At 46.5% G+C, this 287,166-nt stretch overlaps 6 protein-coding genes and 1 pseudogene across 7 annotated transcripts; 2 read left to right on the forward strand and 5 right to left on the reverse strand.

Annotated features, from left to right (window-relative positions):
- Nucleotides 1-8,545: 8,545 nt before the first annotated feature.
- LOC118840353 lies at nt 8,546-10,099 on the reverse strand (annotated as a pseudogene).
- A 47,278-nt stretch (nt 10,100-57,377) lies between these two features.
- LOC118835899 (zinc finger protein 850-like) lies at nt 57,378-183,062 on the reverse strand. Its single transcript, XM_036743194.1, has 7 exons — nt 182,800-183,062; nt 181,785-181,911; nt 181,351-181,446; nt 180,044-180,181; nt 172,677-174,341; nt 85,581-85,606; nt 57,378-59,599 (listed from the first exon to the last, which is right to left on the reverse strand). Exons 1-7 carry the CDS (start codon nt 182,860-182,862, stop codon nt 58,028-58,030), a joined length of 3,687 nt encoding a protein of 1,228 aa, XP_036599089.1. The 5' UTR covers nt 182,863-183,062; the 3' UTR covers nt 57,378-58,027.
- A 28,836-nt stretch (nt 183,063-211,898) lies between these two features.
- Nucleotides 211,899-231,510, reverse strand: LOC118840363 (zinc finger protein 585A-like). Its single transcript, XM_036747852.1, has 7 exons — nt 229,948-231,510; nt 229,078-229,325; nt 226,062-226,193; nt 224,814-224,939; nt 224,279-224,405; nt 223,843-223,938; nt 211,899-216,091 (listed from the first exon to the last, which is right to left on the reverse strand). The coding sequence occupies exons 1-7, from the start codon at nt 231,464-231,466 to the stop codon at nt 213,945-213,947; spliced, it is 4,395 nt and encodes a 1,464-aa protein (XP_036603747.1). The 5' UTR covers nt 231,467-231,510; the 3' UTR covers nt 211,899-213,944.
- A 26,847-nt stretch (nt 231,511-258,357) lies between these two features.
- LOC118840385 (transcription intermediary factor 1-beta-like) lies at nt 258,358-264,120 on the forward strand. The gene is made up of 13 exons (XM_036747877.1): nt 258,358-258,850; nt 259,018-259,130; nt 259,777-259,909; nt 260,101-260,236; nt 260,672-260,788; nt 260,875-261,136; nt 261,243-261,357; nt 261,459-261,538; nt 261,631-261,933; nt 262,022-262,353; nt 262,786-262,921; nt 263,010-263,231; nt 263,340-264,120. The coding sequence occupies exons 1-13, from the start codon at nt 258,358-258,360 to the stop codon at nt 263,514-263,516; spliced, it is 2,619 nt and encodes an 872-aa protein (XP_036603772.1). The 3' UTR covers nt 263,517-264,120.
- Nucleotides 264,121-264,314: 194 nt separating this feature from the next.
- CHMP2A (charged multivesicular body protein 2A) lies at nt 264,315-267,879 on the reverse strand. The gene is made up of 6 exons (XM_036743214.1): nt 267,704-267,879; nt 265,703-265,883; nt 265,278-265,457; nt 264,741-264,871; nt 264,597-264,658; nt 264,315-264,505 (listed from the first exon to the last, which is right to left on the reverse strand). The coding sequence occupies exons 2-6, from the start codon at nt 265,868-265,870 to the stop codon at nt 264,381-264,383; spliced, it is 666 nt and encodes a 221-aa protein (XP_036599109.1). The 5' UTR covers nt 265,871-265,883; nt 267,704-267,879; the 3' UTR covers nt 264,315-264,380.
- A 228-nt stretch (nt 267,880-268,107) lies between these two features.
- Nucleotides 268,108-270,947, reverse strand: UBE2M (ubiquitin conjugating enzyme E2 M). The gene is made up of 6 exons (XM_036743213.1): nt 270,337-270,947; nt 269,824-269,918; nt 269,636-269,674; nt 269,448-269,551; nt 268,854-268,917; nt 268,108-268,605 (listed from the first exon to the last, which is right to left on the reverse strand). Exons 1-6 carry the CDS (start codon nt 270,443-270,445, stop codon nt 268,465-268,467), a joined length of 552 nt encoding a protein of 183 aa, XP_036599108.1. The 5' UTR covers nt 270,446-270,947; the 3' UTR covers nt 268,108-268,464.
- A 733-nt stretch (nt 270,948-271,680) lies between these two features.
- Nucleotides 271,681-283,513, forward strand: LOC118835907 (leucine-rich repeat extensin-like protein 5). 2 transcript variants are annotated; one of them, XM_036743204.1, is made up of 3 exons: nt 271,681-271,964; nt 272,332-273,809; nt 283,072-283,513. In XM_036743204.1, the coding sequence occupies exons 2-3, from the start codon at nt 272,383-272,385 to the stop codon at nt 283,082-283,084; spliced, it is 1,440 nt and encodes a 479-aa protein (XP_036599099.1). In that variant the 5' UTR covers nt 271,681-271,964; nt 272,332-272,382; the 3' UTR covers nt 283,085-283,513. The 2 variants fall into 2 exon arrangements, with proteins under 2 accessions (XP_036599099.1, XP_036599098.1); XM_036743203.1 differs by lacking the exon at nt 283,072-283,513 and adding an exon at nt 273,903-277,740 and having other exon boundaries at nt 271,690-271,964.
- The last annotated feature ends 3,653 nt before the right edge of the window (nt 283,514-287,166 follow it).

A 287,166-nucleotide genomic window follows, 5' to 3' on the forward strand; every position in this document is an offset into this window, starting at 1 on the left:
ACAGAGGGAAAAGGGAGTTATGAGGTTTAACTAGAGAAAATTGGCTTCCCAATTTCACCATCAGGTCCCTTCCCGACAAGGGGGCAGGGCCAGAGAAGGAGTGTTCAGACAACAGATCCTTGATGCCCATGACCTGATGGGTCGAGGGGCATGTGGGGCCAGAGCAATTAGTTAAAACAAGAGAACATAGCTGTGATAAAGTGGGTAACCTTACCTTCTGCCTCGATTTTGCCCAGGGCTCTGTGAGAGAGGTGGAGAAAGCGGGAGCACTGCCAAGCCCCAGGCTTTCCCCTCCTTCCAAGCCTTGAGAAGACTGGAGGACAGGGTACTGGGAGGAGGCTCTACCACTTTTCCAACCTCGGGGATAATCCTTCCTCCAATGTCCCTCCTGGTTACATGCTTGGCACGGTCCTGGAGGCATGGATCCTGGAGGCTTCTTCCAGGGGGGCGCCCTAGAGGGGCACTCCTTAGACCAGTGACCCTCCTTGTGGCATCGAAAGCAGGTTTCCCCACTGCCCAAGCCAATGGGCTTCCAAGGGGGCTCCCTGGAGGGGCGCTCCTTGGGTCTTTTCCTGGCCATGGCAACAGCCAAGAATTGAGTGTGTTCTCTGTCTCTAGCTCTTTCCCTGCGTTTTCTTTCCTCTGCTGCAACCAGGTCTCTATTGTTGAAGACTCCAAGGGCCAAACCCAGTAATTGGGCCTGAGGTGTTTGGGGTCCCATTGCCAATTTCTGCACTTTCCTCCTAATATCTGGGGCAGACTGATTAATGAAATACATGTTAACTATTGCCGTCCCTTCAATAGAATCAGGATCCAAATTTGTATACTTCTTAATAGCTTCTACTAGCCAGGCCTGGAAAAGGGCAGGGTTTTCCTTTTCTCCCTGAGTAATTGCCCTAATTTTTTGAAAATTTATTTGCTTTTGAAATGCAGTTCTTAGGCCTTCTAACAGGCAAATTACCATATGGTCTCTCTTTTCTCTGTCCTAACTCCTTTGATAATTCCATCCTGGGTCACTAGTGGGAACAGCAGCTGTACCTGGGGGGTATTTTATGGGGTTATCGCTAGCCAAACGATCCCCAAATTTTTGGACTTGTTCCCAGATTCTCCTCTTCTCCTCAGTGGTACAACAGGTAGAGAAAAGAATATGCAAATCACATCAAGACAGTTCCAATTGCAGGGACAGATCCCTAAAACCCTCAGTAAACTTAGTGGGATCTTCTGAGTATCTCCCCAGTTTTTCTTTAATTTGAAGGAGATCTGAAATGGAGAATGGAACATGCACTCTCCTTGTCCCAGCAGGGGAGGCAGGCATTTCCCTCAGGGGAAAAAGCCTTGAAGGCGCTGTGGGACCTGGAGCTTGGGGAGGGATATAGGAAGTCCCACTTCTGGGGAGGGAGGGGCTGGGAGCTACCGACTGAGGTAGATTAGACTTCAAGGCCAGGGCATCTGGCTGGCAAGGGAGAAGATCAGCTAGTACCTGAGGAGGGGTAGGGGTCAGAGAGGGAGATAGCAAAGAGACCTGAGTGAGAGCCACCTCAGAGAGAGGGGCCAGGGGAGGAGGTACTGCCATGGGGGCAGGGCCCGAGGCTGGAATCTGAGTAGGGGTTGCCTCGGGGACAGGGCCCATAGTGGTAGATACAGCAGGGCCTGAAACAGGGGCAGGCCATGAGGCCAGAACCTGAGTAGGGGTCCCTTCAAGGGAAGGGGCCACAGAAGGAGGCACCTCAACAACACCCTTGGCTGGGACCTGAGCCGGGGTCGCCGAAGGGGGTGGGGCCATGGGAGGAGATGCAGGGCAGGAGACTTGGACTGTGAAGGAGGCAGGAAAAGAGGAGGGTTGCACTACAGGAAACCAAGAGAAAGAGGGGATGGCCACGGAAGGGGGAGCACAGGAAACAAGGGTGCTCCAGGGAGGTTGGGGAGCAGGAGGAGGGGCTGGGGCTGAAGCCCTGGGGGCCATAAGGAGGGGGTTACCCAAAATGTCCTGTTGACACCCATTGCCCCTTTGTGGGGGGACTGTAGCTATGAGCATCTTACAATCTTTTCTGAGAACAGGGTTCTGAGAGAGCTCCACAAAGGTCATTATGTAAGGAATTTCTGTCCATTTTCTTTCTTGCTGACAATATAATTTTAACTGTAAAAGAGTATTATATTGTAAAGTCCCAAAAACCGACCAATCTTCCTGGCCTTCTAGGCGATATTGTGGCCAAGCAGTATTGCAAAGGTATACCAGCTTTTTCCTTTTAAGTTCTTTAGAGAACTTACATTTTTTCCAATTTTGTAATAGCCTAAGGGTGAATTTTTGGGGATTGAGGAGAATTGACCCATTGTGAGCCCAGGGGGCTGGAAGTCCCTTCCTCTGCAAGGAGGATCTGGGAGTAAGCCTCAAAAAGGAGCAAAACAAGACAGGAAAAAACAAACACAAAAAAGTATCTGAGATTTTGCCATTCCCTAGAGCTGAGAGAATTGGGAAAATTGGGGGTGCACTTCCGGATAGGGCGTCCATCCTTGTCCTCTATGCTTCAGAAGATGTGCCCAGGTCAATGGCCTCGAACATAAACCACTGGACCGAGAACCTGAGAGCGTCAGGCTGAGTCCAAGACAGCGAGCAGCTGTCTGACCTACTGGGAACCTGAGGAGTCAGGCTGGTAAAGCACTTCCAAAATGCTTGGAGAGCTAGAAGGGGTTTGGGATAGGGAGAGGCTTACCTTCCAGTCTTGGCTGGAGAAAAACTTGAGATGAGCAGTATTCCCGGTGCCAGGGAACCAAAAATGAAGAGGTTTTAGCAAAAATGATGATTGTTGGGGAACCATATGTTTCTAGGGGTGACCGCCGCAGCCCCAAAATACCTACACACTGGGTCCTACCGAAAGAATTCGACTCAAGCCTTCTCAGCCAAGGGAAAAGAGAAAGTTTATTAGGGATTCACCATAAAGAGCTGTCTTAAGAAATCCTCCCCTTTGTGATGCCTGTTTCCACAAGCGGGCCAGATTCAACCTACTGAATTTAGATTGAATCTGAGCCCCTTCATGGAGGCAAGATGGAGATTATATACACAAAGATTGTAGGAGGGATTGAGGGGTGGTCTGGGGTGACTAGAGGAGGGGTTTAGGGAGGGTCTTGAGGGGAAATCTAAGGAGGACCAGGTGAGGTCAGAGTCCAGGAACCAAGAGAATGGAATTAAGGGCAGGAAGTTCCTGAAGGAATATCAAAGGTTGGGAAGTAACTGAAGGCATGCATATCTAAAGTAACAATAGAGGGAGAGATTTGGGCCTAATGATAATGTGAGGCTTGTGGCCTTAGGGGAAGGCCAGATCTAGTTGGAAGATTCAAAGACAGTTCAAAGGGGCTCCCAGAGACTGTATTCCAGATTCAAGGGGTTTCCTAGAGACTGTGCCCTCATCACCACCACCATATGGGTCCCATGTTCAAAAGATGGAGGGATAATCTATGCGTGGTCGTGTAAGGTAATATATGTGAAGGTTATTAGGCCTGAGCAGACGCAAGAGAACTTTGCCCCTTGTTTGAACTCTAGGGTTTTGAGAGGTTGTCATGTCCCAGCCTCTAGTCCCTATTCACACAGGATGTACCCTAACCGTAAACTGAATAAGGGGAAGCCTAAGGGTCTTGGTGTTTCCCTTCATAGTGCTATGGAAGCAGAATAGTGAAATTCCTTTCTCACAGCAAAGACCCAGAGGGTGGAGCTCCTCCTAATGCCCAGGAGCTCTTCTCCTGGTCAGTGTAACCCAAGAATCCCCACCCTATGGAGAGGCTAGGTGGTAGCAGAAGTAAACAAATAAGTACAGCCTAGGCCCTGCCCTCATGGAGCTTCCAATCTAGTTAGAGTCATCACTCTAACATGCTGTTGTAACAATTCGGCTAGCAGCTGCTGTGGGGGTGAAAGACCCTCCAACAACTAGCACACAGAAAGCTGCCAACACAGGTTCTTTGATCTGGTTTACTACGGAAAGTAACGTCAAGGGGTTTACAATCTCAATTTAACCCAACATACAAATATCATTCACTTAGTTCAGGGGAAAAAGCCAGCACCCTGAACTTCAGAGCAAATACAAATTACAAACACACATTCATAAACAGATCAAATACAATTCATAGTCACCAAAAAACCATCATCTGAGTTCAGCCAGGAGGCTCTTAAATCAGCTGCCCAGAATCCGGTGCCTCCAGGAGTCATCTGAGTGACCAGAACTTAGGCTCCTACTCTTGGCTCTGGTCTTAGCAACTCCCCTTAGGACCGTGGGGCTTCATACCCACATTGGCTTAGTACCTAGTAAGATTCAATCAAAGACACTTAATCATTTAAGACAGTAAGAAAGTCCCACCTTAATTGATATCACACATATAAGCAGCTATGATACGGCAAACAGAAGGGTCCACAAAGTGTTATTTGAGGCTTGTGGATGGAATAATCGTTTCCAAATGAGATAGTGTGGCAAGCCATCTTGGAGGAGGTTGAGCAGGGTCTAATAGAATGAAAAGGATTTTTTACTGAATTAGTGATGGAAGAGCATTCTGGGCATAAGGAATGCAATGGACAAAGGTATAGCAGTAGGAAAGTATAGCATATAGACTCATAGGATGAAGATTGATTTTTTTTCCATAGGAGTAGGAAATACTCCTCATTTGCAAACAGTTTAGATGGAGGGAAGCTATGCAGGATTGATGACTTGTCTAAAGAGGAAATCAGACACTTTCTTGTGTCTGGGGGCAATTGTTTTCCTCAGTGAAATGGGTTTCTCTCACTTACTTTCATTTAGTTTGAGGGAGGGGCTGGCCCTTTTAGGAGAAAGTCTTCCCATTCCTCTACCCATGATGCCCTGTGGATCATACAGAACACTGAACCTGTTACAGGGACTTTAGAGATAAAAACCCTTCCTTACAGATAAGAAGATGAGGTCCAGAGAAGTGATGGGATTTGCCCAAATCCTCATATTAGTAGTAGAAGGAGATTCGACCTTGGTCCTCTCATTCTTGGTGGAGGGACAGTTTGGCTGAAGTTGAGAGGGCTTGAGGGGCACTGGTGGGAAATAAGACTCAGAGGGCAGGCTGCTGCCAGGTCATGGACAAAGAGGGGAACTCGGTAAGTCATTAAATTGGGCACAGTAAGTCACTGGCTCCACACACAATGAGCTGGGTCTGGAGGTCAGCACCGCCATCAACTGGAATCCTAATAGGATCAACTAATAGAATGGAGAAAGTTTAGGGGAGTGGACAGGGAGTCTCTTTGTCTGCCTTTGTCTTCCAGGAGGGTTTTCTTCCTGGTCACAATATTCTTACCTAAAGATCTTCATTCTTTCGAAACTGCCCTTCTCACTTGCCTCCTCTTTGCCTCTAGGCCCAGCATCTGACAGCTGGCTCCTAACTCCTCCCCCATATGGAAGTGTGCACCATGTGTCCTCTAGTCTCTTGTGGGGGAACCAGGAAACATTTCCTGTTTATCATATTCACAGTCAGCTCCCTGACCAGTTATAGTGTAATCAGTCATGCAATTCATTAACAAGCGCTTGCTACCTGCCAGGCTCTGTATGTCGGGATCCCTGGGCTGCACATTGGCTTAGAAAACCACATTAATACTACTTATGTTTTATTGCATCTTTATTTTTGTAAAATATTTCCCAATTACATTTTAATATGGTTCTGGCAGTATTTGACACCAGTTCTAGATCATTAATATCTGAGGCTCCGCTCATTCAAAGGAGAAAGTCTAGAATAACAGGCTTTTTTCATCCCCCTCACCTTTTTTTCTTCTTCTTTAGTGAGGCAAAGTATTTTTTCTTCACTTCTTATATTCCCTGGGCCAGGACAATAATCCAATCAAATCCTGAAAATTGAGAGATGGTGGAAGGTCCTCTAGATGTATGGGTCTTTAGGGGTGGTGTGTGACAAGTGATACAGTTTGGGGTTACTGGAAAATGAGAAATGTAAGGGCGCAGGGCAGTGTCTGCCTGGAATGAATTCACCAACTCAAACCTTCCAGTCAAAGCAGCAAGGTTTATTGTAACGCTCATAGTGAGATTCCAGGTGAATCTGCAACTTAATGGAAGTAAGACTGATACTTATATACAAGAAAGGGACAGTGAAAAGATCTGCATTGAATTAAGGAGTGGTAAATAGCCTGGCTGGGCCATTACTTTTCCCTATGACCTCTCTCTCCTATCCTCTCCTCCCTTTGTTCTCACTCAGAGTGGTCCTAATGAACTGGTCTCTGGACAAGCTGAGCAACCCAACACCAACAAAGCTGTGGCCTGGCATCTGGCTTAGTCACAGCTGGCAGGAACCAGTTGGAGCTTTGATTTATTTTATTTTGAACTCATGAAATAAAACAAGCATTTGCATAACATAGTAGAATAAAAAAAAAGATGGTTGCACAAGAAACTGAAAATCTATTATATACAATTTGCTATTCCTGGTAAATATATAATAAAGTTACCATGTAATTTTCTTTACCTTTTTTCTACCTCTCCCCTCGCCCTAGAGACGGATACCATTAGACACAAGTGTGTGTGTGTGTGTGTGTGTGTGTGTGTGTGTATGTGTATAATCATTCTATACATACTTCTACTTATCAGTTCTTTCTCTGGACATAGCTTCTTCCTTCTTAGGTCACAGGGTCACAAAGCTGTTAAGTGTCTGAGATGGGATTTGAATTTAGGTCTTTCTGATTCTAAGTCAGAGGTTCCCCTGATTGAGCTACCTCACTACCTTGAAACTTGGACCCACTTTTTGCTGCAAATGAGGAACGTGAGCCCCCATGGAACACTTGTCTTCTCTCTTCTCACAAAACTTCCTGTCCCCCAGTGGCTTACAAGGTGCAGGATAAAAATACTGCCTTTAGATCTCTAATGAAAATGACAACAAAACAGAGGATTGGAACTCTGGAAGTTGGTGCTAAGGGGCAACCTATGGACTAGCAATCCAGCAGCCTGTTTGGGCATGGTTTCAGCTCCAGGAGACAGCCTGGGCTCTGACTGAAGCCCTGGAACAAGTCTCAATAGACCATGTCCACAAGTGCCACCTGAGCAGTACAAATCAAAGACAAATGTCTGCCCCCTCACTGTGTACAATACACTGGCCCTCCCCCAGGCTCCTTCCCCTTTGGCCCCAGCCCCCACCACACTCACAGAATCAGCAGAGCAAATAAAAGGCTTCTCAGATGTCTCCAAACTTTCATTTCTTTTCCCCTTCACACAGTCAGAACATCTCCACATTGTCATCCTGTCCCCCATGATTCCCCACCCAATGGGAAGCTCAGCTGAGATTGTGGAGAAAAGCTGAAGACTCAAGAATATTAATTCATTAGGCTGTTTTTTCAGTCAGACAAAGATCCCAGAGGTCAGGGCAACATCAGATGTGAAGGAGGGCTCATTCCCAAAGCCATCTAGCCCTTACTGCTGGTTGTCTCCCGTTGAGACAGATGGAAAGAAAGAAGGTGGAGGAAGGAGGCCTTAGAGAACAGGGTGAGGGCCCTGATGATGCCTCCCTGGGCTTGGGCCAGTAGAGTCTGGGGATGATCCCAGGAGCCAATGCTGGAAAGAGAAGCCAGAGGTCAACAGGAACAACACAGGAACTGCAGACTGGTTTTTTCTCTCAGGTCCATACCAGGCAATTCTCTCAAGCTGAAGAAGGAAAGACAGAGTTAGGGAGATCCTCCAAGTCCCCTCTGGCCTCCAACCTCTCATCATTCTGAAGGGCCTGCCTCACCACCCAGCCAATCCTCAGCCCAACATACCTTCCCACATACCCTCCTCTTGGCTTGGCCCCTTTACCTCAGCCCCTCTCCCCTTCCAGACCCCCCAGAGTCTCACCTCTGGCTGTAAGAGAGACATTTGATTTGTGCACTGTCACTGCCTGGAGACAAAGGAGGGAAACAACCCAGTCAGGAACGTACATCCCAGAACCAGGGTATGGGAAGGGAAGGGGAAACCAAGGCAAGGCTCCTGGGCTAAGCCTCTCCTCTGCCTTCTCATTGCTCAGGTCCCTAAGACACCATGGGCTGGCGCCTTCTTTCTACCCTTCATGTCAACCATTCACTTACATGCAACCTGAACATAATCACCTCCTTTTCCACCTGGAAAAGGAAAAAATTTCTAGTTAGGAATCCAGAAGAGGAGACTACACTGAGGTCTCAGAAGTTCACTGGTTTGTCTTGGAGACACAACAAATAACTGGGCTGCACCCCCATCCCCCACTCCAGTCCAGCTTCTAGATCCAAGAGGAAGAGAGAAAAGAGGCCCCCAAATGGGCACTTTCCCACCTCCAGGCCTGCATCCAGGGGCTCCCAAGGCTGATCTACAGCCCCCAGCTGGGGAGACACCCAGGCCCTCTGGTAGAGATCCCCATATTCATCTCTGATCTGAGTCTGAAGCAGATTCCCCATTCAGCCAGCCTGTTATAGCCCTGCCAGGCATCCTCCAGAGAGATGCTTTCCAGGTAGGGATTTGTTCATCTAGTCATAGGGCCCATCTGACAGTTCCTTAGATGGGAAAGAGAGGACTTGGGGGCAGAAAGACAAGTTGGCAGGTCAGGGGAAGCCCAGATCTCCACGATGCCTGTTCCCTAAGACGCCCCCCTCCCAGTCCTGCCCACCTGAATTCTTCCTCCAGATCCCAAATCCAGCAGTGACTGCAGTGAGGAGGAGGCCAGCAGCAATGCCCCACACGGTGAGCCAGGTGGATGAGGACTGTAGCTCTGAAATGGAAAAGGGAAGAGAGAGGCCCTGATCCTTCTGGGCCTGTGATTCACTAACCCCACCCCCCAACCCCCCAGTAACTCCACCTCCCTCTGGTCCTGGGGGCAAAAGGTGTGGGGGTTGCCTTTTCCCAGTCCCTCCTCACTGTCCTTACCCCACTTCAGGGTGAGGGACTCATATAGCCCCCTCGGCAGGTATATTTTCCTTCCTGGCCCAAGGTCACACCCACAGCTGCCCACTTCTGGAAGGTCCTGTCTTCTGCAGGCCTGGTCTCATTGAACTCTGTGTCTTAGAGCTGTTCCTCCCCATCCCTCAGCCAAGACAAGAAGATCTCCAAGGGTGTAACCAGAATGGCCTTTGTTTCCTTTGAGTGACTCAACTTATCTCAGTGAGCTTTACTAGGTGCTAAGCCCTGGGCCCAAACTCCATTAGGTGTCAATGTGGATGTGAACCTCCCAGGGTCCTAAGGGGAGGGACCAACTCAAGAACCAATCACCAGAGCCTGAGCTCTGGTGATTCAGATGAAGTTTGATGTCTGAAGCCCTATAAGAAGGGAGGACAGAGCCATTTGTGCGGGGCTCTGGAGATGGTGTTGGTGAGGAGACTCCGGGCAGCTGTAGCTAAGGAGCCCTCCAGCTTGTAAACCCGGATGTTGAAACTTTGTTGAACTCTGGTAACTATGTGTTGGTACTTGAATCAGACAAAGTCTGTTGATGTTTGTAATCTGTTTGCATTTTGTTTTGAGGTTCAGGGTGCTGGCTTTTTCCCCTGAACTAACTGAATGATATTTGAATGCTGAATTAAAAGTAAGCTTGTCAACCCCTTCACCTTGCTTCCCTTGCTTAAGCAGATTGAAAGAACCTATGCTGTTGGCAGTTTTCTGGGTGCTGGCTGTGGGTGAATCTTATACCCCCATCGAAGCTGCTAGCCGGATTGTTGAAACAAAGGGGTAAAAGTCCTGGGCTTGGCACCTTAGGGTCACCTCCCCATAGAGGGCAATGTGGCGGGTCACTTGGACAAAAAGTGGGTCTGGAGGCAAAAGCAGAGGCATGTCCAGGCTCCCCTTCCCCCCTCCCCTCGGGGTCACAAGGATGGGTGGGTGAGGGGGAATACCCCACAATTCATGCCCTGGGGTCCAGGGCTGAGGCTACAGGGGAGGCAGAGAAGGGCTGGGAGCCTTGAGGGCCATGCACACTCAGGCAGGGCGGTACCTGTCCTCTTCAGAATCTCCTTCCCCATCTCCAGGTACTTCTTCAGCCACAGAAAGCACGTCTCCTCCAGATAGGTTTTCTCTCCCTCTGAGATGCTCCTGTCTGCCTCCAACTTGCGCTTGGAGTTCATGGCCCGGGGCGCCGCTGTCCACGTGGAGGTCTCTGTGTCCAGGTGTATTGGTCAAACCCACGCTTGAAGGTGAGGTTCAGGGAAAAGTATATATCAGAGTCCAGTAAATGGAATTTGGAATCACAGTAGAAGATTTTGTCTCACCATAAAAGGGCAGGTTTGTGTCACAGTGGATAGAGCCTAGGGCCCAGAGTCAGGAAGACCTGAGTTGCAATCTAGGCCTCAGACATTTACTAGCTGTGTGACTCTGGGCAAGTCATTTAACCCTGTTTGCCTCAGTTTTGTCATCTGAAAAGTGAGCTGGAGAAGGAAATGGCAAGCTGTTGAGGTTGGGACAAAGTACAGCAACCCCAAGACTGGAGTTCCCAGACAGGGTTGTTGAAGGTAGGGTACCCCTCAAGGACCAGATTATTGGAGAGGTTTGGGGTGTCTGGAATGAATTCAGGATCTCAAGCATTCATTAAGTCAAGGTGGCAAAGATTTATTATGCTTTCCAGTGGGCAAGAGTTCTTAGGGAAACTGTAATCTTAGAAAGGTGCAGGTAAAGTTTATATAGTTTATTCTATAATAAAACATGTGCCATATATGCTAATTAGGTGATTCAGGATGGGATTAGGGAGTGGTTGGGGGGGTGGTCAGTTCTTAAAGGAACGTGCTCTTTTAGTATCTACTGTGCAGGCATCTTACCCAGAGTTCACTGGGAAATAGCCCAAAGAGGGGCTACATAGAGGTGTGGTTTTACGCCTGAAACATCACTAAGTCAACTAATGGTTAGGGCTGACTGGGAAATACCCAGGCTGCTCCCATCAGTGTCTTGTTGGGCAAGATAAATCTAATGGAGTATACATATGTCTAGGTCTAGCATGCATATGATAGGTCAGTGAGTGGTAACTATCTCTATGACCCAATACACAGCCAGTTCAGCCAGTACGCAGCTGGTTCAAACTAATAAAATAGGTGCAGCTGGCCACTGATCAGCAAGAGAGATAAGTGTTTTGCTAGGGCATGCTGTCCTGTTTTGCTAGAGAGAAGCTGCTGGGGACAGTGTGTTGAGGCAACGGAGAGATGTGATTTTGGAACTGGGGTCCAAGCACGGGCACCCAAGCACCCCATCAAAGTCACTCCAGTTTCTTTGAGAAGAAAATGCCAAATGGAGTCACAATGAGTCAGACTCAACTCAATAACAACAAAAGGAAAGAGCTTAATTATTAAAATGAGGAGGAATACCATTTCAGTCTAAGGTTGGTTTGAACTGCCTGAAATATGAAGGTGTGAATTCTTAGTAACCTTTTTCCCCCAGAAAGAAAGAATCTGGGCACATTTGGGAGGATTTTCCCTCTTTCTTGCCTCATCACCCCAACTAGGAAACCATGAAACTTCAAATTTTATGGAGAGCATAAAGTTACCCCTGGAAAGGATCTTAAAGATAATCTACTTTATTTTACAGAGCAGGAAACTAAAGACCAATGAAGTTAAGACATTTTTCCCAGATCATAAACATAGGAAGCAGCAAAACTGAGCTTTGCCCCTCCATCCTCTCATTGCAGATTCAATCCTCTTTCCCCAACCCCAGGCTGGGCTAGAGACAGTCCTGAATGAGCCTCCTCTGGGGAAGGACACCTGAACCCTTCAGAGCATACTGGAGTCAGCACTGTGTGGAAGGCAAGGAAAGAGCTGAGTAATTCTGTTCCTTATTTCCTGCTACCAGACCCTTCAGACCAAGTCCTCTCCCATCTTTCTTCTTTTGATCCCAATGGAGCTTAAAAAATTTCTCCTGTCATTTTCCACTGTGCTCCCTTTTCCACAGCACAGCTGTCTGGTGAACCAGTTTTCTAGGAGAAATATAGAGAAGTTCTGAAATGTCTTCCATCCTTTCAGTGGCATCTCCCCTGTGAAACACTGGGATGCAGCCTCCTTAGCCCTTCTCTCCCTCACGTGCTGACACTGTCCTCTCTCAGAATCTTCCATGTTTTCCCCAAACTCCCCAGACTCCTCTAAGCAATAGTTCTGGAAGATCCTGCCTTGGTCAGACCACATCTGAAGGATTATGTTCAGTCTGGATCACCACATTTTAGAAAAGGTGGGGACAGTGTGTCCAGAGGAATGTGTTGAGAAGACAAGGACCAGAATGGAGAACGGACCAGAAAACTTGCTATGGAAGATTGGGGGAAGGAATTGGGGATGTTTCCCTGGGAGAAGGGAAGATACTGAGGGGAGAAGATGATTGTCTCCAAGTATTTGAAGGATTATTTGGAAAGAGACTCAGAGGAGTCCAAGTGGGCACAACTAGGGCCTGAGGGAACATTGCAGAGAGGCTGGTGTCCCCAGAGGATTACATCTGTCTAGAAGTGCAATGGTGCTCTTCTGGAAGTCATGGATCCCACCTCCTTGGAGGTCCTTAGGCAGACATTCAATGACCTGGTGGTTGAGATGTAGACAGTATTGTTGTTCAGAAAGGAGCTGGAGTGGATACCTAAGGTACCTGAGAAGTCTTAGTCTGATCTGAGTCATCAGCCCCAACCATCAGCATTCATGCCTGCAAGTGAAAAGGCCATTTTCTGTCCCCAATCATTCAAATAGGAGAGAGATAGAAAAGGAGAAAATAACCTTGGACCCAAAGCAAACATATTCCTTTTGCTTAATGTGAATTTTAATATAGTGTTGTGCCAGCAGATGGCGCTAGTGTATGATGAAGTAATTGACACAAAAAGACAAACGTGGGGCTAGGCGAGTCCTGGGAGTTAACCGTGGTCAATGCTCTGTTGGAAAGAGCCTTAATCTGTCCCCAAGTCGGAATTTCTCCTTTCTGGGTGGTCTGGCTCAGTCTCTCACCCTGCAGTCTTAGTTGGCTTATCTTCTCAGCCAACTGTGGTACGTGCTCAGACATTCTTCTCCAGTATCCAGATAGGCTTATCAGATTTTTCTAGAAAGACACAAGCAAACCCTCCACCCCACATGATTAAAGGATCAGGTACCTTCCAGGTACCTGTTAAGGGATCTTTCCACATGACTCTAACATTTGATTTCCTTTCTTTAACAAACATTCTTTCTGCTGGAGTGGCATCTCCATCTCCTTTTCGCAGAAAATTCAAGGTATATAAGATTTTATTCAGCCTTCTTTGTAGTGTCTCTGTTGCTACTCCGCCTTTTTGCTTTTCAAGATATATTTTAATATCTTCATGTTTTCTTTCCACAATAGCTTGTCCTGTGGGATTATAAGGAATACCTGTAATCAAAGATATATTGAAAGATTGGCAAAAGGTAGACAATGTTTTAGAGGTGTATGTTGGAGCATTATCTGTCTTAATTTGTTTTGGGCTTTCCAGAACTGCAAAAGCTGCAAGTAAACGATTAATAACATGTTTTGCTGATTCTTCTTTTTGAGGGGAGGTGAAAGTAAAGGATGAGAAAGTATCTACACATACATGAACAAAATAAAGTTTTTCAAAAGATGGGCTATGAGTTACATCCATTTGCCAGAGGTGGGTGGAAGGGTGCCTATGGGGTTTTTTCCACTGTGTGACACAGAGGTATGAGTAACACAATTTGGGCAAGATTTTACAATTTGACATGCTTGTTCTCTCGTAATATTAAATTGTCCTTGTGTAGAGGTGAAAGGTTGAGAGGTGCTCGACACCCCAAAGTATTGACACACCAGGTCCTGCCGAAAGAATTCGACTCAAGCCTTCTTAGCCAAAGAAAAAGACAAAGTTTATTAGGGACCAGCTACACTGGCCAGATCCTCCAGAAGCCACGCCATAGGCTAGACTCCTAAAGAATCTGAGCGCCTTGTGGAAGCCAGATGGGATTTTAATACAGAAAAGATTGTGGGAAAGATTGAGGGGTCATCTGGGGTGACTGGCGGGGGCTTTTGGGATGGTCCTGAGGGGAAGTCTAAGGAAGATAAGGTGAAGTCAGAGTCCAGGATCCAAGAGAATGGGATGAAGGGCAGGAAGTTCCTGAAGGATTATCAAGGTTGGGAAGTAACTGAAGGCATGCATGTCTAAAGTAACAATAGAGGGAGAGATTTGGGCCTAATAAGAATTCGAGGATATAGCCTCAGGCTAAAACCAAATCAAGCAGGGAAGAGTCAAGGAGAATTCAAGGTAGGGGTTTCTTCCAGGGCCTAAAGACAAATGGGCTTTTTTGGGGGTTAGGAAGAAAAGGTCTCTAGGCCTGTATCCCATCACTTGGAAAGAATTTGCGTTTTGATGAAATTATTGGTGGCTTTAATTAGCCTGCTGGATAGATAATAGTAATATGATTGGTTGCATTTGGAGCTGTGAATCTATGTTTCAATTCCCTTCTGTGAGAGGGCCAGGGAGATTAGAATGTACCCGCACATATGATATATAAATAGCATGTTGTCTTTGATGATAAAGTTACTGTAAAGTAAACAAGGCATAAAGCTCCAGTTGTGACATGTACTTTAAGTTTGCAGTTTCAATGTTATTACAAAGATATAAAACATATTTGCTGTCTGCTAGAATATTTAGAGGTTCTGAAATTTCTTGTAACAATAGGATGACAGCAAAAATTTCTGCTTTCTGAGCTGATGTATATGGTGTTTGAACAACTTTATGGAGGAAGGAAGTTATATAATATCTGGCTTTTCCATTGCTTGATCCATCAGTAAAAGCAGTTAGTGCTGATAAGATAGGTGTATTAGCTGTAATTTTTGGAAATACCCATTGATATTATTCTGTTATACCAGAAGCAAGTGAGACACTCCACAGAGTATAAGTTTTAAATGGAGAATTTATTAGCTGGCAGCCATTGGGGTCTTGCTACCCAAATCAATGGCCTCATATTGAAGTGAGAGTGTAGTTTATATAGAGAATACAGGATACAATGGTTAATTATCTCTTGAAATGTTACTTTACAGACTCAGCACGCCTGTACCTTTTATGACCATGATCAAAAGAACCTCCTCAATAGATTGTAGACAGCTGTCAACCGAAAGTACAACCCAGGATCCCTGTCTCCAACTTGCCATAACTCCCACAGGAAAAGCTCAAGATAAGGCAGAAGTCATATAATTCAAGATAATATCTAAGGCCGAAGCTTTCATCCTTTATGGCCATAGACAGACCAAGGGATGCTCCAGCTTAGTCTGTTGACACAGGATAGAGACATGTCTGAACCCATTCAGTTAGATAAAGGAAGACCGTTTTGCATCAGGCTTTTCCTGGTAATTAGTTTACATTCCTTGGAAAAGTCATGGAGCCCAAGGATGTTTGCTAGAATCCAAAAGGTCTGAGTCCACTCTTTAGTATACAAAACTGGGGTTTGTAGTTAGGGGCTGGGGGCAGGGTTTTTCTAGCAATAGCTGGCTACTCAGGTATCACATCTCCCACTTCTTTTGTGGAACTATTCAAATATTTGAAAAAGGAATGACTTGATCCAGAGCACCTGAGGTTTGGGCCACTAAGACAGGGACAGAATTAACATGAGAATGAATAAGGTTGGAGATATGAGAAAGTAATCAGGAACCTATAGTTACAGACAGGATCAATAAAATGAGGGGGCCAGCCAAAGTGCTAGCAGGGTGGTGAGCCAGGGGGGACATTGGTCCCCTGAAAATCACTCAATGTCAGCTTAGGCTGGTGCCAGGTGAAAAGTTTGCAGTAAAAGTTCCCTAAACGCATCTTGTAAAGCAGGGGTTTGGGAAGTAACTGAAGGCATGTATATAGTAACAATAGAAGGCAAGACTCAGGTAGAAATTCAGAAGCTTCTTCATTTAGAGTGGCTGTAGCAGCCAGGGAGTCTAATTGTTTTAAAACAGGCAACTGGCTTAGGCAACTAAGGACTGTGTTAGGACTCCCAAAGCCTGTGCTCTCCCTTCATCAACATACCAAGCAAAAAGTTTGTAAAGACAAGAGTGTTGACAAGGGTCAGTTAAAGTATATACCTGTAAAATATTAAGCAAGGTGCTCCTCTCAGGATTAGGGTCTCATCCCTTAATGGCTAACAGGGGAAAAATATCCTTAAGTAAGTCTGATCTGGCCTTGTCAACAGAGGTAGGGGTATTTCCTGAGCAAAGTTTAGAGAACAAAGAAGCCCAGGTCCTGGATCTTCTTCCAGTTACTCATTAATTCAGGCTACAAAATAGTATAAAACGTTCCACATTTCCTCCTTTTGGTCAAAGGCAAACTGAAGGTTTCACCTGAAGACCAATTAAGGTATGGAAAAACCTCTATCTTCCTCAGGGGTGAAGTTCTAAAATCCTTATGTAGTTGGAGTCAGGTTTTTTTTTTTCCTTTTCTGTGTTTGGACATCCCCAGGGATGGGCAGAAATTGTAAACTAATTGTAAACAAGCAGAGGGAGCATAATAGCTAAAAAAATACTAAAAATACAGGATAAACAGTCTTGGGAATGCAAGGACTCAGAAAGGGAGCTGTCCTTCACGTAGGTACTGGTCCAGAGTCTCAGGAGGGGCTGCCTGTGTCTGATGCTGTCCCCTTCAGGCTCTTTGAAACCACAGGGCAAGGTCTCCTATAGGCTCAGATGTCCACTCCTCACATGAGACAAAAGGAGCAAGGAGTAGATATCCACCTACCAGGGGCTCCCAGAATGCATGTGATTTGATGACTGAGAGAAAAAGCACAACATAGGTCCCAGCCACACAGGGCTAAGTTCAAACAAATACAATAAGTAGTTCGGTATTCCAGCCACACAGGGCTGAGTTCAAATAATTACAATAAAGTTTTTCCCATAATTCACAAAACTGCACAATTACATTGAGTCAGGTACAGACCAAATTACTTAGATGATTCACAATAGAGGGGGAGATTTGCATGTCACATATTTTACATTTACAAATTAGATAACCAAGAAAACTTAAACATGAACCATACAAAGTAATGCAATCATTATTAATTTCCTCACCAGGAGGATGATACCTCACTTAAGGAATTAACAGGCTTCAGCACATACATAAACACATTAAATTATCACAGTACATACAATGTCATAAACTTTTGTCATGCCATGTTTCTTTGATGGCATTTACAGGATAATACACAAGCCATTCTTCTTTTAACATTACTAATTGTAACAAAGCTTTAGACAAGCTTGATATAAACCAAATATCAAAATAATATTCTCACAAGCCCTTGACCTAATCGTCTCCATACCATTGCCAAGAAAAAAATCTAACTTATACCTATACAAAAACACTGCTCCCAGTCCTATGGTAATCTAGGATGTTCCATAATTAATATTAATAGATTTTCGCTGTACTTACAAAACCTTCTGATTATAGAAATTTTCCACCAAGAGAGTAAGGACACAGAGTAAGGGAACCATATTTTCCCCAGCTTCCTGTCAACTCCAGGCAGAGGCTGTGTCAAACTGCAAGCTGCACTGAGTCAGACTTCGTCTGCCAGGTTTTAATTAAGACATCAGGTCAAAAGGGTCTCACCTCAGCACAGGCTGAACAGTTGCCCTCTCAACTTTGCCGAGAAATCATACCTGCATCTCATGCTTGCCCTCCCACAGGGCTGCTGGCATCTTGGGTCAGCCTTCCTTGATACTCACAGCTGGAGTTAGACTCAGAAAAACAGTCAGTTAACAGTCCCATTAAGTCCCTGAATGGCGAGTTCCAACTATCAGTGACTATTGCCTAAGGAACATCCTTAAAACTAGCTCTAAATAGCTTGCATGCATTTCCTCCCTTGTTCATAAAATCTTCCCATTAAGATCATAAGTTATTGCTCTAACACATTTGCATCAGTTTCTCTTCAATTTTCTATTCTTCTCTAAATATACCTGATCTGAAAAAAAATTGAGCCATACAACTTTACAATGGAATGAATTCAAATCTACATTTAACCTTTTCCATTAATACAGAAATATTCTACAACTTCTCTCCTAAAGAGACTTACATTGAAATTCTTTTTCCTAAATTGTAGATGTCTCTGATTTAGTTCCAGTGATTAATTACACTATTTGTATTAATACCTAATTGCTCTTTTATCACTTTAAAACATCTAAGAACTCTATCTCACATAGATACAATATAACTTTAAAATTCCAGCGTTAGTCTATGGGATAATGATTCAACCTTACATTTGTAAACAATATTGTCTCATAAAACTTCTTTTCCCTTTTTCCCAAATTATTCTCATTAACACTTTAGAAACCATATTATCTTTCATTTGGCTATACAAGAGTACCAATATAAGCAGTGATTTGATTTAAAACAACAAGATTTCACATATTTGCATTTATCCAATTTCCCATCTTTTAAAAACAACTTCTTTCACAATGGTAACAGATTCTGGCAGATAACTTCCCTTTTGTCACTACCTGCTTATTTCTGATTAAAGAGATCTGCCTCAACATCTCCCCCTGAGGGTAGGTTCTTTCCCATCAGATGGCAAGCTTCACTAATAAAAACTGTATCCTTAAGACCCACATCCTCCTCGAAACTTAATCTTATCCTAAAAAAACCATCACTTTTGCTGACTTTAAAAAGCCAGGTTTGAGACCCCTACTGTTCTTTCTTTCAGTAAAAACTCAAATCCCAGTAATTGTTGCCCCTCCCCCTTCCTTCCCTTCTGACAGGTGGGCAAAGGTAGAACTCTTTCTTCTTATTTAAACTAAGGGGGAATGAGTAAGGAATGCAGATTGCCTCCTTACTCAAGAATGTAGAATAAGACATTGAATGGGCCTTTCTTGGAGTACATAAAACACATGCTTTAACCACCCTTCCTCAAGACTTCTACAGATAAGGTTCTCACCCAGAACTTGGAAAACACAGTAGGAACTGCAATCAATTAGCTTACAGGTGGAAATTCAGCAGGCCTTCTGAAAATCATACAAAAAGATTTTACAGAGCATTTTAAAAGTATTTTCCCTTCTTTAAAACAGTTTAAAATTTATCCTGATATAAACAGGGATTGTCACTAAACTTTCATGAAGAAAATTATTTGGACAGCTCTAAAATGAGATGAGTCTCCTTCTTAAAGCAAAATAACCTTTAAACATTGGGATTCATTCATATTCCCAAAGTGCCATCACCAATCAGTCAATAAACCTCCAGATTAACATACATAAATACATCTTTAGATGATACAAGCTTGGAAATCATACCCCTATATTTTTCAAAGTATTTAACAACTCAATTCTTTGTTATTACAGAATTTTCTAGATATCACAAAATTCTTTAGTCAAAAAGATGTAATGGGGATAACACTTAGTTTCTATACATTACATACCCAATTACAATTACAAAGTTTACCAGGACTTTAAAAGCTTTGTCCATAGGAATTCCTCTTGAATGGGACAGATGAGATGGTAGGTGAAGACTTAGCAGAAAAGAAGAAACACATAAAAAACTATGTATTTCTTCCCTTCCCAAACAAATTTGTAAAAGCTAAGGGATTATAGATAAGGTATGTGAGGGCCAAATTGCTATCAGTCTCCATCCTGCAGCCTTCTCAGAATTAGCCTGATAACTCAAGGGAAGGATCACCACTATTTGCATTCAACAAGGATGAAAGAATTGACCCCTTCCTCCTCTCTCTTTTCGCTTCTCCCCCTAGACTTTTGGATGCCACTTGAGGAAAGCATGAATGGTTTTTCCTAGTTCTCTGTCTAGTTCCCTTTAATTTTTAAGGCCCAAAACTTAGCATTGTAAAAGAAATGATCATTGTCTACAAAGCCACACGTTAACATTTCACAATGCATCCTGAACTGACAGAGATCACAAGAGAATCCCAAAAGGCCTCTGCACAAATTCCTGACTTGCAGCAAAAACAATTTCAATTGAACTTTCTTTTAAATAAAGATAAAACTTGGAAGTTTATAATTTCTTAGGTTACAGCAATCGTCCAACTTCTTAACCTAATGCAACTTTAAGCCCTAAACATTATTATGTTTGTAAAGTTTGAACTACTCATTTCTGTCTAGGTAAATACATTTCTAAACCAAATATGACAGTTTAAAATTACCAAATTTTCATCACATATAGGAATTGTTGATCCTATTACTTCTGGTATTTCTATATTAATACATTAATATATAAATACATGCATAACATATATCAATACATTAATATCTTAAATACACTTTATTTATTTAACTGTATATTCTCAACCAGGTAACAAGTTTCTTTTAGCTTCAGCTCCCACAGTCTTTCAATGTGGAGGGTGGGGGGAGGGATGTGGCCAGGAGCACATGGCAGCTAAGAGCAACATCCCCCCCACCTAAATTCCTTTATACAAGTTTCTCTCTCTCTTTCCTAAACTTGACCCAAACTACCTCAAGCATTTCAAGTGAATAATCAATTACATACTCTCCCAGCTTTTATTATTTTTTAGAATCTAGCCATCCCTTAATTCAGAGCCCATTTATCAATTTAGGTGAGGGAATTTCTAAACCTCTATGCACAGAGAATCTTCCATCTCATCTTTAAACCACCAGATATATTCTCATAATAAAATCTTTTTCACATGGAAAGTCTGTTCTCATGGTTAAATATCAGTATTATTAATTATTCACTTGTTGCAACCACATATAACAGTTCCAAATTTTATCACATATAGAAATCATTCAACTTATTATCTTGGTATCCAAAAACTACTTCAAAGGTTAACAATTACATTAAATCAGAGAGAGAGATAATAATAATGTTGTGTCTAAAATATAAACAACCATCATTATTATTTCCCTTTACAAATCAGGAAACAGGTCAAACAGAGATTAAAATACAGTTTTGCAATTGGAACAAAAATATGAAGTTACCTAGAGCAGAAGCTGGTATCCCAGTGGTGACAATTTTGGGAGGCAGAAAGTCCAAATCCATCTACCTTGCCCTTCCCCCACGACTGCAGAAGTTACTGAGCCTAGGGCAGTTTGCAGCTGCTGAGGACAGAGTGGGCAGGATGCATAGGACCTGGATGGCATTTCCAAGCTTTGCCAAAAAGGATGGGCTATGAAGGTACCCAGGGACACAGGACCGACCGCCAGTCTGTGAATTCCTGTCCTTCTCTTCCTTTATGCCAGGTGGGGAAAGGTGATTTAAGTTTTCCCTACAGCTCTCCTGCATTCTCTTCTAATCTGATCTGAGAGGAGAGGAGTTTGTTTTATCTGCTCTAACTTTTACTGCAGCCCTGGGACAGGACAACAATGGCGAAAGATCTTAATGATTGTAATTCAAGTAAACTTCACCCCTTGCTCACTCCCAAAAACCTTTTGCACTAGAATCTAAGGGAAAAGATTCCCTCCTAACTGTGATCAGGGACAAAGACAAATGCAAGAGTCCCACTGAAAACTTTAACAGAGGTTTTAGCCAGAAGGCATTCATTGGGAGGAGATGTTTCAGCAAGAGTGAGCTCCTGGAAATGAATTTACAGTTTCAGGAGCTCTATCTCCCAAAATTCAACTAACCAATTTCCGAACTTTTTAACAATTTAAAACCCAGAATTTGACAAAATTTTAACTCTTCTTCCATTGTAATTCCAAGTCGACCACACATAGAACCACAAGGGAAAGAGTCTTTGTTTCCCTAGTTGCAGCCTGAAATCTCTGGCTGCCTGCATTTCAGATTTTTAACAAAATATAGACACTTCACAATCTTGACATAGACTTACGGACACAAACAAATCCGAAACGTACAGAACATGGGACAAAATACAAAACATAGAAGACACAGAACAGAACCAAAATGGGTGGATCAAATTGAAAGCCAAACCAGGTCCCCTCAGAGGAAAGAAAAAAATAAACCAGGTTTCCTCTTCAGGGATATACAGATGCCTTCAATTTTATCACACCTCCCTTCTCTGAACATGCGTATTCCTGCGTCCAGGTAGCGTATTAACAGAGACCAGACAGCTAGCCCAGAAACAGAATTTTACCTTACCTTACCTCTAGAGGTCCGAAAACCAGAATTCTCTGTAGGCCGAAAAGGGACAAGTCAGCAAAGAGCCCGTTCTCCAAGACAGTCACCCCATATCAGAGTCCTAGGAAAAGAAATCCCCAGGAGCCGTCTCTCCGAAATGAGAGAAGGTGGATCGGGGCAGAGATTCTCTGCTGAGGTCCAAAATCCTGTGTGTGTCTCCAGGGCAGTAACACGAAATACCGCCATATCTTGCTGGGGCCTCCAAAATGTTATACCAGAAGCGAGTGAGACACTCCACAGAGTATAAGTTTTAAATGGAGAATTTATTAGCTGGCAGCCATTGGGGTCTTGCTACCCAAATCAATGGCCTCATATTGAAGTGAGAGTGTAGTTTATATAGAGAATACAGGATACAATGGTTAATTATCTCTTGAAATGTTACTTTACAGACTCAGCACACCTGTACCTTTTATGACCATGATCAAAAGAACCTCCTCAATAGATTGTAGATAGCTGTCAACCGAAAGTACAACCCAGGATCCCTGTCTCCAACTTGCCATAACTCCCACAGGAAAAGCTCAAGATAAGGCAGAGGTCATATAATTCAAGATAATATCTAAGGCCGAAGCTTTCATCCTTTATGGCCATAGACAGACCAAGGGATGCTCCAGCTTAGTCTGTTGACACAGGATAGAGACATGTCTGAACCCATTCAGTTAGATAAAGGAAGACCGTTTTGCATCAGGCTTTTCCTGGTAATTAGTTTACATTCCTTGGAAAAGTCATGGAGCCCAAGGATGTTTGCTAGAATCCAAAAGGTCTGAGTCCACTCTTTAGTATACAAAACTGGGGTTTGTAGTTAGGGGCTGGGGGCAGGGTTTTTCTAGCAATAGCTGGCTACTCAGGTATCACAATTCTATAACTGAAGAAGTGTGTATGAGGGTCTATGATTATCAAGGAGTCCTAAATAAGTTGCTAATGCAATTTGCTATTCAGGGTTAGTGTTCTCAAGAGTTTGAATCTGACTCTTTGTATAGGGCTGATGGATAATAGATAATATAGCACCTGTCATTTGCTAGAATCATTTTTGTAATTTCTGAATAAGCAATGCCACCACGGTGGGATAGGTGGTTGATGTAGTGGGAAATTGATGAGGTAAATGAACCCACTCGATTATTCCATGAATCTGGAATAAGACTCCTATTGGAATGAGTGGGGTTAGTAAGACTGCTCCCTGTACCTGTTCTTGAGTGTTTATCCTAGTGAGCTGTGCCTGTGCAATTTCTGCTCTACTAACTGCAATTCTTGTTCAGCTTCCTTAGTTAGTGTCCTTGGGGAATTTAAGTCAGGGTCTCCCCTTAACATGGCAAAAAAATTTGAAAGTTTGAAAATTTGGAGCATTGGTCTGAGCCAATTAATGTGTTCTAAAAGTTTCCGGAAATCATTGATCTTTCCTACCAGTAATCTTTTGAGGGCGAATAAATCGCTGTGAGATTAACTGTCCTAAATAAGCCACAGGGGGATACTGTTGCACTTTTTCAGGTGCAATTATCAGCCTCCATTCTTTTAGGGATTTTTGTAGGTGGGCAGTGAGTTCTGTTAGCTTAAATTATTGTGAAGTACTGACATCATCCATATAATGGATAATTTTGGCTGCAGGAAAAGTTGACCAGGTGCTGGCTATGGCCCTCGAGACAAAATTTTGACACATAGTAGGGCTATTCTTCATCCCTTGAGGAAGCACTTTCCATTGATATCATTTACTTGGGGCTTCCATATTAATCCTGGGAACAGTAAAGGCAAATCGAAGGCATTCTTGTTTTTGTAAAGGGATGGTAAAATAACAGTCCTTTAAATCTATGACAATCAGAGGCCAATCTCAGGGGACCATTGTTGGAGATGGAAGCCCTGGCTGTAAGGGGCCCATCAATATCACGGTTTTGTTCATTTCTCTAAGGTCATGCAACATTCTCTGTCTTCCAGACTTCTTTTTTATCACAAAAACTGGAGAGTTCCACAGACTCATGGAAAACTCTATATGTTCTGCCTCTTCCTGTTCTTTTACTATCTGGTGAAGAGCAATTAACTTCTCCTTTGTAAATGGCCACTGCTCCACCCAAACAAGGTCATTAGAAATCCACTGAATGGTGTTTGCTTGGGGAGGAGAGGAAAGAGCAGCAGCCTTTGTTAAAAATCCTGCCAGGGACGCTCCAGTTGTTCTCTGCATAAACCTGGGCATAATGATCTTCCTTTGTAATGATTTGAGCTCCCACTTGTTCTAATAAATCTCTCCCCCATAAATTGATAGTTAATTTGTCTAGCACATAAGGTTGAAAACACTCTACCTTCTCCCTCTGTATCTTTCCATGTAAGCATTTTGAGCACTTTTTAAAGGCAAAGTAACACTCCCAACCCCTGATACCGGAGTAGTTCCCTGTTGAAGTGGCCAGTGTTTTGGCCAGAATTTCAATCCTATTACTGATTTATTTGCTCCAGTATCAATCAGTCCTGTAAATCTCTTTCCCTGAATCATAAGTGTTGTATGGGACAGAATTTTTAAATAATAGGAGAGACATCTTTAAGAGAAACAAAGTAAATTTATTCTACAAACCTTGCAAGATCTGGGCACACCTCCATAATGGAGGAGGCGAGGTAAAAGGGAACCTGCCTTGATTTATAGTCTTAATGAAAAAGATTCCCACCCACCTCTATCCCTTCTCACCATTGGCTGGGGGGGTGGGCTTACAGTCTAGGCCCGAAAACTACACAGAGGACCAAGATTGATCCGGTTCGTTCCAGTTTTTCCCTATCAGAACTCAACTGCCAGGGTGGCGTCTGAAAGTCTAGGAGAGACCCTTCCTGGATCAGAGAACAAATAGCTCACAGGAAGTTCATTATCTTCTAATATCTGGGGGGGGGGGGGGGAGGAAGGGCATGCCTTCCCAAAATTACAAGGCCAAATCCCAAAACCTCTCCATTAGACATAACCCTGTGAAGTCTTCACAATTATCCATCCCATGCAGTGTCATTTGAGGCCAGGAGCTAGTAATGGGCTGAGCCCAAAAGGCATGTTCTTCTGAACTCCCAAAGCCTGCAGATCCCCTCGCTGCAGTGTGCCTGCTTTGTCCCATTTGTACATAATTCCAAACTAATATCTGAGCTATCCTGGTATTCTTTGGCAATTCTACTACTTTCATACTCCAACACAAAATACCAATTTCTCCAAGATAATCAGAATCTATTACTCCAGGAATAACTACTGTGTGGGACGAGTGAAGACCTCTCATAAAAGGGAACAAATTAAATAAATAGAAATAAGTAGGATAGTGAGTCCCATTTCTCTACTTAGATATTTTCCCCTCCACAAGCTTAGCTAGTGACCATAGGCCCCCGAGGTTAAGAACAGGTCCTGTGTATTTACCTAATGGTGAGAGGCCTGAAAGAAAGAAGGGTTGAGGTGAATAAGTCAGCAACCATAAAATTCTCTGAGGATAAGGATAAGACACAGGATACTCACCCCCTGTACATTGACCCCAAGATAAGAGAACCTCCGTTTGGGGAAGAATGGATGGAAAGCCGAAAAGCCAGGTGCAATATAGATGTGCAAGATTAGTTAGGTATAAGAATGATGGGAGGCAAGGTGTAAGGATACTGGGGATATCCGCCATAGCCACAGATGTGAAGATGAGGTAACTAACAACTAATTCCTGCCTGTCACCGATAACTGAACTGTTTGTTTAATCGTCATTGTCATTTAAGACAGATTTACTACCTTGAGATTGATAGTAGAATGAAACAAGGATGGTGGGAAGTTTATGACTGTCTCCTGCTTGTAAAAATAACCATACTGTTTGTTTCTTGCCATTGTCCCTGGGTAGATTTATCGCGTCCAGATTGTACCCTCAAAGCTTACGTCTGCAAGCTGAGAGGAAGGAGGTTGGGAGGGGGAATTGTGGTTAGGGACCTATATAAACACCCCAATTTTCTGTGTCCAGTGCGCTCTGACACTGAGAGGACCCCCAGTCCTCTCGATGTCCAGGTTGCCCTTTCCTGCAGGATCGTAATAAATTTTCCTTTCTACTTTCACCTTGAGATGCCTCTGTTGTTAATTTTTGGATTCGTAAAATCCATCCCAATTACAGTTGGAGGTCCCACCGAGATTTAGTCCTCGCCTGGGAGGAAGCTGTCCCTCTGCGACCCCTGGGGCAGGGTACCCACTCCGTTTTTCCGGAGGCCCTGGGGTTTCGCTGGGGGAGAGCTCATCCTGGCAGGACAAAAGATCTCGAAGAGAGGAACTCGGAGAAAGTAGAGACGAAATAGAACGGAGCTCCTGATTGTGCTAGCGAAGATTGCAGAGACTGCAGAGACAGCTGAGGAAGCTGGGTTGCTGATCGGTCCGTAAGTGGTGTGCACACGGCCCAGGGCAATGGGGCCTTGGGTGACCGGGAGGGGACGAGAGAGGGAGAAACTAGACAGTTGGTGTCTGTAGAGTCCCTGTCCCCTGGAGTGGGGTGGACGAGAGAGGGAGCACCTAGACAGTTGGTGTCTGTAGGGTCCCTGTCCCCCCGATAAGACTTTGGGAAGTCTTGAGAAAGGAACAGTGTAAGACAGCTAATATCCCTGAAGGTAGCTCTCTGGGAGTAGGCTTAGAGATGCTGGGATAGAAAAAGAGAAAAGAAAGGAATCTGGGGATGTCTGGCAATCCCCCCTGAGCTTTTGGATTCTTTCTGTGGATTTCTCTCTGTATCTGTCTGTGTTTCTGTGTGAAGAGAGTGTGTTATCTCTAAGAGTGCAGCCCTTTCTTTCCCCTTCCTCTCTGACTGTGGCAGCAGGCAGCATCAGAGAGCGGGAGGGGGAGAAAGAGAGAGAAAAGTATTTTTAGGTGGAAAAGGGAAGTTGAAAAGGAAGTAATTAACAAAAGAAAGGTCCCTGGAAGGCTGGGGAGAAAAGGAAACAGGTTGAGAGACTGAACAGTCACTCATTAAAGAGAGTAAGAGAAGTGTCAGGAAGATATAACCTATTTGCATGGACGGTGTGAATAGAGGTTTTGAGAGTAAAAGTTTTGGAAACTTTTGGGAAGTTGTAGGAAAAGTGCTCTTTCTTTTTCCCTCCATTCCAAGTTCTGGCCAAATTTGGGGTGGAGAGAAATAAGAAAGAGAGTGGGAAACTTTTCCCTCAGATTTAAGGGAAATGTGTTATTCCTGATTGGATAAAGAAAGTTTTTAAGGAGTGAACACAGGAGTGAAATTCACCCAGGTAAAAGTTAGTTGTCCTGTCTCTGACCGAGCCAGAGCTGCGATAAAAGTTAGAGCAGCTAAAACCTTTTAGCAGATTCCCATCTTGGATCAGATAAGGGAAGAAAGTAATGGTAAGGAATTTGAGATTATCCTCCTCTGATTGGGAAAAAGGGGGGAGGCAAGCAGAGGAACCTCTCCTCTCAAGCCCCCAAGTTCTTGCTGCCACACAAAGGGACGTGGCCACACCTCTCTCAAATTCATGGGGCATTTTAATTTGGCTAAAGCTAATATTTAAGGTATTGATGTATTAATATATGCATTTATATATATTAACGTATTAATATATATAAATACCAGAAGTAATTGGATTAATAATTTCTATATGTGATAATCTGAAAACGTAATTGAAGTCATCTTATTTCTAAATTGTATTTTTATAGTTCTCTTAAGCTATAAATTTGAGAAACCCTTGTGAGGTCTAAATTTTGTCATGTATATGAATTGGTCTTTAAAAAGGGTATGATAAAAATGTGATAGTTTGAAACTGTTATATCTGGTTATGAGCAAGTAATATTACTTTTAAATCTCCATGTGTTGGTAATGAGATTGATGTTTCTATAATCTGAAATTTGTTAGAATTGTATTAGGTTAAGAAGCTGGACAATTGCTATAACCTAAGAAATCCAAGTTTTGTCTTTATCTAAAAGGAAGTTCAGTTAAAATTGTTTTTGCTATAAGTCAAGTATTTATACAGGCCCTGTTTAAACAAGAATCTCCTCTTGCAATGTCAGTCAATTCAGGATACATTGTAAACTTTTAAAGAAATGTGATTTTATAATCTTTACAATGCTAAGAGTATTGGGCCTTAGAAATTAAAATGTTACCACTAGTGATTATGACTCCAGATTTGATTTGACCTATGTTGTTAGAAAAAAACAATTCCTCTTATAATCTGGATGTTGTTATATTAAGAATTGAAATTGAGGTTTAACTGAAACAAAGATAAGGCTAATTTAATTGGGTATGTTCTTAACTTAAGAAACTAAGTGTCCTCCACATTGCAACATCTTTTTAACTAAGGTACTTTATAATATCTAGGAATTCTGTATAAATATTTGAGAATGAGGACATCTTCCACCAACTTAGTTAATGAATTCTAATGTTTAAGGGTTAATTTGCTTTAAGGAAAGAAAAAAAGAGATGTTATCATTTTAAAACTTTCCAAATAATTTTCTTCAGAAAAGTTTAGTGAGTATTCTTTTTAACATCAGGATGAAAAGTATTTTTGTGATTTTAAGCAAGTTAGAGCTTACCAATGTGTATAAGATTTAGTTCCTAAAAGTGTCCCTTTCCTCCAGAATGAGTAAGCAGGGACATAAATCCATCAGCCTGTGAGGTTGGTCATTAACCTCTTTGTTTTGTATAGGAAGCTGGAATGGGATTCCAGTATAGACAGTTATGTCAGTAAGAAGTACTAATTTATGAGCTATTTTTGTCTTATGGTTGAAACATAAAGGAAAGCTGAATAATGGGTTTGAGAGATTTAGAAAAGGTAAATAATAATAAAAAAAAGATAAAAAAATACAAAAGGCATGTAAGAAGGTTTGGGGACAAATGGGAGTTATTCAAGCCCTTCCTGTCCCCTACATAGTTGTTATGTTGAGAAAATATGAGGAAGTATTTTAGAAGACAGAAAAGATATGTACATTGATTTGATAATTATTAGCTCAATGAAATTTGGGACAGTACTATCTGAAGGACATTCATTTGCTATTTAAGATTCTATGGGACTTCGATTTACTATTATTTTAAGCTCTGATTACAGGGACAGGTGCCATAAAGCCAATAGTAGAATGACATGCACTACAGGCTGAGAACTACTCCTAAGCCTTGCTTTCAGCATCTAGTGACTATGTGATCGTCTGTCAGGTGTGACTCATGCCTGGAATCAAACAGAGCTAAGGAAGTTCTTTCCTTCTGTTAAGATATATGATATTGTCCCTCTTTTCTTTCATAGCAAGTTTATGTTATCAAGAAGTTTTGTAAACAATGCTATATCTGTTAGATAACAGATAGATACTGGAATATCTCTGAGTCACTACAATGGGATGCAAGAATGAATAGCTTACAATTTTGACCTATATTTCACCAAATAAATATCATATAGAGATAACATCCTACAAAAGGAGGAAATGATTAGACAAAGATGTAATGTGATAGATGTCTAATTAAATAGGAAAGCAAAATTTGAGAAAATTAACAGGATCAGATTGATTTCTCTAAGAATTATATACAGATGTATATTATTGGTTTATGCTTTGATAAATAGATTTTAAATTTGGATTTTTGCACAAATTGTATAAGATAATGGTAAAAGCAAGATTATTTCTCCTTTATTAAGGTATTTGTCTGATAGTTTAAAAAGGTAGATGAGCTCATTTTTAAAAGATTCTTATACCAGGTACAAGGTTTAGGTAGGGATAGAAAACCACAGATGATATATATATATATATATATATATATATATATATATAAACTAAAATTCTCTGAAGTTTCAAAAATGGAAAACCAAATTTGAGTGACTGTACTAAGTTATATTAAGTAAGAATTATCCAGTAATTTCAAATGATTGGGTAAATTGGTGCTCTTGTATAGTCATATGAAAGATAATATTCTTTGAAAATATTAATGGGAATAATTTAGAAGTTTGTAAAATAAAGATACAAATGTAAGGTTGAATCATTATCCCATAGATTAAGGCTGGGATTTAAAGTTACTCTGTATCTATGTGGAGTAAGGCCCTTAAATGTTTTAAGGTCATGTAAGAGCAATTGGGTATTAAGACAAATGGTGTAATTAATTACTGGAATTAAATCAGAGACATTTCCAGTTTGGGAGAAAGAATTTCAATGTGTAAGTCTCTTCAAGAGAGATAAGTTGTAGAATATTTTTGCATTGATGAACAAGTTAAATGTGGTTGTTTGAATTTGAATTCATTCCATGGTCCAAAATGTAAAGATGAAGTTAATATTTGAACCTATCATATTTATATGATTCAGTTCTTGAAGAATATCTCATTTTTTCAGATCAGGCACAGTTAGAGGAGAATAGAAGAGTCTGGGAAATTGATGCAAATGTGTTAGAACAATAACTTATAATCTTAATGGGAAGATTTTATGAACAAGGGAGAAAATGCATACAAGCTACTTAAGGCTCACTTTAAAGATGTTCCTTAAGAAACTGATTTTTGAAACTTGCCATTCAGAGACTTAATGGGACTGTTAACTGACTGTTTTTCTGAGTCTAACTCCAGGTGTGAATATCAAGGAAGGCTGTCTGAGCCACTGATCTATGATGCAGCAGCAGCCCTGTGAAGGACAGGCGTGGACTGCAGGTATGATTTCATGGTAAAGTTAAGAGGGCAACTGTTCAGCCTATGCTGAGGTGGGACCCTCTTGACTTGATCCCTTAGCTGAAGCTTGGCAGACTTTGAGCCTGGCTCAATGCAGCTTGCAGTTTGACATAACTTCTACCTGGAGTTGACAGGAAACTAGACTATAAGTTCCTAATCTCTTGGTGGCAAATTTCTATAATCAGAAAGTTTTGTAAGTACAGTAACAGATTTATTAAAATAATTGATTAAGGAACATCTTAGGTTACTATAGGACTGGGACTAGTGTTCCTGTGTGTGGTCCCATATAAATTAAGGGTAGTTTATAAGGGCCTTGTATAAGGTCTTGTAGAAGTTGGGGTCTTTTAATTTCTTGGAAGAAAGAAGGAGTAGATCAAGTGCTTGTGAGAATATTATTTGGTTAACATCAAACTTGTCTAAAGTTTTGTTACAATTAGTCATGTTAAAGGAATGGTTTGTGGTTTATTTTGTAAATGTCATCAAGGAAACATGGCATGACTAAAAGGTTATAGAAATGATAACTCAAAGTTGTGTTGAGGTAACTTTTGTAGGTGAATGGAAGAAGCTGGTTCCTACAAGAAGACAAGAAGAAGAAGAAGATGCTGACAGGAGACGGGTGGAACAAATACCAAGGGCCAGAGGACTTCATTGATGATGCCAGACAGCTGTATAGGAAAAGACTTTTTGAATCTTAAAGGGACAATTGCATCATTATTTTCTTTTGGGTGTCTGTATCTGTATTGATAAAGGGGACTGCCCCTTTGATTTATCAATGTGTCAATCAGTCCTTCCCATACTTACTTAAAGGGGTAATGAGTGAACCCCAGAAAGGATCATTCAAACTTATAGACCAGCTACTTGGGCTCAAGATGGGAGCCGAGGGTGTAGAACCCCAATTTATATCCTAAATAGGCTAATTACGCTCTAGGAGAAAATACATCAAGATTGGCGTGAGAGGTCTTCATTGAGCAAATAAAAGAGGAGGGTCTGTGTGGGACGAGTGAAGACCTCTCATAAAAGGGAACAAATTAAATAAATAGAAATAAGTAGGATAGTGAGTCCCATTTCTCTACTTAGATATTTTCCCCTCCACAAGCTTAGCTAGTGACCGTAGGCCCCCGAGGTTAAGAACAGGTCCTGTGTATTTACCTAATGGTGAGAGGCCTGAAAGAAAGAAGGGTTGAGGTGAATAAGTCAGCAACCATAAAATTCTCTGAGGATAAGGATAAGACACAGGATACTCACCCCCTGTACATTGACCCCAAGATAAGAGAACCTCCGTTTGGGGAAGAATGGATGGAAAGCCAAAAAGCCAGGTGCAATATAGATGTGCAAGATTAGTTAGGTATAAGAATGATGGGAGGCAAGGTGTAAGGATACTGGGGATATCCGCCATAGCCACAGATGTGAAGATGAGGTAACTAACAACTAATTCCTGCCTGTCACCGATAACCGAACTGTTTGTTTAATCGTCATTGTCATTTAAGACAGATTTACTACCTTGAGATTGATAGTAGAATGAAACAAGGATGGTGGGAAGTTTATGACTGTCTCCTGCTTGTAAAAATAACCATACTGTTTGTTTCTTGCCATTGTCCCTGGGTAGATTTATCGCGTCCAGATTGTACCCTCAAAGCTTACGTCTGCAAGCTGAGAGGAAGGAGGTTGGGAGGGGGAATTGTGGTTAGGGACCTATATAAACACCCCAATTTTCTGTGTCCAGTGCGCTCTGACACTGAGAGGACCCCCAGTCCTCTCGATGTCCAGGTTGCCCTTTCCTGCAGGATCGTAATAAATTTTCCTTTCTACTTTCACCTTGAGATGCCTCTGTTGTTAATTTTTGGATTCGTAAAATCCATCCCACACACTACCAACCCCTTTAATGTCTGTCCACTTCTTCCCAAAATCAATCCGAAAGTATTAATTGGCAAGGGTCCAAAAGTTCCGGTAGGAATCTTTTTATCCCCATTTCAGGTGTAATTACAACATGTTCTTTTGTAAACAAATCTAATCCAGCACTCCTAGGGGTTGCTCTAGGAAGGTCTGCAACCATGGAGGGTGGCTCATCTCGGGAATTTGCCTCATCATTGCCCCCTTTGTTTGCTGGGGCCGGGGCTGGCCCTGCATCCTGTTTCCTGAGTCTGTGGGCTGCCTATCTGTATCAAAGGGGATCAGCATTCTGATACTCAGTGACTCCCTTTTCTACATCTTGGACAAATTCCAGGGGAGCCACCACTCTGTCCCCTTACCCATTGACCTCTTTGTACCACAACCCCGTGCTAGGTGTCCCTGCCTCCTGCACTTAAAGCATGCTCCTCTTTTTTTTTTTTTGGTCCTTTCCGGATTCATTGCAGCCTCCACAATGTTTGCATTATGTGAGATAGTTCCAACATCCTGACATTTTCTGGTTACAACTGTAATAGACATAGTCCTACCTAATCCTGCCGAAGCCTTCTTACAATCAACATTACAATTATTGTAGGCAAGTTGTTTTAAAAGTCTATTGGCAACTGTGCTATCACCAACAGTTCTTTGTACAGCCATAACTAAATGAGTAACAGATTGTTCAAATGGTTCTGATGGTCCCTGAATTATTTGTGTATAGCTAGTGTTTGGCTCTCCTTTTGTTGGGAGCTTTTGCTATGCCATCTTAGCAGCAGTAGCTATTTGCTGATAAGCCTGTAATTCCCAATCTAACTGATTTGATACTTCAGTATAATCACCCCTACCAGTCAGCATTTCAAAAGAAACATTTACATGAGTGGCAAGATTTCGGCATGCTTGGTCAGTACATAAATCACAGTAATTCATTTTCCACAACAAATAATCCCCACCTTCTAATGCTGTTTTAGCCAAAGTATACCAATCATACGGACATAATGACTGAGCAGCAGAAGTGTCAATCATAGCTAACACACAGGGAGCATACGTTGCAGTTGAATGTTTTAATTCCTTCATATTTTAAAAATCTAAGACTTGATGAATTCTACTATTCTGACCTGGGTTATCAGGATCCTCTATTTCAAGGACAGGGAGAGCTTGTAAAAATTCCACAGGGACATCATCCCCCCCTTTCTACTGCTTTAAGCACTACCTTTTGCACTGATGATTTCTTATTACTGTTTTGATACATAGGTGGAGCTGTGGGAATGTGTGGAGAATGAGGGGGAAGCATTTGGAACTGACAAGCCTTGATAGATTCTGTAGACAATTCCACTCCCATCTCTGTCTCTGACTCTGAGTCCTTACCTGGTCCTACTCCAATATCATGCCTAATTGTTCTTTGTACCATAGGAACTTCTCTCTCTGGAGTAAGACATATTTTTAAAATGCTCCACATGGAAAAGGCTGACACTGGGAAGTGTTCTGGTCCATCTTCCCTTAATCTGTCATTCATCTGTTTTCCTATAATCTCCCATCTTTCTAAAACAATTGTATCTTCCTTGGGGAACCATGGGCAGCAACATTCCACACACTGCAGGAAGTCCTCCAATTGTTCTGTTGTTATATAAAAACCTCTTTCTTTTACAATCTTTTTCAATACTTGCAGATACTGATCCCTATCTTCAAACTGTATGTGCCCCATATTTCAATTTTCTAAGTCTCTAAAATTTCTACAACCCCCCAGTAAGCCCGGTGGAGTAATCCTCTTACCTCTTACTTGAGTATGCTCCGGAGCCCGTATTGGTAAGATGTTACTTCATCCTCAAGTCCTGGACTTGTCCCTGTTCCAGGCACCAGCTGTGCCAGCAGATAGCGCTAGTGTATGGTGAAGTAATTGAGAGAAAAAGACACAAACATGGTGCTGGGACAGTTGTATAGTCGGGCTATAGACTGACTTTAATGGAGTTACTGACAGTATTTTATACAGGTTAATTGCTGAGTCATCCTGACTTCTCAGAAGAGTACAATGAAGTATTGGTTAATATTTTTTATCTCCTTGTTCCTGGGAATGAGACACCAGTCTCCGACAGGCTAACAAAATTGAAACATTTCAGTTCTTTCCCATGTGGATAATCAGCTACGAAGGTGGGTTTTCTTTGCCACATCTTATCCTAGAAATGGCCTTTGCCATGCATAGACCGATCCTCAAGTGATCCTGCCATGCAGAGATCTATGAGGCTGCTTTGCAGAGGTCTAATGAGGCCTAAATGGGATATAGCTGGCTCTCCACAGCGTTAAGTCTGCAGGCTTCAGGGTACAGGGGGTGTGGAATTCAGTGACCTTAGCTGTGTTAACTACAGGGAGCCATGGTAGGCATTGTAGGCCCAGGGCCCTAGAGATCTATCCACTGCCCCAAAGAAAGCACTAAGAAGCAGAGTCCAGCAAGTATTGGGGTGGGAGGGGGAGGGAGGGAGGGACAGAAAGAGAGAAAGAAGAGGAGAGGAGAGGGGAGAGGAGAAAAGAGGGAGAGGAGAAAAGAGGGAGAGGTAAAGCTTTCCAGCATGAGTGAAACAGCTAGTAAACAGCTGCCTAAGAAAGGAAGCCTGGGCTAATCATTGCTTTGGCTCTGAGGAAAAGGACTGCAGAGACAGAATCAAAAGCCCACCTGAAAAAGGCACCTTACACTAGGGAAGTCTCTCTGCCGACTTCCAGCAGTTGAGGATCAGTAGGAAAGGCTGCTCTCTGGTGCCATCTACATGGGTTAAGGGAGTGAAGGACCAGGCTCCTGTGTTAAGAATTCCAGGCTGTCCAGAAAATAAAATGACCAATGCTGAGGACCTGCAGGGAGACAGACCAATTGGTGTCCTTTAAGTGAGACTGTGAATTGGCCCAGTCATTCTGGAAAGCAGTTTGGGTGGGACTGTGCCTCCCAAGTGATTCTATTATGCATGATACTCTTTTACCCAGAAGGACCTCTACTAAGTCTCTACCCCAGTGTATTGGCAATCAAAATGGGCTCTTAGCACTTAATTCAACCAAGTTCCCTTGAAGAGTTTGGCCTTTATTTCCTTGGTTAAGTTAGGAGTCCTTGATGACCTCCTTGCCTTAAGGGAAAGCCTAGTTTACTTGGGTTTGAGTGACATGTTTGTGACATTGGAGGCTTTTAGACCACGTGGTTTTAAGTCGTGTTTTTGTGATGATTTTAGGTCACGTGGGTGAGTCACATGTGTGACTCACCCTTGACCCTGAAAAAGATATAAAACCAGGGGTTGGCTTTCCTTTTTCAGAGCTCTGACCCACAGCAGTAGTGGCACGCATGACTCTGGGCCAGCTGTTGTTATGAGCTCCCTGGCTGAACTCAGATGTTGGTAACTATGAATTGTATTTGGTTTGTCTGTTGATGTTTGTAATTTGTTTGTATTTGCTCTGAAGTTCAGGGTGCTGACTTTTTCCCCTGAACTAAATGAATGGTATTTGTATGCTGGATTAGAGTAAGATTGTCAACCCCTTAGCATTGCTTTCCTTGGTAAAGCAGATCAAAAGAACCTGGGCTTGCAGTGTTCTGTGAGCTGGTTGTTGGTGGTTTTTCACCCCCACAGCAGCTGCTAGCCAGATTGTTGAAACACCCCAAGACATCAAAGAAAGAGAAAAAGATTTTACAGATATATAGATAGACACAGACACACACATATATATGCATATATGTATTATGCACATACATGAATATATATGTGTATATATGTATATATATTTACACAAATATATCCAAATTATAACACCATTTTTGTAATAGCAAAGAACTGTAAACTAAAGCAGTATATATGTATTTCAGACTGGTTGACATATTTTAGTGTGAATGATTGTGAAAGAAATGGTTTCAGAGAAACTTTGTATGAATTGATGCAGAGCAAAATAAGTAGAACCAGGAGAACAATTTGCATCAGAACAACATTGTAAAAATAAACAATTTTGAAAGCTTTACAAATTTGGATAAACACAATGTCCAACCCTGATTCCAGAGGACCAATGGTGGAGAATGCTACCCACCTCAGATGATGGGCTAAATAGTTAGAATAAAACATATCTTTGGACATCTCCAATAGGGGAAATTTTTTTGCTTACTTGTGTCTGTTAAAAAGATTTTGGTTTTCTTTTTTATTTGGGGGGAATGAGTAAGGGGAGTGGGAAGAAGAAAAAACAAATTCTTAATAATTGAAATAAGTTTTATATTAAAATTTTATTTAAAAAGATAACTGAAATATAATTTAATTTTTAAAAGATTTAAGGTCTATCTTTAATTTAGAAAGTGGTTACAAGGACTGGTGTACCATGGCCTTATGAGGTACAAACATCCCAGAATGCAAAGAGAGAGACTCTGGGAGTCTTTATGTGGCTGACTAGGCTATATTGACAGAGCTTTCTGAGAAAGAGAGATACATAGAGCTCAAGGCCCTGAAGACCTTCTCCATATTGAGAGAGAGAAACACACAGTATCTTCCTAAGCCCAGCAGCCAAGGACAGAAAGAACCAATGAGATAGGAAGGATGACTCTATTGCCTGGGCACCTGTACCCCTGGCTCTCCATCCTAGGCCACCAGTGAGCATTTCACTCACTCCTTTGCATGTGGGGGCCAAATGCTGCCTGGTAGCGTTTTACTATACCTGGGAAGCTCTCCAGTCTTTCCTCTTTTGGGAATAAGGCAGGGGAAAGAATTTGGAGGACATTATATGATAGAAACAATGCAGCTTATGAACAGCTTGTTTTGGTGGGGGGGGAAGCAATTGGGGCTGACGGCTTGTCTTGCTTAGGGTCACACAGCTAGTAAGTGTCAAGTGTCTGAGGCTGGATTTGAATTCATGTCCTTTTGACTCCAGAGCTCTATCCACTGAGCCATCTAGCTGCCCCAAACAGCTTACTTTTAAGTTTAAAGGGCCCACAGTAATTCTTAGATGCTTTGCTCCTTGAACTGTACTCATAGTTTGTCACTTTTGTCTGCCTCATATTTCTTTGGATTATTAGCCATTTCACTATGATATTATGTGCTTTCCTCATTCCTCCTGCCAGGATGCCCTCCAGCAAAATCACTCTACTTGGCATCGATCACATGTGTGTTTATATTTTTTGACTCATTTTTCTAGTTTCTGAATGACTTCATTTCCTAATATCCAGAGATTTCTCAAATGTTATTAGGACTCATTACCACCTTATTCAAAGAATCCATCACAGAATCGGAGGTGGAAATCACCTAAATAGTCACCTAAATTTTGTCCAACCTGACCCCCCCATAGTCTTTTAATGATTCTCTTCCTTTTTTACCTAATTCTATTTCTCTCAAATTCATTCAGTGATTTTTATTGTGTCTTGGGAAATAGCTAGATTTTTTGGTTGCTGCCACTGCTTTTCTGGTTCATTTTTTCTTGTTGTTCTAGAAGGCTCAGCTCTTCCTCTTCTTGCTCTTCCTCCTCCTCCTTTTCCTCTTCCTCCTTCCCCTCCTCCTCCTTCTCTTCCTCATCCTTCTCTTCCTCCTCTTCCTCTTCCTGCCTGAACTTCTGCCAGCTTTGACCCTTCCTAGTAGCTGCTACTGCAGACTTAGGCCAGCAAACCTTGCATCGCAGCTCCTTTGAATCCAGAATAATGGCTTCCCATCATGATAGACCTCTTCTTTTGGTTCACATTTTCTCTCTTAAGAATTTCTGATATGGTAGTAGCAAGTGGCAGTGCCAGGCTGAGGGGACCTGAAGGGCAAAGTCAGGCCAGGGCTGGGCAGAGCTAAGGGATTGAAAAGGGGCCTGAGAAGCTCATAGGATACAGAACAAAGCTCCTTCCTCCCAGCTGACCATGGCAGTGCAGGCTTACATTGGTGCCTGCCACCACCACAGGACTTGGCATTGCCACTAGGCAGGACTCAGGCAAGACTGCTAGAGAAGGAAAGGGGGATTTAGGTCCCCATCCACCCCTGCCCCTCTGTCCCTTTAACCCTCCAGCTCTGTCCCCCAGCCATGAATTGTTTATTTTTTTTTCCTGCTCAATATCTTCATGTCCCAATGTGGGGTGATAGAAAAAGCCAAACTTAGGAATCAAAAGACAGAGGCTCGAGTCCCAGCTCTGTTGCTGACCTGTTCGGTGACCTCACACAAATGACTTTCCCCCTCTTGGGACAGAAATTCTTCATCTGTAAAACAAGTGGCTTAGACTGTGTCTCTGCATCCCCTTCCTGCTGGAACATCTGGGAAACCATCATTCTATATACGTCTCTGCCTGGGTCTCTGACTTCTTTGATTGTCCAGCTGTTTCTCTGAGCCTCAATTTACCCATCAAGGGATGACAGAGTTGGGTTCCATCTCTAAAGGCCCTTCCAATTCTAAAGTTTTCACATTTTAAGTAGTGACAAGAGCCACTGTGGATGTGAATTCCCCTCTTTCCCATAAGAGCCTGTTGTGGAAAACCACAACCATTGTCACCTTGCCCCACCACAGTCTGCACAGGTCTCTTCTGCATCCTAAAGATCACTTCTCCTGGAATTTGGTTTCCAATCCTATCACCATGCTAGTCAACCCCTTTGGGACACAGTTCAACTTGTCTGTGCATATGTTCAGGTCTGTGTGGAACTAAAATCCAGGCTTCTTGATCCTGAGGGAAGTCAGAGCTCCTCCCTCCATCTCCCCTGCATATGCCTCCCCCAAATGAACACCTTCCTCTGCATGTGATCTGATCAAGGCAGAGATTCAGTTTTCTTCATGATAAAATAGAGACATGATCCAGCTCTGTACTCTACATCTCTGTTTTGGGACAGTCCTCAGGCATGAAGGAGTCCTTCTGGGAAGGAATTGACCCTTGCTTTCTATGACTGAAGTCACCCCACCATATTTCCCCAGTGGAGGGGTGTCTGTCAATAGTCCTTTCCAGGTACCCAACTGATATCTAGGGAGAGGCCCCTGATCAGCCAGAGACTTCACATAACTCATGTAAAACAATGGGAATCCATTCAGTGCCAAGCTTTATTGGCACATGGGGAAGAAGGACAAGAGAAGGGGAAGAGGCCCCCATTTCCAACTCAGACACACCCACTAATATAGAGGACAAGTAACATAGAAGCAGCACTGCACCAGGGATCACAGAGACCTGGGCTCATTCTGAAGGAAGGAGTTGCTCCAGGGTAAATATGTGTTCCTGCTGGAGGGGAAGGGTGCTCCAAATGCCCCTCTGAGAGTGGAATTCTTATACAGACAGTTCTTGCTTTACATAAAATTCAGTCACATAAACTGGACTTTACATAAAGAATTCCGAAAGAAATTCACCTTCCATAAAACCACTTCTGTTACTCGCATTGTATAGTACTGTGCTCTCTCACTCTCTCTGCACTACTGCCCCTAGGCTTGGCTCGCTTCTTCATGGTGTCCCAACTCCCACCCCTAACAACCCCCCAAAAAGACCTAGTAAAAAGTCCCCTGAGTGAAAGCAGAAGAATTGCAAAGAGCCCAAGTCTGCTACTTATGCCTACTCTGGATCGGAGGCTTGGCTTGAGACCTCAAGTGCAGAGAGAGAAGACCTTTGCTGCACTCCAGCATGTCTGTCTTCGTTCCATCCACTCTAGGGTCCCCATGTCTGTCCCTGGCCCCAAGTATGTCTCCTCCTGCTATTATGTCTCCATCTCAACCTCCATGTGTTCCTTGAGCCGTGTTCAGACCCCTTCCCTCCAGGGATGGCCAGGTCCCCTTCCTGCCTCCCTTCTTCCCTCACCTAAGCAGGCAAATTCATGTGAAGTGAAGTATTAGGTAGAGATCTGAAGAACGGGGCCCACTTTTGCTTAACTAAATGGAGTAGGATCTGTACAGTAGTCTGACTTGGGAGTGCTCCCCTGCTGGTCAGTTAGCATATCAGAGGGCAGGGCAAAATAATATTTTGAGGGTTTGTCATCAGAGAGAAAAACAAACTAATGACAAAATATTCTTTGGGGCCCACAGCTGGACTAACCTTCAAAGAGGTTATTCATAGTATTTTTCCATGAGTGTGTTCTACAAGCTTATGGCCTCCCTTAAGGGGAGACCATCATGAGGGCCTCAAGACTACCAGGCCCAATATTATCACAGTGGTTTCCAGGCAGAGGTTCTACAAGCTTACAGCTTCCCTTAAGGAGAGATCATCATGAGGGCCTCAGAAACACCAGGCCCAATATTATCACAGTGGTTTCCAGGCAGAAGTTCTACAAGCTTACAGCCTCCCTTAAGGGGAGATCATCATGGTGGCCTCAGGACCACCAGGCCCAATATTATCACAGTGGTTTCCAGGCAGAGGTTCTACAAGCTTACAGCCTCCCTTAAGGAGAGAACATCATGAGGGCTTCAGGACAACCAAGCCTAATCTTATACCAATGGTTTCCAGGCATCGATTCTAAAAGCTACAGCCTCCCATAAGTAGAGAGTGTCTCAAGACCATCAGGCCCAATTTTATAACAATCTCCTGTTGATTCCCTTGCTTCAACTGTCCCCCACACCTCCAGGGAGTCACTAAGAGGACTGGGTTGATTAGCAGCTGCTGTAACTACCCCCATGAGCAGTGATCTGTCACCTTTTCGAAGAACTCAGCTCCCTCCTCTGAGCATTCCTGGATCTCCCACTTTGTACAAGAAGAATGTTGTGCCCATAACTGACACTCAACACCCCAAAGTTGTGATCCCCCTGGGGCCAATACAGGCTCTGACTTAGCATGGGGTGGATATTTGGGGTAAGAGATCTTGCCTAGGAAAGAGAAGAATTTGGAAGAATGCCATCAGCGATCCTCAGCCACCTGGGCCTAAGGCATTCTAGGTTTGGAGTGAGAGGACCTCTTTACACTGCAGTTTCACCATCTGTAAAGTGATTCAGTTGGAATCAATGATCTCTTTGTCCCGTTCTCATTCCTAGGAATTTGGAGTGGGGAAGGAAAAGAATAGGGAAAAATGCCAGTGGGGTAAGGGTAAGAAATGGGGAATAGGATCCAGGGACAGGCTGAATGCCTGGTTCCTAGAGGGTATCAGAGACTGAAAGGATTTAAGGGAAAGTAAGGGACGGAGGAGGAAGAAGGATGGGGTTACTCATAGGGGGATGTGCCCCTATATCCTGCAGTGAGCATAAAGGAAGGTCACCTCTCAGTCTTCAGGCCTTCCCATACTCCCATCAAACCAGGCATCTGACACCCCCCTGAATGACCTACACGTCTTCTTTGCAATCTGAGGTCCTCTTATGTCTCTGGGTATCTGGCCCCCTGCCTCGGTTCCCCCAGAGACCCAAATGTTATTCTCCCCAACCCTTTTATCAGGGAGCCCGATATCTTGGTCCCTGCTTCCTTCACTCCTTGGTAAGGATTGGAGAGGGAATAAGAATGAAGAGGAGGTTTAGATGGATTCATATAGGCTCCAGAGTAGGAGAGGGGACAAGACCACAGTCATGGCTAGTGGATGGAAATAGGTGGACAGACTAGAAGGAGAGTAGGCAGGGAGAGGCCACTGATGACCTCTCCCTTCCTATCCCTCAAGAAATGAGCCATTGGAAACAGGGCCATAGCCTGGTCTGGCCCAAGTTTCCTATGAGCTATGTTCCTAGGAGCTGAGTTATCGTCCCATTATACCCCTTCATTTTTCAAAGGAAGAACCTCAGCCCCAGAGGAGGGGAGAAGCTTGCTCAAAGTTACATAGAGATGCAGAGATCAGAAGGGGAAGGATGTATTGGGGTATTTTTTTTTCAAGTTTCAAAGAAGAATTATAACCAATGGAATTAACCATGAGAAAGAAGAAACAAAACCAACAAAGAGGGAAAAAAGAGAGCAAATAGTTTGCCTCAATCTGCATTCAGACACCGTAATTCTTTCTCTGGATGTGCATAGCTTTTTCCATCAAGAGTCTTTTGGAGTTCTCTTAGAACCTTACATTGCTGAGAAGAGCCAAGGCTATCAAAGTTAGTCATCACAGAAGCAATATGTCTTTGGTTGTGTACAATGTTCTCCTGGTTCTGCTCCCTTCACTCAGCATCAGTTCATTTAAGTCTTTCCAGGTTATAATGAAATCCGTCTGCTCCTCATTTCTTATAGTGCAATAAAGTTCCATTACATTCATATATCACAACTTGTTTAGCCATTCCACAATTGATGGGCATCCCCTTCGTTTCCAATTCTTAGCTACTACAAAAAGAGCCGCTATAAATATTTTTGTACATACTGGTCCATCATCCTCTTGTGTGATCTCTTTGGTATACAGCCCTAGAAGTGGTACTGCTGGGTCAAAGGGTATGCACATTTTTATAGCCCTTTGGGCATAGTTCCAAATTGCTCTCCAGAATGGCTGAATCAGTTCACAACTCCACCAACAATGTAACAGTGTTCCTATTATCCCACATCTTCTCCAGAATTTATGAGTTTCCTGTTTTGTCATGTTAGCCAATTTGACAGGAGAAATGTGGTACCTAAGAATTGTTTTATTTTGCACTTTTCTAATCAATAGTGATTTAGAGCATTTTTCATATGACTATAGATATCTTTAATTTCTTCCTCTGAAAACTGCCTGTTCATATCCTTTGACTATTTGTCAATTGGGGACTGACTTGTATTCCTATAAATTTGACTTAGTTGCCTGTATATTTTAGAGATGAGGCCCTTATCACTGGTGGTAAAAATACTTTCACAATTTTCTGCTTCCATTCTAATCTTTGTTGCATTGGCTTTGTTTGCACAAAAACTTTTCAATTTAACAAAATCAAAATTATCCTTTTGCATTTTGTAATACTCTCTATCTCTTGTTTGGTCATAAATTCTTTTCTTCATAAATCTGACAGGGAAACTATTCCTTGCTCTCCCAAATTGCTTATACTATTAGCATTTATATCTAAATCATGAACTCGTTTGGGCTTTATTTTGGTATATGGTGTAAGAAATTGGCCTATGCCCAGTTTCTGCCATACTATTTTCCAGTTTTCCCAGGAGTTTTTGTGAAATAGTGAATTCTTAACCCAGAAGCTGGATTCATTAGGTTTATCAAAGAGTAGATGGCTATTGACATTGACTTCTGTGTCTTGTGTACCTAACCTATTCCACTGATCCATGACTCTGTTTTTTCACCAGTACCAAGTAGTTTTGATGACTGCTGCTTTATAATACAGTTTAATATCTGGTATGGCTAGGCCACCTTTCCTAGCATTTCTTTTCATTAATTCCCTTGATATTCTGGACCTTTTGTTCTTCCAGATGAATTTTGTTGTTATTTTATCCACTTCTGTAAAATAATTTTTTGGTAGTTTGACTGGTATGGTACTGAATAAGTAAATTAATTTAAGTAAAATTGTCATTTTTATATTAATTTCGGCCTAACAACAAGCAACTGATGTTTTCCCATTTATTTAGATGTGACTTTATTTATGTGAAAACTGTTTTGTAATTGTGTTCATATAGGTCCTGAGTTTGCCTAGGCAGGTAGACTCCCAAATATTTTAAAGGGTCTACAGTAACTTTAAATGGAATTTCTCTTTCTATCTCTTGCTGTTGAGTGGTTGTAGGGGCTAACACTCCTGCTTCAATATATTCCTTTATAGTATTGGTAATTTCATCTTGCTATCCTGGCAGATGATACTGCTTTAAAGTAATTACTTCAGAAGGTTCAGGTAAAATGATTGGGTCCATTTTTATTTTTCCTAATAAAACTATATTAATTTCTATCTTCCTTACTGCAAATTGGCATCTCCCTTCAGGTAAATTTAGGGTCATACCATTCAATATATCTATTCCAATGATGTATTCTTTCTTAGGCAATTGCCCAATTTTCATCGTTAGTTTGACTTGTCTGGCTGATATTTGGCCCCTCCCAGTCCTGTGATGGTAATAGGAGTTTCATGTTTAAACTTATCAGGGTTCCCATGAATAAGAGAGAACTCTGCCCCAGTATCTATTAATGCCCTAGTTACAGTATTTGATCCATTTTTTTCCCAATATATAGTCAGATTAATATGGGATCTCTAATCCTGTCTGTGTATTCCCTTAATCTGAGCTGGGGCTCAACCTATTTACTAGTCTCCTTGAAGGTGTGACACATTTGGATACAAGGGTTCAATAGGATCTGTAGGGCCAGTTATTACTTCTCTATTCCATCTACTATTAAGCCCCTTATCTTGCTACATTTTGTATAGTTCATTAGTTGGAATACCACCTATACTTCCAAAATCTACCCCTGCTCTCAATAGAGCAGTAAACATTTCTTTTCTTGTCACTCTATCCTGACTTTGAATCCACTATTCACTCTTCTCTCTCGAGGAAATTTTTTCCCTAGTCCCCTAAGTCATTTAACTGTGAAATCTTACCTAGCACCTCCAAAAGAGGGTGCCCTACCTCCCCAATTAGCAGAGTCAGAACTAGGTATTTATAAGACCTATAGTATTTCTCTGAGAGACTCCCAAGGGGGTATCATAGTACGCACCTGCACTACCAGTCATGATTGCTGTCTTCATTACCTCCTTCCTTAACTAGTCTATCTGTAATAGGCCACGTAGAGGCAGTGGGATACTCTCTGTTACATCCTGTTGCTGCTAAAGCTAATAGACTAATTGTCCTGTTACCTCCTTGCAGATGGTAATCACTAAAAACTTGCTGTACAAAAGGATTCTGACTAATACTTATGAATTTCAAGCAATCCATGCTATCTACCGAGACTCCTATGGCCTTTTCATCACTGACTCTCACCATCCAAGATACAAATGCTTCTCCCATTCGTTGGGTAAACCAATCCAAGATATCTGTGACCTCTTGCTGAGTGAAATCTTCAAGTACCTCTCAGAACACTGAATTATCTCCCTGGGTCTCTTGTTTCCTTCATAGTATGGGGCATGCATCTGCCAGAGCTTCGTGTAACAATGTTTCATTTTCTGCCTGAGGAACTTCATTTAACATTGTTTTATTTTCTTCCAACACTCCCTCCTGGCCACCATTGTTGCTAGGGCTACTAGACTTACCCTGTGTTGATCTTGTATGCACTTTTAACCTCTTTGCTCTTTACTTTTTCTTAGCTAAATTAACAGCAAAATTCTCACTCAAATCAGCTTCTGTCACCTGAGATTCCCCATTTTGCTCTTCTGACAAAGAGCTTGAACAGTGTAAGGCAAATGGCCTTTCCATCTGAACTTTTTGTCTCTGCTTTTACATATGATATGGTAAGCTGTTAGTAAAATCCAACCTCTTCTAGACACTCCTTGCAGTTCTTTCCCTGGTTTAATCTGAATTCCTTGCAAACATCTTTCCAAATCTCTAGGTTCTCCCTTCTGTAGCCTCTGTTCCCAGTTTTCACAGGGTCTGGTGCCTTTAGCACATTCCCTTGCTAGGGAGGAATAAGATAAATCCTCCCATCCTAGGATATCCATTTCTTCCTTGAAAGCCCTTCTGTCTCCAAATGGAGATTTTTATACCCTGTGATCCTGTTCGTGAGGCCAAATGTATCACCAAGGCAATATTCACAGCATTGACAATGACTATGAATATGTCAGCATAGTTCTGAATCCCAAAATATAACAGACTCTCCATATAGAAGACAGAAGCAAAAAAAAAAGCCAAATCCCAAAACCAGTATGTCCAATCCATCCAAACAGCAAAGAAGTGAATACACATTATCATAGCGCAGAACCACTCCATTCCATAGCCTCCCCGCTGCTGGGACCTTCCCACAAACACTCACAAATCCTAGCTGACTCCTTGCCTGCTGTCCCCTCTCTCTCCCACAGCTCTAACTGCTCTGACTGACTTCCTTCCTGCTCCAGCCTTTCCTGTTCCACTTGTTCAGCAAGCTCCTTCCACCACATGTGACTTAGACTTCCTATGATGTGAGCAGGTCACATGGGCCTATTAATAGATGGAAAGATCTTCAAATTTACATTACCATTACAGTCATCTGAAATGAATTCATGGACTCAAGCAATCTTTAAGTAAAGTTGGCAAAGGTTTGTTGTTACACTATTACAGTGGGCAGAGCCCCTTAGGGAACTTGCAACTTAACAGAAATGATGCTAAAGCTTATATAGGAAAAGTTATCTTTATCTGTTAGTTATGCTAATTATGTGATATTAGTCTGTAACAAGATAGTTTTGAGATTTAATGTGTATAGCTTGACCTCTTGATTGAATATGATAACTTTAGGAATCAATACACAATAAGTCTGTGGTTACAAGATAGTCCTGTTCTTACAAGAGAATTTCTTCAGAGGTCAGCTTGTTCTTGTGATGGGGCAAGATAGTTTATTTTACTGGGGCCCACTCATGAGTAAATGCGGGTAAAGGTAGTTTATCTTACTGTGGCCTGCACATGAGTAATTGCTAGGCATAGTGTCCTTGGGCTGTGGAAAAAAAAACTGTCAGAGGTAGTATTTTGAAGCTAGGGAGCAACGTGATCTTGGAATTGGGGTGCAAGCACAAGTACCCCATGATTACCCTTTTAAACAGATGGCACCCAAAATCTTTTGGGGTAAGCGACAAAGGTCTAGGCTTCTGAAACTGCTTCATGCTGAAAATGGATGCAGAGCTATCCCTGCCTCATGGGGTCCCCCCAATCAAGGAGTTAGGTCTTTAGCCAGTGTTTGGAACTTGGGTGGTACCAGGTCCAGAGAGTGATGGGTCATGGTCTGGTACCCAGCCTGAGCAGTCAATTGGTGGGCACAGGGCCAGAAGAGACAAATCTGGCAAGGAGACTAAGCAGACAAGGACCAAACAGACACAAAAGGAATATGATCAGGAGTGGGACCAGAATAGGAGTTAACATAGCCAGGATCCCCATGAAGAGGAGGGTTCTGGTGCACTAAGGTTTTGTAGATTTCTCACATCCGATTAGCTTTTTCTAGTATATTTTTGGTATGGAGTTCCACCTGTTGAGAACTGTTACTATACATGCAACAGGAGGTGTTGGCCAAGGCACAGACACCTCCACTGGAGGCGAGCAGGTAGTCCAAGGCTATGCAACTATCTAGGGCCACATTTGCTAGGGAATCCAGAGACTGCTGGATTTCCCAGAGACTGTAAGCTGTCTCATTTGCCAATTTGTGAATATTCTCTGTCAGGTTTGAAAGAATGAGCTTATGTTGTAAATGGCCATACCAAGGCATACCAAGCCACATTTCACTCTTTTTAAGGAAGGGATACTGGGTTTAGTAATATTGAAAATAGTCAGAGGGTGTGCCAAAAATCCAAGACAGCATACCCCAAGTCCTTATAAGGTATTAAACATCAGGTGGCTAGAACAGCAGTCCTTGGCTCCTGCCAAGTGGTGGCATTTGCTTTACCTCTTCCCCAGAATCCTCACCACTTGGGCTGCCCACCCAGAAAAGGAAGGAGTATCCGTTAGGGACAGAGATGCAGCCTGTTTGTAAAAGGGTCTGAGTATGTATGCCCCATGGATCAGCATGATTACAAGTTAATATTCTGGGTAAAAGAGATACTTTCTTTTTTAATTAATTAATAATTTTTTTTTAGTTTACAACACTCAGTTCCACAAGTTTTTGAGTTCCAAATTTTCTACCCCTCCCTCTCCTCCCCCCCCCCACCCAAGATGGCATGTAATCTGATGTAGGTTCTACATATACCTTAACATTAAACTTATTTTCCCAATAATCAAGTTGTAAAGAAGAATTATAACCAATGAAATGAACCATGAGAAAGATGTAACAAAACCAAAAATTAAATTAAATTTTAGAGAAAGAGAGAGAGAGCAAATAGTTTGCCTCAATCTGCATTCAGACACCACAATTCTTTCTCTGAAGTTGGATAGCCTTTTCCATCATGAGTCATTTGTAGCTTTCTTAGAACTTTGCATTGTTGGGAAGAGCCAAGTCTATCAAAGTTAGTCCTCACAGAAGCAATGTGTCTGTGGTTATGTGTTCTCCTGGTTCTGCTCCCTTCACTCATCGTCAAAACATATATGTCTCTCCAGGTTCTTATGAAGTCCATCTGCTCCTCATTTCTTATAGCACAACAGTATTCCATTATGTTCATGTACCACAATTTGTTTAGCCATTCCCCAATTGATGGGTATCCCTTTGATTTCCAATTCTTTGCCACCACAAAAAGAGCTGCTATAAATATTTTTGTACTGATAATCATTTAATATCAGTTTGATAACTTCAATAAGGGCCAGAGCCTGAACTAATCAACCAGAAGAAAAGCTTGGAACTAACAGCATCTTTGTTCTCTGAGTAAACTCAGAGAATATCTCTTCTTATGTCAACAAGCCCAAATGGGGCTGACTTAAGAGCATTCTGTCCTCTATCTATGGCCATTAAGGATGAGACCCTTAACTTGAGACACTCTTGAATAATGGGACTTTTTCTTATCTTTATATTTTATGGGCATATACTATATTATGGTATGTTGATGATAAAGAAAATACAGTAGTCCTGGATCATAATTTCAATTGTCAGCTCTCTTATCTTATTGCACTTACAACCTATCCAATTAAGAAATTCCTTTCTTATACTGTGATTAAACATGTATGTTTAATCATACATGGAGATCATAAATTTTGAGTGACACAGACATGCTGAGTTGGGCCTGTTCTCAAATGCATTTAAGCCTTCTCATTCTTTTGTTCAGACAGTTGGATTTCATCTGGCCATCCATATATGTATGTATTCTGCTAGCTTCAAGGGAATAAATAATAATATAAATATATATCACCTAGACGGGTTGCCTCCTTTAACCAAACTTTCAGGTCAACAGTACATAAGGGTCCTTTTCCCCCTTGTATGATTTCTTTGGGATACAGCCCTAAAAGTGGTATTGCTGGGTCAAAAGGTATACACATTTTTATAGCCCTTTGGGCATAGCTCCAGATTTCTCTCCAGAACGGTTAGATCAGTTCACAACTCCACCAACAATGCAATAGTGTTCTGATTTTCCCACACATTCTCCAGCACCTACATTTTCCTGTTTTGACATGTTAGACAATTTGCTAAGAGAGATATGGTACCTGAGAGTTGTTTTGATTTGCATTCCTCTAATCAATAGTGATTTAGAGCATTTTTATATGACTATAGATATCTTTACTTTCCTCCTCTGAAAACTGCCTGTTCGTATCCTTTGACCATTTATCATTTGGGGAATAACTTGTATTCCTATACATTTGACTCAGGTCCCTATATATTTTAGAGATAAGGCCCTTATCAGAGACACTGGTTATAAAAATTCTTTCCCAATTTTCTGCTTCCCTCCTAATCTTTGTTGCATTGGCTTTGTTTGTACAAAAACTTTTCAATTTAACACAATCAAAATTATCCATTTCACATTTCTTAATGCTCTCTATCTCTTGTTTAGTCACAAATTCATCCTTTCTCCATAAGTCTGACAGGTAAACTATTCCTTGCTCTTCCAGATTGCTTGTAGTATCATCCTTTATATCTAAATTGTGAACCCATTTTGACTTCATTTTGGTATATGGAGTAAGACATTGGTCTATGCCCAGTTTATGCCATATTATTTTCCAGTTTTCCCAGGAGTTTTTGTCAGATGGTGAGTTCTTATCCCAGAAGCTGGACTCTTTGGGTTTATCAAAGAGTAGATTACTATTTTCATTGACTACTGAGTCTTGTGTACCTAACCTATTCAACTGATCCACCACTCTGTTTCTTAGCCAGTACCAAGTGGTTTTGATGATTGCTGCCTTATAATACAGTTTAAGATCTGGTATGGCTAGTCTACCTTCCTTAGCATTTCTTTTCACTAATTCCCTTGATATTCTGGACCTTTTGTTTTTCCAGATGTATTTTGTTATTATTTTATCTAGCTCTGTAAAATAATTTTTTGGTAGTTTGATTGGTAAGGTGCTAAATAAGTAAATTAATTTAGGCAAAATTGTCATTTGTATTATATTAGCTCAGCCTAACCATGAGCAACTGATGTTTTTCCATTTATTTAGAACTGACTTTCTTTGTGTGAGAAGTGTTTTGTAATTGTGTTCATGTAGTTCCTGGGTTTGTTTTGGCAGGTAGACTCCCAAATATTTTAAAGGGTCTACAGTAACTTTAAATGGAATTTCTCTATCTCTTGCTGTTGGGTTTTGTTAGTATTATATAGGAATGCTGAGGATTTATGTGACTTTATTTTATATCCTGCAACTTTGCTAAAGTTATTTATTATTTCAAGTAGTTTCTTATTTGATTCTCTAGGATTCTCTAAGTATATCGTTGTATCATCTGCAGAGTGATAACTTAGTTTCTTCTTTGCCTATTCTAATTCCTTCGATTTCTTTTTCTTTTCTTATTGCTAAAGCTAAGATTTCTGTTACCAAATTAAATAATAGGGGTGAAAATGGACATCCTTGTTTCACCCCCCATCTTATTGGAAATGCATCTAGCTTATACCCATTACATATAATGCTTGCTGATGGTTTTAGATAGGTGCTACTTTTCATTTTAAGAAAGACTCTGTTTATTCCTATGCTTTCTGGTGTTTTTAATAGGAATGGGTGTTATAGTTTGTCAAAAGCTTTTTCTGCACCTGTTGAGATAATCATATGGTTTCTGCTAGTTTTGTTGTTGACATGATCAATTATGCTGATAGTTTTCCTAGTACTGTAAAGGCAATCAGTGAATGGGAAGATCTTCCCACCCATTTGAGTGGGCTTCAGGGGGTGGGTCTATCAGGGTTCTAGGGGAGAGGCTAGAACCAGAGCCAACGGAAGCCTGTGGTGGGAGGAGCTTGCTGAAGGTTGGAGCAGAGCTAAGAGGCAGTTGGTGAGAGCAGTTAAGAGCTGAAGGAGAGAGGAAGGAGTCAGCTAGCTGGAACGCAGATTGGAGATTGCGGGGGAAGTGGCTGAGATGGCGGCAGGTGCTACAAAAAGGCAGGACTGACCCTTGTGGAGACCGGAGAGTGCAGAGCAGGGGCTTGAGGCCAGTGGGTGGTCTTCTTGCTGGAGGGCCCTGGCATTGGGAGGGAAGCACCAGTATGGCTTGACTTGCTGCCATAATGTTTTTCTATGGTCTCCTGGTCACTATTATGAGATGGGCATACTGGCTTTAGAAGGTTCTTGCCAGGATGTCAAACTGGGGGCACTGGTCTGTGGGTCTGCTACTTTTAAGTTTCAATAAATGCTTTAACACCTCTGACTTCTACTTAGAGAATTCTTTATATCCTGCAATTCTGAACCATTCAGGCATATTCATGGTTATCTTTGAAGTCATGAATTCTGCCTTAATGATATAAATACTGAACAAGCCCTGCATTCTGGGAACAAATTAAGTTCCAAGAAAGCCCCAGGCCCACACCCTTTCACTGATTGGGTACGGAGCTCTCAGGCCCCTAAAGAGTATATATGCGCTGAGGTTGGCATTTTGCTTTTGGGGACACACTCATTGGAAGTGTTGGTGACAAGATTCTGGGTAGCTATTGGAGGCCCTGGCTTTGAAAACCCAGATGCTGGTGCTTGTCTCTGTGGTAACTATGTATGTACTGCTATAGTTGGACAGAAGCCTGGAGGCTGCTCTGTTTATATTTTCGCCATTTGTAATTTCTGTTTATATTTGCCCCGAAGTTCAGGGTTCTGGCTTTTCCCCCTGAACTGAGTGAGCGATACATGTCTGTTTAATTAAAGCGAGATTGTAAACCCCTTCAAGGTGCTTTTTTTAGAAAAGCAGATCAAAGAACCTTTGGTCAGCCCAGCCAGGGACTGCATGTGGGCGGCAGCGGCACCGGGCACCCGGGGGCAAGGAGGAGGCCGCAGGCCCCCAACCTCTGGCCTTGATCCCAGATCCTCATGCTCTCCTCGGGTGCGATGGAGGGAAGGATCTGAATGTTTCCCCTGATCCTCAGACTGAGGCGGACCGCTCCAAAGCTTACACCAGAAAAACTGAGCTTTGCCTTAATCTGGGGAGATCCTTTCTAGGAAAAGGAACAATGGCCCTGATCTTCCCCCAGCGGAACCTGCCACTTCCCGTAAAAGAAGTATTCGAGTGCGAACGCACGAATCAGGGAACAGGCAGATAGGAAGTCCCGCCCCTCACAAGGGAGGGCCTAGGGAAAGCGGGATTTGGAGAAACCAAGTCTAGCTGGGTAAGTCTGGGAGACTAATGAGCAGTCACCTCAGGTATGCGCAAGGCCTCCTGGGAAATGGAGTCCGGAAGGGCCTCTGGCATAAACTCCCAGGAAATGGAGGTTTAGGGGACCAATGGGCAGGCATTGCCAGCTGGAAAGGGGGCGGGACATCCTGTAGGAGTCCGCTGGCTTCCTGGTGCCCAGGAAGGGGCGGGGCAGATGCAGGGGCAGGAGGCTGCGGAGGAGCTTCCGAGCTCCGGCTTGAAGGGAGGGTACTCTCACGAAGGTGTGGTACATCTGCGCCCCCTTTGCTTCACTCACTAGGGCTGGGGGCGCCCCGCGTCGTTCCCGCAGTTCTGGGCCCCGGGGGGAGGCTCAGAACCTCCGTCACGGTCCCTCGGCCCCGGGAGCTCCGGCTGTCGGGGTGCTCGGTGCCGAGTTCGGCCCGGGCGCCCCTCCTGGGCCCGCGGACTGTCCAGGGCCACCACAAGGCCCCAGGCGCGCGTTTTCTGGGTCCTCCAGACCAAGCTAGTACCCCTGGAGGCTGGGGGGCATCGGACATCAGCTTCTCCTTCCCGCCCGGAATCCTGCGGCCCCAGGGGTCCGCTCCCCCGCCCAGTGTCTTCTGAGCACCATGTGAACGCTTGCGGCGTGTGACACAGTTCCGCATAAACTAGTCATTTTGGCAAGCCCACTTTTTCCTTCAAACAACACAGCCAGCCCATGTGCTGTGAAGCAGTTTGAATGCTAGGCAGTTTCCTTCAAGTAAGGACCTCAATGTCTGGTACCTTATCCTGCCAGGTGATCTTCAGAATCTTCCTGACACCATTCAAATGGAAGTGATTCAGTTTCCTGGCATGGCGCTGGTAGACTGTCCAGGTTTCACAGGCATCGCCAGACTTTCAGTCTGGTAGTCAGTCTAATACCTCTTCTCTCCCATACTTTCCTTTGGAGCCTTCCAAACACTGAGCTAGCTCTGGCAAATGTTATCCACTTAGTTCAGGAGCACCCTGAACTTGAGAGCAAATACAAACATACACTAGAAACAGACCAAACCACAATTCATAGTTACCAAGAAACCATCAACATCTGGGTCCCTGAGCCAGGAAGCTCTTAATGATGGCTGACCCAGAGTCACCCGCCACTCCTGTGGCTCAGAGCCCCAAGGGAGAACATCGACCTCTGGGTTTATATATCTTGTTCAGGGTCAAAGGTGAGTCACACATGTGACTGACTCACCCACATGACCTAAAAGCCTCACAAAAATGGGACTGACGCCCACATGGTCTAAAAGCCTCTGATGTCACAAACATGTCACCCAAACCCATGTAAACTAGGCTTTCCCTTGAGGTAAGGAGGTCATCAGGGACTCCTCATTTAATCAAGGAAACAAAGGCCAAACTCTACAAGGGCACTTGATTGAATAAGTGCTAAAAGCCCACCTTAATTGCCAATACACCACCTGGTCAGCAAAGATACTTCCTGCTTCGCCCAACCTGGTGTCCTGCTTATTTTAGCCTATGCACTGTATGTCAACCAATGCAATTATTCTGTACTTCATATAGCTGTTGCAAAACATCTAGATACTCAGCTCTTAAGAACTGGGCCCTGGAAGGAGGGAGTGTCTCAGCTTGTGGGGAAAATCAGAGGTCCACTTCATTAGAAGGGAACCTTGTGATAGGGTTTAGACTGTGGGAACCCCCTTAAAAACCCCACCCTGAATCTTCCCACTTGATCTGGCTTTTCAGGCCTAGCCTAGCCTTCCGCTGTTTGGTTACCTCTGGATTGCCTTCTGGTTGTTTCTCACCCTTGATCCTCATCAAAATATCTATACTTTAGTTCTGTTACTGAAGCCCTCTATGGTCTGTCATTTCCATGTAACCTTCAGCTGTTTCCCACTGTGTTGGTAATCAAAATGGGCTCCTTAGCATTTAGTTCAACAAGTGCCCTTGAAGAGTTTGGCCTTTGTTTCCTTTGATTAATTCAATGTCTTTGATTGAGTCTTACTAGGTGCTAAGTCCCAGGCCCAAACCCCTATTAGGTATAAAACCTTAGTGGGTGTGGATTGGCAACTAAGGTGGGGCTACCTCCAGGGAGGGCCTAATTAACATGTCTGGGAGAGCAGAGGCTCTTAGACCATGTGGGTTTAAGTCTGCCTCTTTGTGACGATTCTAGGTCATGTGTGTGAGTCGCATGTGTGACTCACCCCTGACCCTGAAAAAGATATAAAAACCAGGGGTTGGCTGTCTGTTCCTTGGAGCTCTCTTACTCACAGCAGTGGTGGCACGCGTGACTCTGGGCCGGCTCTTGTTCTGAGCTCCCGGGCTGAACCCAGATGTTAGTGACTATGATAACTATGAATCTGTATTGGGTCTGTCTGTTGATGCTTGTAATTTGTTTGTAATTTGATTTGAAGTTCAGGGTTCTGGCTTTTTCCCCTGAACTAAGTGAATGATATTTGTATGCCGAATTAAAGTAAGTTTGCCAGCCCCTTCACCTTGCTTTCCTTAGATAAGCAGATCAAAAGAACCTGTGCTGTTGGCAGCTTTCTGGATGCTGGCTGTCAGTGGATCTTGCACCCCGACAGAAGCTGCTAGCCGGATTGTTGAAACACCCACCCTGGAGTCTAACCTCACCAAAGTCACCCTAGTCTGCTCTAAACCCCTCCTCTAGCCATCCCAGACTACTCAAGACCACCCCTCAATCCCTCCCACAATCTTTCTGTATAGAAGTCTCATCTTGCTTTCATGAAGGTGCTCAGATTCAATCTAGCTCTGCTCCGATTAATATGGCATGCTGGCATTAGCTTCACAAATGCTGAGGCTCCCTAAGAATTTACCCAATATGGCAAATCTTTAATAAACTTTGTTTTTCCTTGGCTGAGAAGGCTTGAGTCAAATTCATTTGGCAGGACCTGGCATGTTGGTATTTTGAGGTCTCAAGCACCCCTCAACCCCAAACCACATCAAATGGACCCTTTAATGAAGTGCCATTGGCTCAGAGCTCTGCCTCAGTCTCTCTCCTTGTAGGTAGGATAATTTTAATTCCCACATTTTGAATCCTTCAAGGGAGTCAAATGACTGAGATTAGATAGGGAATCAGACCAAGAGCCTAGGATTCAGATAAGGGGGATCAGGAAAGATCTTCGGTTCCTGCATCCAAGGGGGACGTCTGGGGGCAGGAAGCTAGGACTTGGGGATCCTTAAAGGGGGCTGGGTCTGAAGGTAAGACAACTGAATCTCTAACCAGGAGGTGGGGGCAGGGAGAAAGAACACCTGGCCCCTTATGGGAAGGCACCTGGATCTCTGTGGGCAAAGTCTGAAGTTTGGTAAACCTTGGGAAGATGAGCAAGGAAGTGACTGGAAATCTGGAAAAGTTTTAAGGGTGGGGAGCTGGTGCTGCAGCCAGGCCTTGGATACTTGCTTCTGGCAGACCTGGAGAGAGACCCAATGGCGAGGATAGCTGGCAAAAGCCAGGACCTGTGTAGGGGCTCTGGGTCAGACCCACCTGGGACCTGCATGCACAGAGCAGGCTTCTGGAAGGCAGTGATCTCAGGTCCCAAGGAAGGCAGAGAATGCTGAAGTCCAAAGGAAATAGAGAATCTCAGTTCCAAAGAAGGCAGAGCAGACCCAGCCCAAAGACTCCTCTTTCCCACCAGCCCAACCTGGTAGGGTCCTCCCAATCCCAAGAGCACCACCCTGTCCAACCCCTGAGGGCCCTCCTCCATGGCTGAACCCCTTCCAGCATTCACACCCAGGGCCAGGATTCAAGGATCCCACCTGCTTCTCCCCAAGCCCACCCCTCCAATCACGTGGAAAGCCTTCTCCACTACAATGATCCCTTCTTCCTCCTAAACTCCTCCTAAGCCTCCAAACTCCACCTGGGTCACCACGCTTCAGGCTGGTCATCTCTGAGACCTCCACTTCCCCAGGGCCTCCCCTATCTCCCTGCCTCCAAGACTCACCCCCTCCTCCTTCTGAACAGAAACACTGCCTTGATAAAACTGCAGCACCAGACTAGCTGAAAGTGATGGGCCCCGATGCTTTGAAGAACTGGGATGAGCTAAGCAAAATGAGTGTTGGACTTTATCAGAAGCTTTTTCTGCCTCTCTTGATATACTCGTAGGAACTTAAGAAAACTTTCATCATAGATATAACCAATTACCTTAATAGTTTTAAATTAATCCATCCCTACATTCCCAGAATAAATCCCAAATGAGTATTAGGTATAATCTTTGCAATATACTGTTGTAATCTTTTTTTTAAGATAGTTGCATCCATAGTCATTCGTGAACGTGATCGATCATTTTTCCCGTTTTTGCTCTTCTTGGTTTAGGTGTCAATATCATATTTGTTTCATTGAAGTAGCCTGGTAAGAATCCCTTCTTTGCCTATTCCAAATAATTTAATAATGGACTTAGTTGATATTTAAATGTTTGATAGAATTCACTTGTAAATCCATCTGCTCCTAATGTTCATTTATGGCCCGTTCAATTTCTTTGTCTAAAATGTGCCTATTTAAATATCTTACTTCCTTTTCTGCTAATCTAGGCAATTTATGTTGGTAAACATTCTTCCATTTACCTTATATTGTTGGATTTATTGTCACATGATTAGGAAAAATAACTCCTTCTATTTGGTTTAATTTCATATTCATTAGTGGTATATTTACCCTTCTCAATTTTTACAATAGTGGTTTGGCTTTCTTCTCCGTTTTCTAATCAAATTACTCAATTGTTTATTTTTTTCATAAAGCCAACTTCAAGTTTTATTTATTCAGTTGGTTTTTTTCTCTCAATTTATTAAATCTCACCTATAATTTTTAGGATTTTCCATTTGACATGACATAGGTAATGAATATACTAATAATGTAATTTTTTCAAAAGCTGGCTCTCTGGCTTGTCACTCAGAGCTCACAATGCAGCTTCAGTTCTGATAAGGGTCACAATCACTGGACCTAAAGTGAAGTGAATCAAAGATTGTAGAACTTGTTCCCCTCAGAGAACTCTGGTTCTCTCCTTTAGGGGAGGTGGTCACAACCCCCAAAGACATGACTGCAGAACTGTTGAGACTTGTGGCTTTCTCCTGGGAAACCATTGAAAGACTGTAATCCACCTTCCCTAGTTGTGACTTAAGTATAAAACCTATGCTTTTACTTCAGCTAAAGGGAACATTCCTCACTCCAACACTAATTAATTAAACAACTTGATTACTGACACTCTGCTTTGTGTGGCTCCAAGCATTCTTAGGTTAGAGACTGGCTCAGTAAAAATTCTGTTAACAGCATAATCTGATGGGAGGATAAGAGACAATTCCTGGCTACAGGCTCTCTTTAGCAAAGCCATAAATGTCTTGTATGCAGAATTTTCTGCTGTCTAACAAAGCTCCACTTACATGCCTCCTCAATCATGTCACTGACTTTTGCCTGAAGGCCTTACCACATGGACTGTATTTTCTCCAGTGTGAATTCTCTGATGTTTAACTAGATCAGAGCTGGTTCTAAAAGGCTTTCCACAGTGATTACATTAATAAAGTCTCTCCCCAGTGTGGATTCTCTGATGTTAACAAATTTACATCTATGTGCAAAATCCTTTCCACACATTACATTCATAAGGTTTTTCTCCAGTGTGGATTTTCTGATGTGCTCTAAGGTTGGCCTTCTTTGTAAAAGCTTTACCACACTGATTACATTCAAATGGCTTCTCCCCAGTGTGGATTCTCTGATGTCTGGCAAAGGTGGATCTGTCTCTAAAAGACTTTCCACACTGAATACATTCATAAGGTTTCTCTCCAGTGTGGATTCTCTGATGTTCAGCAAGCCCTGAGCTTACTCTGAAGGACTTTCCACACTGATTACATTCATAAGGTTTCTCTCCAGTGTGGACTCTCTGATGTTGGGCAAGAGTGGACCTGTCTCTAAAAGCCTTTCCACACTGATTACACTCATAAGGTTTCTCTCCAGTGTGGATTTTCTGATGTTCAGCAAGCCTTGAGCTTCCTCTGAAGACCTTTCCACAATGATTACATTCATAAGGTTTCTCTCCATTGTGGATTCTCTGATGTTCAGCAAGATTGGAGCTGCACCTGAAAGCCTTTCCACACAGATTACATTCATAAGGTTTCTCTCCAGTGTGGATTCTCTGATGTAATCTAAGACTGGCATTCAGTGTAAAAGCCTTTCCACACTGATTACACTCATAAGGTTTCTCTCCAGTGTGGATTCTCTGATGTTTAGCAAGACTAATCCTCCATGTGAAAGCCTTTCCACATTGATTACATTCATAAGGTTTCTCTCCAGTATGGCTTCTCTGATGTAATCTAAGACTGGCATTCAGTGTAAAAGCCTTTCCACATTGATTACATTCATAAGGTTTCTCTCCAGTGTGGCTTCTCTGATGTAATCTAAGACTGGCATTCAGTGTAAAAGCCTTTCCACACTGATTACATTCATAAGGTTTCTCTCCAGTGTGGATTCTCTGATGTTTAGCAAGACTAATCCTCCATGTGAAAGCCTTTCCACATTGATTACATTCATAAGGTTTCTCTCCGGTGTGGCTGTTCTGATGTTGGGCAAGAGTGGACCTGTCTCTAAAAGCCTTTTCACAGTGATTACATTCATAAGGTTTCTCCCCAGTGTGGATTCTCTGATGTTTAGCAAGACTAATCCTCCGTGTGAAAGCCTTTCCACATTGATTACATTCATAAGGTTTCTCTCCAGTGTGGCTTCTCTGATGTGTGGTAAGATGGGACCCCTGAGTAAAAGCCTTTCCACACTGATTACATTCATAAGGTTTCTCTCCAGTATGGCTTCTCTGATGTACTCTAAGATTGGCCCTCTTTGTAAAAGCTTTACCACACTGATTACATTCATAAGGTTTCTCTCCAGTGTGGATTCTCTGATGTCTGGCAAAAGTGGACCTGTCTCTGAAAGCCTTTCCACATTGATTACATTCATAAGGTTTTTCTCCAGTGTGGATTCTCTGGTGATTAACAAGACTAGAATTGCCTTTGAAGGCCTTTCCACACTGATCACATTCATAAATTTTCTCTCCACTGTGGATTCTATGATGTTCACTGAGGTGAGTCCTCTGTGTAAAAGCCTTTCCATATTGGTTACATTCATAAGATTTCTCTCCAGTGTGGATTCTCTGATGAAGAGCACAGATTTCTCTCCAAGTGAAGTCACAGTGACCATCACCTATGAATCTTTGCTCTTGAGTTTCTTCCACAGAAAGGCTTAGGTCTGCAGGAGTCTTCTTCACTTGAAATCTGATCTCTCCTTTTGAAAGAAAGACATGAAATTTGAGACATGAAATCAAACCTCTGACTTAGAATGCTCTCTCCACAGTACGATAAAGGTTGTTCCCACTCTATCTTTCTTTTTCACTTTCATTCATTGCCCTTTAAATCCTTTCTTCACAGGTATTATAACATTTAGGGCACACATACTAAATATTCAAATTATTTCATAATCGTTCATATTTGTCAGTGCACTGTAATATCCCTAGTAACAACTTTCAATCTTTTTTTTTTTCTGTTGCAGTATTTGAGGTCACATGAAGATTACCAGCACTGGGTTGTTTTTTGTTTTTTGCGTTTACCTAATACATAAAGAAAAATTTTCTGGCCTATTAATAATTTTTGGGGGGGAATGTAACCAGGGTCAAGGGACTTGTCCAGGGTCACACAGGTAGTAAGTGTCAAGTGCCTCTAGTTGGATTTGAACTCAGGTTGTCTTCATTCCAGGGGTACTCTATCAACTGCACCACCTAGCTAACCCTTCAGCCTATATATTTTGATAACAGTTACTTTTTTTTTTTCAAAAAAGATTGAGTCTAACTGCCTCTGTTCACTAAAAAATAAAATCTTTGTAACAATGATTGCACATGTAGAATCTATATCAGATTGTTCACCACCTCAGGGAGGGGAGAGGGGAAGAACTGAAAGAATTTGAAATTTTAAATTTAAACAAATGTTTTGAAATTGTTTTAATATCTAATAGTGGAAAATAAAATATTATAAAATAAAATCTGTACTAAAAAAAATCCTCATAATAAACACAATGTTAAAATGCACAGCATTTCCAATATCTGAAAATGTGTCTCATACACAAATTTGGGTGAGGGAGTGTACAGCAGGCTTCACTATTAAGTCTTCTTGAAGCCCTTTCCCATTTAGGATTTCACAAACCCCTTCTAAGTTTTAGCCAGTGGTCCACGAGATTTCAACTGAAAATTTGTCATTGGCACCTTAAGCAGTAAACAATCACCCAACTTTGTGGCTAAGATATTTATCCTCTAGGACAACAAGCATGTGCATACTTCAAGCACAATAGGATTTTTCTGCAGTGATTCCAAATCATGGCCAGGCATATAATCCTTTGGGGGTTCATGCAGTGAGAATATGACACTCCGCTTCTGACTACATGCAACACATTCTGTTTCTCAACTAGACATCAAATTGTTTCCAAATTCCCAGTAAGGTGGGACATTCATTTGCAGATGATCACAGGCATGCACAGACCCTCACTGGCTGGCTGCCACTATAGCAGAGTAGTTCTCTCATCCCTGGGTTACCTTGTAATCATGTCTCATCAAAGCTGTAATTACCACGTCAAGATATTACTTGGGTTGGCATTCTTGCAGCAGAGATAACAGGCTCTTTGGACCCATGATTGCTACGCATGCGTAGTAGTGGCCACAATGAAACCATCCTGGACCCCCCCCCCGCCCCCAAGCTTTCTACAAAAACCAGCCTTAAAGTGGCCCTCATTTCAGTGTTAAGCTTGTTTTCGTATTTGAGCCTTTATTATTCACTTTCCTGTCAGCTTCTCAAAGGAACTGGTTGGTAACAGATTAGTCATTCAGTAGAGTTTCAATGAAAGTGTGGAAGGTTTTCCATTGGTAGGAAAAAGAAAGAACCCTCCCTTATGGCTTGTTCTCTTCCCCCCACCAATCCACACCTTGCTTCAGAACTTGGCCTCCTATTTCACTGAAAAAGCTGGACATTTGTCAAGAGCGATCTTACTCTCCTTATCTCACATTAATCAGATGCCTTCTTTTCCTTTTTCAAGTCAGGATCAGAAAAAAAGGCCATCCTTTGCTTGCTAAAGCGAATCACTTTATGTGTGCAAATAATCCCATTCCATCTCTCACCTACCTTGGTACATTTTTCCCTTAGTATCTGCATTTTCCTACCAATTTTTACTCTCTCCCACACTAAGGACTCCTTTCCTGGTGTCACGTATAAAACCATTTCTCTCAAAACACCCACACTGAACCATGCAGCCCCATAATATACCGTCCAACATCTTTTCTCCATTTCATGGCCAAATAGCTAGAGAAGGCCATTTACCTTTGCTTTCTTTGAAACTTTCTGCAGTGTGGCTCCGAACTTTATTGTTCTACTGAAACATATTTCTACACAATTAGTAATAATCTTCATGTTGCTAAATTCCATCACCATTTCTTGATCCTCATTCTTCTTGATTTCTCTGTAGGTGTTGGTACTGTCAGTCACCCCTTTTTCTTGATACTCTTCTCTTAAAGCTTTAGTGACACTACTCTCTCCTGGTCCTCCTTTTACCATATGCAAAATGAAACCCATTCTCTTTCCCCCAACCCTCCCATCTGTCTCCATTCCTAATGTTAACCAAGGCGTCCTCAACAGTCCAGGCTCAGAGATGCAGTGTCAGGCACTCCTCATTGGCTCTCACACATTCACACTTTTGACCCCACATTCACTCCGGGGACTCCACTTGTGTGACATCTCTCCCATGCAGCCCCTTCTCTCCCAACACTGTCACTGTCTTGCTTCAGGCCCCAATCACCTCACACCTGAGGAATTTCAGAATGCCCTGGTTGGTCTGGCTGCCTCATCTCCCCGCAGTCCAGTCAATACTCAACCAAGTTCTCAAGTCCATCTTCCCAAAGCTCTCACTTGACCATGTCACCACCCAGTCAGCAATCTACAATGACTCTCCAACAATAGGATCCAGTGTAAAGTCCTTCCTAAGGTTGCTCAAGCACTTCATCACCTTCCCCTCTCCTACTCTTCCAGTCTTCTTTCAATCCATCTCCCCCCATATATGGTATAATCCAGGGGTATGAACAGGACCCTCCACCTCCTCACTCCCTGAGTTTTTCTCACTATCCCTTTTTCCTAGAACACTCATCCTGGCTTCCCTGAAGCTCCAGCCAGAGCCCACATTCCACAATAAGCCTTTCCCAGGCTTCCCCAATTTAGGGCCTTCCCTCTCTTGCCCAACTCCAATTTAACCTGTCCATATTGACTTTCTACACAGTTGTTGGACTGTTCACCATACTTTGAAATCCAGGAGGGCTTTGGAGGCCCCTTGCAACTCTTTATGATCCCAGAGCTAAGGAAAGTGCCTGGCAAGCAGCAAGATTTTAATAAATGTTTGTGGGTTTGAAGATGGTCTAAGAAAGAGCTCATATTGGACAGCCTAACCACTTTGGGCACTTTCAGGAGATTTCATTCCCCAAATTCCAAATAGCAACTTTTTAAAAGATGATTGATTTATGTCTGGAAGGGAGCTGAAAGGCCATGGAGTCTAACTCATTCATTTTATAGATGGGGAAACTGAGACCCCATGGTTCAGTGACTCACCCAGAAAGCCCCTGCTAATAAAAAAAGGGAATAAAAGAATGCCCAGGCAGGCCTTCCTGCCCCCAAATCTAGTACTTCCTTCACCACAACACATAGCAACCTCTCATAATCACAGCTCTCAAAGACCTGCTTTCACCTCACTCACCTGGACAGAGGCTCCTCAGGCCTCCTTGCTCCAGCATCCATGGTGCTTCCCTTTGCTCAAAGTAAGAGATCATGTCTTCTCTGGGAAGTGGAAGCCCTGGGAATGGGGAATCGGGTAGGGATGAGCATGGTGAGAAACTTGTCATTTAGTTCTCTTTAGGAAAGGTGTATAGATACAGAGCTGCTCCATTTTGAGGATCACTCCATTGTGGTCACACATAGGAGTCTATACTGACCCATTAATGCTTGTGATGCAAGCAACCCAAAGTAGGATGTGTTGTACAACCTATTCTGAGAAACAGCCAAACCCTCTGCCCTGATCCTGTTATGCTCCATTCTAGAAACTCCTAGACCCAAAACAAGGTAAAAGGGCAGTTGTACCAGATCAGCCTCAAGCCCGAGTCACAGGGACCCTGAGGAATCAGCCTTAGCCCAGTTGCCTACCTGGCTCCTCACTATCTGATCCCTATATAACCCCTGTGTACTGTTCATTCCGGGGTGTTTGCCTCCTTTGGGGAGAGTCTCCTGCTGCAAACTCAACCTAGTGAGTCCAGATTCTATTGATCAGTCAGTCTTTTATTCCTGGCATTCACAGGGGCATGAAATCAAGGACCCCATGGTGATTCCCAGGAATCCTCAAGGAGAGTTTCCATAGTATTCATTTTGGGGAATTCTGGGAGAGGTGGAGGAGAAAATCATGGAACCAATTTGGAGTCAGAGAATTTGCTCTTGTGCATCTTCTGGACTCATTGCATGAATTCCGTTATCTAGAAATCAGAGACAGCTGGTAGTGCAGTGGACGGAGCCCTGGGCCTGGAGTCAGGAATCCCTGGGTGTAAATACAGCCTCAGACCTTTAGTAGCTGTGTACCCCTGGGCAAGTCACTTAACCTCTGTTTGCCTCAGTTTCTCAAAGGTCAAATGGACATAATAATATCTCCTAACCTGGAAGGTTACTATGAGGATGAAGCGACATAATATTGTAAAGAAAGCCCTTGTTCCAGCACCTGGCAAACAGCAGGTGAATGAAAATGTTTGTTCCCTTCCCTTTCATTCCCACCATCTGTGCTGGAAGTTTAGGGCAACAAGAAGGAAGATCAAGGACAAACCTGCTACACCTGCCACAAGTGAGAGCTCTGAACTACCAATGCATGCTTGTTAAAAAGAAGAATATTCCAAATATTAGGCCCATCCCAAAGAGGAACATCAGGAGCAACAAAGGGAACCCTCAGCTTCCTATCACACAACCCAAAGACTTTCTATAGGAAAACCAGGTAGCATGAGGAGCCTGTCTCTTGGACACAGGAGACATACACTTTATTCATAGATGCTCCAAAGCCTGCAATGAATGAAGACATTCCCTTTGATTGTAGTCTCAAGAGTTACCAGGGGATGTGTCCTTACCCAGGGAGAGCAGGTTCTGACCATTTTCCAGCATCACCTCCCAGTACAACTCCTTCTGAGGATGGTCCAAGAGGCCCCACTCCTCCTGGGTGAAGTTCACAGCCACATCCTTAAAGGTCACTGTCACCTAAATCATCACAATTCAGAGGACATAGAGCTGAAAGACACTTCGAGTTAAACATTCCAATCCTCGTTAACTTATAGGAGAAAATTTCAGTCACCCCTTGAAACCACAGTCAGTAAGAACCCAATGGAATTTGGGGATGATTCATATTCAAATTTGAGAAAGTATCATAAGTTGTAATAAAGCTGAAAAATGTCTTATTATGGAATGTGTCTCACTGTGGAATCAGGGAGAAAGTGTGTGTTCTATCTGTGAGGCAGGTTCATCTATGGAGGAAGAAGAGAGAGGGTGATGTGAAATTTCTTCCTTATCAGAACTGATGTGATATAGTGTAAAGGAAAGACCAGGAGAAGCTGCCAGTTATACACTGCATTCTGGGGGGAAAAACAAAACTTTTAATAATCACTGAAAAGAGAATAAAGATAAGGTCTTATTTACATGAAAACACAAAGAGGATTCTAGAAAGATAGTCATCAGAATCTGGACTGCACTGAGTGGTATGTGATGGCTCCCAGCAAGTGGAGGAGTCTTATCTGTTATTATACTGAGGGCTTGAGGTCACTCTGGCCATGTGTCATATCCAAAACAGCTTAGGCCTTTGCTTTAGGAATGCTTTCCTTTGCCTATAGCACATATTCCTTAATTACAAAATTAATTACTTATTATGAGGGCAGGCTAGGTGGCAGGATGGATAGAGTACTGAGCTGGGAATCAGAAAGAGTCATGTATATGAATTCAAATATGGCCTCAGAATCTCACTACTGTGTGGCCCTGGGCAAGTCACAATCTCATTTACCTAACTTTCCTCATCTGTAAAATGAACTGGAGAAGGAAATGACAAACTGCTCCTGTATCTTTGCCAAGAAAAGCCCTAATGGGTTTACTAAGTGTTCAATATGAAGGAAATGACTGAACAAAAACAATGATGGGGGGGAGGGGTTGCTTTCTTTTTAAAAAAAAAATGTTTAATTAGCTTGGGTTTGTTTGAGGTAATTCATCAGAAAAGCTTCCTTGTGAGAAAAAAATTATCTAAACACTCTCCTACAACTCTAGAAACTTGGGTGAAGCTAGTGAAGTTCTAAGTGTTTATTCCTTTTATACATATATTTTTTTAGTGGTGAGGAAGAAAGTATCAAGGAGGTAACAGGTTGGTACAAGGGGTAAAAAACCTTGGCCAAGCAACAAACTCCCTAAAACTTTGAATACAATAAACAGAAGACACAAGGCAATAGCAAATACTAAAACAAATTTAAAATGTTGGAATAACATTAAACTATCTGAATGCCATTAAAAAAAAGAAGCCTATACATAAGATTTCAAGAAATCCTAAAATTCCCCAAATGTCTTACAACCAGAAGAGAAAGTCAAAGTAACTCACAGCTCAATTCCTGAAAGAAATCTCTGAATGAAAACTCAGCAACACCATTGCCAAAAACACAGGCTAACAGGTAATGAGAAAAATACAGCAAGCAGTGAGCAAAACAAAAGAAAAGAATTCAAGTACCAAGGAGCCATAGGATCACACACACTTTGGCAATAACCATTATTAAAGAACACAGAGCTTGGAATAGAATATGTTAGAAGGTAAAGGATGTGGTCTTATAACCAAGAGTAATTTACCCAACAAAACTAAGTATAATGAAATAGGGGGAAATGAACCTTAAGGAAAGGACTTCCAGGCATTCTTCATGAAAAGACCATAACTGCAGAGAACTTTTGAAGTTCGAACACATCTGAAGAGAAACATAAGGGAGTAAAGAAGAGTGAACTAGTGTAGGGGAATAAAAAAAATAAAGGATAAACTACTTTTATTCAAATATGGGGAGGTGATATGTGTCCTCTCTGATCTCTCTCAGGGCTCATAGAGGGAATCAAATTAGAGAAGACCTGGGAGGGGTTCTGTTATGTCTTGATCTGAAGGGAAAGATGGAAAGAGAGGAAGAGAAATGCACTGAGGTAGGTGGATGGAAAGGAGGGTTAGGAGGTATTATCTCACGTAATGATGGCACACAAGTAGCTATCTATAGAAACAAAAAGGTGGAGAGAGGGTGGGAACATGTGATGCCTGAACCTTAGTCCTCCAGTCAAAGGAAAGAAGAACACACACCAAACAGAAATACATTTTACTCACTAGTGAAAATGAAGGAAGGGAGAGAAAGGAGAGGGGAAGTAGGAGGATAGACTACAGGAGGGCTTAGGCCTAAACACAACATATTCCATTTTTGTAATTTTCGTGTTTGTTTTTGAGGTGAAAAAGGAAGAGACTCTGAGGGATTATTCATAAATGGGGTATGGATGAATGAGTAAGTTTAACAAATGTGATGGGATACTATGGCATTGACCATGAAGTAGCAAAGTGACCAACCAAGACTCCAGAGGGCCAATGAGGAAGAAACATGCTGCCTAGAGGGGAAGGACTCAGGGAGAGAAGGAGAAATGTTTTAGGGCATTGGTACTGTGGTTTTGTTTTTAAGATTGAGTGTGCATTGAGTGTAATGCGTTTTGCCTACCTTGCCTTATCAGTGTAGGGGAGGGAGCAGGTGGGAAGATAATTAGGCAGACCTTGACTGATACAAATGCATGTATATATGTGTGTACATACACATTAGAAGTTTGGAAGGCAATGAACTGTCAATTCCTGAGGAGTCATGAGGACATGTTGCTTACCTTTTGATGGAGAGTTGATACTCAAAGTACCAGCTGATATAATGTTCTCCAGCTGTAACTAAATTTTGTTTAGCTTGCCTACAGACATTCTTGTAATAGGGGCTAGTTTTTCATGCTTTCTTAATCAGGGGAGGAGGGGTGCATGACAGAAAGGGAAGGGAGAGATGGCAAATTTCTCATGTAAAAAAATTTGAATTTAAAAATGAGGTAAAAAGTTTTCCCCAAAATACTCCAGATTCCATAAGTAAAGATAAGATGAGGATGACTCCTACGTTCTCAGGTTGGTTGTGAGGGTCAGTGAGGTATTGGTAAGGTGCTGACCTCAGTGCCTGACACTTAGTAGGTGGTTGATCATAAATGCTGGTTTTCTTCCTTCAGCCAGTCTTGAAATTACACTGACCACTGACCTGATGTCTGTCAAAGGTAGCACCCTCCCCATGTGTGAAGGGACCACTATCTCCTGGAGTTCTCTCCTTCCCCTGTCACCTGGTTAGGCCAGTTTGTTTTTTTTTCACCCAGAGTGGTGACAAAACCATACTGAGGACCTGACTTACTAGGCAAAGGTTCCATGTTGCTCCCTTCAAACAGTATTCTGAGGGACTCTGGATACATAGGTGTAGCTGCCTGGGAAACTAAAGGCATAAAAGTCTACCCTTGTTAAAACAGGGCCCTTCAGACCTGACAGATTTCCCCAAATAGCACATTGCCACACCTGGCTCTGCTGACCACATGGGCTCCCACATGGAGGTGAGGGGACCCTTCTCTGCTCTTATGCTCTACTTGAATAAATGTCCTTTTGCTTGTTGAAGGACCTAGGGGTGTCTGATTTCTGCTTAACTTCTAAACTGAGTATTGGCTTCAGTCACTTCCATCCATTATTTCCTTCCCAAGTCACTGTAGGACCTGCTTCAGGCTACAGGACACTCAGATTTTCCAAGAAGCTGTCTGAGGTACCTTGACACACTAACTTGATTCTGTCAGTCCTCCCTTTTCTCCTTGTTGCTCTCATGGTTTCTGCCAGTACATGGAACACTCTGCACAGGGTAGACAAAATTATCCCACCAGGAAGCCAATCTGTACAGTAAGATGGTATGTGGTGAAGCTAGTCTTGGTGCCCAGGACCAACAGAGGCAAGTTTGAGAGTCCCAGGAGCCTCTTCTAAACAGTAGAGAAGCTGTCCATCATTCCATCACTGTGCCTGGGTAGGTCTTGGGAACCCAGGAGCAGCAGGATGGCCCCAGAGCAGTCTGTACAAGAAATCTTGGGCTTGTATACCTAGGGCCTTTCTAAATGTTCATTGACTTGACCTGAGTACTGGTGAAGGGGAGGGCTGCAGAGGGAACTGGGAAGGCTTGTGTGAGCTGTGGCAGGAGGACATGAGCAGCACCAGGAGTACAGTTTGTGCTATGATGACTGCAGGGCAAAGGTCAAGAGCTGGGGGAGCCTTAAGGATTCTGCTCCAGGTTGGCCCAGACAAAACTCAAAGTGAAGTGTTTCCTGGGCCTTCAGTCACTAGAAGGGAGAGCTTGTCCACAAGAAAGAGAGAGGAGAGGGAGGAGCTGCATGTAGGGGGTGGGGGTGCTGGCAGGCATTAAGAGAGCAAAGACAGGACCCCTGGGTAATAGAGACTAAGGAATGAAAGGGTCACCCTTGTCAGTTGGAATGAAGGGGAAGTTAAAACCAAATGGGAGAGGAAGTGGTAGGTGGTAAAGTAGATATGGGTGGGGGCAGTGGGGGAGGAGTGTTACTGATACATGAGTGCCAGTAAGCTTAAAACACCGAAGATGGGAGCAGGTCAGTGTTGTTACTACTAGAATCAGTCTCCTGCCTCTTTTCATAAAGAAATGATTCATAAGGCAGGTATTGCCAGCTTCATGTAACATTCTCTATTAAGTCTATGGAAATGGCTGGATTGCCGATGTTGGTCAAGTCTGTGGATGGACTGCACTCACCTGGGCTGGGACTCGGCTGCTCCCAGGGGCCATTCCCTATGAATCCAGGCTCCCTGTGTAGGTAGCAAAGGAACCAAAGTGAACCCATCTTGTAAAGTTCCTCCATCTTACCCCTGGAGGTTATCTACCCCAGGGACCTGCTCCCCCACCCTCTATGGCCCCACAAATGGAGCAGCAGCAAAAGCTCTTCCTCACAAATATCTCAACTAAAAATGGAATGTCCCGATTCCAAGCCTTCCTGATAACCAGGAGACAGCCTGGAGCTACTTGAAAGGTCCTTCCCTTCTTTCCCTCTGCACACAAAAGCCCATCAGCCCCACCTGTAACCTTAATCCCAGGCTGACTTGCCTTGCTGCTCATACTCTGGGGGATTGGTATTTGTTTCCCCTTATAATTTTCTAATTTCCCTCCAGCTTTGGTGGCTGGATTTGACCCAATCCCTGCTTGGGCCAGGCCTTGGTCCTCTGCAGACTGAGCTGGGGGAGGAAGAAGGATCCCAGACAGAGAGGGCTCTTTTCCCCTGTCCTCCTTGACAGGAGGCTGTCCTACAGGGATTTACTGAGAGTGAGGTGCCATAGAAGTTAGAAAGACCCAGGCCCTGCCCTCAGGGGAATGACTGCAACCTGTAGAGAGGGAGGCAACAAGGGAGGTCAGGCTTGGAAATGAGGAGGGTCTGAACAGCAAGACTACTTCCCTCCCTCTCTTACTCTTCTTCTGTTCCCCTCCCCTCCCCATCCCCTACAGAGCCCCAAGAGGCAGAGGGGAATGTTAGGATCCCAGATGGGATGAGACCCATCAGACCTTCAATGACCCTTGTGCCAGAGCTCTCCCTTCAACTGGTCCTGGGCCCTCCCTGCATCCCCTCCCCTCAATTAACATACACATCTAAACAATACACTGAGTGCTAGATCTAGGAGGGAGGGAAACTACAGGATGGGGAGGGATCTGGAATGGAGTCACTAGGGAATGACCAGGGAAGCCTGAGACTGGGAGGCAAAACCCACTCTATGATTCAGCACCCTGGAAGGGGATTTGAGAGCTCTGAAAGAAGTGGGAGCAGGAGGCCTGGGGAAGGGGAGCAGGGGTAAGGTCTGGGAGGCAAGACAGTCTAACATAGGTCTTGACAGGGAGGTCAGGGACACTTGAGTGAAAGTATTCCAGCCTGGAAGGCAAGGATGACTGTGTCTTCAGGTCTAACTAGGAGCTGAGAAGGGCCTCCTGGGACCCTCTGGTACAGGTTGAGCTTGTGAGGAAGTTGATTCACTGAGGACCCCCTATTCCATTCCCATCAGTTTATATCAATATGATGTGATTCTGTATGTGGTGATGAGAAATTCTCAATATTTGGCCCCAGAGCTGTGAGCTCCACATTGTCAGTTCACTTGCCTAACCATAGGAGGTTAACTAGAGACCCTCTGCCCTTGTTTTTACTTGCCATGGTGACCAAGCCCAGTGTGGTGGGGGTGACTCAACTACATGGAAAATCCCCCAACTTACTTTTGTGCCTCTGGACCACTGTCTCTTGTCCAACAGTGTGTTGGTAAGAAAAATGGGCTCCTTAGCACTTAGTGCTAAGCCGCAGGGCCCAAATCCCTATTAGGTGTAAAACCTTAGTGGGTGTGGATTGGCAACTAAGGTGAGGCCCAAGGTAGGGCTAACTCCAGGGAGGGCCTAGTTTACATGTCTGGGAGAGCAGAGGCTCTTAGACCACATGGGTTTAAGTCTCCCTCTTTGTGACGATTCTAGGTCACTGTGGGTGAGTCGCATGTGTGACTCACCCCTGATGCTGAAAAAGATATAAAAACCAGGGGTTGGCTGTCTTTTTTTTTTTTGAGCTCCTCCCTATAGCAGTGGTGGCGCATGACTCTGGGCCAGCCCTTGTTCTGAGCTCCTGGTCTGAACCTAGATGTTGGTAACTATGAATCTGTATTTGGTCTGTCTGTTGGTGCTTGTAATTTGTTTGTATTTGTTCTGAAGTTCAGGGTGCTGGTCTCTTCCCCTGAAGTAAGTGAATGATATTTGTATGCTGAATTAAAGTAAGCTTGTCAACCCCTTTAACCTTGCTTTCCTTATTAAAGCAGATCAAAAGAACCTGTGCTGTTGGCAGCTTTCCAGGTGCTGGCTGTGGGTGGATCTTACACCCCCACAGAAGCTGCTAGCCGGATTGTTGAAACAAACAGGAGCAGGTGACCACCTTCTGACCATTTAGTCAGTGGAGATGCCCCATGCTTCACCCAACCTGTGACACCCCCTCTGATCTGCTCTCAAGGGCAAGACCTGTTAACCAATGAGATTCTGCATTTGGCCCTGCCTCTTTGGCATATTAGCGTAAGAATAAGCCATGTATTAATCCATACTTTACATAAGTCACATAGGAATATAGTTTCTAATAGAATGGCCTTATAATAGGACTCAAACTCTAATGTTATTTCATTACTTCCTTACCAGCTGTGGAGCTCACATGCACAACCACAAAAAAAGGCCGACAAAGATATCTCCATGTTGTTTTGCTCAAATTCCATGAGGAAACCAGGCCTGGGAGGTGGCATGGTATGGAAAGTCCCTCCACCCCAGATGTTCTTGGTGGGTATGTATAGGTCCTGCCTAAGCTAAGACCGTCCAGCATGTGACCACCTGGTCAGCGAGGATATTTCCTGCTTTGCCCAACCTATGATCCTACTGATATATTCTTTTGTTTGTTTTAGCCTATGTGTCAAGTCGACCAATGGAATTATTCTGTATTTGGTATAGCTACTCAAGAATTTCTAGATCAGGGGTAGGGAACCTGGGGCCCTAAGGCTGCATGTGACATTCCAGGTCCTTAAGTGTGGCTTTCTGACTGAATCCAATTTTTACAGAACAATTTGGATTCGTCAAAAGACTGCACATAAGGACCTAGAAGGCCACAGGTTCCTCCCCCCTGGTCAAGATACCTAGCCCTATAATGATTGGGCCCTGGAAGCTGGGGGTGTCTTGGATCGTGACGAAGATGTGAGGTCCACTTCACAATAAAGTGCCAATGGCTCAGAGCTCTGCCTCAGTCTCTCTTATTCTAGATAGGATAATTTTAATCCCCACATTTTGAATCCCTCAAGGGAGTCAAATGACTGAGATTAGATAGGGAATCAGACCAAGAGCCTAGGATTCAGATAAGGGGGATCAGGAAAGATCTTTGGTTCCTGCATCCAAGGGGGACGTCTGGGGGCAGGAAGCTAGGACTTGGGGATCCTTAAAGGTGGCTGGTTCTCAAGGCAAGAGAAATGAATCTCTAACCAGCAGGTGGAGGCAGCGAGAAAGGACACCTGGGTCCTGATAGGAAGGCTGAAACAGGACTCCTGGATCTCTATGGGCAAAGTCTAAAGTTTGGGTAAGTGTGACCCAATGAGAAATCTCAGGAGGGTCAGCCAAGATGTTTAGGAAGTGCTGGAATTCTGGAAAAGTTTTAGGGGTGGGGAGCTAGTCCAGTAGCCAGGCCTGGGAGGCTTGCTTCTGCCAGACCTGGAGAATGAGACCTAATGGCAAGGACAGCCAGCAAAAGCCAGGATGTGTGTGAGGGCCCTGGCTCACACCTACCTGGGACCTGCATGCATAGAGCAGGCTTCCAGAAGGCAGAACAATCTCAGGTCCAAAGGAAAGCAGAGCGATCTCAGGTCCCAGGGAAGGCAGAGCGATCTCAGGCCCAGGGGAAGGCAGAGCTGTCTCACCTCAAAGGCTTCCTGGTCCCGCCAACACACTCTGAATGGGCCCTCTCCTCCAATCACACCCAGAGCCACCGGGATTCAAGGATCCTGACTGCCTCTCCTCTCAAGCCCATCCCTCCATCACGTGGAAAGCCTTCTCCACTGCAATGATCCCCTCTTCTCCCCAAACTCCTCCCAGGCCTCCAAACTCCACCCCAGCGCTCCAACTCCACCTGGGCAACCATCCAACCGGGCTGGACATCTCTGGGAGCTCCTCCTCTTCAGTGTCTCCACCCCCTCCCTTCCTCCCTCCCTTCCAGAATCACCCTCTCCTACTTCCAAGCAGAAACATAGCCTTGATAAAACTGCAGCACCAGACTAGCTGAAAGTGATGGCCCCTATGCTTTAAGGAGCCGGCAGCAAACTGCTCTGGTGAAAATTAGGATGCTACATACCGTTTGTACCTGTAAATCCAGATGGGATCCGACTGAGTCTGTCCCACTCAGATGTGTTCTCCCTGTGTAATTGTGGTGTTTGACCAGACCTTAGGGCGAAATACACTTAAAATTCAGCATTAAGGCGAATGATGAGGAACTATAAGAATTAGAATTGAAGCTCATTGGATCAGCATTACTCTTGTCTACTCTGAATGCTATCAGTCTAGAGGACAACAGCCTTGTGGCCTTCTGTTTCCTTGGGTGGGGCCTTCTGACTGAGTCTTACAGAATAAACTCTTTGATTAAGGACAATTGTTCTGTGAAGTTTGGATTCAGTGAAAGGGCTGCACTTGAGGACCTAAGGCTGAGCAGGTTCCCCACCCTGCATCGAACTGAACTGATGCCATTTGGCAACTTTGTTTCATGTTTAAATCTGTAACTTTGTTTATGTTATTATCAAGCTTCTAATTTTGGAATGTTTGGGTAACCATTGTGTAAAATGCTGCTATTTGAAGAATAATTTCTAGATGGTGATACAATTGTTTCCTTAGAAATGTAACTCCTCTCCTGATCTGGATGCTATGAAAGTATGAATTAAGGTGGGAGAGAGTGTGGCTACAATGTTCAAAAAGAGTTACATTGACTTGAGTCTCTCTTGCTTTAAAATGAATCATTAGAATAACTTAGCCTTTGAGAAAAGTTCAAAGTACCTTATAAATTCTCCTTTTCTCTGAAGTTCTTACCAAGTCAGTGCCTTGGGACTTTCTCTCTAGGCAAGGTCACCAAATGTTATCAGCCCTGGGGAAGCCTTCAGGAAGCCCTGAAAGAAGGCTGGCCAATTTGAAATGATGAGGTGCTGTACTAACTGAGAATATACCCCCTGAAGTGGAGGTGGAGTGGAGGCACAGGCCCAGTGGAAAGGGCAGAAGCCAGAAGGAAGCCAGGAGCCCTGTGGGGACTCAGACCTGCCTGGGCCCTGCACCCACACAGCTGGCTTCCAGAAGGGAGAATGATCTTAGCTTTAGGCAAAAGGCTTTACCCATTTTGTTCTAGGTTTGTTTCTAACAGAGAAGTGTTTTTTAACTGACAGATTGTCTGACCCAGAGGTTCCCAAACTTATTTGGCTTAATGCCTCCTTTTAAAAAAAATTATTCAGCACCCCCTCCCCGAAATTGACATTCTTTAACCCTTTAACTTTTTTTTTTTGGAAATTTGTGTTAAGATTTAGGTTCTTTTATTATGCCTTTTTTTAAAGATTAAGAAACTGAGGCAAATAGAGGTCCCCTGACATGGCTAGAGTCATAGGACTAAAGTTTCTGAAGTGGCGTTGAAACTCAAGTCTTCCAGGGTAACGCTGAGGCCCAGCATTCTATCCACTGTACCACCAGCATATTGTGAATTTTAACGATATTGTGAAAATGCTCAAGCATGTATGAGGTAGAAAATGTGAGAATTAGACAAGCTCTTGCTGAGAGATGGAAATTCATTCTGTTTTTAGCTCCCTAAACAGTCAAAAAAATGAATTGCTATTTAGTATATAAAAGAATGCTTTTTCTACTGGCTCATGACAAGTAGTGTATTAAATGATAAATGTACTTGAAGGTCAATTGCACAGATAACTTTTTTGTGGGTTTTTTTAGGGGTGGTTCCAAGGCAATCAGGGTAATGTGTCTTGCCCTGAGTCACACAGCTAGTAAGTGTCAAGTGTGTGAGGCTGAATTTGAACTCAGATCCTCCTGACTCCAGAGCCAGTGCTCTATCCACTATGCCACTCAGCTGCCCCCAGATTACTTTTTTTAAAAACAAAGTTTTTGTTTGTATCCTCTTTTGTAAGGATAGCATTTCTTTGGATATAAGTCTTTTTTCTACCACTGGAAAACCAGCTACACTCATTGAAACTGAGTGACTAATCTGCATTGTCAACCAGTTCCTCTGAGAAGCAAAAATGGAGATGAATAATGACATAAGTGGAGGCAAGATTCAAACCAGAACACAACTTGAGCATTTCAACCAGGAGCACAGTGATAGTAATTAAGGTGGAACTTTTTGCTTTTCTTCTCTTAAAGTTCCTTTAATGATTCTGGCCTTTGTCTGAATGGGGCAGATAAAGTGGGATCCATTTTGTCTTGGAGTATTTCTCAGCACTGAGACAATTGGGAGTCATTGATTTGTATATGATGTGATCCTGGGGATGGAGAACTTTCCCAGACCCAGCCTAGGTGAGGTCAGAGCCCTCAGGGCTCCAAACTGGATATAATTGAGGAGAGCTTGGCATTTGATTTTGGGCACACACTCATGGAAGGAGTGTTGAGACTCTGGGCAAGCTGCAAACTGCCCCCAAGCTTTGCAACCCAGATGTTGGCACTGGTAACTATGTATTGTGATTTGAATCAGACAAGGTCTGTCTGTTGATGTTTGTAATTTCTGTTTGTACTTGCCTTGAAGTTCAGGGGGCTGATCTTTTCCCCCTGAACTGTGAATGATATTTGTGTGTTAGACTAAACTGAGATTGTTAACCCCTTAAAGTTACTTTCCTTGGTAAAGCAGCTCAAAGAACCTCTGCTGGCAGCTTTGTGGGTGCTGGTTGTTGGTGGATCTTACACCCCCACAGCAGCTGCTAGCAAGATCGTTGAAACAGGCACTTGAACATGTTGTTGTAGGAAGGTTGTGGGCCTCTACTGTGCATCTGTAGCAGCCATGAGTCCAAAGAGTGTTCTATCTGTGCTGCAAGAATTCAAATGCAAATAACATCTTGTTTTGGTATTTAGGGCTTTGACGAGATGTAAGTCCAAGGAAAGGACTACTCTGCTGCAGTGACAGCCAGTCAGTGAGGGTCTGTGCATGCCTGCCACCATTTGCACATTGTAAGAAATGGGAGGAGGAGTTTTGTTTCCACAGAACTAAAGGTGTGCTTCCCTGCCCTCCCCCACCCCAGCTTTAGCAGAGACCAGGCCTCAAGGTCGGTCAGGTGAGAGGTCAGAGGCTTGTACGCATGTGCATACTTTTTGAGAAGGCAGTCTGGGGAATTAGAGAGGCCAAACCCACTTGAACCTGTTCAAGCTTATCTAGGGTCTGGTCTTGGTCAAGAATCCAGGCCTACTGATTTGCATCATTTGCATATGTTAAAGAGGGAAAGTAGAGGAAGTAAAAGAATATAGTTTAATCCTAAACTAAGACAAGGAAAATCTAATTAACTTCACTTTTGCTTCTGTATCTTATTATCCTATTTATATAAACTGTATAACCTAGGAAAACTATGTAAAAAAACAAAGACTGTAAACTAACCATGACTCTATCAGGAGTGGAGGGAATGGTTACCCCTGCTCCTGCAGCTGTATCAGTGTGAGTGTTCCTGTGAGCACTGCACCTGCTCTCCCAGGGAGCGTAATAAAATGCCTTCCTCTGCCCACTCTGGTCCTGAGTTCTTTGGGTGTGAATGGGCAAATCACATGGGTTTTCCTAAGGCCAAGTGAAGGGAAGCAACAGGCAGTGGAAGCTCTCCAGGCTTACTCCTGGATCTTGTCTTGGGGTGTCCTGTGATCCCACTGCGGTGTTAAGAGGGCTACCACTCTGGATTCCCTTGGGAACCCTGTGGTCTGCACGGCCTTCTTAAGGGAACATCACATGGGACTTCTGGCCCTGTCTCGGGAGCCTTGTGATCTTACTGCCATCCTAAGGAGCCATCACTTGGGTCTTCCTTAGGGTCTGACCCCTAGGAGGCCCTGTGATCCCCACAGATTAAGGGATGGCTACCACTTGGTCTTCCTCTGGGAGTCCTGTGGTCTGTACAGCCTTCCCTAGGGATTATCACAGGGTTCTTCTTCAGGACTTTGGCCCTGCCCAGGAAGTCCAGTGATCCCCAAAACCACGTTTCTCACACACATGAATATCCAACCTTCCTAGAAATTTGGAAACACTTTGATGTCAAGTTGAGGAACTGAAAAAAAAAATATGTTGCCCACAGTCAGGAGCAGTCAGAGTATGTTATCATTGCATGATCCCCAAAAGCCTGACATGCCTGAACATAATGATTTGGAATCACTGCAGAAAGAATCCTATTATGGTTGAAACATACACATGTTTGTTGTGTCAGAGGATAAATATCTTAGGAATAAAATTGGTTGATTATTTACTGCTTAAGGGGATTTTGAAAATTTTTGGTTCAAATCCTTTGGACCACCATCTAGAACTTTCAAAGGATTTGTGAACCCCTAAATGGGACAGGCCTTCAAGAGGACTAATAGTGAAACATGCTATCTACTTCCTTACAGTGGGATGACAGAGTCAAATCTGTGTATGAGATACATGTTTTCAGACATGGGAAATGCCATACATCTTTAAAATTGTGTTCACTACAAAGATTTATTTTTAGTACAAACAGCTATATGAAATACAGAATAATTCCATTGGTTGACATATGACACGTAGGCTAAAATAAGCAAAGCAATATATCAGCAGGGTCACAGGTTTGGCAAAGCAGGAAATATCCTCGCTGACCAGGTGGTCACAAGGTGGATGGACTTCTTAGGTTAGGCGGGAGCTACACATAAGCTCCCAGAACATATGGGGGAGGGGGGTGGTACGGGATGATTTTCCATACTATGCCACCTCCCAGGCTTGGTTTAATCATGGAATTTGAGCAAAACAGGATGGAATATCTTTGTCACCATTCTTGTGGTTGGGCATGTGTTGTAACAATCTTGCTAGCAGCTGCGGTGGGAGTGTAAGACCCACCAACAACCAGCACCCAGAAAGCTGCCAACAGAGGTTCTTTGATCTGCTTTTCTAAGGAAAGCAACTTTCAGGGGTTAACAGTCTCAGTTTAGTCTAACACACAAATATCATTCACAGTTCAGGGGGAAAAGATCAGCCCCCTGAACTTCAAGGCAAACACTGTGATACTTGGAATTAAGATCGTAGTTTAGAGCTATAATAAAGAACCCTGTTTTAGGACAGTTGTTGACCCCTCCCTGCATTACAGCACACATCCGTGTACCAAGAAGAGAATGCCTTGCCACACATTCATGTAATCCCCCAAGGGACCCCCACCCTCTTGCTTCAACCTGAATTAGCACAAGATCCTGTCTCAAGACTATGGCCTAAGGAACAAGGAACTGACCCACACCCAAAAGTGAACAAATAAGTCCTGTTATAGGTATGTCCCTCAAGGCCCCTGCCCCCAAACAGTAAAATAATAAGGCAACATGAATGCAGTTAGGCCTCAAGGGGCCCCTCGAGGCCTATTCCTGTCAGCTAAAAAGGATAAGGTCATGCAAAGACAGACATTTGCTAACATCCCTGTTCCTTGTGCCCAAACCTTGTGCAATGACCCATACAGTTAAGGGAAATATCTAACCACTGAACCTTGGCTTCTGTACTCTTTTGCTTGCTCAACCATTAATAGTTCAGTATAAAAGTCTCCCTCTGAGCTCTGTTCAGGGCCACTCTGATTTGGGTTGCTGGTGCCCCGAACAGCTACTGGGTAATAAATTCTCCAATTAAAACTTATACTCTGTGACATGTCTTGCTCGCTGTGCGGTTTGGTATAACAATACAAACAGAAATTACAAACATCAACAGACAGACCTTGTATGATTCAAATCACAATACATAGTTACCAGTGCCAACATCTGGGTTGCAAAGCTTGGGGGCAATTTGCAGCTTGCCCAGAGTCTCAACACTCCTTCTGAAGAGGTTTAGGGTTGAGGGGTGCTCAACACCCAAAAGTACCAACACGCCGGGTCCTGCCAAAAGAACTCGATTAAAGGCTTCTTAGCCAAGGGAAAAGACAAAGTTTATTAAGGGTTTGCCATAATTGGATGTCTTAAGAAATCCCACCCTTTGTGACACCTGTTTTCACAAGCAGGCCAGATTCAACCTACTGAGCTAGATTGAATCTGAGCACCTTCAAGGAGGCAAGATGGAGATTATATACACAAAGACTGTGGGAGGGATTGAGGGGTGGTCTGGGGTGACTAGAGGAGGGGTTTAGGGAGGGACTTCAGGAGGAGTCTAAGGAGGAGCTTGATGGGACTGAGATGAGGTCAGACTCCAGGGTAGGAAATAGCTGAAGGCTGCATGGAGATGACAGACAATAGGGGGCTAGGGTAACAGAGTACAATATAGATATTTTGATCAGGATTAAGGGTGAGAAACAGCTGGACAATGAGGGCTAGGCTAGGCAGAGACTTGGCCCCAATGATAATGCAAGGCCCATGGCCTTAGGGGAAGGCCAGATCCAGTTGGAAGAATCAAGGAGAGTTCAAGGGGGCTCCCAGAGACTGTATTCCAGGTTCAAGGGGGTTCCCAGAGATTGTGCCCTCATCACTCCTAATGACCCTCCCTAAACCCCTCCTCTAGTCACCCCAGACTACTTGACCACCCCTCAATCCCTCCCACAATCTTTCTGTATATAAGTCTCTTCTTGCCTCCATGAAGGGCTCAGATTCAATTTAGTTTAGTAGATTGAATCTGGCCCTGCTTTTGAAAACAAGCCTCACAAATAAGACTACCCATTATGGAAAATCTTTAATAAACTTTGTTTTTACTTGGCTGAGAAGGCTTGAGTCAAATTCATTCAGCAAGCCTGGCGTGTCGGTATTTTGCAGTCTTGAGCACCCCTAAAAACATATAGTTCCCTGCCCTCATCATTTTCTTTAACCTCACCACTATTATAAGACCCTTCTATTAGAATTCATTTTCCTATGTAACTTATACAAAGTATGGATTAATACATGGCTTATTCTTATGCTTATATGAAAAGAGGCATGACCAAATACAGAATCGCATTGGTTAACAAACCTTGCTCTTGAGGGCCAAAAATGACATATTGGCAGGGGAGAGGGGGTGTCACAGGTTGGGTGAGGCATGCGGCATCTCCATTGACTAAGTGGTCACAAGAAGGTCACCTGCTTCTGTTGCACAAGAGACACTGGCCCAGGGGCACAAAACTAAGTTGGGGGATTTTCTATTGTGAGTATTGGTTGCTGCTTGAATCCGCATGATTGAGTCCCCATTTCAAGTGAATTTGAGGCATTCTCTTACTTTCTCCATTCCAAGAGCTGACAATATCAACTCCAGTTAAGGAAGGAGTCCCGTTCTGAATCAGGGCTGGGGTCTGCTGGCTCTAAGTTGTCATTTCAATGATTCCAGATATGATTTGATAATGTTCATGTGTGGTACGGATTTACAAATCCAAGAATTAAAAACAGGCATCTCAAGGTGAAAGTAGAAAGGAAAATTTATTATGATCCCGCAGGAAAGGGCAACTCCAGGAACCAAAAGGACTGAGGCTCCTCTCAGCGTCAGAGCGTGCCGGACACAGAGAATTGGAGTGTTTATATAGGTCCCTAACCGCAGTTCCTCCTCCCAACCTCCTTCCTCTCAGCTTGCAGACATAAGCTTTGAGGGTACAATCTGGACATGATAAATCTACCCAGTGACAATGGCAAAGAACAAATAGTATGGTTATTTTTGACAAGCAGGTGATGGACATAACCTTCCCACCATTCTTATCCCATTCTCCAATCAATCTGAAGTGATAAATCTATCTTAATGACAATGACAATGAACAAATGGTTTGGTTATCTGTGACAGGCAGAAGCCAGTTGTTGGTTACCTCATCTTCACATCTGTGGCAGACTTGCCTTTCCCATCACCCTTGCTTCTGTAACAGATGCCTCCCATCACTATTACATCTGTGACAGATATCCCCAGCACCCTTACACCTTGTCTCCCATCATTCTTATATCTAACTGGTCTTGCACATCTACATTGCACCTGGCTTTTCCGGCTTTTCATTCATTCTTCTCCCAAGCCAAGGGTCTCTTATCCTGGGGTCAATGCACAGGAGGTGAGCATCCTGTGTCCTATCCTTACTTTCAGAGGATTTTATAGTTGCTGACTTATTCACCTCAACCCTTCTTTCTTTCAGGCCTCTCGCCATTAGGTAAATACACAGGATGTGAGCATCCTGTGTCCTATTCTTAACCTCAGGGGCCTTACAGTCACTAGCTTGGCTTATGGAAAGGAAAACATCTAAGTAGAGAAATGGCTTTACAGAAAGGAAAATATCTAAGTAGAGAAATGGGACTCACTATCCTACCTATTTCTCTTTATTTAATTTGTCCTCTTTCATGAGAGGTCTTCACTCGTTCTACATAAACCTTCCTCTTTCATTTGTTCATTGAAGACCTCTCACACCAGTCTTGATATATTTTCTCCTAGAGTCTAATTAGCCTATTGAGGATATAAATTGGGGTTTTACACCCCCAGCTCCCATCTTGAGCCCAAGTAGCTGGTCTATAAGTTTGAATGATCCTTTCTGGGGGTCACTCATTACCCCTTTAAGTAAATATGGGAAGGATTGATTGACACATTGACAAATCAAAGGGGCAGTCCGCTTTATAAGTACAGATACAGAGACCCAAAAGAAAATAACAATGCGATTGTCCCTTTAAGATTCAAAAAGTCTTTTCCTATGCAGCTCTCTGGCATCCTCAATGAAGTCCTCTGGCCCTTGGTATTTTTTCCACCCATCTCCAGCACAGCATCCTGTCAACATCTTCTTCTTCTTCTTCTTGTCTTCTTGTAGGAACCAGCTTTCTTTCCATTCTCCTACAAAAGTTACCTCAACACAATTTCGAGTTATCATTCCTATAACCTTTTAGTCGTGCCATGCTTCCTTGATGGCATTTACAAAATAAACCACAAGCCATTCTTTTAACATAATTAATTGCAACAAAATTTTAGACAAGCTTGATGTTATCCAAATAATATTCTCACAGGCACTTGACCTACTCCATCTTTCTTCCAAGAATTAAAAGACCTAACTTATACAAGACCTTATACAAGGCCCTTATAAACTACCCTTAACTTACATAGGATCATGCACAGGAACACCAGTCCCAGTCTTATAGTAACCTAAGATGTTCCTTAATCAATTATTTTAATAGATCTGTTACTGTACTTACAAAACCTTCTGATTATAGAAATTTGCCACCAAGAAATTAGGAACTTAGAGTCTAGTTTCCTGTCAACTCCAGGTAGAAGTTATGTCAAACTGCAAGCTGTGTTGAGCCAGGCTCAAAGTCTGCCAAGCTTCAGCTATGGGATCAGGTCAAGAGGGTCCCACCTCAGCACAGGCTGAATAGTTGCCCTCTTAACTTTACCATGAAATCATACCTGCAGTTCACACCCATCCTTCATAGGGCTGCTGCTGCATCATAGATCAGTGGCTCAGACAGCCTTCCTTGATGTTCACACCTAGAGTTAAACTCAGAAAAACAGTCAGTTAACAGTCCCATTAACTCTTTGAATGGCAAACTTCAAAAATCAGTTTGATAGGATTATAATCTCACATTGCTTAAGAAACATTCTTAAAGTGAGCCTTAAGTAGCTTGCATGCATTTTCTCCCTTGTTCATAAAATCTTCCCACTGAGATCATAAGTTATTGTTGTAACACATTCGCATCAGTTTCCCAGACTCTTCTATTCTCCTTTAACTATGCCTGATCTGAAAGAATGAAATATTCTTCAAGAACTGAACCATATAAATGTAATAGGTTCAAATATTAGCTTTATGTTTTGGACCGTGGAATGAATTCAAATTCAAACAGCCACATTTAACTTTTCCCATCCATGCAAAAATATTCTACAACTTATCTCTCTTAAAGAGACTTACACATTGAAATTCTTTTCCCCCCAAACTGGAAATGCCTCTGATTTAATTACAGTAATTAATTAATTACACAATTTGTCTTAATACCCAGTTGTTCTTACATGACCTTAAAACATTTAAGGGCCTCATTCCACATAGATACAGAGTAACTTTAAATCCCAGCCTTAATCTATAGGATAATGATTCAACCTTACATTTATATCTTTATTTTACAAACTTCTAAATTATTCCCATTAATATTTAGAAAGAATATTATCTTTCATATGACTATATAAGAGTACCAATTTCCCCAATCATTTGATTATTACCAGATAAATCTTACTTAATATAACTTAGTACAATCACTTAAATTTGGTTTTCCATTTTTGAAACTTCAGAGAATTTCAGTTTATATATATCATCTGCTGTTTTCTATCCCTACCTAAATCTTGTACCTGGTCTGAGAATCTTTTAAAATGAGCTCACCTACCTTTTAAAATTATCAGACAAATACCTCAATAAAGGAGAAATAATCTTGCTTTTGCCATTATCTTATATAATTGTGTGCAAAAATACAAATTTAAGATCTATTTACCAAAGCATAAACCAATCACATACATCTGTATATAATTCTTAGAGGAATCAATCTGATCCTGTTACTTTTCTCAAAATTTTGCTTTCCTATTTAATTAGACATCTATCACATTACATCTTCATCTAATTATTTCCTGCTTTTGTAGGATGTTATCTCTATATAATATTTATTTGGGGACTATAGGTCAAAATTGTAAGCTATTCATTCTTGAATCCCATTATAGTAATTCAGACATATTCCAACATCTATCTATTATCTAATAGATATAGCATTCTACCCAACCCATGCTGCCCTCCCCTGTTTGTTTGTTTGAGGCAGTTGGGGTTAGATATCTTACCCTGGGTCACACAGCTAGTAATTGTCAAATGCCTGAGGTCAGATTTGAGCTCAGGTCCTCCTCCTTCCATGGCTATTCCTCTATCAAGTGGCCCGCCTATCTTCCCACCCCACCCCACCCCATTTGTTTTTAATTTCCCCTTCATTCCAGCTGACTGACAAGGGTGATCCCTTCATTCCTTAATCTCTATTACCCAGGCATCCTGTCTTTGTTCTCTTAATGCCTGCCAGTACCCCCTTCCCCTACATACAGCTCCTCCCCTTCCTCTCTCTTTCTTGTGGCCAAGCTCTCCCTTCTAGTGACTGAAGGCCCAGGAAACCCTTCACCCTGAGTCTTGTCTGGGCAGACCTGGAACAGAGCCCTGAAGGCTCCCCCAGCTCTTGACCTTTTCCCTGTGGTCATCATAGCACAAACTGTACTCCTGGTACTGCTCATGTCCTCCTGCCTCAGCTCACACATGCCTTCCGAGGTCCCTCTGAAGCCCTCCCCTTCACCAGTCCTCAGGTCAAGTCAATGAACATTTCGAAAGGCCCTAGATATACCAGCCCAGGATTTCTTGTACAGACTGCTCTGGGGCCATCCTGCTGCTCCTGGGTTCCCAAGACCTACCCAGGCACAGTGATGGAATGATGGATGGCTTATCTACTGTTTAAAAGAGGCTCCTGGGATGCTCATCCTTGCCTCTGTTGGTCCTGGGAACCAGGGCCAGCTTCAGTACATACCATCTTACTGTACAGATTGGCTTCCTGGTGGGATAATTTGGCCTCCCTGTTCAGAGTGCTCCATGTACTGGCAGAGACTATGAGAGCAACAAGGAGAAAAGGGAGGACTGACAGAATCAAGTTAGTGTGTCAAGGTACCTCAGACAGCTTCTTGGAAAATCTGAGTCTCCCATAGGATGGAGCAGGTCCTAGATTGACCTGGGAAAGGAATAATGGATGGAAGTGACTGGAGGCAATACTGTTTAGATGTTAAGCAGAAATCAGACACCCCTAGGTCAATCAACAAGCAAAAGGAGCTTTATTTAAGTAGAGCATAAAAAGGACATTCAATATGGATACCAGAGCTCTTTAGCTTGAGTAGACAAGGCTCCCCTTACCTCCATATGGGAGCCCATCTGGTGAGCAGAGCCAGCTGTGGCAATGTGCCATTGGGGGAAATCTGTCATGTCTGAAGGGCCCTGTTTACACAAGGGTAGACTTTTATACCATTAGCTTCCCGGGCAGCCACACCTATGTATCCAGAGTCCCTCAGAATACTGCTTGAAGGGAGGCACACTTTGCCCAGTTTGTAAGTCAGGTCCTGGGGACAGCTTTGTCACCTTTCAAGGAACAAAAGCAAAACTGGCCCAACCAGGTGACAGGGGAAGGAGAGAACTCCAGGAGATAGTGGCCCCTGTACACATGGGGAGGGTGCTACCTTTGAAAGCCAGCAGATGAGAGGTTAGTGTAACTTCCAGACTGGCTGAAGGAAGAAGACCAGCATTTATCCTCAACCACCTACTAAGTGCCAGGCACTGAGGTCAGCACCTCACCAGTATCTCACTGACCCTCACCTGGCCCTGGAAGGTGGGTGTCATTTTCCCCATCTTATTTGTACTTATATCATCAGGAATATCTTGGGGAGATATTTTTTTACTTTATTTTTAAAATTCAAATTTTGGTGGTTTGGCTTTTTTATAGCAGAAATTAGCCTTCTCTTTTCCCTCTCTGCCATTCCCCCCACCCCAGCATTGAGAAACCCAGACAACCTAACCACCATTAAGAGAATGTATGTAGTCAGGGTAAACAAAATTTCTCGTTGGTTATATCTAAAGAAAATTAAATCACTTGGCACTGTGAGTATCCCCTGTCTGTCAAGAGGTAGGCAGCATATCATCATGAGTTCTCAGGAACTGATTGGCCATTGCACTGAGCAGAGTTCTACTGTGTATATACACACACATATGAATACACACATTTGTATCAGCCAAGATGTACCTTTCCATCCTCCCACCTGCTCCCTTCCCCACATTGAGAACACAAGAAAAACAAATCTCATTATACACAATGTATAGTCAATCTGAAAAAAAAAATCCACAGTGCCTGTGTCCTAAGGAATATTTCTCCTTCTCTCCCTGAGTCCTTCCCCTCTAGCTGGTAGGCAGCATGTTTCACCATCCTTGGCCCTCTGGAGTCTTGATTGATCACTGTGCTCGTTCCGGTACAATGCAGTCATATCCCATTACAATTATGGACCTTACTTAGGTGTCCATACCCATTCATGGGTAATCTCTCAGATGTGTCCTTTGAATCTCTTATATGGCCTTTGAATTTGTTTTGCTTAGTCCTAATCCCACCCATAATCTATCCTCCCCATGATTCCCCTTCCCCTTTCTCTCCTTTCCCTCCTTTTCACTGGTTAGTAAAACATATTTCTATACCAACTTTGTGCTGTGTGTGTTCTTCCTTCCCTTGACTAGAGGACTAGGATTCAGGCATCAGATGTGCCCACCCACTCCCTCCTTCTTGTTTGTACAGATAGCTACTTGTGCCCCCCCCCCATTATGTGAGAGAATATTTCCTAACCTTCCTTTCCATCCACCCAACTCAGTATATTCCTCTTTCTCTCTTTCTATCTTTTCCTTAAGATCAAGATATACCAGAACCCCTCCTAGGTCTTTGCTGATTTGATTCCCTCTATGGGCCCTGAGAGAGTCAGAGAGGACACATATCACCTCTCCATATTTGAATATAAGTAATTTATCCTTTTTTTTTTTACTCCCATAGGCGAATTCATCCTTCTTTACTTATGTTTCTCTTCACGTGTATTTGAAGTTCAAAAGCTCTCTGCAGTTACTGTCTTTACATCAAGAATGCTTGGAAGTTTCTTTCCTTCCTCCCTCCCTCCCTCCCTTCCTTCCTTCCTTCCTTCCTTCCTTCCTTCCTTCCTTCCTTCCTTCCTTCCTTCTTTCCTTCCTTCCTTCCTTCTTTCCTTTTTCATTTCATTTTTTCATTGTCTTTACCCTTTTCCTCTAATTACCTAGACAGCCACCTTCAAGTTCTTAGACTTTGCTAGAGCTATTCTGGCCCTGTTTGCCTCTTGGATGGGTTGGGTAGGGTCTGTTGGGTCCTGTTCTCTCCCTAGTCTGGATGGGGTGGCTCTCTTTTTATTGCTGAAGTTGCTGAAATTCTCAGCTGGAGTTGGTTATCTCCTACTGTGGCCATGAATGCCCAGTCAAATGCGGGAGGTCATACTGGTCTCCTTATCCAAGAAGCCAGCAATAGCCCAACAGAGGTAATCTGGCCATTAAGCCCCTTCCCTAATTACTTTAAAGTGAATCAGCAGTCCCTGCTGCAAGCCTAGAATCAGTCCATAGGGTTTGATTGAGATCCTACAGTAGCTAGTCAGTGGGGATACAAAAGAAGGCAAAAGACAACCCTTGCTAGCAAGAAGCCCCCAGTCTAGTAAGGGAGAAAATAACCATATCCAAACATGCTATATACAGGACAAATACATGACCAGAGGGATGGCATTAGAATGGAGAAGATTGGGAAACGCTTATTTTTTCCCCAGAAAATTGGGGTTAAGTGACTTACTCAGGGTCACACAGCTAGTAGAGAGGCTTCTGCTAGGAGTTGGAATTTCAGCTGGGACTTGAAGAAAGGCAGGAGTTGGAGATGAGGGTGGACTTGGCAGGCAGGACATGGAGACAGCCAGAGTTAGGACAGAGGTTCTCGTGTGAGGAATTCAGAAAAAGGGCAGTACCATTGGGTTCCAGAGTTCCAGAGTTCCAGATAAGCTAGAGGAAGACTGGGAAGGCTGGTTGGGGACCAGGTTATAAAGGGCTCTGAATACTAGAAAGGATTTTATATTTGATTCTGAAGGGTAACAGGAAGCAATAGTACTTTATGCAGTGAGAGCCCAGCCCAACCCTCCCCTTTCCATCAGATTGACAGCTACCTCGAGGATGGACTGAACCAGGGAGAGAATTAAGGCAGGCACACTCCCCAGCACCTATTGCCATTGTCCAAGTGTGAGGTCATAAAGGCCTGCACCATGGTGGGAGTGTATTCCAGAGATGGTGAAAAGGTGAACTTGACGGGGTTCGACTACAGATTTGAGATCAGGAGTGAGGGTGAGGTACTGAGGAGTGGAAGATGGCACCAAGGGTGACTGACTAAGGGACCAGGAATATGTTGCCCATTAGGAAGTTACAGGCATCTGAAGAGGGAAGGATCTAAATGTAAAGGAAAGCCTCACACCTGGTGATTTGCCCTTTGGGAGCCAGACAACTACTTCCTGGCGACATTTGGCATAGTTTGTTCTCTAAAGCTCAGTGGGGTAGAAATGGATTTTTTCCTGAAAAATACTCTTGTTACATTGGTGTTGATATTGGGGTGGGGGTAGAACATAGCAGTGTGGTGTAGAAGACAGGTTAAACCAGGGTACAGATCATAGACTTATAAAATGTTTTTAGAAGTTGTTCAGCAGCTTCAGTCATGTCTAAATCTTAAGGGAAAAACAAGTGCCTTAAAGGACCTGAGAGAAAAAAGACTTAGAAATACTTGGGCATCTTAAGAAGTGTAAAAGAGGAATAAATTCCTCAATTGTTCTGAAGTAAAATAATAGAACAAAGGAAGTGAAAGGTGAAATACGGACTACAACTAGACCCTAAATCAGATGTTTTAAAGAAGAAATCACAATAATAGAAAATGAATTGGCAGCTTTATGCCAGGATGGAGGATTGTTCCTAAACATCGGAATCTCTGATGAAGCAAATCCTATGCCTATGACTGAAACGGAAGACCACCAGATTCCAAGCTCATTGGCCAAACTTGATGTTAATATATCAGGCCGGAAATATAGATGACCCCTCCCAAGCATCAGGGTATTTTTGGGACTGATAAGCCTCTCCTATACATGGCACATCTGTTGGACCCTTAAGTCATTCTCTTGACTCTTGTTCTCCCAAGTTTCTACAGTTGTAGCAGTGTGTTTAAATCATTTAGTCCTCATAAATAAACAAAACCCAAGTTAATGAAATATTGCATTTTTTTTAAGCCATAAGAGAACCTTCCTTTCTCCATCATTGTTGTTCAGTCATTTCAGTCATGTTCAACACTTAATAAACCCATTAGGACTTTGCTTGGCAAAGATACCAGAGTAGTTTACCATTTCCTTCTCCAATTCATTTGACAGATGAGGAAACTGAGGCAAACTATGTTAAGTGACTTGCCCAGGGTCACACAGCTATTAAGTTGCTGAGGCAACATTTGAACTCATAATGATGAGTCCCCTGATTCTCTCTACTAGGCCATCTAGCTTGCCCTCCTCCATCATAGCTACTCTCCTTACTAAGTAATTAATTATGTAATTAAGGAATATGTAATATAGACAAAGGAAAGCAATCCTAAAGTATAAGCTGTTTTGGATATGACACACCCCCAGAGTGACCTCGAGCTTTCAATGTAAGAACAGATAAGGCTCCTTCACTTGGCTGGCAACCAGCTCCAACCATTCAGTGCAGTCCTGATTCTGATGAACATATTTCTAGCATCCTCTTCAAGTTTTCATCTTGATAAGACTTTGTTTTGGCCATTCGGGAAGCCATCTAGATCTTTTCTTTATTTTTACTATCTTTTCAGTGATCATATTTAATGTCCTCCCTGCCCCCACCCCCACCCCACCTCATGCAGTGTATCTGCCAGCTTCTCACAGACTTTTCTTTAGAATATATCCCTTATATCATTTCTGATAAGGAAGAAATTTCACATCACCCTCTCTCTTTCTCCTCTACATATTCACCTACCTCACAGATAGAACACACACTTTCTCCCTGGCTTCATAGGCATGTGCATTCCATAATAAGACATTTCTCACCTTTATTCCAACTGATGATATAAAAGGTTTTGAATGAAATTCCATTTACTGACTGGTTTTAAGAGTTGACTCATAAAGGATATGACCTTTGGACAAGTCCTTTCTCTGGGCTTCAAGTTTCGTCCTGTAAATCGATGAGGATTGGACTATTTAACTCTGAAGTATCTTCCAGCTCTACGTACTGTGACTTTTGATGATTTAGGAGACAGTGACATTTAAGGATGTGGCTGTGGACTTCGCCCAGGAGGAATAGGGCCTCTTGGACCATCCTCAGAAGGAGCTGTACAAGGAGGTTGTGCTGGAGATTGCCCAGGACCTGCTCCCCCTGGGTAAGGGCACTTCCCCTGGTAATGCTGAGTCTGCAATCAAAGGGAATATCTTCATTTTCGAATGTACAGGCTTTGGAGCATCAATCAGTTATTAGAAAGAGAAAACTGTTTGTCTCCACTGTCCAAGAGATAGGTTCCTCATGATGCCTGGTTTTCCCATAGGAAGTCTTTGCATTGTGTGATAGGAACCTGAGGGTTCTCTTTGTTGCTCCTGATGCTGTGTCTTATCCATTCTGGGCAGCTTCAGGTCAAAGCTCCAATCAGTGTGAAAGAACCTCAGACATGGAACCAATATCAAGAGTTATTTGGTCTGGCCTTTACCTAAACATCAATTTTGCTCCCAAATCTCTGAAAACTGCTCAGTCAGCTTTTCCTCCCAATCCCTTCCTCTCTGGGATGGGCCTAATATTTGGAATATTTTTCTATTTAACAAGCATACATTGGTAACTTAGAGCTCTTAACTGTGGGCATTGTAGCAGGTTTGTCCTTAATCTTCCTTCCTCTTACCCTAAACCTCCAGCCTAGATGGTAGAAAAGAAAGGGAAGGGAATAAGCATGTATATTCACCCGCTATTTGCCATGGGCTCTGCCAAGAGCTTTCTTTACTATATTATATCACCCCATCATCAGGTTAAATGGTAGTATTCTCCCCATTTTACATTTGGGAAACTAAGGCAAACAGAGGTTCAGTGACTTGTCCAGGGGCACACAGCTATTGTCTGAAGCCACAATTAAACTCAAGCATTCCTGACTCCAGTCCCAGGGCTCCGTCCCCTGCACTCCAGCTGCCTCTGATTTCTACACAATGGGAACTACGCAATGATCCATTCTTCTGGGATGAAGGTGAATGAGATCAAATTCTCTGATGCAGGCTGTTTCCGTGATTTTCTCTCTACCTTTCCCCAGAACTGCCCAGAATAAATTATATGGAAACTATCCTTTAGGATCCATGGGAAGCACTCTGGGGTTTTTGCTTGCATACCTCTGTTGATACCAGGAAAAATAAACTGGCTGAGAAACAGAGTTTAGAGTTTGTTGTGTTTGCCAGTAGGAGATTCTTCCCCTAAAGAGGCAAACCCTGCTGAATGAACAGTACACAAGCTTTATATAGGGGCCAGGGAGTGAGGAGCCAGGTAGGGGGACTGGGCAAAGGCTGATTCCCTAAATTACACGTTTCTCTCCATCCTCATCCCTACCTGACTCCCCATGCCCAGGGCTTCTACTTCCCAGAGAAGACATGATCTCCTATTTTGAGCAAAGGGAAGCACCATGGCTGCTGGAGCAAGAAGGCCTGAGGAGCCTCTGTCCAGGTGAGTGAGGTGAAAGCAGGTATATGAGAGCTGGGATTGTGAGAGGCTGCTATGTGTTGTGGTGAAGGAAGTGCTAGATCTAGGGGCAGGAAGGCCTGCCTTGGAATTCTTTTTCAGATGTTTTATTAGCAGTGGCTTCCCAGGCCAGTCACTGAACCATGGAACCTCAGTTTCCCTATCTGTACAATGAAGGGGTTGGACTCAGCTTCCTGGTAGCAACAAACATCTGCTACATGCCAGGCCTTGTGCTAGGCACTGGGAACACAAAGAGGTACAAGGGATGTCCCCAGCTCTCATGAACTCCCAGTGTGGTGGGGCACACAGCACTTCAGTAACTATGTAGCAACACACTATGGACAGGATAAATGTGAGCCAGTCAGGAGAGGGAAGGCCCTAAAGTGAAGGAGGACTGGGAAAGGTTTATTGTGGGAGGTGGTATCTGGCTCTGGTTTCAGGGAAGTATTCTAGGTACAAGTGATAGGGAGGAGAACTCACATCAAGAACGGGGGCAGATGGGAAGATTGGGGAAAAGAGAATGAGTTTCTTTTGGCATATGGTAAAAGGAGAACCAAGAGACAGTAATGGCACTGAAACTTAGTGAGGAGAGTATCAAGAAGACGAGGAGATGGACGGTGTCCAAGCCTGCAGAGAAGTCAAGAAGAATGAGGATCAGGAAAAGGCCAATTAATTTAGCCATCTCAAGATCATTGGTGATTTAGAGAAAGAAGTTTCAGTTGAACAATGAGGTTGGGAGCCAGACTGCAGAGAGCTTCAAAGAAAGCAAAGGCAAGGAGCTGGAGGCTGTAAATGGCCATCTCTAGCTAGCTGGCCCTGAAATGCAGCAAAGATATTGGCCAATATCTCATGGGGCTGCATGGTTCATTGAGGGTGTTTTGAGAGAAATGGCTTTGTTTGTGACAACAGGAAAGGGGTCCTTAGTGTGAGAGAGAGTGAAGATTAGGGGAAAATGGAGATACTGGGGAAAGAACATACCAGGTAGATTAGGGATGGAATGGGATTATTTGCACACATAAAGGGATTTGCTTTAGCAAGCAAAAGGATGACCATTTCCTCAGATACTGGGGCTGAAAAGGAAAAGGAGGCAGAAGAAGGAGAATGAAGAAGGAGCATAAGATAGTTCTTGATAAAAGTCCAGTTTTTTTCAGTGAAATAAGTCCAAGTAAAGGTGTGGAGGGGTGGGGAGCGGGAAATAGGGTGGACAGAGAACAAGCCATAAGGGAGGGCTGGGAATGAATGACAAGATTTGGAAAAGCTGTTGTGTTGTGTGGCATGGGGAGTCAGTGAGGGGGATGTCAAAGGATTGCCTTGCCACAGTGAGGGTCCAGCTGAGATTATGGAGCCTACATTTGTAGTGGATCCAGGCAGCCTGGCTTCAGGATTTCTCTCCCATTGTCTATCTCTCATCTAGCATCACATGAGTAGGAATGAAGGCTGCTGCCTTACTTGTAAATAATGTGAGACTAAGCTTTGCATAAGTCATCAGCCCAAGCCCCTTTCCTGGTCTGTATGGCTCAATCTCTGTCCCATTCTTGAAGAATCATTGACCGGGTTCATCTAGGTGACTGCCACCTAAGTTTAAGGAGCTTGGATGTAGAGACTTGAAGGTTTCCCATGGTATGAGACCCTTCAGGAGCCTAGAAAGAAACCTCTGTCATCTTCAGTGTTGGGTCTTGTCAATTCCATCAGGGTTAGAACCTAACGAAGGTGACGACTTAGAGGTGATTAGGTGCAAGAAAGAGACAGAACCACGACTGAAGGCAGAACATGCATGTGACAACTAGGAAAGAGACCAGAATGCATGGATTGAGGCAGAGGCTGGGCCTGCTGTCAGCCCTGGGCCCAGTCAGGCAATCAGTAAAGACTGGTTAAGCACCTTGTTTTAGGCAGTGTGCTAAGCTCTCAGGGTACAAAGGAAGGCAAAAGAAAGTCTCTGCTACCAGGGAGCTCCCAATCTAGTAGACAAATATGGAGATAGTTGGAGAAGAAGCAACAGAAAATGAACCTCACTTTTAGCCGATCTAAGTGAATAGAGATTGTGTTGGAATGGAAATACATTTAGTTCAACAGGGAAATGAGAGAGTACAAGGAGTGAGCATAATAACAGTCGGAGAAGGAGAACAGAATTGGGGAGAAAGAGTCTAAATCAAAATCACAATGATAAAAATAATAGCTAGTGCTTACAGTCATGTGAAAAAATGCTCTAAATCACTATTGATCAAAGACATGCAAATTAAAAGAACTCTGAGGTACCACCTCACACCTATCAGAATGGCTGATATCATGAAAAAGGAACATGTTGGATATTGGAGGGGATGTGGGAAAACTTGGACACGAATGCACTATTGGTGGAGTTGTGAACTGATCCAACTATTCTGGATTGCAATTTGGAACTATGCTCAAAGGGTCATAAAACTGCATATCTTTTGATCCAGCAATGCCACTGGTACGTCTATATCCCAAAGAAACCCAAAAATAAAGGAAAAGGACGTACTTGTAGAAAAATATTTATAGCAGCTCTTGTGGGGGTAAAGAATTAGAAATTAAGGGGATGCTCATCAATTGGAGAATGGTTTAATAAGCTGTGGTATATGATTGTAATGGAATATTATTGTGCGTAAGAAATGACAGGCAGGTTGATTTCAGAACAACTCCGAAAGATTTACACAAACTGATACATAGTGAAATGAACAGAACCGGAACGTTGTACACTGTGACAGCGATATTGTTTGATGAAGACCTGTGACTCCCTTAGGTATTCTCAGCAATACAGTGGTCTAAGACTCATGATGGCGCGCACTATCCGCTTCCAAAGAAAGAACTAATATTGATTGAACACAGACTGGAGCCTGCTGTTTTTCACTTTCTTTTATTTTTTTTCTTTTATTCAAGCTTTCTCATACAAAATGACTAATTTAGAAATATTTTACATTATTGCACATGTATAACCTATGTCTGCTTACTGTCTTATTTATAAGGAAAGGGTGGGAGGCAGAATGTGGAATTCAAAACTTAAATAAAAATGTTAAAAAATCAGAAAACGTGATAGCTTGCATTTACACAGCACCTATGTGCCGTTCGCTTTAAAAATATTATCTCATTTCATCCTCATAAGAAGTCTAGGATTTAGATAGTATGCCTACTTTCCAGATTAAGAAACTGAGGCAAACAGAGTGGCTATGACATGGCTAGGGTCAGTACTAGAAAGTTTCTGAAGTGGGATTGGAACTCAGCTCTTCCTGACTTGAGGCCCAGCGTTCTATCCACTGCACCACCAGCTCTATTCTGATTTTCAAACAGAATATTATGAAAATGCTCAAGCATGAATGAGGTAGAAAAAGGGAGGAGAATTGGACAGCTCCCTGGCTGAGGGATGGAAATTCATTCTGTTTTTAGCTCCCCAACCAGTCAAAAAATGAGCTGCTGGTTACTACATAAAAGACCGATTTTTCTACCGGCTCATGACAGGTAGTGTCGTTGAGATTCCTTCTAAAAGGGCCAGCCCCTCCCTCATACTAAGTGAGGGGAAGGGGTAGAGATCCATTTCACTGAGGAAGATAGAGCAGGGTGCAGAGAGGATCTGTTTGAGAATCATCAGTCATCACACTGACTGTTTCCCAGGATACCTGTGAGGGGACAGACAGCTGGGGGCAAATGGGAGTTCCCTATTCTAGGGGTGCCCAGAGGCAGGAAAGTGCTTGATTTCCCCTTTAGACAAGTCCCCAAGCCTGCATAGCTTCCCTCCATCCAAATTGCTAATAAATGAGGAATGTCTCCAACCTCCCCATGGAAAAAAAATCAGTCTTCATCCTATGAGTCCATATGCTATACTTTCCTGCTTCTATACCCTTGTCCATTGCCCAGAATGCCCTTCCATCACTAAATCAGTAAAAATCCTGTCTGTCCTATTAGACCCTCAACAAACGCTACTTCTTCCTAGATGACTTGCCACACCACTTCATTTGGAATTGATTGTTCCATCCACAGGCCTCAAATAGCACTTTGTGTACACTTCTGTTTGCTGTATTACAGAGGCTTGTATGTTAGAGTGACTCTAACAAGACTAGAAGCTCCATGGGGGCAGGCCCAGGCTGTACTTACTTGCTTACTTCTGCTGCATCCAGGCTCTTCATAGAGTGGGGGCTCTTGGGTTACACTGACCATGAGGAGAGCTCCTGGGCATTAGGAGGAGCTCCATCCTCTGGGTCCTTGGTGAGCCCCAGGCCTGCCCCTCCCCCAGCCCTGAATGGTGGCAGTGACTGCAGACTGCTGGCAGCCACCCTGCTTCTTCCTGCTCATCTTCGCCAGGCTTTCAATCCATGGACAAAGTCCCCCAGCCCCCAAGCACCCCTAGACTAGGGAACTTCTCTCATTTGTCCCCAGCTGTCTGTCCCCTCACAGGTGTCCTGTGAAGCAGTCAGTGTGATGAAGGAAGATTCTCCGACAGATCTCCCCCATTTGTCCCCAGCTGTCTGTCCCCTCACAGGTGTCCTGTGAAGCAGTCAGTGTGATGAAGGAAGATTTTCCGACAGATCCCCCCCCACCCCCCACTCCATTGTAAGATCTACCTTACCCAGGAGACAATTCCTGCAGACCCAGGCCACAATTCCTGCAGATCCAGGATACAATTTCTGTAGACCTAGTCTCCCCTGCCCGTGCAGGATTCCTCCCCAAACTTGGTTCCCCTTCACTCTTCCCCTCCCAGTGATCCCAACATTCCCAAGTAGAGCAAATGTGAAATGGCTTAGGGGTCTCTTTCCCTAGAAACCACTGCCCAGTGGGGACTGCCCAACCTAAACTCATCCTTCTCCTCACATCCCGAGTTTAGTGGGGCAGACGCTTCCAGGAATGGCTTCACGCACTGCCTCCAAGCCCAGCCAGACTCCACTTCTGAACCTCTTCCTCCTTTGCTACTTTCAGAAATACACATTTCGGCTGCCGTGCACATCTCCTGGCTCCAGGAAAGTGCCCAGCATACTCACCCTCCTGCATTGTCCAGCCCTCCAGCCTGGTTCCTTGAGGCCCCAGCTCCGCTCTTGGACCCTGGAGCCCATACCAGGCAGCCCTTCCTGCCGCCCCTACCCCACCTCACTCCCATTTCTGATAGAAGTGCCCTGCCCTCTCTGCGATCAGTTGAGCTCAGAGCCTGATTTGCGCAGTGGCTGGTCAAGTTTAAAATCTCTGGGCATGAGACCGAAGACACGTGGGGACTGGGGCTCAGGTTGGACCTGGGTCCCTTCCCCACCTGGAGGCTTCTGGGATTGGATCCTGCCTCCAGGGCTTGGCTCTTTTGGCTTAAGGATCAAAGGACCAGTCTAACTTTCAGCTTATTTTCCCAGAAACATCTCCAATTCTCACTAGTAGAGCCAGAGGCCACAGTTCACCCTGGCTGCCTCTTCATCCTCCCCCTGGCCCCAGTCAGGGACAAATTCCGGGTTCTTGCTTGGGATTCAGGCCATGCCGCCTCCCAGACACAGATTCTTTACAAAAACAGGAAGAACAGGCGGGGAAGGAAAGTGACCTGGAAACTCACACTCTCCCTGCTCTGGTTCTGGCTCCAAAGCTTCCTTGAATTTCTCTGGCATCCCTGAGTCAGTCCTGAATAACTATAGGCGCAGAGGTTAACTGCTGCTCTTGGGGTCTATTTACCTGCCTGCCTGAGCCAAGGAGTAACAATCATTTAATATCATTTGAACCTCAATAAGGGCCAGAGCCTGAACTAATCAGTCAAAAGAAGCCCCTCAGCCTGACAAATATTCTCTTCTTTGTTCTCTGAGTGAACTCAGAGAATGCCTCTTCCTGTGCCAACAAGGCCAGAGGGAGCTGACTTCTGTTTATGGCCACTAAGGATGAGGACCTTAACCCAAGATGCTATCTTGAATAGTGGGACTTTTCTGATCTTAATATTTTATGGACATATACTATGTTATGGCATGTTAATGGTAAAGAAAACACAGATGTCCTGGGTCATAATTTCAATTGACACTTTGTCAACTCTCTTATCTTATTGTATTCACCACCTAGTCAATTAAGGAAATTCCTTTCTCATACTATGGTTAAACATATATGGAGATCACAAATTTGAGTGACATAGAGATCCTGAGTTGGGATTGTCCTAAAAGGTAGTTAAGCCCTTCTCATTCTTTTTATCAGAGAGTCAGATTTTATCTGGCTCCATGCACACATATATACTGCTAGCTTTAAAGGAATAAAGCAACAATATGAATATATATCACCTATCCTGTTGGCCTCTTTTAACCAAACTTTCAGGTTGACAGGAGCAGACAGAAGGACAAATACTTCTGTCCTAGTTATAACAAGCTGCGCAGTGCTCAGAAAGCCAGCTCACCACACAAGGTTTCCATTTTTTCATCCAAAAAATTAAGGAGACTGAACTTGGTGATTTCTGGGACCATCTTAAGTCTGTCATCCTATGATTTCAGAAAGCAGGGTGACTTTGGTTGTATAGTGTTGTAAAGAATGGGGCTCTCTGGGTCTGGAGGTTTTCTTTTTGTCTCTGTGCCCTGGGGACCTGGGGACCCCTTCTGCCTGGGAATTACCAACTTTGATAGAGTAACCTTCTGCAGCCTCCTGGGTGTGCAGGATGGAATTTGTGTTTGGTGGCTGAAATTCTCTAAGACCAGGAAAGGCTAATCCACTGCTCAGTCTCTCAGCATCTCTGAACCCCAAGGCTAGTTAGCCAGACCCAGGGTTAACCAAAGCCAACTGGTCCTAGGGCCCTCAGGATAAAATGTGGCCCTGCCCTTCTCATTCCCTCCATCCAGCGCTTTATTTTCTTTTCCAGTCTCTCTATGTTTAGTATACAACTGACCATCAAATATATTCTTAAAGCATGACATACCAGAATCCCTTTGGTTGACTGGCTTCCAGACCCAAGTTCTATGGAGGAAAATAAAGTCTCTTTTAAGGAATAAGTTCCCTTCTCTGTCTCCCACCCTGAGGGTGTTCAGTAATGAAGCAGGCTCAGGTTGAGGCCAGAAACTCTTTTCTTTTCTCTTCTTTCTCTACCTCCTCTTCAATCAATTCCTCCTTCTCTTCCTCCTTTAACTCATCCTCCTAATAATGCAATGGATAGAGGTTGGGGCCCTGAGTCATCTTCCTGAGTTGAAATCCGGCCTCAGACACTTAATAGTCATGTGACCCTGAGCAAGTCACTTCACCCTGTTTGCCTCAGTTTCCTCATCTGTAAAATGAGATGGCAAACCATTCTGCTATTTTTGCCAAGAAAACTCCAAATAGGGTCGTGAAGAGTCAGACAGAACTGAAACAGCTGGAGAACAACAATAGCCTGGAGTATCTCTGCTTCTTTTAACTCCTCCTCCTCTTCTTCACTCCAGCCCCCGCTCCATTTCTTTTCAAAAGTCTCAAACATCTATATGTAATAGTCATACGTTAGGTTTTGCAGTGGAGAAATAACTCAGTTCTTTTTCTCTGATGATTCATGATCCTATGTGAGACCCCAACAACTGTTGTAGTTTGTACAATTGCCCCCAAGATTAATAAGTCTATCTTCTATGAGTTACCTTACCACACTGTATTGGGGATCCTTGAAGAGTCTGGCCTTTGTCTCCTCTGATTAATTCCAGTGTCTTTGACTGAGTCTTACTAGGCGCTAAGCCCCAGGCCCAAACCCCTTTCTATTAGGTGCTAAGCCTATGTGGGTGTGAATTGGTAACTAAGGTGGGGCTTCAGGTGGGGCCAATGAAGGGAGGTGCTAACACCGGAGCAAATCAAAGGAGCCTAAGTTCTGGTTGCTCAGATGACGTTTGATGGCGTCTGAAACTGTATAAAAAGAGAAGACAGAGCCATTTGCTTAGGGCTGTCATTCTTGGTGGCGTGCTGATGTGAAGGCTCCAGCAGCTGTAGTTAAGAGCCCTCCAGCTTGCCCTGATGTTTGGACTTAGTTAAACTCTGGTATCTATGAATTGGGATTTGAATCAGACAAGGTCTGTCTGTTGATGTTTGGAATTTGTTTGTTTTTGCTCTGAAGTTCAGGGTGCTGGCTTTTTCCCCTGAACTAAATGAATGATATTTGTATGCTGCATTAAAGTAAGCTTGTTAACCCCTTAACGTTGCTTTCCTTAGTAAAGCAGATCAAAAGAAGCTGGGCTTGCAGCATTCTGTGAGCTGGTTGTTGCTGGTTTTACACCCCCACAGCAGCTGCTAGCCAGATTGTTGAAATGCAGACACAGAGTCAGCCTGTTTGCTGAAAGGAGCCAATCAGGAGCCTTCAGGAAGCCAAAAGTCTTGTTCACTCCCAGAAGCCTTTGCTGGTGTTTGCTGGCTGACCTGTCTGATCTCTGGGCTTCAAACTGACTTAAACCAGCCTTATGGTCAACAGTTCCTGCAAAACATTCTGCTTCTGTGTCCCACCTGTTCCTGTGGAAAACCATCTGTTCTCTTCCCTAACCCCTCCCCAACCTCCTTTTTCAAATTTTCAAGCCTAAATTTGCCCTGCCTCTCCTAGGCCATGGGCTTCTTTGTACTTTGTATTGGAGTTCCACTTCAGTAGTGTCTGCCTTTCTTCCAATAAAGCTTTTCTGCTTTCAACTCAGCTTGGTCTCCTCTGCATTTTGAGGGATGGGCTTAGCCTGGTTGGCACTTCATTCATCCTTTTGAAATTGAAGAGGACCAATGATGTCACCAAGGTGTGAATTCCATCTAAATGAGGCAGAGCTGTGCTGTCTTCTGCCTGACTCCTCCAGAGTCATAGGAGTCCAGAGGCAAGAGAAAAAGTCCAGACAGTTGGTGATGGCCCAGACCAAGGACTAGTTAAGAGGATGAAAGTAGCAGTGGAGAGTCTTTGAAGATGAGCTAATTACCCACAGGACAACCAGTTTAAAGTGTTCTATAGGGCAAGTAAGAGGTAGGCCTTCAGATTAAGAAAGATACTAGTTGTTGCTTAAGATGTCTGAATCTTTGTGACCCCATGGACCATACTCTCCATTTCTTTCTTCAGTATATTAAAGCAAAGAGAAATGGCTTGCCAGAAATCACATAGCTAGTAAATGTCTGAGAATTGAACTCAGGTCTTCCTGACTCCAGGCCCACTGCTCTAGCCACTAAGCCATCTAGCTGCCCCATGAAAGAGGAAAGAGACTTGGGCTAGAGAAATTGATCTAAGAATTATCAGCATAGAGAGAATTGAACCCCTGACAGCCAATGAGATCACCCAGTGAGAAAGAGCTAAGAGAAATGAGTCCAGGACAGGGCTTTGGGAGGCACCAACAGTTAGTAGATTCATGGAGAACCAGTAAAAGTGATCCAAAAAGAGTAGTTGGGTAGATGGGAGGAGAACCAGGAGAAAACAGTGTCACGAAAGCCTAGAAAGTGGATGAAATGCAAGAAAAGAAGGTGGTAACAAGGAAATGATGCAATCAGGTGAAGAAGAATGAGGATTGATAAGAGGTCATGAGATTTAGCAATGAAAGACATCACTGGGATCTTGGGAGAAAAGTTTTAGTTGGATGATGGAAGCCAGATTAGAGAGGGTTTGGAAGATAGTGAGAGGAGAGGAAACAGGCAGCCCAAGTGCAGAGGATTTTTTCAAGGGAGTTAGCAGAGAAGGAGGAAACATAACTGTACAATCTTCTGATTCCTTTCTAGGCTCTCTCATTCTTAAAAGCAAACAAACAAATCTTCAATTGATCCTCCTCAAGGTATGCACAGCAATGGAAACGAAGCTGGCTTCATAGTCCTAGGATTTAGCTTTAAATCTGACCTGTGACCCTTACTCCCTGTGTGACCTTGGGCAAGTCCATAAAGGGAGAAAAATTATGAGAAGACAGAGCTGATGAGAACAGGCCCTGGAGAGAGGTTGGAATTGCCCGTCTTCTCTCTATGGGCTGGAAGCCGGAAGATCTGGGTTCTTTCTTCTCACCAACTTTGCCTTCCCCTAATCCAGGCATGAAGCGTTGAGGAATCAGTGCCCACCAATCAGGAGAGAGTGCCATGTAAGGGGTCCTTTGAGCCAAGGCTTACACAGATGAACTAGAAGAATTCCCATCTCCTCTTCATATCCTACTCAGTTCTCAACCTCTTTTAGGCTGACCTTTGTCTCTCCCTCACAACTCGAGTGCTCTCTTCAAGGCATCCAAAGATGGCTTAGCTGCTAAAGCCACTGGCCTTTTCTCAGCCCTCATCCTTCCTGGTTTCTCTACTGTTTTTTGTTGACTTTCTCCAACTTTGGGGGAATCTTTACTCTGTTTCCCTTTCACTGCCTCCCCTACTTTTCCTAACATGGTGATTACTTCTCTCATTCTATTTTGCTGGTCCTATTCATGACCTACCCCCTCACCTTTATGTCTCCCAACTTTCTCTTCTGGGCCTACTTTTTCCCCCTTCCTTTGCCCACTCTCCATCACCACCATCACTACGTAGCAGTAGTAGGGACTCCTACTCCCACTGCTCCTGCTCCTACTAGCGCTGCCGCCGCTGCCCCCCCCCATCTCTCAGCTCTTGGCATTTTCTCTGCTTAGCCCCCATGCCTAGAACACTCTCCCAGCTCAGCTCCACCTGTACTCACTTCCCTGACTTCCTTTAAGTCCCAACTGAAACCCTATCATTTACTGGAAGCCTTCCCCAATCCCTCTTAATTCTAGTGCTTTCCCTCTCTTAATTATTTCCTATATATCTTCTTCATATGTATTGTCGACCTGAAAGTTTGGTTAAAGAAGGAAAACAAGCTAGGTGATAGAAAATTTTATATTACTTATTCATTTATTCCCTTAAAGCCAGCAGATACATACATGCATGGAGACAAAGTCTGACTGCCTGAACAAAGAAATGAGAAGGGTTAAATACATTTTTTGTCCCGACTCAGCATACCTGCATTACTTCACTTTTATGATCCCCATGTCTGTTTAACCACGATACAAGAAAAGGACTTTTCTTAATTGAATAAGTTGTATAAATACAATAAGATAAGAGAGTCGACAAAGTGTCAACTGGAATTACAACCCAGCGTTTCTGTGTTTAATTTGCCATTAACATTCCATAACATAGTATATGCCAATAAAATATTAATATAAGAAAAAGTCACATTATTCAAGATAGTTTTCTCAGGTTAAGTGTCTCATCCTTAATGGCTAACGGACAGAGGAAAGAATGTTCTTAAGTCAGCCCAATCTGGCCTTGCTGACACAGGAAGAGGCGTTTTCTGAGTTTACTCAGAGAACAAAGAAGCTTAGGTTCAGCTTAGTTAATCACTTCAGTCTCTTACTCGGGTTAATCAGTTCAGGGTCTGGCCCGAATTAAAGTTAAAAATGATATTAAATGAGGACCAATATATACATATTATTTTCCTCATTAGATTATAAATTCCTTGAGGGCAGGGACTGCTTTTGCCTCTTTTTGGATCCTCACAACTTAGCGCAGTGGCTGGCTTGTTATTGGGGCCAAATAAATGTGTACTGATTGATTGATTACTGTTGCTGTTACTGCTGCTGCTGCTGCTGCTATTATTGCTACTACTGCTATTATTACTACTACTATTATTGCTACTACTACTATTATTACTACTACTACTATTATTGCTACTACTACTATTATTACTACTACTATTATTGCTACTACTACTATTATTACTACTACTATTATTGCTACTACTACTGCTATCATTACTACTACTACTATTATTACTACTACTATTATTACTACCACTACTATTATTGCTACTACTACTATTATTACTACTACTACTATTATTACTACTACTACTATTATTACTACTACTACTATTATTGCTACTACTACTATTATTGCTACTACTACTATTATTGCTACTACTATTATTACTACTATTATTATTGCTGCTACTACTATTATTACTACTACTATTATTGCTACTACTACTATTATTACTACTACTACTATCATTGCTACTACTATTATTGCTACTACTACTATTATTACTACTACTATTATTACTACTACTATTATTGCTACTACTACTATTATTACTACTACTATTATTACTACCACTACTATTATTGCTACTACTACTATTATTACTACTACTACTATTATTACTACTACTACTATTATTGCTACTACTACTATTATTGCTACTACTATTATTACTACTATTATTATTGCTGCTACTACTATTATTACTACTACTATTATTACTACTACTATTATTGCTACTACTACTATTGTTACTACTACTATTATTGCTACTACTACTATTATTACTACTACTACTATTATTGCTACTACTACTATTATTACTACTACTACTATTATTGCTACTACTACTATTATTGCTACTACTACTATTATTGCTACTACTATTATTACTACTATTATTATTGCTGCTACTACTATTATTACTACTACTATTATTACTACTACTATTATTGCTACTACTACTATTATTACTACTACTACTATTATTGCTACTACTACTATTATTGCTACTACTATTATTACTACTATTATTATTGCTGCTACTACTATTATTGCTACTACTATTATTACTACTACTCCTATTATTGCTACTACTACTATTATTACTACTACTCCTATTATTGCTACTACTATTATTACTACTACTCCTATTATTGCTACTACTACTATTATTACTACTACTACTATTATTGCTACTACTCCTATTATTGCTACTACTACTATTATTGCTGCTACTACTACTATCATTACTACTACTACTATTATTGCTACTACTACTATTATTACTACTACTACTATTATTGCTACTACTACTATTATTACTACTACTCCTATTATTGCTACTACTACTATTATTACTACTACTACTATTATTGCTACTACTCCTATTATTGCTACTACTACTATTATTACTACTACTACTATCATTGCTACTACTATTATTGCTACTACTACTATCATTGCTACTACTCCTATTATTGCTACTACTACTATTATTACTACTACTACTATTATTGCTACTACTCCTATTATTGCTACTACTACTATTATTACTACTACTACTATTATTGCTACTACTCCTATTATTGCTACTACTACTATTATTACTACTACTACTATTATTGCTACTACTCCTATTATTGCTACTACTACTATTATTGCTGCTACTACTACTATCATTACTACTACTACTATTATTGCTACTACTACTATTATTACTACTACTATTATTATTGCTGCTACTAATATTATTGCTAATACTACTACTATTATTGCTGTAACAACTACCACTAGCCAGCACTTTTTTTTTAGTGCTTCAAGGTTTTAAAATCACTGTACATATTTTATCTCACAATTTGTTGACCCTCACAATACATCTGTGATGTATGTACTTGTCCCCATTTTACAGATGGGGAAACAGATTGAGAAAAGTCAAGGTATTGCAGTTTAGTCTCTGTTGTGGTTTCATGATGTGTTGTGGTGGAATCACCTCAAAGAATTAAGAGGCAGACCACCTCTAAGCCATGTATAGGCATTTATTGAGATTGATGCCTCTCTTAAAGTTCTGAGAGGAACCAGCAACTTCAGAGAAAGCAAGATGGATTTTTAGAGGGTAAAGATGCTAATTATGCAATCAAAATTTACATAGAATATGGGAATATGATAAATATTGAAAAGGCATAAGGAGTTTGTTAAGGGATTAGGTAATGGAGGAGGGGTCCCCTCTGTGGTTAGGTGGTCAAACATTCTGGTCATGCTGCTAGCTATTGTCGTCCTGTGTGGTCAAGATGGATAGTTACTGTGGTCCTGTCTTAGGCTAGATGGATGATGATTATGATTGAATATAAGAACACACTTGTTGAAATATGTGGAAATGGCTCTGGGGGCAGTAGCTAGGTAGAGGCAGTAGCTGGTGTAATATCAATTAAGTTGGGACTTTTTTACTGTTTTAGAATGATAGATTAAGTGTCTTTGATTGGCTCTTACTAGGTGCAAAGCCCCAGGCCCAAACCCCTTTCTCCTAGGTGCTTAAGCCTATGTGGGCATGAAGCCCTCAGGGTCCTAAGGGGAGTTGCTAAGACCAGAGCCAATAGTAGGAGCCTGAGTTCTGGTCACTCAGATGACAGCTAAAGAGTGTATAAAAAGAGAGAGCAGAGCTGTTTGCTTGGGGCTCTCCCTCTTGGAGGAGTGCTGATGTGGAGACTCGGGGCAGCCATTAGGAGTCCTCCAGCTTATAAAGCCAGATGTTGGGACTTTGTTAAACCCTGGTAACTATGCATTGAGATTTGAATGAGACAAGGTCTGTCTGTCGATGTTTGTAATTTGTTTGTATTTGCTCTGAAGTTCAGGGTGCTGGCTTCTCCCCCTGAACTAAGTGAATGACATTTGTATGTTCGATTAAACTGAGATTGCTAAACTCTTAACATTACTTTCCTGAGAAAAGCAGATCAAAGAATCTGCGTTGGCAGCTTTCTGTGTGCTGGTTGTTGGTGAGTCTTATACGCCTACATCAACTGTTAGTGGATTGTTGCTACAGCTGGGTTCCCATCACATGTACATACCTGCTGTTTCAGTGGGAACTAAGAGTTCAGAGACACACTTGTTCTAGTGAGCAGTGAGGTATTCATGAAGAAGTTAGGATATTGAGTGTGTGTGGAGGGGGGGAGTGGCTAGATACAGTGGGGCCTCTAATGAAATTAGAATATTGGGGCTGGGGGCAGCTCTGTTAGGACCCCATTGAAGGCACTTGTTACTATGCACACAATTAGTGAGTGCTAAGACAGGATTAGAAAAGCACATAGTAGGGCTTTAAAGGGGCTTGTTTAATGGAGCTGTAGTGGAAAGATCACTGGATTAGGATTCAGGGCACTTTCCTCCTCCCTGGGCCTTTGGACTGGATGATGTCTAGGGTCCTTTCAGCTCAAACTCCCATGAGCCTCCTCTATAAAAAGAGGGTAATGCTTGCACCTCCCAGGGCTCTTGTGAGCACAGAATCAGGTAGTGTATGTGCCAACCTGAAGCAAAAATCAGAGACAGCTACAGCAGCTTCTGCTGCCACTACCACCACCATCAGCAGCAGCAGCTGAGAATGCATGTGTGTGAGAGCTTTGGAGACCCGCCAGGTGTGGGCAAACATAGACCTGCAGTATTCTTGTTCCCTTCCCCTGCAGGGCTTATAACCAGCCTGGCAGGCTCCCTTTGCATTTCTTCCCCCTTCCCCCTCCTCACTCTTTCCCAGGGGAGGTGTACCCAGTGCCAGCCAGGGCACCTGGAGCTATCCCTCTGGGAGCAGAGACTTTCCAATGTAGAAAGTGTCTGAGGAGCCAGGGGAGCTGGGCAAGGGCAGCTGGCTCTCTGAGGAAAGGTTTGACTGAAGCCCCCCACCTTTTTCACCCCTCCATTTCCAAAGGGCAGCACATCTTCCTTTCCTCAGGGTCTCCTGACTGCCCCTTGTGCCACTGATTGGACCAAGGTCCCATGTCAGTCCCAGAGAATCTCTTCCAATCAACAATTCCTTCATGACCTATTATGTGTAGATGGACTGGTTTAGGCTGCTTTAGGTCAAGACCCCAGGCAGCCTTCCTGGCCTCAGTTGGTATTTTCTGTCCTTTATGTAGCAATCTCCGCCACCCTAATCCTCACTTTTTTTTACAAAATAATGAATTTTGAAAATGTCAGATGACTTTCAGAGTTCTGAAGTTATTTCATTTTTTGTAAAGTCAAAGGTTTTTGTAAACCAAGATAGTAATTATTACTGTACAGTGCGAAAGGAAGGAAGTTGAGAAATCTAACAGATGTTTTGGTATTTTTAACTCATACAAAGATTTACTGCATGTTTACACAGAACAAGTTCATATGCAGAAAGTGCTGAAAAAGCCATTCTGTGTGTCATACCCTGGTGCTGACTGAGGGTGATAGTGGCTGGGCTGGATTCACTGTCAGTTGGGAAGGTTTATCTTGTCAGGCTCAATTCTGGTGATTTATTTGAACTTCACTTTATGTTTATAAATTGGAAATATTTATGTCAGAGCTGTACTGGATATCATCCAATAATTCTGGTAATTGCTTTGCAGAAAGTCTACAATGTTCAAAGTCAAATAAAGAGCAGAGATTAGGGGAGAGGCCCAGACTGGTGGGTGGCTGTAGGGGGAGCCTCAGGGGAGAGGAGAGAGGCAAAGATGGGGGAAGGAGAGAGGTGGAAGTGAGGTGGGAAAGATGGGAGATGGGACACTGGAGGGGTCTCCCATCCCTTGTCCTCACTCACCTTTCCTCTGGTACTTTCTCCACGGGCAGTGCCCTGGCAGATCTAGGATTCAGTGACAGTCACTGGACAGGTGGTTCAGGAGACAGTGGGAAGCCCGAAAACTGTGGGAAGTTTTGGGGGCAGAAAAGCATGAAAGAAGCTAGGGAGGGCTGAGGAGGCAAGTGGGCCCATCAAAGACAGTCCAGTGTGGGATGCAGGTGGAGTAGACATTCTCTCCTCCTCCCTGACCTCTGTTCATAGTGAACCTGTTGACTTGTCTGACCTCCCCCATGCCCAGGGACTGCCTTCCTGCCCAGCACCTTACCAAAGATTCAGGAAGGTCCAGAACCATAAGGATCCAGTGCAAAGAAACAGAATTCTCAAGATATTAAAGTAAGCCATTTTTATTGAGGGGAGATAGTCCCAAAATGAAGGGTGCTCAGAGGGGACTATGGAAAAAGGTCTGCTTGGCTCCTGGGAGGACATGAGCATCAGGATGGGGTCCCAGAGTCAAAGGGCTACTACCCCCCCCCCCAAACCAGCATGGTCTGGTGGGTTTTTATAGCGTTCTCTGGTTTTAGCAGGACCAGGCACTGGGACATGGATCAAGGAGCTTGGACACTGGTACTGATTCATGCTAGTGGGGTAAGGAAAGACTCCTGGATCATTGCAGACCAGTGGGTATTCACAGTCCCTGTTGGCAGAAAAGGAGCTTTGGGCAGTTCCTGCTGGTCTCACACTGACAGGGTGTTTCAACAATCTGGCTAGCAGCTTCTGTGGGGGTGTAAGATCCACCCACAGCCAGCACCCAGAAAGCTGCCAACAGCACAGGTTCTTTTGATCTGCTTAACTAAGGAAAGCAAGGTAAAGGGGTTGGCAAACTTACTTTAATTCAGCATACAAATATTAATCACTTAGTTCAGGGGAAAAAACCAGCACCCTGAACTTCAGAGCAAATTACAAACAAAGTACAAATATCAACAGACAGACCCAATACAATTCATAGTTACCAACATCTAGGTTCAGCCCGGGAGCTCAGAACAAGGGCTGGCCTAGAGTCAGGCGCCACCACTACTTCGGCAAAGAGCTCCAAAGAACAGACTGGTTCTTATATCCCTGGTTTTTATATCTTTTTCAGCATCAGGGGTGAGTCACACATGTGACTCACCCACATGACCTAGAATCGTCACAAAGAGGTGGACTTAAACCCACATGGTCTAAAAGCCTCTGCTCTCCCAGACATGTAAACTAGGCCCTCCATGGAGTTAGCCCCACCTTGGGCCCCACCTTAGTTGCCAATCCACACCCACTAAGGCTTTACACCTAATAGGAGTTTGGGCCTGGGGCTTAGCACCTAGTAAGGCTCAATGAATTACTCAAAGGGAGCAAAAGCCAAACTATTCAAGGGCACTTGTTGAACTAAGTGCTAAGGAGCCCATTTTTGGTTACCAACACACAGAGTGTCTCCATTTCCCTGTCAGAAGCTTGGAGCTTCCCTGGGGCTTTTTCACTGAGCTGTGTCAAGGAGGCTGTTCTAGTCCTCACACCCAGATGTCCTAGGAAGTAGATGGGAGGGTGGTGAGGCTCTAGACGGGAGGTCAGCAGCCTGTCTCACCCCAAGTGCCCACCTTGGGCAAAGCCCTAGGTGTAGTGTGAAGGCTCCGGAAATAGTTGGCATCTGCCCTTGCAAATGAGGCTAGCGGAGAGATGGAGGGAATTTAAATATCATTTATGAGAATGACAATGTCTTCATACGTGTATACAGAAACATGGAATTCCAACGTATCAAAATGTATCTTACAAGGTGTTACAATTGTGGAACATTTTATAATATTTTATATCATTTTTGTAATTTCAATCAAGGGCCAGGGCCTGAATTAACGATCAGCTGAAAGAAGAGCCTGGACCCGGGCTTCTTTGTTCTCTAAACTTTGCTCAGAGAGCTGACCTAAGAACATTCTTTCCCGTTAACCATTAAAGGATGAGACCGGAACGTTAATGAAACACAGAAACGCTGGGTTATAGTTTCAACTGACCCTTGTCAACACGCTTATCTTACTGTATTTACAAACCTATTCCATTAAGGAAAATCCTCTTCTCATATCGTGGTTAAACATACATGGGGATCATAAAAATAATGTATATAAGTTTTCTCATTCCTTTGTTCAGACAGCCAGAGCTTGTGCTCTGACTCCTTGTACGTACAAGTAAGCTAGCTCCGCTATGCTTTAAGGGAAAATAATAAACAACATGGATTTTTCTATCACCTAGCTTGTTTGCCTTCTTTAACCAAACTTTCAGGTTTAACACAATGTACAACTACAATGTATCAAAATACATTCAGGACAGATGAGAAAACCTGGGCCTGAGATGGCCGGAGTCGCCTGCCACACAGCAAGTCGGAGGAAAGGGAACGAGGCCCCAGGTTTCTCCCCTTTCTTTGGCCTTACAAAGAGGCAGAGCTAACCAGGAACGGAGGAAGGAGGCGTCCCTAATTTCACAGAACGTTGTCCCGCCTCAGCCAATGGGAACTCGAGGTGCTGAAACGTCACTGGTTACTAGCTGGTCTGGTCAGGGAAGGTACCTATTCTAGGAAGAAGAAACCCAGGCTTTTCTCTTAAAGCCGAGAACTTCCCAGTCTGTGGCCGAATCCTGTGATCATCCTCTGCCTTGAAATCCCGAGGATCTTGGACTTTTCTTACCCCCGAGGTAGAGGATAGGGATAGGAGGGAACCTCTGTATATAGGGTGCTTAAGCGTGTTTATGTCCTGGAGCCCTTCGGCTGTCTGATGACCACTGGGGACCCGTTTGGGGAATAATGCTTTTAAACTCATCAATAAAATTCAGAGAATTACAAAGAAAACTAATTACACGGAAGTAAAGACGTGACTCCCCACCCCCGCCCTCCATCCAGGTTCATGGACCCCTGGATAGCCCTCCTTGGATCCCTGGGGCGAGGGAGGGGTGGGTCTCGAACCCCAAGTTCAGACTTACCGTAGAGTAGGAGATCAGTCCTTGCGAACCTCTGTCTCCTGCCCCTGGCGCCCCTCATAGGCGGGGCATCACCCCCCCACCCCCGCCATCTGCACAATTATAATACTCCCAGTCCCATGTCCAGCCTTACGAAGTCGAGCCCCGTCGTCCCGGGAGATGGTCTGCGAGAAGATTCCTGGGCCCGAGCAGTAATGGAGCTCGACTCGGAAGCCACGCGTGGGAGCAGTGACTTTGATGTCCCCGGGGCTGCTGTAAACTCGTGCGTATGGACTGATGTGTGTGGGATGCAGATGCAGCCAGTTTATCACGCAGGAAGATTTAGGGCAGCTTTAACATTCCTACAGCCTCCTGTATCGAATGTCCTTCCTCTCCCGCGCCCCCTTCCCCAACCTCTCTTCCCTTCACCTCCCCGAGTCAGAGCGTTCTCCGTGACAAAGTTGACAGATGGATGCGGGGCAGCTGCGTGCCCTGATGTTCACGATCCCGATAGCTCCCGAGATTTCCTTCATCTTGCCAGAAAGGACTTCCTCCCCCCACCGTTTTCCTCTCTCCTCTCGGTTCCCTTTATTTTCCCGACCCTGGCTCACCTGCAGAATCTCAGCCTGTTAGATAATGTTTTAGGGTAAGGGACCTGAGGTTCAGAGGGAGAAGGTAACTGGCCCGAGGTCACACAGCAATGACCTAAGGTCTCCTGCCCAAAGGTGCGCTGTGCTTTCTTCTAACTCGCTTCACCTGTGTGCTGCCTTCTGCGGTTAGAGGAGGGAGGCTTTCCGGTTAGGTGAAGGAGGGTGGGAGATGGGGAGAAGGAGCTGAATGCCTTCCAACTAAGGACTTTCCCGAACCTCCCCTCCCGAGAGGAAGCCAAGGGTGGAATTCTTGATCCTTCTGGTCCGATTCCGGGAGAAAAGAAGGGCTCGCTTGATCAGCCACATCCCCCACTGGGTTTTTTTGGCAAGTGAAAGCTGCTTCAGCCGACAACTCTTTGAATTTGGCGCCCTCTGCTGGCCAAAGGCAACCTTTTCCCTTGGTCAAAGTCCTATCTCTGGGTGGGGATCTTTCGAACTTTGTCTCGAAAGCACAGAGGAAAGTACCCGGAGTGGGACCCCACGATGCTTCCCCCCTTATCCTTTCAGCATACATTCTGCTTCTACAGAAGCTTTTCAATTTTATGCAATCGAAGTGATCGATTTTTATCTTTCCTAATTGCCTCCCTGCCTTGTTTGGTTAAGAATTCATCCCTTACTGGAGGCTTTAAAATGAATATGATCTCTCTTCCAATTGAAAATAAAATGCCAGGATCTTTAGTATTCAGACACTTTCCTGTCTTGAACTTGTTGGGGCTCGTGGCATAAGATGTTGGTCCAAGATGACATCCAAACAGGGGAAGAAGTGTCATCAATAACACCTTAGCAGATTTGGGGGTGACAAGGGATAATTAGCACCATGATGACAGATTTATAATTCAAAAACATCTTGACTTGCTGTTAGACAGATAATACACAGGAGACACTGGAGGTTTGGACTGCAGCCTTTATCAGGTTTGCTCTTGATTTGGTCAGACAGGAAAGACAGATTCAAAGGGGTTAATAATAAGCTTTATTCTAATCTAGTTTTCTCTAACAGTATTGCTGATAACAGAAGCACTACAAACTCCTACAGTATTCCCTAATCACCCTTCTCCCAGGGGCCGTGAAGGGGGGTGGGGCAACTACCCCTACATCTCAATGGGGTTGATCCAGACGCCCAGCATCCCAGCAACAGACAAAGAAGACACATTGCCAGCAATAGCCTCACAAGTTTCCATCACTCCATCCCTACGTCTCACTGTGAAGCTGCAGTGGATGTTTACAATTTCAGCACACGTTTATATTATTTGTCCTTATATAATGCTGCGCAAGTGTGATGGAGATGTTTTGAACCATGGGCCTGGGAACTCATATCTAGTACCTGGGAAAGAGATTGTTATGGCTACAGATCCTGGGAAACTGAGGTTGTTATGGCCACAGATCCTGCGAAATTGAACTCTAAGAAATAATAACAAAAATCCACTTTACACACACTAAAATCTACCTTACTTGCACTAAAATTCACCTTACTTACACTAGCTAAAACACGTTCAGAAAACTAATTTTAAAAGCATAAGATGAGGAGACCTAAACATCTGGAGGTCCTAGTGGACTGACTTCTAGCTTTAATGTGAGATAGTTGTGTGCTAGGGCAGCCAGAAAAGCTGATGCAAACTTGGGCTGAGCTCACAGGGTAAGGCCTTCAGGAAGGGGGGTGGGGATGGTTCTGTTGTCCTCTGCCCTGGCCAGCCCACGTCTCTTTTACTGCATCTAACTCTAGAAACCACGTTTGGAAGAGACACATGTACATTGGAGATCTCCAGCCAAGAGCAACCAGCATGGTGAAAGTCAGTGAGTTCATGCTATGTGAGGCCCAGATGAAAGAAATGTTTAGAGAAAGGACATAAAAAAGGGCCATGATTGCTTTCTTCCAATATTTGAAGGGTTGGGGTGTTGTCCTCCCACATGATTCCATTGGTCCAGCATCCGGTGCTCATTCAGCTATTTCCTGCCAACCCAAGAATGAATGGGGGATCTCAGACCACAGCTTTAACAGGCTCCCGAAGCAACAGTTTCATCTTCATGTTCTTGGTGACCAGGGTCGGGTGCCCAACCATAGAAGCAGGCTCTATGACAACTAGATGCCTAGGAAGGGGAAAGGAAGAAGTGTTTATCTACTAAGAAGCACCTACTATGCACCAGGCACTGTTCTAAGCACTTCCCCCCTTTTGTACAAGTATTATCTCATTTGATCCTTATAATGACCCTGCATAGTGGATGCTGTTAAGACCCCATTTTACAGTGGAGGAAACTGAGGCAGACAGAGGTTAAGTGTCTGAGGCTGGATTTGAACTCAGGTCTTCCTGACCCCAGGCCCAGTGCCCTGTTCACTTCACTACCTGCTGCCTAGGAAGAGAGGGAAGGCTGTCCAGTTCAGTTCTGCAGTCATCTGAGGGACCACAAGGAGCAAGATCATTTGTGGACCAGTGGGGCATCATTCCTCTTCCCTTGGGACTACAATTTGATTACACTAATAGCTGTTAAAAATGAAATAAAACATAAATTAAAATTAGTAAGCAAAGGAGAAAGAATCCAAACACAGAGAGTTACTATCAGGATGGAGAAGATCAAGGTTCATATTCAAAGGAAGATAGTGGAACTTTAAAAAAGGGCACTCCTTTTTCAATGAGAAACCTCAAAAGGTCCCAAGGCACAGAGTTTTTGCAAGAACATAAAAAGGACTTTAAAAATCAAATAAGAGAGATCAAGGAAAAAATTTTTTCAAAAAAGCAATCCAAGAGAATTGTGAAAAGAAAGTCAGCCAATTGGAAATAGAGAATCAAAAACTTTAGGAAAAAAAATAATTCCTTGAAAACTGAAATTAGGCAAGGAGAAGTTAATGATGTTCTAAGATACCAAGAAATCATAAAACAAAATCAAAAGAATGAAAAAATAGAAGAGAATGTGAAACACCTCATCACAAAAACAACCAATCTGGAGAAGAGATTGAGGAGAAATAATATGAGAATAGTTGGACTGCCTGAAAATTACAATAAAGAATCTTGATAAAATATTACAGGAAATTGTCAAGGAAAATTGCCCTGAAGTTCTAGAACGAGAAGGCAAAGTAGAAATAGAAAAATCCACCAATCACTACCTGAAAGAGATCACAAAAGGAAAAATTACAGGAATATCACAGTCAAGTTACAAAGCTATCAGGTTAAAGAGAAAATATTGGAAGCAACAAGAATAAAAAAAAACAGTATCATGGAGCTACAATAAGGATTACACAGGACTTGGCAGATACTACATTGAAGGACCAGAGGTCTTGGAATACTATATCCTGTAGAGCAAAAGAGCTGTGGTTACAACCATGGGTAACTTGCCCAGCAAAGGTAAGTATAATCCTGAATGGGGGGGGGGGGCGAGAATGGACATTTAATGAGCTCAAAGACTTTCAGGCTTTTGTGACAAAACCCCTGCAACCTAAGGGAACATTCAATATATAACATCCAGGAGAAATATAAGGTAAGCATTAAAGACCAATTATAAGGGACTCAGTAAGGTCAAATTGTTTAATTTGTATATATGAAAATATTAGCAGTCCTCTTATGGTTCTCATAAATATTTGAGTACTTGAAAGAAAGGTGTGGGCTGAACTGAGTATGATGATTCTAAAAAAAAAAAATAGTATTGTAGGGAGAGATAAAAAGGAGTAAATATTCTCATACAATTGATACAGAAGAAGGTAGTGGGGGGAGGGCAGTTCCTGCTGGAACTCTGCTATCATTGGGAATGGGTTAAAGAGGGAGCAACATATTTATCTAGAAGGGTATAAAAGTCTTCTAAATCCAGAACGAAATAAGAGGGCAATGGGATAGGGTGGAGAGATGGTAAGGGATGGACTCTTAGGGAAGTGGCTAAGTTAAGGAATAGGAGGGCAAGGTAGCAGGTAGAAGTAAAGCAGAGAAGTAAGGAGGGATAGGGTAAATAGGATGAGAAAGATAGGAAAAATAGGAAGAAGGGAAATACACAAGTAATTGTAGCTTAGAATGTGACTTGGACAACTTTACCCATTAAATAAAAGGACAGCACACCAAAAAAATTGAATTCAATAGTTGCTTTCAAGAAACAAAAAAAAAAATGAGAGATACACACAAAGATAAAATAAAGGACAGGAGCAGAATTTAGTATGAAAAAAAGCAGGGATAGTAATCATGATCTCAGGCAAAGTTAAAGTTAAACCAGATTTGATCGAAAGTGAAAAATAGAGAAACTAGACTATGTCTCAGTAATATTATTCAATATTGTTTTAGACCATTTAAAATACCGAGACAGTATAAAATACCTGATTGTATACCTGCCAAAATAGACGCAGGAACTATATGAACATAAACATAAAACACTTTTTATACAAATAAACGCAGATCTAAATAATTGAAGTCATATTTATTGTTCATGGGAGGGTAAAACAAACATAATTTTTAAATGTTGGTTTTACCTAGCTAATCTGTTTATTCAATGTCATCCCAATTAAATTACTGAAAAATATTTTACTGAGTTAAAAAAAAATTAGGTTCATTTGGAAGAAAAAAAGGTCAGAAACTTCAAAGAAACCAAGGAAAAAAAGATGTAAATGAAGTGGATTCAGCAGTATCAGATCTTAAACTATGTTAGGAGGTGAGAACATTGTTGAAATGTAAAAAGAATAATTTCAACACACCAGAATGTGAGTACAATGCACATGCTGATTGACTAGCAAAGTTTCCTACTGAACATATTGTCCCTACTCTGACAGCTGATGATCTGCACTAGCAAAATGGGTCCACCAAATGGCTGGCCATTTAGGAGTGCAGCCACACACTGATGGGCACAAGATTAGGTATTAGTATCTCTCATTCATTGTTAAACCAAGTAACAGAGGAATGTTATATATGTCAATTGGAAGAGAAATGAACTATTCCTAGGGTAGTAACTGGAAAAAGAGCAAGGGGAAAAGTTCCAGCCCAGATTTGGCAGATAGATTATATTGGATCACTACCCCAAGATAAAGGATGCAAATTTATATGAACTTGTGTTGACACCTATTCAGGTGTACTAGTGGCTTGTCCTTATAAGAACGCAACTCAGAAAAACACCTGTAAAACTCATAAGTCTATATTATGGAACCCCAACGCAGATTCAAAGTGACTGTGGGTCACATTTCAAAGGTAACGAAATGAAGAAATATTGTGTACCGAGCAATATAGAGTGGATATATCATATTCCATATTATCCACAAGCATCTGGGTTAATTGAAAGAATGAATGGATTGTTGAAAGAACAGTTAAGGAAGTTAAGTTCTAACAATTTGTATCAACATTGGAAGGATAATTTGTTCACTGCTTTACACAATTTGAATAACACACCATTAGGAAGAAGTACACCTCTAGCCAGAATGATGACCACATATCTGCAAATTAGAATACAGCAAACATATAAGATCTCAAATATTGAGTATTGGACTATGAGGGAAGATGTCACACCGCTGTATTCAGGTAAACCTGGTTTGGCAGGATATGATTTACCTTATTTAGGGGACTTCTGGTTGGATAGAAAAGCAATAAGAAATACCTCTACCAGAATATGTATGAGAATACCTAAGAATTGCTTTGGGCATATATTACCTAAATCAGTATTAGCAGCTCGAGGAATACATGTATTGGCTGGAGCGATAGATTCCAATTATCAGGGAGAAATTATTGACATTCCAAAATTTAGGGGAAGAACCTATACAGTTTTGTAAAAATGACAGAATAGTTCAAGTGGTATTATTCCTTGTGAAACAATACTCCTTGTGAAAACTGACCCTCCTTCTGAAATAACTATAAGAGGAAATGAAGGGTTTGGTTCTACTGATAGAATAAAATTGGGAGCGCATTTATGTATGGGTAAAATGGAATCCGGACAATGTTCCAAAGGCTGTGGAAATTATAGCACATGGGAAGGATAATACCATAGCTGTTGTTTATCCAGGAGAAAATCATTATCAAATTGTATCCTTGACTACTTCCACCTACCCCAGTACTTTCCAAAGTTCACTTAGTACATAGGTTATACGCTATTGCTTTTCAGTGTCATTTATGGCCCAAATATTTTATGGGCCCAACAGTAAAACATGCATGTTTCTTCTGTTCTTCAGTTAGTCCATAATATCCTTTATTCTATTTTACCAATAGTTGTACCAACTGTTGCCTTGGTTCAGGAGGTTTATCATTTCCCTCAGTGTCTATGTTTGCGATAGATTCATGTAGAGCAGAAATTCCACTTTTGCCAGCTTTAGATCTATTTTGAATATACCATTTCCATTTAATTATGCTGGCCTCTTGTTTATGTCCAATTCTATGAGATACTGGGGTACTCGTTACACAGGACATAATTGGGATTCCAGGCCTCATATTGCTTCATGTCCCAGAGTCAGTTGTTCAGTTTCTACCAAAGCCCAATATGCAGCTAACAACTGCTTTTCAAAAGGTGTATATTGTAATCCAGATGAAGGTAGTTTCCTAGACCAAAATTCTAAGCGTACATTTCAGCTTTATTGTTTTTGCCATAAACTCCAGTTCACATAGTTACCCTGTACAGTCACTTATAATTCCACCAGTCCGTTTTGCATAGGCTATAAATCTATAGCCAATTGTACAGCAGCTTTGGCTTCTTCTGTTCAAGTCCCCAATAAGATTCATACTTTTCCTAGTAACTTTATATAAGGGTTTCAAAATCTGTTTCAAATGTGGAATGTGATGTCTCCAATATACAAACAATCCTATGAATTTTGGGGTCTCTCTATCCTTGGTAGGGATAGGGAAATCCTGAATCTTTTGTTGGGTTTGTGGGAGAATTTCTTGCAGTCCCTTATTCCATTTTATACCCAAATTTTGTACAATCTGAGCTGGTTTTGCAGGGTTAATTTCCCATCCATATGCCAAATTGAAAGTGTCAAACTTTTCTCCATTTCTTTTACATTTTGTCCCTATATCAAAATATCATCTATATAGTGGGTAAGCTGGACACCAGGTAACTTTAATTCACCCAAATATTCAGCCACAATCCCATCATTGTTGGGTTGGGCTATGTACATATCCTGGTGGCAATCAGATAAAAATATATTGTTGGCCCTGCCACGTGAAAACAAACTGGTCCCATTCTTTGGAGTCTATTGGGATCATAAAGAAAGCATTGGCTAAATCAATAACTGTGTACCAAGTCCCATAATATTTCTAGATCCTTTCTATTAATGTAACAATATCTGGAACAGCAGCATACAATGGAGGAGTCACTTTATTCAATTATCTATAATCCACTGTTCCATCTGACTCCACATTCCATCTGACTTTAGAACTGTCCAGACAGGATTATTCCATCGAGTGGTTGTATAGACTAACATTCCTGCCTCAATATATTCTTTTATAGTACTGGCAATTTCATTGTGCCCACCTGACACACAATATTGCTTCAAAGTAATTGCTCTAGAAGTTTCAGATAAAATGATTTGGTCCCTTTTTTACTTTTCCCTCTAAAACTATATTAATCCCTACCTTCCTTACTGCAAATTGATATCTCCCCTCAGGTAAATTCAAAATCGTACCTTTCAATATATCTATTCCAATGATGTATTCAGGAATGGCTACCATGAACACAGTATATTCTTTCTTAGGCAATTGTCCAATATTCATCATTAGTCTGACCTGTCTGGCTGATATTTCAGCCCCTCCTAGTCCTGGGATGGTAACAGGAGTTCCATGCCTGAAATTGTCAGGATTTCCATATATAAGGGAGGCCTCTGCCCCAGTACTGATCAATGCCCTAGTTACAGTATTTGATCCATTTTTCCAATATATCGTCAGATTAATATGGGGTCTGTAATCCCATCTGTGGGTTTCTTTAATCTGACCTGGTGCTTAGCATATTTTCTAGTCTCCCTGAAGATGTGACTCACTTGGATACAAAGGTTCAAGATCTATAGGATTTGTAGAGGCAGTTATTTCTCTGTTCTGTCTGCTATTAAGCCCCTTATCTCAGTACATTTTGTATACCTTGTTAGTTGAAATGCCATCTATCATTCCAAACTCTACCTCTGCTCTCAATAGAGCAGTCAACATTTCTTTTCTTGTCACTCTATTCTGACTTTGTATCCACTGGTTATTCACTCTTCTCTCTCAAGGAAATTTATCTTTTCCCCAGTCTCCTAAGTCATTTAACTGTGAAATCTTATCTAGCACCTCTGAAAGAGGGTGCTCTATCTCCCCAATTAGTAGAGTCAGAACTAGGTGTTTATAAACAGGAGGAGCTGTCTTAACTATTAAATTTCTATGAGAGACTTCCAAGTGAGTGTCATAGTATGTATCTGCATCTTCCATCATAATAGCAGTCTTCAAAGCTCCTCCTTTAACTTTTTCATACAGTTCCTAACTGAATAACAGGGCCTATCTGCACTGGGTCACATAGAATCAGTGTGGGACACTCTCTGTTACATCCTTTTGCTGCTAAAGCTAACAGACTAATCATCCTGTTACCTCCTTGCAGATGATAATCCCTAAAAACTTGCTGTACAAAAGGATTCTGACTAATGCTTGTTAATTTCATACAGTCCACACTATCTACAGATACTCCTGCGGCCCCTTCATCACTGATTCTCACAATCCAAGATATTAACAATTCTCCCATTCCTTGGGTAAACCTACTCAAGATATCTGTGATTTCCTTCTGTGTAAAATCTTCCAACATTTCTCTGAACACTGTATTACTTTCTTAAGTTTTTTGCCTCCTTCACTGTATGGGGTGCACTTCTGTCTGAGGAGCCTGGTCTGATATTGTATCATTCTCTGGCTTAGGAGCATCATGCCACAAAGTGTCATTTCATGCCTCAGCTCCTAATATTGTATCATTCTTTCCTGACTCTCTCCCCCTGTCACCATGGCAACCAGACTGGCAGCTAGACTCAACCTGGGCTGGACCTCCTTGGCTTCCTCTGTCTTCTAGCCAAATTAACAACAAAATCAGTAGATTCCTGAACAATAATCTGTTCTTCTGCCACCTGAGATTCCCCATCTTGCTGTGGTAAAGAAATCTTCTCATTCCAGTTAGCCAATTCTCTAATCATCTGAGTTCCCTTTCTTAACAGTCTGTCTGTTCTTTCATATATAACATGATACGCTGTGAGTAAAATCCAGTCTCATCTAGAGAGTGCTGTTAATAATTCTCTCCCTGGCACAACTTAAATTTCTTGCAAAGATCTTTCCAAATCTCTAGGTTCTCCCCTCTGTAACTTCTGTTCCCATTTTTCACACAGCCCTGTTCCTTTAGCTCATTCCCTTGCTAGGAAGGAATAAGGTACCTCATCTCATCCTGGAATAACCATTTCTTCCTCTAAAGCCCTTCTACCTCCATATAGAGATCTTATACCTTACAATCCTGTTCATGATGCCAATTGTATTAGCAAGGCAATTCAGACACCAGAGAACCAGATCCCAAAACCGATAAGCCCAATTCATCACAGCAGCAAAGAATTCAATACACAATATCACAGCAGAGAACCATTCCATCTCAAAGCCATCCACTCCCCTGCTGGGGCCTTGCCACAACAAACATACTCACAGCACAGCCAGCACATCTGCCCTCACTCAGTTCTAACTGTTCTCTGAGCATTTCCTGTGACACACTTTCCTTTTCTTCTCAACAAGCTCCTCCCACCACAAGTGACTTAGGCTTCTTGTGACGCAAGCAGGTCACATGCCCTATTAATGGGTAAGAAAGATCTTCAAATCTAATTTATGATTACAATGCTATACCACTTGGTATATGTTTAATAATGTTTAATATGTTAAATAATGATATGTTTAATAATGATATTACTTCATTGTCTGTGGGACCTTTTAACAATATGTAGTTTCCTTCCTTATCTCTTTTAATTAGATCTATTTTTGATTTTGCTTCGTCTGAGATAAGGATTGCTACCCCTGCTTTTTTTTTTAACTTCAGCTGAAGCATAATATATTCTGCTCCAGCCTTTTACCTTCACTCTGTGTGTATCCCTCTACTTAAAATGTGTTTCTTGTAAACAATATATTGTAGAATTATGGTTTTTAATCCACTCTACTATTCACTTCTGTTTTATGGGAGAGTTCATCCCTTTCACAGTTATGATTACTATCTGTGTCTTTCTCTCCATCCTATTTCTTCCTCCTTACCCCCCATTTATGCTTTTCTCTCTCCTTTCTCCCTTTCCCTCCTCACTAGAGTTTTGCTTTGGACTACTGCCCCCCTCCATCTGTCCTCACTTCTATCAGCCCCCTATCTTTTCTTCCTCTTTACCCTTACTACTTCTCCTCTCCCTTCTATCCACCCCTCCCTTTTCTTTCCCTTTTCTCCTCCCACTTGCTGTAAGGTAAGTTAAATTTCTGTACCTAATTATTTTATTCCTTCTTTGAGCAAAATCTGATGAGATTAAGGTTCAAACAATGCAGCTGACTTTGATTTGAGAAGGGAGGGCTGTGCAAGATCATCAGCCTCACTTTCTCCTCCAGAGTCATCTGGATCCAGTGACCAGATATTCATCAGGATGACTGGAGATGATCCAGGATGCAATGGGAGACCCTGGCCCTTTTAGGCTAAAGCCTTTTCATGTACTAACTTAGAGTGAAGTAACACCCATTCAGTGAATAGGCCTCTTTAAGAAGTGAATCAAGAAATGGTCCTTTTAATTAGGAAAAAAGGGGAAAAATCAAGCTGGGAGGGGAAGACTCTCAGGGTTGCTGTTCCAAAGAGAAACCGTTGCCACTGACATTCACTCTAAGGCAGGAGGGCCCAAAGTACAGCCATTAACGATTAAGTGGAGCTTAGGCAAGGATCTATTGTGGTCCAATCTATGAGCTTCAGAGTGAACTGGGTTTAAGGTTTTGTGTGTGTGTGTGTGTGTGAGAGAGAGAGAGAGAGAGAGAGAGAGAGAGAGAGAGAGAGAGAGAAGAAAAGAAAGATACAAAGAAACAAAGAAAGATACAAGGAAAATACAAAGAAAGATACAAAGCAAGAAAGAAATGAAAGAAAGAGAGAGAAATAAATCTAGCCAGTAAACCTCAAGTTAAGTGGTCAGCTTCTGGCCATCAAAATTTACCTTCCTTTGGAGAAAAGAAGGTGAGGGAGAGGGTAACTCAATAAATATGGGACAGGGGACAGGTTGATCAATACATTGACAGATCAAAGGGGGCAGTCCCCTTTGTAAATACAGTTACAGAGTCCCAAAAGAAACCAATAATGAACAATTAATTGTCCCTTTAAGATTCAGAAGTCTGATCTCATACAGCTGTCTGACAGGGAACATCATCTGAGGATGTTTTCTGGTCCATCACAGCATCACAGCATCTTCTTGTCCACTTCTTGTAGAAATCTACTTTCTTGTGTCCATTCTCCTCTTGACACAATTTTTAAAATTATCATTCAACTCTTATGTATCTATTCTTATAAAATCAAAATTGTAAACTTGACCAATTGTCATGTTCAAGAAACTCATATTAGAGCCTAGTTTTTTATACTTTACATTAATCTTTTATTCATTCCTCCATTTGGAGGACGAGATTCCCCTAAGGAATTAATAGCAGGTTCCAATACATACATAAATTGAGTACTCAATTTTAACACAGTACATATCAAGTGAAAAAAAACCCAATTCCAACTTCTAGTCACATTATGCTTATTTTAAAGCATTTACGAGATAGACCACAAACAATTCTTTTAACACTAATTGTACAAGTATGTTATTAACTAAAAGAATAATATCCTGATTTTCACAAGCCCTTAACCTAATTATCCTCATACGATTATGAGGAATTAAAGCACCCTAACTTATACAGGAATACAAATGTACATGCATACACACACACACACACACACACACACACACACACACACCGACTCGCATATATATATATATTTTAGTATAGTAACCTCAAATGTTCTAATATCAATCTATTTTTTAATAGATTTGTTATTGTGCTTACAAAACTTTTGATTATAGAAATTTGCCATAAAAGAATAGGGACATAACTATAGCAAGGGAACAACATTTCCTTGACTTCATGACAATTCCAGGCAGAAGTTGTGTAGACTGCCAACTGCATTGAGCCAGACTTAAAGTCTGCCAGGTGTCATAATGGGGAAATTGAGTTAGGAGAATTCTACCTCAGCTCATGCAGAATAGTCATTCTCCCAACCTTCCCATGAGATCACCCTCTGCAGTTCAAAGATGCACCTCAAAGGGTTGCTGGCATCATGGATTAGTGGCTCAACAGCATTTCTTGATAATTATACCTGGAGTCAGACTCAGAATAACAGTTAGCAGTCCAAAAAGTCTTGAATAGCTAGTTCCAATAATCAGTTTCAGGTGGTGTGACTATAATCTCACATTGGTTAGGGAACATCTTTAAAGTGAGCCTTAAGTATCTTGCATTTCCACACTTATTTTCAGTTCCTGATTAAAAAACAATATAAAATCAAATTTCCCATTTTTCCTCATAAAACCTTCTTCAGGTACCACAACTTCACAATGGTAGCAAACTTTGAATAAAGTTAACTTTTCCATCAATGCAAAAGTATTCCACAAGTTACCCCCCTCTAAGAAAATTGCACTGAAATTCCTTTCCCCAAACTGAAGATGTCTCTGATTTAGTTTCAGTAATTAATTCAGTAAATTGTATTAATACCCAATTATTTTTACATCATTTTGAACCATGTAAGGACCTTATTGCATATAGATACATCTTTATTGCAGTAACTTTAAATGTATCTCAGCCTTAATCTATGGGATGATGATTCAACATTGCATCTGTATCTTCATTTCTTTTCCCTTTATCTAATTATTCCCATAACATTCAGAAAGAATGTTCTATTCCAGGGATTTTATTCTTTCACATGACTATGACTACCCATTCAGATTGAAAACAGCAAGATTTCACATACTTGCATCATGCTCACATTTTCCACTGACTACTTCCTTTGATTACAGAAACCTGCCATAAAAAAGAAAAGCAAGGACCTGATTAGATAAAGCATCACAGCCTTCTACACACAGTATCACATCCACCTTGAGAAGGATCCCATCCCAGGCCAAGGCTCTACTTGCCTTCTAATTTTTAATATCTTCTCTTTTGTACTTATTTTAGGTTTGTTCATTTGTGGGGGCAAAGGTTTCTAATTTTTAAAGTGCATAGTCAGTTTATTAATCTTTTCTTTTTCTATTTTCTGAAGTCATTGTAAGAATATGTTTTCCCTCTTAGTACTGCTTTAGCTGAATCCCAGAAATTTTGGTATGTTGTTTCATCATTATCATTTTTTTATGAAGTTATTGCTCAATTCTGTACTTTTTTCTTTGACTCAGTCATTATTTAAAATATCATTGCATCCATTTGGGTTTGTATCTTTTGTTTGTGGTCCCTGAACCAATTTCCATTCTTATTGCATTATGGAATGAAAGGATTTATTGATTATTTTTGCCTTTTTACATTAGTTTGCACTACCTCAGTGCCCTAGAACATGCTTAATTTTTGTAAAAGTTTCATGTGGTGCAGAGAGATATGTGTATTCTTTTGCTGTCCCATTTAGAAGATTCCTTAAGTCTTTTAACTAGTTTCTCCAGAAATTTGCTCATCTCTCCTGCATTTATCTCATTTTACACTTTTCCCCCTTCCCTTTTCTTCTCAGTTAGGCTGGTAGGTAGATTCCCCATCCTCTCTTCCCCTTCAGCCAGTCCTGTTTCATTAGGTTTTTTAAAATTTTGTCAACTTCTATGCCCCTTTCCAACAATGATTTCCTCCAATCTCTTTCTTCTCCAGGATCACATATAAAATCCCCAGCATCACTTTTAAAGTCCCTCACAACATGGCCCCATCTGACCTTTCCAATTTTCTTAAGCTTTACTTCCCTGCATGTGCTATAGAATCCAGGGACACTGACCTACTTACTGTTCGTCACACCTGACTTTCCACACCTGAAATGTTCTCCCTTCTTCTCTCTGCCTCCTGGCTTCCCTGGCTTCTTCCTTCAAGTCTCAACTCAAATACCACTTTTTTCTATAGAGGACTTTTTTTGGCCTAGCCCCTCCTCATCCACCCTTCCCTCAGTGCTTTTCCTTTGAGATTACCTTCCATGTAAGGTGTAGGGGGTGTTCAGGAGGACTAGGCCCTCCACATTAAAGCCTACTGAGCCCTTTTCAGGGATGCTTATCTACTTTGGTGTCCACCTCTCATCCACCTCTCACCTGTGGCTCCAAGAAGCTGTCACATGCATGGTGGCCATACCCCTGTAAAACTGTTCTAGGCAGTCAGCTAAAGCAGGTTGAGGGTAATTCCTATCTCAAGTGTGTGAAGACTTTCCCTGGTGTAAGGGGCAGATGAAAACAATTTGTACCAAAAGCTACAATGAGAGCAGAAGTAGGCACTGCAGTGTTTAGAGCTTGGTCAGGCCAAGTTCATCCACTGTATTCTGGGCCATCACCAGTCTTCCTGACTTTTGTCCTGACACTTGATAACTCTGGAAGAGAAAGTGAGGCTAATTACTTTGCGCAGCTCTGCCTCACTTAAACCCAATTCACAGGCAAATCAAGACAATACCCCCACCCCCTTGATGTCATTGGTCCTCTTTAAAATGGAGGAAGAACCAGGAGGGCAGCACTACCATCCCAATCTCTCAAGCTCCTCACCTAGGGGTCATCATTGAGTCTCCACTATCTCTTCTCCCCCATCCACTATGGTGCCAAGGCCTGTCAATCTCACCTTTGAAAAATCTCTCAAATACACCCCCTTCTCTCCTCTGACACTACCATCCTGTTACAGGACCTTATCACTTAAGATAGCCTGCTGATGGGTCTGCTCTTTCAAGGCTCTCCCCACATGAAGCCATTTTCCATCCAGCCGCTAGGGGGATTTCATTCCAGTAAAGTTCTGAGTAAACTCCAAGGGCTGCCTATGGCCTCCAGGAGCACATATAAAAAGCTGTGTTTGGCATTCAAAGCCCTTCATAACCTAATCCCCTTCTACTTTTCGGTCTTCTTAAACCTTACTCCCCAACACATATTCTTTGGTCCATTGATACTGGCCTCCAGGCCTCTCTCAGCTCCAGGCATTTTCAGTGGCTGTTCTCCATGTCTGGAATACTCTTCCTCCCTAGTTCCTCCCTATTGACCTCCCTGGTTTCCTTCAAGTCCAAGCTGAAAACTAAAACCCTTCTCCTGGGAGCCTTCCCTGACCCCTCTTAATTCTGGTGCCTTCTCTCTTTTAATTATTTCCTATATATCCTGTACACAGCTTGCTTTGTATGTGTTTGTTTGCATATTGTCTGCCCCATTAGACTGTAAGCTCCTCAAGGCCAGGGCCTTTTGCTTCTTGTATCCCCAGTGCTTAGCATCGTTCCTGGCACATAGTAGGTGCTTACTGTATATCCAGTGGAATTGAACATTTGTATCCCTTAATATGACTTTGGCATATCCCTCTCTGCTCTCCCCTTCTTGTGCTCCCTGTTTTAGGTTCTTTTCCCATGTTGGCATAGAGTCCCACACAAGAAGCATTCCTATGTAGGCAGCCCTTCTCCTCTTCACTGTGACCTCCACCAGATCTCCTCCTTCATCCCTGTCTCTTACTGGCCTTTCTGCCATTCTGTTTCTGCTGTTGTCTGCATTTATTCACTACTCCTGAATTTCCCTTGTTGGAGGTGTTTGGGGTGTTTCTTTGTTTGAGGTTTCTTCAATTCTGGCTTTATTTCTAAAAATATTTCATACTGTTCTTTATTATTGAACATCTATATTTTGTCCCATATTGTTAAACTCATATTTGCAGGTGTAGAGAGTGAAATTTAACAAGAGAGTAAACTGAGGCAAGTCTCCATGCAAGATAACATTTCTTAGCAGGGGCAGGTTGCCTGTCAATAAATGGGCCAATGGCTTGCCACTATCTAGGATAGCACCCCTTTTATAGATGTTGTAGAGCACAGAACAGACAGGTTAGGTGACATCATAGGGCAGGTTAGGTGACATCATAGGGTTTGGGACACACATGACTGGTTACAGAACTGAGGTACAGGGCTGTGGACACTTGTGATGGTAACATAAATGTGAAGATCTTTCCCACCCATTAATAGGCCTCTGTGACCTGCTTATGTCCCATGTAGTGGAAGAAGCTCGCTGAACAAGAGGAACAGGAAAGAGTGGAGCAGGAAATGCTCAGAGCAGTTAGAGCTGAGGGAGAGAGCAGACATATGCTAGCTGTTCTGTGAGTGTCTGTTGGTGGCAAGGCCCCAGTGGGGGGGTGGGGAGGAGAGAGGGGAAGGTTATGGAATGGCTTGACTCTCTGCTGTGATGTTATGTTTTAGGTTCTTTGCTGTTATTATAAAGTAGACTTACTGGTCCTGGAATTTGCTTACTGCTTGGATGAGTTGGACTTATTGGTTTTGGGATCTGGTTCTCTGGTGTCTGAATAAATGGTTTACTTCTTCTACCTTCTATATAGAGAGTCTCATATTTTGTGATACAGAACTACATAAGCATGTTTATAATTATCGTCTATATTATGATTATTGCCTTGCTAATACAGAGTGTTGGGGGAAAGAGAATGAGTTTCATTTTGTATATGGCAAAAGGAAGGACAGAAAAGAGTAGTGTCGCTGAAGCTTAGCGAGGAGAGTATCAAGAAAAAGGGGTTGATGGACAGTGTCAGAGCCTGCAGAGAAGTCAAGAAGAATGAAGATTAAGAAATTAATTAAGATTAAGAAATGGCCACTGAACTTAGCGATTTCAAGATTATTAGTAATTTTGGAGAAAGAAGTTTCAGTTGAACAATGAAACTGAGAGCCAGACTGCAAAGAGTTTCAAAGAAAGCAAGGGAAAGGAGTTATAAATGTCCATCTAAAGCTATTCAACCTTGAAAAGAAGGAAAGATATTGGACACTATTTCATGGGCATGCATGGATCATTGAGGGTGTTTTAAGGATTAGAGAGAAATCATTTTATTTGTTCCAATAGGAAAGGAGTCATTAATGTGGGAGAGACTGAAAATTAGTGGAAAAAAATGGAAATAGCAGAGGACAGAATATACTGAGGTATTGTAGCAGTAAGACAATAATAATGTAGATGATAATTGTCAAAATGCCTGTGTAGTTCTGTATCACAAAGTATATGAGACTTTCCACATAGAAGGTAGAAGAAGTAAACCATTTATTCAGACACCAGAGAACCATATCCCACAACCAAATGTCCAGCTCCCACAGCCAGTCAGTACACTTCACCATAACAGCGAGGAACCCAAAACATTCAATATACAATATCACAACATGGAGCCTTGCCATCCCAAAACCTCTCTGATCCCCTGCTGGGGTCTTCCCCAAAACAAACTCACGGTACAGCTAAGTCAGCCTGTTTAGCTCTATCACAAGAGCGGCCATTAGCAGCCATAACTGCGCTCTCTCTCTCTCTCTCTCTCTCTCTCTCTATTTCCTGTGGCACAAGTTCCTTTTCCTGTCAGGAAGGTCCTCCCACTGCATGTGACTTGGGCTTCCTGTGATGTAAGCAGGCCACATGGCCTATTAATGGGTGGAAAAGATCTTCAAATCTAAATTGCTACTACAGGTATTATAGTACTACAGGTACTACAGGTGGTGGAATGGGATTATTTACAGATGTAGAGGGATTTGCTTTAGCAAGCAGAAGGATGGCTTTTTCATCTGATGTCAGGGCCAAAAAGGAAAAGAAGGCATCTGATTTATGGAAAAGGAAGAGGAAAAGATATCTCTTGATAAATGTCCAATTTTTTCAGTTCTCGTGTGAGAAGGTATAGATAGGGGATTGGGGTGGGAACAAGCCATAAGTGAAGATTGGGGGCAAATGAAAAGCTTTGGGAAAGCTCCTATGGTGAGTGGCATAGGGAATCACTTTGGGAGAGGTCAAAGCATTGCCTTACCACAGTGAGGGTCCAGCTGAAATTAAATTTGTAGTGGAGCCAGGCAGCCTGGTTTCATGATGTTTTTCTCTCTCCATTCAGCAGCACATGAGGAGGAGTGAAGGCTGCTGCCTTAATTGGAAGTAACCAAGGCTAAGCTTTGCATAAATCATCAGCAAGCATCCCTTTACTGATCTCTATTGCTCAATCTCTGTTCTATTCTTGGAGAATCATTGGCCAGATTCATGTAGGCGACTACCACCTCAGTTTAGGGAGCAGAGAGGTAGAGTTTCACAGGTGTCCCATGGTATGAAACCCTTCTGGAGCTAGAAAGAAGCCTCTGTGATCTTCAGTATTGGGTCTAGTCAGGTTCTATCAGGGTTAGAACTAACACTCGTGACTACTTAGAGGTGATTGAGTGCAAGAAAGAAACAGAAACAAGGCTGAGGCCCAAAGACACATTTGACAAGCAGGAGAGAGAGCAGAATGCAGGGATTGAGGTAGAGGCTGGAGCCTGGTGTCAACCTTAGGCCATCGAGAAGCATGGATTAAGCACCTCCTGCGTACTAGCTGTCGTGCTAAGCCCTGAGGTTACAAAGAAAGGCAACATAGAGCCCCTGCTATCAAGGAATTCACAATTTAGTACACAAACAGGGAAGGCATGATAAAAATAACAGCTAGCATTTATATGGCACCTACTATGTGCCATGAACTTTACAAATATTATTTCATTTGATCCTCATAAGTGTCCTAGGAGTTAGATTCTATTATTGATCAGTCCATTTTACAGTTAAAGAAACTGAGGCAAATAAAGTTCCTGTGATTTGCTCGGGGTCACAGTACTAGCAAGTTTTTGAGGTGGAGTTAGAACTGAGGTCTTCCTGACTATCCTCACTATCGATTCCACCACCAGTTGATTTATGTAAGATGAAGATTTTTAAACCAGAATGTCATCAAAATGCTCCTATTTGTATGAAGTGGAAAATTGGAGAAAAATTGTACAAGTTCTCTGGCTAAAGAATTAAAATTATTTTTTGTTTGTTTTTAGCTCCTTAACCAGTCAACAAAATTAATTGCTGGTTACTATATAAAATATTTTTTTTCTATTGACTCATGAAAAGTAGTGTATTAAACTCTATTCAGTTACTAATTGATGTTGCCATCCAGTTCCATTGGGAAGCTACCAGGGAGTAGAATAGTAACATAAGCAGAGGATGAGTTCAAATCTGAAAACAACCTGAGCATGGAAATGATTGGTGATTTAAGGTCTGCTTTTGTAGAACAGCTGTAGTGGTCTGTGACAGTTTCAGCATGGCCTCTACTATGCATGTCTCGTGACCACGGTTTGCAAAGAGGCTTCTAGCTCTGTTGTGTAACTACAAACCTATGTTGCATCTTGATCTGTTGATTACCACTTTGATGAGATGTGATCACAAGGTAACCCAGGCATGAGAGAATTACTCTGGTGCAATGACAGCTAGCCAGTGGGAGTCTGTGCAAGCCTGTGACCATTTACACATGAAGTATAACCTTCCTGGAAATTTGGAAACAATTTGATGTCAAGTTGAGAAACTGAAAGGATATGTTTACTTAGTCAGAAGCAGTCAAGAGTTTGAGGTCATCATGCATGAACCGTGAAACGTTATATTCCTCATCATGACAGTGTGGAATCACTACAGAGAGAAACCTATCAAGGTTTGAACATGTATGTGTTTGTTGTCCAAAAAGAAAAACATCTCTGTAACAAAATTTGGCAATTATTTACTGCTTATGATGACATTAACACAATTTTAGTTCAAATCCCTTGAACCCTTGTCTTGAACCTCCAAGGGGTTTGTGCACCATTAAATGGGAAGGGGGGCTGCATGAGGACTGATAGTGAAGCCTGATGTTCACTTTCTTACATAAGGAGGATGGACTCACGTTCCTTTATGGGAAATATTTTCAGAAGTGGGAAATCGCACACATTTTTAAAAATTGTGCTTATTAAAAAGATGTTGTTTTTAAAAAGAAGTAATTACTATCCCAAAAAGGTAATGAGCCAGAACAAAATCTCTTATGCCTCAGGTGTATACAAAAAAAAAAACCATGTTGGTATTCATCATGTCATCTCAGATGCTAAAAAAGAAAAATAAGATTGAAAGCAATCACCAGGGAAATTACAATATGCTTACAGATTACATTTTACATTATGCCTAGAGATATAATAGACCATGGAATAATATGAATATTTATTATATGTGGACCAAATGACAGAGTATCTGTGAAGAAAGGATTTAAAGTACAAACAGTGAAAGTGAAACAGAAAGCTTGAAAGTGGAGACAATCTGTCTTATACCATGGACAGATCATGCCCAGTCACAGGGTTTGAGTTCCAGTCTCAACTGCTGGGATTTGAGTCAAATCACTCAGCCATTCTGAGTTCATAGCCTGAGTTATGAATGTGATGAGAATGCCAGCCCTACTTGTGTCACCGATTTGTTGTGAGGATCCAATGTGATTCTGTGTGATGCTCTTTGTAAATTAGATCATTCTTGGGATGTGAGCTAATGGTGTTTTCAAATGATTGAAACACTCATAAGGTGTCTTTCCGGTATGAATCATGCTAGCTCAATTGGGACATGCCACACTGCAGACAAAGCTTAATGGGAATATGCCACACTGTAGAAAAAACTTGTGAATATAGTCAGTGTGGTAAACTAGGTGGTGCAGTGGAGAGAGAGCCAGGTCTAGAATCAGAATGACATGAGTTCAAATCCAGCCTCAGACACTTACCAGCTGTGTGACCCTGGGTAAGTCACTTCACCCTGTTTGCTTCAGTTTCCTCAACTGTCAAATGAGTTGGAGAAGGAAATCGCAAATTATTCCACTATCTCTGCCAAGAAAACCCCAAATGCAGTCAGGAAGAGTCAGATATGACTAAAGAGACTGAAAAACAATAACAGAATCCATCTATGGAGTCAATATGGTCAGGCCTTCAGGCAGAGATCATCTCTTACTTTACATCAGAGATTTCACACTGGAAAGAATGTGCTCCATGGAGACATTGCCTTTCTCTGGGCATTTAAGTTCATATTATTTTCTCTTTGCTTGAAGAAATAGAATATAATTCAGTTTACATTCTGCCAATGACAGGAAGGGAATATAATTATATGTATGTATGTATGTATATATGTTGCATTGTTTGTTTCTTTCAGGAGAAGTCAGACTTAAAATGAAAGAGACTCCTGAAGAGCTAAGCCTTTCTGTAAAAAAAAAACCTCACAAGCAAAGATTCATAAGTGATGGTCCCTGTGACTTCATAAGAGAATCCACACTGGAGAGAAACATGATTGTCATCACTGTGGGAAAGATTTAAGTCAACAGTCATCACTTATTTACCATCAAAAAATTCATACTGGAGAGAAATCATACAAATGTCATGAATGTGGTGAAGCTTTTAGTGACCACTCATCCCTTATTATACATCGGAAAATTCACACTGGGGAAAAACCTCATTAATATATTCAGTGTGGAAAGACATCCACACAGAACTTTAGTCTCATCAGAGAATCCACACTGGAGAGTGTTGCAACAATCTGCTAACAGCTGTTGTAGGAGTGTAAGACTCACCAACAACCAGCACACAGAAAGCTGCCAACACAGGTTCTTTTGATCTGCTTTACTAAGGAAAGCAGCGTTAAGGGGTTGACAATCTTATTTTAATCCAACATACAAATATCATTCACTTAGTTCAGGAGGAAAAGCCAGCACCCTGAACTTCAGAGCAAATACAAACAAATTACAAACATACATTTATAAACAGACCAAATACAATTCGTAGTTACCAAGGAACCATCAACATCTGAGTTCAGCCGGGAGCTCGACAACAGCTGGCCCAGAGTCACATGCCACTCCTGCTGTGGCTCAGAACTCCAAAAGAGAAAACCAACCTCTGGGTTTTTATATCTTGTTCAGGGTCAAAGGTGAGCCACACATGCGACTCACCCACGCGACCTAAAGTCGTCACAAAAATGCAACTTAAACCCACGTGGTCTAAAAGCCTCTGATGTCACAAACATGTCACTCAAACCCATATAAACTAGGCTTTCCCTTGAGGCAAGGAGGTCATCAAGGACTCCTAATTTAATCAAGGAAACAAAGGCCAAACTCTTCAAGGGCACTTGGTTGAATAAGTGCTAAGAGCCCATCTTGATTGCCAATACAGAGAGAAACCTTATGAATGTAACCAATGTGGGAAAGCTTTTTGCACAGAAGACCAGCCTTAATTCACATCAGAGAATCCACACTTGAGAGAGACTTTAGGAATGTAATCAGTGTGGAAAGACTTTTGCATGGAGTTTCAGTCTTGCTGAACATCAGAGAATTCACACTGGAGAGAAATCTTATGAATGTAATCAATGTAGAAAGACTTTTAGATGCTGCTCTAGTCTTGCTAATAATCAGAGAACCCACACTGAAGAGAAACTTCATAACTGTGATAAATGTGGAAAGGCTTTCATACAGAAGGGTAGTCTTACTGTATATCAGAGAACCCACACTGGAGAGAAACCTTATGAATATAATCAGTGTGGAAAGGCTTTTACACAGAGGACCAATCTTACAGCACATCAGAGAAGCCACACTTGAGTGAAAACTTAGGTGGTAAACCCTTCAGGTAAAAGTCAGCCCTTGTTTCCCATCAGAGAACTCATATGAGATAGAAATCTTATTACTGATATCAATGAGAAAAGGCATCGAAATGTAGTATGGAGCTGCTTAGACAGCAGAAAATCCACTCTGGGCACAAGCTGTATATGGGCTCAGTGTGGGAAAGCTTATGAATGTATTTAATGGAGACCTGTCTTTCTTTGCAAGGTCGCTGGTGGAGGCCAAAATTTCATGTCTGATTGTAACAGAATCGTGAAAGGAGGGGAAGTGATTTGTACTGGCCCACTAGGCTGCAAAACATCCAAAGGAAATAACAGAGTTGTTCACAAACTGCAGGATTGTATGAAAGGAGACATCTGGATGTTCTTGAAGATAGAACATCTTTAGAATACAGAACAGGACTTGTGTCAATATTGTGTCAACTGGGGAACAAAGTTTGGTGAAGGGAAGACATCAGAGGTGTTGGATAAGCAACACCTAGACAGTTTCCCCTGATTCAACACATATTACCAGAATATGAATTTCAGTTGAGATGACACAATTCGGAAATTCTGCTCCTTTGATCTTTGGGATGATTTGTATGGGACTTTCAGGTTCCCCTTTGCTATCTTATCTCCTGCTAAAATTCACTTACTGCCTAGAAGTGGAGGGGGTGGCCAGGGGGACCAGAACAAGACACAATATTAACACAATCCACCCCTTGGTCCCCCGACCACCAGTAGCATGCACCACCAGGTCTGCAGATCAGTCTAAACCAAATCAGAGCGAGAAGAATAATCCTAATAACTTCAAAGGATTCTTGCAGGAATCCTACCCATTTGCATGGAATGATCCAGGAGAAAAGATCAGTGAAAACACTCATAGCCCCTGGCCAGATATTCTTAATGTCTATGATGATGCCACCAAAAATATTTATGTGGTCTCTCATACAATTCATGATGAGGGCTATTTACCCCAATGTGACAATGCACATGCAACAGAAAGAGTTGACAAAACCACCATCTCCTCCCTGGCTGCCTGCCAGGTAGTCCAGGGCCAGTCAATGGTCCATCACTTTAGCTCCCAAAGTAAGGTGTCCTTCAGCCAATTTGTCAGGTCCTCTGGCAGCGTCTTCAATTTGGTCCTTTCGTTGTTCTGTAATAGCCATCTGGGCACCCTTCATCTTTCTATGGCACTTTTCCTATGCAACAGCCCACGTTATAAGTCCAATAAGACCTCTGACACCTATCAGAACATGTCCTACTGCCAGCCAGTCATAGTGCAAGATGCCTGGGGATCTGGTGGGTGTTGTTGGTGCATCCCTATAGAAGGCTAGTTCCACCCCATAGTAACTAGGGTGCATGTCAAATTAAGTAAGAAAGGTATTTGAGTGTGCATGTAGATAAAGTACTGAGGAACTGGGGTACACACACCCACTATGTCCCTTCTGAGGCTGCCAGTGGGGCTTGATTCATCCAGGTGACCACTGCTTAATGAAATCTACCCATTCAGTCCAAGTTTGACCACTGTGGGTACATACCTTCAATGGCAGGCACCCTGTAGGGTTAATACATGACCAACTTATCTTACCCAATGGTGTTGTCAGGAATGTCCCACAGAGTCCACTGCTATTGGGCTAAGGTAGTTTGGCCATGGGTAATGACTGACTGAAAACTAAAAGGTGGTTTTTTCCTCATCTGGTTGTAAAGCTTTAGTGCAGTTAGGTGTGCAGGATCTGCTTGGGTGCTGAATCATCAAGCCCCAAGTTCTGGTGAGTTGTAGCATCCCAGAACTGGGCAAACTTATGTGTGGAAGCAGCTACATTCACCATCACCATGTAGAGATGGCACCTCGAGTGGGCCAGCCAGATGGTGGCCAGTCTGGCCTTTTTAAGACATGATTGTAAGATAAGTTCAGCACATTACAAAAGATTGAGACAGTTTGGAGATTCATATGCTTTGGCTAGCACTGTGGAGTGCTCATGAAATTGTCCTATGAATGTGAAGGTAGCTAGGATGTGGATCAGTATGACCCTCACACACACATTCCACCTGGATAAAATGTTACTAATTGCTTAAGACAGGCCAATGTGGGCAGAATGGGCCCAGTGGGCCTCACTCAGTCCCCATGTTCCCAAAGTTGAGAAAAGTGAAGGAATGGACACAGCTCTAAGGTCTATAGTTACCACTATATGGTATGCTATATGGCTGCCCAGGACCGTGGAAAGATAGCACCTCAGTCTACAGTCTTAGAGGCCTGACTCTGACTTCTACCCGGTCCCTTGGCCCTTCACCTGGAGGACTTATATATTTGGTTGGGGCTCCTGAGATTGCTAAGGGAGCCTTCTGCAGAATTTCCCATTTGGCCATCCAGTGAGTTTCCTGATGCTGCACCCCCAGCTGCTGCCCCTCTGTCTGCTGCCCTCAGCCATTGCCCCCACACCTCCAACTCCTATGAGGATGCCTGTGTCTCCTGTGATTCTCCCAAAGATACTAGTGATCAGTGTGATTGCATCTAAGGAACTCCCTCTTTGTACTGGGGATATCCTTCATGGCACTGCATGAGGAACGGTGAAGAAAGTCCAGAAGGTGAGCACAGGGGTGTGGCCAAGGTCAGGATGTAACATGACTCCTGGCGAAGAGGTGATGGCCTAGAGCACTGTGGAGGAGTCCAACATAGAGTAGCAAGGGCCTCTGGGGTCTCTAAGCAAAGCGAGGCAGGTACAGGAAGTGCCTTGTTGTCCTCATCCAGCAGTGGGGGAGCAGAATACATTACCAGGAGTCATTGTCCCTTTGGATGTGACTCCAGTGGCAGTAAGCTGCAGGATGAAGAAGAGGAAGTCTTGTATTGCAAGTAGTGCTTGTCCACGAAAGGAGTCAACAAGAATAAATTCCATGGCGCTCTCCATGGTGCTTGCTGCCTTCTCCAGTGGTTGGTTCATGCTTGAATTTCCTTCTAACACAGGCTCAGTGCCCCTGGCTGGAGCTGAGATTGTCACCTCAGCATTGTTGTGTGAGGGGCTCTCCTGGTCTAAATGGTTCACACACTCACCAGGTGGTTTGGAGTTACACGGAAGCATTGTTGGGGGTGGGGGGTATGGCAGTGAATATCGTGGCCTGCAGCCATCTGATTGCAGAGGTTGTGGGTGTTTCCCTTCCCTCTACAATTGGAGGATTGCGTCACATCACTAAGCCACTGTCTGCCACATATGCCATTCCTTCTCTACCCCCTGACCTCTGGCCACTGCAAGGGGAAAGTTGTGTGGGTTCTCCTTAGAGGTGGGGGCTCAGAGGTCCAAGGTTCATTCCAGATGCCATCAGGGGCTATTGGCCTTGCCCTGCAAAATGAAGCATGGGTCAGGATGTGGGTCATAGGTGTCTCAGTGGGCTCGAGGGGTCATATAGGAGCATCTTGTTCAGCACGCAGAGAGCTTTGGGTCCATCTGCAGCCTCTTGGGGACCCAGTTTTCCCCCTAGACTTTTGACCAGGGTGGTTTTTAAGACTCCATTATGTTTTTCAATCAGTCCAAGAGCTTGGTGCCTGTAGTGTGGGTGGAAGAACCACAAAACACCACTGTCTTCTGCCCTTTGCTTCACATCCTGGGCCATAAAATATGTGCCCTGGTCACTGTAGAGGGCTGAGGGAGTACAAGGGCTTCCTTTGGCAGGCCAATGATGAACCTATGGGCTGTGGATCCCTACATGGGTGCCAGCAGAAGTCAGTATAAGTGTTTATCATGGCATTGGCATCTGAAACAGCTCTGGCCTGAGAAAGCCAAAGTCCCATAAAGTCCACATTCCAATTATGGTGATGTACCTGCCCCTTAACAGTGCTGCCCTGTCCATGTTTCCAGGGCCGGAATGGAGTCAATGAGCGCCATGGCCTCCTCAGCCAGCATTTAAGACTGGCAGCCCCTAAATGCTTTGGACAAAGCATCCATGCTCCCATTTCCCAAATCCAGTTGCCATATGCCATGACCCACAGGACACAGGCATGTCCTGTGCAGTGATGGGGCAATCCGTGCTGGTGAGATTGTCAGCTGCCTAGTTGAGGTCTGCTTCCACTGTAGCCCTTTCTGCAGAGGCAGAAACATGACTGACTTAGATCAGGTGGGTTTGCACATGTGCCACGATGTCCTTCCAAAGTTCAGGGCCTCCTGTAGACAGGCCTTGGATCTGCCATTCATCCTGGGCCCACTTTCCAGACCGGACTGCAAGACCATTAGCGGCTGCCCAGGAAGCAGTATAGACCCAGAGGGAGCCTCTCCCTTACTTCAGCAAGTCCTTCATGATTAAGTGGATGGCCTTCAGCTCTGCCCCAGGGTGCTATGCTCTCTGCTGGCCATTCTCAAAAAGGTGGCAGTTGCAGGGTGAAAGGCTGGAGCTACCCAGCAGAGATTCTCACTGGAACTGGAGGCATTGCCATCTGTGAAATAGGCCTCACCCTTATCACTGAAGGCAATCTGATGCCACTGTGGGCCCCACTTAGCAAGCGGGGCAGGAGATATGTCTCCTGGGACATTGAACACTTCCTGCTTGTATAGATTACTGACTCCCTGGAGGTCCCAGCCCAGTCCTGTCCCACAAATACCATTTCCATTTTAACAGGGAGGCATCAGTGGCTGACCCCAGCCAGCTTCCTGGGGGTGTTTTCCCCAACTCAGTGCTGTAACTCAGGTCTTATAGTGACAGGGCCTGTGTCCAGGGCTCTGTGGCCATCAGAGCCCAGTAGGCAGCCAGGACCTGTCTGCCCATGGGTAAATACCTGGTGGCAATGTCTGGGAGCTTCTTGCCCCAGAATTCCAGTGGTAGTCTCTTGCCACCATGGTGATTCCATAGACTCCAAGAAGTCTGGATGGTTTGTCACCACCTAAGAGCAGTGCTTGACTGCAGTCAGAAGCTTCTGTTGCTCTGGACCACACTGAAAGGCAGAAGACTTCTAATGATGCATCAATGGGGACAAGTAGGGCTGTGAGGTAGGGAATAGGCAATCTCCCAAACCCAAACATGGCTACTAGATAGCGTGCTTCCATCACATCATCAGGAGGCTTGAGAGAGGAACTTCTGTGGGACTGGGGCAGGGATGTCTCTGGTTTTATGGGTTCATACCTACCCTAAGAATTTCAGACACTGAGGGGGCTTGTACTTTATCATGGAGGCTATTGGAGAAAATAACAATTTAGGAAGGAGAGCAGAATTGGAGAAGAAATAATCAAAATTAAAATGATAAGAATAAAAGTATTTACATTGCACCTTTTAAAATATCTCCTCTGATCCTCATAAGAATGCCAGAGTGAGGTGCTTTTATTATTTGCATCTTACAGATGAAGAAACTGAGGTAAACAGAGGTCTGTGACTTACCTGGAGTAACAGTACTAGCAAATTTTTGAGGTGGAATTGGAACTCAGGTCTTCGTGGCTGAGCCCAGCATTCTATGCACTGATTTTTAAACAGAATACCATGAAAATGCTCGCACATGTATGAGGAGGAAATGGGACAATTGGATGAAAGGATGGAAATTAATTCTTCGTTTTTAGCTCCCTAGCCAGTCAATAAAATGGATTTTTTGTTTCTGTATAAACTATATCTTTTTTCAACTAGCTCCTGAAGAGGAATGTATTAAATGATAAATGTACTTGAAGGTCAATTGTATGTATTACTTTGGTTTATTTTTTTAAACGAATACTTATGTGTTTTTAAAAACCTTTGTAAGGATAGAATTTCTTCAGACATAACTTTATTTTTTCTACCACTGGCAAACTGACTGTACTCATTGAAACACTACTGAATTACTAATCCACCTGGCCAACCAATGCCTTTGAGAAGCTACCAGATAGAAGAATCATAACATAAGCAGAGAATAAGTTCAAATCATAAAACGACCTTAGCATTGTGTGAAGCCAATCATGGCAGCACACCTAAGGACTGCTGCTGTGAACGACTTTAAGCATTTAATCACATCCATTTATTCAGAGCTAAACATTGTTCAGGGAACTAAAACACAACATTCACAACAACATAATATAATAACTTATCACTAAGGTGGCCACATAATCTTAAATAAAACATATCATTCAGTATATCTTATAGCATTCTTCAGAATACCCACACAGCATACATTGTTGTTCAATAAACTAAACCATAATGTTCGTAGCAACATCCTTAAGCAAAACATCATTCAGTAGCATTCCCCAAAATACTTGTTTACACAAGCAGGGGGTCCCAGGCCAAGGTCTTCCCTAGCACAACATATCAGCCTTAAGGGGTAGCAGAAAATACAAATACCATCCACCCCTAGGTCACAGCAAGTTACAATCTCTTCAGTCAATACAATGTCCAAGTAAAGTCCTCTTTTATCTTGACTCAAGGCTGACTTCCAAACTCCACAGTTCCTTCTCCATGGGCCGACCACTCCCAGCTTTTGCCTAGACTCACGCACAGACAGTTCTCTGCTCCTGCTCCTTGTCTCAGCTCATGGGGATTGCTCCACTTCAAGTTCTTCATGCTCCTGCCTAACAGCAGGCTCCAGGATCTCCTGTCCAAAGTTTCTGTTTCTGGGTAAGCAAAGCTTAACAAGGCTACAACAATATTTATACACATTACCAGCACCACCATTAACATAGATCAACAGACAGGACTTCTGTCTGAGAAATTAATACAGACCAACAGAAAGAGTGCTGACATCACAAACCTTCTTTCTGTTAGACCTCCCCACAAGTTCCCCTAGCTGCTCATGCACACTTCTCTCTCTCTCTCAGCTCTGCTTCTCTCTTCACTCTCAGCTCTGCTTCTCTCTCTCTTTTACTCTCTCTCTCTCTCTCTCTCTCTCTCTCTCTCTCTCTCTCTCTCTCTCTTTCTCTCCCCCCACCCCCGACATCTTTCCTTCCAAGCAATATATACTGTTTCCAGTCAAAAGATTCTTGATTCAATCAAAGACTCTTGATTCAAAGACTCTTGATTCAAACAAAGGCAAGACTCAAAGGCACTTGATTGCCTTAGTGCTTGGGAAGCACTCCAAAAGAAAAAACAGTAAATACAGTAAAAAGTCCCACTTTGCTTGCCATCACACATTGCAATGAGGGGCAATTTAAGGTCTTTTTTTTGTAAAACAGTTGCTGCGGTCCATAATGGCCTCACCTCTACTATGCATGTCTAATGACCATAGTTTTCAAAGAGACTGCCACCTCTGCTGCAAGAATACAAACCCAAGTAGCATCTTGATCTGGTGATTACAGCTTTGATGAGATGTAATAACAAGGTAACCCAGGAATGAGAGGACTACTCTGGTGCAGTAACAGCCAGCCGGTGAGGGTCTGTTCATGCCTGTGAGCATTTGCACCTGAATGTCCAGCCTTCCTGGAAGTCTGGAAACACACTGATGTCAAGTTGCCCATAGTCAGAAGCAGCCAGAGTATGATGTTGTCATTGTATGAACCCCAAAAGCCTGACATGCCTGATCATGACAGTTTGCAGACTGCAAAAAGAACCTGTTACAGTTGAAATATGCACTTACTTGTTGCCCTAGATGAAAAAAATATCTTTTTAACAAAACTGGACAATTATTTACCGCTTAAAGTGCCATTAACAAAATTTTAGTTCAAATCACTTGGACCCTTGTCTTGAACCTCCAAGGGGTTTGTGGGCCACTAAGAGGGAAAGAAGGCTGATAGTACAGCCTGCTGTCCACTTCCTTACACAATGAGGACAGACTTATATTCCTGCATTAGACAGATTTTCAGACATAGGAAATTGCATGCAATTTTTAAAATTTGGTTTATTACAAAGATTTTATTATTTTTATTTTAGTGAGCAGAGGCCTTTAAAGATAAATTTTTTAAAAAGAAATAAATAATAGCTATTCCAAAAATATAATGGGCTAGAATAAAATCTGCTATTCCTTAGGTAAGTACAAAAAATAGTGCTGGCATTCATCATGTGATCTCAGAAACTGCAACAGAAAAATTAAGAATGAAGACAATTGCCAGGAAATTACATTGTGCTTACACACATGATAGATCATGAAATGATGTGAATGTTTGGTATATTGCACAAAATGACATACTATCTGTGAAGAAAGGATTGAAAGTGCAATGAAAGTGAAAGTAAAAAGGAAAGATTGAAAGTGCAAACAATCTATCTAGTACTGTGGACGGACCATGCCCATCACAGGTTTGAGTTCTAGTCTAACCTGCTGAGATTTGGGTCAAGTCACTCAGCCATTTTGAGCTCATGGTCTGAGTTGTGAATGTGATAAGAATGCCGACCCTGCCTATGTCAGAAGTTTGTTGTGAAGATACAATGTGATTGTGTGTGAAGCTCTTTGTAAGTTAAATCATCCTTGGGATGTGAGCTAATGGCATTGTAAAATTATTGATTCTGCCCATTTCAGTTTGAAGACTTTTCTCTTTTCCTGGGGAAATAAAATGTAAATCAGTTTACATTCTGCCCATGGAAGGAAAGGAATTTAATTAAACACACACACACACACACACACACACACACACACACACACACACACACACACCAGAGGATTCCTACTAGGAAGAAGCTTTATGAATGTGCTCAATGGGGACACACCTTTATCTGGAAGAGGGAAGTCACTGGTGAAGGGTATATTTTGTGTCTGTAACAGTGCTGGAATAGGGGACAATAATTCATGCCAACCCACTAGGTTGCAAAACATCCAAAGGAGGCATTAGAGTTGCTCATAAAGCGCAGGATTGTGTGAAAGGAGACATCTGGTTGTTCTCAAAATTAGAATATCTTCATAATAAGGAAAACGTTGTGTCAATATTATGTCAGGTAGGGAACAATTGTTTGACCAAGGGCATAAAATTAGGGCAATTTAGGGGAATTTTGTGGCCTCCCAGGGCAGCCTACATTCAGGCCACTGCATGTAACAATCAAGAAATTTCTCATTAACTTGAGGTAATTTCTGCCCCCTAGTTTTCATAACCCAGCAATCATGGCAATGAGGAAGAGGTTCCCCGATGGACTTGAGGCAGAGCAGAACCATCCTGTAAAAACACAGCTGCTCCTCAGCTAGTTAGAAGCCCTGAGATTTATATCAAAAAAGCCTCCCATAGTTGTTCCTGATCCACCAGTCTGGAAGAGGAACCTAAAGGAGCTACATTCAACAAAAGAGATATCTGGGCTCTTGTCACAAGTGATCAAGGCTCTGGACAGTCAAAGAGGCCTTCAGGGACTCCTCTAGAGGAGATGGTTTTGTGTCTTGGTTTTGTGACCATTTTCTGTAGCCTGATCAGGCAAAAAGGGTACAAAGAGAGTGAAAACTTTTCTGTGGAATTTTCCAAGCCTTAAAAAGATATAGTCTCGCCCTCTGCATTTCTTGCTCTGGTCAAGTTGGGTACAAGAGGTAAGGAAATCTTTTTCCCAGTCTGCACAAATTTATGGAAAGATCTACCTCACCATTGTGGTGATCGGGTCTGGAGCCCAATGCATTGGAGGCTGTGCCCCAGCAAGTTACCATCAGGCCTTAGAGACAGCTATATCAGTGGCAGCACCAGCTTTTGGAGCTCTCTGCCCATGGATGATAAGGGGGGCAGACAACTGGTCAGAAGCATATTACAGATGACCCTTTGCTAGGATTGGATAGAGAGAACCATTTTCCACTGCCCATATACAATCCCAATACCAGAATGAAGAGGAACACTAGCACACTAGCATGCATAGCCCCAGAGGAGCCCTCTGGAAACAGAACCATGAAAAATTTGAAGATAATTTATTTAGATTATCTAGCTTCATTTTGTCAAGTTCTGTGTGTATGTTTACATACGCAGCAATATTTTTACATTGTTAGTTTGTTGATGTATAAGTGTAATATTCTATAAGATTTTAATTATTGAGTCACCTAATTTTGTGATATCTCCTTTCTCATTTTTAATTTTTCTGTCATCCCTTTGATTAGCTCATTTAATTATTAACTGATTTTATTAGCTTTTTAAAATCAACAGCTCTTAGAAATGTTTATTAATTCAAGGTTGTATTTCTTTCAATTTCATTCATTTCTCTTTTGATCTTAGTGATTTCATGCTTATTTGGGGTACATTAATTTATTTATTTCACTTTTTAAACTTCAACAGTAGTTCATTTATTGTTTTCTCTTTTGTTTATGTTAGCATTCAGGGAAATAAGTTTGCCTCTAAGAACTGTTTTAACTGTATCTAAAAGTGTTTTATATGCTACAAATTATTATTATCACTGATCTAACTTTTTGCTTATCTAATTTTAACTTTGAATAAATTTTTAAAGCGAGTGATGATTTAGTCTCTATTTTCTGAATTTTAATCCCATTTCCCTTATTAATTACTAGTCAAAGTATTTTCTATAAAAGTAATATTTAAAATTTATCCTTCTCTGCATTTATTTACTTGTTCCATATGGGGTAAATTATAATTAATTTCGGTAAATATCTCATGTACATATGAATGAAAAATAAGCTTCCAGTAAGGCTGCTGTTTTATTTTTAAATCTATTTTCAGCACCATGTACCTTTAAGAAATCATTCATATTTATTTGATATATTGTGTTCCAAATGTTAAAATCTCCCATTATTAATGTTTATCGATTTAGATCCTTTTGTAGTTCAGTTACTATCTCCTAAGAATTAGTTGTCCTATGATTATATACATGTATATGTATTATATATAATACACACATGGAATATTAATACGGGCAATGAGGTAATGCAGTGGACAGAATGCTCGGCTTCAAGTCAGGAACACTCATGTTCCTGAGCTCAGGTCTAGTCTCACTTGCCTCTGTCTGCCTCAGTTTCCTCATCTGTAAAATGAGCTGGGAACGTCAATGGCAAACCGCTCTGGTATCTCTGCCAAGAAAGCCCCAAACAAGGTGATGAAGAGTTGGATATCACTGAAACAAACGAACAACCAAAATGTTAATGGACTTGATGTTCTTTGCTGTTATTGTGATACAATTAAATGCTTTTTTCTTTGAATGCTTACAACCTGCAGAAATTTTTATCAAAAATGTTGAACGTAACTCCTCCTTATGTATATATGTCTATGTGTATGTGCATATATTATATATATATATATCCATACATATATAATTATTTTTCTGGGGTGTGTGGTATTCAGGGTATAATAGTCTCACAGGTTTGGGGGCTGCGAGGGCCTTTTCAGGGCTGCTTTCAACCTTTGGTGTCCACCTGCCACCCAACTCTCACCTGCGGTTCCAAGGAGCTACAGCATGCCCAGGCACTCACTGGCACTTGCACATCAGAGAAGCAGCCTCACAATCTCCCTTATGCCCTCTGCAACAAAACAAAACAAAACAGGCTGTCTTCCTTTCTATTTTTAAAGAAGAAATTTTCTGCCCGTTATTTATATTCTCCTCAATGCTACCTCAGCACTATTTAAAAGGCTTAGCATAGCTAAGGGACAAAGTTCATGACTCATAGAAAATACTGTTCAAAAGTGTCCTAAGTTACCATAATTGCAGAGTAGAAATTTATTAAAAAGAACCAAAATGCAACCACACAGAAAAAGTCAAGATGCCCTCTCAACCATGTTTTGGACTATGTCTTGCTCTGCAACATTCTTTTTCTTGTTGCTGTTTATTCCAAAGTTGGGCCATCACTATCAGGTTTGAGTTTTGGCTGGTCTGCAGCATCTTCTGGAAAGGTGTAACCATAGTCCTCTTCCCAGTCTCTGGTTCTGACTCAGATGCCAAGCTTTGTTTCTCACCCCCCTTTCCCCATCTCAGGCCTACTAAGTGGTCGGGTTGCAGGGGGGGGGGGGTATCAAAAGGCAAAGCCCAAGGCAGGTTTTAGAACTGGGATATCTCTAAGGAAAGTACATATGGAGCTGTAAGTGGCAGAGTGAAAGTGGGCAGCTCCCAAGAACATAGCCTGGTTGGTTCAAAAGACATGCCACACTGGCCATGCCATTCAGGCAGCAGCCAGAGAGATACTAGGGGCAGCCCAAAGTCAGAGCAAATATGCTACGGGTCTGAGCAGGAGCAGGAGCCTCTTCAGACCCAGCCACAGAGCCCAAATTCCTACCACTGCCAACTAAATATGACCTGATGATGAAGCTTGACCCAGTTTCTTTCTCTTTCTTTTGAAGAAAAAGGGAGTTTAGTGTGAACTGGGATGAAGCCGTAATGACTTCTGCTGAGTTTCTGCTTTATAGAAAACATGATGTGACTGAATGCATTTGGAAAAGGCAGAGGGACACAATGGCACAGTGATCTACATGCTGCCACTTTCGGATCTTTTTCTCTTGAGTCTCACTGGTTTCCAGCTGACTGGATATTTCTTCTGTTGCCGAATCATCTTTTCAGTATACTTTAATGGTTTATTCAGCTTCCAGACTGGTCAAACACACAGGTGCACATTTAGGGTTAGCAATATTTATTCCTGATGCATTGTGCAAAGATCCAGGCTGCACAGCTACACATACTCTTTGGAAATTGGATCCAGTCCTCAAGTCCCAAAGATTCAGAATGCCATTATCCACTGCAGATACCAGCACTCCATCTGAATTCACAGCTAATATATTAATGATAGCATTATATCCGGAGTAGCTTTGAACAAAGTTTCCATCAGGGAATTTCCACTGCTTATTAGTATCTGGAGAACCAGATGAAAATGTCTAATGTCTTGAATACAAACCTACTGCTCTGTTTTTTTGTGATTCATTATGATGATATGTGTTTTGCTTGCCACTAAGTCCCATAATCATGTGGTCGTGTGGTAGCTTCCTGTACTGACCTGTGGTTCTGCAGCTTGACATTTGACTGTGGCCTCTGCATTTGTACACCCCACCAACATGTGTACACTGGCTTCTGTCCTCCTCTCCCATATGTATGAAGTTGAATCTCTACTACAAGTCACAAACACATCAATGGTTGGGTGCAAATCCAAACCATGCACCACACTGAGATAGATGTCCATGATAATGTCTGATAACTATGTATTCGAGATCCCAGCACTTAACCTGTTTATTTTCTCCAGAAGAGAAGAGGTATGGACTCCTTGCTCTGACTGTCACCCCTTGAAAGGTGCTGATATGTCCAGTCAGTGAGAGCTTTAATTGGCCACTAGCCAGGTCCCAGATCTTAATTGTCCTAGTCATAGAATCAGTAACAAACCACTGAGTCCCAGGTTCTACTGCAATACATCAGACCTAGCCTAGATGCCCACTGGTGACTCTGTAGAGTTTCATGGTGGACACCACTGTGGTTTAGGCATTACAGGCACCTTTGTGGCCATTGTGGAAGCGTTCCTGGTGCCACCAGCTTCCATCATAGCCACAGCCAATCCAGATGGCTGCAAACATTCAGGAAGGCCAGGATGACATGTGGATAAATATCACCAACACTAGCTGCAGCTAGCTGGAATTGTGAAGGTGGCAGGGCCACAGCTAAAGACTGTGCCCCGGATTCACTGGTCATTCTTGGTATCTTCGTATCTGCAGTCAAAGCCACACCAGGTCCTGGTGGATATTGATGTGTACCAGCTATGAAACATTCAGGTTCCTGTCCTTGATTGGCAGGATAGTTTGGGCCCGTCTGTATCCACTGCTCTCTGAGAGCCTTTCTCTCCCAGGTTTTCTTTCAAAATGGGCACATGAAGCCCAGGACTACTGATAGAAGTTTGACAAACATCTTTAGCTTGTGGCTATCATCATCCAACTGGACCAGCTTTGCATGATCAGCCAGAAAGCTGTCTTGGGTCTTTTTCAATGACCTGAACACAAGCATGTGCACCAAATATTTCTGTACTTTCTCCACCGCAATGCTGACCCTGGTCCCAGGATTCTTCCTTTCTGCCAGGAATAAGCAAAAGGCCTAGAGTCCAGTTCTAAATAGGCAGAGAGAGCAAATCAGAGCATAAACCCCTCCTCCTTTGATCTCCTCCCATGGGCCAGGATGGTTCAGGTGGCGCTGCAGATGTCCTGTATTGGACAGGGTCCAAGAAAGGGTAACTCTGAAGGTCTCTAGGGGGTCTGCAGTGCTGCCAAGGTAGATCCCAGGCCAAATGGATGTGGATTGTGATGAAGAAGCTACTGTGCCTGTGGCCCGAGCCTCCTCCCTCAGTGGACAGGCCGCTGAGCTCCAGGATGGCCCTTTTATGTAGTCAGAGATGGAGGAGGGGGTTGGAAAAAATCAAGATTACCTGTCATTCATATCTTGGTCTGTCCTGTTCTCCAGCATCATTTTTGGTGCTTTTTCTTCCAAAGTTTGGCCATTTGGGTGCTTTGGGGTTCAGCTGGTTCACAGCATTTTCCGGAAAAAAGTAACCGTAATTGTCTTTTCAGCACATCAGCCTTCTCTTCTAACTGTCCTCTTCTCTTCCTAGCATTTTCTGACTTGAGTTGGTCCATTCTCTCCCTATGTGATTCTGTTCCAAATTCATCTTCAAAGTTTAGTTAGGACTCTAGTAACATGAGAATTTCTTCCTTCTCTTCACAATTTTTCACAGTTTTATTAGCTTCTTCCTACATTTGTCTGCATTTGGCTGAACTTTTCTTCATTTCCTGCAGGCTGTTCAAATTGTGAAAAACTGGTCTATATCTGGACATGTTGTGTTCATTGCAGCAATCTATAGGAAGAACTTCTTGGAGTTTTTTCAGATTTTTTTTTGTATTCAATTTCAAAATCAATTTAGGGTTTCCAATGCACCTCTGCCACATCTAAGTCTGGCTAGCTAATAGCCAGTAATAGCCTGGGCTTTCTCAGTTTCTCAAGAATTGTCTCTAATTCAGACAATTTGATCTATTATTTGCATTTTTCTATTGGAATTCCACAAAGTTTTTGACACTGATCAAACTCTAGAAGCTGCATTTCTATTTCTTTAATTTTTATTCATTTTGAACTTAAATGCAAAAAGTAAAAAAATATTCCATACACAACAAAAAAGAAGGCTCAGTATAAAGCCATGCATTTCCATTTCACACTGTACACTTTTAAAAAAAAAACTGTGTAAAAATGCTCCACGCTGGTCTTCAAAACTACCCTGCTTTTCTATGCTTCTAAGTTTTCTTTTGTTTTCTGCTGTGTAGTTTATTTTTTCCTTCCCTCCCCTCCCCACTCTAGATAAGGATACTATAAGACACAAATATGAGTGTGTGTATATACACACATATGTAAAACCATAGTACACCAGTTCTTTCTCTGGATGTGGATAGCGTCTTCCTTCATAAGTCCTTTGTAGTTGATTTGAACATTTATAGCACTCAAAATGACTTAGTAATTCAAAGTTGCTCTTAGAACAATATTGCTATTTCTGTACACCACTGTTCTCCTGTTAAGTCTTTCCAGGTTTTTCTGAAGTCTGCTTGCTCATCATTTATAGCATGGTAGTATTCCACAACAATCATATACCACAATTTGCTTAGCCATTCCCCAGTTGACGGTGTGAACCCCCCCCCAAACCATTTTGAGCCCCCCGCCATCACCTGAGAAAAGCCTAAAACCTGGATTGGCCAATCAAGAAAAATATTTTGGCCCACTCTGAGCTGAACCTACCGTGGTGCTTTGCATGCTCTGGAATAATAGACATGTTTTGCTTTGTTCTCTGAGTGAACTCAAAATGCTTCTTCTTGTATTAGCACCTACAAGGCCAGATGAGGCTGACCAGGAGCGTTCTTCTGCCAAGTACAGGATGCCTTGACCCAGACACTATTTTGAATAATGGAACTTTTCTTATCTTGATCCATGGACACATGTTATGCTATATTACATCATATCATGTTAATGATAGAAGAAACACAGAAACATCCTGGATCTATAATTTCAATTGACACTTTGACATTCTCCTATTTTATTGTATTTAAAACCTACCTAATTAAGAAATTCCTTTCTCATATCACAGTTAAAATATATGGAGACTATAATATTGGCTGACACAAGCACCCTAAACTGGAAGGGAGGGAGGGGTGAGAGGAAATTACTCTGAAGACATAAGGTCCCCTTTGTCTATCTGTCCTTGGGTTCACGGCCTACAGTGAGCTCCCATGCACATCTCTATATGCAGGTTCTGCAAGCTTTGAGAGAAATAAACTCTCACATGCAGCCTAATTTTGTTTGTCTTTCTTAGAACAAACTCAGTAATGGCTGACAGCCTATCATCGTTACCTTGGTTCTTTGCCACCACAAAGACAGCTTCTATAAACAGTTGAAAACATATAAGTTCTTTTCCTTTTCCTTAATGATATTGGGAAACAGACCCAGTGGTGGTATTGCTGGGTCAGAGGGTATACACAGTTTAATAATACTTTGGGCATGATTCCAGATTGCTCTCCAAAATGGTCAGATTAGTTCACAATTCCACCAATGGTGAATTAGCATCCCAATTTTTCCACATGCTCTCCAACATTTGTCACTACCCGCTTCTATCATTTTAGCCAGTCTAATAAGTATAAGATGATATCTCAAAATTATTTTAATTTCCAAATAAGATATGGAGAATATTATGAAATGCAAAGTGGATAATTATGATTACATTAAATTAAAAATTAAATTGCACAAAGTCAATGCAACCAAGATTAGAAGGAAACTAGAAAACTGGGAAATAATTTTTACTGCCAGTGTTTCTGATAAAGACATCATTTCTAAAATATAGAGAGAGCTGAGTCAAATTTATAAGAACACAAGTCATTCCCTAATTGATAAATGTTCAAAGAACTTTGGGATCCATTGAGAAATATGGGAGACACAGACAAAGGACGGCCCAGCAGGGTGTGCCTCCATCAAAGAAGGCACTGTGCTTTATGAGCAAAGCGGAATTGCAGTACCTCAACAGAAACATGAGAAGCACAAATTTACAGACATGTCCAGTCCAAATGTTCATATGGACTATTTGTACCCAACCAGATCATCTATAGTTGGCCACATTGTATTTTAACATGAACACAGTGATGTATCATTTTGCTTTCCTTTGAGAAAGGACAACAAGGAACCAAACTTTCTATGTATTAGCTAGTATCAGTTAGTTTTCATCATTTTTGTCTTACACACTTACTAGCTGTGTGACCTTGGGCAAGTAACTTAACCCCAATTGCCCTGCCTTCCCCCCTCAAAAAATAAGAAAAAAAAAACTAAAAATTAAAGAGCAAAAGATAATTTTTGTTTTATAGCTTGGCTGGAACTGCTAAATCTCCTTCCTTTACACTTTTTTCATGAATTCCTTTGATATTCTTGACCTTTTGTTCTTCCTGATGAATTTTGCTATTATTTTTTCCAGCTCAATAGTATAATTTTGGCAGTTTAATTGGGATAGCACTAAATAAATAGGTTAGCTGAGGTGCACCCATGAACAATTAATATTTCTCCAATTATTTAAATTTTACTTTCTTGTATAAAGTATGTTATAATTATGTTCATGTAGTTTCTGGGTTTCTTTTGGTATGTGTACTCCCAGTTATTTTATGCTATCTCCAATTATTTTAAATGAGGTGTCTCTTACTATCACTTCTTGCAGGGTTTTCTTGGTTATGTATAGAAATACTGATGATTTATGTGGGTTTATTTTATATTCTGCTACTTTGCTAAAATTATTGTTTCCACTAATTTTTAGGGGACAAGAGTCATGTTGGATGAAGCCATTGATTAAAACCATGCTCTGTAAAAATCTTTCAACAAGATTAACAGCCCCAGAAAGCCTCCCCATGAAAACAATTGCACTCCCTCTTCCCAGGCCCTACACAGGAGCATATATGATCTAGCCAATTTCTAGTATGATTGCTAGCTGTAGAAAGGGAGACTGGAGTCTCTGTATAATCCAACTCCCTCAATTGATGGAAGAAACAGGCCCAGAGAGAAGTGACTTGGCCACATGTCAAGACAAAGAAGGACCCAACATAGTGGGTGGGACTTTTTGTGATAGATAAGCGTCACTTAATGGGGTATCACAGGTAGGGTAGCATTCCTATTCTTGTGGTAATTCTCCATCCATCCCGTCCCAAATCTGTCCCAGTATGAGCATGCCATAGCTCCCATGTATCTGAGAAAGAGGTGAAAACTTGGGTAGAATATCTCCAACAGGATAGGTCCTTAACAGAGGCATTGACAGAGGGCCAACACTTGCCAATGGTTATAAAGGCAATCTAATTCTGAGCAGTAGTACCTTTCCATGCCCTCATAAGACTAAACTGCAAGTCAAATATAGGCCTGCCTGGGTAGAGGCTGTTTTCTCACTAGCATTTCTCTAAACCATCAAATTTCTAAGTCTAGCAAAAAGTGGGGGAGGCCTTCTTCCACTCCTCTAGGTTTGCGAAGAATATGCCAGTCAAGCAGTAGCTTTAACAGGTTCTACCAAGCCAGAAAGCCTTGGGTTCAAGGCTGGAAAAAGACTAGCTTCTGTTGTCTCAGTTCAGACACTCAGCACCTAGTTGACCTTCTGGACTGCTGAGCTTCTTGGGAATATCCACTCTTGACAATCTGTTGAGATACAGAAGATAGAGAGGGGAGTTATCTGCCCGATTCAAGGGACGCCTGATCAGACCAAGTTCTTGACCCTAGTTGGCAGTTGTCTTCACTTACCATTTGCCTTTCCTTAGAGACTCAAGATGAAGGAATTTTTCAAAGCCAAAAGCAAAGCCATGAATCAATGGCTGAGATCTCCAAGAGAAAAAGACAATCGTGTGGTTGTTCTATTGATATCTATGAACATAAGGAGATTAGGTTATGAATTGCTTTCCCTAGACAAAGACAGCTTTTAGAGAGGCCACTTCGCTGTGTGCACACGCAGACACATGGGCATTCGACCCTTCTTATAACGCCTGCTCTCAAAAAGAAAAGGCAGGTGAGCTCAGACCATCTTTAATATAGCCCCCGGTTACAGGCATGACCAGACAGGTGACACGATTTGAAATAACTGAGCAAACCATACCCGGGAGCAAAGAGGAAATGTGCTGAACACACGGACAGTGGGAGTGAGAAGCTTGATGCTATTTAATGTTGATGCAGATTACTCGATGAATTCCTTTGTTTTTGTTTTTGTTTTTGTTTCCTGATATTTTTGTTTGCCTGGAAGAAAGGTCTGTCCTGATATCTTTTACTTGTTTTTGATGTGGATCAATGTATTTATGGAGGAGCTAAGGGTCACCTAACCCCATCTCCTGATTTAAATCCTGGACAAATCTAAACAATTAGGGAGAAGGACTGTCTTCAGGATTTGAAATTTGTCCCTTGAGAAGAGAAAACAAGGCTTCCAAGGAACATTAAACAGTTATTCTGCAGCTAGAAGATCAGATGCCACCAGGGGCCACTGCCCAAAGTGTACCAATGCCCCCTCAAGGAGATCAGCCCCACGAACTTATGCCACAACACCGGGATCATGTCGTGGCAGTTTTTGCATAGGGTTCTGTGTGGCAGTTCAAAAGTTGGCCAGGCCTATTACCTGATGGATCACCACTTGACTCATTTGCTAAAATTAAAGGCTTTCATCTAAAGTAGGATGAACTAGGCCTAGATCCAAATGTAGAGAATTAAGTTACTACAAAAGTCACATGGACAAACCAGTGTTTTTATGTTTCTGGATGTGGAAAATATTATACCATTCTATATCATTTTTAATTTCAACTAGACCCAGAGCCTGAATTAATAGTCACTGGAAGAAGATCCAGAACCTGGGCTTCTTTGTTCTCTCTAAAAGTTTGCTCAGGAAATACCCTTACCACTGTCAACAAAGCTTGCCCCTGTTAGCCATTAAAGCATGAGACCCTAACCCCAAAAGAGACTACCTTGCTTAATATTAACTGACCTTTGTCAACATTCTTTCCATTAAGGAAAATCCTCTTCTTGTATCTTGGTTAAACATACATGGGGGCCATAAATGTGAGGTGATACAGGCTTGCTAAGTCTGCTAAAATAACGTATATAAGTTTTCTCATTCCTTTGTTCAGGAGCCAGAGCTTATGCTCTGACTCCTTGTACGTACAAGTAAGCTAGCTCCACTATGCTTTAAGGGAAAAATAATAAACAACATGGATTTTTCCATCACCTAGCTCTGTTGTTTCCTTCAACCAAATTTTCAGGTTTAACATGGAAAATATTGGACAGGTACATGGTGAAGCACAAATCCCACTTGAGATTCTGAATTATTTGGCCACCATTTCACTTCTGCCCCACACACACATGCACGCCTGCCCCACCCCCACTCCCACCCCAAGATTTGGATTAAGAAGCTGATTCTTAATAGAACCGTTCCAGTCTAGGGGCTGATACTCTGGACTCGTGAGTTTGTCAAGAACTTTACAAATGAAAAAGGTCACACATGAATCTTCTGAAGTTCTGAAAGAACTTCTAGTAGAGAAGCCTGTTTGATTGGATCACAGAAGACAGAAGAGGGAATGATGGCCTTTGAGGTTGGAGTCCAAGTTGCCACAGGCTCTGAAAGCTAAATAGAGACATTGGTGTTTTTTCCTAAGGGACAATAAGAAACTACTGGAGTTTGAAAATGCCTGGCTTCAACTCCCCACAACAAGCTGCCTCCTCTCAGATTAAACTGATCACTTCTAATCTCACCACCTTGATGCTGATTCAAGCCTTGACTGACTTGGTCTTCTCTCCCCTTTGATTGCTGGAGGGCAAAGTACCAAACTCTTCCCAATGCCTTCCTTCATGGAGGGCAGAAATGACTCAGCTCACTCCACTTTTCATATGCTGCTCTGCCTGGTTTCAAATCCATGGAACACGATGCTCCCATGCCAGGTATCTCCCAGGGCTCCCCCTACTCTCCCGATTTTTGTGTGTTTTCTCCATTAGATTGTAGGCACCTTGCAGGCAGGAACTGTCTTTCTTTTTATTCATTGTATCCCCAACACTCAGCACAGCCCCTGGCATGTGGCAGATGATTAATCAACATTTGTTCAGTTTTATCGGATTATTGAGTCAAAGAGTGGAATGGCTGGATCTACACTTCAGGAAAGCCGCTTTGGCAGCAGGATGGAGGATTGTTGTGTATTTGCCCTTCATTTTCAAAGGGGACCATGACATCAGGGAAATGATGACATGACTTGCAGTTGACTTTGATTTGGGTGAGAGAGGGCTGTGCCTCACTTTCTCCTCCAGAGACATCTGGGTCCAGTGACCAGATATTCATCAGGATGACTAGAGATGACCCAGGATGCAATGGGAGACCCTGGCCCTTTTAGGCTACGGCCTTTTCATAGAGTCCTTTAGAGTGAGGTAACACCCATTCAGTGAATAGGCCTCTATAAGAAGTGAGTCAAGGGATGGCCCGTTTAATTAGAAAAAAGAAAAAAAAAATCAAGCTCGGAGGGGAAGACCCTCAGAGTTGCTGTTCCAAAGAGTAACAGTTACCATTGATATTGTCTCTAAGCCAGGAGGGCCCAAAATACAGCCTTTAAGTGGAGCTTGGGCAGGAACCTATTGTGGTCCAATCTATGAGCTTCAGAGTGAACTGGGTTTAAGGTTTTGTGAAAGAAAGAAAGAAAGAAAGAGAGAGAAACGAAGAAAGAGAGAGAGAGAGAGAGAGAGAGAGAGAGAAAGAAAGAAAGAAAGAAAGAAAGAAAGAGAGAGAGAAAGAAAGAGAGAGAAAGAAAGAGAGAGAAATGAAGAAAGAGAGAGAGAGAAAGAGAGAGAGAGAGAAAGAGAGAGAGAGAGAAAGAAAGAAAGAGAGAGAGAAAGAAAGACAGAAAGAAAGAAAGAAAGAAAGAAAGAAAGAAAGAAAAAGAGAGAGAGAAAGAAAGAAAGACAGGGTAGGGAGAACAGGAAGAGACTTGAGGCAAGGAAATCAATGAGGAGGCTGAGCAATAATCCAGGGAAGAAGCCAAAGCTTGAGCTGAGGGAATCATGTGTGAGTGCAGAGAAAAGGGAGACTGGCAACCGGCCATGGCAGGGGGAGCGTGTGGAATCGGAGCTCCTCCCAGTGATGCCTGCAGAAGGAGCAGAGATGCTCATATGCAGAAAATATGAGTTTGCTTTAAAACACGCTGAGCTTGAGGAATCCCTGGGACATCAAGAGTAAATGTTCAATGGGTGCCTGAGGGCGCAGGACTGGAATTGGGAACAATGGGTGGAAATCACAAGATGGGTAGAAGGCTGACCTGGAACCAGGGGCTGAGAGGTAGAAGGTAAAGACAGTCGATGTCCTGTGGAGGAGGGGGCAACATGGCCACTGCCTCTTCATTCCCACTTCCAGGGCCTCCTCCTGCCAGAAACACTTGATAACTTTTCTTCCTTTGGTATCCAGAGCATCCATCTATATTGGTCATGGCCTTGACCCAGCCATCAAACTGTCATCAGATCTGATCAGGCTCAAGGGCCTGGGGAGATCAGAGGCTCAAAGGACTGGGGACCTTGAGGGCTAAAGGGCATAGTGCTTTGAAGGACTTGGGAGCCTGGGGGGCTCAGGGATTTGGGGTGGGGCTCAAGGCTTAAGGAGGGAGTTTGGGGTTTGGGAGAGGGGCTCAGGGGCTCAAGGCCTGTGTGAGGCTCAGAAATCAGAAGTGGGCTGAGGGTCTCTGACCTGGAAAGCTCAGAATCCCCCTGTTGTCTGGGGTAGGGAACAGGGAAAAGGGATTCTATATACTGAATGAATGGGATCCATATCTGACCCAATTCTCCCCCACCCCAAGGGCCTCTGCCCTGCCTCTGTATGTCCAGGGACCTCTGTGTATGCCAGAGGTGGGACTAGTCTTCTCTTAATTGTCTGTCCTTCTCTGGCTTGAAATGCCCTCTGTCCACACTCCTCCAGCTCCCTCTGCACTCCCTCCCAGCACTCCAAGGCCAATCTGTTGGTAAGACCTTTCTAGCTGCCTCAGCAGCTCTGGGGGCTCCTCTGCGTAGTTATTTTGCACTGTTCCATTGCTCTGCCTCAGTAGATATCTGCCAGAGAGATACTTCTTCATCCCCCACCACCCCAAAAGTGCACTTTTAGAACAAACTGATCTAACCTTGACAGGCTGGTCCTCACCAGTCTATCTGGTCCCCCTCTCTCTATCTTGCTTCCCACTAATCCAGGAGCCTCCATGAATGAGTGGAGACTTATCCCTGCCAAGCTACCCCTGATGATGGACCTCTAGGTCAGCACCTCCAGGTTAAGTACTAGCTGCAGGACCCTCCTTTCACTGCTTCTGGGAGCTAGGGGTCACCAGCCTATATCTTCCACACTACCGAGTGGTCTGTAGAGCAGCCATCTGAACTCTGTAACCACAAAGGTCCATAAGCTGGGCCCCTCAGACCCTCCAACAACTGCCAAGATTTCTGCAGTCTCATGTTCCAGTCATGGCTACTGGGGTTCCTCATTGGGTGAGCCAGGATGCCCCTTTCTGAAAGACCACCTTCTCCATAATGAATCCCAGTAGATAAATAAGTGTAATCTATCCTTTACCACTGTGCCTGCAGCTGCTGGGGTCCAAACGTGGCCCCTCCAGAGTTTGCTGAAGATGCTACTTGAACTGGCCAAGGTGCTGGATTGTTCTATCATGACTCCTTCTACCAAGAAGCCCTCAGACATGCTCCATAAGTCTTGGCAATTCTCATTCTTGGGAATTTACTCAACAAGTCCCAAATGACCCCAACAACTGTTGCTTTAGGAAAGCTCGTTGCTTCAGGCAAAACATGGAGCACCATCCTTGTTGCAACAATACAACTAGCAGCTGCTGTGGGGGTGAAAGACCAACACAAGCCCACCAACAAGAATGCTGCCAGCACAAGTTCTTTTGATCTGCTTTACTAAGGAAAGTAATGGTAAGGGGTTAACAATCTTACTTTAATCCAACATATACATATACATATAAACTGACTTAGTTCAGGGGGAAAAGTCAGCAACCTGAACTTCAGAGCAAATACAAACAAGTTACAAACATACACAATATAAACAAACCAGATCACATTTCATAGTTACCAAGAAACCATCAATATCTGGGTTGATGAGCCAGAAGGCTCTTAGAGCAGCTGCCCAGAGTCCCACACCAACACTCCTCCAGGAGTGAGTGAGAGCCTCAAGCAAATAGCTCCGTTCTCTCCTTTTATACACTCTTTAGCCATCATCAAACATCATCTGAGTGACCAGAGCTTAGTCTCCTACTATGGGGTCTGGTCTTAGCAACTCCCTTAGGGCCCTAGGGGCTTCACACCTCTCTCAACTAGTGAACTAGTTTGCTAACCAGCCTGCTTTCCTTAGTAAAGCCAATCAAAAGAACCTGTGCTGGCAGCATTCTTGTTGGCGGGCTTGTGTCAGTCTTTCACCCCCACAGCAGCTGCTAGCTGAATTGTTGTAACAATCCTCTATTCTCCTTGGCCCAAATTTTCCACATACAGACTGATATACCTGTGCATGTGCATGCTCCCAAACATGTCCTGAAGCCTAAACAATATTGTTGTCAGCAAAGTCAAGGCTCCTGGTATATTTCAGGGTCTATGAAAGCCAACCTGCCTTACAACCCTTGCACAATAGAAACAAATCCTAATAATAACACAACACCTAAGCAAAATGGACCCCAAACTTCAATGCTTCCATGTTGCTTAGATGCACACAGCAGTTGAAGATACAGAAAAACAACCATTCTCAACTGGCAAAGTCATTCTGGTAAACCTTGCTGTTCAATAACAGCCTAGGAGAGAAAAAAACATAGTGTAAATAAAGTTTCCACAGATTCCTACAATGCTAAGGTACCCATAAAAATATGATAATATTCATAGCGCTGATTTGTGCAGCAATTCAAGATTCCAGAGAGCTTAACAAATGGTATTTCAGTGGATCATCACAATAGGTGCTGTTATCAGCATTTTAGAGATGAGGAAACAGGCTAAGAGAGTGATTGACTTACCCAGAGTTACACAGCTAGTAAGGCAGGATTCAAACTCAGAATTTCCAGGTTCAAAATCCAGCATTCAATGCACTGCACCACCTAGCTACCATGCAATGAAATCATGACATTGCCTACAGCAGGGGTGGAGAACCTGTGGCCCGAAGGCCACATGTGGCCTTCTAAATCCTTACATACAGCATTTTGACAGAGTCCAAGTTTTATGATCAAATCCTTTTATTAAGGGGATTTATTCTGCAAAGTCTGGATTCAGTCAAAGGGCCACACTTGAGGACCTAGAGGGCCACATATAGCCTTGAGGCCACAGGTTCCCCACCTCTGGATAGGCCCTCATCACCTCACACCTGAATAGTGCAATAGCCTGCTGGTTCCTTTTTCTACCCCAAGTATCCCTCACTCCGAGAGTTCATCCTCCACTCAGCTGCCAAGGTGATCTTCTTAAATGTGAAAGTTTAATGATATTATTCCCCAGCTCAAGAAGTTCCAGTGGGTCCTTATTACCTCCAGCATCAAATATTAAACTCTCACTGGCTTGTTTGTTTTGTTGTTTTTATTTTTGAGGCAATTGGGGTAAAGTGGCCTGACCAGGGTTACTCAGCCAGTAAACATCTGGGGCCAGATTTGAACTCAGGTCCTCCTGACTCCAGGGCCAGTGCTCTATCCACTGCAGCACCATCTAGCTGCCCTTCTCCTTGGCTTTTAAAGCTCTTCACAATCTCACCCACCTTTCCAATCTTCTTACATTTTATGTCTTTCTACCTACTCTATGATCCAGTGACCTTGGTGTCCTTGCTGTTCCTCAAACCTAACCCTAAATCTCCCCACTCCATGCCTTTGTCCCATGCCTAAAACATTCTCCTTCCTCACCTCCACCTCCTTGTTCCCATGAATTGCTTCATGAGTCATTTCAAATCCCACTTCCTGCAAGAGGTCTTCCCCAGTTCCCCCCACTGCTAGTGCCTTCCTTCCCACATCATCTCCAATTTACACTGCACCTATCTGGTTTGTATATAATTGCTTGCATGCTGTTTTAGGTTCTTGAGGGCAAGGCCCTGTGTGTTTACCATTTTTGTTTGTGTTGCCAGTGCTTAGCATAGCACTTAACATAAAGTAGTTGCTTAATATGTTTGTTGGTGATACTGATTTCCTCAATTTGGTAGAAACTGAGGAAAATTAGGAGGAAGAAAATTTCCAGGAGCTGATATTGGTCCAGATGCTATTTCCAGGTTGGAAGAAACAGAATTCAGGATAATTGAGAAAGGTGTACAATAATAAAAGCTCTTTTTTTTATAAAAGGGAACACTGGAGAATAATAATACCCACCATTCATATAGCACCTTAAGTTTTCAAAGCATTTCCCATATTATTATCTCTTCAGACCCTCACAGTTAGTTGGTTAGTTGTTGTTTATTCTTGAAGAGGACCAAAATGACATCACTATGTTGGAGTCAAAGTATAGTGTGTCCCACTGTGGCTCATCAGACCAATATGGGCTCAGAAGGCTCTACCACAGGTTGGGCACAAATAGTCCATGTGAACATTTGGGATGGAGATGTCTAAATGTGTGCATCTCATGTCTCTTTTGAGATACTACAATTTGCTCACAGAGCACAGCACCTTCTTTGATGTGGGCACAATATACTGGACGGTGCTTTGTCTGTGTCTCCCATTGAATGATAAATCTTTAGAGAAGATCCTCCGTAATGCAGTGTAAGCTCAACACGTATGTGTCAAGCTTCCTGCCCCCTTTTGGAAGCTGATAACATGAAATTCCTAAGACAAAGGATAGGAAATAACTCCTCTCCCGCTGGAGAAACTTAGCTAGTTCTCAGGAATGAGGTGGAGGTGAGGGTGGCTTCTCTCTCTGGCGGGAAAAACTTTCTTTGTTCAGGACTCTATAAAAGTCACCACGTGGGGCAGTTACATTGGAACCTCACCCATGGGGAGGACACTTCACCTGGGGTTACATTCAGAAGGGACTCACCAAAGTGGCTGTAAAAGACTGCATTAACTGTGTAGCAGGAATTGTTAAATAATGTGGTTGCGGGGTTAATAGAGTATGTCCCCTGTCTTTCAATAAAAAACCTTGTTTGTCAGGAGTGTGCCTTATTGCCAGCGCGAATCCAAATCCAAACCTAACTTAGCTTAATCGAACACCCATATTTCTCAATGGATTCCAAAGTTCTTCAGAGAGACCTTGAGAATGTCCTTGTATCGCTTCTTCTGACCACCATGTGAACACTTGCCTTGTGTGAGTTCTCAGTAAAATAGTCTTTTAGGTAAACATACATTTGCCATTTGAACAATGTGGTTAGCCCATCAGAGTTGCGCTCTCTGTAGTAGTTTGAATGCTTGGCAGTTCAGCTCAAGAAAGGACCTCAGTACCTGGTTTACCTTGCCAGGTCATCTTCAGAATCTTCCTAGGACAGTTCAGATGGAAGCGATTCAGTCTTCTGGCATTGAATTGGTAGACAATCCATGTTTCACTAATAATGAGGTCAGCACAACAGCTCAGCAGACTTTTGATTTGGTAGGCAGTTTAATAAGTCTTCTTTCCAGACTTTCTTCTTCCACACTTTCCTTCAGAGCCTCTCAAACAATGAACTACCTGTGGCAATTCATCCATCTATGTGTACACCCCTGGAAAGTATGCTGCCAACGAGAGTTCCACATATGGATAGTGTAGTACTGGCTGGAGAACCTCTGTTTTCTTGGTGTTTTTAGGCCAGAATTAGCACAAACAACAGAGAACTGATCTACACTTTGTTGCATCTCAGCTTTAGAGGTTGCATTGAGTGGTCAATCATCTATAAACAAAAGTTACACACCAACTCTCCCTCCACTTTAGTCTTGGCTTATAGCCTTTTCAAGTTAAATAATTTACTGGCAGTGCAGTAGCTGATCTGGATGCCATTTTCCTCATTATTGAAGGCATCTGACTAACCTTATGTAAAGGCAATCAGTAAGTGAAAAGATCTCCTCCCCTCTCCCCCCACCATTTGAATAGGCTTCAGGTGGGGCTCCAGGTGGGGCCAACAAAGGGAGGTCTGATTAGATCTTTGCCCCTAAGTAGGCCCCAGACTCCTAGTTACTAGGTGCTAAGCCAATGTGGGTGTGGAGCCCTCAGAGCCCCAAGGGGAGTTGCTAAGACCAGAGCCAATGGTATGTGCCTAAGTTCTGGTCAATCACATGATGTTCAAGTCATGACATCTAAGGATTGTATAAAAAGAGAGAACAGAGTTTGGAGAAGCAGACATGGCAGAAGCAGGAAAAGGAGAAGCAGCAGAAGGAGGAGCAGCAGAAGGAGGAGGAGTGGAAGCTGAGGAGCAGAAGAAGCTGAAGCAGCAGGCGATGAAGAAGCTGAGAAGCTGAAGGGGCAGCAGAGGCTGGAGAAACTGAGGATTAGGAGCAGAAACTGAGGACTGAGGACTGAGAGTGAGACAGAGAGCCAAGAACGAGCTTTCAGAGCGTACAGACCAGAGAGTGCTGAGCAGGGGCTTGAGACCCACAAGTGATCTTCTTACAGGAGGGCCCTAGCACTGGGGAGATGCACAAGTGTGGTTTGGCTTGCTGCCATAGTATTTTTCTGTAACCTGCTGGTTACTATTGTGAGATGGGCTTATTGGTTCTGGAAGATTTTTGCCACAATATCAAATTGGGGGCATTGGTCCTTGGGTCTGGTCCTTTGGAGCTTGAATAAATGCTTTAATTCCTCTGCCTTCTACTTAGAGAATTCCTTATATCCTGCAATTCCAAACCATTCAGGCATGCTCATGGTCTTCTTCAAGGTCATGAATTTTGCCTTAATGATATACCTTAAAGTCTTGCTGAAAACATCCTGCTAAAGAACATGGGAGCAAGCACACAGTCCTGATTCACTCCATTGTTTATTGGGAAATCTCAAGAGCATCATTCATTATCCAGAACCTGGGCAAGCATGCCACAGCGAAACTGATGGACAATACTGATGAGCTTCTCTGGACAACCACATTTTGCCATGATTTTCCACAAGCCCTCATGACTGACCGTATCAAAGGCCTTAATCAGAAGTACAAACATTGTGTACAGACCTCTGTTCTGCTCCTTGGCATTTCTCCTGGCATTGTTAAGCAGCAAACACTATATCAACCATTCCTAAGCCCTTTATGAAGCCTCACTGGCTCTCAGGTAGATAACCATTTTTCAGGTGAAGGATCAGCCTATTAAGGAGGACTCTGACACGAATCTTGTCAAGAATGACTAGGAGACTCCCCCTCCCCCTGTGATTGTCACAGGACAACCTATTTTCCTTTTTCTTTATAGAGATGGACAATGGAAGTGTCCTTGAACTCCTGGGCGATAGCCTCTTCTTGCTATATAACCCAGAAAATTTCAGTCAGCTTTTGTATGAGAAGTGGGCCCCCTGCCTTGTAAATTTCAGCTGGAATAGAATCAGCACCAGGTGCTTTGCCACAGGAGAGGGGCTTAATGACATTCAAAACCTCTTCTTCAGTTGGAAGTTCAGCTAGAGAGGGAATGACTTCAACTTGAGGTATGTGGTCAGTGGCTTCAGCATTGATTGGTGATGGTCTGTTGAGAACACTATGGAAGTGTTCAGCCCATCTCTCCAGGATCATGTCCTTATCACTAATCAATGTGACTCCATCATCACTGAGTAGTTGAGAGACACCATAGGTTTTTGGTCCATAAATATTCTTCAGGGCATCACAAGAGTACATTGGATTATTACTATCCACATAAAACAGAATTTCCTCTGCCTTGTTACTGACCCAAGAATCCTACATCTCTCTAAGTCTTGCTTGCACTTTAATTTTTATAGATTAAATGGTACCTTCTTAGAGATGGATGAACTATCCTGCTGGTAAATCCTGTGGAGTTCTCATTTAGTAGCTTCTGAAATTCCCAATCATTTTCATCAGATCAGTCTCAATGTTTGTGAGTGTTCTGACCCAGATGAGTAAATGCAGTGCTATATACCAAATGTCTGAAAGCCACCTACTGCTTTTCTGCTCCACTGTTGCCACCTGTGTGTTGGGTCAGGTTTCCCTCCAAGTTAGCAAGGAATTGTTCCCCATCAGAGAAGCACTGTAATCTGTTGATGTTAACTCTTCTGGTAGTCATCTTTATGAATCCATGGACCATAGCGTGCTTTTGTTAAGTGAAAATGCTTACCTTGGAGAGGTAATCAGTTCAGCACTCTGTGCCACACATTCTCACACTTCATCACTCTCACAGTCTCTTCTTTTTCTCTGTCTCTTCTTTTTACAATAACATAGTCTATTAAATGTCAGTGTTTGCTGTGAGGGTGAATCCATTAAGTTTTATTGCTTTTAGGTAAATGGAAAGCTATGTTGGTGATGAGGTCATGAGATGCACAAGTCTTCAATGGTAAGTGAGTGCTGCTGTTACTGTTTCCAGCTCCATTCCTCCCAAGGACTCCCTGCCATATCTGTTAGTCTGTGCTTCCTCTGGCCTTCTTTGAACTCATCAGAGTTTCTCATAGTGGGAGCATGGTGCCATGTAGTCTTCCTGCAAGTGACAACTACATTGTCATGAGCCTGTCATTCACTTCTTTTGGGAGGCATACAAGCTTAACGACTAAATTAATTTTGATTACAGAACTTGTGCCAGCTTCGCAGAGCTCCCCATCATTTCTGCCACTCCAGAAAAATATGTATCCAGCTCTGACTTCAGTAAGCTGGCCTTCATTTGCCAGTTTTGTTTCTCTCGGGGCTGCTATTTGGATGTAATACCTGCTGAATTCTCTTGAAACAAAAGCTATTCATCTTTGAGGTCTACTGGATTTCATCTTGTCCATAAGTGTGCACATATTCCACGTACCAATGGTGAGTGGAAACATCTGTTTCAACAATTCGGCTAGCAGTTGCTGTGGGGGTGAAAAACCAACACAAGCCCAAAAACAAGAATGCTGCAAGCCCAGGTTCTTTTGATCTGCTTTACTAAGGAAAGCACTGTTAAGCGATTAACAATCTTACTTTAATCCAACATACAAATATCATTCATACAGCTCAGGGGGAAAAGCCAGCACCCTGAGCTTCAGAGCAAATAAACACAAATCAACAGATAGATTTGTGTCTGACAAAATCACAATATACAGTTACCAGAGGAGTATCAACATCTGGGTTTTCTTCAAGGCCAGGGAGCTCATAACAACAGCTGGCCTAGAGTCATGCACCACTCCTGCTGTGGCTCAGAGCTCCAAGGGTGAAAGTCAACCTCTGGGTTTATATATATTGTTCAGGGGAAAGGTGAGTCAAACACGTGACCTAAAAGTGTCACAAAAATGTGACTTAAACCCACATGGTCTAAAAGCCTCTGATGTCACAAACATGTCACTCAAACCCATGTAAACTAGGCTTTCCCTTGAGGCAAGGAGGTCATCAAGGACTCCTAATTTAATCAAGGAAACAAAGGCCAAACTCTTCAAGGGCACTTGACTGAATAAGTGCTAAAAGCCCATCTTGATTGCCAATACATCATCTTCACGAAAGTTTCCATGCATTTTTTGCATTTCAACCATAAGATGGAAGCCATGTCTGCCATGGTAAACAGGAGAGGGTTGGGTGAAACAGACAATTTTTAGGCCATCTTTTCTAGCCCCTTCCCTCACACCAGGAGGTGAGCAGCATGGTCCTTAAAAAAGGCTGCTCAGATAGCCAGGGGGCTGCCAAATCCCACAGTTGCTTCAGTACTTTGAGAAGATGACCCTACGGCCTGGACCACCTCTGTGCAGGGTTGTGACTACAGCTCCCAATACATCCACACCTGCTGCTTTGTTACTTGCCTATGTCCACAAGACTTTGATGTAGATAAAAATGGTAAAATGGTAGGGGTGATGTCTTTTGACTCGAGCATTAATCGGATTTAAGAGAGGCAGAGTTGCTCACTTCCAGTCATTGGAGTCCAGTGGAAGAACAAAAGTCAAGATGACTGGTGATGGCTCAAGATGTAGTGGATGATCTTGGCATCTTCAATGTCTAACTAAGTTCCATAGTACCTGCTTCAGCCTCCTTCATGGCTGTTGGAGCAAATTATTCTCATCTGCCCAGTGTGCTGGGTGGTGACAAAGGGGAGTCTTCACATGCTTGGGGTGGTTAACATGAGCTCTGTAATGACTATACTATATGTTAGAACTTCCCTTCTTCACAGGGGAGCAAGACAATGGAGTTATACAACAACCAGCTGATTAGAAGGGTTTCTGAGGCTCAGAGCTGCTTGACAAAACAGTGATCCTTTAGAGTGAACTCCAAATGAATTTGGAGCCTGCAGCTGTCTGAAACCACAGAAGCAGCCTTGACCAGCTCAAGGGCAACATTGAGAAGAAGCTACTGACTCAAGATCTTGCTCAAGACTCGAAACATCCTGCTGTCTGGCTTATTGTAACTACAGATGTCTTCTCCCTTAACCCCTGCTCCCCACCCAAAAGCCTCTAGAAATATTATCTCACCCTTTTTCCACTCCCCTTTGAGCAGCTGAGAACTCTCTCTCCCTTTCTGCTCCCTTGCAGGATCTTTTATTCCCTGCAAGCTTTTCTCAGACAATAAATACTTTGTAATCTATGATCAGACTCTGTTTCATTTCAGATCCCTTTATGGGCCCGGGGGTCTTTTGTTGACAGGGTAGACTCTGTGCATACCCTTTGACCTGGTTCTACTACTAGCTCTATACACCAAGGAGATCAAAAGAAAAAAAATAGGACCAATATATACAAAAATATCTATAGCAGATTTTTTTATGGTGGCAAAGAATTAAAAATTAAAGAGATGCCCATCAATTGGGGAATGGCTGAACAAATAATGGCATATAATGGTCATGGAACACTATTGTGCTGTAAGAAATGATGAAAGGGATGGTTTCAGAAAAACCCAGGAAGACTTATATGAACTGATGCAAAGTGAAATGAGTAGATGCAGGAGAACTAACTACATGTTGCTGTTCAGTCATTTCAGTTGTGTCTGACTCTTCATGATCCCATTTGGGGTTTTATTTGCAAAGACACTGAGGTGGCTTTCCTTCTCCAGCCCATTTTTCAGATGAAGAACTGAGGAAATCAGGGTTAAGTGCCCAGCGTCACATAGTTAGTAAGTGTTTGATGCCATATTTGAACAAAGAAAGATGATTCTTCCTGATTCCAAGCACAGTGCTCTGTCCACTTCACCACCTAGCTGCCCGTCTACAGAGTAACAGTTATACTGTAAAGACAAGCAACTCTAAAAGATTTAGTAACTGATTAACACAATGACTGTTGCAACAATTCGGCTAGCAGCTGCTGTGGGGGTGAAAAACCAACACAAGCCCAACAACAAGAACACTGCCAGCACAGGTTCTTTTGACCAGCTTTACTAAGGAAAGTAGCGTTAAGGGGGTTAACAATCTTATTTCAATCCAACATACAAATATCATTCACTTAGTTCAGGGGAAAAAGCCAGCACCCTGAACTTCAGAGCAAATACAAACAAATTACAAACATACATTTATAAACAGACCAAATACAATTCATAGTTACCAAGAAACCATCAACATCTGAGTTCAGCTGGGAGGCCCTTAGGTCAGCTGCCCAAAGTCCTGTGCCTCCAGGAGTGAGAGCCCCTGCAAATAGCTGTTCTTGCTTTTTACACACTCTTTAGCCATCATCAAATGTCACCTGAGTGACCAGAACTTAGGCTCCTACTATTGGCTCTGGCCTTAGCAACTCCCCTAAGGACCCTGAGGGCTTCAAGCCCACATGGGCTTAGCACCTAGTAGATAGGGGTTTGAGCCTGGGGCTTTGCACCTACTAAGGCTCAATCAAAGACACTTAATTAATCATTTTAAAACAGTAAGAAAGTCCCAACTTAATTGATATTACAATGATCCACCACAGTTCTAAAGGACTCATGACGAAAGATGTTATCCACCTACAGAGAGAAAACTGATAGACTCCAACAGATAGCAAGTCCACTCAGCACGGGTTTATGATTTTTTCCAGCTTTGTTTGGCAGCATGTGAACAAGAGCAAAGGCAAGTAACACTCTATCTACTGTGCCAACTACAAATAAAAGATAGTTAGCAAGAGGAGATAAGTAAGAAATGGCAAGTCAAACAATTAGAGGGTTATAAGGAAACTGACGAGTGGATTAATGGACGGAGCAAATTGGCAAAATTCAGTTCAATAAACATTTATTAATCATCTACTATGTGCCAGGTACTGTGTCCCTGCCCTCAAGGAGCACATAATCTAACTGAGGAAGATAATACACAAAAGGAAACTGAAAATGGCTGGGGTGTCAACAGAGGGTGCCAGGAACAGGGACATGATGTCCCTGAAGTTGAAACCAAGAAGAGCCACTGGTGGAAAATGGAGAGAAACAGACCAGAAGTTGTTGATGCAAGACTGAAAGGGACGTGATTGTCGTTCAGTGATGTCACTGGAGGAACTGATTGGTAGCAATGAATGAATAAATGAACGAAACCAGAAGGAGTTTGCTGCTATATAGGATGATTCATCGGTTCTCCTTACAAAGGCAAATAAATTGGCAGAGTTAAGAGTGCCCAAAGACAAGAAAAAACACCATTCCATGAGATATGTGGTCATCACACAGTGCAGTACTACTGATAAGTAGTACAAGGCATAAGTTATAAGCCCTCACAACCACCATTCAAAGAAGCAATTCCTGAGGGAAAAAGACCAGTCATCCCCACCAGCTGCCACCCAAAGGGTGCACAAGCCAGCCTAGGTGAAGCAGCAGGGGCCCAAGGGAAAGACAAGAGGCTACATGTGCCAGGTAAGTCAGACCATCACCACTCCCTTGACCACTGTCTCCCCTCAGACCCTGGTGGAGACAGCCCAGAATCCTGAACCTAACATCCTTCAAATCACAATATCTGCTTCCAGCTCAGCCCTAGCTGCCATCATTGAAGGGAGAAATCATTGTGGAGGATCTCTAACCTCACCAACATCAAAAACTGCTGACCAACTGCCACTAACAGTCAGATGAGCACAGAAGCCCTGGGAGTGGCACCACCCCCACCCCACCACCCCGCCCAGACCAGTGGTCCTGTTTCCAGCCCAGGGACCTCAGCCATCCTCCTCAGAAGCAGCCCTTGTGGAGATGCAGCCTGGGGAAGCCTCCTGGAGGTGCTGCCACCACAGCAACTGAAGACCTGGAAAGGAAAGTCCTTGACACCAAAGTCCTTGGCACAGAGGACAAATGGCTCAACCCAAGAAACTGATAGGATCTCAGGGCAGATCACATGAAAGAGCCGTGACCATCTGCTTTGCTGCCACTCCCTCAGGACCATGGGACCTTTCCCTCAGACGTATGACTGAAACCTTCCCCCATTCAAGTGAGTTGCTTATAGTTCTGTTTACATTCTCAGGGTTAGCACAGTGCTCTGCATACCTTGTGTTTAATGTTTTTTATTCAAAGAAAAAAAATCCAGGGAAATAATTATAACCTAGTGCCAACACATCTGCTTCTGAGCATAAAGACATCGGGACATTCTACAGAACAGGGTAAGACCCTCCCAAACTAAATCACTACTTTTTATGCTTATTAACTTTAATTAAAGATGAGGTAGCAGGTGAGAATGGTGACAAATAATCTCCTGCAAAGTATGAATCAGGAACAAGGGCACAAGAAGCCAGACCGAAACAGCTTTTTATTTTTATTTCTTTTTATTATTGGACTTCGAGAAAAGAGGTAGAAATGACAAGTTTGACAGATGCTAGACAAATGACAGATGCTAGAAATGACAAAGTACCAAATACCATCAACACAAAAAAAAAACTAAAGGATGATTTTGACAGCAAAGTTCTTCTTAACCATGGGCATCCATCAGAGATCAGCTGTTAGTGTATAGAACACCCTCCTGTTGGAGCAAACCTCCAAATTAGCGTAGAGCTCAGAGAAAAGGATGGGGTTCCATGAAAACATGGCCCACATGGCAGGCTGCATGTGGGCAACCGAGAAGCCCTCTGTGGGTGTAATGCAGGGCTAGCCCCAGAGGTAGGCTCTCTGTATTTTTGCCACCACTGAGAGGCTCTTCTATTGTTCCAAGTTCAGTGTGCCCTTCTTGCTGGAGAAGAGGAAGAACTCAAAGAATGCCTCTCCACATTCCAGATTTCTTACAATGAAGTACTCCTAAAGGAAACAGAACTAAGGCAGCTTCAATGGGGAAAAGGGATCTCAGTAGGGGAAAAGACCTTGGTCTCCAAGACTCACCCCCAACTTCTCCACATTGCCTCCACACAAGGACTTTCCACCCTCCCTCTTCAGCTCCCCATTTATAGGTTGTATCCCTCCACTAGAATATAAGCCCCTTGAAGGCAGGAACTGTTTCTTTTTGCTTATATTTGTACTCCTAGTGCTTAACACAGTGCCTGGCACATAGTAGGCACTCAATAAATGCTTGTTGACTTGAAGATTGGAGAGCAGAAGAGGAAGGGGAAGGGAAAAGACAACTCTACACTTTGAGGTTCAAATAACTGTTTGGGGTCAGCCTGGAAGAGGATGTCATAACTGGCCTGAGGATAAACCTGCTCTGAGGAACAGGAATTCCCAACCACCAGGAATGAACCTCTCCCTCGGACAGCAGCTGGGGCTCCCCAACCATAAACCCTCATCTAGTCTGTGATGAGAAAAGGTGAGGTCTCTCACTAAAGCAGTCAAAATCTCAGGCTTTAGGCAGGAGAGTTGGGAATGGAGGAAACACAGACAATCACAGAGAGCATCAATTCGATAAGCATTTATTAAGTGCCAGGCACTGTGCTGGACACTAGGCTTACAAAGACAAAAATTAGATGGTCCTTGCCCTCCAAAAGCTTACATTCTCATGGGGAAAACCATATGCACGCAGGTAAACAGGGCAGGTAGATGGCGCCACAGTGCACAGTGCCAGGCCTTGAGTCAGGAAGACTCAACCCCCCCAGTTCAAATCTGGCCTCAGACACGTATTAGCTGAGAGACCCTGGCACTATTTGCCTCAGTTTCCTCATTTGTCAAATGAGGTGGAGAAGGAAAGGGTAAATTACTTCAGCATCTCTGCCAAGAAGACCCCAAATGGGGTCACAAAGAGTTGGACACAACTGAAAATCGACTAAACAACAAAATTAATGTAATATGTATATATGTGGAAAAAGAGAGAGAGTGTGTGTGTGTGTGTGTAATGGAATGGAGGGTGGAGAAGCAGTGACAATGGCTGAGGATCAGGAGTGGCACCTGCAGGAGCTGTCACTTGACTGAACCCCGAGCAGAGCCAGGGACTCCCCAGGGAAGAAGGAGAGCACGTGGCCTGGGGCAGAGTCTCTGAGAAGGCCCAGGGCAGGAGACTGGAAGTGGTAGACAAGCAGGCCAGTTGACTCAAATGGAGAGTAAAAGAGGAAGACAGCAATATCAAGCCTGTCTGGAAAGATATGGCAGCTGAGGATGTGGGAGAGACACTCTGGATGCATCCACGGGGGAGTCACCTGCAGACAGACAATACATGAACCTGCGGTGAGTACAGAGGGAAAAGCAGGTGAAGGATGGAAAAGGGCCCCTCACAGGGATGCCCCACTGAGACCAAGCTCCTTTCATCAAACCTACTTTCATTCCTCCCACACCTTTCTAGCATCCACCTTAAGCAGTGAGGGAAAGGCCAAAGCTGGGAAAAAACAGAGGCAGAGACTGGAGGCAGCCAATGTCATGTCTGAACTGCTCCAAGGATCATGGATCTGGGTTCTGCTCAAGGTGGGCCTTCCATCCAATGTCTTGCACAAGTTTGACACACAGGATGGCCAATGGGCCAGAGCCTTCTTGGTGCTGTCTGCACCCAAGGCAAACACCAACATTTGCAGCCTATTCACTGGGCATTTTGCTCAATGAAATAAGTCACTGCACCAAGTCCCTGGTGACTTTTAAATGGTTTCATGGAGTAACTGGGACAGACCAGGCTGCGGAATGTTGAGGTCATGGCAAGTGGTGAGGGGCTGGAGGTGCTGAATGCAGCCTTTTCATAAGAAGTCTGACAGCAAGGGCAGGAAGGGAGACAGGGCAGCAATGAGCAGGTTATTGGGCTAGTCCTGGGAAGGAGACAGTGCAGAGACACTGTTAGTTGGTTGCACAAATCTGGGTGAAAAAATTGGAACTGTCTGAATCAGTGGAAGCAAACATCAGGCCCTTTGACTCAGTGATACCACCTCTTCCCCACAGGGAGGAGGCTTTGCAATACCAGCTTTGTGTGAGAAAGACCTGGAAGCCAACTGGAGGCTCCTGATACATGTGAATGGAGTGGATCACAACAAGCTTAAGATTTGCAGAAACTGAAGCGAAGTACACAGAGCTCAAGAGAAAGACAGGCTCCGCCGCCACAATGGTGGGAAGGGGACACACTGGAGAAGCAGACAGGGGCACACGCTCTCAGGCAGGGTGGATGGACGGGTGCGCTCTGCCTCCAGCAGCTCACCTCCTCCCAAGGAAAGGGGAAGGAAGGGAAAACAAGTCTTGAGTTCTTCTCAAAGGAAAAAACCATGAGAGGCAACAAGGTCTGTCCCCAGACCCTGGGGCAGGAAGGCCTCGTGGGCAGAGGGAAAAGCCTGGGCCTAAGGAAGCACAGAGCATAGATAAAGTGAGAGGAGGCAAACCCCTCCATATCCCAACATCTATGCTGAATCAGGCTCAAGGACAGAAAGAACCTGAGGGTGAGTGAGACTGGGAAAGCAAGCAAGCTAGGATCTGCCCACCCATGGGATTTCCTTTCCATGCGAACTCCCTAATTCCCAGCCCAGGGAGGGACCTGTCTGACTCACATCTGTCCTACTCCTCAGGCTTGAACTGCTCAAGATTTCTGTCCAGTATGAACTCTCTGAGGTTGGCTAAGTTCAGCCCTCAGATGGAAGGCCTCCCCACCTTCATGACATTCATGAGTTTTCTCTCCAGTATGAATTCTGTGATGGGAAGCAAGGGATGAGCTCCGACTGAAGGTCTTCCCACATTTACTACACTTGTGAGGTTTCTCCCCAGTATGAATTCTCTGATGTCGAGCAAAGTGTGAACTCAGGCGGAAGGCCTTCCCACACTCCTTACATTCGTAAGGCTTCCCCCCAGTGTGAATCCTCTGGTGGGAGGTAAGTTCTGACCTATGAGAGAAGGCCTTTGCACATTCCTTACATTCATAGGGTTTCTCCCCAGTGTGAATCCTCTGGTGATAAATTAATTCAGTTCTCCGGCCAAAAGCCTTCCCACATTCAACACATTTATATGGTTTCTCTCCGGTATGAATCCTGTAATGAGAAGTGAGGGATGAGCTGCGTGTAAAGGCCTTCCCACAGTCCTTACATTCAAAGGGTTTCTCACCAGTATGAATTCTCTGATGGCAAATTAATTGTGTTCTCTGACCAAAGGCCTTCTCACATTCATTACATTTATAAGGTTTCCCCCCAAGATGAAACCAATAATGAGAAGTAAGTTCTGACCTATGGGAGAAAGACTTCTCACATTTACTACACTGGTAAGGTTTTTCTCCAGTGTGAATTCTCTGATGATAAATGAGTCCTGTTCTCCTGCCAAAGGCCTTCCCACATTCTTTACATTCAAATGGTTTCTCTCCAGTATGAATCCTGTAGTGGGAAATGAGGGAAGGATTGCGGGTGAATGCCTTCCCACATTCGTTACATTCATAGCGTTTCTCTCCAGTATGAATTGTCTGGTGTCGGGTGAGTTCTGCCCTCAGACAAAAGGTCTTCCTACACACATTACACTCATAAGGTTTCTCTCCAGTATGAACTGTCTGGTGGCGGGCAAGTTCTGCCCTCAGGCGAAAGCCCTTCCCACACTCATTACACTTATAAGGTTTCTCTCCAGTGTGAAGCCTGTGATGGGAAATAAGGGAGGAGCGTCGGTTGAAGGCCTTCCCACACTCGTTGCATTCATAAGGTTTCTCTCCAGTATGAATCCTGTGATGGGAAATGAGGGAGGAGCTTCGAGTAAAGGCCTTGCCACACTCATCACACTGATATGGCTTCTCGCCAGTGTGAATACTCTGGTGCCGATTAAGCCGTGCCCTCTGGAGGAAAGCCTTCCCACACTCCTTACATTCATAAGGTTTCTCACCAGTGTGAGCCCTATGGTGGGAGGTAAGTTGTGACCGATGGGAGAAGGCCTTCCCACAATCTTTGCATTCATACGGTTTCTCTCCGGTGTGAATTCTATAATGGGAAGTCAGAGATGAACTGCGGTTGAAAGTCTTCCCACATTCACTACACTGATGATGTTTCTCTCCAGCATGAATAGACTGATAAGAACCAAAAGATAAGTTGCAGTTGAAACCTATCCCACATTCATTACAATTGAAAAATATTTTCTTGGAGTAGATTCTGTTCCATTTGTTTAGATCTGAGTACTGCCTGAAGCTCCTTCTGTAAGCCTCAAAATCATAGACACTCTCTCCGACAGGTCGCTGGGCCAGCCTGAAGCTCCTGGCATCACCCCTGACCACCTCCTCCTCCTCCTCTCTCTGCTCCCTCTCATGGGGGGCCCAGGCTTCCCTCAAGTGGAGAACAGGGGGATCCTTCCTTGTGAGTCTCTTTTGGGATGACTGTTCCACAGAAATGCCCAGCTCTGGACCAGACTCCTTGGCTTCCAGTCTAGTTTCCAAATCTGAAAGAAAGAAAACATATGAATTTCCCTCCTACTCACTTGGTACACACATGCCCTGTCCTCTCTCTCCTTTCATGCAGAAGAACAACTCTCACTTTAAAGTGGAGAAAGAGAGATGTCTTGTTGGCACAGTTAGTTATGGTGTATAAACTGCTTTCAAACGCATCTTCCTAACACTTAGGTCATTAAACCTCCAAAGGAGACAGGAGTGACTGTGACAGCCCAGTGTGCCTGTGAGTGAAGGAAGTGAGGCCTGGAGCCAGGTGCACCCCGCCGGCCCAGTGTGAGTGACAGAGGTGAGGGTTGAAGCCAGGTCCACCCTGCCAGCCCAGTGTGAGTGAAGGAAGTGAGGCCTGGAGCCAGGCGCACCCTGCCAGCCCAGTGTGAGTGATGGAGGTGAGGCCTGGAGCCAGGTGCACCCCACTGGCCCAGTGTGAGTGACAGAGGTGAGGGCTGAAGCCAGGTCCACCCTGCCAGCCCAGTGTGAGTGATGGAGGTGAGGCCTGGAGCCAGGTGCACCCTGCCAGCCCAGTGTGAGTGATGGAGGTGAGGCCTGGAGCCAGGTCCATCTCCCTCCCCAGGCTGCCACAGTGAAGGAACCCCACGTGGCTGTGATATGAAAATGGCCCTCAGTCAGGGATGATGAAAGGGGCCTCCCGCATTGTCCTCAGGATGCTGGCCTCATTCTGCAACGATCTAATACACACCGGGGCAGCCAGGTGTAAACGCTGAAGTGTCAGATACTCGGGACTTGAAGCACTTTCTCAGGAACTTCTTAACTGAGTGATCGTGGACAAGTCATTTGTCACCACCTGTCAGCCTCAGTTTCCTCGTCTCTAAAATGGGGAGAATGATAGCACCTCCCCAAAGGAAACTCAAAGCCACTGAGATGACAGGTGGAAACACTTTGCAAACCTCTGGCTGGCCATCGGGATGCTCTTACTTGGATTTCTCTGTGCACACGCAGTCCCAAGCTCTTTGAGAGCAGGGGCTGCACGGTGCTCAATGAATGCTTCCTAATTGCACGATAAGGTGAGGGGTTGGGAAGGGGAAGGAATGAACATTTCCAAGGCATCTCCCATGCTCCAGGCACCATGCTAACTGTTTTATGAATATGATCTTGTGTCCTCACCACAACCCTGGGAGGGAGGTTCTACTATTTAGGGTTAGGGTCATTTTACCATTCAAGAGACTGAGGCAGATAGAAGTGAAGGCACTTGCCTAGGGTCACACAGCTAGTGAGTGTCTAAGGCTGGATTTGAACTCAGGTGCTCATGCTCTGTGCCCTGTGGCACCCTCTAGCTGGCCCTAGAAAAGGTCACCAAGGGACCACACTAGAGAAGAGGGGAACAATGATGGGTGAAGGCCCCTGCTGGTTCATCCATGGTGCCTCTCTGCAAAGGCCCCCAAATTCCCCTCCCTCACCCACTGGCTGGCCTACCACAATACTCCCTGGCTCCCGTGCTCAAACCTCCTGCCCCAGGTCAGTGCTCACAACTATGCTCCTTCCATGGAGACCCCCCCGATCTCACCCCCAGAAGGACTGACAACCCCTTCCCACTCCCTGAGACAGAGGCAGCTTCTTTTGTCTACACCTCTCCTTCATAATTTGATCCTAAATATAACCCTAATTCTGAGCTAAGAACACATCTGAAGGGTCTAGGAAAAGTCTATAGTGTGAGACGGCAATCAGTTCAAACATTCTGGAAGGATTCTTGGCCAGGGGACTCCTAGGGAAAGTCCCAGAGGTTGCCCGGCAAAAGCCAAACAAATAATGATGAACAGATAGTGAGAAAATGAGTCCAAGTGACTTCTTCCAACCCTGGAGCCCCTGGGCAACAAGAAAAGAGGCCCCCAGCAAAGCTGGCCCCAGAACAAGTAGGAAGGCTGGCCCACGACATGACTCTGTCTCCAGAGGCAGCATGAGCTGAGGGCTCCCCAGAGAAAGCCCCACAGTACTTGGGAGTCAAGAGCAGGGCAGCAGCCTGGAAAACAGGTCAAGGAGACATAACCTGGGGATGTGGATATTCTGGTTCAAGAAATTATAAGTGACCCTTTGACCCAGCAATACCACTCCGAGGACCGTATCCCAAAGAGATCACACAAGTGGGAAAGGGACCCATATGAACAAAAATATTTATAGCAGCTCTTTCTGTGGTGGCAAAGAATTGGAAATCAAGGGGATGCCCATCCATTGGGGAATGGCTAAACAAGTTGTGGTATATGAATGTAATGGAAGACTATTGTGCTATAAGAAATGGGGAAGATACAGACTTCACAATAACCTGGAAAGACCTACATGATCTGATGCTGAGTGAGCGGAGCAGAACCAGGAGAACACTGTACACAACCACAGATACATTGATTCTGTGATGACTCACCTCGATAGACTTGGCTCTTCTCAGCAATACAAGGTTCAAAAACAACTCACGATGGAAAGAGCTGTCTACATCCAGAGAAACTGTGGAGTCTGAATGCAGACTGAGGCAAATTATTTGCTCTCCTTTTTTGTCCCTGTTTTTCTTCTTTTTTTTGGTTTTGTTTCTTCTTTCTCATGATTCATTCCATTGGTCATAATTCTTTACAACTTGACTATTGTGTAAATAAGTTTAATGCAAAGCTATATGTAGAAGATATACTGGATTCTATGCCATCTTGGAGGGAAGGGGGCAGGGGAGGGAGGGGAAGAAAATCTGGAACTCAGAAACATGTGGAACTGAGTGTTGTAAACTAAAAATAAAAAATCTTAATTAAAAAAAAAAGAAATTATAAGTGAAAACTGCACAGGGCAAAGTGAAGCTAGAAGGAATTCTTTTAAACTCCTCAACTCCTCACAACAAAGAGTACCCACACCAAAAACAAATAAGTAAAGCCACAGTCTGGATAACACAAGACCTGGCAGCTACCACCAAGACAGAGAGGAGATCATGGGGTGCAAAATTCCAACAGGCAAAAGCAATGGGGCTAGAACCAAGAATCACTTACCCCACCAAGACAGGTCTCGAAAAACTGACCTTTCATGGAATAGAGGGTTTCCACACATTTCTGACGAAAAGACCAGGGCAGAGTAGGAACTTTGAAATATAAACACAAGAACCCAGAGAAACCTAGAAAGGTACATGAATTTGAGCAACCAGAAGGGCCTGCATAATGATGCAGGGCTAACATTCTAACTGGAGTAGGAAACTAAGGTCCCTTAATGTCTTCAAAGGGTAGTGAGGGAAGTCAATTAAAAAGCAAATAAACCAGGGATCCTAGGATGGGGTTTAAAGGGGGAAAATCAGAGGAGACTAGGAGGAGGAGGAGGAGGAGGAAGGAGGTTGTCCTGGCTACTTCTCCTAATGGTTGCATGAAAAGAAGAGTATAGAAATATAGAGGAAGGCCTGGGAGGGCTGGGCATCAGACGAAGCTCACTCTTGCATGAAACAGCCAAAGTGAGTTGGAAATACATACACACATACACACACACACACACACACATATACACACAAAGTTTGGTGCAGAAATACAACAATCTCAAAAGAGAAGTCATGGGGGTGGGGGAGACCACCACAGCAGGATAAGAGGCTGGATAGCACCAGGGATGGAAGAGTCACAGACAAAAGAAACTTCCTGATCTTGAGCAGTGAAAAGGACCAATTAAGTCCTACTGTGTGGGCCAAGCACTGTGCTTTGCGCCAGGGACACAAAGAAGGCAAAGGCATCTGGCCTTCCTCAGGCTATGAGATAGGCAAATGGGGAAGGGCCACTAGATCTTCTGTCGCAGATCTCTTTCTGAAAATTCTGCAGCTGTCAGCTAATATTTAGGATGGCTTGGAGCCTTCCTTGTAAAAAGCAGAAATTGTTACAGAGACTACAGGAATTTAAGCAGATTTCGCTCCACCACCTGAGCCCCAGACACAGCCCCACATCTCACAGGGTCGAGGGGGCATCAGCCCCTCAGAGTACCACATGGACAAAGTCCAGGCATCCTGTCTGGGCTCACTTCAGGCCTAGCCTCAGATGACCAGCTCTGTCATCTCACCTCTGCCTGCCACGGTTTCCCCAATTGTACTGTGGATCATAAAACAGCAATCCAATGAGATCATCACTATAAAGTGCATGGCACATGCACGGTAGGTGCTTCATCAATGCTTGGTCCAAGGGCCTGACTGCCAAGTTCTATGTATCGAGGGAGCCTCAGACACCTTCTAGCCATGTGACTGTAGGCAAGTCACATCCCTTCCACCTACCTCAGCGTTCTCATATGTACAATGGGGGGTCACAGGGTTGTTCCCTTCCTGCATCAGAGACCCCTTCTTGACATGAGCCACCCCATTTCCTTGTCCTTCCTGGGGCCTGCAGAGCTCACTCCCTTTACCCCATCTTTATTTAGAGACCTTGCCAGGCGCTCCCTGGTACACTTCCCTCTGCCTCCAACCCTCCTCCACAGCTCCCACGCCAAACTCCAACCTCGACCACCACGCTGCCCTCCTAAGGCTCTCTCTCCTTCACCCAATGGCCAAATGACTTTTCTTAAGCACAGATCTGTCCTATTCAACTCCAAAGGCCTGCTACAAGCCAGCCCCAGCCTGTCTTTCCAGACCGGTCGCTACTGGCCCTCCTGCCCTCTGTGACCAGCCGGACCGGCTGTTCATCTCACGTGCACACACTCACACACGTGTACACATATGCACATGCGCGTGAAGAGCCCCCTCTCCCTTTAACACATGGCTCAGGCTCCATCTTTCGCACTCATCTGCTGGCCTTTATCTACTTTGTGTACTTAATAAATCCATACTGTGGACATTTTTCTGTGTCCCACTCACCTCCCTCCAAATGGAGGGCAGCCCAGGTCCTCATCTCATTGTTATCCCCTGCACCCAGCACAGTGCCTGGCACACAGTAGGTGCTTAATAAATGTTTGTTAATTGCTTGAAGATTCCTTTATTCTGGTTAGAAGCAGAAGAGGTGTGAGGGTGACCAGAGAAAAAGCCCAGCCCATCTCAAAGCCCTGAGACCGATAACAGACAAGCAAGTCTGAGCCCTCCAATACAACACGGCCCCAGGGCCATTGGGACCAGCTGGCTGGGAACCCGGCAGAACCACTGGTCTCCTGGACACAGAAATCCCTTGGGAAGAAGCCCATGGGCCCACCCCCTTCTCTTTGGCCCAAATAATGCTTTTCTCTACCTTGATATATGACACAAACTAGGCTTTGTTTTTTTTCCACAACAGAAAGACTAGGCTGGGACCCATGACTTGTAACTCCACAAGGGAGTCAGCTCAAGAGGGCGAAGCAACAAGTGTTAGTTAACTGGTTGCTGTTTATTCATCTCGGTCACGTCTGGCTTTTCATGACCTCATTTGGAGTTTTCTTGGCAGAGATACTAGAGAGGTTTGCCATTTCCTTCTCCAGCTCATTTTACAGATGAGGAAACTGAGGCAAACAGGGTCACACAGCTAGGAAGTGTCTAAGGCTGGATTTGAATTCAGATCTTCCTGACTCCAGGCCCAGCACACTGGCCGCTAAGCCACCTAGTTGCCCAACTAGTTAACTAGCAATAATTTAGAGTTAGCTCAGGCTAATAATGACTGATTTACGAATTATTAGTATAATTTATTAGCTGTGAATTCCTTGCTAAATAAGCTCTGACTCTGTGCCAAGCACCGGGCTCAGCTCGGCAGGACAAGCCGCTCTCAGGAATGAGGTGATTACGCACCAAGGGGAGGCACCGAGAATGTTGCCCAGGCTTCTGCCCAGCTCGTGGCTGCAGTGAGGGAGGAAAGCAGACCATCACACAAGATACAGCCAACTTCAGTGGTCAGGCACTCTGCTGCTGTCCTCAAGCGTCTCAGATCTAGGCAGGACAGAATGAGAATGAAAACAGCTCCTAGGGCAGAGGGGTGGGGGGTGGGGGTCCTTCCCGTCCCTTCTCCTCCCACAGTAGCCCCCAGCCCCCCTCAGGCCTTCCCTCAGAGACTAACTCCCATCCACCTGTTTCCAGCTTGTCTGTGGGCTCCTGAGGACCTTTCTCTGCATCCCCAGTGCCTGGCATACAGTAAGTACTTAATAAATGCTTGCTGACTAGCTGAGACAGCTGAGACAGTGTGTCCCCTCTAGGGCTGAACGAGGTATGTTTGACCCCTCTATCACAAGCCAGTCTTTCTGACTGTGTCTCTCCTCACCCCCCTCCACCCTGAGCCTCCTCTTACCCAACAACCTAACAACAATATCGTACAGCTACGACACGCCAGACACTGCGCTGAGTATGGTAGTTGTCATCGCACGGGATTCTCACAACAACCTGAAAGGGCAGGGCTCTCACCTGAGGCAGACAGAAGTGAAGTGACCCAGCCAGGTCACCCAGCTGGTACCTATCTGAGGCAGGACTGGAACTCAGGTCTTCCTGACCCCAGGCCTGCAGTCTAGCCATCATGCCCACTTGCTGTTCCTGCCATTGCATGGACCATGCCCAAAGTTCTCAGCATGAGAAAGGCCCTTCCCATAGGAAAGTAGCAGAGATGGCAGAGAATGAAAAAATCCAGGGAGTCCGAGTAGAAGGAGGGCAGGGTCTGGGGTCATCTTTCCGACACACAAGGCAAGGGAGTTCAGAGAACAGATCAAATTATTTTAGGCCCCTTCACTTACCCATCCAACAACTTAACCCTCATTCCTTAAGAAGAGGGAGGTGGGGCCTCAGGGGACAAAGAAGTGACAGATGGTGAAGAAGGGGCCAGAGACCTTCAGACAACACAGGCCTAAACACATAATGGTGCCAGGGAGGAGGCATCACTGGACACAGGGGAGAAAGAGGAAAGAAAAGTCTGGAGGGAAGAGCCAGAGACAAGGGGGAAGAGGAGGGTGGGGCACTCCCCTCCAGGTCGGAGAGGTGAGGGTGCATGAGGGTGCATAAAGGCCTGGCTGAGCTACAGAAGCAGAGATAGGACGGGGCCAGGACAGCTCCTCATCCCCCATGGGGATGACCAGCCTCCCTCATCTGTCCACAGCGCGCTCTCTCACACTCACCCGTGGAGCTGCCCCCTGCGCCTTCTCCTTCAGGAGTCCAAGGGGCTTCCCCTCGCTCCAACTGGTCCATCACATTGGGCTGGGAAATGGCGAGTCCTGGTGATGGGAAATGAGAGTCCTGGGGACAGCGAGCCACCACAGGTCCAGCCCAGCCCCTCTCACTGGCACAAGGCAGCAGGCTCAGGGGGCCCAGGAGCAGCCCACTGGCGCCTGTCCTGTCTCTAAGGAGCTGCCCAGGGACTTTCAGGGACAGTCTTGGACCCAAGGCAATGGCGGGGACTGAGGACCCATCCTTGGGAAGGGAGCCAGGAAAACCCTTCCATCTGGGAACAAAGAAGTCCCAGCAGGTCCCCCATGACTCTGTCCTCAGCTGAGGCCCCTGCCCTCCCTCCAAGGGGCAGTGTTTGGGTCCCAGGGGAGCCTGGGGTCCTCACCCAGGCAGACCATGTTCCTGTAATTCTCCAGCATCACCTCGCAGTAGAGAGCCTTCTGGGAAGGGTCTAGATGCCCCCACTCCTCATGGCTGAAGGTCACAGCCACATCCCTGAAGGTCACCAATCCCTGAAACACCAAATGCTTTTGTCTGGACTGACCTGTCGGCCCAAGGTCCGGAGGGGGGATGGGGTCCTTCCAGATGACCGATTCAGTCTTATTTGAGAAGGACTAAGTGCCTCTGTTTAGTCTAAAACATAATAGAATGAACAGAGACACCAGGGCAGCTTCATGGGGTCCTGCTGCTAGGGAGCCAGGGACCCTGGGCAAGGCCAAGGCTGACCTGCTCTGGCCCCTGGCCCTGCCCTGAGGCAGTCAGAGTTCCTCAGCAGGCACACACTAAGTGGTTGTGCAGGCCCCTTCTCTCCTTGGATGCCAGAACCATGACAAGAGCCTGTGGGAGGGTCTGCCTGCCTCTGCACTCCAGTCCATTCTTCATTCTTTCATTCTCAAGTCAACGTATCAGGCCCTAATCTCCCTGCTAACCTCTGAGCTCAGATCTCTAACAGCCTTTCAGACATCTCCAACTGGACAACCAGGAGACACCTTAAACTCAACATATCCAAGAGAGCTCATTATCTTTCCCCCCAACTAAACCCTCTCTGGCAGCTAGGTGGTAGAGAGGATAGAGAGCCAGGACCGGGGTCAAGAGAACTGAGTTCAAATCTGGCCTCAGACATCTGCTAGCTGGGTGACCCTGGGCAAGTCACTTTGCCCTGTTTGCTTCAGTTTCCCCATTCATAAAATGAGCCGGAGAAGGAAATGGCACAAACCACTCCAGTCTCTTTGCCAAGAACACCCCAAATGGGGTCATGAAGAGTGCGACATATCCAAATCTGAACAACAAACTCTCCCCATCTCCTTCCTTCCCTCTTACTATCAAGGGTACCACCATTCTCCCAGACCCCAAAGCTCACAACTTGTAGGAGTCATCCTGGACTCCTCACTATCTCTTACCCCCACATCCAGGCTGTAGCAGCATCCCTGGTCGATGTCACCCCTGTAGCATCTCTGCACCATCTCTGGTCCATTTCACCTCTGCCTCATTTCTGGTCCATTTCACCTCTGCAGCATCTCTGGTGCATTTCACCTCTGAAGCATCTCTGGTCCATTTCACCTCTGCAGCACCTCTGGTCCGAGTCACCCCTGCACATCTCTGGTCCATTTCACCTCTGCAGCATCTTCCCAATATGCACCTTTCTCTCTTCTGACATGGCCCCTACCTTGGTCCAGGCCCTCATCACCTCACACTTGGACTATTGCAATAGCTGCTAGGGAGTCTGCCTACCTCAAGTCTCTCTCCACTCTATTCCATCCTTCATTCAGCCACTAAAGTGATTTTCCTAAAACCCTCCCTATGCCATAAATTCCAGTGGCTCCCTATCACTTCCAGAATCAAACGCAAAATGCTCTCTGGCATTCAAAGCCCTTCATAACCTACCCCACTCCTACTTTTGCAGTCCCCTGACTCTTCCATCCACTGTCACTGGCCTCCTGGCTGTCCCACGAACAAGACATTGCATCTCCCACCTCTGCGCCTTTGCCCTGAGGCTGCCTGGCTCCCTTTTCCGGCCCCACCGGGCTCACCGTCACCCTCATCCGACCCGGACTCCATGCCTCACCTGCCTGGCGGCCATGGCCAGTGGTGTTGCCTTAGATTCCCCTTCTGTCCAAGGGCATGGGCACAGGAGCGGGGACAAGGGCCCCCATCAATCTCTGACCTTTGACCGGCAGCCTCCTCTCAGATGGGGAGTGGGGGTGAATGGAGGTGAAACAGCCCGGAAGAGGACAGTGGAAATAAATTCCGAGGATGCCGCGCCCTGAGCGCGCAAGGCGTTCTGGGAAACGTAGTACAGAAGTCCGGCTCAGGGGTTAGTCCCGCCCAACAACCCCAACCCCCTCCTCCTCCTCCTCCCCGGCCCCCCCTCCCGCGCCGTGGGCAAGGGGAGGACTGACCAAAGTGCGCCTGCACGCTCTCGTACCGTCTCCCACCACTCACCTGCCGGCAGACCTGGACCACGGGAAGTTGCAGGGGGAGGGGGCGGGGAGTCTGACTCGGCCCCGCCCCCGGAAGAGGGAAGAAGAAAAGAGGGGCGGGGCACTCCCCTGTGCGCCCTCCCTACCCCCCACCCCGCCACAGCATCTCTCCCATACCCCGCATGGGGACAGAGAGCTCACTACCTCCTCTCCAAGGACCAGGAGGCCAGCCTTTGTGAATAGCGCCCCAAAGTCCCCCAGACGAAACCCACGATGTCTCTTCCTCACCACCATCGCCCTTACGGACGGGGAGCTCACTACCTTCTCTCCTGGAGCCCAGCCTCTAGTCCATCCTGGAAGCCCCTCCACTAGTACAGAAGCTCCCTGCCCCGAGGCGGGGCCACCCCCCACCCACCGCGCTAGGCCATCCAGCGAGGCCGGGAGTGGATGCAGAGAAGCGCACCCCCAGGACCTGCCCCGCAGCGCCATCGGGGAGGGGGGGGTGCGGAGCACTGGGTCCTGGGGCTTGGGCTGGGTGGGGGCCATGTCTCTGAATTCCTGCGGGAATTGGATTAAGCGAGGCAGATTGCACGCGATCGTGGTGGGCCTCACTCTCCCCCAGAGTCATGGAAGTCCAGGTACCAGAGGGAGGCAGGACTGCTGGCCGGGGCTTGGGATGCAGCTGATGACCTTGGCTTCTTGGATGTCTGACCGAGCCCTGCGTTGGGAAGCAAAATGGCCTTTGTTTTTTTTTTTTTGAGTAATTCAGTGTATTTTATTGAGTCTTACTAAGTGCTAAGCCCCAGGGCCCAAACCTCTATTAGGTGTAAAACCTTAGTGGGTATGGATTGGCAACTAAGGTGGGGCCCAAGGTAGGGCTAACTCCAGGGAGGGCCTAGTTTACATGTCTGGGAGAGCAGAGGCTTTTAGACCACTTGGGTTTAAGTCCACCTCTTTGTGACAATTCTAGGTCACCCCTGACAATGAAAAAGATATAAAAACCAGGGGTTGGCTGTCTGTTCTTTGGAGCTCCCTTAACCCACAGCAGTGGTGGAGGCATGACTCTGGGCCAGCCCTTGTTCTGAGCTTCCGGGCTGAACCTAGCTGTTGGTAACTATGAATCTGTATTGGGTCTGTCTGTTAATGTTTGTAATTTGTTTGTCAACCCCTTCACCTTGCTTTCCTTAGTTAAGCAGATCAAAAGAACCGGTGCTGTTGGCAGCTTTCTGGGTGCTGGCTGTGGGTGGATCTTACACCCGCAGAGAAGCTGCTAGCTAGATTGTTGAAACAAGCCCCAAGCGCTTCACAGCGCCCACCCACTGACTCCAGCTGCCTCCTTAGCTATCGGAACAGATTGTTTTCATCTGTCCGTTTGGGGCGGGGAAGCCTTCACGTGCTGGAGGGAGATGCTGGACTCACGGAACCGTGGGAGGCCTAATGGGCTCCCTTCAGCTTGGTTTAGCCATCTGCCCAGAGGGCGTGGGTGGATCAGGTGCACTCCAGCCATGGGTGAGCAGCCATCGCCAGAGGTCCTTGTCCTCCCTGAAACCACCCGACACCCCTACATCAGCCACACAGAGATGAAAGAAACTGAAGACTAGCCTGCCGTATTTAAGGGAAGGGATCCCAAACCCCTGGCTGCAGACCAGCTCGCTGTGCCTACATATGAAAAGGCCAAGCACAGGAGAGACCAATAGCGAGGACAGTTAGAAATGGATGAGTTAGAACTGACCTTTTCCAAGGTACCTGGTGAGGGACAAAACACCTCCCTTCTTTTACTCCGCCCACTCATCTGCATGGGAGAAAATGGGAACTCTAAACTCTGGACTGCTTTGGTTATTAGATGGTTTAGTCTTGGGATTAAAACTAGCCAGGGCATCTGGAAACCCATGGAAGAGGAAGCCTAAGAAAAGATGAATTCTGAGGGCAATTACAAGGTGGCATGGATCCTACGTTTGAAACTGAAGAGCCTGGCTCTTGGGCTGGAGGAGGTGAGAGGCTGCAATAGCCTAGACATCAAGACTGGACCCCCCCACCCCCACCCAAAGGAGGCTGCTGATGAGGCCAGGGGCTTCTCTCTGCCTTTCCTAGGAGAAGCACTTCAGGATTTCTCAAAGCTCCAAGTCCTCCAGAACCATCCTCCCCTGCCAGCACGTGCTCAGAGTCCTTCCTCATAGATACTCTCTGGCTTAAATTCTTCTCCCATCCAGCACTGAGGAGATGCACCAGTCAGAGGAGATCTTTCCAAGGCCAATGCTCCTGTGGAATCCGGGCTCTGGGCTGCTGTCACTGTAAAGGACTGAGTAAACTAGGCATGCCAAACCTGAAGAACCTCCAGAAAAATGTGTCAGCCTAGGGAAGCTGGGTGCCTTCAGACAGAAATGCTTTGGACCTGGCTGTACCCAATATTAAAAACCCCTGAGCCATGCCCCACCCCCTTCATCAGGCTCCTGGCTCTCCACATGCCTTCAGCTGTCCCCCTGTGCAGCTGGAGCCAGCTTCCTGAAACTGAAAGAGCTCCCTCAGAGCTTCCAAGGAAGAGCTGGGTCCCTTCTGTCTCTGCTCAGTGCAACACCAACGTGCCCACCCAGCCACTCACTAAACCCCACGGTTCTTCTTTTGTACAAATGCTGTCTCCCCAGCAATAAGGGTCAACCTGTGATGCGAGGGGGTGGGGGTGGAGATCTCAAAGAATTTCAAAGACTCGGGCCCATTCCAAGCCAGAGAGATTTATTGCGGTTTTGAGGTTTCACACTCTGGTGAGTGGCTAAGTTCCACAGAGGAATTAGCAATTTTAGTAAGGCAAGACAGACAATTTTAGAGTATATGATGCTGATTACACAATCAAAATTTGCATAGAATATAATGGGTAATATTAAAAAGGGGAGGGGTTCGTTAAGGGATCAGGTAATAGGGGAGGGGTCCCTCAAACATCCCAGTGGCACTGCTTTCTGAGGCTGGCTATTGTGGTCCTGTCCGGCTAAAAGGCTGGTGTGATTGTGGCTGAGTACAAGAATGCACCTATTCATATATGTAAATTGGATCTGGGGACAATGGGGCCCATCAGGAAGTTAGAATACAGGGGCTAGGGGCAGCTTTATTAGGGTTCTGTCACTCAGGGCCTCCCTAATACTGGCCCTGGCAACATGATCGACCTTGGACTCCTCCTAGACACCCTCAGAAAACGTTCTGGGTTTTTGCGGCCTTGTACCCTCTTGGTCATCCTCATTTGTCTCCTTCGTTGGCTCCCATCCGTGTCATGCCCCCTAACAGGTAGCCTTCAAGTCCTCTGGGTGGAGAACCTGCGGCCTCGAGGCCACACTTGGCCTTCTAGGTCCTCAGGTGTGGCCTTTCCACTGAGTCCAAGTCTTACAGAACAAATCCTTTTATGAAGGGGATTTGTTCTGTGAGATTTGGATTCAGTCAAAGGGCCACACTTGAGGACCCAGAGAGCCACATGTGGCCTGGAGGCCACAGGTTCACCACCCCTGCCCTAGACTGATGACTCCCTGATTGATAAATCCAGCCCCTAACCACAACTCCTGATAGGCTCCGGTCCACCATTTACAGATAGTTCTTGCATTATGAAAATATGACTTTACCTTAAGAAATCCACATTCCAGAACAAACCTATGTTAATGTTACTGTACAGTGCTATGCTCTCTCTCCACTCCCACCCCTCTGCTCAGTGCTTCACCTTTGCACGTCCCTACAAAAATAAATAAATAAAATAAAACCAGTGAAAGAAGAATGGATGAGCAGAAGACCACCACCACCTGATCAGGGGTGTGGCTGGAGACCTCGGGCACTGAGAGGAGACTCTTGCCCCGTTCTGTGCCCAGCCTCCCCACCACTGCCTGTCTTCCCTCTGGCACCAGAGCACAGATTAGTCCTGGCCAGTTTCTCCTGTACAGGTCTGAAGACAACTTTGTGTACTGCCTATTGGTCACGGAATGGGCTGTCTCATAGGCATCTCCAATTCATCATCACCTTCTCAAACTTCCCTTTTAATTAGTTCAGGCCACTGTTGATCCTCCTGGTCCCCTGGGCTCACAAAACCAGCTGTAACATCCTCAACTCTTCACTCACCCCACACACATCCCATCATTTGCCGCATCTTGTGGTTTCTACCTATACAATGAGATTCACAGACACTAGCCACCTTCTTCCAATCCCACAACCACCACCTTGGTTCAGGCCCTCATCACTCATCACCAAGGTCACAGAGGACATGGCCTTTGGACCACTGAAATACTCTGTTTGCCCTGAAAATAGTTTTCAGCCACCACAGGTGAGACACCTCCTCCCATCTTGGAGTCTCCATTTCTTCATCAGTAAAATCGAGGGGTTGGACTGGACAACCCCAGGTCCCTTCCTGCTCCCAGAACATGTGGAATGCGCGTGGGCATCCCTTAAGAAGATGCCTTGATCTTTGGCCCTTGAGAATATGAGTGGCCACCCGTCAGCTTGAGCAGACTGCAGCCCACTCCCAAGCGCAGAGGAACTCCAAAGAAAATGAGGAAGGGCAGTGCCACCAGAAGACAGCATGCTAGGCACTGTGCTAAGGGCAGTACAGATACCTCGTTGGTGAGGCAGGTGCTGTGATTTCGTGTTACAGATGAGGAAACTGAGGCAAACAGGTGAAGAGACTTGCCCCGGGTCCTAAAATCATTCAGTGTCTGAGGCCACATTTGAACTCCAGTCCTGGGACTCTGCTCGCTGCATCACAAGCTTCCAGCATGCTGTGGCCCCTTTGAGGGGAACACACTCAAAAGCTGGGCTGGATGCACGTACCAGAAGTCCAGACCCTTCCAGACAAGGGCTAGTCACCCTCCCGCATCCCACACCTCAGCAAGCATGGATGGTTTACAATCCATCACTGAATATTTGAGCTCACATGTCCATTGGAAGACTAACGACTGCTGTTGCTAGCTTACCTAGATCAGGAGTGGGGAACCTAAGGATTTGTTCTGTAACATTTGGATTCAGTGAAAAGGCTACACCTTAGAACTTAGAAGGCCACATGTGGCCTTAAGGCCGCAGGTTCCCACACACACACACACCCTCTAGATCTTAGCTCAGAAGCACTTGGATAAAGCATCTCATGGACTTGACAGAAAAGGTAGAGAAATGCATCTCTGTCCAGCTCGATAATAATGCATTCCAAAGGATCACTGAAAAGAGGAATCCCAGGACATTCAGACTGAAGAGGCAGGGCCCCTGCCTAATCTGCTGACTAACAGCTCTCATTTTGTTAGGAAGTTGACACAGGACTGAAGCAGTGCAAATGTTTTTCAAAAAGGGAAGACAGCAGTCTACAGCTACCTAGAGGTCAGGGAGCTTGACTTCAGTTCCTGGGGGAAACATCCAGAACTTATTATGAAAGAGACAGGGAGTGAAAAGGAACCAGTGACCACAGACCAGGCCAGGCTCTTAAAGCTTCGAGGGTCACATGGGGAAGCCCATGGACCTCTCCCCCAAACAATGTTTTAAAATGCACACAGTACCCGCGTTGCCAATATATCAGCAGCAGCAACCAAAAGTTCAGAGAGCCCGGATTAAGGAGCCACTTTCTATAACCAACTGTTGCAACAATCCGGCTAGCAGCTGCTGCGGGGGTCTACAACCAACGACAACCAGCTCACAGAATGCTGCAAGTCTAGGTTCTTTTGATCTGCTTTACTAAGGAAAGCAACGTTAAAGGGTTAACAATCTTACTTTAATCCAACATACAAATATCATTCACTCAGTTCAGGGGAAAGAGCCAGCGCCCTGAGCTTCAGAGCAAATACAAACAAATTACAGACATTGACAGACAGACCTTGTCTGATTCAAATCTCAATGCATAGTTACCAGAGTGTAACAAAGTCGGAACATCCGGGTTTACAAGCTGGAGGGCTCTTAACTATGGCTGCCCAGAGTCTCCCCATCAGCACACCGCCAAGAGTGAGAGCTCTCAGTAAATAGCTCTGTCTTCCCTTTTTATGCGCTCTACAGCCATCATCAAACATCTCTGAGCCACCACTATTGGCTCTGGTCTTAGCAACTCCCCTTAGGACCCTGAGGGCTTCATGCCCACATAGGCTTAGCACTTGATATGGGTTTGGGCCTGGGGTTTAGCACCTATTAAGATTCAATCAAAGACAATTAATCATTTTAAAACAGTAAGAAAGTCCCACCTTAACTGAAATTTCACCAACCACATGTCCTTGTCTGGCAATGTCATTAAGCTGTGGCAGAGTTTACCTGGACTTGGTTCTCCAAGTCTTACTGACACCTGCTGTTTCCACATTGCAGCCACTCCTGAACCAATGCCTCCCACTCTCCTTGCCCTACTCAGAGGAGTGCACATCCCTCAAGAGTCCCCCTCACTGAATGGGTCTAACAGACCAGGCAGCTTTCTGCACCCAGAATCGCCCTTCTGGGCCAAGACTTGGAGTGACGACTAAACAGAATTGGGGACTGGCTTACTGTTCTTTTCATTCACACAAGAGATGGTCAGTGATGTTCTAATGAACCGAATGAAGAGCACTGTGCGTCAGGCCCGGGGATACAACTGGGGCTATCCCTGCCCCCTAACAGTGGTGGCCATGGAGGAAAGGTATTTTGGCCTGGGAAGTCTCAGGCCTGGTGAGGGGACAACGGGGAGATGAGTGGCTATCCAGAGAAGAATCCACAAAGCAGGGTAGGGGTAGAGAGAGTGGTGAGCTACAAGGTGCCAAGACAGTTCAGGTCCAGGAGGAGAGTACAAGAGCAGACTAGCCAGAACGGGCAGCTGCTCTGGAGTTGGCTACAGTGGGCTGTGGGACAGCTTAGCCGCCAGGCGGGAGGAGAGTGCAAGAGGCAGGGGCGTGGCTGATGGGGTTAGAGATGACAGCTCAGGCTTTTCAGTTCCTTTTCTGACAGCTTATTTAGCTATAGGAAACTGGCAGCACAGCGGACAGTGTGCTGGGCCTCAAGACCAGAATCCCCAAGTTCAAATCTGGCCTTAGACACTCACCAGCCCTGTGACCCAGGATGAGGCACAACCCTTTGTTTGCCTCATTTTGCTCATCTGTAAAATCAGGATAATGGTAGCACCTACCCTCCAAGATTACTTAAGGATCAGATGAGAGATTTGTACAATATTTTACAAACACTAAGTGCTACATAAATGCTATTATTAGTTATTATTACAGCAGCTATCATGGTGAGAGGCACCTGGCAGAACTGTAGAGCTGGCCTCAAAGCCAGAAGATCAGCTGGATTCAGGTTTAGCTTCTGACACCTACTGGCTGTGCATACTCTAGGGTAGTCCTGTCAAATTCACATGGAAACAGGAGCCACTTACCTAGACATAAGGATCCCTGAGGGCTGCACATTGCCTCAGAAAATCACATATTTACCTTATCTATGTTGTAGTGTATCTGCTTATTTAGCTAAATTCCCCTATTCCATTTTAATCTAGCTGAGAGCGCACCTCAGAGTACACTCAGCCTGGGTCTGACACTTCTGCTCTATAAGACAAATTATCATTACAGGGATTTCTTCTTCCAGGAGTTTCCTATCCTAATGGACCACAGTTTGCCTACAGATCTGGCAGGTGGAGGCTGGAAGGCTGTAGACAGAGCTTCCCTACATTTTAGCCAAGCTTTTGATAAAGTCTCTTATGTGATTTTCATGGAGAAGATGGAAAGATGTAGAGTAGAAGGTAGTGGCAATGCAGCCTGACCCACTTTGGCGGCTGCTGGAGCACTACCTCCTCAGGGCTCACAGCATCTGCAGACCTAGTAGAAAACATTCTTGTCACCTGAGTACTGGCAAATGGTCTAATAGGAGGAATAGGTAGGTTTATCAGGAGAAATCACACCAAAGAAGAGGCATGACCATCTGTTTTGCTATTGCATGGCAAGGACCAAGGGACCATGGCATTGGACTTGCACGTGAGACCTTTCAGAACTGGCTGAACTTAAAGTGGAGTTGTCGATGATTTCATGTCAGCTTGGTAGGAGGCTTCCAGTCAGGTGTTCTAGACATCTGGGCCGGCCGTTCTTGGCGATGACTCAGATTAGAAGACAAAAAGCAAACTCAGCATTTTTTCAGACAAGACAAAGCTGGGAGGGATCACTAATGTGCTGGACCCCAAAGGAATTTAAAAATTGAAATTCAATGGGGACAAGTATAAAGACCTATGGCTGTGGGTTTGAAAAGCATCTATCCCTCTTGGCTCCTATCCTACTAGAATAATAGTAATAATCAATAAGAGATAGGCTTACAAAGCACTTAACAGGCATCTCATCTTATCTCCACAGCAACCCTGAGGAAGCTGAGGCAGGCAAGCTGAGTGACAGCCAAGGTCGCACAGCTAGTGAGTGTCTGAGGCCAGAGACAAGCTCAGGTCTTCCTGACTCCAGGTCCGGAGCTCTCCATGCATCCCTTGAGGGCCAGGACAGAGCTAAGATATGGAGAACTGCCAGCAGGAACGTGAAGACTGATGCTTCAGCTGGACCAAAGAAGTGTAAAGGGGACTACTAAGGAGCCATGCTGGAAGCATCTCTTCTATCAGATCCTTTCCAGTATGAATTCTTAGATGCTGAGTAGTCTGGCCTCAGGAGGCCACTGGAACGCAGCAGATACAGGAAGGACATGGGCACACCTGTTCATTACAAAAATCACATTGGCAGCTGTGTGGAGGTCGGACCAGAGGCAGAGAGAACTTTGAAAAGGCAATGGACGGGTGGTGGCTGCATGAGGAGAGAGAAGGGAACACACATGGGAGAGGTTGTGCAATTAGAAAGAATAAGGCCTGCTAACTCATTTTGCATGTGTGGGATGACAAGGAAGGACTCAAAGATGATGCCAAGGACACTGATGCCCTCAACAGAAATAGGGGAGTTAGGAGGAGAGGCCTTGGAGGAAAAAACAGTCAATTCTGTCTTGGCCATGCTGAGTTCAAGATGCTGACAGGACATTCAGTTAAAGATGTTATCTGGTGTTAGAGCTCAGGAGACCAAGGATGGGGATGAGATAGATCTGGGGACCATAGAGATGATCATCAAAACCATGGGAGCTGGTGAGGTCCCCTGTATTCGGAAGGGCTCCTTCAAGTAGGGATCCTCTGATGCTGAGTAAGATCTCCATTCTGGCACAAAGTCCTCTCCCACTTGGTACATTCGTATGGTATCTCTCCAGCATGAATTTTCTGATGATAAATCAGGTTAACCTTTTGGCAGAAGGCTTTCCCACATTCATAAAGTTTTTCTCCACTATGAATTCTCTGATGTTTAATACAGTCTAACCTACAAGAGAAACATTTCCCATATTCATTACATTCATAAGATTTCTCTCTGATATGAATCGTCTGACATCAGGTAAGGTATTCTCTGAGGCGAAAGACCTCCCCACATTCATTACATTCATAGAGTTTCTTTCCAGTATGAATTCTTTGATGTTGAGTATAGTCTGTCCTCAGTGGATAGGCTTTCCCACATTCATTGCTTTCAGAGATTTCTTCTCCCAGATGTCTGATATCGAGTGAATTCTTTCCTTGGATGGAAGGCTTTCCCGCATTTATTACATTCATAAAGTTTCTCTCAAGCGTGACTTCTCTGATGTCGAATGAGCTCTCCCATCCTAAAGAAGGCCTCCCCACATTCATTCCATTCATAAGGTTTCTGGCCAGTGTGAATCCTGTGAAGGGAAGTGAGGGATGAGCTAAGCTTAAGAGCTCATCCTATATCTAGCTCATGAGGTTCCTCTCCAAGAGGAATTCTCTGATGCCAAGTAGGCACCTTATAAATGCTTGTTAATTACCTGATGTTCAGTGTGTTGTATATGCTGGAGGAAAGCCCACCCACATTCATTACATTGATGGAGCTCCTCTCCAGTATCAATAAACTTATTTTTGATGGATGGGCTCTGGCTGAAGGTTTTCCTGTATTATACTAACACATTTTCTCTTGAAGATTAAATAGGGTCTATTGTCCAACTAATGGATTTCCCACATTCATTATGCTTAGAAAATATCTTCTTTCAGTAGACTCTATTATATTTACTTGGGTTTAGTTAGAAAGGGAAATTCCTACGTATATCACGTGATAATTTATGGAGACCACTTACTCCCTATGCCCTCGGCTGGAGGAAGGGACTGGCCCAAGCCTGAACATTCTGTCACATTTCCTATATGCCTCCCCTTTCACAGTACTGGGAGCTTTCTTCTTGGGTCATTTTAGCTTGCTGAAATGCTTTCTCCCATGCTCTGAAGTCTCTCTCCCATAGCATAAAATGCTCAGGACTGTTTCAAGTTGAAGACACAGAAGCCATACCTTGGGAGCCTCTTGAGAAATGCTTCCATGGAAATACCCTAGTCTCTCCATCTGAAAGAAATGAAAAATGTAAATATCTCCTATATCCACCTGCTATATGCATAGGCCTATCTCCTACAGAAAAAAAGATTACTGTCTAACTTGAGAAGGCAGACCAAATAATACTACCATTACCGGTTTTATCTTACAATCATTTGTAGTTTGTCAAAACCTGTCACGCTGGTCTTCACAAGAAGGTTGTTAGGAAGGGAAATCAGTTATTACATTGACTAAATTAGGAAACTGAGGGTCAGAGGAATGAAACGATTGGGCAAAAGTCACAAAATCAATTGGTAGCAGTCCATCAGTCAATAAGCATTTATGAAGTACCTACTGTGCGCCAGGCCCTGGGCTAAGCACTGGGAATATAAGGATAAACAAAAGCCAGCCCCTGCTCAGAGCCCAGGAGGGGGTTAACATAGCAGACAGCCCTGTACACAAAAGAGCCAGACAGAGAGCCGGTGCTGGTATTGAGGAGACCTGGGGTGGGCTTCTTGCAGAAGGACTGGAGAGAGGCCGAGGCAAGGAGGGAGGGAGTTCAAATAAATGCACGGTCCTAAAAGGCCCCTGTGGCTGGACTGCAGTACAGGAGGGAAGGGGTGCAAGGAGAGAGAGGGAAGGGACAGAGGACAGTTAGGAAGGGCCTTGAATGCCGAGCAGATGCTTTTCTATTGGCTCCTGACAGGAGCTGACAGTCCGGCAGGAGCTTCTGAAGATCAAATGGAGAGGACTAGAAGATGAACTGGAGAAGGGAGAGGCTTGAGGAGGGAAGATGCCACCAGCAGCTGCTGCAGCAGTCCAAGGGAGAGGAGAGGAGGGCCTGCACAGAGAGAAGGGAGCCGATTTGAGATGCAACAAACAGAGAAACAATAGAAATTAGCAACAGATTGAATGGGGGGGGTGGCGCGGAATGAGGAGCCTGGGGGCCTACAGACCAGAGGGATGCTTAGCACCCTCAACAAGAGTCAGGAATGGGGAGCATTTAGGGGGAAATATAATGCTGTTACTAGCACCAGGCCTGCAGTCAGGAAGACTCAAATCCAGCCTCAGACACTTACTAGCTGGGTGACCCTGGGCAAGCCACTTGACCCTATTTGCTTCAGTTTTCTCATCTGTAAAATGAGCTGGAGAAGGAAATGGCAAACCGCTCCAGTGTTTCTGCCAAGAAAACTCCAAATGGGGTCACAAAAAGTTGGACGTGACTGTAAACAACGAACAACAAAAAAAAAGAATGAATTTAGTTTTGGACATGTTGAGTGTAAGATGATAGAAAGACATCTAGTCCAAAATGCACCAGAGGCCATGTGAACCCAGAGGTCAGGAAAGCAGTTTGGGCCAGACAAGGAAATCACAGCACAGCAGGGAGATGGGGGGTGGAACCAGAGGAGCCGATGCTCTGTCTCCCCAAGTGGAAGAGGGAAGAGAGAAGGCCCAGAATGGAGCCTCCAGCCTGTCTGCGGCCTGATCTGGATAAAGATCTAGAGAAGAAAAGACCAAGGCAGGGGAACAGACCAACAAAATGAGGGCTGAGAATGAGCTTCTAGATCAGGACTTTGGAGAGAACAGTTCAGTGGAATGATGAGGACTGAAGCCAGGTTGTGAGGGCTGAAGATGAGAAGAAGCATCAATCATAGATGATCTTCTCATGGATAGACAGACAAGGCAGGAGAGGCATGGAACAGCAGTTAGCAGTTAGGCAAGGATCAGGGGAGGGGTCCAGCAGCATGGGGGTGACCTGGGCATGTTTGCAGACAGGAGCCAGTAGAGAGGGGGGATGGTCTGCTGGAGGAGGCAGGGTGGGAGGGGATCACTCAAGCAGGTAGAGGGGTCAGTCTTGGTCATCATGGAAGACAGGGGCAAGGCTGAGACAGTGGCAGGAGGCCCCTGAGTGGTGAGAGATGAGGAAGAGGGCAGAGAGGGAACTGGGGGGTTGGGGTTAGCAAATGGAACACTCTGAGCCACTCAAGTCTATCCGGCTGTCTGTCTGCTGTTCCCAACAATGGCATGGCCTTGGGTGGAGCCAGCAGCTAGAAACAACCCTAAGAGAACCCTAAATCCAGTAGGAGGTTGGCTGACCCTCAGATTCTGTAATGCTAGACACTCACCAGTCACATTCAGAGGTTCTGGGAGGCAATGGAACCTACCTGGCACTTCCTCCCTTCTTCTGTGAGGCCTCACTCCCAGCTCCCTCTGGGCCTCAGAAGGGCCCCATGTGGGGGATGTCTCGGAAAGGCTCAGTGGATAGAAGGGGCTGGTCCTGAGGTGCCAGTCCAGATAGCACACTCAGGCTAGATAACTCAGCCCTGACTGCCCACCACCTTTCCCTTCCTTTCCATCTGTCAGCTGTGGCAGGGCTGTTTGGAGAGGATTCCTGGAAGGGGGCAGGACAAGAGGGCAAGTGCCCCACTCCCCCCAGCCTCTGTGGGGCTGCCTAGGCAAGCCCGAGTCTGGGTCTGGGCCACCCTATCTGTTTGCTCTTTCCTGCTCTGAGATGGATCCATCCAGGCTCAGAGGCCATGGGGTCAAGAGGTCTGCAGAGTCCATCAGGGACCAGAGCTGAAAAAACAGATGGAGAGATTAAGCATTTAATAAGTGCCTGCTGTGTGCAAATACAAGTCCTCAGGGAGCGTACATTCTAATGGGGAAGGAGAGCTGGGAAGCAAGGTGGATGTGTGCCAGGAGACCCAGGGAACCCTTCTCGCCAGGATGAGGCATAAGCTCACTTCTCAGAGCTGGAGACCGAAGGGCAGAGTCCTAGGTAGCAGAGGGAGAGGTGGGCTGGCAGGGAGGCAGGACCTGAGGCCAGTAAGCCAGCAGACAAGGAGGCACTGATCCCACACTGAGGTCTGTGTCCAAGCCAAGATGAGCTGGTGTGTGAGGCCCATCTTTGAGCACTTTGCACTTAGGGTTCCTTTTCTACTTCCCTCCTTGTGCTGGGTTGGGGGCTCATGGAGCTAATGAGGGTGAGAAAAGGGAGCCTGGTGCCCCAGGACTAAACCCAAACCCAGCCTGGATGGAGACCAAGACTGGTCTGAGGGAGACGCAGAGGCTTCTCCAGCTCAGGGCACTGGGTGACAGCTCGACTCAGAGAAAGAGGAAGGGTACCAAGACCTTGGGAGGACTCCCCTAATGCCTCAGCATAGTCTGACCCACACGAGGTGGCAAAAACAGGAGGAGGGTGAAAAGAGGCTGGACAAATGGATGACACTCGTGGGACCTCCACTTCCTGACCACCGGAAATGCTCTCTTTAAGAGAAGGCTTTGCAGGATGAGACCAGGGTTTTTTTCTCTGACTCTTGACCAATATAGGAAGGAATCATGCCTGATTTAGCCAGGGTAGAGCTGGCCACCAGAAAAACAGCCAAGGCAACGAGATGAAGACCAAAGGAAGGGCATCAACAACCATTATAGCAAGATGGGTGTCAAGACACAGCCACAAGGCCGCCATCCCAAGAGCCTCAAAGCCTACCAGAGCGCCAGTCAAAGAAAGGGTCCTGCCCCAAAGAACTCACAAGGAGCTAATGAGGAGTCTGAGTCACAGCAGGGGGGAGCAGGAAGACCTCTCCAGGTCTGAGGGAGAGCCAGTTTGGCTGGAAGAGTAAACACAGGGAGGAGAAAGCCAGGAAGTTCAGCTGGGCCTTTAAAATCTAAATCCCAGTGGAGTTGGCTGAGGAGGAGAGTCACTATTTTGGCACCAGACCACCAGATAGAATGGCCCAGAAAGGAGAGGCTGGAGACAGGGAGGCAGCTCACCAGCCCAGACCAACGCTGCTGCCACCTGCCACCATACCCACTCCAGAGGGACATGCTTCTTCCCACACTGGGCCCACCAGCCATCATCATCAGAGCTCCTCCAACCACTGCACTCAGTGTCCAGCAGTCAACAGACTCTTCCCCCCTTTCCTTCTTCACCCCAGACTAGTGAAGAGAAAAGCTCTCTCCCCATCCAGCCCCCAGTGACTGGCCACTTCTTCTGGGGCCTCCCCTCCTGGTACCAGCTGCATCACTCAAACCCCAGGCTCCAGACTCTGCCTCTCCCCCCATCCCTCAGTGGACTCTCCTCCTTCAGAGACTCATCCCCCAAACCCATCGCAGATCTTGAAGTTCCTTCTTATCGACCCCAAGGATTCCCAGTGAGTTCAGTGCCGGCTCACAGGCCCCTTCTCCCTCACCACCCTCCTGTCCCACGAGTCCATTTCGCTGCCCCTGGACCCTCCAGCCACATCTCAGACCATTTGCCCTTCTTTGTCCTCTATGTCCTGCACTATGGGCTGGGCCCTCTCCTGTATTCTTCTTTCCCACTCTCCACCATGGTGTCTCAACTTCTTCTCAAGCCTCAAGGACAAGGAGGAGGAGGAGGAGGAAACAGAGACAGAGAAGGAAGTGAAGGAGGAGAGGGGGAAAGGGGAAGGGGGAGAGGGAGGGATGGAAGGAGGAGCGGGGGAGGAGGAGGAAAAGGAGGCAGAGAAGAAGGGGGAGGGGGAGGAGGAGAGAAGGGGGGAGGAGAAGGAAAAGGAGGCAGAGAAGAAGGGGGAGGAGGAGGGGGAGGGATGGAAGGAAGAGGTGGGGAGGAGGAGGAAAAGGAGGCAGAGAAGAAGGGGAAGGATGGGGGAAGGGGGAGGAAACAGAGACAGAGAAGGAAGTGAAGGAGGAGGGGGGGAAAGGGGAAGGGGGAGAGGGAGGGAGGGGAGGAGGAGGAGGAGGAGGCAGAGAAGAAGGGGGAAGGATGGAAGGAGGAGAAGGAAGGTGAGGGGAAGGAGGAGGAAGAGGAGGAGGGGAAGAAGAGGAGCAGGAGGAGGAAGAGAAAAGCACTCTTAAGTTGGCCAAGAACATTAAAAACACTATCCCATTTCATCCTCAGCAACCATGGGAAGGAGGCACTGTGATGAGCCCCATTTTGCAGATGAAGAAACTGAGGCCAACACGGGCTAAGTGACATGCCCAGGGTAGTGAGCATCTTGTTTGGAGTCCTCCTGACTCCAAGCCCAGCCCATCTCCTCCTCACCTAAGATGGCACCTCTTTGTGAAACAGCAAACCACTCCAGTATCTTTGCCAAGAAAACTCCAAATGGGGTCCCAGAGAGTCGGACACAACTGAAAATGACTATACAACAACATATATTCCTCATTTGCACATGGTACCTTTATAAAAACTGAACAAATAAATGCATAAAATCAGAAATATTAAACATCTCTTTTCCTGATATCATAGTGCCATAAAAAATAAATTTGATAAAGAGCCCTTGAAGAGCACATTATATATGAATTGGAGGCTAAGTACCTGAACCCCAAATAAGTGGTAGATCAATGAACCAATCACTGAAGTCAGAGGAATAAAAGGAGCCCACATTCCTGGAAGGGGAAATGTTCTATCTCTAAGCACTCTCTGCAACAAAAGAAAGAGCAGATTAAGGAACTGGGCATCACAAATCAATTAAACAAACAAAAGGGAAATTCTGAAAATCCAAGGAGAGATTAAGAAAATGGAAAGAAAATGCACCAGCTGCTTCTGTCTCCATCGGCTCCCTCATGTCCACCATGCTATGGCTCCCTATGTTACTTTGGACCACAGTAGTCCCTGCAGAACCTGGTCTGCGGGTACAGAGCCCACCTCCTGGGCCAGCTGCAAGACCTGAAAACTCACCTTCAGGCTACAGATTACAGCAAATTTGTGAGTGAATAAATCATTAACTATTTTTTTTTAAGAAAGAGGAAAACCAAATTACCAGAAGCAAAAAGGAAAAAAAGGAAATAAACAAAGAAGAAATACAATTATCAGACACTAGTTTGCCCAAGTGAAATGAATATTTACAAAAATGTACAAATGCCTAGCTTAACATAAGAAAAAACAGAGAACCTAACCCAATCTCAGAAAAGAAAAAATACAAAGAGTGAGCCATAAATGAGCTCTCAAACACACAAAAAGCTAGAACTGGATGAATTTATAAGTGAGTTCTAGGACAGGTAAAGAGGAAACATTTTTTTCAAATGATATGACGGCTTGATTAGTGAACCCTAGAATCGATGACAAAAGCATCAAATCCAATAAATTCCTCGAAGTTGCAGAATATAATCTTCTTAAATCATCAGCATTTCTGTATATTACCAATAAAATCCAGCAGCACAAAAAAGAAAGAAAAACCCCATTTCAAATAACCACAGAATGCATAAACTATCTAGATGTGTACCTACCAAGACAAACACAAGAACTTCACGAATACAACTATAAGACAGCATTAACAGAAATAAAGACAGAAGTTTATAATTGGAGGAACATTAATTAATCAAGTCAATATCATAAAAGTTACAATATGACAGCCAAGAATCTCAACTAATGAAACTGATTAATGAAAATGGATGAATGGGGAGGGAGCGTCGCGGACCAGATCTCAAACTGTCCTATAAAGAAGTATCTATCAAAATGAGAGGTCAATCAATGGAACAGACTGCAAACACGACATAAACCTAAGAGATTGCTGGTCAATAAACTCACTGAGCCAGCTCCTGGGTCTAACAAAACCTGGTGGGAAAACTGCAGGGCCGTCTAGAAGAAATCTGATTTAGACTTCATACCACAAACCAAGCTAGAGAAGCTCCAAATGGAGACATAATTTAGCTATAAAAAATCGCCTCATTAGAGAAAAAATACTTTCAGAACTATGGAGAGGGGAACATCCTGTGCCCAAAGAAGGAAGAGAAATAGAGAGGACCACAGATGATCAAATGAATAATTTTGTATATACGAAATTAATGAAATGAGAATTAGAAGAGATATAGTTACCTGGGGAAAAAAATCTTTGGAGCCAACTTTTTGGATAAATGTCCAATACAGGAGGGAAAGAAATAAGTATTTATTAAGCACCTACTATGTGCCAAGCACTATACTAGAGCTTTACAAATATGATGTCATTTGATCCTCACAACAATCTAGGGAGGTAAGTGGCATTATTATCCAAGTTTTACAGTTATATCTGAGGAAACTGAGGCAGGCAGAGTGACTGACCAAGGGTCACATGGCCGGGAAGTGTCTGAGACTGTATCTGAGCTCAGGTTTCCCTGCCTCCAAGCCCAGGCTCTATCCACTGTAGCCCCTAACAAACTCAAATATATCAGAATAAGAACCATTCTCAACTAAATAAATGGTCAAAGGATGTCAACAGGCAGTTTTCCAAAGAAATCCAAGCTATCAACAGTCATTTGAGAAAAATGCTCCAAATTGCTAAAAATTAGAGAAATGCAAGTTAAATGGGATTCTGAGGCTCCCACTCTCCCTCATCAGCCTGGCAACGCTGACAGAGAACAAAAAGGGAAGATGGCAGATGGCAGATGCTGGAAGGGCTGTGGGACACATGGCTGGTGGAGCTGGAGGTGGGTCCAGCCCCCCAAAAGTCACTCCAGTGGGCACACCCCTTGGCAAGGCCCCAACCCCACAGATCAAAGAAAAGGAAGAAAAGTATCTACCTAAAACCAAAAGCCACCATTAGCTGTATCCGCAGCAAAGGCAGGATGTCCATCATCGTGACTACTATTTGTTCCAGTGCTAGAGACAGTCGATAAAGCAGTAAGACCAGAAAAACACACAGAACAGGTTGCGGCAGCTTTTTTTGTGGAACCTGGAGGGAGGAAGGCCAGTTGTGGTGCATGAATGCGATGGACCACAGCTGTGCCAAGAGGATGCAGACAACTTCAGAAGAAGGTGCCGACTGAAACAAGAAAGCACGAAAAAAATGGACTCTGAAAGACTTCGGAGCTCCCATGAATGCATGAGAAGCACCAATGCAGAGGGAGGCTTTCTCCACTCCTGAGGCCCAGAGAGGCAATGATTTAAAAGGCAGAAAGAGACCTTGAGTTCTCTGATGTTGCACACGAGGATTTGTTTCGTGAGACTTCGTAGGTACATTCTGAGGGCTTTGTTTTTTGCTTTAATCTGCTCAATGAGAGTGAGAGGACACAATGGTGAGAGATACAGGCTAATTGTTCTTAAATCTGATATCTGAAAAATGAAATAAATAATTTAAACACAAAAACAAGAAAACAGGCACATTAAGTTGTTACTGTGGAGCTGTGGACTGATCCAGTACGCATTTGGAACAATGTCCCCAAAAGATACTACCCTTGGACCCAGCATCCTAAGCGGCCCATCCCTCAAAGAGATCAAAGAATGAGGAAAAGGACTCGCAGGCACAAAACTACTTTCAGCACTTCTTTTCATGGTGGCAAAGAAACCAAAGCCGGCGGGGAAGCTCATCAAGTAGGGATGGCTGACTGAGGCACACAGGGGCCACGGAATTCTACTGTGCTGTAAGAATGGACAGAGCGGCTGGTTCTGGAGAAACCAGGAAGGACTAGTCTGGATTGATGCGGCGGTGGGGGGGGGGGAGGGGGGGGTGCTGGGGAGAGGGTAGGTGGGGTTGGGGGAGAAATTGGGGAGGGGGGAAGACCTAGGAGAACAATGTGTCCTTACCAGCAACAGGAGAACAATGTATCTAGTACCAGCAACAGAACAATGTATCTAGTACCATCAACAGGAGAACAATGTGTCCAGTACCAGTAACACTATAGGGATGAACACTCTGGCAGTTCGGGAACTCTGAGCCAGGCTGGGACCAACCACAACTCCCAGGGACTGAAGATGGGGCAAGTTCCCCTGTCCCTGACAGCCAATGGACACCAGAAATGGAGGAGGTACCTAGTTCTGGACAAGGCCAATGCTGCAGTATTTGCCTGACTAGGCAATCCTATGTTAGGATTCTTGTTTTTCTGTTTTCTCTCTTTCAGTTGGGCAGAGATCAGACATAAGAGAAGGCTAGTCCTCACCTGACTCCACCCTTTCTCTCCAACCCTTTCCACACCCTACAGATGGCCAGGCCACACTGGCCTACAGCAATCCACATCCCATCTCTGAGCTCTTGCCCCAGCTGTGCCCCTGCGTGGACTGCTCTCTGTCCTCACCACCACCTCCCAAATGCCCAGTTTTGTCCAAACTCAACTCAAACACCCTCCACAAATCTCAAGAAATCCATCCTTATGTCCCCAGGAGAATCAGGAGAATGTACTTTCCCTCAGAAATGTTTTTGTTTCACTTTGTGTATGTTTTATTTAAACTTGACATCAACTTCTATTATAGATGCTGAGCCTCACTCCCCCACCTCCCATAAAGTGGAAGCTCTTTTCCATTTTGTATTTTTATGCCCAGAGTCTGGTGGGTGGGTGGAAGAAAGGAAGGAAAAGGGAAGAAAGGAAAAAGGAAAGGAAGGAAGGGAGGGAAGGAGAGAGGGAGGAGAGGGGAACAGAGGGAAAGGAGGGGGAAGGGAGGGAGGGGAACTGTAGGAAGGAAGGTAGGAAGGAAGGAAAAGGGAAGGAAAGAAAAAGGAAAGGAAGGGAGGAGAGGAGGAGGGAGGGGAACGGTAGGAAGGAAGGAAAAGGGAAAGGGAAGGAGGAGTCTAGGAGAATCTGGACCATGGCTACAAAAGCATTTAGGGTCACACATAGCCACCCCCCCACCCCACCCCGGAGACTTGAGAAGGTGAGTCTGAAGCACAAGAAGAGACAATGCCCTAGACACAGGCACAGCTGTAGTTGTAGCTCAGGACTCTGGAGGTGAGTCACCATCCTGCTCCAGATGGGCTCATGGCCCTTTGAGCAAGGCTGCTGGATCTTGAAGAGGATCATCATTTTAGATCTCAGCCTACTACAAACAGGTGATGAATGGATGTCACTGAGGACTCTGGGAGGACCTGGCACCTTCAGGAGGCAGGGAATGAACAGATACTATCTCCTCCCCACCGAGGTCACTTTTCTCTGGGCCTCAGTTAGCCAACCCAGGATCTGGGCTCCCTTTCTCTGAGGCTGGAAGGACACAGACACAGGTTTGTAGAGAGACAAAGTCCAGACTTCAAGAAGGCGCTCCCATGGTAGGCGGGGGGGTGGGGGGGGGGAGGGGGGGTGCCAGCACAGGGCAAGGGTTTCCCAATGGTCAGTTTTGTGTCGGGTGCTCACTGACTCACTCACACACTCACCCACAGGACTGCCCCATGCACCTTCTCCCTCTGGAATGCAAGGAGCTTCCCCCACTCCAACTGCTCCACCACATCGGGCTGGGAAACACAGAGCCCTGGTGATGGGAAATGAGATAGTCCTGGGGACCTCAAGCTGCATCTGGGACCACGTGGGCAGGCTCAGAAGGCCCAGAGAGTGGCACCAAGGATCTCCCAAGGGTGTGCTTTATCACGTATGTCACTGATGAATCACTGAAAATCCCCTTATCTGGAAACAGGTAGGTGGCAGAAGTACCACATCTTCGGGCCATCAAACAACTGGCCATCTCCCAATAACTAGCTGCTCAGTGGTAGCTTCAACTAGGGGATACTGCAGCAGAAAGAGCACTCAGCCTGGAGTCAGGAAAACCTCAGATCCTTCCTTGCTGAGTGACCCTGGCCTAGTCACTTCACCATCAATGGCATTTAGAGTTAGGGTTATGGTCAAGGTTGCTAAGCCATTAAAATGAGATGATAGTTGTAAAGTTCTCTATAAATGCTAGTTATTAGAGGTTACTATTATTACGAGCACTGGCTTGGAGAGGAATCCAAGGCCCCCACCCTCCCTCCAAGGGGCAGCCTCTGCGTCCCAGGGGAGCTAGAGGTCCTCACCCAGGCAGACCAGGTTCCCGTGGTTCTTCAGCATCACCTCCTGGTAAAGACCCTTCTGGGAATGATCCTATTGCCCCGACTCTGCCAGGGTGAAGGTCACAGACACATCCTTGAAGATCACCGATCCCTCAGACCCCAAGTGCATTTGTCCTGATGTCTGACAGACCTGCTGACCCAAGGACTCTATTCTGGACCTCAGAGGAAAGGTGGGGCTAAAAGAGATGCTGAATCTGGTAACCAGATGATCATCGCAGAGGTAACAGCAACAGGAAGAGACTAGGAAGAGGAGAAACCATAGCCTGGGGTGGGGGGGAGGGCAGAACAAAGGAGGTGAGCAAGCCTCAGAAGGCCCAGAAGAGACGCACAGAAGAAAGGGCTGGAGATGACATTTAGGGAGAGCCTAAGTGGTCCATGTGGTCCTGGAGCAGCAGGTGTTCATTTCTTTCCCTTTCTGATGCCCCTTTAACTCACTTCTCCTTTGGTACCTCCCATGCTCCAAATCACTTAGCGCTTATCCAGTAGTTATAATAACAGCTTAACAAATGCTAATTAACTGAGTGACTCATAAATAAGATACTGTTTTCTTTGGTCTGGTGTAAATGGCCATTCTCTCTCTTGGAATAATTTGATCATCCTGATAATTACGATTTCCTTCCTAGGTACCCAACCAGATCTTATCCAGATGTGCTCTGTAAGAGGCTCCTCTTCTGTTCTTGCTCTGGGTCACTAAGCTCAGGAGAAAAGGATATACCCATCCATCTGTACCCTGCGCTGGCCTTATCTAGCAAGGACCCTGAAAATTCACACAAGTTTGGCAGTCGCATTTTCAGGACCTTGCAGCATGCACATGAAAGGGGGATGGGGGTGGGGTCACCAATTTGGGGACTTCTAGAGAAAAGGGACTGGGAGAGCTGACAAAGTTGCGATACAGCAACTTTGGGATCCAAATTGAGAAAAGTAGGTTATTGCTTTGTGGTTCTACATGGTCAGTCTTTTCTCTAGTTCCTGAGGGCTGCCTGTAAGGCTGTTATTGGTGATTACTGTATGGTCTTGACCACTCTTCCTGTATAAATATTCTGTTTGGTTTCCAAGCTAATGTAAAACTCAAGCAGTTAGCAAGATTCCTATCACTAATGACATAAAGCTGACACAAGTTTCAATTATGATGAGTAGTGATTATGGAATCCGCTGTATTCCCTTACCAAATAATGACATAATTCTCATTGAGAAGACTCATCTCCCTGAGTTCAAATCTGGCCTCAGACACTTACTAGCTGTGTGACCCTGGGCAAGTCACTTACCTCGGTATGCTTTGATTTCCTCATCTGAAAAATGCGCTCAAGAAAGAAATGGTAAATGACTCCAGTGTCTTTATCAAAACAACCACCACCAAATGGGGTCGTGAAGAGTCAACTGAACAACAAACGAAGGAGGAGCTCTTGAATTCCCAGATAGGCGGGTGAGGAAAATCTTTATTTTTTTGTCAGTTGTTACCTAGTATAGGCCAAGAAAAATGCCTAGGATTTGGAGAAGTTTCAGTAAGCATTAAATCTTATTAGGTAGGATGAGAACGGCAAAATTCCTATCCATGGAAATTGGTGAACTTTGCTTAGAGAAATTAATATTTGCTCAGCCACTCTGATCAATACATTGATCCAAGACAATTCCAAAGGACTCACAAGGAAAAAAGGGTATCTGCCTCTAGACGGAGAACTGATAAACTGAGTGCAAAGTGAAGTCTCATTATCTTGGGTTTTATCCCCAATGGAAATAAGTTTTGCACAATTTCAAGGTATAAGTGATACCATATTGCTTGCCTTCTCAGTGGGTGGGGGAGAAGGTAGGAGGGAGGGAGAAAATTTGGAAGTCAAAATTTAAAGAGTGCTAAAAATAAATAGTAAATTGAGGATGTTTGTACGTTAATAAAAACGATGCTAGTCAAATAACAGATTTGTCTAAAATGAAAAAAAATTAATGCCATTTGACTAGCAATAAGCTTTGTTTTGGGTTGACATTTTAATTCTATGTTGCTTTTTGTTAGTGTTTGGATACGGTCTAATAATTGTCTATAAGGTCTCAAGCCTCAATACATGAGGCTCTCATATACACAATTGCATTGATTAGTTGTAAAGAAACTTTTAAATCATGATTTTTTTCCCCTGAGGTCTCTCTGATGACATAAGAGAGAGAAGGGCTTATTTTACAAAATCAAGTCCTCAAGGAATTTTGGTTTTTTTTAAGAAGCTTCCTCTAGCTTACAGATAGCATTATCCATGCAAAGTTTAGGGCTCAAGCAAAGATAGAAAGAACAAACAGTATGTGAAAACTGAAATTCTTCAAATAGCTTAATTTGACTTCTTACTATAGCTAGCCCTGACATTCATAATGTTAACTCCATAAGATTTCCATTGGCTTTCACCACATGAAAATTTTACCAGAAGGTTTCATAAGGCCCTACCCAAATTATACCAAGTCTTATTACTGGCAGGTATAAGCATAACCTAAGAAGCCTCTTTAGGTGGCTTGGAACCTGGAAAGTCAATCTACTGGAACAAATACCTCTGTGAAATCTGCAGAAACAAGGCAGAAAGTCCATTCCTGGTATTGTTAACAACCAACGCCAATTAATAACACTAAGGTGTTAATTCAGGGGTGCACACTTCTGAGCCTGAGTGGATCAAGCAGACAATTTGTAGACTGTAGTCTAGGACAGACCCCTCTGATACAGAAGACAACAATTTCATGAAGCAGACAGCTAAAACCAAGACAACAGAACAAGGAGACTGTTGTTTAAACAGACATTAAAATGCACTTGTATTCTCTCTCTCCTTTCTTGTCTGATTACAGAGATACTTGTTGTCCATTATTCGTTACAGTGACCCTTATGGTATCAAATTAGAACACAACTAAAGTTTAAATTTAAGTCCTCTATGTTAGTTCTTGAAAAATTGGTGTTTATTATATATAGGACTGTGACTGGGAGCACTCTGAGTTTTGCTGAGGTTCTATTCTTGAGGTCTGGGTTTCCTATATCTGAGTATGGATAATTCTGCCAAATAATTGCTACTGTTTAAATCAGTGGCTCCAAAAGCTGCAGAGGGTATGACTGAATTTGGGAAATTATGATGATCCTCTAAGCTTGTTAAGAGGTTTCATTCAAGCTATTTTTTCAAATTATTCCTTGTCCAATTTATTATGGTCTGTCCAAATAACTGACTTGAAGTATCGTGGATCTTAAGTGACCTAGTGACAAGTTTGTGGTTTGTTTTGGGTTTTTTTTTTAATCCACAGCCAAAAGGAGAATTGTTGAGAGGCGATTTTAGGGAAAGCCTAACTGACTCCATTTGGTCCTAAATTTGCTAATGTTATATTCCTTTTCTTTCTGAGGCTTCTTTGACAGATACCCTAATGCGCTCCCCTTCTGTACCTCCTTTCCCTCAATCACTTTCTACCCATCCAATAAAACCTTTGTAGAAGCTTAACAGATGCTAATGAACTAAATGACTGATAAAAAAGATACCAAAAAAGTTTCTTTGGTCTGGTGTAAATGACCATGCTAAAGGACATGTTCTTCCTTTGTAATAATTTAAGTATCCCAATAATGACCTGGGAGGAGCCCCTCCAAGTGCCCTACCTGATCTTACTCCCCAAATGCTTTATGAGAAGCTCTTCTTCAGATATATCAGATTCCATGCTGTCTTGGGGAGGGAGAGGGTGGGGGAAGAAGAAAATCTGGAACTCAAAATCATGTGGAACTGAGTGCTGTAAACTAAAAATAAAAAATATTAATTAAAAAAAAGCTCTTCTTCTCTTCTGTTATGGTTTCTGGGTCACTTATCATGTACCACATTGCTCAGGATGAAAGATTATCACAGAAAGTCAGAATTTAAGGTTAGGTTAGACAGAAATTATATGTCTATCTGACCCCACAGCTCTCAGCTCAGCACCCCTGACTCTCCAATATGTCCCACAGACCTTCTCATAATGAAGGTGCCTCCACATGAGGGCTCTTCCTCCAACTGACAAATTCCCCTCCAGAACTTCTAGTGGAGGCCCAGCCTCTATTTGCATCCAAGGGTACCTCCCCTCACATGCAGTCTCTATCTCTTCTTTCTTCTCTGTGTCTTTCTCTCCTGTCTGTCTGCCTCCCTCTCCTCTGTCTCTTCTTCTCTCCTGGCTCTGTCTCTCTTTCCCTCTCTCTCTCCTCTGTCTCTCCCTCTCTCTCCCCACTCCATCTCTGTCTCTCTTCTCTCTATCTCTCTCTCTCCCTGTCTCTCCTTTCAATTTTCCAGTTTTCTGTGCTCTCCACCATTAGAACATAAGCTCCTCAAGGGCAGGAACTGTCTTTCTTTTTGTTGGTATCTGTATTCCCAAGTACTTAGCACAGTGCCCGGAACAAAATAAATATTATTTTTGTCGAATAAATTCTTTATCTATCTCTCAGCTGGAGAAGGAAATGGCAAATCCTTCCAGAATCTCTGCCAAGAAAACCCCAAGTGGGGTCACAAAGAATCGGACACTAGTAACTATCTCACCTCTGCACTCCCTTATTCAAAAGAGGAGAAACCTATGTTCAGTTTAGAGAAAGATGTTGATCGGCTGTAGAGCAGCCAGAATACTAAAGGCCCCAAAGTCATGACCTATGAAGACATGCTGAAGGTTGGTTAGCCTGGAGATGAGAAGATTCAGGGGGACATGAGACATGCCTTTGAGCATCTGAGGAACAATCTTATGGAAGCACTATTAGGTATATTTGGCTGTAAGCAAACGTAGGCTAGATGTTAGGAAAACTTCCTTGCGGATTGCAATGTCAAAGTGACTGAGCTGGATGGCTCTAGGCACTCTCTTGGGGAGAGGTCTGACTAGCTGGCTGTTAGGCTGCTCCCAACTCTAACTGGCCAGGTTTAGCCTGCAGAAAGCACCTTTAAGGATTTCCCTGAGGAGTTTAAACTCATTTTTCAGTCACTCTTCAAAACATATAAACTTAAAAAGGGGGATGGGGGGTGATAAGGAAAGAAAGAAGTAGAAGGGGGAGGAATAGAGACAGTTTTAATGGGAAGGGGGATACTTCAGAAAATGCCAACTTAGCTTGTTTGTTTCCTCAGGCTAGTTCTCCCAGACTGAAGCTCATTAATCAACCAACAAGCAGTCATTAAGCACTAAGCTCCCAAACACAAAGATAAAAGTGAAAATCCCTACCCTCGGTGGATTCACCTCCCCCAAGGAAGAGAATATAGACCTCTATAGGCAGATATAAAATCCATACAGAACCTTGGAGGTAAGCAAGGTACCAGCAGTACCAGCAAAGTGCTCAGCAGGAGGTGAGGCAATGAAGAGAGTGAAAGAGAAGAAACCAGGAATGCCAGGAAGAGGGGGTGGGGGAGACAGCCAGTGCAAAGGTGTGGAGATGGGAGGTGAAATGGGATGTGTAAGGAACAAGAAGATGGCCAACATCACTGGACCATAGAGTACACACAAGGGAATAATGACTAAGAAGGTTGGGAAGATGGAAGGAGGTTGCCTATGAAGGGCTCTAAATTCTAAACAGAGAATTTTATATTCAATCTTGTAGATGACAGGAATTACTGGAGTATATTGGGGGAGCAGAAGGAGTGACATGGTCATGCCTGTGCTTTAGGAACATCACTTTAGTGGCTGAATGGACTAGAAAGGAGAGAGTATTGAGGCAGACAGACCCCCAGCAGCTATTGTAATAGTCCAAGCGTCAGGTGTTGAGGGCCTGCACCACGATGGGGGCAGCATCAGAGGAGAGAAGGGGTTTGAGAGATGTTGCCCAGGTGAAGCGGACCAGAGATGCTGCAGAGGCGAAATGGACCAGAGAGGCTGCAGAGGTGAAATGGGCCAGATGTGCTGCAGAGGTGAAATGGACCAGAGAGGTTGCAGAGGAGAAATGGGCCAGATGTGCTGCAGAGGTGAAATGGACCAGAGAGGCTGCAGAGGAGAAATGGGCCAGATGTGCTAAAGAGGCGAAGTGGACCAGGGATCCTGCAGAGGTGAAATGGATCAGAGATGCTGCAGAGGTGAAATGGGCCAGATGTGCTGAAGAGGCGAAGTGGACCAGAGATGCTGCAGAGGTGAAATGGATCAGAGATGCTGCAGAGGTGAAATGGGCCAGAGATGCTGCAGAGGTGGAAGGGACCAGAGATGCTGCAGAGGTGAAACGGACCAGAGATGCTGCAGAAGTGAAATGGGCCAGATGTGCTGCAGAGGTGAAATGGACCAGAGAGGTTGCAGAGGAGAAATGGGCCAGATGTGCTGCAGAGGCGAAATGGACCAGAGAGGCTGCAGAGGTGAAATGGGCCAGATGTGCTGCAGAGGTGAAATGGACCAGAGAGGTTGCAGAGGAGAAATGGGCCAGATGTGCTGCAGAGGTGAAATGGACCAGAGAGGCTGCAGAGGAGAAATGGGCCAGATGTGCTAAAGAGGCGAAGTGGACCAGGGATCCTGCAGAGGTGAAATGGATCAGAGATGCTGCAGAGGTGAAATGGGCCAGATGTGCTGAAGAGGTGAAAGGGACCAGAGATGCTGCAGAGGTGAAATGGACCAGAGATGCTGCAGAAGTGAAATGGACTAGAAATGAGGTAGAGGTGAAATGAGCCAGATGTGCTGCAGAGGTGAAACGGACCAGAGATGCTGCAGAGGTGAAATGGACTGGAGGGAGGGGAGGGAAGAAAGCCAGAGCCAGGGCTGCCTCCCCGCAGCCCTGACCCTCTGGGACTGACCTGGCTCAGGCTGGAGGAGGCTCCAGAAGTGGCAGCCACTAGCAGCAGCAACAACAAGGGAAAGGAGGGAACGGAAGCGACGTCACACCACCCCTCTCACTTGCCCGTCTTTAGTCTAATCTGGGAAATGTGGTTCAAGGGCCCGGCCACAAGGGCGCGCATACCCAAAGAAGGGCCAGGAACTGGACAGAGGAATGAGGCCCAGAGGGGACGTAGAAGATTCTCTTTCCCCTCCCCCTCCCCAGTGATAAGTAGCCCTGTTTAGCCCTCCCTGCTCCACCCCTCCCCAAAGCCAAGGGCTTAGGAAGGAATAAGCATTTATGGAGTGCCTACTGGCTGCCAGATATGAAGCTTCTCCCATCATCATTTAAGGCCACATTTATTAAAAGCCAGCTGTTTACACATGTCTACACCTGGCATGCAGGGGGCAAGTGCAGAATTAGGGTTAGCCTAGGAAAAGCCATTAGCCTGTGATCTGGGGTTTGAAGGCCCCTGGGAGAGCATACGTGAGTCAACAAGCATTTATTTAGTACCCGAGAATAGTCTGGAATCAGGCTGGGCACAGAGAGCAGAAAAGGGGAAGGGGAAGGGACACTGCAGACACGGTCCGCCCCCCCAGTCTAAGCTGGTGGGGCAACAAGCATTTGTTAAGCACCTAGGACATAGCAGGCAAAGTGCTAACAAGACAAATGATTTGTGAGAGGGCTGCTGAGAGGCTGGCACCAAGGACAGAGGGCAGAAAGGTGGGGAGGAGGCACTGCACCTAGCCCAAACCAGGAGGTAGGGTAGCACCTGCAAAGTACATGGAGAACAGTATAGAATCTGGCACCATGGACAAAGAAGGAGAAAGTGAGAATTGCAGAAATATACTACCTCCCCTGTCCAGGCTGGTCCCCCCTGTGCAGAGGCACCCAGGATTGTCTCTGAAGTACCAGGCAGCACTATGAAGAACTGGGACAGAAGAAGGGCATGGAGAGGACACACACTAGAGGAGATGTCTGGCACTGAGGGCAGAGCGCACAAGCATCAAAATCCACAGACGGAGGAACAAGAGAACCTATGTCAATCTTGAACCAAGTGCCCCTACTGGGGATGGCAAGGTCAGGCATCCATGGGAATGCTATGGTGATGCTGACTTGCTGTAGATCAAAGTGGAACCAGAGCTGTCTCTAACACAGTGGGAGACAGAGTGCAGGACCCCGAGGGTCCTTAATGGAGTGGAGAAAGAACAAGGAGACACTGGAGACAGAGGAAGTCCAGTTAGGGAAGGAAAGAGGGGGGCAAAACCAAAAGAGAACAGGGCCTTTGAAGACAAGGCAGGAGAAACTCTCCAGGAAGGGCGCAGACAGCATGAAATACTGCACATAAAAATGAGGGAAAGGAATAATTTTTAAAGTCAGCCTACTTGGCAATTGCGTGGTCCCCAGTGACTTCTGAGAAAGCAATTCCAGTAGTAATGACAGCATGATAGGTCACAGTGATAACCGAGACCATCTCACTTGAACCCTAACCCTAACAACCCTCTAGGGGTAGAAGCGATCATTGTTCCCATTCCACAGATTAGGAAACTGAGACTGAGAGAGGTCCAAGGGCTCACTCTTGGTTACAAAAGAAGTGTCTGGAACAGGATCTGAACTTGCATCTTCCTGACTAAAGGTCCACAACTCCACCTAGCAGCCTGAGACCATGGAAAAGAATGTCACAGATGCTGGGCTGATAGAGACTCCAATGCCAACTCATCATGTTACAGATGAAGAAACTGAGGACCAGGTGGAGTGGCTTGACCAACATCAGACTCATAGCCATCATCAAAGATGGGGTCCAAACCAGTGTCCTTAACTCTGGCCACTTCACTTTCCATTGGACCCCTCTGACTCTGTGTTAAGGACATGGTGAATGATGAGGTGCTGGAGGAATTGGGCACAGCCAGTTTTTCCCAAGAACTTTGGCTGTGAAGGGAGGAGATGGACTGGTAATGGATGGTGGGAAGGCTCAAGGTGGTGTGAAGTACTTCTTTTAAGTATGAGACTTTCAACATATTTGAAGGCAGTTGTGAAGACTCCAAAGGAAAAGAGGTGATGAGGTCTAGGGTAGGCAGGCGGAGGTGGGAGGGATCAGCCTGATTGAGGAAAGGTGGGTAATGATGCTGAGAACTTCTGAAGGGACTTGAGAGAACAAGCTTCTGTCAAATCTCAGGAGTCTGTCATTACTAAGTATGTATGAGTGGAGTGGTGGGGGGAGTCCAACAGTGGATGGAGGGAGCTGAGAAGTCACTGTGTGGCAAAGTAGGAAGAGGTTCCTTGCATGATCCCTAGAGTTTGCCTTTTGTTGGAATTCTCTCCTTTTCAGTCAAGTCTATGCTGTGGCCAATATCCTCACATTCTTAACATTCAGGGGAATGGAGCTTCATAGGGTTTTCCTTCAGCATGAGTTGTCTGATGTCGAGTGAGCTGTGTACTCTGGCGAAAGGATTTTCCACAGTCATTACATTCAAATGGCTTCTCTCCAGTGTGTATTCTGTGATGGGAAGTAAGAGATGAGCTACGGGTAAAGGCCTTCCCACACTCATTACATTCAAATGGTTTTTCTCCAGTATGAATCCTGTGATGGGAAATAAGAGAAGAGCTGCGGTTAAAGGCCTTCCCGCATTCATTACATTCAAAAGGTTTCTCTCCAGTATGAATATTCTGATGTTGAATAAGCTCTGCCCTCTGGCGGAAGGATTTTTCACACTCATTACATTCATAAGGTTTCTCCCCAGTGTGAATACTCCGATGTCGAGTGAGCTGTTTGCACCAACGGAAGGCCTTCCCACATTCATGACATTCATAGGGTTTCTCTCCAGTGTGAATACTCCGGTGTCTAGTGAGCTGTACACTCAGGCGGAAAGCTTTCCCACATTCAATGCACTCATAAGGTTTTTCTCCAGTGTGAATTCTCTGATGATACATTAGTTCTGTTTTCCGGCTAAAGGCCCTGCCACATTCATTACATTCATAAGGTTTCTCTCCAGTATGGATCCTATGATGGGAAATACGGGAAGAGTTGCATGTGAAGGCCTTCCCACATTCGCTGCATAGATAAGGTTTCTCTCCAGTGTGAGTTCTCTGATGTGCAGTCAACTGTTTGCTTAGGCGAAAGGCCTTGCCACACTCATTGCATTCATACGGCTTCTCTCCACTATGAATCCTACGATGAGAAGTGAGAGATGAGCTTCGGTTAAAGGTCTTCCCACATGCATTACATTCATAAGCTTTCTCTCCAGCAAAACTACTCTGATGAAGAGCAAGCTCTGTCCTCTGGCAGACAGTTTTCTCAAATTCATGATATTCATAAAGTTTTTCTCTAGTGTGACTACTTCGATGTCGGGTAAGCTGTTTGCACCAGCGGAAGGCCTTCCCACATTCATGACATTCATAGGGTTTCTCTCCAGTATGAATATTCCAATGTCGAGTAAGCTGAATGCTCAGGCGGAAAGCCTTCCCACATTCCATGCATTCATAAGGCTTCTCTCCAGTATGAATTCTCTGATGTCCAGTAAGCTGTTTTCTCAAGCGGAAGGCCTTTCCACATTCATGACACACATAAGGTTTCTCTCCAGTATGAATTGTCCGATGGGAAATAAGGGACGAGCTTCGGGTGAAGGCCTTTCCACATTCACTACACTTATATGGTTTTTCTCCAGTGTGAATACTCCGGTGTTGAGTAAGTTCTGTTCTATGGAGGAAGGTCTTCCCACATGCACTACATTCATAAGGCTTCTTTTCTCCAGTGTGAATTGCCTGATGTCGAATAAGCTGTTTATTCAGGTGAAATGCTTTCCCACAGTCACCACATCCAAATGGTTTCTCTCCAGTATGGATCCTATGATGGGAAGTAAGGGATGAACTGCAGGTAAAGGCCTTCCCACAGTCACTACAATCATATAGCTTTGTGCTTTTGTGAATCCTGTAATAGGATGTAAGGGATAAGCTGCATTTGCAGGCCTTCCCATGGTTACTATGTTCACATAACTTCTCTCCAGGATGGGTTCCCTGATGTTTAGTAAGATGCATGCTCTGGGAAAAGGTATCACATTCATTGTATTTCTGGGGTTTGGCTCCAGTGTAAACTGCCTGAGGGAGAATAATGGTTGAACTGTGGTTAAGGGCTTTCCCACATTCATTAAACTGAGAAACAATCCTCTTGGAGCAGCTTCTATTCCAGAGACTGGGTTCAGAATACAGACTGAAGCACATTCTCTGTGCATTACATATTCTCTGCTGTGGAAAAAGGATAGGCCCTAGACTGGTCCTTCTATCATATTTCCTACATTCATACCCACCCACTTTATTAGAAGTATTTCTTTGGGTAACCTTGACTTGCTGAGAATATTTATTCTCATTGATATGCAGTTTCTCTAAGTCAACACCACATTCACAGGCTTCTCTTAGGTTGGAGACAAAGAATTCATTCCATGAGAGTCTCTCCAGGGATTGCTCCATAGAAGTGCCCTGCTTGGGAAATGGCTCCTTGGTTTCAAGGCTGGTAACCCAATCTGAAAGAAATTTAAAAAATACATATGAATAGTTCCCATAGCCACCTGCTATAAACTTTAAAGGGCAGGGATGGGGGAAGAAAAGAGAGACAAAGAGAGACAGAGTAAGAGAAAGAGAGAGGGGGAGAGAGGGGGGGAGAGAGAGAGAGAGAGAGAGAGAGAGAGAGAGAGAGAGAGAATGAACACAAACACTGAAGATACAAATTCAAGCAAGCACTTGCTGACTACCAACACAACCTTATCTCCACCATCCTCAAAAAAGCCTTGCTTGATGCATCCAGTCCACTAGCTATCATCACATGTCTCTCTTCCCTTCTATAATTAATTTGAGAAGACTGTCTACCCACTCATCATTCCACTGACACTGCCAAATCCAATGGCCTTTTCTCAGTCCTCACTGTTCTTAACCTCTGGGGCCTTTGACATTCCTGATCACCCTCTCGTTCTTCATACTCTTCTCTCTAGATTTTTGGGATGCTACTCTCTCGTGGTTCTTCTCCTACCTGTGTAACTATTCCTCAGTTTCCAGTGTGAGATCTCTATCCAGATCACACTATGTAACCATGAGTATCCCCCAAGGCTCTGTCTAGGGTCCTTTTTTCCCTTCTATATCATTTTACTTGGTGAACTCTCATCAGCTCCCATGGATTCAATTATCATCTCTATGAAGATGATTCTCAGATCTATTTGTCCAGCCCTAAACTCTTCGAAATCCAGTCTCTTTTCTCTGTTGGACATCTCAAACTAGATGCCCAGCAGACACCTTAAATTCGTCATGTCCAAAACTGAAGGCTTTATCTTTCCTCCCAGACCCTACCTTCTTCCTGTAGAGGATACCACCATGCTCCCAGTCATCCAGGCTCCAATCCTAGGTGTCATCCTCAACATCACTTTCTCTCTCATCTTCCATACTCAATTAGTTGAGAAGTTCTACTGTTTCTACCTTGGTAGTAATTCACATATATGTCCCCTTCTCTTCTCTGATTCTGGTGCCTCATCTCCTCATACTTGGATTATTGCAACAGCCTTCTCAATAAAGTCCAGTGCCTCTTATCACCTCCAGAATCAAACAAAAAATCTTCTACTTGGCATCTGAATCTCTTCAGCCTTCTAACACATTACACCTGCCTCCAAGTGACACTGGCCTCGTGGCTACTCCACAAACAGTCCATCTCCTGACTGTAAGCATTCTCTCTAGCTGTCCACCATGCCTAGAATGTCCTCACTCCTTCACTTTGAAAACTGACCTCCTTGGTTTCCTTCAAATCTCTCTTCCCCTCCCAGCTTGATTTTTCTTCTTTTTTCCTAATTAAAGGGGCCATCCCTTGACTCACTTCTTAAAGAGGCCTATTCACTGAATGGGCCTTACCTCACTCTAAGTGAATCCTAAAGTGAAGCCTAAAAGAATCAGGGTCTCCCAGGACATCCTGATGAATATCTGGTCACTGGACCCAGGTGGCTCTGGAGGAGAAAGTGAGGCTGGTGACCTTGCACAGCCCTCCCTCCCTCAAATCCAAGTCAACTGCAAGTCATGGCCTCATTCCCCTGATGTCCTGGTCCTCTTTGAGAAGGAAGGACAAACACAACAAAGTCCCACTTCTACAGGAAGTGTCCCCAAGCCTCTCCAGTCTAGTTTCTTTCCTCTGTTGATTATCTAGTTAGCTTTATCTAGTTTGTTTGTACGTAGCAGTTTGCTTGTTGTTTCCCTGATTAGGCTGTGAGGTCCTTCTTTGTATCCCCAGCATTTAGCAGTGCCTGGCACACAGTAGGCACTTAATATATGCTTGCTGACTTAAATTAAGAGTTGCTGACCCCAAGGACCTGACATTTTAATGAGGGAGGTAGCTAGAAGGGAGTTGGGGGAACAAATAAAAATCATACCACACCTGATGTTGCATAGCAACTTACACTTCATAAAACACTTTTATATCAACCCCCACAACAATTTCACAATGTAGGGAGATTGGTTATTCCACTTCCCAAATAAGGAAACCAAGGCTCAGGGTAATACGATGACTTGTCCAAGAACACAAGTCCAAGACGTAGAAGTACGACTTGAACCTGGCCTTCTTAACTATCCTCTCGATGGCCTTTTGGCCAAAGCAAGCCACTTCCCCTCTTTTGTGACCATCCCATGGGGCCATGCTAGACGATGCGTACACTGAGTGAGCAGCTGGGCTGAACTGCTCTTCAGAGAACAAGCATAGCATAATGGAGCTGGGGAGAAGCTACGTCTTCTCCACACATACCCCATACCCCTCTTCTGTCTGCCTGCAGGATTCTAAGACATAGGCAGCTCAGTGCCATAGTGAATTGAGTGCTAGACATGGACTCAGAAAAGCCTCCATTCAAATAAGACACTGAGCCCCAAGGATAGAAAGAAAAACCAAAGTCCCCACCCTCAAGGAGAAGACTTTCTATTTTGGGGGATAGGGAGATATAACATGTATATATACACAAGGTTATTAGGGGGCACTAGAGGCTGGGGGACAATCAGGGATGGCTCATGTAGGAAATGGTGCTTGAGCTAAATTCTGAAGGAAAAAACTAAGCAGAGTTTGGGAAGGGAATACATTCTAGGTTTGGGGGACAGATAATACAAAAACATGGAGAGGTGAAATGCAGTGCCATGTAACAGTCGGAATGTCAATTTGACTAGGTCTTAAAGTCCATGAACGTACAAGAAGACTGTGAAACACAGGATGGGGCCAAGTTGTGAAGAAGTACTGACATATGATCCTAGAGGTAAGAGGGAGCCACGGGAGTTTGCTGAATAACAGAATAACAGTAACAAGATGGAGAGAAGATGGGAACCTGCACCAGGGTAGTGTTACTGTCAGAGAGAGAAGGCAGCAGATTGGAGAAATGTTGTGGAGGTGAAATCTATGCAAGATGACACAAAGTGAAAGTGAGGAGAGATAAAGACATCCCCAAAAAGGGGAAAGGGCCTATCTGCACAAAAATGTTTATAGCAGAAGTTTTTGCAGTGGCTAAGAATTGGAAATTAAAGGGGATGCCCATCAAATGGGGAATGGCTAAACAAGCTGTGGTATATGATTGTGATGGAATATTATTGTGCTATAAGAAATGACAAGCAGGACAATTTCAGAAAAACCTGGACTCACACGAATTGATGCCGAGTGAAGTGAGCAGTACCAAGACATTGTACACAGTAACGGCAACACTGTAACAATAATTAACTGTGAATGACTTAGCTACTCTGAGCAATACACTGATCCAAGACAATCCCAACGGACTGATGATGAAACATACTACTCAGCTCTAGAGAAAGAACTGGTATTGTTTCCATACAGACTGAAGCAGCTTTTTCACTTTCTTTCTTCCATACTTTTTCTTTTACTCAAGTCTTCTTGTACAAAATGACTAATATGGAAATGTTTTACATGATTGCACATATATAACATATATCTGATTGCTTGCTATCTCAGTGAGGGGAGGGGATGGAGAGAGAGAGAGACAAAGAGAAAGAGAGGGAGAGAGAGAGACGGGGGAAGAGAGAGAGACAAAGAGAGACAGAGAGAGTGAGAGAGGGAGGTAGGGAGGGAGAGAGGGAGAGAGGGACAGAGGGATAGAGGGAGAGAGAGGGAGAGAGAGAGAGACTGACAGAGAGAGAGAGAGATACAGTGACAGAGAGGGAATTTGGAACTCAAAACTTAAAAAACCCAATGTTAAAAAATTGTTTTACTATATAATTGGGGAAATATATATATGATAGAGTTAAGAGGCATTTAGGGTTAGAGTTGGAAGGTTAGGGTTAGGATTAGTATATTTATATAGTTATGGTTAGGCTTAGAAACAAATTTAGGGTTAGGGGTGGAGGAGAGAAATTATAGAGGTGAAATCTGTGAGATGATGCCAAGGTGAAAGTGAAAGGCTTTGGTACCATATTGAATCTGGGGGTGAAAGATAGGGAGGAGTCCAAGATGACTGCTAAACTGTGAGCTTGAGCAACTAGAAGGAAGGTGGTGCCCAACAGGTGAGGTGTTGCCAGGGTTTGCTGGTGGTGAGAGGGAGCTTTAGGAGGTAATAAGTTCATGGACTGAGATAATTTTAAATAATATATATCATGAAATTAACGTCCATCAGAGAGGTAGGAGAACCAGGACAAAAAATCACTTCGCAAATACTTAGAAAGAGAGTATTCAGGAGAAGAGGGTGATGGATAGTGTCCAAGGTTGCAGAGAGGTCAAGGAGAATTGAGAAAAGGTACCTGGATTGGAGAACTAAGAGATCACTGGTAACCTTGAAGGCAGCAGATTGGCAGAAAAAGCAGTGATTAAGTGTTTCCTACATGCCAGGCATTGGCCTAATGGATGAGGCGTCAGACACAATAGCTAAGGCAGCTCCTGCCTCTCAAAGCTCCCGATCTAACGGGGAGACAACACACATGGGCACTGGTGGCCAGGAAAGGGGGCTCAGGATTGAAGAATGACTGGGATGGTGAGTAGAGGAAGGAGCTGACATGCCTTGTCTAGTCAAAATGGAAGCTGTGTTCCAAAATTTGAAATAGGGGGTGGGGGGGGCAGGTGGTGAGAGGAGAACCAGAGGGAAGGAATAGTTAAGGAATATAGATGAGAAAGGAAGGAAATCTACAAGATCATATCTAGCAAGGTTGGTAGGGTCTTGTTCCTTAAGGGTGAGGACATGTGGGGCCATGTTGGAAGGCAGCAGGGAAGGAATGGAATGGAATAAGCATTTATTAAGCGCCTACTATGTGCCAGGCAATGGGCTGAGCACTTTACACATATTATCTCATTCGGTCCAGTGAGGGAGGTGTTATTATGATCTCCATTTCGTAAGTGAAGAAACAGGCACAAAGAGGTTAAAGGACCTGCCCAGCGTGTCTATGGCCAGATTTGAACTCAAGTCTTCCTGAGTCCAGGCCTCCTGCTCTGGACAATGAAGCACTCCCAACCCCTTTCTGGGAAGGAGCCAGTTGACAGGGACAGACTGTAGACCGGGGGTGGAGGATTAAGTATGTGTGGGGAAGGACTGAGCTTGCAAGGGTCTCCTCTGAGAGCCAAGGGGGAGGGGAGGGAGATGGGGTTTGTCACAAGTCTGTTCCATGCCATCAAACCGCTTTCTTTGCCTCCCCTGACAGTCTAACAGTATTTCCATTTGGCCCCCATCCCTCCCACCTGGCTAACATCCCAAGGAGAGGTCTGGTAACTCAGCCAGCTGAACACAAGCCTTCGAGAAGAGCCTGGCTCTCCCTACACTCGATTTAATCCCCCAAGTCCACCTCCTCCCCAGATGAGGACCCTAACCACGAGAACTCACAATGGGGAGAAACCTGCTCTGGGATCCTTCGATTTATTTGCTCTGCTAGGAGATCCACCTTTGTGCAGAAGACGAAGACAAATAGAAAAAGAGGGAGGGAGCAGGGCTAGCTTCTCCACCCTCAAGGGTGTCTGAGAGAGCATGGAAAAGGAGAAAGGTGCCTCAGGACTAGAAAGCAGCCGGCGGCCAGAACTTAGCTGAAGCATGAAGGCGCACTCCTTGGCAGAGGCCCAGGTTTGGGTTATCCTGAACCCTTCAAAGACAAATTCGAAAGAGGTCCATAACAAAATGCCTCAAGGATCTGAGGTTAGCCCTGAAGCCTTGGACCTCATTAGTCATGACTGACCAAAGGCAGAAGTGGCATGCTCGCCTGCCCACAACACAAAGCCGGGGGAAGCAGCCACATTAGTCATTTGCATTGGTTCTGCCTTTGCCTGCCTCCCCCACTGCCTGAGGCAGCCCCGCCCGCCGTTTTGATATCGATAGCCCCTTGGGAGCTGCATTTCCACAGGCTTTGACAACACATGATGTCACTCAACTGCTCCAGGAGGGAGGTGCTGTGACTATCCCCATTTGAGAGGAAATCTAGGCAAACAGAGGTTAAGTGATTGCCCTGGAACACACAGGTCAGAATTTGAACTCAGTTCTTCCTGACTCAATCTGCTGTACCTCAGCTGGTTCTACCCCCAGGACTGAGCAGAATGAGGCTGACCCCGCTGCCCCATGAACAGAGCACCCTCAGCACCTCCACCCCCAGCGCCTCCACCCCCAGGACTGAGCAAAATAAGGCTGACCCCGCCATCCCATGAACAGAGCCCCCTCAGCGCCTCCACCCCCAGCCAATTCTACCCCCAGGACCGAGCAGAATGAGGCTGACCCCGCTGTCCCATGTCCCCCTCAGCGCCCCTGCCCCCAGCCTTTCCTGCTCCCCACTCAGCCCATGGTTTTGTCTCAGTATCGTCAGCATTGACCCCGTTCCTTGCATGTAGCAGGTGCCAAATAGAGATATTTAAGTTAAAATAAATACACTTAATAAGAAAAGAAAATTAAGCAGGGACGAAATCAGTAAATCCTCAGTTCAGGACCTTGAAAAACAGGTGAACATTCTGCCACATATCCTCCTAGGACACCTCAGTGTGCTAGCCACTCTCCTCTGGACACTCTGCAGCTGACCCCTGGTCTCCAGAACTGACCACAACCCCTCAGAGGAGGCCTGAGGAGGGCAGAGCTCAGCGGGACTCTCCCCTTGCTAGTCCTGGAAGCTGGGCCTCCCCTGATGGAGCCTGAGGTCACCTAGGCCAATGCTGACCCCAAATTACTTTTTGGGCCATTGAATCCCGTAGCTCTTTCTCAAAACAACCACTGTCCATCTCTACCTCCCACAATTATCTGTGGCTTTATCCCCGTCATACATGGAATTGCTCAGCAGTCTGGGGACAAGCTCAGATCCTAGGAGGCCGTCCTGGAGGCCCCCCTGGTATGCTGATGTTGAAACCTCCCCAATTCCTCAGAAAGGTCAGCCATCCAACCAGATCTGAAGCCATTGGCTCCTGGCTTAATCTGCCCTGACCTGCTCTGGATGACTCCTAGATGGCTTGCCCAGATCTAAAAAGGGGAAAGCTAGTGAGAAATCCATTTCCAAACCCATAAATAGTGAGTATTTATAGGGGTTTGCAAACTGCAGTGCAAGCCTGTCTCCTGGATCCTCACAACTACTCAGGGAGGAAGGGGAGGCTGTCATGATCCCGACTTAACAGGGGGGAAACAGAGGCACAACTGGGGAAGTGATTGCCTAGGGTCACCCAGCTACTAAGCTCCTGAGACTGGATGTGAACGCATCTGTAGGAATTAAAAAGGAAAGGACACACAACGTGCCACTGATATTTCTGCCAAGAACCAAACCACCCCATTGACAGGAACATGCCTCGAATGCATCCCCAGAAGGGAAACGTGCAAAGAACAGACAGAAGTTCTGAGGAATTCTGGCCTAAGGAATAACTGGACAGCCACTGAATGTCAGCTCTATGGGGGAGGGAGGCGGCACAGCAGCAGCACTGATGCTCCCCTTGGAGCCTGGGCCAGGCCAAGGAGCCTTCAGACCTGCCCAAAGCCATGAGTCCGGGAGGGTGGGAGGAAAGCAGAGGGGCAAGCCCAGGAAGACCACTGCCATCCTGGGGGTCCACAGAAGGCCGGGGGTAACAGAGGAGGAATAGCCCAGAGGCCCGAGGACAGACCTATAAGCTCCCCGAGTGAGCTTGGGCCTGAGAGCGCACCTGCACGCTCACTCATTCTCTGTTCATTCCTTCATCCATAAGCAAGGGCATGTGAGGGCGCTGCCAGCCTGGCTGAGCTACAGAAGTAGGGAGAAGAGGGCTCCAGGGTAGCTCCTCCTCCCCCATGGGGATGACCAGCCTCCCTCATCTGCCCACAGTGCGCTCTCTCACACTCACCCATGGAGCTGCCCCCTGCACCTTCTCCTTCGGGAGTCCAAGGGGCTTCCCCTCGCTCCAACTGGTCCATCACATTGGGCTGGGAAACAGCGAGTCCTGGTGATGAGAAATGGGAGAGTCCTGGGGACAGCAAGCTGCCTCAGGTCCAGCCCAGCCCCTCTCGCTGGCACAAGGCAGCAGGCTCAGGGTGCCCAGGAATGGCCCACTGGCTCCTGTCCTGCCTCCAAGGAGCTGCCCAGGGACTTTCAGGGACAGTCCTGGACCCAAGGCAATGGCGGGGACTGAGGACCCATCCTTGGGAAGGGAGCCAGGAAAACCCTTCCACCTGTGAACAAGGCAGTCCCAGCAGGACCCCCATGACTCTGTCCTCAGCTGAGGCCCCTGCCCTCCCTCCAAGGGGCAGTGTTTGGGTCCCAGGAGAGCCTGGGGTCCTCACCAAGGCAGATCATGTTCCTGTAATTCTCCAGCATCACCTCACAGTAGAGAGCCTTCTGGGAAGGGTCTAGATGCCCCCACTCCTCATGGCTGAAGGTCACAGCCACATCCCTGAAGGTCACTGATCCCTGAAACACCAAATGCTTTTGTCTGGACTGACCTGTCGGCCCAAGGTCTGGAGGGGGGATGGGGTCCTTCCAGATGACCGATTCAGTCTTATTTGAGAAGGACTAAGTGCCCCTGTTTGGTCTAAAACATAAGAGAATGAACAGAGACACCAGGGCAGCTTCATGGGGTCCTGGAAGGAATCCCCCTGGGCCCTTAGTTCCATTATCTGGGCCTCCACCCCAGCTCCTTTCTGAGCCAATAAGGCAGTGCTGCCTCTATTACTGGGGGGGGGGGGTAGCAGGGGAGAGGAACCTCAGGCTCCCTGGACTCTCCAAGCCCATCCCCCATGGTCCAGAGGTGACCCAGGATGGAAAATGCCCAGGGTGGGACGGCAGGGGTCACTCAGGCACTAGGAAAATACCACTTACCTGAAGGGCCCTAGAAGTCAGAGGCCAAAGGGCCATGGCTGCTGCAGAGGTGTCCAGCAGGAGGAGAAGGGAAAGCAAGGAGAGGGAGAGGAGGGAGAGGAGGAATGAGAGAGGAGGAAGAGAGAGGAAAAGGGATGAGAGGGGAGGAAGGGACAGAGGAGGAGGGAGAGGGGGAGGAGGGATGACAGTGAGCAGGGGAGGAGGGGGAAGAGGAGGTATGAGGGAAGGAGGGAACAGAGGAGGGAGCAGGAGGAGAAGGAGGGGAGGAGGGAGAAAGGGGAGGAGGGAGGAGGCAGAAGGAGGGATAAGAGTGAGCTGGAGGAGGGGGAGGAGGAAGGGGAGGAGAGAGGGAGGAATGAAAGTGAGCAGGAGGATGAGGGAGGAAGGATGAGAGTGAGCAGGAGAAGGAGGGGGGAGGAGGGAGAAAGGGGAGGAGGGATAAGAGTGAGCAGGAGGAGAAGCGGGGAAGGGGAGGAGAGAGAGAGGAATGAGAGTGAGCAAGGGGATGAGGGAGGAAGGATGAGAGTGAGCAGGAGGAGGAGGGGTGGAGGAGGGAGAAAGGGGAGGAAGCAGGAGGCAGGAGGAGGGATGAGAGTGAGCAGGAGGAGAAGGGGGGAAGGGGAGGAGAGAGAGAGGAATGAGAGTGAGCAAGGGGATGAGGGTGGAAGGATGAGAGTGAGCAGGAGGAGGAGGGGGGGAGGAGGGAGAAAGGGGAGGAAGCAGGAGGCAGGAGGCAGGAAGAGGGATGAGAGTGAGCAGAAGGGGGAAGAGGAAGGGGAGGAAGGCGGAGGCAGGATAAGGGAGGAGGGATAAGAATGAGGAGGAGGGAGGGGGAGGAGGAAGCAGGGGGATGAGGGAGGAAGGATGAGAGTGAGCAGGGGGGGAGGAGGGGGAAGGAGGAGGGCCAGAGAAGCTAGAGCTGGAGGAGAGAAGGGAACAAAGGTGAACAGGAGCCGGGGCTGGAGGCCACCAGGCAGGAAGGAAGATTTGGTCCAGAAATCCCGGGGCTCTGGAGTAAGAACTGGGACGAAAGCGGTATACATGGACATCCTACTATATACCCAAGATGGAAAGATCACCGAGACACCGGGAGGAGACCAGATCCCAGATACACAGGAGGGAGGGGTGAGATCATGGAGTGAGGGAGGAAGGGGGGCGGGGTACAGAGGTCAGGGTCAAAGGTCAGAGGTCGGAGCTTCTCTTCTGATGGGTGGACCTCTCACCTCCTGGGCTGCGGCTACTCCATACACCGGAACTGACGCCCACCCAGCCACCCGGAAGCGACGCCTGCCCTCTCCCGAAGCCCGCCCCTCGGCTTCCCTCGGCCGTAGCCTCGCCCCTCTTGTTCACGTCACCGCGGCCTGCCCGTTGCCATGGAAACTGGGGGAGGTGTGGAGGGACGATGAATGCCCAGGCTGAGCCGCGGGTCAGGAAGAGAGGGGAAAGGGGATATGCATTTATTAAGGGACTACTGTGTACCAGGCACTGGACTAAGGGCTTTACAACTGTTATCTCATTCAATCACCACAACCACCCTGGAAGGGAGGTGGAGCTCCCACCTCTAGTTTACATACGAGGAAACTGAAGCAGAGGGGAAGTGACTTGCCTACGGTCACACAGCTAGGACACGTCAGAGGCTGCATTTGGACTCAGGTCTTCCTAACTCCAGGCCCTGCTTACTTCCTAGCCGTCTTACCAAGCTTTCTCCCAGCCTGTTTTCCCATCGGTAAAATGGAGACCATGAAAGCCCCAGGGTTGTTGTGAGGCTCAAATGAGAGAATATCAGTCCAGTGCCTGGCACAGAGGTGCTTGTTAAAGGCTTGTTCCCTTCCTCCTCCCCTCCCCTCACTGAGCAGCTCAGGGGAGCAGGACTGTCATGAGTGCTTGTCCTTGGTCCCATTTCACAGAGGAGAATGTTGAACCCCAACCTCAGCTTTAGGTCTTCCAGACTTCAGCACACATCCCCCCCCATCCTCCTTTTGGCTGGTCTCCTCTTACTCCTTTTCTTCCCCTCTGCCATTATTCAAACAGTGAAAGGTCCCGGCTTGGCCACCCATCTACCCCGCCCCCCCCCCCCACCGGTCTGTACTCTCTCAGGGCTTACTTCCCATGTTCTGGGCCCTGTCAATGCAAGTCAGGACTGAATTTCGATTCAACTTTCAGGTCAGCCACCCCTGGTGCCCAAGGGCTCAGGCCCATCTGCTTTCTCTTCCAACCTCTGCCCTCCTGCCCTGGAGATGACAGAATTGGGGGAAGGCACAGCTGACCCTCCATTTTCCCAGCCCCTTCTCTTCCTCTGAAGAGCAGAGACTCCCTGACAAGAGGCCTTCATGAATGCCTCTCTGCAGCTTCCCCTCCTTCACTCCTAGTCTGCCCTCTCCCTCTCAGGATGCAGAAAGGGTAGGGCTGGGGAGGAGGAGGAAGAGAAGTCGGGAGGCACCTGGGCTTCCCTGATTGGGGAACTCAGTGCTGAAGATGTGAAGAGGGACTGTACCCAGATTGTGTGAAGAGACTGCAGAAGGGCAGGTCTGGAGCCAGATGCCCTGGGCCCTCTCCGAGCCTTCATTTGGCCTCTATGGTGCTTCAGAATTCTGCATCAAGGACCCTGTGCTCATTGCCAACTCTAACCCTAAAATGCCCCTCAAGGATCCCTGTCTCCACATGGTCCTTCCCTATCCTGGCTGCCCTCCTCTAGACTCTCTGGCTTCTCAATGTCCTCCCTAAAATGTGGTGCCCAGAACTGACACTCACAGCCCAGGTAAAGTGCAATCACCTCCCTCCCTGCTCCTCGGATTTCAGCCTCTCTCAATGGAGAGGGGCTTTGGGGGCTAGACTTCTTGGAGTTTGCAGCCCACTAACCCCCCTTCCCACCCAGCTCCTCCACCTTCCAAGCTGTCCCAGAGTGCGATGGCTGACGTCCAAAGCTAGGCTATTTCATCATTTGTCAGTCAGTCAGTCAGTCAACAAGCATTTATTAAATTGCCTCCAAGGCTCCAGACGTGGTACTACATACTGAGGATACAAATACAAGCAAACGGTTTGTGCCTGCTTGGAGCTCACATTCTAGTGGAAGAAGACAACCCATAAAAGGGGGTGGGAGAAGGCAGGTGAAATGAAGGAGGGGTGGGTGAGGCAGGGCGTCCCAAAGGATGCCTTTCGTCCTGGGTTGGCTCCATTCCAACCCTCGGATTCGGGGATTCTGGTCCTCCTCCTGTGAATCTTGTAACCTTGGAACATTTACCCCTCCTGACTGCTCACCTCTCCTGTACTTATCGCCCACATACTGGAAAAAACAATGAAATCTCCCATGGCTGCCCATCACTTACCAGGTCAAATTCCAACTCTTTAGCCCGACATTCAAAGCCTACCAGAGTGTGGTCCCTCCCCACTTGCCTCTCTTCTCTTCTCTCCACACTGATCTCCCACAGGGGGCGGGGGCAGAACCTGCAGCCTTGAGGACACATATGCCCTCTAGATCCTTGAGTGCAGCCTTTTGACTGAGCCCAACTTTTACAGGATGACTCCTTTTATGAAGGGGATTTGTTCTGAAGTTTGAATTAAGTCAAATGGCCACACTCAAGGAACTAGAGGGCCACATGTGGCCTCGAGGCTGCAGGTTCCCCACCCTTGCCCTACCCTCTTCACCTCTGCTCTCCTGCAGGTATCAGGTCTTGGAGTGGAGAGTGCAGCATTTGCTGCCATCCATAGGTGCACCCAGTTGTCACCACCCTTCATTGGTCCCATTACTCTTGGAGTCCAGAGAGTGAGGAAGGGGCTAGAGATGCATTGCTACCCAGCCGGGGCATTTCAAAAGGATTTTATGAATGCACCACTTTTTTTTCCTTTTAACAAAAAACCAAAAAAATCTGGGGACAGTCACAGAGGAGGCTCCCAGCTCCAAAAAAGGGCCACATACAGCAGGCATACAAGGCCAGCCTGGGGCCACCTTCCCCCAGGTCGGAGGATTGCCCACCGCCACACTTCCCATGCAGGGAGTCCAAGGCTCAACATAAGAGTGGGGAGGGTGGGGGGTTAGGGAGGGAGGGAAGGCTTGAGTCTCATTGTAGCTCTAGAATACTAGAGGTCACCCAGGTAGATGCTAGCCAGCCACCCGACCGCCTTCCCCTAGCAGAGTCCAAGGTTCCAGTAAGGAGAGTGGCCTTGGACATTCTGGGGGCCACAAGGGTCTCTTAGGAGTCTCTGGCTTAGGAACAGGTTAGGGTGGCTGTGGGAGAGCTGCGGGCTGGGCAAGGGGTCAGGGGGCAGGGTGGGAACTGAGATGCCTTTCCAGTAGTGTACGGTGGGAGAAGACCTTGGCACAGAGCGGGCAGGGAACGCGCTCCGGCCGGTGCGTGCGCATGTGCACATTGAGTGAACTCTTCTGAGTGAATCGCTTGCAGCAGACAGAACACTGGAAGGCCCGGACCCCCGTGTGGGTGACCATGTGCTTGAGGAGGTAATCTCGGAGTGAGAAGGAGCGCCAGCACACTGAGCATTGGTGGGGCTTCTCCCCTGGGAAATCGGGAGAAACTCAGGGTCAGAAGGGCCGGGCTGAGCACCCCCACCCCGCAACTGCTCCTCAGTAAGTCACATCCCAAGGCGGGCATTCAGCTCCTCTCTGCCCTCTCCACGGTCTCAACACCATAGCTCCCACTACCACCGCTTGGCCAATTACTTCCAAGACACTATTTCCAGTCCTGATTTCTATCTCAAGCGTGTCAATTTGCCGGGTGGGCATTTCCTGGGTCATCTCCCTCTCTGCTCTAAGTCTGGGATGGGGCCAAGCCCTGGCTCCCAAAGTCACACAAGCTCAGGATTGCAAGTCACTTCAAAGACTATCTGGTATAGCCTGTAAGGAACATCCCGGCTGGCTTACACAACCCCAGCTCTGCCTCTCTGCAAGAAGCCCGTGCCCTCTAGGTATGGAGAGCCAAATGAAGCTGGGTCCCTGGGAAGCTTCCTCCGCAACAGGTCCCCTCAGGTCCCGGCTTTTTTCTCTTCCCTCTCGAGGCTTAAACTCCTCCACTTTCTTCCCCTCTTTGCCATAGGACAGGCTAACTCCTAATTCGGTTGGCCACACTGGGCTCCTCCCCTGCACAGCCCCGCCCCCACCCTGGCTAAGGTCTATGCTTACCCGAATGAATAAACATATGCTTCGTGTAGTTCTTGCGGGAGCTGAATGTTTTCTGGCAGTGGCTGCATTCATAGGAAGGCAGCTCTGGGGGCCGTGGCCCTGGGCCAGGGGGCGCAGGCGGACCAGGACCCTCGCCGTGTTGGATCTGTATGGGGCCTAACCCTCCCAGGCTCGCAGCTGCCGAGGCAGGGGCAGCAGAGACCCCGCCTCCGCCTCCTCCTGCAGAGCCTTCGGGCTGGAGGGGGCTGAAGAAGGGCGGAGGCTGGGGGGGTCCCGGGGGAGGAGCTGGCAGGTGGAAGGGGAAGAGGCCAGAGGCCCCTGCGCCCTTCACCCCAGCGGCGGTGGGGCCGGAAAAGCCCAGAGCGCGGGGCTCAGGGGGCCGAGGTCCAAAGCCGGAACTCGGAGGCGGCCCCAAGCTGCAGTCGGGCCGAGCGGGAGCCTGGGGGGGGCCGTCTAGAGCCGGGGGAGCCGCATCCCGGGGGCCCCCTTCAGCCACCTCCTCGTTGGGCCACACGGGGATAAAGCTCTCGGGGAACACCTCTTCCGACGACCCGCCAAAATAGTCTCTCCCCGCGGGGGGGTCTGTGGGGGTCAAATCCGGCACTGCGGTGGGGGGTTCCTTCCGGGGCTCTTTAAGCCCCTCGCTAAAGAAGCCTCCCCCACACTGACTGAAGCAGCCTCCCCCGCCGCCCTCCTCTTCCTCAGCCCCAGCCTCCTCCTCGTCCTCGTCTTCATCCTCGTCGTCCTCCGCCCCATCCCCCTGGCCCGAGCCCTCCCTGGTGCCCTCTGCGCCCCCTGGCCCCGCGGTGGCTGCCCGGGCGGGCGAGGCCTCTCCCTCCTCGTCCTTGACCACTACGGGCAGCGGCTCCAGCAGCTGCAGGCGCACGGGCTGCCTCTGCTTGCGGCTGTGACAGCCGTGGGGCCCCGCGTCGGCCACTGATGCCGCGGCCACGGTCCGCTGCTGCTGCGCAGAGAGCAGGTCGCGGAGCTTGTAGCGGACCTCGGCCCCCGGCCCCGGCGCGCAGAGCTCGGCAGAGGCGGCCGCAGCGGCGGGCCCCGGAGCCCCGTCCTCCGGCCCCCGCGCGCCGGCCCCGCGCGCCTGGGAGATGATCTGGGTGCACTCGTCGATGACAGTCTTGATCTGCAGGATGGAGGCGGCCGTGAGCACCTGCAGCGCCTCGCTCTGCGCCACCACGAGCGAGCCGCTGTACAGGAACTCGACAAGCTGGCGCACCGTCTGCGCGGGCACCACGGGCGGCACCAGGATCTCCGAGTGGCCCAGCAGCAGCTTGTCCTGGAAGAAGGGCGAGCCGGCCGCCAGCACGCAGCGGTGTGCCCGCAGCGAGGCCTCCCGGATGCGCACCGTCACATCGCAGAAGTGGCCGCCCAGCCGCTGCCCGTTGAGCGTCTCCAGCAGCGAGCGGGAGAAGTTCTGCAGGTGGATGTAGTGGACCGCCTCCGCAGCCGCCGCCGAGGCTGAGGCCGTGGCTGTGGCCGTGGCCGCCGCCGAGGCCGCCATGGCCCACCCCCTGCGCCACAGACGGACAGAGAGTGAGGGGGGGGCCAGATGGGCCCGGACAAGGTCGTCCCGCCTGGGGTCCCTCTTCTGGACAAGACCTGGTCCCCAATGGCCCGGTTCTGAGACTCTGCCCTTCAGGAACCCCCCCCCCCATCCCAAACCTGGACACACCTTCTCCAAAGGGCATGGGACAGCATCTAGCACCCTGGCCCCGGGCCAGACCCAGATGCACCATGACTCCTGTGGCAACTCTCTGGGGAGATTCACCCACCCCTTAAGGTGCTGCTGGATCAAGCCCCCACACTCATCCCACTATACACATGTCCATTGGTCCTGCAAAGCCCTCTTTGTCACCCCCATATCCTCACCTGCCCCCACAAGGAAACCTGTCACAGACACACCCCACAATGTCCCCTCGGCCAGTGCCCTCCATGTCACACATGCCCTGGTCCCTTTCCCTGTCAAAGCACCACCCCGGGGTCCAGTCCCCTTCCCACAGCGGCCCCAGTGTCCCACCCCTTAGGTTCCCCCGGCCCCGCAGCGCCCCCTCTGGTCCGGACCCTCCTCAGTTGCCCTTGTGTGCCACCTTTTAGGTTCCTCCGGCCCCGCAGCGCCCCCTCTAGTCCGGCCTTTCCCCAGAGTTGGCCCTGTGTCCCACCCTTTAGGTTCCCCCGGCCCCGCAGCGCCCCCTCTAGTCCGGCCTTTCCCCAGAGTTGGCCCTGTGTCCCACCCTTTAGGTTCCCCCGGCCCCGCAGCGCCCCCTCTGGTCCGGACCCTCCTCAGTTGCCCTTGTGTGCCACCTTTTAGGTTCCTCCGGCCCCGCAGCGCCCCCTCTACTCCGGCCCTTCCCCAGAGTTGGCCCTGTGTCCCACCCCTTAGGTTCCCCCGGCCCCGCAGCGCCCCCTCTGGTCCGGACCCTCCTCAGTTGCCCTTGTGTCTCACCCTTTGGGTTCCCCCGGACCCACAGCGCCCCCTCTGGGTCGGCACCTCCTCACAGCTGCTCCTGTATCCCACCTTTTGGGTTCCCCCAGGCCCGCAGCGCCCCCTCTAGTCCGGACCCTCCTCAGAGTTGCCCTTGTGTCTCACCCTTTGGGTTCCCCCGGACCCACAGCGCCCCCTCTGGTCAGGCCGCCGCCGCCCCGGTCTTGCTACCGCCTTTCTGTAGCCTAGCTCTCTTCGGGTCAGGTACTCACTTTCGAGGGGAGGGGCCGAGGAGATGGTCAGCAGGAAGTGACGTCGTAGGCAGGGCGCTAAGCGGTAGGATCAGGGAGCCGAGGCTTTTCCCTCCCCCTTGGATGACCAGAAGCGTGGAGGCCTGGGAACTCCCTCGGAGAGCCCCGCCTCAACCATAGAGAAGAGGCTGGTCTCTGGGGCTAGGAGGGCCCTGTAGCAGAAAGCACCATCGAGAAGGGCCCTCTCTCCGCCCGGAGGATCGAGGAAAACCTGGGTGGGGCCGGTGGCAGCCAGAGCCTGGGGGCGCCGGGGGCGCCGGGGTCCAGCGCGAAAATGGGGAGGTGGGAGGGGGAAAGCTAGGGAAAGAACCACAGAATGAAGGAAGAAAGCCCTGAATGAGTGAATGCCAAGGCTGGCGGCCAGCAGAAGCGCCAAACCCTGAGGACACAAATCAGGGCTGGCCGACTTAAGGGGCCAGGCGCAGGTGGACACGCCCCGACCGCGGACAATGGCCGAGGGCACAGCTAGGGGTCTGCAGGGTGGTCATGTGGGATGGGTCCACCCCACCACCCGCCCTCGGTTAATTCTCTCCCTCTGGTGCCTCTCTTTGTGTCCCCAGCGCTGGGCCAAGCACACAACAGGTGCTTCATAAGTGCTGATTGACTGAGGCGGTGACATGAGCCAACAGCCCCTGCATTTTGCAGACCAGCGCTCCAGCGGGTCCAGATGTTTGAGGGACCCCCTTAGCTCTTCTCTGAGCCCGGTGCCCAGGGTGCCTTCCCCGGGGCTGTCCAGGCAGGTGAACCCTGAAGGACAGAGCTGCCTGCGCATTTAAGGTTAGGGTTTGCCTCCCCCCAACCCCGCTTTCTGGGAAGGGTCCTCCCAACGGCACCCTAGCTTCGCGGGGCTCCAGTCCCTCGCGGGGTGGCCTCCCGCTATCTGAATGTAGGCTCCTTGATGGCAGGGGCGGGTCCTCTGGTTTCTGGGCGCGTTTAGGGTTAGGGTTCGCTTCCACCCCCTGCTTCTGGGGAAGGGTACCGTTGTCATCTTTGGTTCATCATTCTCCCTGGAGCCAACCAATTCCAAAACTCCTCCAAAAGCCCAGTATCTCTCCGACCGTCTTCTGCTTTCCCAGAAGAGCAAAAGAAACTTTGTCAAATGTTTTGCTGAATTTTCAATAGTTTCACTTACAAGTCCCCCCACCTACCCCTCTCCATCAGTCCCTGTCTCCAAAGGAAATGAGAACCACATTTGCAGCCTTGGGATCTAATCAATAAGAATTCATTAAGCGCCTATGGGCTGGGTGCCTGGTGCTCTGTGATGGGAGGAGAAAAGGGGCACAAGACCTTCCCTGGCCTCAAGGAGTTTACAATCTAATGGGAAAGACCCCATGCAAACAAATATACACCAAGCCAGCCATTTACAAGATAGCTGGAAAATAAAAGAGAGGCTCTAGAATTTAGTGGAGTAGGTTGGGACTTGAAGGGAGCCGGGGAGGTCAATAATAACAGAGTGAGGAAGGCAGCATTCTGTGCATAGGGGATGACCAGAGCACACAACCATTGAGTCTCTCTCTATTGGGGAATGAGGTGTAAGGAGATTGGGGAGGCTGGGTATGTTACAGAGGGCTTTGAATGCCAAACCCAGCATCTTGTATTTGATCCTGGAGGCCATAAGGGGGAGCCACAAGTTGGTGGGGAGGAGCGAAGTGTGGCATGGTTGGACATGGACTTTAGGAAAATCACTGGTGGATGAATGGAAGACTAGAGTAGGGGGAGCTGGAGGTAGGCAGACCCCTCCCCCCCAGCAGCTATTGCAATAGTCCAGGTAGGAGGGAATGAGGGTCTGCCCCTAGGTGAGAGCCCTGCCCAGGGAGAGAAGGGGGCATGTCGGAGATGCTGCAGAGGCAATCTCACAGGTCCTGGCACCATATTGGATCTGGGAGTGAGAGAGTGAGGAGTCAGGGTGACTCCTAGGTTGGGAGGCTGAGGGACCCGGAGGATGAGGGTCCCCTCTACAGCTTTAGAGAAGGGAGGAGGCCAGAGAGGGCTTAGGGGAGCAAATAATGAGCCTGATCAGTTTTGGACACATCAAGTTTCTGATGTCTTCTAGACACCCAGTTTGAAAAGCCAACAGAGGTGAGAGATTGGAGGTCAACAGCTTCAGTCTAGAGAGGTTGGCCTGTGACACCAGACCCCCTCCCCCACACACACACATGCTCGAACACACACACACCACACTCACACACACACCACACACACATACATACCCTTGAACACACATGCAGTGCTGAATGCCTGGCAGGCCTGCTAATTCCTAATTCCTTACACAGGACCCTCCATCCCTTCCTCAGTATTCTCCTTCCTCACCTCTCCAGCCTTCTCCTCCACAGTCTCACCAAGATGGCCCCAGCCACCAGGCTTCCCTCCCTAAGTCTGAGCTTTCTGCCCAGTTGCTCCTCCTTCGCAGACTTGAAGAGGCATGTTTCCCTGGCTTCTTAGATGTCCCCCAAGCAGCCCTTTAAAAATTGGCTCTAAAATTTTCCCAGAAATGAAAGGGTCTCTAGTTTATAGGACTCCTCTCTTGCACTTCTCCAGGTTGGGGGAGATGGGGGAGGGAGGAAACAAAAGATAAAAGGGAAAGGGCTGGGACAGAAAGAAGATAAGAGATTGGGAGGGAGGGAAAGAAGGAGCTCCTTCCTCCCCTTATCTGGACACAATGGTCTGTTTCCTTTGTAATCCTCCCCCTTGCACTCTAGGAAAAGATCATGAGGGAGCTGTAGTGTCCCAAGTACCCCAAGGTCGCCCCAGTTAGCTGGAAGAAGGCAGGACTGGAGGGGATGGAGGGCAGGGTGGGAAGGAGGGGTCACCCTTAGCCCCCACTCCAGAGGGCAGCTGGCTATTTCTCCTCCTCAGTGCACTAGGGGTAAGACCCCCCCCACCCAATGCATACCACCCCAAAAGTGTGGGACACACTCCTCCATAAGTATCTGTAGAGTCCTAAGGAAAGCAGCCGGGTTCGTCCTCAGCTTCCTGGGGCAGACGCTGTTGTCTATCATTATTTCTCAAGAGACATTGCCTGAAGGCTGAAAAGTGGGAAACCTCCCAATCCCCCAAAGTTCACAAGGTCCTCCTCTGGTTGTTGTGGAAGCTTATCTGACTCTCCATGACCCTATTTGGGGTTTTCTTGGCAAAGATACTGGAATGGTTTGTTGTCTCCTCCAGCTCGATTTGAAGATGAGGAAACTGAGGCAAACAGGGTTAAGTGACTTGCCCAGGGTCACACAGCTAGGAATGTCTGAGGCCAAATTCAAACTCAGAAAGGTAAGTCCAGCGCTATATCCACTGCACCACCTAGCTGCCCTGATCTGGAGGCCAGATCAAGATTCTTCTCCCCTCTCTCTAATCCCCAAGTTAGGCCTTGGCTAAAACTGCTGGCAGGACCTTCCAGTCTTTGGATTCAAAGGAGGCTGTTCTTTTATAGAAGAGCCACAGAAGATGCCTGGGGACACCCTCCCTGGGAAGCATCATAGCATTTCATGCAAAGACCCAAAGCATATTACACTTTCCCAACCTGATTAATGAGGTTGTTGGCGCCTGGTCTGAATGGGTGGATGGATGGATGGATGGATAGACGTGGATTGGGGAGTTCGATAGATGGACAGATGGGTAGATGGACGTGTGGGTAGATAGATGTGTGGGTAGACGGATGGATGGATGGATGGATGGATGGATGGATGGATGGATGGATGGATAGACATGGATTGGGGAGTTCGATAGATGGACAGATGGGTAGATGGATGTGTGGGTAGATAGATGTGTGGGTAGACGGATGGATGGATGGATGGATGGATGGATGGATAGACATGGATGGGGGAGTTCGATAGATGGACAGATGGGTAGATGGATGTGTGGGTAGATGGATGGATGGACGGATGGATGGATAGACGTGGATGGGGGAGTTCGATAGATGGACAGATGGATGGATGGATGGATGGATGGGTGGATGGATGGATGGATGGGTGGGTGAATGAATGGGTGGGTGGATGGATGGATAGACGTGGATGGGGGGGTTCGATAGATGGACAGATGGGTAGATGGACGTGTGGATAGATGTATGGATGGATGGATGGATGGATGGGTGGATGGATGGATGGGTGGGTGGATGGATGGATGGATGGGTGGGTGGATGGATGGATGGGTGGGTGGATGGATGGATGGATAGGTGGATGGATGGATAGACATGGATGGGGGGGGTTCGATAGATGGACATGTGGGTAGATGGATGGGTGGATGGATGAATGGATGGATGAGTAGGTAGATGGATAGATGAGTGGGTGGATGGATAGGTGGATGATGGGTAGACATGGATGGGGGGGTTGGATAGATGGATTCAGAGGAGGGGTTCTGGAGTGACTAAGGTATCAGAACCAGAGAGCATCATGTTAGTTACTTAAAACGAGGGTGATAGAAACAGAATTAGATTCTCTATTTGGGGAGATGCAGAGTCATTCTGTGCAGGTCCCAGACCTCCTTTTTTTCTTTTCTGCCTCCAAAACAAACACGATGCTCCACAGTGTCTCATCCCGCCTTCTTTCTTTAGAGGCGGCTGGGTGGTACAGTGGATACTGAGCCTGGAGTCAGAAAGACCAGAGTACAAATGGAGCCTAAGACATTAGCCATGTGATCCTTGTCAAGTCACTTGACTTCTGCCTCTGCCTATTTTGGGGATCACAATAACCCCTCACTCCCTTCTTCCCTCCCTCCCACTGCAGCCTGAAGGCACTTAGTGATAGGTAGTTCTAACAGACACAGAAGACTTTCATTGGATGGGAGATGACTTTCTCCTCCTTCCCTTAAGCCTCAGCTCACTAGCCAGCCTCCAGGAAGAAGCCTGTCATCACTCTGAGGAATTTGGCCTGTCCTATGCAGGAAAGAGCCAGGAGACGAGTGTCCAAAGCCAAGATTTCCACCTGCATTTGGAGGAATGCTCAGAGGTTCTGAAAGTTTTTGTGCCATCCACACCCCTCCCCACCCCACTTTGGCATGCCATCTGATGAAGCGTACAGACCCCTTCTCAGCATCCTGGTTTTTAAATGCATGAACTAATGATGGATTACAAAAGATACCAATGTCTTGTCTCTAACTCCACAGAGGCATGAGTTGGGCTGGACTGAAGAGGAGGAGAGGGGACCCCAAGCTCTCTATCCAAGGCTTGGCCCTTCTAAGACCAGTTCCAAGTGAACACACATAAAACATAGCAAAGAAGCCCTTTGATCCAAATCAGCCCAACAGATGGGAGAAGGTCCTTAGCAGGATCTCCCACAGACCACCCAGGGGAAGGAGCTGTCCCATTGGGAGTGAGATGGCTCAGAAGGCCAGTCCAGAGAGGGGCCTGGGACTCTCCCAAGGGGAGACTACCCCAAGGCTCTAGAGTAGCCAGCTAGGACTTCTGGCTCCTCTCATGGCAGCTTCTTCCCAAAGGCTGGCCTTCTGCGTTGTCTCTCAAGACTGGAAGCCAGGTGTATCCAAGGTGACTTATGCTCTGAGGCCTGAAGCTTGGCCAGTGAACTGAGCCCTCCTCTCTCTCCAGGACAGGGCCTTCATTCCATCAAGGAGAGGATCCCATGCCAATGGGCTAGTGACATTCCTCCCCAGAGCCGAAACTCCTGGCAGTTCCTTGCAAAGATCAGCAGGGCACATCTCTTTGAAACAGCAAGAATGATTTTCTTGATGTCCCAAGTAACCAACCTCCAGTGAAACTGAAATAACACAAAGGCTCATTGACAGTACGTACAGTAATAACAAAAGTAGTTTGGAGACGTTTCTATGGCGTGCCTCCTGTGTGCCAGGCCCTGTGCTAAGCGCTTCCCAATTATTGGCTCAACTGACCCTCACAAAAGCCCTGGCAGATAGGAGCTATTTTCATCCTAATTTTACAGATGAAAAAAATATGAGATGGAGATTAAGCAACCCAAGGCCACCCAGCTAGTAAGTGTCTGAGGCTGGATTTGAACTCGGGTCTTTCTGACTCCAGGCCCCACTGTGGCCCCAACATCCCTTGGATGGACTAGCCCCTCACCGATTGGCTACTTTGTAAGCCCCTGGAAAGGCGAAAGCAGTCTTATCTTGGTCTTGTTCAGACACAGGACTCTGGTGGTATCTACCAAGTCCAAGGCTGGAAACCTGCCTAACAGACAACCCTGGACACCTCTCCCCATGGCATTGTGAACCGGTCCACATTAGGCATTCTGGCAATCAGCTCCCATCTGCATCTTGACACTTTTCTTTTCACCACCGCCAAAGGCCAGGTATGAGGGCTGCTGGGTTCTGTGAGGCTGCTGCCATTAGCCAGCATTTCTTGGAGGTGTTTCCTGAGATCCTCCACCTCCTCCTAGCTCTTCCTCTGAATGGTTGGGAATCTATGGGTTGCATCAAGCACCCCCCACTCATGCCTGGAGAACAAGACTGAGTTCAGCCTCAGTCTCTCCTTTCACTCTGGTGGCACTGGGAAGTCCCCACTGTCTAATCCCTCAGGATCCAGCCCAGACTCTAAACAGCAGAGGATCCTGCAGCCAACGCCCCCTGGAGCCCCTCGCCTGAGCCTTCTCATAAGCCTGTGCCCCCTGGGAGCCCCTCATCTGTGCCCTCTCGTAAGGTTCTGCACAGTCTACATGGACAGTCACCAGCTACAGGCAGGGCTCCCAGCTTGTCACCTGCAGTATCCTGCTGGAATGTGGAAAAGGCTAGAACTGGTTCAGATCAGTGCCATCACTCCAGATGGTGAGCCAGACTGTCCACTTTTTTGTTGACACCAACAACTTCCCTGGGAAAGGAAAAGGTCACCTGGATGTGATGAGGTTAAAGAAAAATGTTGATGGTAGGGAACTATAGGTTTTTAGGGGTGCTTGAGGCCCCAAAACAAGGACCCACCACGTCCTGCGTCCTGCGAATGAATTCTACTCAAGCCTTCTCAGCCAAGAAAAAAGAAAGTTTATTAAGGATTTGCCACATTGGGTTGTCATTAGAAATCTCACCATTTCTCACACTTGTTTTCACAAGTGGGCCAGGTTCAAGCTACTGAGGCAAGATGAGACTTATATACAGAAATGTTGCAGGAGGGATTGAGGGGTCTTGAGTAGTCTGGGGTAACTAGAGGAGGGGTTTCGGGAGGGCCTTGAGGAGGGGTCTAAGGAGGATCTTGATGGGATTGGGGTGACTAGAGGTCAAGACTCCAGGAAATGAGATTAAGGGTGAGAAATAGCTGAGGGCAAGGATATTGATAGTATCAAGGGTGGGAAGTAACTGGACAATGGAGGGCTAGGCTAGGTAGAGATTTGGGCCTAGATAATGAAAGGCTTAGGTCTTAGGCAAAGGCCAGATCTAGTGGGAAGATTCAGGGAGAGTTCAAGGGGGTTCCCAGAGACTGTACCCCCATCATTCTCCCCTCAAACAAATGGGACCCAAATTCTTTTGGGGCCCAAAGGGGTTCCCACCATCTAAACCCCTTCAGATGAACCCCAAAGGTGCAAGGTCTTTATTGCCAAAGGCCCCCTCTTTGGCCATCATAAAAATGGTTGGGAGGTGATGGTGCCTAGAGTAGCCCTATCCAGGATGGTGTGGCAGTCCACTGCCTCAGTTTTTACTGTCTCCTCCTTGGGAGATCCTATGAGTCCAGGTGGAACACACCCACAGGGAACTGAGGATGAGGCCAATGTGACTGTCCAGGGTGTCCCAGGTGGCCCCCTGCTCCGGCCCTGCTCCAGTTTCCTGAAGCCTCATCAGAAGATTTTAACTTCTCCAAGGCTGCATTGTCTTTGCCAGCACATTCAACAGGAGTACTCAGTCTAACCCAGGATTACAACAAAAAAAAGTACTCTGATAGAGGCCTTAGTGTCAGGCCTTTGTGTTCTCCAGGCCCTCCCAGGTCCTTGCCTCTCCAAAGACAGTGGGCTTTTGTAGAATGGCTCTCCGTCTCCTGGCAGGTGAGAAATAGTAGGAGCAGTTGGAATAGCCTGGCCCTCTGGATTATATTGATCCGGTCACCTGGGACAGCAGGGTCCCTGACTCTGTCAGCTGCACAAGGGTCACATCCAGAGCCAGGACCACCACATGTCTGTATTGGTGGTCTCTGCACACCTTGCTCCTGCGGGGGAACTCAGGAGGCTCTTCTCCTTCTCGCTGCATGGTATTAGAGACGAAATAAGTGAAGGGGCCTTCTGATCCGCCAAACATCCGAGCTAAAGAGTTTGTATACACTCCTACCATTTGCACTCTGCCTTTGCAGCCGGCTACCTTAGGCTCTCGGACAGTCTGCTCCCTTTGTCTGACTGGGGGTGGTCTCCCAGTGGCCCAGGCACACTCTCCTGTCCTACCCAAGACTCCCAGGATTGTTTCTCTAGAGGACAGAGTTTGCATCCAGAGAAAATGCCAGTTGGGGGGTCTCTGGACTCATAAGCACATGCCTCCACCTCCTTCCAGCCAGTAGAATTGTGACCACTGATTGTGTCTGTCTGATTAAAGGGGCTCCTACCTCTGGGAGCAGCTGCTCCTCCTCAGAGGATGGCCAAGTCTGAATCACTTTCTGCTGTTCATTCCTCAGGCATATCCCCATGGTCAAAAGCCTCAGACAGCATCAGAAGAAAGTCCTGAATTGTCTCACCTACCTCACCTTCCATGGCCTCCATCAGACACTCTTCCCAAACTTTCACTTCTCTGTCTACTATCCTCAAGTGTCCTCATTCTTAAGGCTGGGGTCTTCTCTGATACCAGGAGACCTCTATGCTTTCCAAATGCAAAAGCAAGACAGTGCCCCTGAAGTAGGAGAGCTCTCATCTCTTCTAGAGATCCCTCCATCTGCCACACTGACACACAAATATCAACGCAAGTTATCAATGCATCCTATACTGAGCTTAAGCAGTACTGTAGTACAGCAAGACAGGAATGCAAATCATTATGGGAAATATCTCTTCCTTAGACTTTGTGGCAGCTTACAGCTGCCAAAATAAATCTATCACAAAGCAGAGAATGTTGAGCTAAAAACCCTGATTTTCTTGTGCTTAAGTATGGGTTCAGGATTTAAAAAAAATTCTGATCCAGGACTAGTAGTTTTGGTCACACAGGCCTGGTCAGACAGATTCATTAGCTCATTCTTCCTTCCTTCTGATGAGGGCACAGTCTCTGGGAACCCCTTGAACCCTTGAACTCTCCTTGAATCTTGCCACTCTACCTGGCCTTGGCCTCAGGCTATAACCATTAGGCCCAAATGCCTACCTTGCCCAGTCCTCTATTGTCCAGCTGTTTCCACCCTTAATCCTGTTTCCCGTCCTTAATCCTGATCAAAATATCTATACCCTAGCTCCGCTACCCCAGCCCTTGATGGGTTGTCATTTCCATATAGCCTTCAGCTATATCCCCCACCCTGGAGTCTGACCTCGTCCTTAAGTCCCTCCCTAGACCCCTCCTCTGGTCACCCCAGACCACCCCTCAATCCCTCCCACAACCTTTGTGTATATAATCTCCATCTTGCCTCCATGAAGGGGGTCAGAACCAATCTAGCTCAGATGGGTCTGGCCCCTTTTCCTTACAGGCGTCGCAAGGGGTGGGATCTCTCGGGGCAGGCTTATTTGGCTAACTCTTAATAAACTTTATCCTTTCCCTTGGCTGAGAAAGCTTGAGTCGAATTCTTTTGGCAGGACCCGGCGTGTCAGTACTTTGGGGTGTCGAGCACCTCTCACCCCAAACCCTCATCATTTATGGTTCCCTGACCGGGAAGCACTGCTAATCTCAAGTTCTTCTCCAGCCAAGACTGAAGGTATGTGAGCCTCCCCCTCTCCCAATCCCTCTCCTCGCTCTCCAAACATTTTGGATGTGCTTCTCGGGCCTGACCTCAGCAGGTCCCAGTGGGTTGGACAGCTTGGTCTAGTGGTCTCAGTGAGTCGGACAGTCACGCTGTCCTGGTCAACCTGACGCTCTCTGGTGGTTCTCGGTGGGTCGGACAGCTTGGTCCAGTGGTCTCAGTGAGTCGGACAGTCACACTGTCCTGGTCAACTCAACCTGACGCTATCAGGTGGTTCTCGGTCCAGTGGTCATGTCGAAGGACATGGACGGATGCCCCATCCGGAAGCATGTGCCAGATCCTTTCAATTGTTTCGGCGCTGGGAATTTGGGAAAGTTTCAGGTACCTTCTGTATATTTTGTTTTCTTGTTTTATTTTGTTTGTCTCCCAACAATTACTCCTAACTTCTCCTTTACTAAGGAGGAAGGAATTTCCAGCCGAAGGGACCCCACGCCCTGCCTCTACTGCAGGCCCTGCAACATCTATCACCATGGGCCCTATCCCCAAGGCAATCCCTACTCAAGTTCCAGCCTCGGGCCCTGCCCCCACGGCAATATCTCCTCCCCTAGCCCCTCTCTCTGAGGTAGCACCCACTTGGGTCTCTGGGGTATCTTCCCCTCTGACCTCTACCCCTCCTCAGGTACTAGCTGATCTCCCTTGCCAGGCAGATGCGCTGGCCTTGCAGTCTAATCTACTTCAGCCCCAAGCTCCAGGTCCCACAGCGCCTTCAAGGCTTTTTCCCCTGAGGGAAATGCCTGCCTCCCCTGCTGGGACAAGGAGATTGCATGTTCCATTCTCCATTTCAGATCTCATCCAAATTAAAGAAAAACTGGGGAGACACTCAGAAGATCCCACTAAGTTTACTGAGGGTTTTAGGGATCTGTCCCTGCAATTTGAACTTTCTTGGTGTGATTTGCATATCCTCTTCTCTACCTGTTGAACCACTGAGGAGAAGAGGAGAATATGGGAACATGCTCAAAAATTTGGGGACAGTTTGGCTAGCAATAACCCCATAAACTATCCCCCAGGAACAGCTGCTGTTCCCACTAGTGACCCAGGATGGAATTATCAAAGGAGTGAGGATAGAGAAAAGAGAGACCATAGGGTAATTTGCCTGTTAGAAGGCCTAAGAACTGCATTTCAAAAGCAAATAAATTTTCAAAAAATTAGGGAGATTACTCAGGGAGAAAAAGAAAACCTTGCCCTTTTCCAAGCCCGGCTAGTAGAAGCTATTAAGAAGTATACAAATTTGGATCCTGATTCTATTGAAGGGGTGGCAACAGTTAATATGTATTTCATTAATCAGTCTGCCCCAGATATTAGGAGGAAACTGCAGAAATTGGCAATGGGACCCCAAACACCTCAGGCCCAATTACTGGAGACAGCATTCGGAGTGTTCAATAATAGAGACTTAGTCCAGGCAGAGGAAAAAGCCAGAGACAGAGAACATGCCCAATTCTTGGCGGCTGCCATGGCCAGGAGATTGCCGGAGGGTGCTTCTGGCAACTTTGGCAAAGGGGAAACCTGCTTTCGATGTCACAAGGAGGGTCACTGGTCTAAGGAGTGCCCCTCTAGGGCGCCCCCCTGGAAGAAGCCTCTAGGATCCACGCCTCCGGGACCATGCCCAGCATGTCCCCGAGGTTGGAAAAGTGGTAGAGCCTCCTCCCAGCACCCTGTCCTCCAGTCTTCTCAAGACTCGGAAGGAGGGGAAAGCCTGGGGCTTGGCTGTGCTCCCACTTTCTCCACCTCTCTCGAGGAGCCCTGGGCAAAATCGAGGCAGAAGGTAAGGTTACCCACTTTATCACGGCTATGTTCTCTTGTTTTAACTAATTGCTCTGGCCCCACATGCCCCTCGACCCATCAGGTCATGGGCATCAAGGATCTGTTGTCTGAACACTCCTTCTCTGGCCCTGCCCCCTTTTGGGGAAGGGACCTGATGGTGAAATTGGGAAGCCAATTTTCTATAGTTAAACCTCATAACTCCCTTTTCCCTCTGTTTCCCAGACCTCCCCATGTTCCCCCAGAGGCATGGGAGAGGGTTGAGCCAATTGTTTGGGATCAGGGAATTCCTGGGCAAGCTACTTCTGCCACCCCAGCCATAGTTCCCCTCCATTGCCTTCATTATCCAATTAAGCCCAAGGCTTGGGAGGGACTGCAACCATTAATTGGCACTCAAGGCCCTGACTCACTCCCTCTAGAGTGGGGCCCCTACCCAGCACAAGCTTTTGGGACTTTGAAAACTAAACTGACCACCACTCCAGCATTAGCCTTACCTAATCTAGAAAAACCTTTCATTCACTCTGCTGAAGGAAGGAGAGGACAGGCTTTGGAAATTCTAATCCAGTCCTTAGGATCTGACCCCTGTTTTCCAAAACAATTAGATTCTCTGGCTGCTACAGCCATTCCAATTGAGGAAGCTTCTAAGCCTCTAGCAGACCAGCCCCTAGAAGCTCTGCCTTGCCAGAGCACCCTGGAAGCAGAGGGCCACCAGTGCCTGGCTAACCATAGGCTCACCAAACATCAAAACTTGCTCTTAGATATCCCCGACCTAATTTGGATGTGCTACACACTCCTGAACCCCGAAGCAGAACAAGTGGTTAGGGGAGCTAGGTATGAAATAGTCATCTTTAATTCCCACCAGGGATATTGTCCTTTCTCTGTACTCCTGTACTGTCTGTTTTGTTGTTTGCTTAACTTCCTTGCCAGGTTTGTCTCCTCCAGTCTCCAAGCCATGAACTTCCAGATGACTGTGCACCCCTTGAACTGGACCCATCAAGACAGCTCTACGCCCCTTGTCAGCAGGAAGCAATTCCAGAAGCTGAGACCTTCGTCCCTGACCCCAAAAGAATTTGGGTCCCATTTGTTTGAGGGGGGAATGATGAGGGCACAGTCTCTGGGAACCCCTTGAACCCTTGAACTCTCCTTGAATCTTGCCACTCTACCTGGCCTTGGCCTCAGGCTATAACCATTAGGCCCAAATGCCTACCTTGCCCAGTCCTCTATTGTCCAGCTGTTTCCACCCTTAATCCTGTTTCCCGTCCTTAATCCTGATCAAAATATCTATACCCTAGCTCCGCTACCCCAGCCCTTGATGGGTTGTCATTTCCATATAGCCTTCAGCTATATCCCCCACCCTGGAGTCTGACCTCGTCCTTAAGTCCCTCCCTAGACCCCTCCTCTGGTCACCCCAGACCACCCCTCAATCCCTCCCACAACCTTTGTGTATATAATCTCCATCTTGCCTCCATGAAGGGGGTCAGAACCAATCTAGCTCAGATGGGTCTGGCCCCTTTTCCTTACAGGCGTCGCAAGGGGTGGGATCTCTCGGGGCAGGCTTATTTGGCTAACTCTTAATAAACTTTATCCTTTCCCTTGGCTGAGAGAGCTTGAGTCGAATTCTTTCGGCAGGACCCGGCGTGTCGGTACTTTGGGGTGTCGAGCACCTCTCACCCCAAACCCTCATCACTTCAACTAAGTTAGAATGAAATCATAATCCCATACATCCCCCAAGGAAACCAGCTGAGTGAAGCAGACTCTGTAGATAAACTGAGTCAGGTTACAGACTAACCAGAGAGTTTTTAAAGAAGGCCCGCTGGGCTAATTGAGAGGAAGAGATCTACATATCCTGAACACAACCAAAAGCTGGCAAGGCAGGGAAACTCGTCCACAAATAAAATCTTTTGGGGGGAGGTTTAAAAGATGTTATATACCCTCCTTCTCATTTGATTGCTAGTCTCAGGAAGGTCAAGTCTTCCCTTAATACCAACATTCCATAAATCAGTTTGGTTTTTGTTTTGGTGCCAGGTAAGGTTAATATTAACAGGAAACAGGTTTCAGGAGTCACCAGATATTCAGGAGAAACAGCATCATGAAAATTAAATTTAAATATAAATAAAAGGAAAGTGAAAAATCATCATCACAAAATTGTGAAAACAATATCAATGGGTTTTTTTTTTATGCATCACTATCTAGCAAGTAATCACCCATTCAGTTGTGTTCAGATTTTTGAGACATTCACCATATCAATAGGACCAGAGCAGGACGCAGCCAAGCCAGGACAGGTTTGTCATACCTCCCCAAAACCCTGATAGAACAAAGTAAAAATTACATTCGAAGTTCAACAAATAATCAGGAAGAAGAAAAATTGTGACTAAAAAAATTCTTTAAATGAAAGGAAAAGTGTTCCCAGAATAAGACAAAATCCTCCTTCAGAAACAAAACTGGCCACAGGGAAAGGTCAAAAACTTCCTTCCCAAAAGTTTCCTAGGCCTTGCTTTGTGGGCCTGAGGCAAGGCCCATTAAAGGTCCTTGGAATTCATCACCTCCGAAGTCAATCCTGGAGGAAAAGTCCGGAGTTTTGTCAGTTTACAAAGACCAAGGGCAAACAAGGAACCAATCTTTTGTTAAAGAGCTTTTGGAAATTCTATTCTAAGGTGCTCATCTCCTTTTCAAAACTGTGCCTCTTAAAGAGTCTTTGACTAGATTGGGAGCTCCCTGAGGGCAGGGACTTTTACCTTTCTTAGGCCAGGGCTGACCACACCAGTTGGTGCTTAATAAATGCTTGTAGACTCTAAGTATTTTTTGTGTGTGTGGTGGAGAAAATAGCTGTCCTATTTTGTACTTGGAGAACCTCTCCAGAAAGGACCCTTTAACCCCTATTGGATCTGTGATCTTATCAATTTGGAAGTCAGACAGCCAGGCAGACCTGAACCCTTCCTAGCTTGCTAGGGAACCTCTCTCCAAAACCTCCAGAAGGTCCCTTGTCACCTCTTCTTTCTGTGTCCCATGTTCCTTAAGGACCACAGTTCATGTATCACCACCTGCATGTGCCCACCATGTACCTCTCCATCACCCACTATGTGACATTCATTTTAAATTCTTCAGAAGCACCTGACCTCTCTTGCACTAAATGAGCCACACCAAGCTTCTCAGGAAGATTTTCCTGGAAGGAGTGAAAAGCCTGGTCTTCCTCTTCCTCAAAATGAATCCAGGTGGCTGCAGAGAATTCTGGGTAAGATGATGAAGGGAAAGGCAGAGATGCCAGAAAACACCTGAAAGTGGCTCCAGGAAGAGCAGTGATAGAGAAAGCCCCCCATCTGGTCCAGAGCCACACAGACAGACAGACAGATAAACAGACAGATGGATGGATGGAAGAAGAGAGAGAGGGAGGGAGAGAGAGAGAGAGAGAGAGAGAGAAAGAGAGAGTGAGGGAAGCTGGCACCAGCCCCTGTAAATGGCTCTGATGCAGTTTGGGGTTGTTGGGAACCCTGAAATATCAGGGTATAGGGCAGCATCTGCCTGGAAAGAATTCACACACTCAAACTTTCTTCCAGTCAAATGACAAGGTTTATTGGTTCCTAGTGAAGCTGCCACTTAATGGGGGTGAGACTGATGCTCTTATACAAAAAAGCATGGTGAAAGGATCTGGATGGGATTGAGTGTTAAGGAGTCTGGAGTAGGATGTCAAATAAGTTAATTAGGTGAGTTAGGTGGACTAGGCTGGGCCAGGTGCCTTGCTTTCTTTTGTTTGTTTTTGGTTTTTGGCAGGGCAATTGGGGTTAAGTGACTTGCCCAAGGTCACATAGCTACCACATGTGTCAAGTGTCTGAGACTGGATTTGAACTCAGGTCCTCCTGACTCCAGGGCTGGTGCCCTACTCACTGTGCCACCTAGCTGCCCCAGACTGGGTTGCTTTTAAAGATATGGTCTTTTCTTTTTAGGGGTCTGGTTCCCATCACCCCATCAGCCCCAGCTCCAATCATCAGGCACCTCACCCTGGTGTCTCAGAAAACAAGCAGGGAAAGACTTACTCTCCAAGAGAGAAGGACCAACAGGACATTCCTTAAAAAATTACAGGAGGCACCTGGGCACTGAGGCCAGAGGCCTGACCCCATTGTGACAGGGGATGGGATCCTCAATCCTACAAAGAGTCTAGCAGAGACCTTCATTTCCAATGGCCAGCAGCAGGTACTGAGGATGGGCCAGGAGCCTAATGCCAGCCACCCCACACAGATTATTTCGCCACTTCTTTTTGGGGGGAGGAGGGAGGCAATCAGGGTTAAGTAACTTGCCCAGGGTCACACAGCTAGTAAGTGTCTGAGGCCACATTTGAACTCAAGTCTTTCTGACTCCAGGGCTGGTGCTCTATCCACCATGCCACTTAGTTGCCCACACCCCATGCAGATTGGCAGCAGCATTGAGATTCCTGAAGAGATAGCACCCAACAAGGTCTACTCAACCCATCCAAGAGGGCTGATGGGAATGGGCCCAAGAGCAATATCCCAAACCAAAATATGAGTCAACAAAAGAAGAAATCCTAGCATAATTAAGAAACATTCTGGTTAAGAGAAGCCCCAAAGGGAAACCCACAAGATGAGACTAAGGCCACCAGTACAAGCAGAGTTTTAGAGATAGAAAAGTGGTTTGGTTACAAGTACCGTCAGAGCAGGTAAAAGAAAGAAGTGAGAAGAAAAAATGAAATTAGAGATGAATGAAAATTAAGTACTTATGAAGGGCAAAACACTCTGTTAAGCACCAGGGATACCAAGAGAGGCAAAAGCCAGTCCCTGCCCTCAAGGGGCTTACCTTTTCAAAGGGGAGATGACACCTGGGAAAGTCAGACAGTCAGTCAATAAATATTTCTTAAAGGGCCTACTCTGTGCAAGGTGCTCCCAGTATCATGCCAGTCAGATGGAAAGGTCCCCTGGTCCTTAGGGGGTGGTGCCAAGGCAGGTGATGAAGGCTTTTCTCTAGCATGTTTTCCATTCATAAAAACACATCTGTTTCTGACCTTGAACCGTTTGACGATGCCAATGACTATGGTGGGGAAGAGACTGTTGGCTGAAAGCTCCCAAAGAAGCTGCTGCCAGCTGGTATCTCCACAGGAGCTTCCTTGAAATGTGCTGCAGGTGACAGGCTAGAAGCTGGGCTGGCAGTTGGCTTCACACTGCTGTACTTTCAGCTCTTGGGATTCATTGGGAGGCAATTGGTGGTCAGGCATGGCAAGCCTTTTCCACAAAGCTTGTTCGTTTGAGTGGTGACTTTAAGACCAGGATGGAAGTAGAGCTAGTAGAATAAATCACTTCTAACAGAAGATGGGAAGCCTAGCTCAAGTAGTAGGCTCCACCAAAATAGAATAAAACAAACAGAATTAAATTATTCCGACAAGAAATATTAGGGGAAAAGGTCAAAAGATTGAAAAATACAAAATCATATAAAGTATTTCATGTTTTTTTTTTAAAAAAGGACCCTCAAAACAGGTTAAAAAGAGATAATTAAAGAATCATCAAGGTCATGTGAGCAACAGGGTTCCCACTTCTGTTGTCCTTGGCTCTCAAAGAGGACCAAAATGACATTCCTATGCTAGAGTCAGGTTTCAATGTGTCCGACTGTGGAGGATCAGACCAATATGAGCTTGGAATGCTCTACCACGGGTTGGGCACAAATAGTCCATGTGAACATTTGGGGTGGATTCTCTAAATTTGCACATCCTGCCTTTCCTTTGAGGTGTTTCAATTCTGCTTTGCTTATAGAGCACAGCACCTTCTCTGATGTGGGCAGGCCATGCTGAGATGTCCTGTGCCAGTGTCTCCCATGTCACACAATCCATTCCAAAGTTCTTAAGAGACCTTGAGAGTATCCTTGTATGGCTTCTTCTGCCCACCATGTGAATGCTTGCCCTGTGTGAATTCTCCATAAAATAATCTTTTTGGCAAGCAGACATTTTTCATTTGAACAGCTGCCTGTAGGAGTTGCACTCTCTGCAGCAGGGTTTAACATAAGCAAAGCATAGAAATAATAAGTAGGTAAAGAAAAATGATAATGATGAAACAGCATACCAAAATTCCTAGAATGCTGCTAAAGCATTTCTTACAGGAGAAATCAGATCCCTTCAAACATACGTTGCCAAATAAGAAAAAGAAAGGACAAGGGAACTGAATGTGTGTTTTTTAAATCTGGAAAGTCAACAAATAAGTTAGTGAAAAATAATTACAAAGAGGAGATATTAAAAATTAGAAGGGGAATAAGGTGGGAACAAAAGCCATAGAAATGATCAATAAAACTAAAAGCTGTTTCTCTGAGAGAAAAAACCTCATAAAATTGATAAATCCTTAGTTAAGCTTATTAAAAAGAAGAGAACAGAAAATCAAATCAATAAAACAGCAAATGAACCAGGTGAAATCACAGCAAAATCAGAAGAAATCAAAATGCTAATCAAAACTTTATGCAGTTCTATGCTAACCAAACTGAGAACACCAAAGAAACAGGCGGTAACTTCAAAAATATAAAATACCCAAACTATCAAAAGACCAGAGAGAGACTTTGAATAGCCTTGTTTCAGAAAAGGAAATAGAGATAGATGTAGAGGAAATATTAAAGGAGGGGAGGACTCCTGGTCCTGGTGAGACTAAAAAGATTTTATCAAACTTTCAAAGAACATTTAGCAAATTCTCCAAAATTGAGAAAGAAAGCGCCCTACCAGAATCCTTTGTGTGTGTGTGTGTGTGTGTGTGTGTGTGTGTGTGAGACACATATAGTCCTAATACTTAAACCAGGAAAGGATAAAACACAGAAGGAAAACTGTAAGCCCATATCATTCGTGAATATTGACTCGATAATTCTAACCAAAATCCTAACATGCTACACAATTTATCCAATAAATCATTTATTATGACTACATGGTATTTTTACTAGGGACAGGAATGGCTCAAAATTCAGAAAACAATCAACATTATTAATTGAATTAATAACAATCAACATCCCAAACCACATGAGTATCTCAATAGATACAAAAAAGGCCTTTGATGAAGTTCAATACTCATTTATGCCAAAAACCCTGTGAAGTATGAGTATGAAAGGACTTTCTTTAATATCATAAAAAGAATATATCTAAAACCAAAAGCAAGCATCATAGAACCCTTTAAAATAGGTACAGGAATTAGGTAAAGATGCCCACTCTCCCTGCTACAATTGGTTATGATTCTCGACCAGAACAAATACAGGTAAAGAGGCAATAAAATTATCCCTACCTGTTGACAATATGATGGTTTACTTGGAAAGTCTCAAGGAATCAGAAAAGACACCAAGAAAAACAACTAAAAGCTTTAGCAAAGGTAGAGACTACAAAACAAACCCCTCAAAATCAATAAATAGCATTTCTATAAAATAATAACAAAGCACAAGAAACTACAATAGAAGAAGAAATCCCATTTCAAATAATGACAAAATGCATGAAACATCTGGGAATGGGCCTCCTAAAGTGCACAAAAGACTTGTCTAGATTTAGTTACAAAACACTCTTTAAGGGAAAGAAACAAAGAACCACCTAAAAAGCTGGAGGACTCTTTTGGTGCTTGTGGCTACTTCACACCAAGATAGTAAAAATGACAGTGCCACCTAAATTTTAATGCAGTGCTAACCAAATTAGCAAGGGATGCTTTAGAGAGCTTGGCAAAAAGACAAAAAAAAATCACTTGGGAAAAAATAAGAGGTCAGGAACTTCAAGGGAAATGAATGAAAGAAGGAAGGATAAAGGGGACAGAACTTCCAGGCCTCCGACTACAGTATACAGTGCAGTCCTCCAAACTACCTGGTCTTGGCTAAAGCCTAGAAGGAGATCAATGGATCAGAATCAGAAATAATGGAACACAAGAATCCAGTGTTCGATAAAGTGAAAATCCTAAGGGACCTGGGGTAAAACTCCTTGGAAAAATTTGCTGGGAAAAGTGGAAAGCAGCCTGGCAGAAAGGAGGCTCGGACTAAGTCGTCATATCAACTCTTGGGCTGTTGTCTGGGGTCCCCAAACCCCAGGCAGGCAGCAGGCAGGACTCAAACGTGGATCTTCCTAGAATGGTACTGGATACTCTGAGTTTGAGAGACAGAAGCAGAGACTCATTTAGAGATGCGTGCTAGGCCATGGCTGACCCAAAGCTGAGGCTGAGAGAGGGTAGTGGAGACAGGATCCTTTAGGGGGATCACACCCACTATATGCCAGAAACTGTACCTGGTGCTAAGGAATAGGTTGTAAAGAAAAGAGGCTCAATGGATAGAGCACCCACCCTGCAGTCAGGAGGACGGGCCTGAGTTCAAATGTGGCCTCAGACACTAACTAGCTGTGTGACCCTGAGCAAGTCACTTCACTCTGATTACCTTTAAAAAAAAAAAAAGGCTTGTGAGGTCCCAGTGCCTGGACAGATTGTGAACCCAAAGATGTTTTTAGAGGGCTGCAGCCTGTCTGCTTGGGGGCCTCTGGGCCCAGAGAGGGCAGGTCCCAGGCTTAGGCCAGCACAACAAAACTGGGAGCATTCTCAGTACAGTTCAGAGGAAGGTCTGTGAACTGCCCTTTGGTGGCCAGGATCCATTAGCAGATGCCCATGGGGGCTCCTGGGCATTGTGGTGGGCATGCCTGGGGGGGTGGGTCAGGGGTCCAGAGCTTAGCGCAGGGACTGTGTATTCGGGATCCTTGAAGAGTTTGGTTTTTGTTTCCTTTGATTAATTCAGTGTATTTCATTGAGTCTTACTAGGTGCTAAGCCCCAGGCCCAAACCCCTATTAGGTGCTAAACCTATGTGGGTCTGGACTGGTAACTAAGGTAAGGTCCCAGGTGGGGCTAACTAAGGGAGGCCTGATTAGATCTTTGCTCCTAATTACTAGGGGCTTAAGACTATGTGGGTGTGAAGCTCCCAGGGTCCTAAGGGGAGGTGCTAACTCCAGAGCCAATCACAGGAGCCTAAATTCTGGTCCGTCAGATGACGTTTGATGACATCTGAAACTGTATAAAAAAAAGGGAAGACAGAGCCATTTGCTCAGGGCTCTCACTCTTGGTGGTGCGCCGACTGGAGACTCTGGGCACCTGTAGTTAAGAGCCCTCCAGCTTTCAAACCCAGATGTCCGGTCTTGGTTTTCTTGGTAACTATGAATTGTATTTGGTCTGTTTGTAATTTGTTTGTATTTGCTCTGAAGTTCAGGGTGCTGGCTTTTTCCCCTGAACTGAGTGATATTTGCGTGCTGGATTAAAGTAAGCTTGTTAACCCCTTAACGTCACTTTCCTTAGTAAAGCAGATCAAAAGAACCTATGCTGGCAGTGTTCTTGTTGTTGGTCTTGTGTTGGTTTTTCACCCCCAGAGCAGCTGCTAGCCAGATTGCTGAAACAGCCTGGCACACAGGAGGGGCTTTCTCAACATTTCTTGGTTGATTGCTACAGTTGTCTGGGCTGGTGTCTTTTCATTCTACCAGGCTAGGGGCTCTATGAAGCTGCACAGAAACCTGGGGTCTGTCCCAGGTCCTGGCTCCAGGCCCCGCGTGCAGCTGGTGCCCACAGGAAGAGGGGGAGCAAGTGCTCAGAGAGAAACCTTCAGCGGCCACACAGGTGCCAAGGGGCAGACAGATCAAAAAAGGCAGAGAAGAGTGGCAATGGGTGACTGGGGAGAGGGCGAGGTAGGGAGGAGACCTTAGGGAGGGGCCAAGAGAAAAGGCCAGTTGGAGGTTCTTTCACTCCCTGGCTGGGTGACCTAGGCCTGGTGGCTGCCTTGGTGGGCCTTAGTGTTGCAAAATTGAACATTGATACTCCACTTTGTTTTGCATTATTTACTAATTGAGAATCTGATCACTGGAATCAGCACTTATATTTATTTATTTATATTTAGCCACATAGGCCTTAGGAGCAGAGTTTGTTAGTTTAACTTTCCCATTTCTTCAGGCTCCAGCCTGGCCTCTCTCAGCCCGAAAGAGAAGAGGGAGCAGGGGAGTTGAGCGGACCTAGTCAGGACCACCCCACTGTAGGGAGTGCCTGACCACAAAGGCTGGACGCTGTGTTTTTGCCGACCATGGGAGGCTATGAAACACCTTAGTCATAGGATGCTTCTTCACCAGGAGACTTTCCAGGGGGCACCAGCCCACTCTGGGTCATTCCCCTGGCTGTGGGTCTGGGAAACCCCTCGATGACTGAACAAAATGCAAGGCCTCCCTTCACCTCTGCTATGGACCAATCCCAGTCTGTGACCAACCATCTAAAAAGCCTCTGTGACTGCCAGCTGGGTCCTTGCCTACTGAGGGGCCTTGGGTCCCATTTGTTGGCATTTGCTCGCCTGGCTAATATATTGATCATGCCCAGGATTTTCTTTGTGCCTCAGGTTTTCTTTATTGAAGATTTTTGTTGCCGTAGTTTCTTCATCTGTATGTAACTTCTGGTCCAGACCCACACAGCTCCAGGCTTACGTGGACTGAGCTCAGTCATAGTCCTCTCTGGGGTTATTCAAATGTGATATGTTTTGTCCCCACCCTGCAAATGTGAAAATTTGTTTCATGTTTTGACAAAAAAGGGGAAAAGGTCCCACACAAGCACTCAGGCTAACAATTCTTCCAGCAGAGCTCTTTATTCAACCTGATGCGAAAACCAACCTCAGAGGAGGAGGCCCCCACACCATGAGCATTGCAGCCCCCCCCCCCCAGTAATGACCCAGTGGTTAGGTCCTGGCCATTTCTCCTCTTGTCCCCTCACCCCTGCAGGGACCCCAGGCTTCCAAAGGGCTTTGTAGAATCCCCCGAGAGACAGTCCAGCCCTGTCCCCGATATCTGCCCAGACCAGGACCATTTTACTCTCCCACATCCTGGTCTGTCCGTTTTTCAGCACTAGCACCTACCCAAACTCCAGACTCTCTAAGTGCCTCTGGGGTCAGTGTTCCCCCAGAAGGGCCTCACAGATGAGCAGGCTTCACCTGCAAGAAACCGAGTCTATGTCTGTAGACAGCCCCATTCCTCTCCAGGGCCCTGTGTGCCTGGGGTCCCTTAGCAGGCAGAGGCCAAGTCTTGGCTGGAAGGCACCTTGGACTTCACAGGGCAAGATGGCTCATGCCTCCTGTGGTGGATGAAAAAGGAAGCCCTTGGCCCAGTTCACAGATGTGGAGGGAGCCCCCCTCAGAGACACTGGGCTAATGTGTGCACCCCTCAGGGTCTTAGCCTGTAGAGGTGGACCTTGAGGGCCCTTGCTTTGGAAGCTCTGACAGGAGATGCCCAGACATTCCCCCAGCCTGGCTAGCCCAGCCCTCCACTCCAATCTCTGGTGTCTTCACCTGATTTGGAAAGTTATAACAACAGCTTCAGAGCTGGGGGTGGGCAGGCGGCAGAAGGTAGAAGGGCCCTCTCACCTAGGTGCCTGTCTGTGTGTCCGGGCATGGGACTGGCAGTAACTGTGCCAAAGTGGATGGGGGTCTTTGCTCAGGCCCCCTAAAGTATCCAAGACTGCTCCCCCTTCTCGGGCACCTGCAGGCTCTCTTCTCTCAATCTCTCTCTCTCCTTCCTACTCTTTTTCTCTCCCTGTCTTTCTCTCCCATTTCCCTTTCTCTCTCCCAGTATTTGTCTCCCCAGCTCCCTATTTCTCTGTATCTCGTTTCTCTGCACCCCCACTTGTCTCCCTGCCCATTTCTCTCTCGTCTGTCCCTCTCTTTCTCTCACTCTACCCACTTCTGTTTCCCCACCTCCCCATTTCTCTCTCCTCTGTCCCTCCCTTTCTCTCACTCTCTCCCCCATTTGTCTCTCCACCTCCCCATTTCCTTCTCTCCCCCATTTTCTCTCTCCACCTCTCCCCCATTTCTCTTGTCTCTCTTCTCACATTTTGCTGTCTCTATGTCTGTCTGAAAGGAAAGGACCCCCGCTTTTTGCCCCAAGCTTGCCTGGTGTGGGATTGATATGATGCTGGAAAAACATGTCTGTGTTTCTTTTGTATGTGATCACTTCAGGGAGACTAAGGAAGTGACTCCCAACCCTTGCTTCTGGTCAGCAGAATTCCATTCATGGCTTTTGCCCTTTGCTGCCCTGGTGTTCCTAAGTCCAAGTGTGGCCTCTGACCAGATTCTGGAAGCGAGGAGGAGCCCCTGGCACCTCAGGGCTGGGTCTTTTCAGAATCTTCTGTTTGAGCTTATCCCACCATGTCAAAGAGTGAACCGGAGTCTTGGGATTCACAGGGATGCCTCAGGTCACTGCCCATACCCAGCACAGAAGACATGGTTCAGGGCAGCTCTAAGGTCCCCCTCAGCTGCCCTAGGGATGATTCCCTGAATTGGCTAGCCTTTGTGACCTTGGGCCACTGGAACAGATGACCTCTCCCAAGCAGGGGAGCTGAAGGGACAGTCCTGAGAACTAGAGCGCTTACAGAGTGAGGGAAGAGAAGGGACAGAGACTGGAGACAGGTTCCAAGATGAATTGGCCAGATCGCCTAAAGGACTGCATTGAGAGGGTGAGGGAGAGCAAGAGACTCCAACCATCGTCTCCTCTTGGGTGCTTGGTAGGGTGCTGGTGCCCTGGACAAGGAGAGAACTTACAGAAGGAAAAATCACAACCGTGCTTTGGGTGTGCTCATCTTAATGTCCCACACCAACAGGTGGTTAGTTGGTGAGAAGGGAGCTGGGGAGGGGACAGACAGAAGATGCCTGAAGCCTTGGGTGGTGATGGATGGAGACAGAGACAGACAGAGAGGAAGGCAGGGAAGGAGAGGGAGGAGGAAGACACAGCCACGGGGAAGGGGGAGAGACAGAGACGGAGACTGAGAGGGGGGAGAGACAGCAAGAGACACAGAGAGACAGAGACGGGGGAGGGAGACACAGAGGGAGGCGGAGGCAGGGGGAGAACGGGCAGAGAGAAGGGGGGAGGAGTCTGTGTGCAGGGGCGGGACAGCAGCTGCAGAGTCCCTCCCGAGGGCTAGACTGGGCTGTTTTCTGCTCTGAGCAATGGGCACTAGGAGATCCAGGCAGCCGGTGTTTCCGCGTACAGAGCTCTGGAAGACCAGAGTTCAAATGCAGCCTCAGTTGGCTTCTGCCCCAGGGTAGTTGTGAGGATCGCGAGGTCACGTGTAGGAAAGGCATGCTTTGCATATTGTTAGGCCCTATCGCCGCAGCCAACAACATCATCATTTAGTCGGCAGAACCCGCTCCTCCTCCCAGCCTTCGGCCCATCCCCCTCGCCACGCCCACGTGGCCTGGCTTGTACGCATGCGCAGAGAGCGGGGGAAGAGTCGGGCAGAAGTCTATGAGCACCCTAGAAGACCTTCCCCAAAATCGAAGCGTCTACGCCTGCGCCCCCTCTGGACTGCGTCTGCCTGGCGCCCAGAGCGCTCCCTCGCCTCCCTTCCCGCCTCGGTTTTCCACCCCTCCCTATCCCATCCCCCCGCGCCGGGTCCTAGGCCTCCCAAGACCAGGGCGCATTGGACCCTCTCCATCTCCGCCCCTCCCCCCCAGCGCCTTTCTTCTGGCTCCTGGGCCCCTGGCCACGCCCTCGTGCGTGACGTAGTGGCGTCAAGGCGTCGCAGCGCGCGGGGGACCCGAAGCGAGGCGGTTGGCGGGCGGCGCGGTGACGTCGGTTATTTAGCCCCGCCCCCTCGGCGTGCGCTTTCTTTTGCCCCTCCTCCGTCTCCTGCTACTGCTCCAGCGTCTGCTCTTCTCGTTCCTCCCGCTCCCGCTCGTGCTCCTGCTCCCGTTCGCCTCGGCGCGGCCCGGCCGCGGTCCCTCCGCCTGCGTCGGGCTCCGCAGCAGCCCAGCCCAGGAGCCTCGTTCTTCCGTCCGGCCGTCCGCGGGCCCTGAGGAGGCGCGTGGCGCTGGCCTGGGCCGTTGGCTAGTCGAGAGGAGCCGAGCAGAGCCGAGCGGCGGCGGCGGCGGCGGCGGCGCGCACCGCTGTGCGCCTGCGCGAGGCGGGAGCGCCGGCCGGCCCCTCCCCTCCTGCTCTTGGGCGGTGCGCGCGTCCTGACGCGCACGCGCAGAGGCCTGTGACCGAGGCCGCGCCTGTGCCCGCGCGCGAGCGAGCCCCACGGCCTCGGCCTCGGCGGCGGGAGCGCTAGCGGAGCCGCGTGAGGCCCGGGCCCAGCTGCGGCAGAGAGCGCGGCAGCAGCGCGGGATGGCAGCGTCGGTGGCGGCGGGCGCGGGCAGCCCCGGCTCCGGGGACGGACCCGCGGGCGCCGACAAGCGGGGGCCCGGGGGCCCTGGCGGGGCGGCTGCCTCGGCCGCGGCCGGGGGGCCTTCAGGGCCGGGGCCTGCCGCCGCCTCCTCTTCGTCCTCCGCGGCCGCGGGGGCGGCGGCGGCGGCTTCGGGAGGGGGCCCCTCGGGGCCTGCGTCCGCCGCCTCGGCCTCCAGCGCCGCGGGCCCCGCAGCCTCCTCGGCCTCGGGCGCCGCGGCGTCGGGCGGGGGCGGGCCAAGCGAGGCGGCCGAACTGCTGGAGCACTGTGGCGTGTGCAGGGAGCGCCTGCGGCCCGAGCGGGAACCGCGCCTGCTGCCCTGCCTGCACTCGGTGTGCGGCCAGTGCCTGCTGCTCGGGCCCGCCTCCGCGCCAGGCGGTGCCACCGGCACGGCCGCCGGGCCTGCCGCTGCCAACAACGGGGGCGACGGCGCGGGTGAGCGGGGCGCGGGGCCGGGCGGGGGAGGGGCGCCGCGTGCGGCCTGCGGGCCCTTTGTTCGGGCCTGCGGCGGGAGGGGGGGCGGGGAGAGGGGGGAGCGGGAGGAGCGTGGGGCGCGCCCCCCCCCCCCAGCCCGTGGTCTCTCTGCTCCCTTTCCCCTGCAGTGGTGGATTGTCCGGTGTGCAAGCAGCAGTGCTTCGCCAAGGACATCGTGGAAAACTACTTCATGAGAGACAGCGGCGCCAAGGCGGCCCCGGACCCCAAGGATGCCAACCAGGTGAGCCTGGGCGCCGGCGGGGGGCCACGCCCCCTTCCTGGGCCGGCCCAGCCTGGTTACCCCCAACGAAGCTTGCTGAGCTGGGGGTGGGGTGGGTATAGGGGAGCCACGCCCCCAGCCAGGGGAACCTTGGTACCTTCCTTCTTCCAGCCAGGTGGGCCTGGGGGTGCAGCCAGGTGAGTGTTGGTGCTTTGTCCCACCCCAGCCAGCTAGGTGAGCCACACCTTTTAGTCCAGGAATGTTTGTGGAAGCCCCAGTCTGGTGAGTTGTGGCATTCTCACCCTTGCCCCCAGCCTTGGTGCTGGGGCGGGGGGTGGCAGCCGGGTGAGCTAAGCTCCCACCCCAAAGCGTCCAGGACATCCCCAGAACGCCTCTCCCTCAAGCTGGTTGATTAACTTTGTTCGTAAACTCTTCCAGTCACCTTGAATCAGAAGAAACTCAGACTTCATGGCATACACCTAAGAGAGGGATCCTGAAATCAATTCTCTTGTTCCCTTTTGTGGCCCTGGAGGAGCTGGGGCACCTCGAGGTCATGGAGCCTGGCCGAGCTGAGGGCCAGATGGGACCTGGAGGGGGGCAGGTCTGTGCCCTCACCACTCCCAGGGTGGCCTTTTCCTGAGCAAAGGATGCTGTTTGTTGCCCCCAGTGCTGTACCAGCTGCGAGGACAACGCCCCCGCCACCAGCTACTGTGTTGAGTGCTCAGAGCCCCTGTGTGAGACGTGCGTGGAGGCTCATCAGCGGGTCAAGTACACCAAGGATCACACTGTCCGTTCCACTGGTGTGTGTGCACGGTTCCCAGTGGGGAAGGGGGACAGCAAAGATGCTCACCCTGGTTCTAGGGAGAGACAGAACTTATCTCCACCTTCGCCCCTGTGGAGGCAGGCCCTGAATTTCATGGGAAGGAGGGTGGCTGGGTGCAGGGATGGGACTAGGCTGGAAGAGGCTAACCCTAAATGTGCACATCTGCAGGTCCCGCCAAGTCCCGTGATGGGGAGCGTACCGTCTACTGCTCAGTCCACAAGCACGAGCCCCTGGTCCTTTTTTGTGAGAGCTGTGATACCCTTACCTGCCGGGATTGCCAGCTCAATGCCCACAAGGACCATCAGTGAGTGGGGCCGGCTGCTCCCTTCCCCCCAATCTATGGGCAGGGTCCGTGGGAGTGGGAGGTCCGGGTCTTGTTTCTGGGTTCCTGTTGGTCTTAGCTGCCCTCTTTGAGTCTGATATCCTTGGTTGAAACTGGTTTTGTAGCTGCTTTGACATGCCCTGGTTGTTAGGCCCAAAGCTGTTGGTGCCCACTGATTTCCTTACCTTGGGTGGTTTCTACAAATAGACCACTGCTGCAGCTGGAGGAAGCAGCATAGTCCTTTGGGGTCCCTCCCTTCAGGTGCTGTCTAAGAGTTGGAAGGGGTCCAGCCCATTTTAGAGATGAGGCAGGCTGAGGTCCTGACTGTGGAGGATGCAGAGAAGGGCTGACCATGTGCCCCGCCTGCCTGGTCTGCTGCAGGACATTCGGCTAGCTTCTCTCTCACTCTCTGGGCAGATACCAGTTCCTGGAGGATGCTGTCAGAAACCAGAGGAAGCTCCTGGCCTCCCTGGTCAAACGCTTGGGGGACAAGCATGCCACCCTGCAGAAGAACACCAAGGAAGTGCGCACTTCGTGAGTCCCAGGGCAGGGTTGGGGGGTGCGGTGCTTATACAGCAGCTAGGTGGTCTCTGGTCTTCAGAAATCCTTTGTTCCTCCAGGATCCGCCAGGTGACAGATGTGCAGAAGCGGGTACAGGTGGATGTGAAAATGGCCATCCTGCAGATTATGAAAGAGCTGAACAAGCGGGGCCGTGTGCTGGTCAACGACGCCCAGAAGGTGACTGAGGGGCAGCAGGAGCGCCTGGAACGTCAGCACTGGACCATGACCAAGATCCAGAGGCACCAGGAGCACATCCTTCGCTTTGCCTCCTGGGCCCTGGAGAGTGATAACAACACAGCCCTGCTGCTGTCCAAGAAGCTGGTAAGGGGACCTGGGGTGTGGCCCGGGGTGGGGCCTGGGGCATGGCAGGCATGGTGGTGGGTGAGGGGCCTGAGGCCCTGCCCTCACCCAGGTCTGGGGCCCCCAGATTTACTTCCAGCTACACCGAGCCCTCAAGATGATTGTGGACCCCGTGGAGCCCCAGGGGGACATGAAGTTCCAGTGGGACCTCAACGCTTGGACCAAAAGCGCCGAGGCCTTCGGTGGGTGTTGGTTCCTGCTGGGCGGGGGTTTCTGGTTTGGGGGAAAGATGGTGGGGCTGGGGGATAGAGGGAGATGAGTCAGTTCACTTTTCTCCTCACAGGCAAGATTGTTTCAGAGAGGAGTAGTCCTGGTTCCATGGCCCCTCCCAGGCCTCCTGGCAAGCCTGGAGGAGGGAATCAGGTAAGGCCCTCTCCTGGGAGGGGGTGTCCTGGTGGCCTTGGGGGTTGGGCAGGGTTCAGGACACCAACCAATTCATGTCCTCTGTTTCCCAGGCCATGGACCTGCAGGAGGGTTATGGGAGCTATGGCCCAGACGACCCCTACAGTGCTGAGCCTAATGTGTCCGGAATGAAAAGGTCCAGATCTGGTGAGGGGGAAGTGAGTGGCCTCATGCGGAAGGTGCCCAGGGTGAGCTTGGAGCGCCTCGATCTGGATCTGACAGCAGACAGCCAGCCCCCCGTCTTCAAAGTCTTCCCGGGGACCACCAATGAGGACTACAACCTCATTGTCATTGAGAGGGGGGGCCAGCCAGGGGCCCCTGGGGGGCCTCCTATGCCACCCATGGCCATGGTTAAGGTGAGGAAGGGAGGAGGGAGGCCTGAGGGAGGAGGGAGCTAGGGAGTGCCGGGTCCTTGGTCTCATAGACCCCACCCCTTCACCCCAGGAGGAAGAGACAGAGGCTGCCATCGGAGCTCCCCCAGGGGTGGAGGGGCTGGAGACAAAACCGCTGCTGCTGCCTCCCCTGGAGGCCTCCGGGCCTGAGGGCCCCCATCTGGCTTCCCCCAGCGGCAGCACCAGCTCTGGCCTGGAAGTGCTGGGAGGTCCTGACGCGGCTGCCGCCGCTGCGACCGTGGCCACTGGTGGCCCTGGAGCTGTGGATGACAGCGCCACTATCTGCCGTGTCTGTCAGAAGCCAGGAGACCTGGTGATGTGTAGCCAGTGTGAATTCTGCTTCCATTTGGAGTGTCACCTGCCAACCCTGCAGGAGGTGCCTGGGTATGTGGCCGGGGGGGGGGGGAGGGAACGGGACGATGACGACGGGGGTGGGGTGGCATGCCTTGGATGGTCACAGGAGCTCCAGGCCTGCTCTGTGTGCTGCTGCAGACGTTGATTGAGCTGTAGAGGCTGTGGTGGTGTCCTTTTAAGCGGGCCCTATGGGGCTCCTGTTGGGGTTCTGCTGGCCTCTCTTGCCCCCTTTTGCTGGGGTGTGGTGCAGGCTTAAGAGGAGCTGGAGAGGGTGCTGGCAGGCATATGCCATCGATAACGCCATGGGGGATGAGGAAGATGAGGAAAGGTGCTGGGGAGACCAGGGTGGGGGGCTGGTGTGGGCCTTGCCCTCCCCTCTTCATCTCCTCTTCTCTGTCCCGGGCCTTAGTGTGGGCTACTATTCTTGACTGCTGTTTCCATCTTCCCTTGTCCCTCCCCCAGGGAGGAGTGGAGCTGCTCCCTGTGCCAGGAGGTGGTGGATTGTAAAGATGAGGTCCCTCTTCCTGGCCCTGAGAGTGTGGCCTTGACTGCCGATGGGGACACCTGCCCTGCCAAGCTCTCACCTACTAACCAGCAGGTACAGGGGAGGGACACCCAGAGGCAGGCACCTATGGGTGGGGGGGGGGGGATGGTGCCAGTGCCTGAGCTTCAACTTCCCCCTGCAGAAGTGTGAGCGTGTGCTGTTGGCTTTGCTCTGCCACGAGCCATGCCGTCCCCTGCACCGACTGGCCACAGACCCCACGCCCTCTGCAGAGCAGCCCGGCACCCTGGACCTCACTCTGATTCGTGCTCGCCTCCAGGAGAAACTGTCACCCCCATACAGCTCCCCGCAGGAGTTTGCCCAGGATGTGGGCCGCATGTTCAAGCAGTTCAACAAACTCACTGAGGTGAGGAGGTGGGAACCAGGGGTGGTGGCAGGTGTGGTATACCTGGGTGTGGGGGAAAACCGAGGAGCACTCAGTGCCCCTTGCAACTCTGCTCTGACCAATGAACAGGACAAAGCTGACGTCCAGTCGATCATTGGCCTTCAACGCTTCTTTGAGACTCGCATGAACGAGGCTTTTGGGGATACCAAGTTTTCGGCTATTCTGGTGGAGCCCCTCCCTCCCCCTATCCCAGGCCCTGGCCTGGCCCCTCCAGAACTGGTGGGGGGCCCCAGTGATGGTAACTGAGCCCCTACCTTACCCCAGAATGGCTCCATTGTCCCCTCACTCATTCCTTCCTTCACCTGTTGGTCCTTCTGTATCCTATCCCCAGATGCGGTTTTTACTTCTCTCGATTTAATAAAAACATAACCCAGGAGACAAAGTCCCACAAGTCACACAGACCCAGAGCAAGCAGGGTGTCCTGGGAGTCCCTGGCATGGGGCTGGTTGGTGGGCATGGCGGCTTTGTGGGCTGCCCTGGCCAGAGCAGAGCCCCACTTCGCCTTAGCTCGAGGCTTCTCTTGGATGCAGGCAGCCCCTCCCCCCCCCCAGCTTACAGCCCAGGAAGGGGAGAGGACCCCAGCCCGGAGGCTCCCAAGGGTCCTTGCCCCTTCTGTTTAGACGCGTCTTCCCTCTTAGGGTCCATGTACCTGCTTCCAGCCCCCAAGGTCTGAATGGTTGGAAGTAGGGTTAGTTAGACAATCTCTCCCTGGAGAAGCTGGGGCTTGGAAGGGGCTTTGGGAGCTGCCATGAGTTTTCTTTGTCATCTGCTTCTTGTACTGAGCTTGGAGTTCACTGAAAACACCCATCCAACCAATAAACTTGCCAGCCATTGCCTCTCCCTGCCTCCACTTGGAAAGCTGCTTTTATTTTTTGGCGTCTGGGTCACCAGGCCTGTGGGGGCATTTGGGTTGGGGTCAAACCTGCATGCTCTGAGCCAAAGGATGGCCTCCTTCAGCCAGGTGAGGGGAGGGGGGCAAAGTTAGAAGGTGGCTGGGTCCTCTTGCCCTCCCCTGCTCCTCCCCCCCATAACAACCAAGTTCTGTTGGCATCTTAAAAACTTTTATTCTTGGGGTGGGGGTTAGCACTCCCTCCTCTCCTCCCAGTTGGCTCAGTCCCTCCTCAGGTTCTTGAGGCGCTCCTCCAAGTCTGCATCAGCATCGGCCAGGGCTGCAGAAGGTTCAGCCTTCTTGCCCCCAGCAGCTACAGAGAGGGATCCACCCGTAGAAGGGAGATCTGCAAGGAGGGAAAGCACAGGACAGTCAGGGACTGACTGTCCAGCTCTTGCAGGCTGGGGGTGAGTGGGTAGGTGGGCAGGGGCACTCACTGGAGAGTTCGTCAGTCAGGCTCAGGCCCAGTTCATCCAGCACTTGGGACACCACAGCATCACTGAAAGGGCAGAGAAGAGGAGATGAAGGGGGGAGGGTGGGCAAGGCCCACACCGGCCCCCCCACCGTGGTGTCCCCAGCACCTTTCCTCCTCATCTTCCTCATCCCCCATGGCATCATCGATGGCATCATTCATCATCTCTTCCTTCATGTCCATGATTTCTGCTTGGCGCTCAAACTCCATCATGATCTTCTGAATCTGGGGCAGCTTTAGCTGGGGAGGACAGGAGGGACTCCCATCTGGACCCCCTTGGGGGCAGAATGGGCACAGGGACCAACCCAACTCTCCAGGCTGACCTTATCCTTTGTGAACATGCCTAGCCTGTGCCCTGATGGCTGACCTGGCCAAGAGCAATGAGGCTGCTGCCTATCCTCCCAAGGTGTCCCTGTCTGAGCACTATGATGGGGCCATTCTTGATGGAAGACTGGCTTCCCTTGCCCGTCCCAGCCTCCCCCTCTTTTCTCCTACTGGTCACTAGAAAGTCTCACAGGCCCTTCTGTAAGCCATCTTCAGGCATACAGTCCCCCCAGGTCATTTCCTGTCCTGACACACTGCCCTGTGGCAGGCCTAGTCCCCATCTGGCCCCACCTCATGCAAAATGCTCTGGGGGTAAGCCTACCTGCCTGTTCATGGTCCCCATGGCCTTTGTGACACCCTTCATGGCCTGAGCCATGGAGTTGTTGGATTTGAGTGTCTGTATCTTCAGGGACACTGCCTGGATGTTGGCCCGCATCATCACAAACTTGCTGACGTAGCGGCGCGTGCGTACCAGATCACGGGCCATGATTTTCACGGCGTCCTAAGAGGGGGAGAGTGGAGTCATAGCAGTCCCTCTGATAGGAGGGCCAAGATTCCCATGGGACAGCCTCCTACCTCTTCCTCAGGCAGGACTGGGGTCCAAGGGCCTGGGCCAGAGGGTCGGGTCATTGCCCACTCTGTCCAGGCCCCTCAAGAACCATAATTCAGCTACGGGTAGCTGGCCCTCCATGCCCTCCCCTCACCCAGGGCTGGGGTGGTGGGGGAAGAGAGGGTGGGCCCAGTCACCATCTGTCCCTGCTTGGCCATCTTCTTGATGTCAGCAATGATTTTCTTCTCTTGGGCCTCCAGCTTCTGACGCTCCCTGTCCAGCTCCCGCATGGCTCGGTTCAGGGCCCGCTGGTTCTGCCGTAGCAGCTCTTCGGGAGTTTTCCGTCGCCCAAACAGTAGGTCCATGGTAGAGCTGGACCTGCGGAAGCAACGCGTCAGTCACAGAGAGTCTAGTTAAACACTTAGTGCATGCCAAGCTCTGGGGATACAGAGGGAGGTAAAAGACAGTTCTGGCTCTCCGTTGAGGGAGGGAAGGCATCCTGCAGAAGGTGGGCAGGTTGCTGACTGGCACTTGGCTCTTCCCATCAGAAGACACCCCTTTCCAGCTTCTTTAGGTTGTCTCCCCTCCTAGAGGGCAGGAGATGTCTGTGCAGTGCCAGGCACATAGTAGGCACTTGATAAATGTTTGCCGACTGACTTGAGGCCAGGAGGTTGAGCAGAGGAAGGAGAGGAGAGCTCTCTGGTCCTGAAGGACAGTCAGAAAAAATTTCTGGAGCCCATACAGCATCTTGTTCCTGGTAGAGCTATCACTAAAAAGACTAGGTGTGTGTGGGGGGGGGGCGGAGTGATGAAGGCTTTTGAAGGCCAAACAGAACATTTTGTAGCTGTTCTCTGGAGGACAGGGTCCAGGTGTGAGGTGATGAAGGCCTGCACCAGGGTGGGAGTAGTGTCAGAGGAGAGAAGGGGGAGCACTGGACAGATGTTGCAGAGGTGAAATGGACCACAGGTGCTGCAGGGGTAAAATGGACAGGCCTTGGCACCATATTGGATCTAGGGGCTGTGACTGGGGTTGGGAGCCTGAGAGATGAGGTGGATGCTGGTGCCCTTTCCAGTGACAGGGGAAAGACAATAAGTTCAGATCTGGACCCTACATCGGACATCCAGTTCAGTCGGAAAGGACACTGGAGATGGGAGATTGGAGATCAGCAGAGTTTGGGGCAGGGAAAGGTAGATGTGAGAATCTTCAGCATAGAGACGATCGTTTAATCCATGGGAGAGGATAAGATCCCCAAGTGAAGTAGTATGGAGGGAGAAGAGAAGGAGGCCCAGGACAGCCTTGAGGGACACCCAAGGCTGGAAGGAGTGACCTGGAGGAGGAGAGGAGAACCAGGAGAGAGGATGTCCTGAAAATCTAGAGGAGAAAGTGACCAACAGTGTCTTGTTCAAGGCTGCAGAGACGTCCAGGAGACAGGCCTGAGAAGAGACCATTGGATTCGGCCACTGTGAGACCACTGGTCACTTTGGATGGAATGATGAGGTCAGGTTAGGAGAAAGCGGAGGTACTGGGGCCTTTTGGGGGGGGTGGGGTTAGCTACAAAGGGCAGACGAGAATTAAAGTTCCTTTCGAGGGTCTCTCCCGTTTTGATACGTCTACTTAGTCCCTGCCTGAAGGAAGCTGCAGACCACCTTCTCAGGGGCCCAAGCCCCACCCACTGCCTCTCCCGGAGGCTCAGAGCACTCCCAAGTACAAGCACTGCCCACTTTCGCTGTGAACTTCAACACCAAACTCCGAATCCTTCCAACTGGAGAACAGAGAGCAGGTAGCCAGCCTCCAAGGTCTGGGTTCGAATTCTACCCGCCCCCCACAAAGGGGCAGTACCGCCCCTCTTGAGGAGCTGTCAGCAGGTTCTCCGGTCTGAAGGAAGCTGACACCGCCCCCGCCCCCCAAGGGGATGGCTGCGATGAGGTCGGGGGCTCCTCTAGGGCCCGGACCGCAGGAATAGAGGGCCTTCCCAGGGCGCAGCCAGAATGCCGGGGTCCCGGGGGCGGTGCCTAAAGGAGGCTCTGCTTTCCGAGATCTTGGGAGGAGTGTGGGGGGGACATCAGGACTCGCAGCCCTCGGGGGTGGGGCTCTCGGAGGGGACGCCGGCGTCCTCCTGGGGCGGGGTGGCGTTCCCAGGAGGGGGCGGGGGCATCGGGGCTCCCCGGGAGGGGGAGGGGGGCGGCGCCTTCACTCACCGGCCCCGACCTGGTGGCACAACTGCCGCCTCCGGGAAGCCCTCCGGGTCGCGCTGGCCCCGCCGGACTCTGGGGCCCACCCACCCCGCGCTGCCGCCGCCGCCGCTGCCCGGGGTCTGCTCGCCGCCTGCTTTCCCACAAGACCCGCAGCTGCTTCCGGATTCTGGCGCCGTGACGTCACTGTTGCGCGCCCCGCCCGGGAACCCAGAGCGTAGTGCGCAGGCGCACGGGATGGACCGGGCCGGAGAACGCTCCTGCGCAGGCGCCGGTCCGCCGGCCTCCTCCCCCTCCCCTTTCCCCAGGGCGGCGGGTTCGGGTCCAGCCCCGCCGAGAAGTGTGCTTATGGGCACCAGCCCGAACGGACGGAAGGACGGACGCAAGGACAGAAGGCCAGGAGGCAAAGGCACTGCATCAACGTTCCCCTTTAATAACCTGACACGAACTCGAGTGGGAGTGGGGGCGGGGTCCGGGGACAATCCAATTCATTTCCCTTCTCTGATCCGGACGACGGGGGTGGGGGAGGGCGGCGCCCATCAATCACGTGGTTAAAAAAAAACCCAAAAAGAACTGGGGGCAGGGTGCGGCCGGAGACCCCTCCCCATCCCCACTCCCGCGCGAGGCCCCGGCCCCCAATAAATATGTGGCCCGGGGGCCGCGGACGCCCCGCCCACCACCCCGACCGGGGGTAGGGAGCCCGGAGGAGGAGGGGAGGGCCGGCTCGGGGAGGGGCGGGGCTGTCCGTCGGTCAGTCCAGCCCCCGCCTATTTGAGACAGCGCTCGAAGTACGTGGAGCCAATGTAGCCGCCGCGCATGGAGCGCTGCACGTTCTGCTCGAAGAGGCGCCGGTTGTTCTGGAGGACCTCGGCCGCCTCCTTGTTGAGGGGGTCCTCAGGGTTGGGCTCCTGCGGGCCAGGGTCTGGTCAGGCCAAGATGGCATCCCTGGCCCGCTGGCCCCACCCCCGTGACCTTTCGTGTCCCAGACCTAGGCTGGCAGATGAGGACCCACCCCACTCCCCTCTGTAGGGAGGAGGGGATCCCCTCAGACCCAGCCTGGCCCTCCCAGCGCCCACCTCCACCTCTCACCTTTGGCTCTCCGGGCTGAGGCAGGCAGCCAGGCCCCCCCCCCCCCCATCCCTCCCTTGGGACTCACCAAGAACAGATACTGCAGCCCGTAAATGATGGAGTTTATCGTTAGCACTGGTTTCCAGTCCTCTCTGTGGAAGAAGCACCCCCCCCCCACCTCCAGTTAAGAAGCAGCCCCCAGCCCAAAAGGTCCCTCATGGGGAGGGCACCACCACCACCACCAGCTCCTCCTTCCCACTGGCCTGCAGGCAGGGCTCCTCCTAACCTTGCCTTTCTCCATGGGTTTTGCGGGCTCTTATTCCATCCTGCCCACCCCCCAGGGCCCTAAGTCAGAAAATCGAGTTTAAGCCCCACCTGTGTGCCCTTCCCTGGTCTCAAAGTTGATCACTTCTCCCACGAAGACTCTCTCTCTGCTGAACCCCAGTGGGGCCCCACACCCTTTCCTGCTATCTCCTGGCTATTGCCAAAGGTGGTTTGCTGGCCGCCACTGGTCCCCAGCAGCACCAGGCTGACCGCAAGCCTCTGGGCCTTTGTCCTGGCAACTGTACCCTCACACCCTCCCTGCTCCCTTCCAAGTTCACATCAGGCCAGAAATGGCCTTGCCTTTACTTTTCACACTCACCTGCCTGTGCCACGGGGGAGTTGGGGGTGGGCCACTTACCTGAGGATATTAAGGCAGACATTGCCCTCCAGGTCGATGTTGGGGTGATAAACCATAGTCTCACACTTCACCTTGGGTGGGTCGTGGGGGTAACCCTGGCCAACCTGGGGACAGAGAGGCAGAGTCAGAGGCAGAGCCTTGGCCCTTCCCCCAGGGCAGTTTCTACCCCTCCCCTTAAGAAGACTTACCTTAAAACTAAACACAAACTTGCCAGCCTTGTAGAAGCCCTGGGAAAAGAAGGGAAAGCTGATTGGGGCTGCGTGCCCCAGGTACCTCCCCTAGGAATGGCTTGGAGAGGAACAGAAATCAGGAGACACAGGTGGCAGAGGCCCTGGGAGGTAACACGACAGATACTGGGTGGGGGGGTGGGGCTCACCTCATCGGGGCAGATGACCAGCTTGAAGTTGAGGAGGTCGTCCTGATCGGAAAAGTCAATCTCACAGGTCTTGGGCAAATTGAGCTCATTAATGTCTGGAGGAGAGAGGAGGGGAAGTGATCTGGGGACAATCACCTACACCCTCAGGTCAGAAGCTGGTCCAGGTAGGGTCAGGTGTCCCACAGGTGGACGGGTGGCAGGGGTCCCTGAGCTCCCAGAGGTGGGAGCAGAGCTCTCTGGGTCGGAGGATCCCTGGGCTCGGCCGGGGTAGGAATGGGGTGGTAGGGATCCGCGGTTGGGGGGTGGTGTGTGTGTCTGGGCGTCCGGGGTGAGGGCGGGACGGTGGGTGCCCCGGGTTGGGTGGGTTTGGGGGGGTGTCTCTCGGCTCCCGGGGTGGGGGCGGGGCAGCGGATGGCCCCAGTTGGGTTGGTTTGGGGGGTTGTCTCGACTCCTGGGGTGGGGTGGGGGCGGTTCTATCCCTCTCCCCCTGCTCCCCTTCCCCCCCCGGGGCACCTTTCTGGATGCGGAGCTGCGCGGCGGAGGCCTTCTTGCTGCTGCCCTTGGTGCCGCCCGCCGACTCCTCCTCCTTCTTCTGCTGCTTCAGCGAGAACAGCTTGATCATCCTGCCGCCGCCGCCGCCTCCTCGGGGCCCTGGCCGGCCGGCCGCCCCTGCCCACTGTTCACCGCCTGCCCGCCCCAGCCCCCGCCTCCGGCCACGGCCCGGCTCCTCCGCGTTCCGGCCCCGGCTGCTCCGCTCAGCGCCGCGCCGCGCGGCCCGTCTCGGCTCCCGTAGCTCGCTCGGTCCGCTTCGGAAGAGCTCGGCTCTTTCCGGAAGGGCTCGGCTCAGCTCGGGTGGCTTCGGAGGTGGGCTTCGGCTCCGCCCCGCCCCCAGCCGGGCGGCTGCTCTCAGTCCCGCCCCCTCCTCTGTCCCAGGACGAGCTCCCGGCTGCCCTCTCTCTGTGTCCCTCTTTCTCTCTCCCTTACAGGCTGCCTTAGGCCTGGGCCAGGCCCTCAGCCTGGGCGGTCGCGGAGGGCCTGGACAACGGTCCCGGGGCGTCCCGCAGCTTCGGTGATTTCCGCCTCCCCCACTTAGGCTCCGGCCGCTGTCGACCCCGCAGCACGCATGCGCAGACGGGGCGCGCAGCCAGGGGCCGCACTCGGCCATTTCCGGGCGGGGGCTTCAGGCGCTTCCGGGGGAGATTGACCTGCGGGCTGGGGGAGGGGTGGGAGGATGGGCAGTCGTTCTGGGGCTAACTGCGCCTCGGGAGGAGGGAAAAAACAGTTACTAGTCTCTGGGGAGCTCTGAGTGCACACACGCTGGGAGGGTGGGGGGAGGGGTGGCAGCTGTCAGTTTAAGCCAGCCCCGCCTACCTGGGAAGCTGCACGCGAAAGACGGTGCCCGCCCATTGGAGAGGGCCCGGAGAAGCGACACGCGCAGCCAATAGTCGTCGGGCACTAGGCACTGGGGGCGTGGCTGAGGCGTTGGCCTTATAGTAATCGCCCGGAAATGCGGAGTAAGCGGGGATGACCGAATCTTAGCGGCAGCTTCCTGCCTGTTGGTCTCCATGACAACCGCAGCCCGGGAGGTGGGGCCGGCGAGCGCCGCAGGAGCACGGGACTCCCCGCGTCACCATGGTAACGCGCCAGCTCTTTAGGCCGCCGGAACGCCGCGCACCGCCCCAGAAGCGGTTAGTCCCAGGAACGTGGCAAGGTGAGAAGGACGCGAGAGCCCGGGAGCAGAGTGTAGCGGCGGGCCGTTGTCCCCATGGCAACCCCGCCTCTCTTGCGCCTAAGAGCCGAGCCGCCGAGCACTGTGGGAAAGGGCAAGGCGTCTGCGCGTGGACTGCTGGGTAGCGTAGTCCGCGCGGGGGGCGGGGGGCCGACCTCAACTGGGAAGGGTCTGTGTTCGATCCCCTGCGGCCTTCCCCTATTGTCCCTTCTTGTTTGGGGGGGGCTCACCTAGAAGAACCGAGACCTCATGGGGGAGGGGGCGGGCCCCATCGGCCCCGTGGCCCTGGAAGGGGATGTCCTCTCCTTTGCAGCACCCCCAGGAGCTGAGGTGGGGCGCGTGCAAAACCCTGGCCCTTTTTCACCTATGTACCCTTGTGCACGCTGCCTGGCACACAGTAGGTGCCTAATAGGTGCGTATCGACTGACGTCTGGCCAAGGATGGGGAGGGCCGAGGGGCGGGTACACCCGAGCATGAGTTCAAATCCAGCTTCACACAGTTGCTAGCTGGGTGACCCTGTGTGCCTCAGTTTCCTGATCTGTCGGATGAGCAGGAGAAGGAAGCGGCCGACCCCTCCAGTGTCTCTGCCAAGAGACCTCCAAGGGGTCAGGACTTAACTTGCCATGCGGGGGCGGGAGGGGAGCCCCTCCGGGATCGGGGCAGCTGGGGGGTGGCAGGGGTAGAAATGAGAGCTTAGGGGGAAGACCGGGGTGGGGGGGGGGGAGGCTGTGTGTGCTGGTCCGCCCCTCCCCCACCCTCTGCCTGTCTCTCTGCCCTAGGTGCCACTGGCCGGGCCCGGAGGGAGCCTTGAAGGCTTGAAGGACGCCCACATGGCTCACCCCCGGGGTGAGCTGTGGTACCCCATGCCCTTTCAGCTCCTGTGCCAGGCAGTGCCCCCCGTCCTTGGTTCCTCCCGCAGCAGGCCGACATTCTCGTCCAGATCCAGCCTCTCCCTCTGCAAGGGGCCCCCTCTCTCTCTCATTTCGGGGACCCCCTATTCCCGTGCTCACAGCACTCTCCAGTGCAGGGTGCTGCTTCTGCCTGCAGCCTCAGCCCTTCCTTCCTCTACCGGACCCCGGCTCCTTCATCTCCAGAATGGCCCCAGTCCCTCTCTGCAGGGAGGCCCCAGTTCTGTCTCCGTGGTTCTCAGTTCTCTTCGGCCCCAAACTTGCCTCCTGAAGAACCCCCTTCCCTCCAGCCCCAAGCCCTCTCGTTACAGAGTGCTTGGCTGTCCCCAACCCCAGAGCTGCTCCCTGAAGGAGGCACCTCTTTCCTGTGCCCCGAGTCCCTCCCATTCCCCCCAGACCAGATCTCACCTCCTGAATGGGGAGCCAGCCCTGGGCGGCAGCCCTACCACTTCTCTCTGCAGTGTGTTCAGTTCCCTTCGTCCCCAAGGGCACCCCCTGAAAGGGAGACCCCTTCCCTCCAGGGCCAGTCCTTCCTACTCTAGGACAGTGCCAGGTTCCCCACTGATTAAACCACACCCTCTGCTGAAGGGATCCCTTCCTGCCAGGGCCAGCCCCGCTCCCTGCAGGACTGTGTCCCCTTCTTCCTGGCTAAAAGCCCACCCCCTGAAGGGGAAACCTATTGCCTTCAGCCCCAACTCCTCTAGAGGCAAAACCCCATCTTCCTTGAGGCCCAGATCCCACCTGCCCAAGGGAGCCCCTGGTCCCTCCAGTCCCAAGCCTTCCCATTCCCTGCAGCCCAAATCCCCACCTTTAAAGGCATGCTCTGTTTTCTCCCACTGCCAGCTGCCTTGTTCTGCCAAAGTTCAGTCTCCTCTGCTGCTGGGGGCCCCCTTGCCCTCTGACCCCAGTCTGTCCTGCAGGGGCTTGCTCCATTCCCTGCAGCTCAGCCCCTCCAGACACAGGGGTCTGGCCTTCCCCATGGATGTGGTCCTTGCCTCCCCAGAGCTCCTGTTTTCCCCCCTGGCCCAGGACTTCAGAGAGAAAGAGCTGGGTATCTCCTTCCTCGCCTTGCCCAGACTCTCCTCCCAGGGGATCCCTCCCAACTCCCCCACTTCTGGCTTCAGTCCCACCCCAACCCCCTGCTCCCTTTATCCTGGCCTGGGTTCCCCTGGGTCGCAGGATGGCCACACCCCAACTCTGTGTCCCAGAATGATCCAGTCTGTCCCCCTGTCTGGGGTGAGCAGGGAACTTGGAGAGCCCCGAGCCTTTTCAGGGGGGGATGCTGGTCAAGGATGGGACTTGGAGAAGGTCGCCCTGCAGCCACAATATGAAGGACGGCATCTCTCGGGGTAAGCCCCTGGGGATTCCCCACCTCAGCACCCCAGGGTCCTGGGGGAGAGTGGGAGGAGAACCCCAGTGACCCCCTGCTCTTCTTTGCCCAGGCCTGCTGTCTCGGTTTGGCCCTGGCCCCGTGGTGGTGGCCACCAGCTGGGGTCCACCTCAGGTTTTGGCTGTCTCTTCTGGCCATGTTCCAGTCACACTTCCCACATGAGCTCTGCGGGGGCTCTGCCTGTCCGGAAACATCTCCAGCTGTGCTCTCCTGCCCCTGTCCCCAGCATCTGCAGCCTTCCCCAAGGGCGAGTCCACCCGGAGGGGAGAGCTTTGGCTCTCCTAAAGCATCAGTAAAGTGGGGGAGTGTGGAAAATGAGGACTCACTTCTCGGTGGTGCCAAGGCCCCAGGGACACCCTCCATAACCTCCAGCCAGAGGGCAGGATGGGCTGCTTCCTAAGGGAGCCAGCTCTCCAGGCAGAGAGGCCTCTGAGCACAGGGGGGGCTGCCCTTGAGCTCATGGTCCGATGAGGGAGACCCCTGGTCTGATGAATTGGGGGCTGGAGAGTGTTCCAGTCACAGAAGGGAAGTGGAAAGAAGGGGCGGAGGACTGGGTTTAGTCCTTGAGGGAACCAGGAACCCCTGCATAGGGTTGGGTCACTGTGGCACCCGAGGGCCTGGTGGACTGGAGGAAGGGCCGGAGCCTGCACCCCATCTGTGTGTGGGAGCGGTATCGCGGTTGTGAGCCTGAGGGACTGAGCTAGGTGATAATGGGAGAGGGTTCAATTTTGGATGTGCCAAGTTGGACATCAGCAGAGAGACCTGGGAGGCATCTGCCCGGGGCTGGTAATTATGCTGGGGGAGTCTGAGAGAGCATGGAGGGCCCAAGGAGGATGAGAAAGAGCAGTCAGACAAGGTGAGGGAAAGCAGATGTTGAGCCGGGCCCTGCCCTGAGGACCGTACAGATACGACTGCCGTTGCATAGTTGTGGAAACCAGGTGAAACGATTCATCCAGGATCACACAGCCGGTTGTTGTTGGAGGCCGACTCCAGGCCATGCACTGCGCGTATTGTGTGGCTGTGATTTGTCCTTCTTGACGAGGACTGTGACGTCAGGAAGCTGATGCCACGTCATGCAAGTGAATTAGATTTAAGTGAGGGAGGGCTGTCCTCCAGAGACATCTGGGCCCAGTGGCCAGATATAGACCAGGATGACTGGAGATGGCCCAGGGTGCAGTGGAGGCCTCAGGTCATTGGCACTTACTATTTAGTTACCAAGGCTGCCCAGAGGTCAAGGAGGATGAACGTTCAGAAGAGGCCGCCAGATTGGGTGATGAAGAGATCATGGGTTACTTTGGAGGAAGTTCTTTGGGTGGAGGCCAGACTGGCGCGTTGAGAGGAGAAGAAGTGGGGGCACAGATTCTAGCGTCCACAAAAGGGGGGAGGGGAGGCTTGGGCAGGTTTGTAGGCACCGGGGAGAGACTGGCGACAAGTGGGGGGGATCTCTTGGAGAAGATGGGGTGGAAGGTGGTCGCCTGAGCAGGTGGAGAGGGGATGGGGAAGAAGAAGGGCCCAGGGGGTCACAGAGAGGAAGAGGGAGGAGAGTGAGCTCACGGTTTTAGGCCTTGGCTTTTTCTGTAGAATAGGAGGCAGGATCTCAGCTGAATTGGCAGTGGGGAGCCATGGGAGGTTTGGAAGGGCCTCTGTGGGGAGTCTGACATGTCCTCTCCATTCCCTCTTCCCGTCTTCCTTCTTTGGGCACTTCATCTAATTCAATAAGCCCTTTTAGGCACCTTCCCTGCCCCATGGGACAAAGGGGTGAAAAGGAAGTTAGGGGGAGAGGATTTGGTGGGGCCCCCATCTCAGCCCCTGCTTTCAGGGCTGCTCCAGGGGAGGTGGGAGGGCTTCTTTGTGGAGTTTCAGTGGTCAGCAGAGGGAGTAGGATATGAGGGATCAGGTGGCTTACTCAGCCCTCGGGGGGATGCACTGAGCAAGGGGCATTTGGAGGTTACCTTGTTCAGGCTCTGCACTTTGCCCAGGAATACACTGAGGAAGCCCAGAGCAAGGAAGAGACTTAGCCAAGATTATCCTTGGGTCTCCTGCCCGACTTCCAGTAGGTCTGGGCTTCCTCCAGGTCCTGCACGGAGGCCAGCGATCCAGGCAGCACCTGCTGGGGCAGGTGCAGTGAGGAAAGTTGGTGCCAGCCTTGGCCCTCTGGCCCACAGTCCCCTCCCACCTGAGGAGAGGTCTTTGCCTTGGGTGAGGGGGCACATTAACCCTCCAACAAATGGACTTAGAATCTGGAGGATGGAGTTACAATCCTGCCCCAGATGTGTAGAGCTGTGTGACTTCTCTCATCCTCAGTGTATTTACTTATAAAATGGAAGTGATGTCACCTGCCTCTCAGGGTTGTAAATGCTCAGCAGGCTTCCTTAAAAGCACCATATAAATGTTAGCTGTTGTCACGTTCTACAGATAAAGGATGAGGCAGTCCAGAGCAGATCACACAGCAAGTGAGTTGATAGGGTCACAGGATTTAGACACTTGAGAAGTCACCAAGTTGGACCCCAACACGTAGACACACAATGGAAAACTTCACAGCCCAGTGTGGCCTGTGGTGGTGTGCACCTGAAGTCTGAGCTGCAATAGGGAGTGAGGCTGATAGAATAGCCCTGCAAAATCTTCTCCTGTGCCCATCAGCCTGGGCTCAGAAACAACACCAGAACCTTAAGCTGTCTCAGAGGGAGCGCAGGCCCGGAGCATGCCTCCAGACTTGGGCCAGTGGCCTGTGGTCACACCTGCCTGTCCAGTTACAGACCCCATGGGGTGTTTCAACAATCTGGCCAGCAGCTGTTGTGGGAGTGAAAGACCAACATAAACCCAACAACAAGAATGCTACCAGCACGCCGCAAAAGCACAGGTTCTTTTGATCTGCTTAACTAAGGAAAGCAAGGTTAAGGGTTGACAAGCTTACTTTAATTCAGCATATAAATATCATTCACTTAGTTCAGGGGGAAAGACCAGCACCCTGAACTTCAGAGCAAAATACAAAGTACAAACATCAACAGACAGACCTTGTCTGATTCAAATCCCAATACATAGTTACCAGAGTTTAACAAAGTCCCAACATCTGGGTTTACGAGCTGCAGGGCTTCTTGGCTACAGCTGCCCGGGAGTCTTCAAACACCACCAAGAGGGAGAGCCCTGCGCAAATGGCTCTGTCTTCTCTTCTTATAGGGTTTCAGATGTCATCCAAAGTCATCTGAATTAGGCTGCTATGATTGGCTCTTGAGTTAGCACCACCCCTTGGTACCCTGGGAGCTTCACACCCACATAGGCTTAGCACCTAATAGGGGTTTTGGCCTGGGGCTTAGCACCTGGTAAGACTCAAGACAGGCATGGCTCTGGAGTTAGCACCTCCCCTTAGTTAGCCCCACCTTGGGCCCCACCTTAGTTACTAATCCATACCCACATAGGTTTTACACCTAATAGGGGTTTGGGCCTGGGGTTTAGCATCTAGTAAGGCTCAAGGAAATACACTGAATTACTCAAAACAAAAGCCAACTAAGTGCTAAGAGCCCATTTTGCTTACCAACACATGGGGTCACACGCAGATGTACGCAGAAGACCCCTGGCACTGTGCTTCATTTTCCCCACTTATAAGGCAGAGCCCTCTGGGCCTTCCACCATCAGTGTTGTGAGGCTTTCTCGAGAGGAACATGAGGGACGCTGAAAGAGCTCCAGGCCTTGAGCCATGGGTAAGGGTGCCTGGCATGCCTCTTCCCCTGGAGAGGGGTGGAGGGGGTGTGTATGTGGAGCGAGTGCTGTTCTTTCCAACCCCACTCCCGCCAGGCACACCCTTTGGGGAACATCTGGATATGGCTTTTAAAAATACTATAACTTATCATAGGTAATAGAATATTAATAAAATCAATGAAACTTACTTGGGCAACAAGCGTTTATTAAGTGCTTATTGTGTGCCAGGTTTTGTACTAAGTGATACAAACACAAAAAGACAATGCCTGCCCTTGAGCTTACATCTAATGGGGAAAGCAAGACACAAAAGGGAAGGGAAAGGCTGAAGATACCATGAGTTGGCTTTGTGTCCCAGTCTGGCTGATCAGAAGCATAGCTGGCTAGCTGGGGCCCTCTCCCCAGCCTCCCAATGGGAGAAGGGGGCTGGCTTGGTGCTGGAATGTTCCGGGGGGAGGAGGCTGCCCTGGAGGCACCAGGAGGAACTCGCCAATGGGAGAAGGAACTTGGAAGTAAATTTAAAATTTATTTTTCTAAATGAACAAAACTTTTCTTTCCCACTTACCCCCTCCCCCCTACTGGACAAAACGCAGCAACCAAACTCTTGTGACAAATATGCAGCCCTGCAGAACAAATTGCCGTGTTGGCTGTATCTCAGTCTGCACCGAGTCGGTCGCCTCTCGGTCAGGAGATGGGAAGCACGTTTGGCCGTGGGACCTCTGCGGTCAGGGCTGGCATTGTGTCGGTCAGCATTCTTTCAGTTTTAAAAATAAATGAGTGTCCACATGGGAACATAGGAAGCTCTTTTTCTGACTCTTCCTTCAGTCCTCTAGTAGGCTTTTCCTCTCTGGCACTGCCAGGGTGGCCTGGGTCTTCTCTGCCTTGTTGCTGCCTTTGGATGAAATCTGTATCCTTACTTGACTGGTCTGGTGACCCTTTTGTGAATAGGCTGCTGCAACACAATCTTCCATTTCTGAAACCCACCCCAGTGGATATTTAGGGCCAAGAATACTTGAGAGGAAAGTTCCCTTTTGGTTGTTTTTATAACACTTCCAAAGTATGTTCCCAACAATGGAAAAATCGGGTTGGAGTCTTTTTCTTCCTACCACTGACTCTCAACCCAGAGAACTGGGGGTGCCAGCATTCTACCTTGGCCCAATAGTGGTCTGTGGCAGGTGGCTTCTAGGCCTCAAAAGAAGGACATAGTAGGGAGGAGCCAGTTGGGATGAGGGCTTAGGGGCACTCATATACCTCTCTAAATATCACTGTCCTGGCGAGAGATTCAGGTCTCCTGGCCTAGATACATGTCTCTACATCAAGGGCTGATGCGTCCTGCTCCAAGTATAGAGAACCCTGGACAGTGGGAGGTGGGGCTGATGCTTAGGTGTCACAGGACTTTTCAGGGTAGGTGATAAGGGGATTCTCTCAGGAAAGGTATCAGTCCACCAGGAGAGAGCCCAAAATAAATGGATGTTCATCTGACCTTTTCTTGAAGATCTCCAAAATGGAGCAGCCCACCCCTTCCCAAGTAGCCACTTCCCCTCTGGGGAAGCTCTCCTCGGTAGCCCTTGTTCCTTCTGACATCAAGTCTGAGAGCATAGTGGTGCCCTTGAAGGTAATAGGGGTGTTAGAAAGAGAGAAGAATTTAGGGAGACAGATGAGTTCACCTTTGGGGTTTAAAGTATCTACGGGATGTCTAGCATGAGATTTCAAAGAGGCAGAGATGTGAGGCTGGACCAGGTCAGCTGAGAGAGTTGGGCTGGACAGGTACCTCTGAAAGCCATTTGCAGAGAGATGATCATTAAATTCTTGGGAGGTATGAGATCATGTTTTCACTTAGCATAGATGGAGAAGAGAAGAGAGCCCAGCCCAAAGCCTTGAGGGATTCCTGTGGTTGAAGATCCAGCAAAGGAGATTAAGGAGTGGTCAGACAGGTAGGAGGGGAATCAGGAGTGGGCAGTGTGGTGGAAAGATGAGATCACAAGCCAGATTGTAGAATTAAGAAGAGGATGAGAGGAATGGAAGTGGGGGCATCAGTTCTGGGAGCTGAGGCACAAAAGGGGGGAAAGAGGTGACAGAGTTCACAGGGATGGATCAATGGCAGAGATATAGGCATGTACTGGGAGAGCCTGCGGATTAGTGAGAAAGTGGCTATGATGGGAGAACATGGGGTCCCTTGTGCGTGTGGAGAAGGGCCACAGACAGGAATGAGGGAGGTGGCATGGGCAGAAGGCCAGTGGGGGATAAGAGGAAGCTCTTTGGGAATGGCCTCCACTTTTTTCTGTAGAATATGGGGTAAAGTTCTCAGCTGAGAGGGTGGAGGAGCCATTGGGGAGAGTGGGCCAAGGAGGGTGGTGTGAAAAGTTGGCCTGGCAGCAGTGAGGGCCCAGCTGAGATGATGGCCCAGGCAGTGTAGTTTCCTGGTTTTCTCCTGATTGATTCATGAGTAGGAGCAGGGTGTGCATGATCCAAGGTTGAGCCTTGGCAGGACACGAGATAGTGTTGAAAGGAGCTGGTTCACCAAGGGGTCAGGATGGGGAAAGGAGGAGGGTATAGCCATTGCCAAGCCAGGAAAGTGTGGAGGGGTGGAGCACCTACCTCAACTCTCACCCACTCAGCTGGCAAAGGGATCTTCCTAAAGCCCAGTCCTGATCATGTTACTGCCCCCACCCCCCCCACCCCCGGTCCACACACCTCCAGGAACAAATGCAACATGCTCTCTGGCCATTGAAAGGCCTTCATAATTCAACCCCCTTCCACCTTTCCAGTCTCCTCATACCTTCCACTCCCTCCAGCCCCACTTTGAGATCAGTGACATCGGCCACCTTGCTCTTCTTCATACATAAGACCCTCCATTTTCTGATTCTGGGCATTTTCTCTGTCTGTCCCCCATGTCAGAAATACTTTCCCTCCTCATCTCTTTCTCTTGGCTTCCCTCTCCTACCTTCTGAGGTTCTCAAAGTGGACAGTACCACCCCCTAGGGGCACTGGAATGATCTAGTGGGGACAGTAAGAGCCTCAGGTGCAATTGGGGGATGTTGAATAAAAATAAGGAAGCCAGGGAAGCATAAGGAAAGAAGATAAGAAAATTTTGAAAAACTTCATACATGTTTCATCTGTTGTGTACAGAGTTAAAGTCATAGTAATTACATTATTTTCCAAACAAATAGAAAATGCAAGTTATAACTGATCAGTGGTCAAGTTTGCAGGCAGGTCTTAACAAGCAAGTGTTGGCAGGCGAGTGTGTTGCTCATTGTTGGGAAGTCCAGTATGCATAGGGAGGAGTATGTGTGTGCAATGACTTATTTGCGATACAATGCTGTATGATGCAATACTGTGTCATAAGAATTTTAATGCGGGAAAAACCCCATGAATTAACAATACATTATTAAATTTAAGATGTCATTTAAAAATATTTTATATATATTTTTTGAAATGACACAAATTTCAAAAAAAAAAAACACTAAAGGGTTAAAGTAGATTTCCAGGGGGGTGCTGAGTAATTTTTTTTTGAAAAGGGGGTGGTAGGCCAAATAAGGTTGGGAACTTCCAGAGTGCCCCTTCTACCAGTTCTCTCCGGTATATCCTATCTTTATCTTGTTTAGAGTAGCTGTTGGCATTCCATCTCTCCCATTAGACTAGGAGCTTCCTGAGGGTAGGGACTACCCTTTGCCTTTCTTTGGATCCCCAGTGCTTAGCACAGTGTTGGCACGTTGTAGGCACTCCACAGATGTTTCTTAGCCAATTAAATGAAAGACAACAGATTGCGATCAGAAGGAGGAATTTCAGATTCTTTCACATAGAGGTGGTGCATTTGTGGCAGGAAGAAGGTTATGGCTGACTGTGTGCGTCTGAGGTGGGGGGGAGGAGTTGGTTATGGGCCGCTAGTTGCCTAGCTAGAAGGTTGGGGTGTTTGAGGGACAATCAGTGTGTCTGTCGGAGTCTTCTAGCATAACATCAGGAGTTGGTCAGCTCACTGTTGCCCTCTTGACCTGTGGTGCCTCCACATGAGGTTGCTGAGGTCAGAATACTTAGGGGTCACAACCTCCCCATTCCAGAATAGTTCTGTTTTGATTGACCACCACTCTTGACGGGAGGCAGGTAAAATGTCGTAGGACTTCTATAGAGGTGAGGGTACTGGAGTAGAAATGGCCCACAGGGACAGGTCCCACTTCCTGAATTGGTGGATGGTGGACTAAGGTAAGACTTATGGACTTGGGGCAGCTAGGTGGCGCAGTGAGTAGAGCACCGGCCCTGGAGTCAGGAGGACCTGAGTTCAAATCCAGTCTCAGACACTTGACACATGTGGTAGCTGTGTGACCTTGGGCAAGTCATTTAACCCCAACTGCCCTGCCCTCCCCCCCCCCCCAAAAGACTTATGGACTTGGGAGGGACTGCAGTGAGACCAGCTAGACAGGGTCAGTTCCCAGCTTATACACACACAAAGCTTCCTGAACAGCAAGAGGCAGGGTAGGATGCCAGCTTGGGGGCAAGGGGAGGCCAGGGTGGGACTAGGCTGTTAAGGGACAGGGACAGGTCCTACATAGAGTACATGATGGGCTAAGACAGGACTCTTACAAGCATAGAAGCAAAGACAGCCTCTGCCCACTAGGAGTTGGCATTTTAGAGGGGACAGATAACAATGAAGTGGTGACCAGGGAGGGGCACTTTGGTCAGAAAGTTACTGGGGGTGGGGGTGGGGAAAGGAAAGTAGATGGTACATCTCGTCCAGAAACAATAGTAGAGTTAACTTGATCGTGGTTAATAGTTCAGAACTTGAGGCTTCAGCAGAAGGGAGGGGTAGCCCAGGTATAAGCTCCTTGAATAAGTGACTAGAAAAGCATTTAATAAGCACTTACTGTGTGCAAGGCACTATGCTAAGTACTGGGGAGTTTACCTGTGAACATTTCAGCTGCTGGTCTAATGAGAAGGTCCCTAGGGGGCAGCAGCAAAGCCAATGGTGAGGTCTCTTCTTTCACGCCATTTCCATTGAGAAAATCTTGTTGTTTCTGATAGTGACCATTAGACAGGGCTAAGGACTTTGTTGGCATGAGCTTTCTTTTCTGGGTCTTCAATGGCCGTGCTCACAGTCCCCACATTTCAACAGGGTATGCTTCCCAGGGTGATGCTGAAGAGCAACAGCACTAGATCTGGGGTCTGTGGGGTGCTGCCACCTCTGTGACTCTTGGGCTTACCTACATGGCAGTTGCAAAGGGGGCCCCTTCTCCACAGTCATTGCTCCCCACAAGTTTGGCTGCTGGGCCCAGGCAGGCTTGGTGGTCTGAGGGCCATTGCTATTCCTAAACTTCTTGGCATCCTGAGCTGTCTCCACCTAGAGTCTCAGGGGAGGTCCTGATTGAGGTAGAGGGAAGTGGTCCCTTGAGGGCAGGGACTATTTCCTTCTGTGCAGTAATGAATGGGGAACCCCGTGTCTGTGTGTGGGGTGGTGGTGATGATGATGGTATTTCTAGCATGGCTGTCCAGGAGGGAGGTAGCCTCTCCTCTCATGGTCCACTTTTTCTTCCCAGGTCTGTCTCCTGACTAGGTTGACCTTCCCTGGAAGACTGAGCTTCGTAGAAGCAGGTGTGTCCCGCATGCTCTGATGTTCAGGGCCCTCCGGTTAAGTGAGCTTACCAGATATTTGTGGGTCCTACATTCTTAGTCCCCATCCCTCAAGTGACCACTTTGTGCCAGATGGCTTGGTTTTGTCCAGGGATCCTTCTCATTTCTCACCAGATTTTTTATGCATTTATTTCTTTAGTCAACTCTTTTCCCCTCTTGAATAATGTTTTTTCCTAATTACATGTAGAAAGAATTTCTAACATTCATTTTTAAAATTTTTGAGTAAGTAATTTTCTACAGGTTACCTATGTGAAATCCTGCAAAGCATTTCCATGTTAGTTATATTGTGAAAGAAAACTCAGACGAAAAAACTCATGGAAAAAAATAAAGTGAAAAATTGTATGCATCAATCGGCCTTCAGCCTCGTTCAGTTCTTTCATTCCTAGTTGATCATTGTGTGATGTTGTGGTTACTGTGTCCAGTGGTATTCTATTAGAACCATAGGCCACAACTAGTTCAGCCATTTTCCACTGATGGGCACCCCCTCAGTTGTGCACAGTTATGATTTCTTAAAATGTAGGGTCAAGCATGTTTTAATCGTTGTTTTCAGAGAGTCATTTTTTCAAATTAGCTTAGATCTTATTCTACTATTCCTGCCTTTTGCTTTTGTTCTAATATGTCTTGCTGAGTCCTGGAACAGAATTCTCTTTGGTCTGTTGTGGTTTTCAGGGTGTCCATTACATACGTCCATTACATATGTCCATTACATCACCTCTTTCTCCTCAGAACTGCTCATTCTACTTGCAGTTCTTCCCTCAAGCACCTTTCTTGCCCTATATATCTTCTAGGTATTTATGTGGTCCTTGCAGAATGATTATTTCTTTGTTCCTTCCTGCAATTGTGTCTTCATTGGGGGCATCTCTAGATTTGGACCAATTCATATTGGTTGGTGTTTTCTTGCAGTTCCTCCTCTCTCTAGCACCCACTTGTCCCGAATTGGGGCTTTGTGCTGAGGCTAGGCTCTGGCATGTGCTCTGTCTTGCCTGGGGCCTGGGTTTGGGTGCTGAGCCCACCTTAGGATAGAAGGAGCCCTCTCTTGGGTGCCTCCCTCAGAGTGCTTGGGGACCATTCTGGGGCCAATGTCCCTGTCCTGGGGCTTTCTCAAAGAAGCCCTTGGCTCTTATTTTTCCAGACCCAGAACTTTTCAGAACACACATGTCTTATGTTTGTGACACTTGTCTGCTTTGTGCTGGGGCTAGTTTTACTGGCGACCTGCTTCTTTGGCCTTTGAGCATCTGGAGGGCTTTCTGTACAGTCCTTCCTATGGGTGGAAGAAGTCACATACCAGTTTTTTTTTTCCAATTTCTTACTCATTTTTTAGTCTGGCACAAACTGTGGGGTTTTCCTGGAGTTTGTATGTGGAAGCTAGCCATCATGTCTCCCCTTTGGCCAGCCACCTTGGCTAGAAGACTGTTCAAATCTTACCTGGGATTGTTCCCTGTATTGGTAATTAAGGTGGGACTTTTTTTTTTTTTTTTACTGTTTTCTCTTTTAGAAATGCTAAAATAATCAAATGCCTTTGATTAAGCCTTACTAGGTACAAAGCCCCAGGCCCATACCCTTTTGCTAACTAGGTACTAAACCCCAGGCCCACACCCTTTTACTGATTAGGTGTGAATCCTTGGGCCCTGACACAGGTGTATAAGGTCCAAGGTTGGCCTTTGACTCTTGGGGCTCTCAGTGACTAGAAGAGTGGTATGAGACTCCTGTCAAGAGCCTCCTGGCTTGTGAACCCAGATGTTGATACTTGTCTGGTAACTGAATTGTGATTTGGTCTGTTTATATTTTGTATGTTTGTAATTTGTTGTATTTGCTCTGAAGTTCAGGGTGCTGGCTTTTCCTCCTAGACTAACTGAGTTATATTTGTATATGGGATTAAAGTGAGATTGTTAACCCCTCAATGTTACTTTCCTTAGTGAAGCAGGTCAAAGAACTGTGCTGGCAGCCCTTCTGTGTGCTGGTTGTTGTTGGTTTCACACAGCCACAACAGTTGCTAGCAGATTGTTGTTACGTTCCCACCCTCCTGCCATTTGCCATCTGCTCTTTTTAATCTTCCCGTTGTTTTAGGCTTTTTTGTCCCATGCTCCTCCTATCTTTCAGCACTCACTGAGACCCCGCTCCTTCAGCCTAACCATAACCTGCTCCTCCCCCTCAATGAGGCCACATTCTTTACTACCTTTTCCAGAAGTGGTGGCACTTTTTTTCCCCATCCCTTCCTCCAAATCCACTGTTCCTGATCCCCATATCACTTCCAGGTTATCCCTGTGTTAGCACCATTCAGCAGCCTTTCCGTCTAAATCTATCACCCATTCCAGATGGATCCTGATGGCTGTTAGCCTTTCCCCCTCAGAACATTCTCCCTTCTCATTCAGGGTGGAGCTCATATCTTCCTGCTCTCATACCAGGGGACTTCAGTATCCACACTGATGTCCCCTTAGATGCTCTGGTCTCCATCTCCTCCTTTGACTTGATCCACATGACCTTTCTCTTGGCTGGCACACAAGGGTGGTCATGTGTTGGATCTTGCCGTCCCCCATGCGCTTGTTCCACTTCCTTACTGGGTCATAGTCTTCTGTCATTCTGGTCTTCCTGTGCCCTACTTCTCCCAGACTTATTCTTTAGGCATCCCTCAGGCTTGGATCTCTTTGCACTGGGATACTTTCCAAGGCCATCCCTCCCGCCATGGCAGTGCTCTCCTCCTTTCCCATCTTGGCCCTTGGTGAGCCTATTCAACCCCACGCCATCTTCTTCTCTTGAATCCCTTCCTGCCCTCTCTCCCATCCTATCATTGATCACACCTTTGCTCAGTTGGATTCAGTGATCATCTCTATTTACCCATCTACAACTTCTCGGCTGTCCCATTGGACCTCATCTCAAACTCAGTGTGTCCAGAACTGGACTCTATCTTTCCCCTTCCAGTCTTCCCTGTTACTGTCGAGGGCACAACCACAGTCCCATTCATTCAGCTCCTCACTTTCTCTCACCCCACAACTTGCAATATGTTACCATGGCCTGCAGATTGGATATTCCTAATAGCTCTCAAATATAGCCCCACCTTGGGGCGGGTCTTCAACACCATTGTAACAGCTGCTGGTCAGTCTTCTAGACTGATCCAGTCCATTCTCTGCTGTCAAATGAATCTTCCTAAATCTCAGGTCTGGCCATGCCACTCCCCTATTCAGGCCATTCTAAGCTCTCTCTGGTGCCTCCGGGATCACATGCAAAATGCTCGGTGTGGCATTCAAAGCCCCTCTTCCCTTTCTAGCCTCCTCATCCTGTCCCTGATGCCTCCTGGATGTTCCTTCATCTCCTGCCTCTGGGCATTTTCACTGCCACCTTTTCATCATCTCTTACCTTTCCTCACAAGAAGGCTTTCCCAGTCCCTCTTTTTTTTTTTTTTTTGAGGCAGTCAGGGTTAAGTGACTTGCCCAGAGTCACACAGCCCATTCCCCTGGTGCCTTCTCTCTGTTGAACCCAGAACTGAACACAGTGCATGGCACATAGTGGCCATTAAATAAATGCTTATTGACCTATTGACTTGGTTTGATTGTCACTATCCAGCTCTGAACAGGCTCCTTGAGCCAGCAAGGTGACCATGCTACTTTTCCCAAGCTGACAAAGGAGGCTCCAAGGCTCATGTCTCTCCCAGTTTCCCCTGGCACCCTCCCCCTCTCCCTCCCCTCTCATCTGAGGACTCTCTAGTCTCTCCTCCTTCCCCCATCTTACATGACAAAGGGGCCATCCAGTCTTCTCTAGCACATCCCCCTGTCCTCCCTTCCACTCTTCCACCTGTTTTCAGTCTCTCCTTCTCTCCTGGCTGTTCCCCTGCACAGATGCCCATGCCATTCCACTCTCCCCCAAACTTGCATTTAATTCATCCCATGTTGGTCCTGCCTTTTGTGGCCACGCTTCTTGAAAGGCCATCAACATAAGAACCTTCCATTCCTTTTCTCCCACTCTCTTCTGACCTCTCTATAGTCTCACCTCTAACCTCACCACTC

Source organism: Trichosurus vulpecula, chromosome 2, assembly GCF_011100635.1.
Source record: "Trichosurus vulpecula isolate mTriVul1 chromosome 2, mTriVul1.pri, whole genome shotgun sequence".
NCBI lineage: Eukaryota > Metazoa > Chordata > Mammalia > Diprotodontia > Phalangeridae > Trichosurus > Trichosurus vulpecula.

Coding starts and splice junctions, on each gene's coding strand:
- LOC118835899 (XM_036743194.1), bottom strand. CDS start 182,862: ATGGTGCAGAGATGCTACAGGGGTGACATCGACCAGGGATGCTGCTAC. Junction 181,912..182,799: donor GCTACAGCCTGGATGTGGGG/GTAAGAGATAGT, acceptor TTGGTGTTTCAG/GGATTGGTGACCTTCAGGGA. Junction 85,607..172,676: donor ACCTCACAAGTGTAGTAAAT/GTGGGAAGACCT, acceptor GATACTGGTGAG/GTGCTGACCTCAGTGCCTGG.
- LOC118840363 (XM_036747852.1), bottom strand. CDS start 231,466: ATGGCGGCCTCGGCGGCGGCCACGGCCACAGCCACGGCCTCAGCCTCG. Junction 229,326..229,947: donor GCATATGTTTATTCATTCGG/GTAAGCATAGAC, acceptor CCGATTTCCCAG/GGGAGAAGCCCCACCAATGC. Junction 216,092..223,842: donor TGCAGGGGGCAGCTCCATGG/GTGAGTGTGAGA, acceptor AATTTCTTTCAG/ATTGGGTTACCAGCCTTGAA.
- LOC118840385 (XM_036747877.1), top strand. CDS start 258,358: ATGGCAGCGTCGGTGGCGGCGGGCGCGGGCAGCCCCGGCTCCGGGGAC. Junction 259,910..260,100: donor TCACACTGTCCGTTCCACTG/GTGTGTGTGCAC, acceptor GCACATCTGCAG/GTCCCGCCAAGTCCCGTGAT. Junction 262,354..262,785: donor ACCCTGCAGGAGGTGCCTGG/GTATGTGGCCGG, acceptor TCCCTCCCCCAG/GGAGGAGTGGAGCTGCTCCC.
- CHMP2A (XM_036743214.1), bottom strand. CDS start 265,870: ATGGACCTACTGTTTGGGCGACGGAAAACTCCCGAAGAGCTGCTACGG. Junction 265,458..265,702: donor TGGCCAAGCAGGGACAGATG/GTGACTGGGCCC, acceptor TCCCCCTCTTAG/GACGCCGTGAAAATCATGGC. Junction 264,506..264,596: donor CCTGACTGACGAACTCTCCA/GTGAGTGCCCCT, acceptor CCCTCCTTGCAG/ATCTCCCTTCTACGGGTGGA.
- UBE2M (XM_036743213.1), bottom strand. CDS start 270,445: ATGATCAAGCTGTTCTCGCTGAAGCAGCAGAAGAAGGAGGAGGAGTCG. Junction 269,919..270,336: donor GCAGCTCCGCATCCAGAAAG/GTGCCCCGGGGG, acceptor TCTCTCCTCCAG/ACATTAATGAGCTCAATTTG. Junction 269,552..269,635: donor AGTTTGTGTTTAGTTTTAAG/GTAAGTCTTCTT, acceptor CTCTGTCCCCAG/GTTGGCCAGGGTTACCCCCA.
- LOC118835907 (XM_036743203.1), top strand. CDS start 272,383: ATGGCTCACCCCCGGGGTGAGCTGTGGTACCCCATGCCCTTTCAGCTC. Junction 273,810..273,902: donor GAAGGACGGCATCTCTCGGG/GTAAGCCCCTGG, acceptor TTCTTTGCCCAG/GCCTGCTGTCTCGGTTTGGC.